At 40.6% G+C, this 288,358-nt stretch overlaps 2 protein-coding genes across 9 annotated transcripts; one reads left to right on the forward strand and one right to left on the reverse strand.

The window, feature by feature from the left end:
- The first annotated feature begins 25,302 nt into the window (after positions 1–25,302).
- Positions 25,303–214,293, forward strand: LOC126283947 (rab GTPase-binding effector protein 1). 8 transcript variants are annotated; one of them, XM_049982375.1, is made up of 15 exons: positions 25,310–25,663; positions 68,833–68,958; positions 76,518–76,697; positions 88,821–89,080; positions 131,903–132,022; positions 133,615–133,680; positions 133,763–133,865; positions 157,528–157,653; positions 160,349–160,569; positions 164,892–165,037; positions 170,783–170,876; positions 183,502–183,677; positions 194,563–194,698; positions 203,502–203,729; positions 213,394–214,293. In XM_049982375.1, exons 1-15 carry the CDS (start codon positions 25,609–25,611, stop codon positions 213,559–213,561), a joined length of 2,205 nt encoding a protein of 734 aa, XP_049838332.1. In that variant the 5' UTR covers positions 25,310–25,608; the 3' UTR covers positions 213,562–214,293. The 8 variants fall into 8 exon arrangements, with proteins under 8 accessions (XP_049838350.1, XP_049838332.1, XP_049838341.1 ...); XM_049982364.1 differs by having other exon boundaries at positions 25,359–25,663; positions 88,821–89,092; XM_049982393.1 differs by lacking the exon at positions 157,528–157,653 and having other exon boundaries at positions 25,303–25,663.
- Positions 214,294–253,152: 38,859 nt separating this feature from the next.
- Positions 253,153–268,749, reverse strand: LOC126283967 (coiled-coil-helix-coiled-coil-helix domain-containing protein 10, mitochondrial). Its single transcript, XM_049982429.1, has 4 exons — positions 268,537–268,749; positions 255,396–255,549; positions 255,063–255,303; positions 253,153–253,444 (listed from the first exon to the last, which is right to left on the reverse strand). Exons 1-4 carry the CDS (start codon positions 268,569–268,571, stop codon positions 253,431–253,433), a joined length of 444 nt encoding a protein of 147 aa, XP_049838386.1. The 5' UTR covers positions 268,572–268,749; the 3' UTR covers positions 253,153–253,430.
- Between the last annotated feature and the right edge of the window lie 19,609 nt (positions 268,750–288,358).

Below are 288,358 nucleotides of genomic sequence, written 5' to 3' on the forward strand. Positions count from 1 at the left end.
GTATTGGAAGAAGAACCTAAAAATCGAAATATGGCCGTCAGTCGATATTTATTCATAAAATATACTTGCCTATTGTTATAAGTGTTAAATAGAGTCCAGCATATATCCAAACCTTCTGCTAAGAAGAGCAAAGAGTGGGATTCTTTTTTTCCATATTCAACAATTGGTAAGTGCTTCGTTTCTTATGTATCTGTTGTATTTATTAGATGTGTGCTCCACCACCATTTGTAGTCTTTATTCCTGTAATGTGAAATGAGTTTCTTAAACTTACTGGGCCATATTTTATGCTACATTCATAAACGAATTAACAACAGCACTGTCGTTGAGGTCATCATAACTTCCGCCAGTCAACCGTAACGTAGCTAACAGCCGCTTCTCGCAGCTTACAGCCTCTCTATGACTATATTCTATTTCGTTTAGAAAGGTTTGGTGATGTTCAGCAACTCCGAAATGCGTGTTTCATCCATTCTTGGATGATTACGAAAATCATCGGCTCCCAGCTCACAAGTAATGGTGCATGACTGAAATTGTTTCTTTGCATTAGCCACTTCTTTTGCCCACGTGTTTCTCTCGGCTCTTATTGGTCTTGTTACCTCTAAAATGTCGAAAGCAAGCCACAATTTTTGTTTCTATGTATAACGAGGTGGAATCTCGTAAAACTTAATGAATTCAAGATAAACAATTCACAATAACAGGGTGGTCTGTAATCGTTGAAGGCAGTCGGTCGGGATGTGTGCAGGCTAGGTGACCATATTTTTATTTAAAACGAAATTGGCCAGGTACGAGTAGGTCTCGCACACTGAGGAATCCGCACAAACTTAATTACATACACGTCAGTTCATACATCTGGGAATCGACGATCTCGATGATTTTTGTCTGTTATCGATATTGATAGTAGCAGGTTATCACAGAACTATTCCCGCAGTTAAACAAGGGGAGGCACGCAGTTCATAGAAGTTAGCATATGAGGTTGAAGGCACAGAGCTTCGACCATAGATACTAATAGACTGGACATGCTGTACACATGCTAGGCGCATGGCGTGGCTCAAACATAAAATTACGTGACTGTTGGCAAAACGACGGTGAGATTTCAAATCAGTATGTTGTCTTCCGATGTTTATACCCTACTTTCTCCACATTTCGCAATGGAATGCTGTGTAATTCCTGCGATAACTCTTTTTTGTTTTGTGAAAAATTAAGCCAGAGCTTCATCTGACCCAGATCTGTTGTCATTCGAGTTATAAAACCCTACTAAATATGCCACTCATGTGGACAATGAGAAAATATTTACTAGAGAAACTTTCAATTAAGGTAAATGCGATTAAAATTATTTTGAAAAATTAGAGTGAGTTCGTGTCCAAACTAAAAACATTGGATGCGCGAATTTTTGAGCTTTTGACACATATATGAGGAAACAAACATCTGACACAGTTGTCTGCAAATAGCAAGACAAATCCAAATAGTAAGGAGCGTTAAATACTGTTAAAACATTAAACCTAGGAAATTCTATGTGAATTATATGAAGTAACGCAAAATGATACATAAACTGAAAATAGTAAAGCTGAGAACTCCAATAGTAAAGTGCTTACAGTTTCACATAACCTTGGTTTTGGACTTGTAAATGAACTAAAATACAGCTATGTGGCATAGGGAAGCACGACTAGGGCGCAAACATTTTCCAAATTCTGGGGTAAAATGTGTTAATTATATAGATTTCATCATACATTTCAGTTCAGTTACATTTACAAAGTTAAACTGACAACACTACACCTGATATTAAACTTTTAGATAGCTTGTCACTAACGCTCCTGTACAACACTGTTTCTGGAAAATTTATATGCGTACGGATATCAGTTAACTATGGTAGACAGATTCCTTTATCATTATTATCTTAAACCTTTTCTATTAACAATACTTAATGTAAATGTAACGTCACATATTTTCACTATAGATGTATGTACCTTTATCACCATTCTCCACGTCAAGATATCTTCATCTTCCATGATTACACAATCAGTGTGTCCCACATTATAAGATTCATAGGGCTAAAAGGAACTGAAAAAAAAAGTAAGCTGACTTGTAAGTCCGCTTAACAGTAATTGAGTATTAGTAGGGCCATTATTGTAGAAGGTTTTATGTAGAATGTAATCATTATAAATGAAGAAAACTAACATCAATCTATACTTATTTTATCTAGCTGTGTTTCCACTTCCCACAGTATTTAATGCTTGTTGTATTGCAATATCACTTATATACACAAATCTTTGCACCTGGGAGCCTCAAATGAAATTATGTTTTTACAAAAGTGTCGACTTTCCATGCAGTAAGAGCTATTCAGTATCTATGGTCGTAGGCACTGACACACATATTTGTCTGTGGTTGAACGCAATGGAGGTAGAAAAAGGCAGGAGTTGTCTTCACATCAACTTAAAGCCAACGTCCGGGCTCTTAAACAGCCCAAAACATTAGGTTCACTGCATTTATACCTCCATGGTTCACCACTGTGATGCTTCCCTGTGACATCACTCTTACGGTCTTGTGCCCAGTTTCCACTATGTTGGGTGCTTTGATTGTGTGGAGACATTGTTGCTTCATTAAAACTGCCAGCTTGCGTTTTTTACAGATGTACCAATCAATCCGATCTTAGTCTAAAGTTTAAAGGAATCACATTTTCTTGCCATAAATTCCTCCCATTGATAGCTATTCATTGTTCACACTTAGTCCCCTTTATAAAAAATTCTGTCTACAATGGCTGGAGACAGTGGTCATGTGTGTGTATGTATGTGTATGTGTGTGTGTGTGTGTGTGTGTGTGTGTGTGTGTGTGTGTGTGTGTGTGTGTGTGTGTGTGTGTGTGTGTTTGTGTGTGTGTGTGTGTGTGTGTGTGTGTGTGTGTGTTTTGTGTGTATTATTGTATTAAAAAGTGTATGCATGCTTCATTTCCTTTCTGAAGAAGGGTTTGGCTGAAATCTTATGTGAACACTCTTTTCATTTTGCCTGCCTGCTGTTCATTATATGGGTAGCAATCTATCCATTTCACAGTATAATTATTCCCTCATGAAGTTTGTTCTAAATAATCCACTGCATTTGAACAGGAACAATCTTGTCCATATTACAATACTAGAAGAAAAAAATTACATTCATGCCATGTCAAGCATATCTGTAGCATAAACAGGGGTTCACAATGCAATGAAAGTTTTGATCAGTTACCTGTTGATATAAAATGCATGATAGAGAGCAAAGTAAAATATGATACTAGATTAAAACGTTTCTCTTTGATAACACCTCCTGTTCCACAGAAGATTATCTATTACTGCAATGTGTAAACCATTATTAGTAGCAATTATTGACTAATATCTGTCTGTGTGTAACTAAAAACCTAATAAATGATCAACATGATGGCACATTTACAAATTACAATTTATCTCAACATATAACAACTCGTTCCATATCACTATGATTTATCAAGCAAATGACACATGGAACATGCAATTAACTAAGTAACTAACTATCTATGGGCGTTTCACAAAGCATGGTATAGGCTTATATACTCTGAAAACATCTAAATGAAATTCAAAAGTAAAATCAAACAGATGATCAAAGTAGATGTATATTCCAATTGTGCTCTATTTGGTTATTTCTGAAAAACTGACAGAGTTACTGGCGAGAAATAGTGGAGATAAAGAAGCAGATGGGCTGTTGTTGTAAATGTTGGTCTACATCTTGGAAGTTAGGCAATCTTTACTAAAAAAAATACTCAGATACATATTAAAGCAAAATATTCATTTTATGAGGGTCTTAAGCGTTTGAGACCATTCCATTAACGACGTTTATAGCATTCCACAATTCTGGAACATGTTTAAAAAAGTATATCCTTTTTTACCCTGTAGATTGCCATTATCGTACACACACCGAATGGCACAACATAGGTAATATATCAAAGTGAGAACATGCATAAACTACAGTGAGACTAATGCACTGACAATCTAATAAAACAAAAATTCTACTCCACATGGAAGTATAGCGCTATACAGTTCTGTTGATTGACATGTGCAAGATATGATAGCATGCCTTGTCTCTTTCCTCATTGCACACGTCTATGGACTAATAGAGAACACATAGGTAAATATTTGCAGACGTGAAAATTAAAAATGTTGTGCATATGAGTTGAAAGCAGAAAATGTGACTAACAGAAAGCAGTGACAGCAAGAAAACAAGTATTGGTTTCGGATTTCCATGTTCATTAGCTGTCGATACAAATATAGTAAAAGTGAAATGAAGTGCGTTATGAAAGTAGACTTTTCACGCCACATCCTTCTCTTCTTGGTTATTCGAAATGTTACATTAACAAAACAAGTTACATTATCAAAGCCAAATGTTTCATATTACCAGAGAAAATACGCATTCAATAACAGAAAAAACGTTCTAAATTGCTTTCTTGACACTGTGTTTTTCATGCAAGCACTGTAATTTTGTAATGAGCAAGAAGCAGTCGTAATATGCTACGTTTTGGGCCCCGCCTACTCTGGCTAAAAAAACAACGTACAACCTAAGCCTATAGAGCGATCTCCCTTCTTTTTTTTACGTCCATGTTGAGGGTGCTGTGAATATTAACCACTTTGAAGACGAAACTTTAGGCTTGTTGAAAGTTTTGTGTTTCTTATTGTTTTCGTCACTATTCCAACGAGTTGCGCAGAACTGTAGCGTAAAAGTGATTTTACACAAGCGACTTTATAATCAAAATCGATTACTAAAAGTGTGTACGCCTTTCGTACTTGTGTATAAATCAGCGACCAATCACGATGTGAGTGTGTTTATGAGGTCAGTGGTCTATAGACGTGGCTGACGAGAAAGACTCGTCGGCCTCGTCTGCAGATTGTATCGAGTGCAGAGTTTTCAATTTCCAAGTATGCTGCACGCTGCACATGCACGGAGACAAGGGACATTGAAATTATAACCTATTTGGGTCGTATTCACTCCTATCATAGAAATGGATTTTGTGATGTCGTGTCGTCTTAATCTTTATTGAGTTGTTTCTTTTGTTTTCGTATTACACAAGCCCCTGGTATTTTTTCATATTACTATTGTCCTACAAAACAGACGAAACATGTAAAAGAAAAAAGTGCTTACGTTTTACAGAGAAAGAATCTGCAGTGCACAAAGGTAAAAAGGTAAATCGATAAAAACAGTGGAAAACTCGGAATTACTGGACGAGATAAATTATTTTCGTTAGTATTTGGCACCTATAAAAAAAGAGAAAATAGAAATGATGAAGGAAAAAGGCGGTATTTATTGTGTACTACATACTGTCTGATGTGTGTGTGAGCACATACTTTCTTGTGAAAATAAATGTTTGTCCTCTGAAGTGTCTGGATGACATTTTCCCTTTTCTTTCAATTCTCAAGACTGTTAACTATTTATCACACGACCTTTGACTAGAACTTCCACTATTAATTGTACTTTGGGTATTAACAAACTCTATTGTCACTGCTTTTTCCTATACTTCGTTACTATAATTCGAGTTTTCTGTGAAAGGGTACTCCCTCATAACCTCACCTTCATCTTTCAGATGCCGAACTCCACAGCAGATAGCTCTCTCAACCCTGACAGTTTTGGCCCTGAGATGTAAACGAAACTAACGACTCAAAACATGAAAGATTCAACATTGGAATGAAACGCCAGGGGTGCAGCAATAGACACACTTATCAAGAGTAGTCAACTGAGTCAAGAAAGTCGAACATATAAAAGTGACTAAACTGAGGCAAAAGGTATCAAGCTATTCTGAATTTTAAGAAACGGCAATCGGAATGCGAAATGGTTGCAAAATCGTTGGAGAAAAAAATACTAACTTATTATGCATTTAATAGTTCTATACGGAAAGTAATTGTAGCTAGAATATATTATTTTTCTGTGGATTTTTTTTTGTAGCCATGTTTTCGACAAAATGAAGCTGTTTATTAGAATTTATGGTGCTATGTGCACCACACATAAACTATGAAAATGCACTCTGTAATTACATTCACACACAAAGCGTGAGGTATTGTTAGTTTTTGACGATACCAAATCAATTTTATTTCATTTTGTTTTTCTATAGGGCCATCAAAAAAATCTCATGTCACTGTACAAGTCATTGATAAGTCCTCTCCTCGAAGAAAACATAACGAGAATGAAGGAGCCTGTGAAACCACACCACATAGCCACATAAGCCCCTCACAACATATGGTGGAGCAGAACCCCATCTGAAAAGTTCTGTGCATTCACAGAGAAAAATGTGCCCCGTCCATCCAAAGAATATTTCCTGGCCTCGTGTCATCCATTTGTATGTGTGCCAAAAACGGAGGGCAAAGTCCTGGTGTTGTAGCCTGTCTTCGGGCTTCATTTGGTGCACATTCTGAGTCTTGCAGGGTTGCCAATGTAAAATGAGCCTCAACATCTTTTTAACTGTTGGCAAGGAGAGAGAGACAATCTCCATAACACAGCCCAAGCATTGGCTTCAGAATTTGAGGCAGGTGCTGCACAGTCGGCTATAGCTACAGCAACTTCATCAACAACTGCCACAGGAATCGCCCGCTTTCCTCTCCCTGCTGCATCATCTAACTCGCCTATATCTTCAGATTTATTGAGCATATTTTTAGCCCATTTAGTGATACGGAGTCTCTTCACAGCTTTATCTGTCAACGATTCCCGCAATGCAGCACTGCTATCACAACCAGCAGTGCATGGCCTTCCTTCTCAACACCCATAGCGTTTCGTTTTGAAAACTTCAACCTTGTTAACCATTACACCAATGTGCTTCACAAAAGAAATCAAAATGTGTCGCCAAACGACAAAAAGCATATTGACATCAAACCAGGAAATATTTCAAATACGGGCTGCTTTCAGCGCCATATTTTCACATGGTGGTAGGCAGTGCAACTATAATGTTTTCAGCACACTACGCAAGTGTACCTGTTAATGAACACACCTACGATGTTTCAGCGTCCTGATTCGCAATTTCGGAGACATCTGCAAGCAACAGAGGATCCTGGCATCTTGCCAGAAGTGTCATTGTGCACCATGTGGATGCAATGATTACCTACCTCACTACAGTCAGGGCTAATCTTGAGTGAACAAGGTCTGGATGATTATAAGCAAAATTTGGCTGATATATCCAGAATGAGATTTTCACTCTGCAGCGGAGTGTACGGACGTGAGTCGTGCTTCGGTAGCTCAGTTGGTAGAGCACTTGCCCACGAAAGGCAAAGGTCCCGAGTTTGAGTCTCGGTCGGGCACACAGTTTTAATCTGCCAGGAAGTTTCATTTTGGCAGATATACTTTACAAAATCCAACAGAGATAATAAGAAGCAATTTCAAGACACAACAATGCCTTGGATTTCAAACCAGCTACCTTGCTGCAGCAGCCCCGACCATGCAATGACTCTGGACACCATGCCAACGCCATAATCACCGACAACAACCAATCGCAGGACACTGACCCACAGACGCACATGACACCTGCCCCAACGCCCCACCCCCACCCCCCACTGCAGTGTGACAGCTGACATGGTGACGTAGTCTCATCTTTGCTGGTTTCAGACATGCTTTAACAGCAGAGTGCACAACTCTCAACACCTTGCTAGTTCCAGAACTCCGATGGCGGCCCAGGATAGCTGCACTGCACTGCCCCATGAAATTGAGACACCTACGCAACAGTAAGGAATCTCAAACCAGTTTGGCTATTACCTGACGCACGACTCAGTATGTATAATCATATGTCAGAGGAGCAGTTCTTGATGTATAAAAGAATGATAGTCAGTGTCATGGCAGGCATGACAACATCATCGAAAGTAGGCTCTTCACACACACAACTGAGAGCAGCTAAGAACACATCAGTGTGACAGTTCGTAACTGTCAAATTAACAGTACATCTTGCACTGGCAACAAAGTGCACTGGGCAGTTCATGACAGCAGACATGTGTGAACCAATCTTAAGAGCGGATTTCCTTCTCCATTTGAAAGACAACAAGCCCTTGTTGGCTTGTCCTCTTCCATTTCTTTCAATTTCTGTCACTCAGTCGAAATGCCATTGGTGGGAGCGGGCCGATTGAGGACTTGGAATAACATGTGATCTTGAAGTGAGAGCTCTAATTTAATTTCCTCTGATTCATCTCATTTCCATATTTTTTTCTACTGAATCTGTGATCGCGACCAATCTGAGATGAGTAGTGCGTTTGAGAGAATCATGTGTGGTTGGGCCAGAGAGTTTCCAGAAGGCAGCTGGTCGGTGACAACAGCAGGGTGATGACAGAGGCGACCCCTGGGGAACGATCGGCGGTACGCCTTTTGTATCAGCTGGGATGTAGAGCCCAGTGGTGCAATAGAAGTTTGGAGGTACTGGCTGGCACCTTCTCGAGTATGGGGTGCTTGTCGCTGTCTCAGCACCAGGCATGTGCAATGTCGTGGTGGTGTTCTCAGAACTTGATGCCTGACACTGTTGGCTGCCTGACAGGTAGAATCCAGCCACAATTAGTGCTTGGGTGCAGTTTCTCACGCTTCTGTCCTCCAGCGAGCAGTAAACAATGTGTGAGATGACTGAAGGACTAAAGATGGTTCATGCTGACATCAGAGAAAGTCACTGAAATTTGGCTGCAAGTCTCTCAATTGGAGCTGTACTTTGCATGGTATCTTTGGAGGGAGCATGTGAGACATACAGTACATAGTTTATTGGTGAATGATACCACACACAGCCTCAGTTGCAAAGGTTGGAACGTGGAGGGGCTAAGGCGCGCTAATTTTCCAGAGTTGGTGCAATGAGGAGAGTTTTTGAGGGGTGTCATCTGCACTACCAGGAAGAGAGTGTTTCATCGTGGTGTAGAAGACCAAGTTCTTGGTCGACACAGGAGTGATTACCGTTACAGCTGCCTGGACAGAGTTTTGCAGATTCCATTATTAATCATCAGCCGGAATAAGTTACCAGTAGTAGGGCAAAGAGGGAAGTAGCGCATTTTGTTAGTACAGGTTGCCTACAACAGGGGTAGTTATGCACCGAGAGGAAAATCTATTGTTCTCCTTTGATTGAAATCTCATTAACCTATTATCTCCTTTGATTGACAGGTCATTAACCTATTGTTCTCCTTTGATTGACAGGTCCTTAACCTATTGCTCCCCTGACCCTCCTCTTCCCTTTACCCCTTCCCCTCCCACTCCTGCTACCACGCCCACTCCCACTCCCACTCCCACTCCCACTCCCACTCCCCCTTCCCCACTGCTCAATTCCTCAGGAAAACTCCAACCTACCCCCACCCCCTCGCTGATTCAGGTCCACTCTCAGGACTGAGTTATTTGAATAGCCCCCTCTCGCTCTTATCAATTTGGTTGACTACTTAATTAAACTGATCGATTTATTAACCCCTACCCCTCTGTTAAACCCCCATCCCTCCCCCCTCTCCACATCCCTCCAAAATGGTTCAAAAGGCTCTGAGCACTATGGGATTTAACTTCTGAGGTTAACAGTCCCCTAGAACTCAGAACTACTTAAACCTAACTAACCTAAGGACATCACACACATCCACGCCCAAGGCAGGATTCGAACCTGTGACCGTAGCAGTTGCACGGTTCCAGACTGTAGCGCCGCTAGAACCGTTCGTCCACTCCGGCCGGCTTCCCACAATAACACAGCATACATTCCTCATAGATATCCTAATTGAACACACCGTACATTACATATCAACCCTTCCCGGAAGTCGTAAAGTGCCTCAGAAATAGTTAATGGTTTTATTGCTGTTGTAGGAGCTTTCGTGATGTCTCAGCTTGTCTCCAAGGAAATTCTTGTGCTAACATAACCTGTTTACGAAAACTGCCCAGAATAACATCGACTGTATTCTTCCTGATGGTCCAACGAGGCACCCCATGTTACCCTACCTGGAAATTGTGACCTCCTGATTTCATCAAATATCTTCGAAATGGTTAACGTTCTCACCGCTAACAGCCTTCATCATGTCTGTGCCTGCTTGCAAAAACAACGTTAATCAGAAAAGCATACTTGTTTTTGAGGAAGAAAGTACTGTCTAAGGACAGATGGAAAGATCAGAACAATTATGCAAACAGAATTCGAAGCGCTGTCCTACAGAAGAGAAAAATAGCTTAAATTTTCGGTGTCATACAGCTACTGGTCTAGAGAAGTCCTAATGCCGCAATGGCGATTGAGGGACAGCATCCTGCCAGAGGTGGATGGTCTACGTCAACTTGACTTTGAACACTTGAACAAAGAAGACATCACGTTACTCTCAGAACTTTCTGAAGATACCTTGTCCCTATCTTGTTCAAATCAGTCTGTAGAGGCGTCTATGCCCAAACACAAAGTATGTTTTGTGAATGAATGGAACATTCTTGTTTGCCCTTACTGATTTTACCCCCAAATTACAGATGCTGCCAGTGTGGCAGTACTGTCCGCCTTCTTTTCTACAAACAAGACTATTTTGTACAGATCGCCATATTACACTGACAGTTAAACCCTGCATAAGTTGTCTATAGGTCATAGTATATGGGAAGACACTTCCTCAATTACACTGCTCGGCCACTGACGACAAAAGCTTGAATAATTCATCATGAAACCAATCTCCAATCTGGCTATATATCACCTCATACCATATCGATGTAGTAAACACATAATTCCTATCATGCGCCATACAAAATCACCACTCCTGCATCGTGCATATAGCTATCGACCATCAGACTTTCGCACATGCATCACAAAGACAGACAGCATAAGCACATGGACCTATATAGTCCGAGCAGCACTAGATATTTCCCATCAGGTCGATAGGTCATCCACCGCAGCCCATGGTGACAAGTCATGTGCCTCCACACATACACTGGCCAGACACATGCGCACAGCACCCTTAGCACAATGAGGTCAACCTTTGAACAGTTGTACAAAGGCTGCGTCGGTTCCCCTCGGCACAAAAGCATTACTGATTCTGGCCCCATCCTGCTTGCTCGCTTGCTTTCTACACCCATCTCCAGACTCTGGGATTACAAAAACATATGCATTTTTACGTGGTTCACCAGGATATAATACCATTTAAGCGATCCTAATCGATATCAAGCATATAGCAGTATGCTACCAATCGTTTGAACTGTATAATTCCGAAGATATAGATTGGAAATTATTTCTCTAGAAACATGAGACAATAGCGAGATGGAGCATGCTGCATACCACTGAGTAAAAAGGAACTTATCTCGTCTGCGAAGACCTTTATGTGAAAACTCGAAAAAAATATATGAAACTGATATTTTCATCCATGAATACCGATGTCGGTGTTATAACCGATTCCATACCATTCTTATAATTTACAAAATCAACTACAGTGTTTGTCATGTCTAGGGAACCATCAAACATGTCTTCCTCCCAACATTCACCTGCTAGGTGCACACACCACAATCGATGTTCTCTCAACCAAATAGAGATGGGAAATGTGCAGAAGCAGTCAACTGCACAGTTTACATGGGAGGGAATCATCGTCCAGTGGAAACACATGTGCATATTGAATCTTCTCAAATTTCCATGGAGAACACACATGATCACGAAAGCTGTCCAATCCATATTGAGTATTAGTTAGCTATTCAGCCGTCTAGAGGAAGAAACGGTTAGCCCCAACTGGCCTTTCCATTCTGATGCCTCCTGTTGTTAGGTTGAAATGTGACTCATTCCCGCCACAGGCCACCACTGCCGCGCGCCGTTCACGCCAAAGGGAATCGTCCTAGGAAACCAGCCACATAAATATTTGATCGCTATAATTACAATTAAATATTATGATTGCGGTCTCAATTGCGCTACATTTGACAACGAGCGATTTATCGGAAACATCTCCTGCTGATGGCTGTGGCCCTGGAAATAGAAATATATGTACCATTCTTATGACTTTCATTTCCTTTGCAGCTATCGCAGTATTCCACATCACATCCATGTCTTCCTTGTGACTGAACATAGTCATTTTCTTTCCACGTGTCAGAACACACATGCATAACTAAAGTAAATTTCAATCTGTTAAACCGATAGTTATGTACTGACAAGTTACTCTGTAACTTCAATATATGGTATGCTGGCATTTATACATTCCAAAATTTCTTTTTGTAAACTAAGATATTTCTATCACTAACTGTATCTCTCTTGTTAATTATATTTTTAACTTTGTCTAACAGATCTGAAGATAGGCAGCTAGCCTGAAACAGGTCATTGAAAATAAAAAAATAGCGATCAAAGACTGAAATGCCATATTTTTAAGAGTTGGAAGTGTTTAATGCTGTCATACGTTGTGAAGAGTTTCCTGTTGTAAGCAATGCAGAGCAGGCTGTAACTTCTACGATAAAAAACTCAATGGTTCTCAATGTCTGCTCACTTTTTGATGGAGTGCTGTGCCAATTGCGAACTGGCTGGTGTTCACTACTAAGGCCACATGTGCTCCAGGGATGGGATATGATAGGGCCACTGTGTCAGCTAGGCTATTTTTCAGCTCCTTACAGAGAAAATTCTTCTCTGGGGTTTGCCGCTTTTCCAGGTAATGCGTTGGTTAGAGGTATTTGAAAATCAGTGGTTCCAGGAAGGTGGCGGCGATACAAGTTTACCAATCCGAGGAACTCCAGAACTCTCAGTAGCTCTGAGGTTGAGGAAGAGAACGTAACACCCCCAGATTTTCCAGTAGAGGGGAGATGCCTTCAATCGACACTCTGTAGCCAAGGAAAGTTACCATTGTTTCACCAAAAGTGCACATATCTTCATTTAGTGGGACTCCACCGATATTTTGCCCACTTTGACTTTGTCAAATGTTTCTCATGGTTCCGGTCATTTATGGAAAATCTCAGTGTGTCATCAAAGTAAGCAAAGCAGTGGAGTAGTCCCCTCAGTGCACCATCCAGAAAATTTGCCATGTCTGGGCAGCATTTTTAAGCCCAAAAAGCACAACCAAAAGTTCAAATAGCCCAAATGAGGTAATCATTGGGGTCTTTAGTATGTCTAACTTTGCCATAGCTATCTGACTCCAAGCTTTCTGGCAATCTAACAAACTGAATCTTTTGTGAAATCCTGGACTTGTGACACAGGATATTTATCTGGAAAGATTCTGGCGTTCAGTGCCTGGCAGTCACTACATGGAACTCATGATCAATTTCTCTTACAAACAATGTTTCTAGGAGAGGACCATGAGCCACTGGATGAGTGTAAGACTATTTACTGTAACATCTCATCAAAGATGGCCTCGGTTTAGTGTAGATGATCAGGTGGTATTCAGCGAATGCATGAAGAAATTGGCAGACCTGGTGTTGGCTGGATGTATTGTACTCTCTTGTGCTTGACCCGCCCCTATCCATAGCAGGTCACAGTGACTTGGAGGCTGCAATAGTAGGCGAAGAAACTACTCCATATTGTTGTGCTCTGAGCTGTTGTGTTGGTTTTTGTGCAGTCTGAAAATCAGATTTCACTTCCAAACTAGCAGCCTCCAGAAAATTTCTCTCTCTACGTAATTCATTCTATTCATACCCTTTTTCTTCAATGTTTTCCTCCAAGTTACAGATAGCTGATTCGTGGGTGCTGCTATAATGCTCACGGCAGTCCCTATTGTCCTCCAGGTTAGTCCTACTGAGGATGTCCACAGAATGTTAGACACAGAACGTCAGTTGTCCCTTGACTCTGGAGATAATGCAGCTGTTGACAGTATGAATGAGGTGTGCGTTGTGTAAGTCCATGAAAAAAGCATTTTTCGTAAGAAAATCGGCGCCTAGAATGACGCAAAACCCCATCTGCCCTTGCTAGAGAGTCCACTCTCAAACACCATTGTTTTTAGTCCATATGTCTATAGTAGCCTAAGTGCAGCCATGTATGGAAGTGAAACATGGACGATAAACAGTTTGGACAAGAAGAGAATAGAAGCTTTCGAAATGTGGTGCTACAGAAGAATGCTGAAGATTAGATGGGTAGATCACATAACTAATGAGGAAGTATTGAATAGGATTGGGGAGAAGAGAAGTTTGTGGCACAACTTGACCAGAAGAAGGGATCGCTTGGTATGACATGTTCTGAGGCATCAAGGGATCACCAATTTAGTATTGGAGGGCAGTGTGGAGGGTAAAAATCGTAGAGGGAGACCAATAGATGAATACACTAAGCAGATTCAGAAGGATGTAGGTTGCACTAGGTATGGGAGATGAAGAAGCTTGCACAGGATAGAGTAGCATGGAGAGCTGCATCAAACCAGTCTCAGGACTGAAGACCACAACAACAACAACATGTCTATAGGGCAGAGTCATTGATGCTTTCAAGGGAGCTGCATTGGTGCATTTGGTGTAGAGGAAGGCACTGACAGGCAGCATGTTTACATCTGACCCAGTCTTGACTAAAAACTTCAGTCCTGGAAGAGTCATAAAAAATGAATAGTCTGTGGAATGCCACAAGTCTGATTGTTGCTTAGGAAGTTGACTCAGATGTTGCAGCATCATCCTTACTTGCACTCAGCTTGCATATCCTAGCACTAGCCTATGGAGGTAGATGCTGCTTATAGTCACCATGATCTGTCACTCCTAAAACAGCTCGTGAGAGGCATTTTGGTGCTAGCACAGTGTAAAGCACTTTGTAGCTTGAGAATTGAAATGCCTGTGGAACGAGCAATTTCCTGTCCGGTTAGGTTCGTGTGGTCAGAGTTGTGATGGGTGGTCAGTTTGAGCAACTTAACTGTGCTGCTGCGTACTGCAGTTGCAAAACCTACAGCTGTTTAGTCAGCTTATTGACGGTGGTGCGGAGAGATCAGAGATCATAGGTGGCTTTCAGTGGTCAGTCGTGGCTGTACAACCCAGCAGTGCTGCTTCAGCTGGATCCAACAAGACCTACTACTCTGTGAACCACGGTTCTTTTAGCAGTGGTCACGACAGTGTCTGAAGCGAACAAGGCGTGCATTCTATTGGCACTTGCAGAAACTCAAATAATGGCCGAATCTTGTGTGCAGTTGAGATTAAATTCGCCTGCAGAGGCAACTTTGCTGCGAAATGTATAACAGCCGAACATCAGAAAGAATGCTATAAACAGCCACTTTTCCAAAAGTTGGAAGGCGACCTGCCGCCGCATTTTCTGCAATAAAGAATCTGTGTTAGTCATTGATCTGTCGGATTTTTGCCGTGAGACATCAACACCATCTTGAGTGTGGTGCGGGCTTGCTGGGCAATGAGGTATAAAATGATGTCTGACACTACTGAAAAGAACATTGGTCGAGGTTGCAGGTCACCAACATACACTGTTCAGATTCATCGTATATTTACTGTTGCACGGAAATGTTCTCTGTAATAGCAGACTAGATATCTGGCTGTTCGGGTATTAACAGTGCAGCTTGAATTCATAATCATGGTGTGGTTGGGCCATGAAAGCTGTTGAATGGAAAGTATGTAATTTATGAGAATGGCACTAGCAAGAGTGCATGCATCGGGAGTACATTCACATTTGGTTTGATGTCACGAAGTCCAGCTCTATGGTTGTGCAAATGTACTGTGCTAGTGGTACTGAATCTGATGGCATGACCGTTATGGGTAATCCCTTGATATCGTGACTGATATCGCAAATGAGGTACAGAATTCTATAACAGTGGTAACATAGAGGGGCAGTGTATAACTACAGTTTCATTCATTATGTCATGCATTGCACCGTCAATGGCGTGGAATAGGTCGTATGTGAACGACATGCCGATATGTATTGAAGCGAGTTACGCATTAATAATGTGTCCATTGTAGCAGGTCGGGGTTAAGTGACTCTAGATACTGAGTGTCAGTGTCAGAGGCGAGCAAAGGTCATTATTTTATCAAGGATGGTGGGAGAGAAAGCGACACTTTGTGGGCCATGGAATGGGCTCTTTCCTTGGCTCATTGGGTGAGTTGTAAGAGAAACATTGGTGCTTCCACTAACAGTAATTTATTGAGACATAAGACCCTTTAAACAAACAGAGTATAATAATATGTTTTAACTCGCTCAATAACCATCAGTCCACCTGTCCAGGCGACGTTTCTTCGTATCTTCTTTCTCCCCTCAAACGACCTCCTCAAAGGACCACCTCACGCCCAGTTGGCGGAAATGTTTATTCGGTGTTTTCGCCAAGGTCGCGAAGTTTCTAGGGAGGCGACTGACTCTTCGGTCGTCGATCTATGCTTCTCATGTCGGGCAGAAACATGACCAGTGTTGACACACATGCCAGCTTTCCACTGTTTTATCTCTATACTGGCGTGGTCGAACATTGTTCTGTAGTCCTTCTCCACATCGCCAGATATGTCTCGTACAGTTGTTCAGTAATGACAGTTCCTGGAGCATTGATAGCTGATGTGCGAACTACGCTGGTCATTGTTCTCTTTAGAAGCAGTACCTGTCTGTCTTTAGAAGCAGTACCTGGCTGTTCGTGCACAAACTCCGCTGGTCATGGGCCTTCTCACGTTGGGTAGAAACGTCACACATGTGCCGTCTTTCCTTTTACAACTGCTGCAGCTTCCGGATATTGTGGATTAACATGTCAAAGTTTCTAAAATGTTCACTTAACCTATAATACGTGTTTTTCTGATTTGAACAACCATAAATAATACAAATTATTATACTTAATTGTTATACACCCTACATTCCTCCCCCATCTGGAATAATACATCCTAGAATTTTCTCTTATGTTCATCTACAAATGACTAACAAACAAGAAACAAAAACTCTCGGGTAACCTTGGTCCGTTAGGAAAATTGTATAATACATTCTTTCTGTAACAGCTTGAAATACATTAGCATTAAGAAAATTTCTGAAAGTAATGTTACAAATATGGTAGTTGACGATCAGTAACAACACAATGAAGCAGTAAGCAACAGTTATCTCTACATTCATTTTAGCAGTACACATATATGGTCAGGGTTTTTGCAGCCATTCAACTGGAATTTGAAGTAGTGTTATGTTATTGTTTATTTTGGGTTATCATCTGATACACAGGAAAGCAGCACGTAATTATGAGCAAGAAGGTTCTAGAAATATCTGTGTCCAACATGGTAATTCGTGTTTTACGTTGCTCTTTCAACTGTACAATATGCTGCATCATCTTGCCTTGCGCAGCGATAACGACTGTGGGATGGCGGAGGCAAGGGAATTGTTTAGGTAAGACAAATTTTGATGAGCCAATAGTTGCATAGGGTGTTTCTCGTCCAACACTGCTTCTATATCGTGTTTGTTTCCTTTTAAGTGTGATATCTTCTGACGCAATGAAGTTTTGTAGGCAGCTGGTTTGCCGCTATTGTCAACGTCTGACCAATCAAAATCATCTTCCTCTAGCTATTAACATTCCCATTCCTAACTCCTTGTCTTCTTTACCAAAATTATCTATATGCACCGGTATCTTTTGTACTCCAGCAATTGTTGTGGCATGAACTATACTCCTGTGCACAAAACATTGCGCTGTGTCTCATTCATCATTTTCCTCTAATGGTACCACTATGCATCATGTGTTTGTGGGTGAAGCAGCATTAATGTCCACCCAAAGTAGCTTTCCTGTACCGAATGGTATTTTATCCCACAAATATATCTGCAAGGCAGTTTAGCTGATTGTTCTTTACTGGGAGAGGGATTTTGGACCAGAGCATCCTTCGCAGCTGTGTGACCTAATGAAAACAATGTTCCGCTTAGCTCCACTGTTTGCTGCCCAAGGTTGATTATGGCGTGATGTTTAGTCAGGAGATCTAACCCTAGGATAATATCATACTCATTGCTTACCCTTGATATGACTTCCACAACCTCCTGGAATCTTACATCCTCAATGTGAAAGGTCAGTGATGTACAGCCTGCTGAATGTATGTTACCTCCGCCTACATCACTTAACTTATATTCTGGAGCGTCATATGTCCTGACCTCATTGCACTTTTTACTTATGACTGACACATGAGCCCCATTGTCGACAGATAGTTTACATGTTTTCCCATTAATTCTGTCTGGTAATCAGCACGTCACCTTTGCATGTGATCTAATAGCGTGGAACTTTCATGGGAATGGTTGGCGGCGATTCCGAAGTCCCCGTTGCTATTTAACGAATCCTTGTTTGCAAATTTCCCTGCACTGCCCAGACCTTGACAATTTGTACACTGTGGTTGCCCAAAGCTTTTCCCGATGTGTCATTGCCGATCGCATCTGAAGCAATGACCCCTGTGAAAAATACATTTTTCCTTTCCTTGCACCTTGTTGTGGCGTCTGTTTCCTCTAATGCTATAGCAATGCTGACTAATTAAATTCTTCGAAAATTCTGTCCTATTACGTTGCGATGTTTCGAGTGATAATCATCGCAAAAAAGCATCTAAGAACCTATTATTCGCTTCTATTAGAATATAGTTATTGACTTCATTAATGGCTGACAAATGTTAAGTGTTACTATTAACTTTTCGTTTTCTATCCACAAAGCTTTCTATTGTTTCGTTGTGTCTTTGGGACATGATGTTGAACTGCAACTGTTCTGTTTTTTAAATGTTTTGAACGAACCTTGTTTCAATTCTTCAAAAGTTAACGCATTTCGTAACCCCTGATCATATAGTATGTGCACCTCAGCTTCCCCAGTCAACCGTTATTTTGTCATTTGCAACATATGTTCATCTGACCAGGAACCAAGTTTAACGGCTGCCAACAACTCACCAAATAATGGATCTGTACCCTCGCTTCCCTTGCTAGAGAAGGGAGTCACAAGGGTGGCTGCTGATGAATCTAGTATGAGAGGGCTTGCACTAGATGTCGACCTATAATCGGATAATCGATTCAACAATCCATTATTGTCAGACCTCAACTGGGCTACCTAATTAAGTATAGCCTCCTGGTTGGAAACTCCTCGTGTCTTACTGTTTGTCATTGTAATGCTTAACAAAAGAATGGTTATTCCCACATATACAGGGTGATTCAGAAATGCATGTAAATATTTTAAATGTGTATTTTTGAGGTAAATATAAGACAAAAATGTTCTATAAATGTTTTTCCATAAACGTTTAATTCCAGAGTTATCGTTAAAATACGAAAGTCATGTCCGTATCAAAACGACGTCAGTGCAAGCAGCAGGATGCCATATTCTGGTACGTAATGCACATACGTATCTCCCAACAGTTGATTCGAAACTGCATGAATAGTGTTTGTTTGTGTTTGCAATTGCTGTTTACTCCTACTGTACAGAAGATGGCGCTGATGTTGTTGGTAACGGAAACGTACTTCCTGTCGTTCATTCATCGTCGGAAGGCTACAGGTTTCGTGCACATGATGTACTCAAACAGTGAGTATGCTGATATGCACCTTGTGTATGGTGCAGCAGATGGAAACGCACTTGCAGCAAGACGAAGGTACAGTGAGCCGTTTCCAAGACGACGGTTACCAACTCATCAGACGTTTGTATCTGTGGACAGACGTATGCGGGAGTATGGCATTCGTCCTGGGCCACATTCAGGTCGACCACTTGACCATGCAGTGAACGTCGAGGAAAATGTTTTGGACCTGGTAGACCAAGATCCAGCCATCAGTACGAGACAAATTAGTGCAGCTGTACGACTTCCACAATCTACTGTATGGCGGCTGCTTCGGAGACAACAGTTGCATCCATTTCACCTGCACAAAGTGCACGAATTGACACCTGCAGACTATCCTCGCAGTCAGCAATTCTGCCAGTGGTTACAAGAGCGTCATTTGAATGATCCAATGTTCATTCCGCGGATATTATTCACAGATGAGGCCATGTTTACTCGTGCGGGTGTAATCAATTCGCATAATCTGCACCAGTGGGCTGTCGAGAATCCTGGCGCGAGAATTGTGCGTGGATATCAACATCAATTCTCCATAAACATTTGGTGTGGTATTGTGGGGAATGACTTACTCGGACCTCATGTTCTACCTCCAAGGCTGACTGGGCACGCTTACCGCGATTTTTTGGACGGGGAATTGCCTGGATTGTTACAGGATGTCCCTCTTGCAACACGAGCCACCTTGTGGTTTATGAACGATGGTGCTCCTGCCCATTACAGCCGCAACGTAAGGGCGTACCTCAATGATGCGTATCCACATCGATGGATAGGTCGCGGAGGACCAATTGCTTGGCCAGCCAGATCACCTGACCTGAACCCTTTAGACTTTTATTTATGGGGCCGACTAAAGACATTGGTGTATTCTTCTGCAGTACCGAACAGAGAAGTGCTACAACAAAGAATTGAAGGTGGTTGTGAAATTATTCGTGGAGAGTTGAACGGACTGTGTAATGTGCAGAGATCATTGCGGCGACGAGCACGGGTCTGTCTGCAAGTTCAGGGACAGCATTTTGAACATGCATTGCATTAAGATTTGTGCAAATACAGTACAGTACAGTCTGTAAATTCTTCACGTATTTTCCTAAGTTATTTTGCATTGATTTAGTTCAATCAACAGGAACTAAAGTAATACAGTATTCGCGAGGAATTGTTTCAGTTTGTTACGTCACGTTTATTTACCAGTTTGCGTTTTTAGTCCAAATGCACTGTAATTAAACTGTGAACTCTGGGAAGTAAATACTTTACGTTGTATTGAATGTATTATCATGTTTTGTTCATAACTCTGTAATAAGCCAAGTATAGCAAAAATTGTATAGAACATTTTTGTCTTATATTTACCTCACAAATACACCCTTAAAATATTTACATGCATTTTTGAATCACCCTATATACTTCCTATGACCCCAAGAACATAGAATCAGCTATATCACAATTAACATTAGACATTTGATTACAATTCTGATCAAAATAACAACATCTAACACCATCCAAAAAGAAATTATCTGCTGTCAGATTTCTTCGAAAGGAGGAGAGCTTTAAGTTGTTTGTTTGTTACACCATAAAAGTGCTACAAAAACAGAAAATAAATCTGGAACCAATATGCACTCACCAATGAACTGAAATACTGTCCACTAGCTGCAGGTAGTCGTCCACTGTCTGTAGGTTGTTTTCGGCCCATAGCTGGTGATGGAGTCATCAATTTCTTGTACCACAAATTCCCTACGATATACACCTCAAAATAGAGCCAAGGTTATCTGACACCAAATGTAGCAGGTTGGGGTTTAGTGACACTAGATATTGAGGTCAGTAACAAAGGGGAGCAAAGGTCATTATTTTGTCAGGGATGGGGAAGGCAAAGCGACACTTTGTGGGCTGTGGAAAGGCTCTTTCCTTGGCTCAGTGGGTGAGGTGTGAGAGATACATTGGTGGTTCCACTAACAGTAACTTCTTGAGATATAAGACCCTTTAAATAAACAGAGTAATACAATGTGTTTTAAGTCACTCATTTCCCCACGGCTGTTGAAGGCGGAGTCGTAGCATACTCGTAACTCACTGTGGAGGTGGCACGGTCTTCTCCTTGTGAATTCGTTCATTGCATTATTAACAAGTGGCTAAGGTGTGATGCAGAGTGCTCCATCCTAGAATCGAACGAGCGACCTTCAAGTTCGGCGTCTTCATCAACCTTTAGATTCACAGGTGACCCATTTGGTGAGATCACTGTCCCTTTTTCCCCACCAGCCACACGAACTTCTTTCTGGTAACATAAGGGATTTCATCTTCTGCATTGGCCTATTGGCGCGGTTACCGACAGTTTCTTCTGTCGAGCATCGTAGTGGCTAAGTCGTTGTAGTGAAGTATGATGTCTGCTGACTAACCATCGGTCCATCCGTCCAGGCGACAATTCTTTGTGTCTTCTTTCTCTCCTCGAAGGACTTCATCAGAGGACCACCTCACGCCCGTTTGTCAGAGGTATTTATTCGGTCTTTTTTCCAATGTCACGAAGTTTCTAGGGCGGCGACTGACTCTTTGGTCATTGATCTATTCTTCTTATGTTGGGCAGAAACGTGACCACTGTCGACACACATGCTGGCTTTCCATTGTTTTACCTCTATGCTGGCGTGGTCGGGCTTTGTCCTGTCGCCCTTTTCCGAATCACAAGATACATCATGAATGTTAGTTCAGTATGATGACAGTTCCTGGAGCATTGACTGATGATTTGCGAACTACGCTGGTCATTGTTATCCTTGGAAGCATTGCCCGTCTGTTCAGTCATTGATCAGTCGAAGTGCTGACTGATGCTGCACAAACTCGCTGGTCATCGGCCTTCTCACATTGGGCAGAAACGCGACACACGTGTTGGCTAACCTTATTCGATTGCTGCAGCTTTCGAATATTGTGGATTAAAGTGTCAAAGTCTCTAAAACGTTCACTTAACCTATAATGAGACATTACGTATTTTTCTGCTTTGAACAACCATAAATAACACATAATTATTATAGGTAACTGTTATGCACCTTACACCATTACCACACCACTTTAATTTCAATGTCTCCACATTTGTAGGCGCACTCATACTACATAAACAAAGCGGTACATCGATACTGCACAGCAAAAATGGACTTGATTAGGACAACTGATACATACTGATACTCATGATGCATTGTAGATTATCGATTGTGTCATTCCCACAGATCACCTGCACAATAAATTGTAATGACGTACAAAAAGTCATTTTACATTCAAATCGAAAATTTATTTCTAAATATAGCTACATGCTAATCATTTAAAAGTTGTTTATTGTTATTGAACGTACAGAGAATAAGTAATTCTTACCCACCACTTTTACACTTTTAGTGCTTTTGTAAAGAACTTGGAAAGATAAGCATCTGGGTTGACTTTCTAAAATGGTACCTGCAATTATCAATCTGTTTTCCTAAACCCTGGTTCACACATGCGACAAAAGTGTCATCACAACCAGTGGCATGCTGCAATTGCATATGTGAACTCCCAGCTTTTTGTGGCGCAACTTAAGAGAGGCGCATTTTGTCACGCCACAAAAAGTTCGGCTTGGTTGTACTTTGTTGCAACACTTTCTATCCGCCACTGCTACCTGGTGTCGGTGTTTCGGAACACATGTTTTCTGTTGCAGCTTCATGCACTAATTGATGCTGGACTCTATACGATTTGAGTGTGTCTTCGTTTTATTTCTGAAAACAGTGGAAACATTAGTTGGCAGATACACTGTCGCAGCTGCTGCAACTACAAAGAAGAGCAATCTATCTTTGATTTTCTGCGTTTTTTATGTGTGTGTGTGTGAGTGTGTGTGTGTGTGTGTGTGTGTGTGTGTGTGTGTGTGTGTGTGTGTGTGTGTGTGTGTGTGTGTGTGTGTGTGTGTGTGCAAACCAATGACATATCCCACAACTTTAAAAGACTTTTGAATGAATAAATAAACTTATGTAGGTACCCAAAAATGCAATTCATATAAACTTCATTATTTATGAGTCCAAGCATTGTATAAATTGTGGATTACATGAAGTAAATAGCTTCTAAACTAAAAATTAGTTATTAGACATGCCTACATCAACGAATACAATAATATTCTAAAATCCTGGAAGAGTGATGTGTCTGCAAATGATAATTATGTGCCGGTTTTTTGGTAGTTTTCCATTGCAGATAGTATTTTCGTGTCCAAGTGTTATTATTTTTATAATCTTGTTCAGCTGTGAGTACAATATTGGAGTAACAGATACAGGCTTTTCTGACCATATGGCTTTAAAAATGATGATACAGAATGAGAACCATAATAAATGCACAGTCACTGAAAAATATGTACAAAGAAGACTTATTAATGCAAAGAACATAAGGATATTTAATAATATGCTAAAAAGGGTGCAATGCGGCATAGAACAAACTGATGACGTAGACAAAAAGTATGATAGTTTTCTCACTGATTACAAATATTGCTACAATGTAGTGTTCCCATTAAAAAGAATTAAAGCCAGTGAGAAGACAAACACATGAGGAACACAAGGGATTAAAAAAACCATCACCTTTAGAAACGTAAGCAAATATGCAAAAATAAATACAACAATAAAACCATACTATAGGAAATATAGAGGGGTCTATAGGAAATTTTTAAAGGCAGCAAAAAGGCTGAACAATGATTGATACATTAACAAGGGAAGCAATAAATCACAATCGATTTGAGAAGTTATAAACAATTGCATAGGAAGAAGTAAAACTCAGACCCATAATTTCAAACTTAAAAGTGATGGTAAAGCGATAGAATATACTAGACAGATCGCCAATATATTCAGTGAACATAGTACTGAGTCTAATAAAGGTTTGTGCAATTCAGACAACAAAAACATAAAAGTACCAACTTGCGAAAAGACAATGTTTCTGTATTTAGTAACAGAATGTGAAGTTAGAAATGCTATTAATAAACTAAAAATAAAATGTCTTGTGGTATTGACAGAATTCCAGACTAGGTAATCAAATATAGTTCTACCAGACTAGATACTCACCTAACTGACATTATTAATACTTCTTTCAAAGACAGGGGTGTTCCCCTCAAAGCTAAAACTCTCCATAATAAAGCCACTTCACAAAAATGATAGTACAGCTGATATAAATAATTATAGACCAGTCTCAGGTTTCTCTAAAGTAACTGAAAGAGTAATGTACGAAAGGCTAGCTGGCTTTCTGAATAAAAATAAAATAGTGACTAATGCTCAAAATGGGTTTAGAAAGAACAGATCCACAGAAAAGGCAGTAATATTTATATTTATTATCCAAGTTTTTCAAACAAATTAAATATAAGAAACTATTTTGTAATTGACTACATCCATAATATCTTTATTGTTAACAGATGACTAAAGTGATTGAATTGAATTGAAATTTGTTAGTGGCCCCCAGTTTATCCTTGTACAAAATCTATTTGCGGATCCAAAATTTGGGTTTCGTCTTCCTTGCATTTAACTCTTTTCACAGCTCTAATGTCATAACCTGCACTATAACATATGATTTCAACTGCTTCGATACTGAAAGCTGTGCAGCTACTGTATGTAGAATTTGTGGCGTCCAGTGTGAACAGTAACTCACGATGCCACTATAGAAAGCCACATGCGGTGGCGTCACGATAGATACTTGTGTGAACACGGCTTTATTGATGACCTACAATCAAATATTTGAGACAGGACACAAAAATGTGGCATGCTACATCACCAAGCACTCTTCCATTCGTTTCTAGGTGTTAGAATGGTACATTTGTTTTGATCCATCTGTCTTTGTGCCTTTCTCCACAGCGCCGACATTTTCGTACCGTTATCGAACGCAAAAAATGTTTGCAAGTTGATAAAAACTTCCATCAACTGTGAAACACTTGCAGCAAGACCCAAGAAAGTTTCCTGCGACTTGTGCATGCTATTTGTGAAAGTTAATGAAACATGAGGAACTGAGGGTGAACTTGTCGGGCATGTTTCTAGGTCAAAGAACTTATAGTACTAGGTTTTGCAAGAGGCATGTGGAAGTTGGACGTTCTAAAATGTGGAGGTATATCTTCATACGAAAATCTCTGTCCCCATCTGACGTCTGATTTGCTGTCGAGACGGAAACAAGCAATAAAGTTTAGTTTGCGTCTGCTGCAGGTGTGGAGGTGCGAAAGAATGTTGTTGTTCATGTGTTATGACGCATTGTTTTCATTGGAAACCTGTGTTTGCTGAGTTGCTTGAGGCATCACAGCCATAGCAAATGACATGAGGTAGCTCTGTTCGAGAGTAAAACTACTGTCTCAATTTACATTGTTGCGAATATGGAGAATACTATCCATTTTGACGACTCGCCGGAACTGAAACCGGAGGGGGAAGGTAAATTGTTTCAGATGATACTATCACACGCTTTTAATATACCTTACGTGATACCTACATAGTTGCAGTCGAACATGGTAATCCGGATACAGGTTTGATAGAGCTCTCTCAACGTTAGTCTACCCTATGCAAGCCTCATCATCTCACCATGACTATCCATTTGCCCCTGCTTACTGCTTTTAATCCTTTACAGTTTTTACCTCCTATTTTCCTCTACCCCATTATCTCACCGTCAATCGAATGTTTTAAGTCATTATTTGCATTTTCATATTTTTGTTACAGATTTGTAGGTAAATTTTTGACATTGTTTGCCGAACTGACATGCATTGTCTTCAAAGGAGGATATAAGATGAACATCAACAAAAGCAAAACGAGGATAATGGAATGTAGTCGGATTAGGCCGGATGACGCTGAGGGAATTAGATTAGGAAATGAGACACTTAAAGTAGTAAAGGAGTTTTGCTATTTGGGGAGCAAATAACTTATGATGGTCAAAGTAGAGAGGATATAAAATGTAGACTGGCATTGGCAAGGAAAGCGTTTCTGAAGAAGAGAAATTTGTTAACATCGAGTATAGATTTAAGTGTCAGGAAGTCATTTCTGAAAGCATTTGTATGGAGTGTAGCCATGTATGGAAGTGAAACAAGGACGATAAATAGTTTGGACAAGAAGAGAATAGAAGCTTTCGAAATGTGGTGCTACACAAGAATGCTGAAGATTAGATGGGTAGATCACATAACTAATGAGGAAGTGTTGTATAGGGTTGGGGAGAAGAGAAGTTTGTGGCACAACTTGACCAGAAGAAGGGATCGCTTGGTAGGACATGTTCTGAGGTATCAAGGGGTCACCAATTTAGTATTGGAGAGCAGCGTGGGTGGTAAAAATCGTAGAAGGAGACCAAGAGATGAATACATTAAGCAGATTCAGAAGGATGTAGGCTGCAGTAGGTACTGGGAGATGAAGCAGCTAGCACACGATAGAATAGCATGGAGAGCTGCATCAAACCAGTCTCAGGACTGAAGACCACAACAACAACAACACCATTGCATCTTCATATTTTTGTCGTAGATTTGTAGGTAAATTTTTGACATTGTTTGCCGAACTGACATGCATATTAGTATAATTTCTCTTGTATTAGTTTGTATTTCACTCTGTTTTAGATTACCAGAGTTGTTGTTGATGTGGTGTTACCACAATCAAAACATTTACAGTACATTTACGAATCTGATATCCGTGCACTGTAGCATTGTTTGTAATTTGACAAATGTACCGTGATTTGTGTGGACAAGGTACCATTGCAATACTACTCTATCAGTTCGCCGTGTGCAGCATTCAAGAAATGCCTAAAATGATCTATTATTTAGAAGGTGTTATTTAAAGATTCATATATTCCGTTACCCCCCATGAACAGTGGACCTTGCCGTTGGTGGGGAGGCTTGCTTGGCTCAGTGATACAGATAGCCATACCGTAGGTGCGACCACAACGGAGCGATATCTGTTGAGAGGCCAGAGAAACGTATGGTTCCTGAAGAGGGGCAGCAGACTTTTTCAGTAGTTGCAGGAGCAACAGTCTCGATGATTGACTGATCTGGCCTTGTAACACTAACCAAAACAGCCTTGCTGTGCTGGTACTGTGAACAGCTGAAAGCAAGGGGAAACTGCAGCCGTAATTTTTCCCGAGGGCATGCAGCTTTACTGTATGGTTAAATGATGATGGCGTCCTCTTGGGTAAAATATTCCGGATGTAAAATAGTCCCCCATTCGGATCTCCGGGTGGGGACTACTCAGGAAGACGTCGTTATCAGGAGAAAGAAAACTGGCGTTCTACGGATCGGAGTATGGAATGTCAGAGCCCTTAATCGGGCAGGTGGGTTAGAAAATTTAAAAAGGAAAATGGATAGGTTAAAGTTAGATATAGTGGGAATTAGTGAAGTTCGGTGGCAGGAGGAACAAGACTTCTGGTCAGGTGCCTACAGGGTTATAAACACAAAATCAAATAGGGGTAATGCAGGAGTAGGTTTAATAATGAATAGGAAAATAGGAATGCGGGTTAGCTACTACAAACAGCATAGTGAAGGCATTATTGTGGCCAAGATGGACACGAAGCCCACACCTACTACAATAGTACAAGTTTATATGCCAACTAGCTCTGCAGATGACGAAGAAACTGATGAAATGTGTGATGAGATAAAAGAAATTATTCAGGTAGTGAAGGGACATGAAAATTTAATAATCATGGGTGATTGGAATTCGAGCGTAGGAAAAGGGAGAGAAAGAAATATAGTAGGTGAAAATGGATTGGGGGTAAAAAATGAAAGAGGAAGCTGTCTGGTAGAATTTTGCACAGAGCATAGCTTAATCATAGCTAATACTTGGTTCAAGAATCATAAAAGAACGTTGTATACATGGAAGAATCCTGGAGATACTAAAAGGTATCAGATAGATTATATAATGGTAAGACAGAGATTTAGGAACAAGTTCTAAATTGTAAGACATTTCCAGGGGCAGATGTGGACCCTGACCACAATCTATTGGTTATGACCTGTAGATTAAAACTGAAGAAACTGCAAAAAGGTGGGAATTTAAGGAGATGGAACCTGGATAAACTGAAAGAACCAGAGGTTGTACAGAGTTTCAGGGAGATCATAATCGAACAATTGTCAGGAATGAGGGAAGGAAATACAGTAGAAGAAGAATGGGTAGCTTTTAGGGATGAAGTAGTGAAGGCAGCAGAGGATCAAGTAGGTAAAAAGACAAGAAATCCTTGGGTAACAGAAGAAATATTGAATTTAATTGATGAAAGAAGAAAATATAAAAATGCAATAAATGAAGCAGGCAAAAAGGAATGCAAACGTCTCAAAAATGAGATCGACAGGAAGTGCAAAATGGCTAAGCAGGGATGGCTAGAGGACAAATGTAAGGATGTAGAGGCACATCTCACTAGGGGTAAGATAGATACTGCCTACGGGAAAATTAAAGCGAGCTTTGGAGAAAACAGAACCACTGGTATGAACATAAAGAGCTCAGATGGAAACCCAGTTCTAAGCAAAGAAGGGAAAGCAGAAAGGTGGAAGGAGTATATAGAGGGTCTATACAAGGGCGATGTACTTGAGGGCAATATTATGGAAATGGAAGAGGGTGAAGATGAAGATGAAATGTTACATATGATACTGCATGAAGAGTTTGACAGAGCACTGAAAGACCTGAGTCGAAACAAGGCCCCGGGAGTAGACAGCATTCCATTGGAACTACTGACGGCCTTGGGAGAGCCAGTTCTGACAAAACTCTACCATCTGGTGAGCAAGATGTATGAAACAGGCGAAATACCGTCATACTTCAAGCAGAATATAATAATTCCAATTCCAAAGAAAGCAGGTGTTAACAGATGTGAAAATTACCGAACTATCAGTTTAATAAGCCATAGCTGCAAAATACTAACACGAATTCTCTACAGACGTATGGAAAAACTAGTAGAAGCCGACCTCGGGGAAGATCAGTTTGGATTCCGTAGAAATACTGGAACACGTGACACTGCCTTACTAAAATCCTGTAGCTGTTTACATCAGTTGATCTTTTCACCGACACTTCCATAAGTCTTTTGTTCGTATAGCTTTTTCTAATGAAAAAAGTGCCTTAGGATCCATTGTAATATTACTGTAGCTGTTTAGTGTTTTAATTGCTGAAAGAACTAAGACACTGAATTATACTTTAGTTCATGTGAAACAGTAATTACTACTGATCTGCTCTCACCTGGTGTGAAGGTATAGGATTCGTAATGAGTAATAATGTTAATGCAGTTGCAGTTTGGTATCTAGGTCAAAGTATCTTGAAAGCTGGTAGAAATCTGACTGACTGCAATATTAATATCAGTAATAATATTGTCTCCACATAAAAATTTTCAGCTATGCCTAATGCTAAAAGTAAAACACTTGACATGGAAAGATAATTATCACCTAGATCTGCATTTGTCTGTACAAGACTTTGTGAAACAGACAACAGTGTTAAAAGATTATCATGTTTAGTCATTTGTTTGCCAGATGCAAAAATTCTTAGACACCCTCCCAGTAGATGGGTTGAACCCGCTGCAACAATTTTTCAGTTTTGATGTGTGATATGTGATGTCACACATGTGGTGTATGTTTGGAAACAGAGATAGAACAGAATAGTGACAATGTTCATTTTCATTGTATATAATTTTTTTGGAAAACAGTTTGTAGTGACATTGATCTGTATATAGTTGTAGCTAAGTTAAGATAGAAAGTGATGGTTGGCAGTGAATTAGTGAAACCAACAAATGTGATGATGTGGGAATAACTGTGAGCCTTGTTATGGTGTGGAACTTTACATGTATTGGAATTTTATGAGATGGATTGTGTCAGCAGCTCTGAGCAGTGATATTATCAGTAGTAGTAGTAGTAGTAGTAGTAGTAGTAGTAGTCTCATGCCCATATTACATTTTAATACATGTTGTAAATGCACAAACCTAAGTTTTAAATATATGTACAAAAAAGTCCAACTTTCTTTAAATCCAAAAATTAGCAGATTGAATAACTTCCTCAGTTACTATAACTCCTAAACAGATTAGCCATTGCAAAGAATTTGTGCTGTTGTGAGCAAAGAAGCAGCCATGTTACCTATGTCTGATGTCAACAACCACCACCCAATCTCTCTTCTGAGTGCCTTATCCAAAATTCTTGAAAACTAATGTATTGTACAGTAGCTTCATGCCTTTGTAAAAATAAACAAAATGTCATTTTGATATCCAGAAAGATTTTTCAACAAAGAATGATATATATTCTTCCACTAATGAAATATTAAATGCTCTGAGTAACTGGAAGTCACCCATTGGGATTTATTGTGATCTCTCAAAGGCTTTTGATTGTGGAAATCATGGAATACTTCTAGATAAGCTCAAGTACTATGGTATGAATGGGACAGTGCTCAAATGGTTTAAATCATACTTAATTGGAAGAGTGCAGAAAGTTGAAATAAACAGTTCACATAATATGCAAAAAACTGGTGATTTCTCAAACTGGGAGCAATCAAGAACGGAGTGCCGCAAGGTTCGGTCTTGGGTCCTGTGCTGTTCTTAATATATATTAATGACGTGCCATTCTATATTCACGAAGATGCAAATCTGGTACTTTTTGCCGATGATTCAAGTATAGCTATCACCCCCAACAGACCAGAATTAACTGATGAAATTGTAAATGGTGTTTTTCAGAAAATCCTTAAGCAGTTCTGTGCAAATGGGCTCTCATTAAACTTTGACAAAACACAGTATATACAGTTCCACACAGTAAATGGAATGACACCATTAATAAATATAGACTTCGATTAGAAACCGGTAGCTAAGGTAGAATATTCAAAATTTCTAGGTGTATGCATTGACGAGGGGTTGAACTGGAAAAAAATACCCTGAAGATCTGCTCAAACATTTTAGTTCAGCTACTTATGCTATTAGGGTCATTGAAAATTTTGGCGATAGACGTCTCGGTAAATTAGCTTACCACGCCTATTTTCATTCTCTGTTTTCTTATGGCATTATCTTCTGGGGTAACTCATCATTGAGTAAGAGTGTTCATTCCACAAAAGCGTGTAATCAGAATAATTGATAGAGCCCATCCAAAATCATCCTGCAGACACTTATTTAAAGAGCTAGGGATCTTCAATGTAGCCTCACAATATACATATTCAGTTATGAAATTCGTTATTAACAATCCGAACAAATTCAAAAGTAATAGCAGTGTACATGGCTACAACACTAGGAGAAAGGATGATCTGCACTACTCAAGGTTGAATCTAACTTTGGCTCAGAAAGGTGTAAATTACGCTGCCACAAAAGTGTTTGGTCACTTACCTAATAGCATAAAAAGTCTGACAGATAGCCATATAGCATTTAAAAGGAAATTAAAAGAATTTCTGAATGGCAACTCCTTCTACTCATTAGATGAATTTTTGGATATAGTAAGTGGGTAATTTCCCCACCCCCCACAAAAAGTATATTAAGTGTCATGTAATATTTTGTGTAATGTAATATCGTGTATAGACACCTCTCATTAACCTGACATGTTCGACATTTCGAAGTGTCGTATTCATGATCTATGGAACACGTACTAATCTAATCTAATGTAATCTTTCTGTAAAGTACAGGGATTTTCAAAAAGATTCATCAGATCTCACAGGACTATGTCTTCTACATCAATGGAGATGGAAACTTGGGTTAAATTTTTACTTGTGCATAGGACTTAGTGTGTTTATTTAGAGAGAACCATATGATTTCTCAAGGGTATCTCTGACATACATTATGCAGTCTTTGGGTACTTTTTACAATCATGCTTTGGATCAGAGTTTTCATTTACTTTTTTGAGCAGTGCTATGCGGTCTCACAATTCTGAGGCAGAGTCCTTGATGAAATCCCACAAAGAGAATCACATACCATGAGACAGGTCATATTGGAAGACAGTAGTGGGATGTGAGATTTGTACGCCCCTTTTGGCAGATCCATCTTTGTGAGAAGATAATAGTTAGGAAATGCTGTTACATGCAGTTGCCAGTGTGGTGGTTCTCCATCTTGGAATTTCACAACTGTATAATGAATGTGCAAGTGAGCAAGGTGCACCTGGTAGGTCGTACAGGTAACCATCGGACTTGTCACCTTGTTATTGACGTAAACTTTTTGTTTCATTCTTGTAGAAGATTGTTTTGTGAAATTGGGTGACTCTTTCTGATACAACTGTTACTTTTTTCTCACTGCTCTCTATTCAACTTGCAGCAGAATATTCAACACCTAAATTTGTTGAGTACCTTCCGAAATGTGGCCAGGTGCACGTTCATCTGTGACATCTTTGGAGTGACCTAAAAGTATTACTTTTGCTAATATTGCATTTGGTTAGTTTGAATTGGGAGTCCCCACTAAAAATTGTGGTTTTTGGTAACTGACAGATCTGGTCTAGTTTAGGTTGGAAGGTCACAATTTCATTGTGAGTTGCTGAAGCCAAAGAATTTAAATTGAAATAAAGTTTGTGGTAACAGATTGATTTCTAAAACTGTGAAGGAACGGGGAGGAAAAAAACTGTGTTACATAATAGGGTAATCTTGATTAGTTTTATGAATGCTGTGTATGCAGCTTATTAACTGTGCGTAAGATGTGAATAGTTCACTAGACTAATTCTTCATCATCGAATTCTAGGAGAAGATGAAGTAAGCAACATTATCTGTAGAAAGGTCATTCTTCATCTGGTCAGATGGGGAATTAATCATTTTGCATAATACTTACTTGAATATAGCCACCTACTGACTATTTACAGTGCATACATATGACACTAAACATTTTCTTTAAATATTTTATTTATTTTCAGAGATATGTAATTATTTTCAGGTATGTAATCTGCTACATAAAGATTTTTGCATTTGATGTAGCTCTGACTCAGGAGCCTTTACTGCACACCAGCTCCAAGGCACTATTCGAAATGTCTCTGCTTGGACCATTTACTGTGGTTTCCAATTCTCTATTGTGAAAAAGTGAGTTGCACATTTCTTTTGTCCTACCACAGTATGTCCTGACCCAGAACTCTACTGTGGTACCCAGTGCAGGATTTTTTATTATTTTTTACTTCTCTTTGATAAAAAGCTAGCGTGGCTACCCCATATCAATCAGCAAAAAGCTAGCTGCAGGCAGAAGCTTGAAGCATTAGATTAGATAAGATAAGATAAGATTTACTTTCATTCCAATTGATCCGTGGTCAGGGGGTCCTCCAGGGTGTACGACATCTCAGAAAAAATATGACAAATATTTGCAACTCAAAACAAATAAGGGAATGTACCATTCCACAGGTCCCAAGTGGAATGATCGTCATTTTTTTTTAATGAACGCTATATGAAAGAATCATTTTACAAACACTAATGCACTGAATTTAAAATAAAAAATATTAAAAAAGTTTTTTTTTATTTATAAGGTAATAAAAATGTAATGGAACTACCATAATACTTACTTACAATAATGAACACATTACTGCACTGGAATTGTGCAGAAGTTACACTACTGGGCATTAAAATTGCTACACCAAGAAGAGATGCAGATGATAAACGGGTATTCATTGGACAAATTTGATATACTAGAACTGACAGGTGATTACATTTTCATGCAATTTGGGTGCATAGATCCTGAGAAATCAGTACCCAGAACAACCACCTCTGGCCATAATAACAGCCTTGATAAGCCTGGGCATTGAGTCAAACAGAGCTTGGATGGCATGTACAGGTATAGCTGCCATGCAGCTTCAACACGATACCACAGTTCATCAAGAGTGGTGACTGGCATATTGTGACGAGCCAGTTGCTCGGCCATCATTGACCAGATGTTTTCAGTTGGTGAGAGATCTGGAGAATGTGCTGGCCACGGCAGCATTTTCTGTATCCAGAAAGGCCCGTACAGGACGTGCAACATGCGGTTGTACATTATCCTGCTGAAATGTAGGGTTTCACAAGGATCAAATGAAGGGTAGAGCCACAGGTCGTAACACATCTGAAATTCATCGTCCACTGTTCAAAGTGCTGTCAATGCGAACAAGAGGTGACAGATCCCCCTGCGGGTTCGGGGGTTAGAATGGGCCCGCGGTATTCCTGTCTGTCGTAAGAGGCGACTACAAGGAGTCTCAAACTTTTCGGCCTTGTATGATGGTCCCCTGTTGGATTTGACCTCCATCTCTCAAAATTTTTCGAAGAGTGAGCCGTTTGGGGAAGGGCGCCTTACTTGGTGCATTGTGTCCATCTTGCGATCAGACCTTTCGCCAGCTTATACACCGTTGAACTGCAGTCCTGACTCTTTTTCTGCGTGCATATAACACATTGCGCTGTGCAGTGCCTCTTTCTGCACTGACGGCGACCATGGATCACATGTTACCCAACATCCAGCACGGTAGCCAGTCCGTTGTGGTGGGGCCGCCATGTACCCTGTTGGTTGTAGCCCCCTGACAACACAGGGATCGCTCTACTGATGCCTGCGCCGTTAACTCCCCACGTATGCTAAGGAGTAGATGCCTATCCTCCTGGGGTATCGGGACTCCCGGCAATGGCCATCCTGCCAGGTGGCTCTTCCTGTGGCTGGGTGGCGCCCGTGGGGAGGGCCCTTGGTCGGAGTAGGTGGCATCAGGGCGGATGACCCGCAATGAAGTGTGGTACATCGTCTCTCGCTGGTGGCCAGCCGCCAGCAGTCTCTAAGCGTTCTCGGGCTTAGTTTAACACTCAGAAGTACGATCCGAAAACGTTCCCCTCCCTGGCCACACCGTGGGAGGAACGTAAGTCTCAGGATGGTAGTAGCAGTTATTCGCCCCACTTCTTAGTTTGTACGAGGGTTGATGGGGAGTCTTTTCTCTCCACAAAGCCTCAGTTCTTCGTCGAGCATTTAGAGGACAAGTTTGGGGAGGTGGAGGGCTTGTCAAAAATGCACTCTGGGTCAGTCCTGATACAAACGGCATCCTCTGCCCTGTCACGACGGTTACTCGCTTGTGACAAGTTGGAGGATGCTGCCATTCGATCACACCCCATAAGAGTTTTAAATATGGTCCAGGGAGTTATTTACCATAGGGATCTTCTTTTGCAGTCTGATGAAGAGCTGCGCGCCAATTTAGAGCGCTGAGGTGTAAATTTCGTCCGGCGCATTCATCGGGGTCCGAAGGAAAATCAGATTGCTACCGGTGCCTTCATCTTGGCCTTCGAAGGGGATACATTACCGGAAAAAGTCAAGGTGATGGTCTACCGATGTGACGTTAAGCCCTATATCCCTCCCCCGATGCGGTGCTTTAAGTGCTGGAAGTTCGGCCATATGTCTTCTCGCTGCACTTCCAGCCTCACTTGTCGAGATTGCGGACGCCCATCACATCCCAATACTTTATGTGCCCCGCCTCCCATCTGTATCAACTGTGGGGAGCACCATTCATCTTGCTTGCCAGACTGCCGAATTTTCCAGAAAGAGTGTAAAATCATGGAATACAAGACCCTGGACTGACTAACCTATACTGAGGCCAAAAGGAAATACGACCGACTTCATCCTGTGAGAATGACATCTTCCTACGCTGCTGCTACAACACCTGTGCTAGCCCCGTCTGTTTCTCCAGTTGTGGCCGGATCGACGAGTAGTACAACTCCTGCCCCCTAGCCAGTGGGGGGCTCTACCCACCGGGTTGCTCCTGCGCCACCTACCTCAGGAGCAACACCATCCCACCCATCGGGGACGTCCGTCCCCACTACTAAGCCGGAGAAGTGTCCAACTTCTTCGGCTTCTCACGCTCGCAAGGGGTCCCTTGGGTCCCTCCCTTCCCAGGTTTCCGCCAGCGAGAAGTCTGACGACCGACAATGGCGTAAGTGCCCGCAATCAGCTGGTCGTAGGGCTTCACGATCCTCCTCCGTCCCGGAGACTGAATCGGTGAAGCCCTCCCAGCCGGTGCGACCCAAGGAACGGCGTGAGAAACCCAAGAAGAGCTCTCAGCCCAAGGAACTTGTAGTAGCAGCCATCCCACCGCAACCTTCCAGCTCTGCGTCTGAGGATGGAGTGGAGATTCTGGCGTCCACTGAGGACCTCTATCTCACCGGTCCATCAGACGCCATGGAAAGCACTATCACAGGTGCTAAATCGGAGGCAGCAGGTGACCCAGCGGCGTAATCTCCCTTCCCAGTCCCGTCACGCCTTTCTCAGCCATGGGCAACACCATCCTCCAGTGGAACTGCAGCGGTTTCTTCCACCATCTAGCTGAGCTCTACCAACTTATCAGCTTTCACCCTTTCATCTGCATTGCTCTGCAGGAGACTTGGTTTCCGGCAATGCGAACCCCCGCCCTCCGTGGCTATCGGGGTTATTATAAGAACCGGGCAGCTTATGAAAGGGTGTCTGGTGGCGTCTGCATCTATGTCCTGAACTCTCTTCACAGCGAGTCTGTACCTCTCCACACACCTTTAGAGGCTGTCGCTGTTCTGGTGTGGACGCCACAGGCTGTTACCGTCTGTAGTCTTTACCTTCCACTGGATGGTGATGTCGCGCAGCATGTCCTGGCTGCTCTGATAGCTCAATTGCCTCCATCTTTCCTGTTACTGGGCAGACTTTAACGCCCATAACCATCTGTGGGGTGGGTCAGTGGCAACAGGTCGAGGTGCCATCATTGAGCATTTACTGGCGCAGCTCGATTTCTCGATCTTAAATGATGGTGCCTTCACACACTTCAGTGTGGTGCATGGCACATACTCCGCCATTGAGCTTTCGATCTGTAGCCCTAGCCTCTTACTGTCTGTCCAATGGAGAGTGCATGACGACCTGTGTGGTAGTGACCACTTTCCGATCTTTCTGTCACGGCCACAGCGTCAGTCTTCTGGGCACCCTAGCAGATGGGCTATGAATCAGGCTGACTGGGACTTGTTCTCCTCCACTGTCACTATTGAGCCTCTCTCTAACGCTGCCATTGATGCAGTGGTTCAATCGGTCACCACCAGCATCGTTACTGCCGCCGAATCTGCCATTGCCCGTTCTTCTGGGTCCCTTCGGCGGCGGACTGTGCCTTGGTGGTCACCTGAGATCGCTGAAGCGATTAAAGCTCGCCGGCGGGCGCTCCAGCGTCACAAGACATCCCTCAATTGACCACCTTATCGCCTTCAAACGGCTGCGTGCGCAAGCCCGCTGCATTATCCGCCAACGCAAGCAGGAGTGCTGGGAGCGGTATGTGTCCACCATTGGCCTCCATGTCACTCCATCGCAGGTCTGGGCCAAGATTCGCCGCATCTATGGCTATCGGACACCTGTCAGTGTCCCTGCGCTCTCACTGAATGGAGCAGTTTGTACTGACTCCGTCGTCGTTGCAAACCGCTTGGCAGAGCACTTTGCTCTGAATTCCACTTCTGCCAACTACCCCTTGGGCTTCCGCTCCATTAAGGATCAGATAGAATGTCGGAGTCTTTCTTTTCGCACTCACCATCCTGAATTGTACAATGTTCCATTCAGTGAGTGGAAATTTCGCAGTGCCCTCGCTGCTTGTCCTGATACCGCTCCTGGGCCAGATAGCATCCACTCTCAGATGCTGAAACACCTTTCAGTGGACTGCCAGCGACGCCTCCTCGATCTTTACAACCCCATTTGGGTCGAGGGTGAGTTTCCGTCGCAATGGCGGGAAAGTCTTGTTGTCCCCATTTTGAAACCAGGGAAGAACTCTTTGGAGGTGGACAGCTACCGTCCCATTAGCCTCACCAACGTTCTTTGCAAGTTGCTTGAACGGATGGTGAGCCGGCGCTTGAATTGGGTACTGGAGTCTCGAGGCCTTCTGGCTCCGTCTCAGGGTGGGTTCCGTATAGGCAGCTCCGCCGCCGACAATCTGGTGAGCCTCGAGTCGGCCATTCGTACTGCCTTTGCCCGCCGTCAGCATCTGGTTGCTGTCTTTTTCGACATGCGGAAGGCGTATGATACGACATGGCGTCATCACATCCTTTCTACGCTTCATGGATGGGGTCTTCGGGGCCCTCTGCCGATCTATATCCGCAATTTTCTGTCGTATCGTACCTTTCGCGTGCACGTCGCGGCCTCATATAGTTCCTCCCAAGTCCAGGAGAACGGTGTGCCACAGGGTTCTGTTCTCAGTGTGTGTCTGTTTTTAATAGCTATTAACGGGTTCGCTGCGGCCGTGGGACATTCTGTCCCCACTTCCCTGTATGCTGACGACTTCTGCCTTTACTTCAGCTCTATTGGCATTGCAGCTGCTGAACGTCAACTACAGGGCGTAAGGCGCAGTCTTGGGCTGTAGCGCATGGTTTTCAGTTTTCCGCAGCCAAGACCTGCGTTATGCATTTCTGCTGGCGACGCACTGTTCACTCGGAGCCACGGCTTTATCTTGACGGCGAGCTTCTTTCAGTGGTGGAGGCACATAGGTTTTTGGGGGTGGTTTTTGATGCCCGGTTGACTTGGCTGCCTCATATTCGGCAGTTTAAACAGCCGTGTTGGCGGCATCTAAATGCTATGCGATGCATGAGCCACACCAGGTGGGGCGCCGACCGATCTACTCTCCTACGGCTTTACCAGGCGTTAATCCAGTCCCGTCTGGACTACAGGAGTCTGGCTTATGGCTCAGCATCCCCATCTGCATTGCGGGTGCTGGACCCAATCCTCCACAGCGGGATATGCCTTGCCACTGGTGCCTTCTGAACCAGCCCTGTGGACAGCATACTTGTGGAGGCAGGTGTCCCTCCACTGCGGTTACGACGCCAACAATTACTGGCTGCTTATTCTACCCATGTTTTTAGCTCGCCCGGGCATCCAAATTATCGTGTCCTCTTCCCGCAGTCAGTCGTCCATCTGCCAGAACGTCGGCCCGGGGTTGTCCGACCGCCGTACGTGTCAAACAGCTTCTTTCCTGGCTTGGGTGTTTCCCTGTTCCACCTCCTTTCCGGCCCCTCTGCGTACACCCCTGCGGTGTGTGCCTCGCCCTTGGCTTCGGCTCAACTTGGCACATGGCCCGAAGGACTCAGTCCCTCCGGAGGCCTTCCGACGCCGCTTTTATTCCATCCTGGCCACGTATCAGGGCTCTGGCGTTGTCTACACCGACGGTTCGATGATTGCTGGTCTAGTCGGTTATGCACTTACTCTAGGGGACCATTCCGAACAACGTTCGTTGCTGGCTGGCTGCAGTGTTTACACTGCTGAGCTGGTTGCCATCTTTCGTGCCCTAGAGTGTAGCGATTCCCTGAGCGGTTTACGAGCTCTCGACCAGTGTTTCCATCGTTCTCGTCTGGTGATGGCTATCCAGGAGTCCCTGCATGCTCTCGCCCGTAGCGGCAGGTTTGTGGTCTTTGTTTGGACCCCAGGCCATGTTGGTATACACGGCAATGAAACTGTTGACCGTCTAGCGAAAGAGGCCACCAGTGCGCCATCTCTGGAGATTGGCCTTCTGGCGGCTGATTTGCGGGCAGTCTTATGCCGCGAAGTTCTCTCGTTTTGGGATGCTGAATGGCGCGTTCTGACCACCCCTAACAAACTCCGTGCCGTCAAGGACACGACGACTGTGTGGTGGTCATCCATGCGAGCCAATCGCAGGGACTCAGTCGTCCTTTGTCGGCTCCGCATTGGCCACACCCGACTGGCGCACAGTTATTTACTGTGTCGTGAGGATCCCCCTCTTTGTCGTTGTGGGGTGTCCTTGAAGGTGGTCCATATTCTGTCGGAGTGCGCCCTTTTAACCGTTCTCAGGTAGACTTTTGCAATGCCTGACACGATCTCTGCTCTTTTATCAGATGACTCTGCCATGGTGGACTTGGTTTTGTGTTTTATTCGGGCAGTTTTTTTTATTTTATCCTTTAATCTGTGTGTGTGTTTTTTTTTTTCTTCTTCTGATTTTAAACTGAGTTTTTAAAGTGTTCTTGGTGGTTGGCTTTTCCTCTTTTTCTCTATGGTCGGCCAACCACCGTCACACTGTGTGTTTTAATTTGTTTTCTCTGGTCTCTGTCAGAGTATTTCATGTCCTGTTTCGTCTGCTGTCTTTCCTGTTGTTCGTTTTTTATTCTCTTCGGGTAGTTTTAGTTTTTATGGAACAAGGGACCGATGACCATAGTAGTCTGGTCCCTTTAATCCCACAAACAAACCAACCATGAGGTGACAGAGATGTGTAACCAATAGCACCCCATACCATCACGCCGGGTGATATGCCAGTATGGGGATGACGCATACACACTTCCAATGTGCGTTCACCGTGATGTCGCCAAACATGGATGCGACCATCATGATGCTGTAAACAGAACCTGGATTCATTCAAGAAAATGACATTTTAGCCATTCGTGCACTCAGGTTCATTGTTGAGTACACGATCGCAGGTGCTCCTGTCTGTTATGCAGCGTCAAGGGTAACCACAGCCATGGTCTCCAAGCTGATAGTCCATGCTGCTGCAGACATCGTCAAACTGTTCGTGCAGATGGTTGTTGTTTTGCAGACATTCCCATCTGTTTATTCAGGGATCGAGACGTGGCTGCACTATCCATTACAGCCATGCGGATAAGATGCCTGTCATCTCGACTGCTAGTGATACGAGGCTGTTGGGATCCAGCACGGCGTTCCGTATTACCCTCCTAAACCCACCGATTCCATATTCTGCTAACACTCATTGAATCTCGACCAACGCGAGCAATAATGTCGCGATGCGATAAACCGCAATAACGAGAGGCTACAATCTGACCTTTATCAAAGTCGGAAACATGATGGTACGCATTTCTTCACCTTACACGAGGCATCAAAACAACATTTCACCAGGCAACGCCAGTCAACTGCTGCTTGTGTATGAGAAATCGGTTGGATACTTTCCTCATGTCAGCATGTTGTAGATGTTGCAACCGGTGCCAGCCTTGTGTTGAAGGCTCTGAAAAGCTAATCATTTGCATATCACAGCATCTTCTTCCTGTAGGTTAAATTTCGCATCTGTAGTACGTCATCTTCGTGGTGTAGCAATTTTAATGGCCATTAGTGTATACTGTACACACACACACACACACACACACACACACACACACACACACACACACACACACACACACATAGGATTCTCTAAACTGAATTTCATTAGTTGTCAATCTTTTTCCGGCTGCTGGCAAGTTATTGAAAAGTGTGTTCCTGGATAATGCACACCTTTTTGTACAAGAGTAAGTGACTTTAAATCCTTGTGAAGATTATTCTTATTTCTAGTATTGATTCCATGAATTGAGCTGTTGGTTTGAAAAGGTGATATATTTTTTTTTTTTTTTTAGTGACAAATTTCACTAAGGAATAAATGTATTGGGAAGCAAAAGTTAGTATCCCTAGTTCCCTAAACAGGATTCTGCAAGATTTTCTTGTGTTTACACCACATATAACTCTTACTGTACGTTTTTGAGTCCGGAAAACTTTAGCTTGGCTTGATGAATTTCCCAAAAAATAATCCCATATGACATTATGGAATGAAAGTAAGCACAGTATGCCAGCTTTTTCATTTTTATATCCCCTATGTCTGACACAATTCGCATTGCAAATAGATATTTGTTAAGACACTTCAGCAGTTCTGTGGTGTCCTCCTCTCAGTTGAATTTATTATCAGGCTGTAATCCCAAGAATTTAACACTCTCCACTTCTTCTATCTGCTTGCAATAATGTTGTTGTTGTGGTCTACAGTCCTGAGACTGGTTTGATGCAGCTCTCCATGCTACTCTATCCTGTGCAAGCTTCTTCATCTCCCAGTACCTACTGCAACCTACATCCTTCTGAATCTGTTTAGTGTATTCATCTCTTGGTCTCCTTCTACGATTTTTACCATCCACGCTGCCCTCTAATGCTAAATTTGTGATGCCGTGATGCCTCAGAACATGTCCTACCAACTGGTCCCTTCTTCTCGTCAAGTTGTGCAACAAACTCCTCTTGTCTCCAATTATATTCAATACCTCCTCATTAGTTATATGATCTACCCATCTAATCTTCAGCATTCTTCTGTAGCACCACATTTCGAAAGCTTGTATTCTCTTCTTGTCCAAACTAGTTATTGTCCATGTTTCACTTCCATACATGGCTACACTCCATACAAATACACTCCTGGAAATTGAAATAAGAACACCATGAATTCATTGTCCCAGGAAGTGGAAACTTTATTGACACATTCTTGGGGTCAGATACATCACATGATCACACTGACAGAACCACAGGCACATAGACACAGGCAACAGAGCATGCACAATGTCGGCACTAGTACAGTGTATATCCACCTTTCGCAGCAATGCAGGCTGCTATTCACCCATGGAGACGATCGTAGAGATGCTGGATGTAGTCCTGTGGAACGGCTTGCCATGCCATTTCCACCTGGTGCCTCAGTTGGACCAGCGTCCGTGCTGGATGTGCAGACCGCATGAGACGACGCTTCATCCAGTCCCAATTATGCTCAATGGGGGACAGATCCTGAGATCTTGCTGGCCAGGGTAGTTGACTTACACCTTCTAGAGCACGTTGGGTGGCACGGTATACATGCGGACGTGCATTGTCCTGTAGGAACAGCAAGGTCCCTTGCCGGTCTAGGAATGGTAGAACGATGGGTTCGATGACAGTTTGGATGTACCGTGCACTATTCAGTGTCCCCTCGACGATCACCAGAGGTGTACGGCCAGTGTAGGAGATCGCTCCCCACACCATGATGCCGGGTGTTGGCCCTGTGTGCCTCGGTCGTATGCAGTCCTGATTGTGGCGCTCACCTGCACGGCGCCAAACACGTATACGACTATCATTGGCACCAAGGCAGAAGCCACTCTCATCGCTGAAGACGACACGTCTCCATTCGTCCCTCCATTCACGCCTGTCGCGACACCACTGGAGGCGGGCTACACGATGTTGTGGCGTGAGCGGAAGACGGCCTAACGGTGTGCGGGACCGTAGCCCAGCTTCATGGAGACGGTTGCGAATGGTCCTCCCCAATACCCCAGGAGCAACAGTGTCACTAATTTGCTGGGAAGTGGCGGTGCGGTCCCCTACGGCACTGCGTAGGATCCTACGGTCTTGGCGTGCATCCGTGCGTCGCTGCAGTCCGTTCCCAGGTCGACGGGCACGTGCACCTTCCGCCGACCACTGGCGACAACATCGATGTACTGTGGAGACCTGTGGAGACGCCCCACGTGTTGAGCAATTCGGCGGTACGTCCACCCGGCCTCCCGCATGCCCACTATACGCCCTCGCTCAAAGTCCGTCAACTGCACATACGGTTCACGTCCACGCTGTCGCGGCATGCTACCAGTGTTAAAGACTGCGATGGAGCTCCGTATGCCACGGCAAACTGGCTGACACTGACGGCGGCGGTGCACAAATGCTGCGCAGCTAGCGCCATTCGACGGCCAACACCGCGGTTACTAGTGTGTCCGCTGTGCCGTGCGTGTGATCATTGCTTGTACAGCCCTCTCGCAGTGTCCGGAGCAAGTATGGTGGGTCTGACACACCGGTGTCAATGTGTTCTTTTTTCCATTTCCAGGAGTGTACTTTCAGAAATGACTTCCTGACACCTAAATCAATACTCGATGTTAACAAATTTCTCTTCTTCAGAAACACTTTCCTTGCCATTGCCACTCTACATTTGATATCCTCTCTACTTCGACCATCATCAGTTATTTTGCTCCCCAAATAGCAAAACTCCTTTACTACTTTAAGTGTCTCATTTCCTAATCTAATTCCTTCAGCCTCACCTGACTTAATTCGACTACATTCCATTATTCTCGTTTTGTTTTTGTTGATGTTCATCTTATACCCTCTTTCATGACACTGTCCATTCCGTTCATTTGCTCTTCCAAGTCCTTTGCTGTCTCTGACAGAATTACAATGTCGTCGGCGAACCTCAAAGTTTTTATTTCTTCTCCATGGATTTTTAATACCTACTCTGAATTTTTCGTTTGTTTCCTTCACTGCTTGCTCAATATACAGATTGAATAACATTGGGGAGAGGCTACAACCCTGTGTCACTCCCTTCCCAACCACTGCTTCCCTTTCATACCCCTCGAGTCTTATAACTGCCATCTGGTTTCTGTACAAATTGTAAATAGCCTTGTGCTCCCTGTTTTTTACTCCTGCCACCTTTAGAATTTGAAAGAGAGTATTCCAGTCAACATAGTCAAAAGCTTTCTCTAAGTCTACAAATGCTAGAAATGTAGGTTTGCCTTTCCTTAATCTTTCTTCTAAGATAAGTCGTAGGGTCAGTATTGCCTCACATTTCTACGGAATCCAAACTGATCTTCCACGGGGTCAGCTTCTACCGGTTTTTCCATTCATCTGTAGAGAATACGCGTTAGTGTTTTGCATCTGTGACTTATTAGACTGATTGTTTGGTAATTTTCACATCTGTCAGCACCTGCTTTCTTTGGGATCGGAATTATTATATTCTTCTTGAAGTCTGAGGGTATTTCGCCTGTCTCATACATCTTGCTCACCAGCTGGTAGAGTTTTGTCAGGACAGGCTCTCCCAAGGCCGTCAGCAGTTCTAATGGAATGTTGTCTACTCCCGGGGCCTTGTTTCGACTCAGGTCTTTCAGTGCTCTGTCTAACTCTTTACGCAGTATCGTATCTCCCATTTCATCTTCATCTATATCCCCTTCTATAATATTGTCCTCAAGTACATTGCACTTGTATAGGCTCTCTATATACTCCCTCCACCTTTCTGCTTTCCCTTCTTTGCTTAGAACTGGGTTTTCATCTGAGCTCTTGATATTTATACAAGTGGTTGTCTTTACTCCAAAGGTCTCTTTAATTTTCCTGTAGGCAATATCTATCTTACCTCTAGTGAGACAAGCCTCTACATCCTTACATTTGTCCTCTAGACATCCCTGAGTAGCAGTTCTGCACTTCCTGTCGATCTCATTTTTGAGACATTTTTATTCCTTTTTGCATGCTCCATTTACTGCATTTTTATATTTTCTCCTTTCATCAATTAAATTCAGTATTTCATCTGCTACCCAAGGATTTGTACTAGCCCTTGTCTTTTTACCTACTTGGTCCTCTGCTGCCTTCACTACTTCATCTCTCAAAGCTACCCATTCTTCTTCTACTGTATTTCTTTCCCCCATTCCTGTCAATTGTTCCCTTATGCTCTCCCTGAAACTCTGTACAAGCTCTGGTTCTTTCAGTTTATCCAGGTACCATCTCCTTAAATTCTCGCCTTTTTGCAGTTTCTTCAGTTTTAATCTACAGTTCATAACCAATAGATTGTGATCAGAGTCCACATCTGCCCCAGGAAATTTAAAACCTGGTTCCTAAATCTCTGTCTTACCTATATGTAATATCTCTGAAACCTGTCAGTATCTCCAGGCTTCTTCCATGTATACAATCATATGTTAGGCATATACTCGTGGGACCCACCTTTCAAGTTCTGAACTGCATGTAGTGTGTTTTTCCAAAGTTTAGTGACAAAGAATTGGCTGGGAACCAGTGATTAATGTCCACAAATATTTTATTAGCCAATATTTCTAAGACTACAATTGATTTACTATTTATTGCAGTGTTTGTATCATCGGCAAAAAAAAAAAAAAAAAAAAAAAAAAAAAAAAAAAAAAAAAAAAAAAAAAAAAAAAAAACACCCTTTGTTTCCTGCCAGAGATAGATACAAGATTTGAACCATTTTGCAGAATTTCTTGTTACACCACCATATTCTAATTTAGTTAAAAGGATATTGGAATGTACAAAGTCAAATGCCTTTGACAGATCTCAAAATATACCAGTTGCCTGCAATTTTTTGTCTAATGAATTAAGTAATGAAGTATGATAGCCTTCTCAATATCAGAACCCTTTGGAAATCCAAGGTACGACTTTGACAGTATGTCATTTGAGATAAGATGGTTATAAAGCCGACTGTACAAAACATTTTCTAAAATTTTTGAGAATGCTGGCAAAAGTGAAATTAGATGGACATTTGATGCTATTTGTTTATCTCCATTCTTAAACAGAGGCTTTACTTCAGCATATTTCGACCATTCAGGAAATATTCCACTGATAAGACTGGTTACACATATAGCTTAATATGTTACTTATCTCAGAATCACATTCTTTAATTAACTTTGTTGATACTTCATCATACCCACTAGATGTTTTTTATTTTAAAGAGTTTATGATTGACATTATTTTTGCAGTGGTAGTGATGGTCAAATTCATATTATGGAAGTTACTTGAAATGTCTGATCTGCGGTATTCCATAGCAGCATCTACAGAACCTGACAACCCGATCTTTTCAGTAGCAGTTATAAAATGTTTGTTAAAAAGTTCTGCAACACTACACACATCTGTCACCAATGTATCATATACTCTTAATGCTATTTGCCCCTCTTCATGTCTGGTTCTACCGGTCTCCTCCTTTACTATATCCCCCCCCCCCCCCCCCCCCCCAAAAAAAAAAAGGTTCAAATTGCTCTGAGCACTATGTGACTTAACTGCTGAGGTCATCAGTCCCCTAGAACTTAGAACTACTTAACCCTAAACTAACCTAAGGACATCACACACATCCATGTACGAGGCAGGATTCGAACTTGCAACCGTAGCGGTCGCACGGTTCGAGACTAGCACGTAGAACCGTCGGCCACACCGGCCGGCTCACTATATCCCATATTGTCTTTATTTTGTTATCTGATATGACTATCTTTTCCTTGTAATATATTTGCTTTGATGTCCGTATTACAGTCTTTAATATTTTGCAGTATTTTTTGTAATGTGCTATAGCATCAACATCAGAACTGTTTTAGATTGACAGATACAGTTTTCTTTTTGTTTTACTAGATACCTCTATTCCTTGAGTAATCTATGGCTTCTTTGTAGACTTTGCTCTAACCTTGGTTAGTTTTCAGGGAAAACAGTGTTCAACTAAGATAAATTCTGTATTTGCAAAAGTGTTACATTTTTCATTCATGCCTTGAGCACTGTAAACATAAGTCCAGTCAATGTCTTTGAGGAGTATCCTAAAATAATAAATTCTTGGCTTATTGATTACCCTCTTGAGCTCAGATTTAACAGACTTTATATCCTGCTCAGTATTAACATTTAACAGAAGGAACTGCATATCATGGTTTGAGAGTCCATTGACTATTGGTTTATTGGTAATATAATGTTGTTCATTGGACTTTTCTATAAAGATATTATCAATGGCTGTTTGTGAGCAATTGGCTACCCTAGTGGGGAACTCTTACAGTGGGAATTAAGTAGAATGCTAGTGCTACTAATTCAAGTTAGTTCTTATTGGGAGAGACTTTGAGGAAATCTACATTGAAATCACCAGCAACCACTATTTATTTGTTTTTTGTTGTTAAATGGGCCAATACAGCTCCAAGGTGGTTTATGAACAAATTAAAGTTACCTGCAGGTGCTCGATATACACTTTATATTATGAAGGATTTTTTGTTAAATTCTACTTCTGGTGCAGATGCTTCCATATGCTGTTCTAGGCAAAATTTATGAATGTTCCTGATGAATGTGGCAACTCCTCTTTTCTCCATTTCTGCTCTACAAAAGTGAGATGTTAACGTAAACCCTGTAACCCTTAAAAAAGTTCTATACCAGTGGTCACATGATGTTCAGAGATGCAGATTGTGTCACCTGGGTTTGAGGACTAATTCATCTCTGCAGATAATTAATTCATTAATTTTATTTCTCAGCCCTCGAATATTTTGATGCAATAAAGATAGCTGATATTTCACATTGACTAAGTTAAAATTGGGTAGAGTTGAAATATCTACTGACTGTTTTATTTCTCAGCCCTCGATTATTTTGATGCAATAAAGATAGCTGATATTTCACATCGACTAAGTTAAAATTGGGTAGAGTTGAAATATCTACTGACTGTTGAAAATTCTTAACCAATAGCTGTTTATGCTGATATAATAAGCTAGAATTATGTTTTTTGGTTTCTTTCCCAAACTGAAGGTTTGTCTCAGTCCTAACCTCTCTTAAAATTTGGTTTCTTTCTGTCCTCTCTCCTGTAAAAGAAAAAAAAGGTCTTTTCTGAACCCTATCACCACTGGTATTTTATCACTCCTGGCAGTGCTTCCCCCCCTTTAACTTTCCTGCTATTTTCCCAGCAAATTTACCCTTCCCTTTCCTGTTGAGGTGAAGGCCATATGTAGTATAATCCCACCTATTGAGCGAATCAACAGGAACCACACCAATGTGTGACCCTGCACCCAACATAAAGCAGCTGTTCGAACTCCAAATGAACTCTCTTGACAGAAGAGTTAAAATGAGGTCGGTCATGGCGCCCAAGAACAGATACAAATTGAACATTAGCATGCTTCGATGCTGGTGCAATCTCTGCCAGGTCACACTCTATACTGTACCCAGGATCTCTGTCAGTACTATTACCTGCCCCACCTCTGTCACATGCTCCAGACCAGCCCTAGGTTTAAAAAAATTGGTGACCTGGTATTTTGATTCTAGTTCATCCTGTAAAAGTTGGCCAACACCTCTTCCATGGGAACTACCTAACATCAACACTTTCTTTCTCTTTACTGATTTCCCTACATTCTTAATTTTCAGTTTGCTGCTGAAAGTTTGTTGTGCCCTGTCTACACGTGCAACTGCTTGAGGCTCACCAGCTTCTAACTGAAGCAACAGGTCAATCTTTTTTTCCACATTTACCACGAAGCTGTCTGACAAAGTTCTAGGCCTGATCCTCCTGTTGCCTGATGCCACTTCCCACCTCTCTTTACCCTTCTCCCCCCTTAACCTGTCAAGGTCTCCCCTGACCTTGTCCAACTCAGCCTGAAGGGCGGCAATTTTCCCCTCCTGTTCTAGTATCTTCCTATCTCTACTACAAATCCTACAAAACCACTGATGAGTCTCAGTTACTTCCCGTATTCCCATGCCACTACAGTCACCCACATGGAAAAAACCTATAGCACCCATCACACCAAAGCCCCAACCTAACAATTCTACAGCAGGTCAAGCACTTTTCACTCATGATAAACGTAATAGTTTGTTAAGAATAAGTCAATTAAATTACAGATAAACACGAAAATATCGTTCCACAAATTTGGCCTATACGGAGCTGTGTGTAAACAAAAACAACAGTGCAAAGTTTCTGAAACAACAACTTCAACTTTACTCTACTTTCTGGAAATGTGAATTAAATAGTGAAGAGGTACACTGTAGTTAAATTGCTGGAGAGAGTAAAGAACAACTAAATAAAATTCTATAGATTTGCTGCAGCAAAACATAAACAGAGAATACGACTGTATGATCTTTTCACGTTTTCTGCTGTATTACATAAAGAAAAATGAAACCTTTCGTGGTATGCTTGAAAGGCACACTAATACACCTATTTACCAGGTAAACAATACTAAATTATATGTTTTTATCATCTAAAATGGCTTACCTTTACGAGAACACCAAAATTTGCGCTAGTCGCCTGACTGCAGGCCTGCCAGTGCTGCTTCTTTTGAACCTGCAGTCTTCTTTTCCCTGGGTGCACCATGGGAGGAGAACAAGCTTGTGTCGAAAAACTTTCCCGCTACCTGGTCTTTGCTCGAATGGACTGGGGAACATTCACTGCCACAAAGCCTTTATTTTCGTGTAAGATATGAAAGGCAAGTTTGGCGAAGTAGAGTCTCTCAGTAAGACATGCTCAGGTTCCCTGTTGATGAAAACTACTTCTGCTGCCCGTCTGCAGCTTTTCATGCTTATCATCATCTTGGCGATGTCCCAGTGCCCGTTACACTTCACCAATCTTTGAATGTGGTCCAGAGAGTCATTTTTTGTAAGGACCTCATTCTTCAAAGTGGTTGATGCTGGGTCAGTCTCCAACGACAGGGTGTTCATTTTATTTGGCGTGTGTAGAAAGGCCATTAGGACAACCACACTGATAACTACGTCTTTATTCTGACCCCACCCCCCACCTCAGAAGCGGCACACCCCTCCCTCCTTGCCAACCATCGGGGACACCAGTAGTCCCCACTTCTAAACCGGAGAAGCGTAAGTCTTCTTCTGCTTCTCTTGCTAGGAAGGGGGATCCCTTGGCTCACTCCCTTCCCAGCTTCCTACCAGTGGCAAATCAGACACCTGCCAGGGGCTGAAGAAACTCCAGGTAGCTGGTCGTAGGGCTTCACAATCCTCTTCAGTCCCGGAGACTGAATCAAAGAAGCCCTCCCAGCAAGGGCAACCAAAGGAACAGTGTGGGAAATCGATTTCGAAGACCCCTAAGACCAAGGAAATTGCGGTGGCACCCACTCCACCGCTACCTACAAGCTCTGTGTCTGAGGATGCGGTGGAGATTCTGGCGTCCACTGAGGACCTAGATGTCGCCAGTCCCTTAGATATCATGGATGTCGCTCCCATCAGTACTCAATTGGTGGCAGCAGGTGACCCAGTGGCGTAATCTGCCTCCTCGGTCCCTTCACGCCTTTCTCGACCATGGACAATGTCATCCTCTAGTGGAACTGCAGCTGTTTTTTCCACCATCTTGCTGAGCTCCGACAACTTCTCAGCCTTCACCCTTTCCTCTGTATTGCTCTTCAGGAAACTTAGTTTTTGGTGACGCAAATCTCCGCCGTCCGTGGCTATCGGGGTTATTATAAGAACTGGGCAGCTTATGAGAGGGTATCTGGTGCCGTCTGCATCTACATCCTTCACTCTCTTTACAGCGAGTCTGTCCCTCTACAAACATCTTTAGAGGCTGTCGCTGTTCGGGTGTGGACACCTCAGGCCGTTACAGTCTGCAGTCTCTATCTTCCACCGGATGGTGATGTCCCGCAGCATGTCCTGGCTGTGCTGCTAGCGCAATTGCCGCCACCTTTTCTGTTACTGGGCGACTTCAATGCCCATAACCCTGTGTGGGGTGAGTCAGTGGCAACAGGCAGAGGCAGCATCATTGAGCAAGTATTGGCACAGCTTGACCTTTCTCTTTTAAATACTGTTGCCTCCACACATTTCAGTGTGGTGCATTGCAAGTACTCAGCTATTGACCTTTCGATCTATAGCTCTAGCCTATTACCATCACTCCAATGGAGTGTGCGTGACAACTTGTGCGGTGGTGACTACTTTCCAATCTTTCTGTCACTGCCACAGCATCACTCTTCTGGGCACCCCTGCTGATGGGCTATGAATAAGGCTGACTGGGACTTTTTCACCTCCATTGCCACTATTGAGCCTCTTTCCAATGACATCATTGATGCGTTGGTTCAGTCGGTCACCACCGGCATCGCTACTGCCGCAGGATCTGCCATTCCCTGTTCTTCTGGGTCTCCTCGGCTGAGGACTATGCCTTTGTGGTCGCCCGAGATTGCTGAGGCAATTGAAGATCGCAGGCGGGCATTCCAGCGTCACAAGCGGCGTCCCTCATTGGCACTCTTCATCGCCTTTAAACGGCTCCACGCGCGAGTCCGCCGCCTCATTCGCCGACACAAGCAGGAGTGCTGGGAAAGGTATGTCTCCACCATTGGCCTCCGTACCTCTCTGTCGCAGGTTTGGACCAAGATTAGGTGACTCTATGGCTTTCTGTCACTGCCATGGCTATCGGACCCCTGTCAGCGTACCTGCGCTTCCACTGAATGGAGCAGTCTGTACTGACTCCAACACAGTTGGAAACCACTTAGTGGAGCATTTTGCTCAGACTTCTGCTTCTGTGAATTACCTACTGGCCTTACGCTCCCTGAAAGAGGGGTTGGAACGTTGGAGTATTTCATTTCACACGCTCCGCCCTGAATCATACAGTACTCCCTTCAGTGAGTGGGAATTCCAAAGTGCCCTAGCCACTTGCCCTGATACAGCTCCTGGGCCAGATCGCACCCACTATCAGGTACTCATTAAACAACTCTCGGTGGACTGCCAGCAACGCCTCCTAGATCTTTTCAACCGTATCTGGGTTGAGGGTGAGTTCCTGTCGCAATGGCAGGAAAGCATCGTAATCCCCATGTTGAAACCTGACAAGAACTGACTGGACGTGGACAGCTACTGCCCCATTAGCCTCACCAACGTTCTCTGCAAGTTGCTCGAATGCATGGTGAGCCGGAGGTTGAGTTGGCTACTTGAGTCTCGGGGCCTTCCGGCTCCATCTCAGGGTAGGTTCCGTAAGGACCGCTCTACCGCCGATAATCTGTTGTGCCTGGAGTCTGTCATACTTATGGCCTTTACCCGCTGTCTGCATCTGGTTGCCATGTTTTTTGACATGTGGAAGGCATACAATACGGCATGGCGACATCACATCCTCTCTATGCTTCATGGTTGGGGTCCTCGGGGTCCAGAATGCTTGCGGTTTTTCATACAAAATTTTCTGTTGCTTCATTCTTTCCTCATGCAAGTTGCTGTCTCCCATAATTCCTCCCGAGTTCAGGAGAATGGGATACCGCAAGGATCTGTCTTAAGTGTCCGCCTCTTTTTAATTGCAACCTCTTTTTAATTGCAATTAATGGGCTCACTGTGGCGGTGGGAACGTCTGTCTCAGCTTCCTTCTATGCTGATGACTTCTGCCCATACTTCAGCTCCACTGGCATTGCAGCTGCTGAATGGCAGCTGCAGGGCGTTATCCGCAAGGCGCAGTCTTGGGCTGTAGCACATGGCTTCCAGTTTTCGGCTGCCAAGACCTGCATTATGCATTTCTGCCGGCGACACACTGTTCAGCCTGAGCCATGGCTTTATCTTGACAGCAAACCTCTTGCTGCGGTAGAGACGCATCGGTTTTTAGGATTGGTTTTTGACACCTGGTTGACTTGGCTACCTCATATTCGGCAGCTTAAACGGATGTACTGGTGGCATCTTAGCGCACTTAGTTGCTTGAGGCACACCAGCTGCGGTGCCGATTGGTCTACCTTTCTACGGCTGTACCAGGTGTTAATTCAGTCCAATCTAGATTATGGGCATCACCTTCCGCATTGCAGTTGCTTGACCCCATCCTTCACAACGTTATCGGACTCACCACTGGAGCTTTCTGGACAAGCCCTGTCAACAGCATACTTGTGGAGGCAGGTGTCCCACGTTTGTAGCTTGCCCAGGCATCCCAGTTATCGTCTCCTGTTCCCTCAGTCATTCGTCCATCTTCTGGAGTGGCAGCCCCCGGTCAGGGTGTAGAATTGCAGTTTGTGTCGGAGCTCTTCTCTCTGGAGTTGAGGTTTTCCCTCTTCCACCTCTTTCTCCAGGTCCCTCTGTGTATACCCCTGTGGTGTGTGCCCCGCCCATGCCTTCGGCTCTATTTGGCACAGGGCCTGAAGGACTCAGTCCTTCCTGAGGCCCTCTGCCGCCACTTTCTTTCAATCCTTGCCGCGTTTCAAGGCTCTGACGTTGTCTATACTGACGGTTCGATGGTTGCCGGTCATGTCGGTTATGCTCTTACTCTAGGGGACCATTATGAACAACACTCATTGCTGGCAGGCTGCAATGTTTTCACTACTGAGCTGGTCGTCACGTCTTGCGTCCTAGAGTATATCCGCTCGTGCTCAGGTGAGTCCTTTGTTATCTGTAGTGACTTCCTGAGCGGTTTACGAGCTATCGAACAGTGTTTCCCTCGCTCTTGTCTGGTGATGACTATCCAGAAGTCCCTCAAAACTCTTGCCCGTTGTGGTCTTTGTGTCGACCCTGGTTCATGTCGGCATCCTGGGAAATGAACATGTTGACACGTTGGCCAAACAGGCTGTCAGTGCACCAGCGTTGGAGATTAGCCTTTCGGAGAGTGATCTCAGGTCAGTTTTGTGGCACAGGGTACTTCGCACCTGGGATGAAGAATGGCAGACCCTTCCTTCACCCAACAAACTTCGGGCCATCAAGGAGACTACTGGTGCCTGGCACCACTCTTTGCGGGTCTCTCACAAGAACTCTGTTGTCCTCTGCTGGCAATGCATTGACCACACCTGGATAACACACAGCTATTTATTACGCCACAACGACCCATCTTTATGTTGCTGTGGGTCAGCTTTTACGGTGGTCCTGATCTTGTTGGACTGCCAGGCAGAAGTTTGCACTGCCTGATACGCTTCCTGCACTTTTATCAGATGACGTTGCGATGTCAGATATAGTTTTGAGTTTTATTCATGCAGAGAGCTTTTATTACTTGATCTAAGTGTTTGTCATTTTTTTGTGTTGAGTCTGGGCTGTGGCCTACGTTTTTAGACTGGGGGTTTTAGTGTGTTTCTTGGTGGTTGGCTTTTCTTTTTTTTGTTTCTATGGTCGGCCAACCATTGTCACATTCGGCATGATTTTAATTCCTTTTTTCTGGTCTCTGTCTGTGTCTTTCTTGTCCTGAGACATCTCGTCATCTCCATTGTTTGTTCTTATTCTTTGTGGGTGTTTCAAGTTTGTGGGCTGATGGCCCTAGTAGTCTGGTCCCTTCAATCCCACAAACCAACCAACCAACCAACCTCCCTCTTCCTTGTCACAGTCCCATCCCCATCCCCATCTCCTCTCCTCTGCTGCTCCTGAGACCCTCCCTCTAGGTACCACTCCCCCTCCCTGGCCGAAGAAGTGCTCCCGGGATCCCTGCACCCAGCCCAGGCCAAAGGCCTGCTTCCACAACTCTGCCATGGGACACACAGTCTATGTGCTGAAAGATTACTCGCTCTGTTTTGGGTCTGGATCTTTCAGAAGCCTGCTCTCCCTCTATGCCTGGCCCATGTCAACTTCTGAAAGACTAGAAGAAGAAACATAAATCCCACCCACCACTCCCTGGCTGCGCCATCTCCCCCCTCGCAACCAGAGCCAGACATCTTATTTATGGATGTCACCCCGTTGTCATTGGTGGCGAGTGGTGACCTAGCAGCATGATTGACTCCAGCCCATTCACCTCCCATTTAATAACTGCTCTATGGTGGAACTATAATGAATACTGCCATCACCTCCCAGAGTTGCAATCTATTATTGGCTTTTACTCGGCAGCTTGTGTCATTCTCCAGGAATCTCATTTTACTAATGCTCACTCACTGACCCTTTTGTGCTTTGTCAGAACTGGGTCCGCCCTTTGAGGGCTTCCAGTGATGTTTCCTTGTTGGTCTCTTATCTCCATCCTGACAGGCCACCTACATCTGTTGTCCTAACTGCCCACCTTCGGCATCTCCCCGTTCCTGTCCTCCTCCTCGGAGATTTTAATTCCCACCATCCTTTGTGGACAGTGCTTCCACTAGTTGGGGACTCCTCATTGACCATTTTCTTGCCTACCATGACTTGTGCTTTCTTAATGTTGGTTCCCCTACTCATTTTACTGGTGCATAAGGCATTTTTCTGCCATTGATCTTCTGCCCTCTTCCCCTCCCCTTCGTTCTTCCCTACACTGATCGCCACACAATGACCTCTCTGATAGTGACTACTTCACGTTGATTCTCTCATTCCCTTCCTGCCTCCCACTGACCAAGTTATCACACTGGGCTTTCCATTGTGCTGATTGGTGTCTATGTATTGCCATTTTCCACTTCTCAGTTGCTGTCTGCTGTCAGCCTATTCTGTGGTGGGGCACAGCCATTGCCACTGTCATTTGTGATTGTTATTGCGCCATGCAATATCTTAAGTGGCACCTGTCCTCTGCCAGTTTTGTTACCTACAAACATCTTCGCCCCAAAGCCCATTACTTAGTCAAACAGAGCAAACATGTGTGTTGGGAATGATTTGTGTCCTGTCTAGGTTTTTCTGTCCCTTTGTCAAGGGCCTTGCCCTTCCAGGTAGCCTTTGTACAGATACATCAATTCTCACAGAACACTTCCTCTTCCAGAAACAGCAGGCTGAAGCTTCCTGCTTACATTTTACCCCTTGTCAAGTGGAATCGTACAATGGACCTTTTACTGAATGGGGTCTTCTTATGGCCCTCCCTTCTTCCCAAGATTCAGCTCCTGGCCCTGATTCCATCCAAAACCAATTGATTCCACATCTCAGTCCTTTACAACACAACTATCTCCTCTAGATGTTTAATCGTATTTGGCTCCAAGGCATTTTCCCCTCTCAATGGAGGGACAGTGTTGTGGTTTGTTCCTTTTCTTAAGCCTGGCAAGGATTTATTGTTCCTTGATAGTTACCAGCCCATCAGCCTGACCAATGTCCCTGCAAGTTACTAAAATGGATGGTGGCTTATCAACTCAATTGGATCCTTGAATCTCAGGTCATTTTATCACCTTATGAGTACAGATTTCGGGAGAGACGATCCCTGATTGATCATCTGCTACAATTGGAAACCGCAGTTCGACAGACCTTTCTCAGTGCTGTCTTCTTGTCTCTGTTTGCTTCAATCTTAGTAAGGCCTACGACACAGCTTGGTGCCGTCACATCCTCCTCCTGCTCCATGAATGGGGTCTTTGGAGCCCTATCCTGACTTTTATTCCTGTTCCATTGGTTGTTGAGAGTTTGGTTAGGCACTGTTCTCAGCTTTTCACAGACCCAGGGGGATGGCGTTCCACAGGGCTCTGTAAGAAAATGACCTCAGAAATGAAATATAAAATCATCAAAAAATGCGAGTGTGGTGTGAGCATTACTGATTTCGCATGCACATACTGTCGATCAACTATTTGCGCTATCCTCAAGAACAAAGACAAGATTAAGGAGATAGATGCTTCAAAGGGAGTGGCAAGAGTATCTAAACAACAGTTTTGTATTGTGGACAATGTCAAAAGGTTGCTCCTTATGTGGATAAATGAAAAGCAATTGCAAGGTGATACTATTAATGAGAATTTGTGAGGAGGCGAGAATGATTTTCACCGACCTTGTTAAGAAAATGCAAGGATCATCAGTGGCCAAAGAAGTGTTTAAGGGAAGCTGTAGGTGGTTCGAGAAGTTTAAGAGAAGAATCAGCATCCATAGCATTGCGAGGCTCGGCGAAGCAACCAGCTCTGACACAAAGGCGGCAGAGAACTTCATCAGCAACTTCAAGATGCTTGTAGATTCTGAGGGTTATCTGCCGAACAGGTTTTTAATTGTGACAAGATGGGTCTATTTTGGAGAAAGATGCTGAAGTGTACCTTTACAGAAACAGAGGGGAATGCATTGCCCTGTCACAAGCCAGTGAAAGACCATCTCACACTGCTATTCTGTGCCAGTACAATCGGTGATTTGAAAATTAAACTGCTGCTTATTTACCATTCAGAAACTCCACAAGCCTTCAAGAAGTGTAAAGTCCAAAAGAGCAGGTTAAATGTGATGAGGAGGTCCAACCATAAGGCTTGGATGATATGTGATCTTTTTTACGATTGGATCAATGAAGTGTTTGATCCTTTGGTGAAAAAATATTTGCTTGTGATGAATCTGCCACTCCAGGTCTTGCTTGTTATGGACAACTCTCCTACCCATTCTCCAGGCCTACTAGACCACCTCCTCGAAGAATTTCAATTCAAGATCCAATTTCTGCCTCCCAACATCATTTTGTTAGACCAGCCTATGGACCAGCAGATTATTTCTAATTTTAAGAAGCTCTACCTAAACTCTCAGTTTTGGAAATGTCACTTAAACATCATTGCTTGTGTCAAGATGATTAAAAAGGCTTGGGAAGGGGTTACCAAGAGAACTCTCACTTCTGCTTGGAAGAAGCTTTGGCCAGAGTGCATTGTCGAATGTGAATCAAAGGCATTTGAGCCAGTACCTGAGGAGCCTGTAGTCAATGAGATTGTCTCTTTGGCCAAGAGCATAGGACAAGAAGTAGATAACAATGATATCGATGAGCTTGTGGAAGAGCTAAGAAGTGACCACCAAAGAACTTATGGAGTTGCAGCGTGTTTCACAGCAGGAAAATGTGGAGAGGAGTTTGGAGGAGGAGGGGCAGTAATAGCAAAGCAGCAATTTTCTGGCACAGTAAGAGAAATGCTGAAAACATGGGAATCAGTTGCATCGTATGTTGAAAACCATCGCCCCCAATAAAGCGTAGCTACGCGCAGTACAGATTTAATTGATGATAATGCAGTGTCGCATTTTCGCCCAGTGTCAAAACGTCGGCAGAAACAAATGACTATTAGGTAACATGCTAGTAAAAAAAAATCAGTTATGCCTAACGAAGTACAAAATACTGCATGTACAATTTTATTTGAATAAATGACATGAGTAAGATAAAACTTTTAGTACTTTTTCTGCATGGAACACACAATCCTATATTACATTAATTTATACGGGATAAATTGTTTTGCTGAGTGAGTGTTTTACAGTACGAGTAAGATTCTGGAACGATTATGCTTGCTGTGCGAGGTTCCACTGTATTCAGGCTAGCTCCCACTCGTTGGTCTCTGCGGAACGACAGCTCCAGGGTGCCAGCTGGTGTGCTTCCACGTGGACACTCTCGTAGTTTTCACTTCTCTCCCCTTAAATTGAGGGTAGTACATTTCTATCACCAAACTATGGTCCATCCTGATCCAGAGTCCTACCTCGATGCTCAATGCCTGGCTGTGGTCCCCCTGTTTCATTTCTTGGGTGGTCTTTTTGACAACACGTGTACTTGGTTGCCCCATATCTGTCATCTGAAGGTTGGCTGTTTGCATGAACTCCTTCATTTCCTTGCCCGCGCCTCTTGGGGCACAGATCATTCGACCCTTTTGTGCATTTACAGGTCATTAGTTCTGTCTCGTCTGGAGTATGGATCAGCTGTCCCTTCCACAATGCTCTTCTTAGGCCCGGTTGTCCATCTTGGTATCCGTTTAGCGACAAATTCCTTTTTCACTATCCCTGTCGATAGTCTTTTGGTTGACACTGGCATCCCTCTCATTTTAATTGGGGGTCCCAGTTCCTGGATTTCTGTGCCATCGCTATCTGCTCCTCTCTTGCTCATCCTTCCTACTCTTATTCTTTTTGCAGCTTTGGGCTGTTGCCCATCTGCTGCCTGCCCCCAGGTGGGTTTACTGGTTGGGCTCCACATCACTTCTGTTCACCATGACTCTCATCTTCACGCCTTGTCCTCTTTCCCATGTTCTCTCTTGACCACCACCTCCACCCTCCCCCTCCTCCCCTTGGTTAGTTCCCCAGCCATGGCTTCGAATGGGTCTTTTCCGGGGTCTGAAAGCCTCCATTGTTCTGATGTTGATCCATCGTTTGTTATGAACGCCATTTTGGATGCCATTGGTTTTTGCACCAATGGCTCTGATTATGGTTATGCGTTATGCGTTAGTCTTATTTTGTCACTGAACACCATCTCTTGCCTGCCATGTGTGGGGGTTTTGCTGTGGAATTGAGGGCCATCTGTCAGGCCCTCTGTTTTATCAATCAGTCCTCCCTCTCTCGAGTTTTGTTATGCTGGACACAATGAATGGCTTTAAGGCTATTGCTCAGTGTTTTTCCAGCCTTCCCTTCATCTCCGACAACCCTGATCTTGCTGCTGCTGCTGCTGCTGCTGCTGCTGATGATGATGATGATGCTTGTTCAGTTGACATCCTTTTGGTTCTTGGCTTTGGGAAAGGGGGGGGGGGTGGCAAACACCACCACCACCACCACCACCCCTCCTGTCACCCCATTTTCCCTTACCCCTGTGGGGGTGGATTTGTGGCTTTAAATCAAATGCCTTTTTGCTCAATCCTGGGCTGATTCCTGACTCTTGGGAGGATATTCCCCTGTGTAATAAACTTCATTCAATCAATGAGACTTCCACCATGGGACTTTCTTCCATCTGCCTATCCCGGTGGGAATCTACCATTCTCTGTCATCTTCATATTGGGCATACTAGGTTGACCCATGGGTTTTTACTCTGCAATGAGCTGCCACACCCACACCGTCGCCCCCTTTGTAGTTGCAGAGCTTCCCTCATGGTGATCCATATTTTGCTGGACTCTCCCTGCCTTTTGGCCCTTTGCACTAAATATGCCCTCCTACTTTCCTTGTCTCAACAGTTAGCGGCCGACTCTCGCATGATTACATCTTTCCTCGGTTTTCTCTGAAAGTGGTTTGTTCTCTCAGGTATAAGTCATTGAATTTTTCTCTGTAGTTTGAGCCCCTCAGTTAGCATAGACTCTAGTTATGTAGGCCTTAACCTTGCCTCAACACCTGCCAGCTTCTCCCTGCCCTTTCCCTATATTTATTCTGTTTCCCCATTTCTTGTGTCTTCTTCCCTTGGTGTTGTCTCTGTTCTATTGTGATGGTATGGGTGTTAGGATGGGTCAGTGGCAGTGCTGGTATCCCACTGCCTGTAACATTTCTGGGGGCACCCTACTCTCCCTGTTTTCACCTGTAGTATTCTCCTGCTTTATTTCTTCATTTGTTGTCCTCAGTGTTGATGCACTGCGTTGCTACACTGGCTGAAAAATGGGTTGTGGAAGTACAACACTGACTACTTTAAAGGATGTAGCCGACAGGTGCACATTTGCGTTTCATAGTACTTTACTTTCACTGTTCACAACCCCCCAATAATACACAGTTATGTGGCCAGTGCACTATTGTTTAACTATAGGCCTCATTAATAGGTTGCAGGCGAACATTCACATACTGCTACAATAGTTAAACGTATTTCGCAGTTAAGTTGATGCACTGTAGTTTCTCATCTGAAACTCGGCCATGGAGTGATTGTCTCGGTACCAAATATTGGGCCCTTATATATCCTCACAATAATAGATACTGAAACTACACATTGTTTGAAGTTAAATTTGCAGAAATTACAATCAAACTTGACCCATTAAATTAACTGAATACATAGAAAAATTGGTTCTTTTTCAACAGTTTCTTCTACTGAAACCCCAATTATTTGTTTAAATCATGAAAGTGACATATATAGTTACACAAACAATACTTTTGGCAAAACTGTTAATTACTTTGGAATTAATTTGCTAACATGTTTTCGAATAGAGCCAAATAGATACTTTAACAACACTACAAGTCGTTCCTCCAAATGTTTATAATTACTACAGAATTTATATTTGTTTATACATCAACGGTAGAATTTAAGTTATGAAACTGTTACTGATTTCATTCTGTAACAGAAGGTACTAATGAGGAATAGTCGAAATAAATTAGAAAATCAATTACACACAAAAAACTAAGCACAAAATTAGATCTGGTGTTATATTTTTTAAAACTGAGGGCCAACCTTTCACTTTTATGGAAATGCAGATTATCCTCACATACGTTCATGATAAGTAGTAAAGAACAGCATGAATTTTAAGGAGGCAGATGACAAAACAGGAGGGGAAGTAAAATTATCCCAGCTTGCTTCATCACATCACCCCCCTCAGTGAGACCAGATAGATATTACAAATAGGTAACTGGGCAATTCAGTGACCACAAGTGACCCCAGAAATTGGGTTTAAAATCTACAAAAATATTAGATAAGAAATCTTATCAAAACTACAGTACATATACTTTCCAAATTTATACAGGGTGTAAGTTAAGTCCGGGAACACTTTCAATACACCCTGTATATGAATGGGCCATATGAAATCCCCATACAGCATATTTACATACAATGTATTGTACAATTGCACAAAATATCCGCAAGTTATACTTTTAACAAAAAATTAAGCATCTGCATCATAAGTGATGTCCTTTTTGGGTAAGCGAAGATTACATTTTAAGATACATATCACTTTGTACAAGTCCTGTCTGACTAAACAAAATAAATCCTCATAGGTTGCAAAAAAACTAAATTACACTGCGCATTGCAGTTCACTTTCAGGCAGAAAATTTCACTTGCTCAGTTTAGTATTTTTCACACGTATTTTCACACTTTTAATGAGCTTTTACACAATTTCTCACTAAGCTGTCCACACCTTCAATAGGTCCAAGTGGCAGTTAGTAAGGAAATGCACTGGTGTCACTTCCCTTGGAGGTGGTTATTCTCTGCCACAGTACATGAAAAAATATCAGACGAAATACCCTACTTTAGTACACTTACGGTTACTTCTAACTTAAGTCTAAAAGAAATGTTTCACTAATGGCAAATGATAGACATTACATCATAAATAGATACATTACATAGTTCTCATAACATTACAACAGTTAACACTAAAATTGACTATAGTATAAAAGGTGTGGGTTAGAAAAAAAACCAAAATCTGCTGCTCTGGTTGATCTGCCCTCCGCCCCACCTTCTCCCGAGGCTGAGTCTTTAAGTACCGAAGAGAAGAATCATACATGGAAGTGGACATGATTCAGCAGCAAAGCAATTCATATTTTCTTTTCCTCTTCACTGCTTTCTCATATCCAAGTCTGCCATTCCTTCAATGAAACTTTAATGGCTACCATTGCCATCTGGCTGAGCTCTAACAATTAACAGCTTCTTACTCTGCAGTTGGAGTTGACTTCGGGAGACAAGGTTCTCAGAAACTCAACTCCCTTCTATTAAAAATTAAGTTGTAGAAATTGTGTTAATGTTGAGAGGGTGTTTGGAGGAATCTGCATGCTCATTTGATCTGAAACTCCCATTGCACAGGTGCCACTAACCACTGCATTAGAACCTGTGGTCGTTGGTGTCTGTGTTAGAGTAATAGTATAAGAATATCTACTCATCTCCAGACAGATTTGTACCCACATCACAAGCTGGTGGAGCTACTGAAACAGCTGCCTCCCCACTTCTTCCTATTCAGGGACTTCAGTGCTCACAATCCTCTGTGGGTCAGAGAAACTACATGTAATGGAGTGGAAGAAATAGAGCGATTAATTTCAGAACTGGAAGTCTGCCTATTTAATACTGGTGTAGCAGTACATTTCGGTATGGCCCATGCAACATACTCAGCCATAGATACCAAATGTCTGCAGCCTGAGCTTGTCATCTTTGGTCCAGTGGTACGTCCATGGTGACATCTGTGATAGTGACCACTTCCCTGTCACTTCCGCTTTCTGAGACCACCAACCAATGGAACAGGCACCACACTGATCACTTTGAAAAGCCAATTGCCAAGCTTTCACCTCCAAAGCAACTTTAGAAAGCATTGAAGACAGGGGCATTTAGGCAGTGGTAGAAGATACTGTTGACAAGATTATACAAGTAGCTGAAGCAACAATATCCTGTTCTTCAGGACCTACCCTTTGTAAACCTATGCCATGGTGGTCTGAAGAAATAGCTGCAGCTATTAGTGTCAAGGCACTTCATTGACACAAATGCCATCCTTCTATTCTACATTTATTAGCATTCAAGAGACTTTTGAGTGAAGGCATGGTTTTTAATTAAAAAAAAAGTGTTTGGAACAATATGTATCATCTATGAGGGCCAGCATACTGTTGTCTCAAATATTGACTAATTACTGCTGCCTTTGTGGCCACACAATGTCTACAGTGGTTCCTGGCATCTCCCTTAGTGGTGACATTTGTACTGATCTCAAGGTCATTGCTGAATGTTTCATGGCACACTTCGCTGGAGAACCCGGATGCAATAACTACCATACTATTTTCCTGACCCACAACGGTGGTGGAGTGAAACTGCATAATCTTCTGTGCACAAGCCTTGAATCATTCAGCCTTGAATCAGTATTCCATTTACTGAATAAGAGTTCCTCGCAACTTCAGCAGTGTGTCAAGACACAGCCTCTGGACCCAATAAAATTGACAATTGAATTATGAAACACCTTAGTAATGACATCATAAAATACATCTTCGGGTTTTTCATTATTATTTGGTGGGAAGGGGAGTCCCCCCCTCCCCACTCCTAATTGTGCAGAGGGCACTATTATTCTTATCCTGAAACCAGGAAAAAACCTTCAGACTTTGGCTAATTATTGACTAGTTTCTCTAATGAATAGGCCATGTAACTTAATCAAAATAATAATCATCTGACAACTGTGTGTGTGTGTGTGTGTGTGTGTGTGTGTGTGTTGGGGGGGGGGGGGGGGGGTGTTTACTTGGAATCCTGAGGACATTAATTGCAGTTTCAAAGGGGTTTGGTCATTACTGTCCATAGCAGACCAGCTAATTTATCTGGAATCTGCAGTGTGCAGTGCCGTGCATTACCAATCACTGTGTTCCCTGACCTGCAGAATGTGTACAGTACCACTTGGCATTATCACATCCTGTTTGTACTGCACGAATGGTGCGTATGGGGCTGCTTTCCTATTTTTATCCAGAATTTCCATCCTTCAGCAACCAATACATACTGGAAACTTGAGTCCCGTAGGGATCAGTTTTGGGCGTAACCCTCTTCACTATTGCCATCATTGTCAATGTTATCATGACTTAGTGTGTGTCAGTCATTGTATGTGGATGACCTTTGACTGTATTGCAGCTTTACGTTATTGCAAACTGCAGAGCACCAACTTCAGAGGGGCATACACAAAGTACATAACTGGATCCCGACCGATGGAAAATTCGTATTGTTCAGTTTTGTTGAAACACAACTGTACATCCATGCCCAGAACTTGATCTCAGTAATGAGTTTCTTTAAGTTATTGAAACTTTCAAGTTTTTGCCAATATGTTAACATAGTTACCATAAGTACACCAGCTCAAGGCAAATTGCACGAGGAATCTTAATATCCTCGAATTTTTCAGTAGCATGTCTTGAGTCTCAGACAGCACAGTTGTTCTGTTATCCTACAAAACTCGAATTTTCCAGAATGTTCTTCAGACTGATGACGAACAGTTGTGACCTGGTGACATGGCACATTGTCATCCATAAAAATTCCATTGTTTGGGAACATAAAGTGCATGAATGGTCTCCAAGTAAGTTATTTTTTCAGTTGAACCAGAGGACCCAGTCTATTCCATGTAAATGCAGCCCACACCATTATGGAACCAACACTAGCTTGCACAGTGCCTTGTTGTCAACTTGGGTCCATGGCTTTGTGGGGGGGTCTGCATCACACTTGAACCCTACCTTTAGCTCTTAGCAACTGAAATTCAGACTCATCTCACCAGGCTATGGTTTTCCAGTCATCTAGGATCCAACCAATATGGTCATGATTCCAGGAGAGGTGTTTCAGGTGATGTCATGCTCTTAGCAAAGGCACTCGTCTTGGTCATCTGCTGTCATAGTCCATTAACAACAAAATTTCACCACACTGTCCTAATGGATATATTTGTTTTATGTCCCACATTGATTTCTGCATTTACCACTGACAATTCTACAAAAATAGTGCTGGTCTCAGTCATTCAGTGAAGGCCGTTGATGATTTTACAATCTGTTGCATTTCTCCACGGATTTGTCTCCTTGAGTAGCATTCAGCGATCTCTCAATCATCTTTACTCATGGAGCATCGACAGTGGCTTTCGCTTTTCCACTGACGAAACTGTTTGTATGAATTTCTGGCAGCACAGTTGGTTTCTTCCTCTGCTTTACATCTTGGGCCTGTTGCTCTTTCATTTGTTGACATTACGAAATTCGTGGGGCTTATGCTCAATATGAAACTTTCTTGGTCTTCTCATGTCTCTTACCTTGCCGCTCACTGTACACAGTCCCTTAGTGTCCTACATGTTCTGAGTGTTCTGTTTATGCATGTCCACGTCCATCCCTCTTATGCCATCTGAATACTATCCACCATCATAGCATCCGTTTGGCAACTGGAGTTTTTTACACTAGCCTGATTGAGTGTCTGCGTGCAGAAGCTGGGAAACTACTGCTGTCATACCACCGTGATGCAGATATGCATGCTGTTTGTCTCCCATGCCATGTCACCCATACAATGCCTCCTCCTTTGATTACCCCTTTGATTGCCCTCTTTTCTGTTATTTCCTGGAGTCTGCTTTTGGCTCTTACTCCAGCAACTAACCTTCATACTACTTGCCATTCTCGCTATGGGTTTGAACTCTTCACCACCTTGGCTTCATGCAGCGGCATGTGTTCACCTTGACCTTCATTTGCTAAGGACACTACTCCAGCCTTGCTCTATTGCTGTAAGTTTCACGACCTTTGCACAGAACTTCGCGGTAGTATCCTGGTTTACACTGATGGCTCTCAGACTGACCATGGTGGCGGGTGTGCCTTCATCATTGGCACCGACATTTTTCGGTATCATCTTCCAGAACACGCTCAGTATTTGCAACAGAGCTCTTTGTCCTGTATCAGATCACACAGTACATCCAGCGACACAGACTTTTCAATTATGTCATCTGCTCCGACACTCTTAGTGCCCTTCAGAGCCTCTTGTGTGCTGTACATGATTCATACCTTTGTGGTCTAGGAAAGCTGTCAATTGCTCACTCGTGATGGAGGCACTGTGATGTTTGTGTGGGTTCATGCTCACAAAGGTCTGGTGAGAAACAAGGCCGCTGGCAAGGCTGCAGTCCTCGTAGCTTGGCCCACTAGTTCTTCCATTCCCTCCGATGATTTCTGTGTTGCCATGCAGGTGGTGTCACTTTGGCATCACCACTGGTCTTACCTTCAAGCTCTGGGGCATCTCTCCCATCTACTTGGATGACCTCCTCTCAGCCCACTCACCATGAGGAGATCATTTTATCTAGGTTGTTAAGTGATGCTCCCCCACCACTTTGTGCTCATTGCCCTCAACCTTTGACAGTTCGCCATTTCCTGATGGAAACCCTGTTTTTAACCACTTAATGTTCTCATTTATGTTCCAAAAACAAGCAAGTCTTGTCAGGCTGCCACTACCCCATTCTCCCTCTCCCTTTACTGCACCACCTCAGATTGTTATTCTGGTCAGAACTTCCAGTGGTAGTGATCATGTGTACACAAGATGTGCTTTCATGTGTGAAGGTGTGTGCGTTTTCTTTGCTGATCAAGGTGTTGGCTGAAGGCTGTAATGTGTAACATCTTTTTGTTGTGCCTGTCTGCAACTAAGTGGGTTATCTTTATGGTGAGTAGTAATCTATCCGTTTCCTAATAGCGTTCAAATTATATGTACAATTGACATTGTTAGTTTAGTTTATGACTCATCATCTGTTTACAGTATTATGAGTTTCATCAATTATAAAAAGCTTGTATTGGAAAGTTTCATTTAGTTTCCTGTAAAATACATATTCCTTAGATACAAGGTTGTGCTATCTTAACAACAAAACATTGTTGCTGCCCTTTGACAAGGAATGTGATGTTTTACGTGGTGATTAAACAATTGATACCTGAAGATCTACTTCTACCCACATGACTATTCTGCAATTCACAGTTAGGTGCCGGGCTGAAGCACTTTCAGATTATTTCTCTGCCATTTCACTCATAAGCTGTGTGAAGGTAAAACAGACTTAAATCCTTCTGCATGAGTTCTGATTTCTCTTGGTGTATTATGATGATCATTTCTCCCTAAGCAGTTGTATACCAACAAAATATTTTTGCATTTGGAGCAGAGCCGGCCGCGGTGGTCTCGCGGTTCTAGGCGCGCAGTCCGGAACCGTGTGACTGCTACGGTCGCAGGTTCGAATCCTGCCTCGGGCATGGACGTGTGTGATGTCCTTAGGTTAGTTAGGTTTAAGTAGTTCTAAGTTCTAGGGGACTGATGACCACAGCAGTTGAGTCCCATAGTGCTCAGAGCCATTTGAACCATTTGGAGCAGAAAGTTGGTGATTGAAATTGCATTTAAGATATCACTGCATTGAAAAACTCCACAGTTTAATGATTGTTACCCCAACTCGTGTATCATATTCACGACACTCTCTCACGTATTTTGTGATAATACAAAATGTGCTCCCCTTCTTTGAACCCATACTATGCTGCAGTAAGCTCACTCCCTAAAGAGGACAGGCAAGCATATTGCAGCAGTCTCTTTACCGGATGTGTTGCATCTTGAACTGTTCTACCAATAAAATGCAGTTTTTGGTTTGCTTTTGCCACAACATTACCTATTTGTTCGTTCCAGTTCAAGTCATTTTTAATTGTAATCCCTAAGTATTTTGATGTATTGATGGCTGTTGGATTTGTGTGTGTTACTGTGTAACCAAAATTCAATGGATTCCTTTTAGTACTCATCTGGCTGACCTCACAGTTTTCATTATTTAGAGTCAGTTGCCTGCAACTATTGAAACTTGCCATGACTTACATCTTCTGAAAGCTGACGTAAAAAAATTAACAATTACAGATCTGAAATGTCTCCCAAAAAATAAGAACAGGAAGTGCTGTCATTTAACATCTTACTAACAGACAATTTGAAAGGACTTTTAGCAAAATTGATTTGATTCTGGAGTTCAAAAAGGAAACAAGAGGTCAACTTCTTGGGGTGTCCAGGTCCAAAGAATGTCAGTAGTCACCACTGAAAACCTCTTAAAGTCCAAAAATGTCACACTGAGTAGGGCTTGTCCCCAGAAGTGTGGCATCGGAGTCAGTCAGCGGCAAGCAGTGGGCAAGGCAGCAGCAGCAGCAGTGGCAACTCTGGAAATGAATAGCAGTCTTTAGCTGGTGGATGAACTGCCGGTTGTGGGCCTAGTGAGATCTTACTGATTGGTGGCTTGGTGTTTTCACTCGTATCTCTCTCTGATAGCCCACACTTTGCCTTCTTGTTGCAATCTGAATGTTAGCTGCCGGTAGTGTGGAGTCGTGGGAGTTTAAATGCTGTGGCTCATAGTTGGTCAGACTGCTGCACTTGGTGGATGGTGTGCCACAGCAGTTCAGCTACAGTTACTGCATCCCTTGTAGACAGTATGTCTACCCTTATAATACTTGACATATGGTTCTTGGGACTGTATTCTAGTTCATAGTAAAGTTCATCATTCTGATTGTTTAATGACAGCATTAGCAGTGAAACCTAAGATCTCCTGTGATACTACTTTCCGCACTCTGAATTTTGCGTTATGCTTGCACTTGCCCCACTTGTGGAATCCATGAAGCAAGATGATACAATGGTTATATGTTGACTGATTTAATATTGGTAAATACTGATTGGACTGAATTGTCTTGTGATGTTAGATTTCCCACATTTATTAAAATTAAATATTGGTTTTTGCAGGTGTGATGTCAAGGGTTGCAGAATTAATGGAAAGGATAAAAGAGCTTGAAACAGAGAAGCAGCAAGCGAAAGAAGAATTTGGTATACAGAGAGCCAAACTGAAGGAGCTTTATTTGCAGAAAGAGGGTTTGTACATGTCTTAATTTCTTTGCTCCAATTCTCTCTCTCTCTCTCTCTCTCTCTCTCTCTCTCTCTCTCTCTCTCTCTCTCTCTCTCTCTCTCCAGGGCATCCCAACTACCGTCTCCTGTTCCCGCACTCGATCGTCCATCTTCCAGACAGGCGGCCCCGGTCAGGGTGTACGATCGCGGTTCGCATCCGGGCTCTACTGTGTGGGATTGAGTTTTTTCCTCTCCCGCCTGTTTTCCGGGCCAATCTCCGTCTGCCCCCTTGGTGTGTGCGCCGACCATGCATTCGGCTGGATTTGGCACAGGGTCCGAAAGACTCGGTCCCTCCTCCAGCCCTCCGCCGCCGCTTTGTTGCTCTACTTGCCGAGTTTCCCGGATCTGCCGTGACCTATACCGACGGTTCGATGGTCTCTGGTCGCACTGGTTACGCTCTTACTCTAGAGGATCATTGTGAGCAACGGTCGCTGGCACCCGGGAACAGTGTATACACTGCCGAGTTGGTTGCCATCTATCGCGCCCTAGAGTATATCCGCTCCCACTCAGGTGAGTTCTTTGTCATCTGTAGTGACTCCCTGAGTGGTTTACGAGCTCTTGACCAGTGCTTTCCTCGTTCCCGTCTGGTGATGGCCATCCACGAGTCGCTCCATGCTCTTGCCCGTTGCGGCCGCTCCGTGGTCTTTGTTTGGACCCCAGGTCATGTCGGCATCCCGGGCAATGAGCGGGTTGACACGCTGGCTAAACAGGCAGTGAGTTCACCGGCTCTGGAACTCGGCCTTATGGAGTGTGATCTCCTGTCGCTTTTGCGCCAGAAAGTGCTTGGTGCCTGGGGTGACGAGTGGCGCACCCTGCCCACGCCCAACAAACTTCGGGCGGTGAAGGAGACGACCCGTGTGTGGCGCTCCTCCATGCGGGCCTCTCGGAAGGACTCTGTCGTCCTCTGCCGGCTGCGCGTTGGCCACATGTGGCTGACGCACGGCCATTTGTTGCGCCGGGAGGACCCACCGCTATGTCGCTGCGGGGCAGCTCTGACGGTGGTCCACATTTTGGTGGACTGCCCGCTTTTAACAGGACTCAGGCAGACGTTTGCGCTGCCTGATACCCTCCCTGCCCTTTTATGTGATGACGATGCTATGGCGGACCTCGTGTTGAGTTTTATTCGGGCAGGGGGTTTTTATCGTATGATTTGAGTGTTTGTCCTTTTATTTCCTGTATTGACTTGGGCCTTTGGCCTGTGGTTTTAAACTGTGGGTTTTAATGTCATTTGGTGGTTGGCTTTTCCTTATTTTCATGGTCGGCCAACCACCTTCACACTCGGTGCGATTTTAGTTCCGTTTGTCTGGTCTTTGTCTGTCTTTCTTGTATTGTGTCGTCCCTTCTCTCAGTTCTCCGTTTTTAACGACTGACAGTTTTTATTTCGTGTGATTTTATCGTGGAACAAGGGACCAATGACCTTAGCAGTCTGGTCCCTTCAATCCCACACCCAACCAACCATCTCTCTCTCTCTCTCTCTCTCTCTCTCTCTCTCTCTCTCTCTCTCACACACACACACACACACACACACACACACACACACACATACCATTTGAACTTCTTTAGTGTTTTGCAACTGCTGAGTCATGTACCAAAGACCTGCCTCACACTATCCCCTCCTTGCCTCATGCATCCTTTTTTTATCTGTTCCCCATCTCCAGCTTCCCAAGCAACTCATGTTAATAATTGACATTCAATAACTTGACTTGCTGTGACTGCCAGAGTGTGTCTTTTAATGTCTGTGTGGTTGTGTGTGACTGTAACTATTTTTACTAGAGAAAGACCAATAGCTCAAAAGCTTGTGTGAATACTTTTTCTGTAATGCGTTTCTGTGCACAATGCATCGTTCCACTATGAGTGAATAGTTGCATTTCCCCTGTTCTACACATATTTCCAGCCAAGAATTTCCATTATTGGTTTGCTCAAAATATTGTTTACTTTTGCTGTTAATTTGGTTCTGTAAATGGTGACATTTTGTTGTGGTGGAGAAGCCTACCTTTATTTCGTTTGTCATTGCCATAGAAACCTTTTAATACCTTAGGCTCAGCAGCACTAATACAAGCATTAGCCTCCTACCGGAGAAATAATGTAAGTGGTGACATTTTGTTGTGAAGTAACGATGTTGGAATTTGATTGGGAAATTCTCAACCATGGTGAAGCCCTTTGCTAAACTCACGAAGGGAAATTTTCTCCACAAGTTACATGCTTTTAATTTATTACTCCTGTAACATGTTAATAATTAACATTTTAAGACTTGAAAAGATTATTTCATAAAGTGTCATTGGAGACAAAATAACTCTTTTAATTTGTGAAATTGAGCATGCCTTTTTCTTCTAGTTTTCTTTCTTTTGCCCAGCTTTAGCTCATTAACTGTCTATTTACTTACTTCTCTTCCAGACACAATGAGCAAATTAAAGAAGTCATATAATGTTGACAGCGTGTTCAGATATCATACAGTTTCAGAAATACCATAATTTCCCAAGGTAACCACTTGCTATCCCTGAGATGATTTAACTGCTGAGTCACACAGACACTCAATCTGAACCCTTCAATTAAGAAGAGAAGCCACAATTCTCTGTAGAAACTCGTGATAGTTAGCCGACAATGTGTGACAAGCAGCTACATTGTACAAAATGTTGACATGGTCCTGTGACGACATATGATGCAACACTTACGAAATGTGTCAGCAAGTAATGTTTTGTTAAATCTAAAACGGTACAGTGATACCCTACTTGCACTACCCTGTTTTACGTAAGTCCAAAGTTACATGATTCATCTGTTTGAGCTCCACTCACCTCTATTCCCCCAACTTAGCCCATACACTGTGTGGTTTATGAGAGATTGAGATGTGTTTTGCGTGGAATTGTTTTATCCACAGCTCTCTTCATTGATAGATTCTATGTCAGAACTGATTCATCTACGTCAAACAAGAAAAGAAAGTCATAATATTTGGAACTAAACGCAATGTTATCAAAGACTTCAATGTGAAAATTAAAATTTGTGAATTGGTAAATAGTTTGATCTACTGGTATAAACAGTCAGAACAATTATAAAAGGTAAAGAAAAATTTATTGAAGCTGTGAAAAATGCTCATTCTCTGAATTCAGGTATCATGTGTAGACATCATGGTTTTATCATTCACATGGAAACAATATCAAAATTATGGAATGATAATCAAGTAAGAGCTACAAATTGTTCTGTTGATTAGAACATGGTGTACTCTCAAGCTAAGCTGATTTTTGAGAGATTGAAAGAAGCAGCTGTGGGCCAGCCAAAGATGGAGTGTTTAAAACTAGTAACAAATTTTTTAAGCTATTGATTTAGCTGATTCAGAAGTTGTAATTCCCTTAGCATCACAGAAAGTGGAGAGTGGCAGGTGCTGATAAAGGCACTGTGTTGCCCTATCCAGAGAAGCTCCAGGCAATGATAAAAGAAGATGGCTGTACCAACTGAACAGTATTCAACATAGATGAACCTATTCTGTTCTTAAAGAAGCTGCCTGAGAGAACTTTCATTGGGCATGAAGAGAAAACCTTTCTAGGTTCCAAGGCTGCCAACGAACAGTTGACAATGATGGGTGGTTCGAATCCATTGGGTAATTGTAAGTTAAAACCTCTTAGTTTATTGCTCAGAAAATCCAAGAACTTTAAAAATTACATGTAAAGCTGGGTTGCCTGTGATTTGAAAGTCTAATGCTAAAGCTCAGGTGACAGCTTCCCTTTTTGAAAACCGGTTTGGTCATAACTTCATCTCTCAAGTTGAACATTATTGCTAATAAAACAAATCCCATTTAAAATTATGCTATCAATCAACAATGCACCAGGTCATCCTTGTGTTAGTATAATTTCGACTCGTGTGGAGGCTGTGTTTTTACCACTGAATACAATCGGCTTGCTTCAACCAATGGATCAGTGGGTCACTAAAACATGTAAATCTTGCTGTACAAGACAATTGTTCATTGAGCTAATGTGATGGCACTATCTCATTTACTACTATATAAATAAGTAAAATTGGCAGCTTCATGTTCTTAACTCTGCTGGTGGGAAATACATTGTTAATGGCTTCTATTGAAGATTCACAAATTTTTCTTCGGTGAGGCAGGCCTGTGAGGTTAGTGGTGGATCTATGTAGTTGCTATGAACATGGGACAGCTTAAACTCCTCATTACTTTGCCGCTTGTTCTCAGAAAAGTTGTGGCCACAAACTGGCTGATTTGGGGTGTCTGCGAGGTTGCACCATCTTGGAAAATGGCAAAGTACCCACAGGTCCTCTATGTAGTTTTGATGTGATGACTCTGTATTTCCTGTTGATGGTTGCAAATGTATGACACGAACATTGTGCCTTGTTCAGTGCAGGAAAATTCCGGAATCTAACTATCCAGATGATGTCAGCAAATCAGAAGGGTCATCGACATTGGTGCTATTGTGTAAATTTCTGAACCACTGAGTGGTGACACAGCATATACTATATACTAAACTCTGGGCAGTTAATGGTCATACTGAAAGTGATAGTGGAGAAATTTTGGCAGGTTTCTCCTGCATTTCAGCATTTTGAGAAAGGTCTTGCTAGTCACTGTGGTAAAAGTTGTATACCCTCTCCTTCAAGCTATAGTTTTCTGGGAGTGGAGAGGAAAGTTAATTAGTTGCGAGGTTGGTGCGAGCACACGTGGCTGAGAAGTCACACTTAGAGAGGGCCGCAGCCTGGCACAGTTTTCGCCAAATCAATCCAGTAAGTTTCAACTCATTTAGTGCTGTATTGTTGCTTTTGCTCTGAGCAGCTCACAGTTTGTAAGGTAAATTGTGAAACTTGTGTTGTTGTCTCAGTGTCTTTACTTTTTTGGATCTTGGATCCAACTTCAACTCGCATTTGCGAGTTGCACAGTCTTTGGAAAGCCAATTGCAGTTCCATAGTAATCTTATATTTAATTATAGGTATCCAACACTTGTTAACAGAATAATCTTCCCAAGTGAGCATTGCTCAGATAATCATTTATAGTACTTTTAGGCACATAAACATGCATTCGATTGTGGAATTTGATTGGTTAGATTTTTTGAAACACAGTTTCTCTTATCTGGGCATTAAATAAGAAACTGTCCATAGGGAATTTAGTGAAAATAAGTCCAGAATTTAAAAGAATTTATTTGTTTTCATCCTTTCCTTAAGTCCCACAACAAATTAGATCAGGCAACCCACAATTAAGAAATATGACTGATTTATTGTGCATATCTGAAAATAACTCTTATGGTGTCGGCTGCCGTAAGTGAAGCAGGTGCCTGTACTTGGAAGAATATTACACAAAACAGTTGATGAGAATTTCTCTCATTTATATTTAACAGATTTGGAACCACAGAGGATTTTCAATTACTGTGATTAAGACAGCTGGATTAAGCAGTATAAGGCTTAGAATTGTTAGAACAGCATTTGTGTGTTGAGTACATTAGCGTGGTAGTGCCGAGCCTCAGCTTGTCATGCTCACAGAGAAACAATTCTACAAGCTTCTAATTTCACTATGAGACAAAATAACTAGCACTCTGTTACAGACTTTTGGAAGCAGTTCAATGTTGTGGACGCCCTGAGAGAGAGTTAATGGATGTTCTTAGAATGAAATTTCATGAAAACTTTAAATGGTGTCTGGAAAAAACCTGTGTCCACCTCCCCACCCTCTTCACCATTGAAACCTAGCAGGAATCAGCATCAGATCCTGATAATGTAATTGAAGAGGTGGTCGATCTTATCAGACAAATTCAGACATGTATGGTGTTGATGATTAAGAACTGCTGGATTCATACAGGTAGGAGCTGACAGTTGATGAGCTTATAGAAGCAAAACATTGAACAACCTCATTTCTTGGAACCAGTTCAATCAGAAGATCAAATGACAGTTGCAAACTTGCCAGAAGAACTCGGGTTCAGTTGAAAAAAGGTTACAAATTTTAGAAAAAATATACTTCAATGGAATGTGCTTTTCTGCTATAAAATAGGGAATGAATAATTTGTTAGCATATGTATGAGAAGAAGTATTGACTTGTCAGATGAGGCATTAGGTTCTGCATAACAATAAACAACCGCCTCAGTTTCCTTCTGCCTATACACCAATAAGATTGTATGGTGACATTTACTATCACTAGTTTGTTGGATTGTAACTCAGATGGTATGTACACTGGATTAGATAGCTGCTATTTGGTAACATGGTGTTTTACGTATTGTTCTGTGTATAGTAAATTAATTCTGATTCTTGTGATTTTCTTGTATTTGAGCACTCAGTATGGCTATTTATAGCCGAGATCTAGATATGCAAGAGTAATAAAAACTAATGAGATTGTGACGGATTGCTGTGTGCCTCCCCTTGCTTGAAGATGTGTACCCAGAATTATGTTTTTAAACACACGTGACTTGTGGTTAGATGAGCATCATGAATTTACTGCTGTTGACACTGATGAATGAGTAGTGAGGGACTGTAGTGGATGTTAAGCAGTTCCTCCCGTTGACAGTGTAGGAAAAGTTAGATTGCTACTTACTGTAAAGAAGACATGTCAAGTTGCCGATAGGCACAATTAAAAGACACTCACGTGTAGCTTTCAGCCAGAGCCTTTGTCAGAAAGAAGCACTCACTCACTCGCTCTTGCTTGCTTGCTTACTTTTGTTCTGTTTTTAAACACATTGGTGACCAACCTATGTTTTGTTTGTTTTAAAATGCCTTATTTTCTTTGGTATTTAGTGATCCTTCACAATCAACAAAGTTGCTCTTCAAATATGGAATGAACACAAGAATCGGAAGTACATTTCTGTGATCAGATGTTGAATGCTAGTCAGTCATTTCCCGATTTTCCTAAGGGTGTGTGCCTTATAGTAAAAGTGCACAATCTCCATAGATAGAGGCCTCAAATTACGTTGTCGAAGCAAGTAGCTAGATGGATGGTGATGTTCTAGTGAAAAAATGGACTTGGTGATGTTTAATTGAAGCCAATAAATTCCATTTGTTGGAAATGTAATAAGATGTTTTTGTGTGACTTTTTGCCTATAGACTTTAAACTGCATTCATGCACTGTTGTGGAGATCATCGCAGAAGTTGCCAAAAGCCATCTGGAGGCAGCGTAGGAAGTGTTAGCAGTGTACATATTGCAGTCCATTGGCCATATCTTGGAATCTTCCTGAGTGTAGTTATATGATTACACACCTTAAATTACTTACTTTGGAATAAATCTGCAGAGCTGTACATTGCATAATTTGTCAAACATGCTGCATACAGCAGAGAGTATGTGGATTTTGGCCGCAGTTGAAAGTTTGGCTTTGCATGATGTCACAAAAGCTCAGAAGACATACAGAAAGAATGTTCCATTCCAACTCATCAAAATATATTGTTATCTTGCTTACCTTGGTTTTTGTGGATCCCACTGGGAATATTATTGATTATCGTGGCTGCAGTACAAAGGCTGAACTTCTCTGGAGTTACTTTCTATGTGTATACTTCGAGTTTTAACTAATGCACAGTATAATGTGGTGATGTGTGACCATCTTTAATTTTTGCAGAAGAACTAAAGAGGAGTACAGCAGAACAAGAGAGACTGAAAGGAGAAAATCAGAAACTCAGTGATGAGTTAGGAGAAGCAAAAAGCCAGCTCCTTGTGGCAGGGTTTCGAGTGGAAAGTGGGCAGCAGGCCGAGCGGAAATGTCAGGAAGAAATTGCTACACTTCAGCAGTTGGTACATGGTAATAATTGTCCTTATACAACATACTTTATTATTCATTTGTATATGCTTTTGCTTATCCAGGTCACCCTTACGCAACTAATCAGTACAAAAGTTGCATAACCATCAAATAAAACAAAACTTACCTCTTACTGCATTTTCTTGATTTTTCTTTAACTTTGTAGATGCAACGAGCTACTCTATCAGATATGTTGTGTGTTAGAGAAAGATGCTTTTTCCTGGATTTCACATGTTACCAGTCTATCATGTTCCACCACTCTGATTTCATTGTCTTCGTCTGGACATGTTTACTATCACTTATGTTAGAAAGCTCCCTCTCATAATTTTTTCACACCTGTATTTGTTCTGTTGCACATTCTCTTTGAAAACATGCAGCAGATCTCACTGTAATGTGAAATTATCATTACCCGATCTGTGTGGTTTACAAATTTCATGCATCATCTCCGTTTAGTCTGAAAAAACAATCCAAAAAATGCCAGTGAATGGTTTCCCCTCATTTCATAACAGTATTCTGCTCTGAAATGCCAGGTCTTCTATTTCCTTATCTTGCAGTGAAATGAAGCCCATCCTACACAGTTTACTTTCATTATTGGTGGGAATACTTGTTACTGCATACTCAGCTTTTGCGTCATACGAGTGAGACCCTATGGCCATTGTCAGTCAGTTTCCCTTCCATTGTATTTACAAAGTTGTAACATTACCATCTGCCAATATATTCATTTGTATCAACATACTGCTGCAGTTGCCTTATTGGTGAGACATACTGTATCATCATGAGATGACCGAACTTGATATCAATTAAATACAACTATATTTATTGTCAAAGACTATTAAAAAAAGGGGCGCTTTTTTTAGGAATAACCTTCTAGGCCATTGAAGTTGTCCATCATTTGTCCAGTATGTAGCTACTGTGTGGCAGAATGGACAACAACTTATATGTTTAATAACAGCAAATTGTTTTAATTTCATTTAACATATGCGTGTATATAATTTCGTAGGCTTCCATGATCAGAGTCACTTCACACAAAAGTTTTCTGAGTATTGTACTGTGTCATAATATTAAAAACTATGCTGGAGAAACCATTGTTCCAGCCACAGTTACAGTGGCCTTCTTCTGGATATACTGATAACCCAGAAGAGGACCACAGTAACCGTGGCCATAACATAAGTTTCTCCAGCATAGTTTTTTAGATTATGACATTGTACGATACTCAGAAAACTTTTATATCAGTTGAATATGTATGCTTTTATGAAGCCTGTACAAAATTGTTTTTTATGGCCACAGTCACTCCTTTACATGTTGCTTGAGAGTCTGTCATCATAATAATTAATCACAGTGCTACAAAATTTGCAGGTGAGGAGACCAAGTAGGATCATCATTTGCAATTCAGGTGCCCACACCATTGTTGTTTTATGCAGCCTGCAATGCTACAACTGGCCTTCATAAAACAAGTGAGATTTTCATATTCTCTCACTCACTATGTGCAAAATATTACTCTTACAGAGAAAATGAACAGGATATTTTTGTAGGAAATTTAATGTAGTTAAATTTTGTACTAAGTTTTTGATAATCATCTTGGGGTTGAAGCGCTTTTCTTCCATGTTTGCTTTAACAATATATATGTTTTTGGATTGGGTCCGCCTTTAGCAAAATACAATTTTGTTTTCTAAACCAAACATGTTTCACTGAACACTCTTTATCTTTAACAGATGAAAAATAAAAGCCCACTGAAGATGCTGCAACTGCAGTGAAACATGTTTGGGTTCAAAAACAAAATTGTGTTTTGCTAAAGGCAGACCCTATCCAAAAACATATGTATTTTTGATAGAGGCTGTAGTATTAGTCATTCAAGAAAAATGTATAAAAGTGACCTTTAAACACGCCCCCACTCCCACAATCAGCACCCACTCATTCCCTCGTACTACTGTGCAAAATATTTGACTACATGAATTATTTCCAACATTTGACTTCATTTGGTCTTCATTGACTGGCATTATTATGCCACTGGATTACAAGGGAATGGTCCAATAAGACATGTCGAAATTTACCCTGAAATTTTTTACACAGGAAGAAGACAACGAAAGAAACGCACTGTCAAAATTTTAGCTGCTAAGAGGCACTGCAAGTGTTTTGTAAAATATGTTGAAGTTGGCACATTTTTGCCAAGCGAAGAACAGCTTATAACAGCAATTTGTACAGCCCTGCCCGCCTAGCCCACAACTTGGCGAATCACTCATGCAGTGCCATGTAGCGGAATTATCGGGACTTCACACACACTAATTTTAACCATCTAAAGCATGGTTTACACTGGAACAAATGGAAGTGAACATGTGTGAACGAGCATTTGTGGAAAATTCACTACCATTTGCTTGTATATGGATAGAATCGTTAAACTAGAGGGAATGGAAGAGAACACGAAGTAGCAAACATTGCCTATGAATGCTGTGTTATTACTTTTAGTTTCTGGAGCTAATATTTGGCATACAGGATAGAACTGTATCTTGTTAGAGCCAAAATGCAAAACTTTGCTATTATTTCGCATGGCGAGCACACTGTTGTTGGAGTATGCAAAATAGTGCAGGGAAGGAAGAATTTAAGTGTCTCAATTTCTATATAAGCATGACATGCATGGAGATCCTTAGCACTGGTCCAAAAATGTCCTTGTATGTCAGCTTCCATTTTTCCCTGGCTTCTCATTACCATTGAGGGGAAATTTATAAAGAGAACACTAACTACCGACATCGAGCATCATCTCAAGAGGTGACACAGCTAACATTTCCACTACCTGTGTAAGGTCTAATAGTCATACTTAAAAAAAAAGGTCTAGTGGCAAAGCACACTCTTCTTGATTCAGAATGTGTGGGATTAAATCCCATTTAGACCACAACTTTTTCACAATGATTTTTAACCAAGCATTCACTTCTCACAGATGTTGGAGTGGCCACGAAAGATATGTGGTTCGGATTCCACGTTAAATGGCAGGTCTCCATTTTCCGATTAGGTGACTGGAGTAGGTTAGGGACACACAAGTAGCTGCAGTGTTGCCCAGTTGACAGAAGACTTGCAAGAGGCATATGGTGTACACCAGCCAGAATTCTCTGTTGCTCATGCTTGTTTGCACGGGTGAAAACATGGCTTAAACTATACAAACATTTTTTTTAATAACTTCATATCGACAGTTCAATTGTTGCACGTGTAATTCTGATAAAAGTGGCTAGCAGAGAAAATAAAATCATGGCAGTGTCCGATGTCGCAGACGATGTTCATCAATGAGGACTTGTAATTTGTTGAAATGAAATGTGTCTTACAGTACTACAATTCCTGTAATCATGTTTGAATGTTGTACATTTGACTATCAGTGAATCAGTTCTTTGTTTATTCCCTGTAGTCATCACAAAAATGCAAAAGGCCTATTGAATGACAAAAACAAACATTTGTCTTGTACCACATTACTTCGCCGTAACCACCAGTTTTATTTAGACAGAACTTAGATGGAGTCAGAAATGGACCCAGCCATCGTTCTGCATATTGCGCTGCATACCAGGCGTACTTGATGAAATTTGTAAAGCGTGGCGAAGAAAACTGGTAATGCACAAATGACTGGAGCTTAAGAATACTGTTCAGCTGATAAACCTGAAATAAGATAGAGGTATTGGAAATTATGTTACCTGATAATTTCTTGAAAAATGCTTTCCACTGTTGAAAAAATTCTTTATGGAGGGGTTGAATTGCAGTTGTAGTTCCAGGCGGAATCCACATTACATCTACAGATTTTTTGTCGTCCTCCACAGAAACGAAGTCATTGTTATGTCCAGACCATGAATCCTACAAAAGCAATGAATTAGTTTCTGCAGCTGGTAGGAATATGTTTTGAATGAAATGTTGAAAATTATTCTTTCCCATTTTTTCAGATTTTGATACGTCAATTACAAGATTTTTGCAACTCATCATCATCATCATCATCATCATCATCATCATCATCATCATCTTGGACAGTTTCCAGCTTCTGGGCAGGTTTGTTTGGAACATAAGCCTCTCCATTGTCTTCTGTCGTGCCACCACAAGATTATGCAACTAGACAGACCATTTTCTATTTTTGGTCCTTATTTGCCTTGCAGTTCTTGAAGACAGATATACAGCTGCGGAAACAGTAAACCACTCATACTTATCACTGGCATTATCGTATATGAATGTGTCATTGCATTCATTGACTGGGCAACTGACTCCGTCTTTTTTTCACCCTGAAACGATAAACTGCAGTTTGCACGTAGTTCTTTCATGAAACCTGACTGATCAGTGTTATAAACAGCAGTTGCAGGGATAACAGCAAGTTTCGTCTTTATGTCAGCTATGAATTTCTCTATAGCATTGTCTTTCACTGGCAGCTGCTGTATACGTTTACATGACATAAACTTGATAATTTTCTGACTTCCTATTCTGTATAATTTCTTGAACCTGTGCAGCTGGGTCGATGAAGCCTGGAAATTAACAATGTTAATGTCAGATGCAATTCGGAGGGCCCAGTGTCATAGATCTCCGTCAGTAATTGTGCATAACCTCTCACAAGCAGTTCATATGGTTTTGTGTTTCTGTTTGGCACTTATTTCTTACATCACATAATTCTTTCTTCCATTTGTACAGTTCAGGCTCCAATTTTACAAAACGAAAACGTCTTTGCACACTGCATAACTTCAAGCATTTTCCATCTCCTTTGTTTAACCAATATTTCACTGCCTTTTCTTTGCTGCTGAAAGCTGTTGCAGTACGTGTTTTTTTTAAAAAGGCTTGGAAGGTATTCTTCTTTGGAACTGTTTGGCGCAAATGACATCGTCCGAACCATGATTCATTGAACTGTCACAATTATTTCCTATTTCTTCTAATGTATCCACAATTTCAAATGAAATGTCTATATCATTCGAATGAATGTGAACAAAATCAACAAACAAATGACACATACGTATACGTCCTCGGGAGAAGTAGCTGATTTCAGCTGGAAACCACATTCTTCTTATTTTATTATAGCTAAATTGAGAACGTTAATTGGATTTCACATTACTGTGAAACTGGAAGGAAAAAAGGTACTGTTAGCAGGCATGCCTATGAAAGCACAATCAATACTTACCAATACTGCAGAAAGCAACTGGTAATTTGTAATTGATGTTACTTGAGTGACTAATTTGAGAGAATAATAACTGTGTACTGTAGTGTCGAGAAACTATCAACGAACAGTAACGTGAAACGTTTTTTACAAGTTAGGATCGGGTTGTGTAATGTTTCATTACTACCGCTGCCTGGTGCGCTAAGAATTTGGCAATTTTCATTTATTTTTTGTAATACTTGCAGGGCCTCTCAGCAGTTAAAATTTTGACAGTAGATTTCTTTCATTGTCTTTTTCCTGTGTAAAAAAAAAGTTTCAGAGTGGGCTTCAACATGTATTATTGGACCATTCCCTTGTTAGTCGAGTGCTTAAAAATTGCGAAATTGATGTTTGTGTAAATTTTACTTAATAGCTTTGTGAAGTTTAACAGCATAAAAGAAACAATTGTATTGTTATATTCATCAGGCCTTCTGGTTACAAAATTCCTATGCTTGTAAGTGTTAACTTTGGATCAGATTGTCAGTGTAATTAGTTTTAGTGCAATATTTACAAAAGCTGTTTTTCTTTCATTACCCTCATGGACACATTTAAATTAATAACATTAACGAAGTAGCTGACTGTGCTGGTGGTGAAATAGCCCAGTCAGTAGAGACCAAAAAAGGTTGATTATCGGAACCAGTTTGTGTACTCGGAAATTTTTGTACAGTGGTTGGAGGGAGTGTCACCAACAACATACTAGAAATCCTGATGGGTGAGGAGTGAATGTGGGGTGGAGGTGCATTTGAAGGTCACTTTTGTATGTTTTTCTCAAATAACTCAAATGCTGAGGCCTCTAGTGAAGACGTATCCCACCATAAAATTTAACTACGTTAAATTGCCTACAAAAAAAAAGTGCTGCTCATTATTTCTGTGGGAATAATAGTTTGCACATAGCAAGTGAGAGACTATGAAAATCTCGCATACAGTTTATGAAGGCCAGCTCTAAAATTGCGGGTTGTAGAAAATGACAGTGGTTGGAGGAGCTAAGTCACTCTGTATGACATACCTTGTCATTGATATTTGCATTGTATGGAGTGTTGCACTGTCGGTGTGGCGTTGGTGCTTTCAAGAAGAAGATATTAATTGATGATTTTCATTTAATATTGGAATGTAGTGTTAGTTCAAATGGCTCTGAGCACTAAGGCACTTAACATCTATGGCCATCAGTCCCCTGGAATGCAGTGTAAGAGCATGCCTGTTGGCATCTTAAGAAGCTAGTCCTGAAATGCCAAATGAACGAAGTCCACCCCTTACTGTGAACTTCCTGGTTTGGTAAGAGTGGCTTTTCTTCAGTCCAGTTTCTAACATTTTTGTTATTATCCTAATTGTACCAGTGAACATTGTCATCGTCTGCTGTTATCAAGTTTGGAAAAAAATTATGATTATTGCTGTTCATTAACAATTAAATGGTGCAGAATTACATCTTTATTTAAATCACTTGATAGTAATGTGCAATAATTTGAATGAATGGACAAACCAGTCATTTCATATGTAACTCTCTAATGTTAATTCATAATGCTACAGATTGTCATCCCAAGGTGGTTGGGGACTGCTATATTCTGACTACTGTGCTTTGATCTGTATTGATCAAAATCATGTCTGCATACTACTTGCATTTGGTGGCAACATCAGTCTTGTAGTCAGTTTTGGCATACCCTGTACTATTCTTGAAGTACACATTTGTAGAAGGCATGCAAAATAGGCATCTGTGGTTACGATGACATCTTCACATTCTTGTGTAAATGTATATGTGGAAACTAGAAAATAACAAATCTGGTGAATAGGGTTGATATTTAATGCTGTGTAGTGTCTCTATTGCCAACATGTATTTTTGGACAGATGCATTGCCCTGAAAAAAAAAAAAAAAGATGCCACTCTTTATGTTGCAAACTCTGGCCATAATCTTTACAGTAGCTGAAATAGACTTAACGCTTTTTAGTGTATCACCCTGCTGCTACTTTGATGCCATATGATTTCTGTTCTAAAATTATGGACCACAAATTAATAGTCACAATCAGTTAGCTTTTTTAAATAAAACAGTGTAAACATAGCTGAGAAATTTGCTTTTGCTTGTGGTCAGAATTCGGCAAGTATGGCACTCATTTTGCACAAGGCTTTACTGTAGTTAATTTTCTATCAAAAAGGTACAATATTCTTTCTGCTGATATCCATAAGGAGTCGGTTATTTCTTTAATAGCTGAACGTACATTGCAATGTTGGTTGGTATTGTGTGTGTGTGTGAGCGAGCGTGTGTGCGCCACTGATGAAGCCTGTGGCTGAAAGCTTAATGTGAGTACCTTTTTAATTGTGCCTGTCTGCAACTTGATGTGCCTTCCTTATGGTGAGTAGCAATCTACATTGTCAATATTCGTACTTGGAGTTTCCATTGTTTGACTAAGGGAATGGTCAGCATTCAGGAACAACCATTCGAAGGAAAAGTCTAGTAAAAATGGATTCTTGAGCTATGAGCACTCGTTCATCTTCGCTACTGTGAAACAAATCTCTTCTACTGAACAAATGCTCATAACTTGTAAGGCATAGATTTTAGAGCCTAAATTTAATAGACAAGTTTTTTATTGTGCTGGTCCATAATACCTCCTGCAGTGGAAGATATTTTTGCTTCACAGTATCGAAGACGAAGTAGTCTTCATATCTCTTAAGGTACACATTTTAGAGCCCATGTTTACTAGACTTTTTCGCTTTGAATAATCATTCCTGTCATATCCCTGCATATTGACTAATCCTCCTCGGGCACCATGTATACAGATTCCTGAAGGGTAAAAATTCAACTGTGGATTCTTTCTAATATGCCCTTGGCTATAGACAGTCCAAAAATTTTGTAACTGTACAATATTCAGGTTTATCCATTTGAGGAAGAGACGCACAGTACCACTATACATAAATTTTGCAAGGAAAATGATTCCATAGATCAAGTTGTTATATAACTTTTGTTATTGTGCAGTGTAGATCCTTAAACTTATTTCTCATCCAAATGGTACGTTTGTGGGCATGGGTTTCTTGACAAAACTTAATACGCTACACTGTTGGAAAAGAAAATTTAGTAAATGTGGATAGACGACGTTGGTTTTGATCTGATGATAGCATATGCCACCTGAAGGGATAGTAGGTGTACTGATAATGATATCAAACAATGGAAAATCCAGAATGGAATGTAACAATATTATGAGAAGGAAAGTGCCACTCATCAAATAGCAGAGATACTGAGTCGCAGATGGGCACAACAAAAAGATTTTCGCACTTAAAGCTTTTGGCCAGTGGCCTTTGTCAACAACACACACACACACACACACACACACACACACACACACACACACACACACACACTCTCACTCACTCACTCACACTCACACTCACGCAAACACAACTCGCACACGTGACTGCAGTCTCAGGCAACTGAAACCATACTGCAAGCAGCAGCACCAGTGCGTGATGGGAGTGGCGACTAGGTTGGGGAAAGGAGGAGGCTGGGGTGGGCAGGGGGAGGGGTAGTATGGTGGGGATGGTGGCCATTGAAGTGCTGCAGGTTGGGCAGTGGGCAGGGGAAAGGTGGGGAAGGGGAGGGGGGAGTAGCAGAAAATGAGAGAAATAAATAATAAAATAAAAAAAGACTGGGTGTGATGATGGAATGATGGCTGTGTAGTGGTGGAATGGGAGCAGGGAAGGGGCTGGATGGGTGAGGACAGAAACTAACGAAGGTTGAGGCCAGGAGGTTTACGGGACCACAACCCTCCTGGCCTCAACCTTCGTTAGTTTCTGTCCTCACACATCCAGCCCCGTCCCTGCTTCCATTAGACCACCACACCCAGTCTTTTGTTATTTATTTATTTATTTCTCTCTCTCTCTCTCTCTCTCTCTCTCTCTCTCTCTCTCTCTCTCTCTCTCTCTCTCTCTCTATTTCTCTCCTTTTCCGCTATACAATAGCATCCTCCATGAAAAGCCTCATTAAACTCCGACAATATCCTGGTGAGAGTAATGGTCTGAAGATTTATCTCCGTTAAGAGTGACATGTTATGTTATGTTCTTTTTTCTAGGAACTGTTACATCCAGTCACACAGCTGGTCTGAAATACTCTGTACACTCAAACAATGGAAAATCCAAGATGCAATAATGACAATATTATGAAAAGTATAGTTGCTGCTCACCATATGGTGGAGATGCTTAGTCACGGACAAGCACAATAAAAAGACTATCAAACAAATCTTTTGGGCAAACAGGCCTTCATCAGAAACACACACACACACACACACACACACACACACACACACACACACACACAACCACTGCAGCCCCTGCCTGCTAACACCAGAGTCAGTCTTTGTTTGACAATCTTTTTGTTGTGCCCATCTGCAACTCGGCGTCTCTGCTGTATGATGAGTGACAATGATCCTTTTCATAATGTTGTCATATTGTGTGCACTCATATTTTGTTCATTAGGAGGCTGTTTGGAACTTGGCATCAATCCGGGTGCCAGTTCCTACTTCCTTCTGTGTCTCATGGACAAACAGAGCAAACTGGGTTTCACATGATTGGTGTTTGCAGAATCCATGTTGATACCTGCCAAGGAGATGTCACAATACATGAGCATAAAACAAGTTCCAAAATTCATTTTCTGTTTGATGTCAGCAATACTATTAGTTATGTGCATCTGCTTGATAACCCTTTTTGAAAATGGGGATGAGACGCTCTTTCCCCAATTGCTGGGAGTGCTTCATTCCTCCTGTGACTTATAGTACTTTGCTGCTACAAGAGGAATAAGTTCTTTCGTATAGTGTGTGGAATTGCATAGTTATCTCAACAGGTCCAATGGCCTTTTTTGTGTTGAGAGATTTCAGTTGATTTCTTATCCCTTGATCAACTTGTTTCTGTATGTGTCGTCTTAATGTTCATATGAGAATTTAAAGCAGGAAATGCAGTACAATATTCCTCGGTGAAAAAGTTTTGTAAAAAGGAGTTCAGTATATCATCTTTGTCTGTCATCTTCCATTTTGATGGTCTCATCGAGTATAGACAGGTAACTTTGCTCAGTTTACTGATTCAATGTAAGTCCAAAACTTCTCAGGATTTTCTGTCATATAGGTAAATAGATATTACTTCATGTATGGTTTTCCTTAAACTAATTTTGGCAATTTTGGCTTCATTCAGTTTTAATTTTCCTGTGAGCTTCTGGCTATGTCTAAATCTGCAGCAAAGTTGTTTTTCTGTTTTCAGAGTACCTTTCTAACCTTTCTAACATGGCTGTCGAACCACAGCATGTCTTTCTCATCTCTCGTGACTTTGCTCGGCACCTGCCTGTCGTAGGCATATTGTCCTATAATCTTGATATTTGTGATTTTTGAAGTTTTCCCAGCATACTGAATATTCTATGAGGTTTCAGAATTGCAGCTGGATCATGTTCACTTCTTGCAACAATATTTTGGCTGGCAACAGTCCAGTGAAGTTGTGTGGACCGTTGCCAGTCAAAGTATTGTTGAAAGAAGTCAACATGATCCGGCTGCAACCCAGAAACCTTATAAAATACTCTTGATATTTGTGCATTTATACTCAATATTTAAAATTTAACATGGATAGATTGCTACTTGCTGTAAAGGTGACATGTTGAGTAGCAGACAGGCACCATAAAAACACACACACACACACACACACACACACACACACACACACACACACATTCACTCACACACACACACACACACACACACACACACACACACACACACACACACACCATGCACATGACGGCTATCACTGTCTGCTTGGGCTAGAATAACTCAACATTTTTCAGTCTTCTATCCTGTTGGTGACCAGGAGATCTAAGCTGTTACTGCCCAAAATCATTTTTTTGTTTATGTGCTAAAGACAATTTTCTAAGATGGCCTTTACAATAATTCCATGATTCCCTGTCCCTATTACCTGAGTCTGTCTCTGTTCTCCTCATAATGAATTCTAGGTACAATGACTTACATGGTACTCGATCTTTAACTTTTGTCTCACTCAGTACCTCGCATTACATCACAAACTGTTTTGTTTCCTGAATCTTTCAGTTTTAAGTTGGTGGTATTATAGTGTCATAGCAGCAAAACACTCAACATATATGGTAGACTACATTTTGTTAGATGATGATAGTTTAACCTTCATGATATAAAATTTGCACTTACGCACTCTCTACATATTGATATGTCAAATTTATACGACACAGTTCAAGCACATTCACCTTCAACAGATCAGTTCAGAGATTATTCTGTGGCCAGTTTCTTCTCAGCATGCCAACTGGGTAACAGTTTCATGCTGATGGGATGTCTTGCACTGTCCAGATGGTGAGGGGAATTAATCAAAGGTTTCATCAGTTTGTAGCTAAGTTAACAAGTACAGCTGTGAGTGCTTCTCTTAATCTTGTGGTCTTTTTATTTACATTGTTTTGAAAATTGAGTTTGTTTCTCCAGCTGTTTGCTCTGAATCTCTCTGGTTTTGAGTTTATTTTGTTTCTGACTCAGTCTCTGAATTCTACTGAGTGAGTGATTTCCTTGTTTAGATGGTCCATTTTAGAGAAGTGATTTGCTTCCTGGTGATTTCCATAATCCACAGGAGACATTTTGTCATTTCAACAAAGGAATTAGTAAGCCTTTTGTCAGACACTATCCACCCTAATCAGACACTGCATCTTTCTTCTCATCTCTCATCTAATTGCCTGTCAGAGTTACAGATTACTATGAATGCCTTCCTCTTTCCACTGCCATGCATGAAATGTCTCTATTCACTTCTTTAATATTTTATCAATGTCATTGGTAATTTAATGTGTCTAATGCCCAACCTCCTCACTGAGAAAAAGCTTGCGTTCCACAGAATTAGCTTGCAAATAATATCCTAGTTCAAAAGAACAAAAACAAAATCTATGTAATGTGTTTTTTGTAATATTTGTTATGTGGTAATGAGATACTGTTGTTTCATTTTCACATTTTGTCCGTCAGAAACCCAGGAGTATGAGAATGAGGTGAAGCAACTTCAGAAGATCAACAAAGATTTGGAGCAAGAGGTACATCAGCTACGTGCACAAGTGCAACAGCACCAAGGCACTTCAGACAGAAGTGGACGTGATTCACCTATACTTGCACCTAGCGTCATGCTTTCTGCAGTCACTAAAACACTGGCTCGTAAAGTTGTCAGTCAGTTAGGTGCTGATGCTTCCTCTGTGATTCAAGACAACAATCTTGAAGACAGTATGAGGAAGGTAAAAAAGTATGTACGTAACTTTTTATGTGCTTCATTTTTCACCTACCACACAACAGTTTCCAGGAGAGATGGTTGTAAATGTTACAGTACAGAAACTGGCATTTGGTATGAAAGCAAAAGAATTTGGGGTGTCTTGTATTTGTTAGTTCATGAAATACTGTTATTTGAAAATTGCGTGGTTAAGGCTAGATTTTTTGTAACTGAGCCTACTGTCCTTGTCACTACCCTTATGTGAATAAGCTTGTCCATATTTTTTTGTGTTTGGCACTTTATAATAAATTAGAAACAGTAGTATTTCCTAATCAGCAAACTGTTTCTGTGGTGTAATTTCACCATTACATACACATGTCTGTGCTACAATTTTCCCAGTGCCGGTATTCATTTTCTATATATTGGCAAAACATTTCAGGAATGCAGAAGCTTTCTTAAGTGTACATTCATAATTATGAATTGCTTTGCAAATGTTTGTATATATAATTATTATTGCCTACATGTACATGTCATGAGGAGGGTGAAATACTTATTTTGTAAACTTGCGTTCTGCCACATAAAGAGAAAAGAGTATTAAGATTGTTCAATGTGAGAACTGTATATGAAGTGTTCCCGACTGCAATCATTTGAATAACATATGCTGTATGCACTTGTCTTCTGACTTGTCAAACATGTTGTACATCTGACTTAAAAATCTAGAATTAAGTTGCAGTTATAATGTCCATTATTTATAGGGTATAGTAGCCTAGACTGCACCATCCCAAACCCCTCCATACTTCAGGGAATCCAGTGTTTGTAAATGTTAAATAAGACAGTGACACACACACACACACACACACACACACACACACACACACACACACACAAATATGCAGACATGCATGTCAACATAGACCTTGATATATTACCCAAAACAGTCAAGCACAGCTGTTTAGTTCTTGTTTGAGAACTATTATAGGAAAGTTGCAGGATGCAAACTAGGAATTGAAAGAAAGTAAGTTAATTGAACATCAGTACAAAGTTCAAGCTCCAGGAGGTTCACTTGAAGCACAGAAAATGGCAGTGGCTGAAAATTGCCTGCCATGTTGCACAGGAGCTAATGACGTAACAGATTATGCAGTACTGATCATGATAGTAAGAGATGATGTTACTTTTGGATTTAATTGAAATTAAGAGATTATGCTTTATTGACTCATAACACTTAACGAGCACCCTCTAAAACACTAGAGAATTTGTTCCGTCATTCCCAGCATTTCAGATGTGGAAAATACTCTTGAAGTCATGAGGTGAAGTTGGGGGCAGAACAATAGTAAGAAATAGTTCAGTATTGCAGTCCTCACTTAGTGACTTTCTAATCACCTGACTGATAAGCATGTGCACAATATCAAGATTTGGATTGAATCTAACTTTCAACAATTATTTTCGTTTTACTGCATTAATGTGTGTAATCAGTAGAAAACACAAAATTAATTGAATGAATACAGTTCTTATGTTATTTTTGGCTCTCAGAAAAACACAGTATGTGTTTTTTTTAACCACTTACTAGCCTTCATATCCTGTCCAAAGGCCTACTACTTCAGTGACCATCTGCATCCTGTGAAGAAGAGAGTCTATGAGGTTAGTAATCGCACTTCCACATTCTACCGCCTCTTTCCAGACTGCTCAAGTGATGTTCCAAAGCTAATTGTGGGTTCTTGCCACAGGTAGGCCAGTTTTCTCACATTGTTCATTTTGTCTCTGCCCATAAGTTTCCAATGGGACTGAGGTCTGGTGCAGGAGAATGCCATGTGAGAAGAGGAATCTTATTCTGTTCAGGAAACCATTCCTGCATCACAGCTGACACGTACAGACTGATCCTGCAGGAAACAGATTTTAATTCCTCAAGATGCAGTTGTTGCACTGATGAGATCATAACATTACGTATAATAACAGCATCAAGTCAGATAACTATCCCTTGGAGCATCCCAGGTCCACAGAAACACATACAGCCCCAAATTGCCCAATAGGCACGGCTACAGTGAGATGACTAGTGAATATATTTTGAGTTGAAATGAACACCAGGCAGCCGATAGACCTAATACTGAAACATTGTTCACTGTGGAAAATACTGACACATCAAAATAAGATTACATTCTGCCAGCCACAATAAGTATTTTCCTCAGGAAATGCTAATGATTAGAGTCAACTATCATGGGGATTCCTCATGGTGGCCACAAGTTTGCTTTGTAGTCCGGCCTCCCAAAGCCAGCAATGAACCATGTTCTGCTACCTGGCAAATGCAGTAATATGTTTCATCTACACCATATTTAAAAACTGATTTACCCGTGGTGTGTTTAATTGTTCATTATCCTTGTATGTTAATATGTATGTGAGAATGAGGGGCTTCGTCCCGCCTTAGCCCTCAGTGGTCCACAAAAGGCCACAGCAGTCCACCCACCCCACCGCTGCCACACACCGAACCCATGGTTATTGTGTGGTTCGGCCCCCAGTGGACCCCCCAGTAACATCTCGTACCAGATGAATGTAACCCCAAATGTTTGCGTGGTAGAATAATTATGGTGTATGCGTACGTGGAAATGGTGTTTGCGTAGCAATTGCTGACACAGTGTAACTGCAGCGGAATAAGGGGAACCGGCCCACGTTCACCGAGGTGGATGGAAAACTGCCTTAAAAACCGTCCACAGGCTGGCCGGCACACCGGACCTCAACACTAATCTGCCGGGTGAGTTCGTGTCGGTGACAGACACACCCTCCCACTTGGGAAGCATCACGTTAGACCGCGCAGCTAGCTGGGTGGGCTTTCATTACCCTTGACCAGTGCCAGTATCTAGTTCCCATAGCCCTATTGCATTCACTACTATCATGATAGTGTTTTCTGCATTGTTGCCGTTCCATGCTCTAGTCTCCAACACTGTCAAAGCACCACCACAAGCACAAGGATGCTGTCGTGAGTAGCCTATTGACAATGAGGCACGGCTCATGAATAAACTGGGTGGACTCAAATGTGAAGTGTTTAGGATATCTGATCTTGAACCGTGTACTGTAATTGTTATGCAGGGTGAACATTAATAAAACCAACAAACTGCAGGGATGGATTCCTGAGTGAAAATGGAGGAAAAGAGGTCCTGTGAACTTGTGTCCAGAAATGCATTGTTGCCATGATAGATGATACTGACAAATGAAAGTTCCTCTGACCATGTGCTGTGTGTTCCTTGTGTGTTGCAGGCTGTGTTATAGATTTAGCTTACTGTAAACACCAGAATGGTCCGATACGTCGAGAAGAAGCAGAGATTGTGTTTGTATATGGCCAAGCAGATGGAAAGAGTTGAGAGGCATCACGGTTATATCAAAACAAGTAGCCTCACAGACACCAATCACGTCACACAAAATTTCAAGCCCTTTTTGGATACTTATGTGATGGTGGATTCTTTGAGACAAATAAACATGCAGGGAGAAGACAGACTGTGCATACACCAGATGTGGAGGACCGGGCTCTACAGGATATTGAGATAAACACTAGTACAAGCCACACAAGTGGACCACCAACATGGTGTAAGCCAAAGTAGGATTGTGTGTATCTTGCGTGACAGCTGCTACCATTCCTGTCACCTGCAACAAGTACAAGGGTTATCAGCAGCTGATTTCCCTACAAGGGAAGGATTTTGTCAATGGTTTTTTGTACCAGACCACCACAATTATAGTATTTATGTCATCGGTCCTATTTACCAACGAACCAACTTTTACCAGAAATGGCATCATCAGTCTTCATCCGTGGGCTGCAGACAGTCGCCGGGGAATAGTTAAGGCATCTCATCAGCATCAGTGTGTGGGCAGGGATTCTTAGCGACCACATACTTGGACCGGTTATTATTCCACAGTGCCTTGACGGAGGAATGAACTTATACTTCAGCAGAATAGTCTGCCTGGGCTGCTTGTGAATGTGCCTTTGGCAATACAATAGGTTATGTGGTTTCTGCGTGATGGAGCACCACCAAACTTCCTTGTTGCAGTTTGCTGACATCTCACAAGTTTTTTCAAACCTAGTGATGGCCTGGGGCAAGTTACAGAGGATTTAGGTTCACTATGTAGAGGCTTTACTAAGGAAGATACCGTGGTTATTGTGGGTGGGCCGGGCAACAGTATTGACAGAGATCCGGGGTACAGCATAGAGTGCGACCTGGCAAATATTTCATCAGCATCAAGTCATACCAGTGTTGGGTTTGTGTCGGTTCTGGAGCGCAACGACCAGCCTCATTTGAGCTCTTCTGTCAGGAGAGTTAATTTGGAGTTGGAACGGCTACTTGGATCTGGTGCAGGGTCACACATTGGTGTGGTTCCTTTTGATTCACTCTGTAGGTGGGACTATCTAGACATGGCCTACACCTCAACAGGAAGGGGAAGGGTAAACTGGCTGGGCTGATAACAGGAAATTTAAAGGGGGGAGGAACTACATCTCATGGTGGAAACTCGTTTTTAGTGTAAGATCAGTGTCCAGTGGGAAACTCAGCCAGCCAAGTACTAAAGATGTTAAAAAAGGTCAAGATACTCACAAAAGTAAAGTGAAAAATAATGTTAGTATATTTCATCAAAATATTGGGGGATTGAAGGATAAAATTGATGAGCTTCTGCTTTGTTTAGAAGATATAGAAACTGAGAATGTAATAGATGTACTATGCCTGTCTGAGCATCACATTGTCACTGATATGCAAAAGATTAGCATCAATGGGTACAAATTAGCTGCACATGTAAGTAGAGATAATATGATGAGAGGAGGAGTTGCCATATATGTCAAAAGCTTCCACAGTGTAAAAAAAATTTGTGTAGAGCAACATATGGAAGCATGTGCCACTGAACTAAAACTAAATGATGGCACTTTCATAATTGTAACAGTGTATAGGTCCCCCTCAGGGAATTCCCAGCTATTTCTAGAAAACTTGGATGCTTTGTTGTGCTATCTGTCAGACAGGGGGAAGCAAATTACCATTTGTGGGGATTTCAATGTTGATTCCCTGAAAGAGTGTAATAGGAAGAACAACCTTGTAGTATTACTCAGTTCTTTCAATTTGAGCTCTGTCATTGATTTTCCTACTTGGATAACAAAGAACAGCAGGTCATTGATTGATAACTTTTTTATAGACCAAGATAAATTTAAGGACATAAATGCTTATCCTGTTGAGAATGGTCTTTCAGATCATGCTGCACAGTTAGTTACAGTACATGACATAGCTCCATGCAGTATATCAAATCAGAATTTCAAAGCAGTGCGTTCAATTAACAATATAAATATTGCAAACTTTAGGGAAAGCCTAAAGCAGCTAGACTGGGATGAAGTGTATAAGGAACCTGATGCAAACTTGAAATATAACTTATTTCACGATACGTTTTTAAGGGCATTTGAAAATTGTTTTCCCAAGAAAATAGTTAAACATAATTCCAAGAAAACATATAAAAAACCTTGGCTAACTAAAGGAATAAGAATATCTTGCAACCGTAAAAGAGAACTGTATCTAACAGCAAGAGGGAGTACCGACCCCGAAATTGTTCAATATTATAAAAACTATTGTGCAGTACTAAGAAAAGTTATTAAAAAGTCCAGAAGCATGTGTATCATGTCTGGGATCAGTAACTCTGATAATAAAATTAAAGCAATTTGGAATATTATTGAAAGGGAAACAGGACAACCAAGAGCACAGGAAGACTTTAGTGCCATAAAACTGAATGACAAGTGGAGAAAATAGGATCTAGATCTTCACTAGAAGAGGCAAGGCTTCTAATAGAAGAGGCCATACCTGTGCAGTTTGAAACACTTGTATTTCCACCAAGCACTCTCTCTGAAATCAGTAAAATAATAAACTCACTGAAAAGTAAAAAATCTTACGGAATTGATGGCATTTCCAGGAAGATATTTAAAGCTTGTTCCCCACAGATAAGTAGAATTCTCAGCCACGTATGTAATAGCTCTTTGGAGCAGGGCGTTTTCCCCGATAGACTGAAATATGCCATTGTTAAACCATTGCATAAAAAGGGGATACGTCGGATGTCAACAACTATCGCCCAATCTCTCTTCTGACAACTCTATCAAAAATTTTTGAGAAAGTAATGTATTCAAGAGTAGCCTCCAATATTTGTAAAAATAAAGTACTAACAAAATGTCAGTTTGGTTTTCAGAAAGGCTTTTCAACAGAAAATGCTATATACGCTTTCATTGAACAAATATTAAATGCTCTGAATAACGGGACATCACCGATTGGTATTTTTTGTGATCTCTCGAAGGCCTTTGATTGTGTAAATCATGGAATTCTTTTAGATAAGCTAAATCATTATGGTTTGAGGGGGGCAGTGCACAAATGGTTTAATTCATATTTAACTGGAAGAATGCAGAAAGTTGAAATAAGTGATTCATGTAATGTTAAAACAACAGCTGATTCCTCAAACTGGGGGGCTATCAAGTACGGGGTCCCACAGGCTTCGGTCTTAGGTCCTTTGCTGTTCTTGATATACATTAATGACTTACCATTCCACATTGATGAAAATGCAAAGTTAGTTCTTTTTGCTGATGATACAAGTATAGTAATAACATCTAAAAACCAAGAACTAAGTAATGTAATTGTAAATGATGTCTTTCACAAAATTATTAAGTGGTTCTCAGCAAACGGACTCTCTTTAAATTTTGATAAAACACAGTATATACAGTTCTGTACAGTAAATGGCACAACTCCAGTAATAAATATAAACTTTGAACAGAGGTCTGTAGCTAAGGTAGAATTTTCAAAATTGTTAGGTGTGTCCATTGATGAGAGGTTAAACTGGAAGCAACACATTGATGGTCTGCTGAAACGTCTGAGTTCAGCTACGTATGCTATTAGGGTTATTGCAAATTTTGGTGACAAGAATCTCAGTAAATTAGCCTACTATGCCTACTTTCATTCACTGCTTTCATATGGCATCACATTCTGCGGTAATTCATCATTGAGTAGAAATGTATTCATTGCTCAAAAACGTGTAATCAGAATAATTGCTGGAGCCCACCCACGGTCATCCTGCAGACATCTATTTAAGGATCTAAGGATCCTCACAGTATATATATTCACTTATGAAATTTGTTGTTAATAATCCTACCCAGTTCAAAAGTAATAGCAGTGTGCATAGCTATAACACCAGGAGAAAGGATAATCTTCACTATGCAGGGTTAAATCTGACTTTGGCACAGAAAGGGGTAAATTATGCTGCCACTAAAGTCTTTGGTCACCTACCAAACAGCACCAAAAGCCTGACAGATAGTCAACCAACATTTAAAAATAAATTACAATAATTTCTAGATGACAACTCCTTCTACTCACTGGCTGAATTTTTAGATATAAATTAAGGGAGGAGAAGGAAAAAAACTAGCTTAAACATTGTCATGCAATATTTTGTGTAATGTAATATCTTGTACAGACGTCTTTTATTAACCTGACACGTTCCACATCATTACGAAGTGTCGTATTCATGATCTATGGAACAAGTATAAATCTAATCAAATCTAATCTAATCTCAAAATCCTCTTTGCCAGGTGTTGATAGGATGCAGAGACCCTGTAGTATGACCTGCTAGATCACCAAGTATTAAATCCAGTTGATTTTACCTCTTGGGGCATCTGAAAATCGATATGTATTCTGAACCAGTTCCTGATGTGCAAACCCTTCAATAGCATGTTCACAACACATGTGACACTATTCAGAGATAGGCCAGAACATGCTGAAGAGTGTCCATGATGTGACTTGTGAATGTGTGCTTTGCTTCCCTTTTGAACACCTGTTGTGACATGGATGTGATGCAGCTCTGCACTGTGTCCCAGGATGATTTGTTGTCATTGTGTGCACACTGTCCATTTCCGGACACATGTTCATAGCACCTTTTTTCCTCCTTTTCCTGTCAGGAATCCGTCCTTGCAGTTTGTTGGTTTTATTAATGTTCACCCTGTAGAGCAAAAGATGTAATAATAGCTGTAACTCTCAATGTTAGACTCCTCATCCGTGCAGCAGAACACTGCCATCACATGCATATGTGATTCTAAAAGGCTGCTAAGCAGTCTAGTATCTGTAAAATATCCACACAGGTTTTAAGGCACTAGACTTAAGGAAAATGCTGGGATGGTTCCTTTGAAAAGGACATAGATGATTTTGTGTGTGTGTGTGTGTGTGTGTGTGTGTGTGTGTGTGTGTGTGTGCGCGCGCTAGCGCGCTTCTGCAATCAGTGCTCTCACTCCATTCTAATCTATAATTGGGGTTGTTAAACCCAAATCTTACTTTCTTCAATGGTTTTTAAAAGATAGCTTCCAGTTTTTATACAATATTTTCTCTCTGGAAAAATCAACCATGTCTGTGGTTAACCCATAACTATTTTTCCTCATTTACATCAGTTTGATAGTTTATCCAAACAAATTTGTGTAAAAATATATCACAGGAACTTAAATACATATGACGAAACTATTTGTTTGTCTGAAGCGTGATCAGTGAGGGATATTAATAGCTGATCCAGTATCATATACCTGAAATGAAGATTGTCGAAAAACATAAAGTGATTCCACATAGATTTGAATAAGATTTAAGAGTTTAGAATACACAAAGCTATCAAAATGTTGACTGTAGGTGATTTGATGCATAAATTACATTATGTAAAGTTCAGAGCCACAAGATGGTCAGAAGGAATCCATTTAGCCCTAGAAGGGAAATCAGTATGAATAAAGGAAATGTTAAAAACATTTAGATAAAAAGGACAGCTTTTTAAGGGAGTGGCAAAACTTGGTATGAGGAATTAGATTGTACTAACTGGTAGTAGCAATAATGGAAAATGATAAGAAAATGAAACTCTAAAGTGAAAGTACTCTTAAATGTTATTATAGAATAATGTAAACAGAAAACTAAATGAATACATCGTCACATACTCTTCCACTTCTGTAAATCATAGAAATCATCTTAATTTGATTACTGAAGCAATCTCTTCATATCTTCATACATCCTCCACTAACCAGCATCACTACCCTATCACATAGTACAATATTTTATGTTCTATGCTTTATTGTTCCTAATTTTGTCATATCAACAAACCTCGAGTGCCTTTTATGTCTTGCTAACTTATCCTTTGTTCTTATTTGTCAATAGCTCTTCTGTCTTCATCTTTTGCCAAATAACCACTTGTGTGTTGTCATTATACACACTTACTCATTTTTAATATTTTTTATACCACCACATGTAAAGTGACAATTGTACTGTGCTCCAAATATATAGTTTTGGGAATTTGCTACTCAGCTGTAGGCCCATACTTGATAAAACTTCTTTCTTTTGTGGGATTAGTGTTTGCTTAACTATGTGTGGGTTTATTTACTTAACTGATTTTATTTAATTTACTCTCCCTTCCTCAGTAGCAAACTTACTCCAATTAACAAGTTTGTTTGCTTGGCCATCCTCCGCAGCAAGCACAGAAATATTTGTGCACCCACGCCTCCCTTGTGTATGCCCCGGCCGTCCGTCTGCCTGGGCTTGGCACGGAATCCCAAAGACTCTGTTCTGCCTGTGGCCCTCCGTCGCAGTTTTCTTGCGCTCCTCGCCCCATTTTCAGGCTGCGAGCCTGTCTACACTGATGGTTCCCTGGTAGATGGTCGTACTGCCTACGTTTTTGCTCACGCTGCCCGTGTTGAACAGCGCTCCTTGCCGGCTGGCTGCAGTATTTTTAGTGCAGAGCAGGTGGCCAAATTGCGCGCTCTTGAGCATATGCGTTCCTGCTCAGGTATGTCCATAGTCATCTGCAGTGACTCCCTGAGCAGCCTCCAGGCTATCGACCGCTGCTATACCTCTTCTCCTCTGGTATCCTTTATTCAGGAGTCTGTTTTTGCCATTACCCGCTCTGGTCATTCGGTAGTCTTTGTTTGGACGCCAGGTCACGTTGGCATACCGGGGAACGAACGTATCGACAGGCTGGCCAAAGGTGCGATCGACGCCCCCACTTTGGAGATCGGCCTCCCGGCTCGTGATCTGCAGCTGGCGTTGCGCCGTAAGTTGCTTGGGATATGGCATGACGAGTGGCGTAGCCTGACTTCGCCGAATAAACTGCGGGCTGTTAAGGAGATGACCGATGTGTGGCGGTCCTCCCTGCGGGCTTCTCGCAGGGACTCTGTCATCCTATGTAGGCTCCGCATCGGCCATACCTACTTGACGCATGGACATCTTTTGCGTCAGGAGGATGCCCTCCTGTGTCAGTGTGGGTCCCGGTTGACGGTCGCCCACATTTTGTTGGAGTGTCCCCGACTGCGCACCCTCCGGCAGTCTTTTAATCTCCCGGGCACGTTGCCTTTGGTTTTATGCGACGATGCCTCCATGGCTGACGACATTTTAAATTTTATCCATGGTAGTCCTTTTTATGGTTCCATTTAGGGGGGTCCTGCCCCTTTCCCTTTCTGTGTCTCTTGTCCTTGAGTCTCTCATTGGTTGCAGATTTTAGTGTGTATTCGTATGGTTGACTCTTTCCCTTTTTTTTGTTCTCATGGTCAGTCAACCAGTCGCTGACCCTCTTCTTTACTTCCATTTCTTTCTGTCCGGTGTTCGTCTGTACTCTTCTTGTCTCTAGTGTTCGCTGCCACATTGGTGTTCTTTCAGTGACTGGGGGGAGGGGCATCTCCTCCCCCCTTGGGGTCTTACCTGCTCTGTAAATGTTCGTCTCGCCTGTTTTTGGAATGGGGGACTGATGACCTTAGCTGTTTAGCCCCCCTTAAACATCCCAACAACCACCATTTGTTATGTAAATAAAAAATGCGTTCTGTTGCCGCATGGTATTTTATTGTCTCAGATGCATTTCACCTTATTTTCATTTTAAGGCATCCTCAGTGGGATCTTTGATGATAGATTTGTGATACACTTTCGTTTTGATATGTATTCTTTTTAGATTATTTTAGATTATAAAACAGTTCACTTTTCACTTTTTATGTAAATAAGTGATTACTTGTTGGTTTAAGAATCGTGAAAGAAGGTTGTACATGTGGAAGAGGCCTGGAGACACTGGAAGATTTCAGGTAGATTATAAAATGGTAAGATAGATTTAGGAACCAATTTTTAAATTGTAAGACATTCCCAGGGGCTGATGTGGGCTGTGACCACAATCTGTTGATTATGAACGGTAGATTAAAATTAAAGAAACTGCAAAAAAAAAAAAAGGCGGGAATTTAAGGTGGGATCTGGATAAACTGAAAGAACCAGAGGTTGTAGTGTGTTTCACAGAGCACATTAGGGAACAATTGACAAGAATGGGGGAACAGTAGAAGAAGAATGGGTAGCTTTGAGAGATGAAATAGTGAAGGCAGCAGGGGATCAAATAGGTAATAAGATGAGGGCTAGTAGAAATCCTTGGGTAACAGAAGAGGTAGTGATTTAATTGATGAAACGTGAAAATACAAAAATGCAGTAAATGAAGCATGCAAAAAGGAATACAAATGTCTCAAAAATGAGATCGACAGGAAGTGCAAAATGGCTAAGCAGGGATGGCTAGAGTGCAAATGTAAGGATGTAGAGGCATATATCAATAGGGGGGGGGGGGGGGGTGGTAAGATAGATACTGCCTACAGGAAAATTAAAGAGACCTTTGGAGAAGAGAGAAGCAGTGACATGAATATCAAGAGCTCAGATGGAAAACCAGTTCTAAGCAAAGAAGGGAAGGTATAAGGATGGGACGAGTATATAGAGGGTCTATACAAGGGTGATGTACTTGAGGGCAATATTATGGAGATGGAAGAGGACATAGATGAAGATGAAATGGGAGATATGACACTGGGTGAAGAGTTTGACAGAGCACTGAAAGACATAACTTGAAACGAGGTCCTGGGAGTAGACAACATTCCGCTAGAACTATTGATAGCCTTGGGAATGCCAGCCATGACAAAACTTCACCACCTGGTGAGCAAGATGTATGAGACAGGTGAAATACCTTCAAACTTCAAGAAGAATATAACAAGTCAAATTCCAAAGAAAACAGGTGCTAACAGGTGTGAAAATTACCGAACTATCAGCTTAATAAGTCACAACTGCAAAATACTAACATGAATTCTTTACAGGCGAATGGAAAAGCTGGTAGAAGCCAACCTCAGGGAAGATCAGTTTGGATTCTGTAGAAATGTTGGAACACGTAGGCAATACTGACCCTACGACTTATCGTAGAAGATAGATTAAGGAAAGGCAAACATACATTTCTAGCATTTTTAGATTTAGAGAAAGCTGTTGACAATGTAGACTGGAATACTTTCTTTTAAATTTTGGAGGTGGCCGGAGTCAAATACAGGTAATGAAAGGCTATTTACAATTTGTGCCGAAACCAGATGGCAGTTATAAGAGTCGAGGGTCATGAAAGGAAGCAGTGGTTGGGAAGGGAGTGAGATAGGGTTGTAGCCCCGATGTTCTTCAATCTTTATATTGAGCAAGCAGTACAGGAAACAAAAGAATAATTTGGAGTAGGAATTAAAATCATGGAAAAGAAATAAAAACTTTGAGGTTTGCCGATGACATTGTAGTTCTGTCAGAGACAGCAAAGGACCTGGAAGAGCAGTTGAACGGAATAGACGGTGTCTTGAAAGGAGGATATGAGCTGTATATCAACAAAAGCAAAATGAGGATAATGAAATGTAGTCAAATTAAATCAGATGATGGTAACTAAAGAAATTAGGTTAGGAAATGAGACAAAGTAGTAGATGAGTTTTGCTATTTGGGGAGCAAAATAACTGATGATGGTCCAAGTAGAGAGGATATAAAAGATATAAAATATAGACTGGCTATGACAGGTAAAGCGTTTCTGAAGAAGAGAAGTTTGTTAACACTGAGTATAGATTTAAGTATCAGGAAGTCTTTTCTGAAAGTAATTGCATGGAGTGTAGTCATGTATGGAAGTGAAACATGGTTAATAAATAGTTTAGACAAGAAGAGAATAGAAGCTTTCGAAATGTGGTGCTACAGAAGAATGCTGAAGATTAGGTGGGTAGATCACATAACTAATGAGGAGGTACTGAATAGAACTGGGGAGAACGGGAATTTGTGGCACAATTTGACTAGAAGAAGGGATCAGTTGGTAGGACATGTTCAGAGGCTTCAAAGGATCATCAGTTCAGTATTGGAGGGCAGGATGGAGGATAGAAATCATAGAGGGAAACAGAGTTGAATACACTAAGCAGATTCAGAAGGATGTAGGTTGCAGTAAGTACTTGGAGATGAGTAGCATGGTGAACTGCACTGAAGACCACCACCACAACAACAACAACAACAACAACAACAACAAGTGATTACTTGCTGTTCTTCACGTTTTCAGTTGCTATCAGTGTTTCCTCTCATCTGGTCACATGGAGGTCGCACTACTGCTCTGTTTACGAAACATAAGCTTGTTTTTATTTTTCAAACCTTTTTCTTCCCCCTTTTGACTTTGTTTGCCCTTGTTGTTGTGATTCATTATAAGTCTTCTGTCGCTAATAGAGACATAACACTGATATATATCTCGTGTGTAGTTTGTTTACGTTCACGTACATGTACATGTATATGTTGCTAACCTAATGTAGTATATGCTGGGGGAAAAAAACCATGCATGAATTCTCTCTCTCTCTCTCTCTCTCTCTCTCTCTCTCTCTCTCTCTCTCTCTCACTCACACACACACACACACACACACACACACAGATATATATATATATATATCACACACACACACACACAGATATATATATATATAAACATAATAGAAATGAGTAGATGTTAGTTTTCAGCATGTACTTCATTTGGTTGGCAACATGTATGCGTTCATAAACAAACCAAACAGGATGAGATACACAGTGAGCTGGAAGTAGTTATGTCTATATTAGTGACAGGAGACTGATTATGCATCACAACCACAAGGGCAAACAAAATGAAAAGTGGGAAGAAAAATGTTCAAAACGCAAAAACAAGCTTATGTTTCATAAATAGAGCGATAGTGCAACCTCCATGTGACCAGACGAGAGGAAACACTGATACCAATTAAAAACATAAAGGACTGTAAGTAATCACTTATTTACATAAAAAGCGAGAAGCGAACTGTTACATAATCTGTGAAGAATACATATCAAAGCAAACGGGTATCATAACTCTATCATTAAAGATCCCACTGAGGATGCCTTAAAGTGAAAAAGGCGAGACACGTCAGGGACAATAAAATACAATAATGAGTTTACTTATGTCTTGACCACACTTTATTTTCCATCAACCTTACACATTCAAACTTTCCGTCATTTTTCAAGACTACAAAAAAAAAGACATAATAGTGATATCAGGCGATATGAAAATATGATTCATTTCACCATTGATAAGAGGCATGTTACGATTCCCAAACTGATACCAAGTGATAATTTTGGGAGCCAAGTGTACTAGACCACCAGGTGGCACTGGGTGGGTGGTGCACACTGCAATGTGTTTCTGTTTACAATCACAGTTTTCATCATTACTACATATAAAATAATTTCATTAGTCAGTATGAGAGGTATTTACAGTGTTTAGCAAAAGATCTTACTTTACGAAACAGTGTGTTACAGTTTCTTCTAATCCATTGGAAAAGCGGACGGTTTTGCGCTGGAGCCAACTGTCAGTTAACATACAAATCTTTTGTTTTATTTACAACTTACAGCACATAAGTGGCTACTATCAGTAAAAGATTATAAATATTTAATAAAAGTTAAAATTTTATAAATTACTAGAGAGTTGTAAGGAAACTGATTAAAGTAGGCACACTTAAGATACCATATATAAGACATTCTGTAGTTGTATGACTATAAAGTTGTTTAATGTAAATAACAAACATTGTAGATCACCCTGTCACTATTAATGGGAAGGGGAGGGGTCAAGGGGTACACAATGTTAATCTTAACATATTAAAAAATCCTGTAAAACAGTTTGAAATATTGTGACTCAAATGTTTATAAAACAACAGCTTCAATTAAATAATGCAAAAGCATTGCTATACACAGTATAGGACAAAGTTGGTGATAGAAATTTCATGAGTACATCCTGGCGCAATGAAAATTGCCTTTAAATTAATGATTGCCACCTCAGTTCATGTATTGTATCCATGGTGTACTCCTCCCTAATTTGCTGCCCTTCTTTGAACTTTTTCTATGTCCTCTGTCAATCCTATTTGATGTGCAACCCTCAAATCACAGCAGTTCTCCAATTTGTTATTCATAATTGTTCCAATTTGTTATTCGTAACTGTAATCCCTAATTCTATAATTGAATTTACAGCCTTCAGATTTGCTTGTTTCTCCTCTAACTGAAATTTATCAAATTCCTTTTAGTACTTCACACTGTTCATTATTAGAGTAAATTGCCACTTTTTGTCCCATACAGATAGCCTGTCTGAATAATTTGCAATTTGTTTTGATTATCTGATGACTTTACATGACAGTGTCATCTGCAGACAATCTAACGAGGGCTGCTCAGATTCTCTCTTAAATTTTTTATGTAGATCACAAACAGTAGGGGTTCTGTAACACATCCTTGGGAAATACCAGATATTACTTCTGTTTTACTCGATGATTTTCTGCCAGTTATTGCCAACTATGACCTTTCTGGAATGAAAGTCACAAATACAGTTGCACAGCTCAGGTGATATTCCATAGCCACACAGTTTGATTAGAATTTGCTTGTGAGGCACAATGTCCCCTGTTGATAACACTGTTTACTCCATGCCAAAACACACTGGACGCGCATTCGGGAGGATGACGGTTCAATCCCACGTCCGACCATCCTGATTTAAGTTTTCTGTGATTTCCCTAAATCTCTCCAGGCAAATGCCAGGATGGTTCCTTTGAAAGAGCACGGCTGACTTTCTTCCCTAATCCGATGAGACCGATGTCCTACCTGTCTGGTCTCCTCCCCCAAAAACAACTCCAACGACATCCATGCCATAAGCTAGTTGTGTTTCACAAGAACAAATTTTCTGAATCCGTGTTGGCTATTTGACAGTAAATAATTTTCTTTGATGTAATACATAATTTTTCAAACACATTACATGTTCCAAAATCCTACTGCAAATTGATGTTGGCAGTATGGGCCTGTAAATTACTTCTATTTCCTTTCTTTAGTATTGATATGACTTGTGAGAATTCCAGTCTTTACGTAAGCATCTTTGACTAGCGAGTGGTAGTATATGATTGCTAATTATGGGGCTGTTGTATCAGCATACTCTGAAAGGAACCTGATTGGTATATGGTTTGGATCGGAGGCCTTGCCTTTACTAAGTGATTTAAGCAGCTTCGCTACGCTGAGGATATCTAAGTTACTCATATTAGCAGTTGTTCTTGATTTGAATCCTGGAATATTTACTCCATCTTATTTGGTGAAGGATTTATGGATTAGTATCACACTGGAGCCAGTAACAGTATCAGAAAAAACATAACAAGGCTATGATCTAGTAATTTGTTGCCTACCTATACATGTGTGTGTGTTTGTACAAACATGTGACTGCATGCTTTTTTTAGACTGTGTTGCATATGTATCCATTTTAATAGATATTGCCACAGTACTTTTTATTTGTGTAGAATAAATTTATAATGATTAAGATACTCTTTCCAAAGGGTCTGTTCCTTTTTTTAAGTTTATATGTTCTGTGGCCCAACTTTGTTCTGTTTGTGAAGCATGCTCTTTATTTATGTTAAGTTCCTCACTTGATTTTTGTTACTGCTTTAAAGAATTCACACGTACAGAAAAGTATATCTTTCATACCAGACAAGAATGGGCTCTAGCCTCAACTGTACTGTTGCATCTTACATTTCTCCTTTTACTAGATTTTTAAGGCTGTTAAATTAGTGCTTTTATAGAATTAAAAAAAATCTGTTTAAAACTGTACTCTCACCACTTTGAAAATGTTTTCTTGTTACATTTCTGTTGGGCCGTTTCTCTGCATGATGTAATAATTTTTCTTTGAAGTCCTAAAATTGTGAACAGCACACACTATTCCCTGAAATAAGAGTTTTAGAGCTATTCATGTGTCTGAATGTGACAATTAGTGTTATTAATTGTATATGGTAATTAGGTAAACTTTTTTGTGTCTTTCAGTGTTTAATTTTCTGTTGGAAAGAGAGAGAGAGAGAGAGAGAGAGAGAGAGAGAGAGAGAGAGAGAGAGAGAGAGAGAGAGAGAGTGTGTGTGTGTGTGTGTGTGTGTGTGTGTGTGTGTGTGTGTTTCCAGTTACACTTACCAATAGTGGTGGTCGGGTGGGGATGGGGGGATTTGGGGGGAGACAAATTGAGCAAGAAGAAAAATGACTGTTGATAAGCCTCCCTACAAGCCCTAATTTTTCTCATTTTCATGGTCCTTATGCGAAATTTATGTTGCCAGCAGTAAAATCTTTCTGCACTTGACCTCAAATGACGATTCTCTAAATTTCCTAAATAATACGTCGCAAAAAGAATGTCGTTTTCCCTACAGGGATTCCCATTAAAGTTTGTGAAGCATATTTGTAATACTTAGGTGCTGACTAAACCTACCTACTTAATATTTTGACAGTGTATCTTATTGTAATCTTCAGGTTTTGCCTCATTTATACTCTTATTACCGTCAATGTCTTCCCTTGCAGCCAATCTGCATGAAGCATTGCATAGAGTGTTGATGGTGGGTTGTTTTGACCTCAGTTTGCTGAGTGCTGGTTCCCACATTTCACTGAGACTTAACCACTGTCCATATTTATCGAGTTGCTGGTCACTGGTATCAAGACAGTCTCCATTAAGACATAATTTGTAGTGATATGGTTTGTCTTGGCACTTCAGTTTGTTCATTGGAAGATTTTTAAGGATTCGTTACATTTGGTGGGTTTTCTGTACTCATCACACTCGTCTGTATAGTTGGCTCAATGTATGTCTTATCATATTTACACAGAATATGATACACAGTTGATTTACAGAGCCCTGAGTCTCCTATCTCAATACCTAATAGTACTCTCATTTTCAGAGGTGTGTTGGTAACACATCTAATGTCATGCCAAGTCAACATTCAGCTGATTTTATTCAATACTTTGCCATCATATGGTAGGTATGCCATTGTATTATTCTCCTCGTGTTCTGTTTGCTGGCCTCTACCTTCTGTTTTAAGGCAAGCAAACTTGTCTCTTACTTTATTCTTTCTTGAATACATCCTTTTAAGGAGGTAGATTTTAATTTCTAGGCTTTCTTCATATGAGATCAGTGTACATAAGATACCATAACACTATGAGGGATGATGGTAGCTGGGAACAAGCAAGTACAAGTCAGTGTCAGTGCCTATCCTGTACACTCTGCCCCACAGGCCATTCACTTTGCATTTGACTAGGATGACAAAAAATGTGAGTGCACAATTCTCTTCCAGTGGTGCACTTGATGCTGGGGTGGAGAGTCTTAAAATGGTGGAGAATTCTTGAACCTTTTCACATCAATGTAGGCACACAAGAAATGTCATCAACATCTAACGAAGCATGTAGGGTTCAGTGCAGCTTTTTCCAGAGTTTTGCCTTCTGTATCTTTTATGAATAAGTTTGACAGTAATGGTGAAAGAATGCACCCAACAAAGGCACAATTTGTTAGTTAACAACAGCTGCCATTGAAAAGAGATAATATAATATTTTGCTATTTGGGGAGCAAAATAACTGATGATGGAAGAAGTAGAGAGGATATAAAATGTAGACTGGCAATGGCAAGGAAAGCGTTTTTGAAAAAGAGAAATTTGTTAACATCGAATATAAATTTAAGGGTCAGGAAGTCGTTTCTGAAAGTATTTGTATGGAGTGTAGCCATGTATGGAAGTGAAACATGGATGATAAATAGTTTAGACAAGAAGAGAATAGAAGCTTTCGAAATGTGGTGGTACAGAAGAATGCTGAAGATTAGATGGGTGGATCACATAACTAATGAGAAGGTATTGAATATAATTGGGGAGAAGAGGAGTTTGTGGCACAACTTGACAAAAAGAAGGGACCGTTTGGTAGGACATGTTCTGAGGCATCAAGGGATCACAAATTTAGCATTGGAGGGCAGCGTGGTGGGTAAAAATCGTAGAGGGAGACCAAGAGATGAATACACTAAGCAGATTCAGAAGGATTTAGGTTGCAGTAAGTACTGGGAGATGAAGAAGCTTGCACAGGATAGAGTAGCATGGAGAGCTGCATCAAACCGGTCTCAGGACTGAAGACAACAACAACAGGACAAATTCAAAGAATTTAGTCACAGTGTGCTGAACTGTCCCTGATCACACAGAGGCAGTCAGAATGTGACATCCTGGCAGAGAGGGAGACCACATCAAAGCTCACCACAAGGTCGCGGTTACAAGGGCATAATTCTTGCGTTCTTGCAAAATGTACAATTTATGTGGCCGTCCAGCAGACAATAATTAAAAGGGAACCCTCCCATCAGGGTAAAAAGGAAGACCATCAAGTGCTGGCAAAGTATCAAATAAAATTTCCTGAATCCTTGCTCGGCATAACTTTGAATGTATTTTTCATTCTATTCCAAGTACAGGGAAGGATGACTTGGGACTCCATAAAATGAAAATGTGGTAAGATACATATCGGACAGACAGTAGACAGTTGAATAAAGGTGCCAGGAGCACTGGAGAGCCGCTGAATTCTACCATACCAAACATTCCGCCATTACATACCACTGGATAGTTGCAGGAGACTCCATGAAATATCAAGAAACTGAAGTTCTAAGACAAACTTTGTCATTAGGGGTTCTGTCTTAAAGGATGCTGTTGAGATAAGAGTGTGCAGCTGGCTGATCAATGGGTGTAGTAGGTTCGCTCTCAGTATGTGTGGGACGCAGCACTCAGCTGACTGAAGTCACAATGTTGACTGAAAGTGACATCTGTGCCAGATAGTGCTGGCAGAAGCACTGAGGGACTAGAGTTCATGCGCAGCATCCATAGGTCATGACCCCACCCACCCAATACCTGAAAGTGACAGCATGGTGTGGTGTCATAATATTGTTTTTCCATGTTTACATCTACATGGTTACTCTGCAATTCACACTTAAGTGCCTGGCAGAGGGTTCATTGATCCATTTTCATACTACTTCTCTACCATTCCACTCTCGAACGGCGCGTGGGAAAAGGAACACCAAAATCTTTCTTTCTCTTATTTTATTATGACGACAATTTCTTCCTATGTAGGTGGGTGTCAGCAAAATATTTTCACATTCAGAAGAGAAAGTTGGTGATTGAAATTTCGTAAATAGATCTTGCCGCAAAGAAAACAGCCTTTTCTTCAGTGAGTGCCACCCCAGCTTGCGTATCATATCAGTGACCCTCTCACCCCTATTGATCCCTAACATGAAATGGGCTGCCCTTTTTTGCACTTTTTTGATGTCCTCCGTCAATCCTACCTGGTAAGGATCCCACACTGCACAGCAATATTCCAGCAGAGGATGGACAAGTGCAATGTAGGCTGTCTCTTTAGTGGGTTTGTCACATCTTCTAAGTTTTCTGCCAACAATGTGTGGTCTTTGTTTCGTATTCCCCACAATATTATCTATTTGGTCTTTCCAATTATGTTCCTCGTAATTGTCATTCGTAGCTATTTAGTCAAATTGACAGCCGTTAGATTTGTGTGATTTATCGTATACCCAAAATTTACCGGATTTCTTTTAGTACACATGTGGATGACCTCACACTTTTCTTTGTTTAGTGCCAATTGCAACTTTTCGCACCATACAGAAATTCTCTCTAGATCATTTTGTAATTGGAATTGATCGTCTGATTTTACTAGAGGGTAAATTACAGCATCATCTACAAAGAATCTAAGGGGCTGCTTAGATTATCACCTAGATCGTTTATGTAAATCATGAACAGCTGAGGGCCTAGGACACTACCTTGGGGAATGCCAGATATCCCTTCTGTTCTACTCGATGATTTACCGTCTTATCATTATGAACTGTGACCTCTCTGAGAGGAAATCACAACTCCAGTCACACAACTGAAACGATACTCCATATGCACACAATTTGATTAATAGTCGTTTGTGAGGAACTGTATCAAAAGCCATCTGAAAGTCTAGGAATATGTAATCGATCCGAGAACCCTTGTTGACAGCACTCATTACTTCATGGGAATAAAGAGCTAGCAGTGTTGCACAAGGACAATATTTTCTGAATCCATGTTGTTTATGTTCTTGTTCATGAAGGACTGCACCTCACTGGACAATCAAGAGCAATACAAACAATTACTTGCATTGTTAATCCATAGGCAACAAGGCCAGAATTAAAGATGTCAACTCAGTGTACATAAAATTAACAAGTCACACAAATATTAACAACATAATCTCTGTAACATATGAGAAAACATGCTTTGAAAGTTCCTCTGTGGCATATATATAAGTGTAAGGTGTCAGAAATATACTCTTTAACTTTTAGTAAAGTTGTCTTCCCAAATACAACACCAGGTCTCAATCTATGATCTGACCTGCTCTCTATTTTGGCCAATAGAACAGGTGACAAAATTTTTAAATTTTTGTGTGATGTGTGGCAATACATACTTGCTATTTGGCTATTTTAATTGCTCCATTCATAAACAGTCAGCTTTTTCTCATATTTTAATCCAAGTCATTGCATTGTACTTGTTTTTTTTGAAAGAGAGATTTTACCAAAAAAATGTGCATAACAGATGAATAGTAGTAATAAGAATGATACGTACTTATTTTTATTAGTTGTGACTCAAATTACAGCCAGAGAAACACACACACACACACACACACACACACACACACAGTGGAGCTACCCTTTGGTGGCTGAACAGTGCTGGAACTGGAGTTTGCCACTTGGACTAGGGTGAGGCCTTGTGGTGGACTGGGTGGGCAGGAGGAGGAAAAGGTGGGGGAGGGCTTGATAAGGGGTAGCTACTGGCCTGGAGGGAGGCAGCAAATATCGGTTGTAGGAATGCAAGAGGGGAAGAGCTATGGGCACTTCAAATGGCAACCTCCTATGCCAGTCTATTTATAGGTCATCTAGGGAAACCTTCATAGCCTTCCAAAATTCCAACCTCACGTCTGGTTTAGGTTAACTGATGGTGTATTCATGATCTGGACTCAGGACCAGACATCCTACCCTCATTCCTCCAAACGCACAATACCTTCTCTCCTATCTGCTTCACCTGGTACCCCTTAGCCCAGTGTCTCACCTTCCTGGTTTTACTCTCCACCTCTAGGATGGCTTATCCATACTACTAGCCATTTTAGGCCCATTAACCACTCAGTTCCCACATTTGACAGCTCTTGCCCCTTCCACATCTAAATATTGTTCCCATTTAGCCTGGCCACCTGTGGACAGTGTATTATTTGCTGTGACAGGAATTCCCTTGCCCAGTATTCTGAAAGTCTCCAAAAGACCTTCACAGGCATGCACTGTCCCGCAAAACTAGTCCGGAAACTGATTTCTTGTGCCATGTCCTCATACACACCTGATCGTTCTGTCACCGCAAGCACCAACTGCAAAGGTGCATCCACCTCACCACTCAGTATCGTACTGGACTAGAGCACCTGAACTCTCTCCTTTGCCATGATTTCGACTATCTATTATCAGACAAAGAAATGAAGGACATCATATCCATTGTCCTCCCCCCCCCACTCCTAAAGTGGTATTCTCCACACCACTCAACCGATCCAGCCTGATTCGTACCCCCACCACCTCCTTCCCCCAGCATATCCTACTGTAGTTCTGTAACAGGCTTATTGTATCTCATCAGAGGTATGGCCACTTGTAAAAGCAACCATGTCATACCTTCTCTGCTGAAAACTATGCACAGCATTTTGTCTGCACATAACCATCCAGCTGCCTACCAAAATGAATGGTCATCGCCAAACTGTGGCCAACAGTAGAATTGACCACCTAGTTGCGGAACGCACTGCTAAGTGCAACATGTTAGTGTTCAATGGCTACTCCACAACCTGTGCCATCTGTATCCTTATCACCAGCAATAACTGCTGTGAGCTACGCAGGTGGGAATTGTGACTCCCGTAATCTCCTTGTCCCCAATCTCTTCTAACTTATTGCACCCTCACCTTATACCCAACAGCCTCCCCTTCATATGTCCTGTCACACCAACCCCCACCTTCACGTAACTGTAATCGTGCGCCACACGAACTTAACAGCTCAGGAGCCCATGCTCCCACACTGCACAATCTGCGTGTTTGCATCAAGATCTGTGATGACACATGAAATCCCACCCAACTCCCCCCCCCCTTGCGCACACCTGGTCATTTCCCTTCCTGTTCATAAGAAGGAACCTGTTGCTCTGAAAAACATGTGTGCGTGCAGGGGAAATGAACAGGTTGGGGGGAGAGGGGCTGGATTTCGCATGCCACCACAGATCTTGACGGATCTTGGGTTTAGTGGGTCCTACGTTGTCTGTAGAAGAAAAACTGCGAAGTTGAAAGAAAATGAATGAGCTGTATCATGGTACACAACTAGCTCACTCTAATTCTAAGTATATGATAGTTTTTGTGCTTTTAATGTCTAGTTTTAAATATTTTCAGGCACATTTGGCTCATAATATTGTTGTATTAAACAATGGAAAATCCAGGATGGAATGTCTCAGTATTATGAGGAGGAAAGTTGTCACTCACCATGACTCAGCATCTCCACTATATGGTGAGTGGCAACTTTCCTTCTCATAATATTGTGGTATTAACTTGGTTAACCACATAATCAGGGAAAGATATTGAGCTCATGGCCAATCGGTTCCTTACATAGTTTTGACTCTTGACAGCTTCATTTCCACCTTCAGTTTATGTTGAGGTTCTATGACTGTACAGTTGATAATCACACCCTGTTCGAAAGCACTATACAGCTAGTGTTCATAAGCATACATCACCTAGCATACATTTTTTTTTTTTTACTTCAGTGAAAAATAACATATGGAGGCATTATATTTTAAAGCAGGTGCAAAAAATTGGGCGTACACTTGTTTTTATTCCAATTGTTTGTGTGGTCTTACCTTTCCATCGCGTTTTATTTGGGTATTGGTAGGGCTATATCCTGTCGGGCTGTTTTAAGCAAGAGTATGATGTCCCCAGTGACAGAGTTTTGAATTTTTTTGTAAACAGTCAAGAAATTTAACATTTGTGACTGGATTCTATTCAATGTTCTTCACATATTGCTAATTTTGCATTGTTCTGCTCCTGTTTCAAATTCTTGAAGATCAGTCATCTGCTACAGCTGACAATTGACAGGGTGGGGCAGACATAAAAAAAAATTTAGTGTGTTTTGATTGTGTTGTTTTTACCACACTCACAATGTATTTTTTAAATTTAAAAAATTGTGGTTGAGGGACACTGTTGTTCCTTTTAAAAGTGTGGATAGGTTTCTGGACTTTATCATTAATGAAAAGTTAGCATGGTTGCCACATCTGAGGAAGCACAAGACTGAAGCACTCCTGGCATTTTATATTGTTATGTGCCTCAGCTATAGGTCTTAGGACACTGGTCCATCAGAACTGCTCCAGTTTCATGTCTTTTACAGTTTAAGGTTCAGCCACCTCTCCCTTCAGCTCAGAGAGTCATCACTTACCACCAATCAGTGACTGCTTATTTGGATTGGATATGCAGTGTTTTAACTTAACCTCTGTCACAGGAACACTATACTGTTGCTCATCCTCCAGTGGAATGAAATTTCATAAGTAAATCATTTATGACAACAATGCTATTGGGGATTTTCACAAGGCAGGCTTACCCCCTGCGGGTTCGGGGGTTAGAATAGGCCCGCGGTATTCCTGCCTGTCGTAAGAGGCGACTACAAGGAGTCTCAAACTTTTCGGCCTTATATGATGGTCCCCTGTTGGGTTTGACCTCCATCTCTCAAAATTTTCCGAAGAGCGAGCCGATTGGGGAAGGGCGCCTTACTTGGTGCATTGTATCCATCTTGCAATCAGACCTTTCGCCAGCTTATACACCGTTGAACTGCAGTCCTGTCCGCTCTCCATCTCTTGGGCATGGCTGTTTCTGCGTGCAGATTACACTTTGCACTGTGCAGTGCCTCTTTCTGCACCGACGGCGACCATGGACCACATGTTACTTAACATCCAGCACGGTAGCCAGTCCGTTGTGGTGGGGCCACCATGTACCCTGTTGGTTGTAGCCCCCTGACAACACAGGGATCGCTCTACTGATGCCTGCGCCGTTAACTCCCCACGTATGCCAAGGAGTAGATGCCTATCCTCCTGGGGTATCGGGACTCCCGGCAATGGCCATCCTGCCAGGTGGCTCTTCCTGTGGCTGGGTGGCGCCCGTGGGGAGAGCCCTTGGTCGGAGTAGGTGGCATCAGGGCGGATGACCCGCAATGAAGTGTGGTACATCGTCTCTCGCTGGTGGCCAGCCGCCAGCAGTCTCTAAGCGTTCTCGGGCTCAGTTTAACGCTCAGAAGTACGATCCGAAAACATTCCCCTCCCTGGCCACACCGTGGGAGGAACGTAAGTCTCAGGATGGTAGTAACAGTTATTCGCCCCGCTTCTTAGTTTGTACGAGGGTTGATGGGGAGTCTTTTCTCTCCACAAAGCCTCAGTTCTTCGTCGAGCATTTAGAGGACAAGTTTGGGGAGGTGGAGGGCTTGTCAAAAATGCACTCTGGGTCAGTCCTGATACAAACGGCATCCTCTGCCCTGTCACGACGGTTACTCGCTTGTGACAAGTTGGGGGATGCTGCCATTGGATCACACCCCATAAGAGTTTAAATATGGTCCAGGGAGTTATTTACCATAGGGATCTTCTTTTGCAGTCTGATGAAGAGCTGCGCGCCAATTTAGAGCGCTGAGGTGTAAATTTCGTTCGGCGCATTCATCGGGGTCCGAAGGAAAATCAGATTGCTACCGGTGCCTTCATCTTGGCCTTCGAACGGGATACATTACCGGAAAAAGTCAAGGTGATGGTCTACCGATGTGACGTTAAGCCCTATATCCCTCCCCCGATGTGGTGCTTTAAGTGCTGGAAGTTCGGCCATATGTCTTCTCGCTGCACTTCCAGCCTCACATGTCGAGATTGCGGACGCCCATCACATCCCAATACTCTATGTGCCGCACCTCCCATCTGTGTCATCTGCGGGGAGCACCATTCACCTTGCTCGGCAGACTGCCGAATTTTCCAGAAAGAGCGTAAAATCATGGAATACAAGACCCTGCACCGACTAACCTATACTGAGGCGTCCCTTGGGTCCCTCGGGTCCCTCCCTTCCCAGGTTTCCGCCAGCGAGAAGTCTGACGACCGACAATGGCGTAAGTGCCCGCAATCAGCTGGTCGTAGGGCTTCACGATCCTCCTCCGTCCCGGAGACTGAATCGGTGAAGCCCTCCCAGTCGGTGCGACCCAAGGAACGGCGTGAGAAACCCAAGAAGAGCTCTCAGCCCAAGGAACTCGCGGTGGCAGCCATCCCACTGCAACCTTCCAGCTCTGCATCTGACGATGCGGTGGAGATTCTGGTGTCCGCTGAGGACCTCGATCTTGCCGGTCCATCAGACACCATGGAAAGCACTATCACAGGTGTTAAATCGGAGGCAGCAAGTGACCCAGCGGCGTAATCTCCCTTCCTAGTCCCGTCACGGCTTTCTCAGCCATGGACAACACCATCCTCCAGTGGAACTGCAGCGGTTTCTTCCACCATCTAGCTGAGCTCTACCAACTTATCTGCCTTCACCCTTTCCTCTGCATTGCTCTGCAGGAAACTTGTCGCTGTTCGGATGTGGACGCCACAGGCTGTTACCGTCTGCAGTCTTTACCTTCCACCAGATGGTGATGTCGCGCAGCATGTCCTGGCTGCTCTGATAGCCCAATTGCCGCAACCTTTCTTGTTACTGGGTGACTTTAACGCCCATAACCATCTGTGGGGTGGGTCAGTGGCAACAGGTCGAGGCGCCATCATTGAGCATTTATTGGTGCAGCTCGATCTCTCAATCTTAAATGATGGTGCCTTCACACACTTCAGTGTGGTGCATGGCACATACTCCGCCATTGATCTGTCGATCTGTAGCCCTAGCCTCTTATCGTCTGTCCAATGGAGCATGCATGACGACCTTTGTGGTAGTGACCACTTTCCGATCTTTCTGTCACTACCACAGCGTCAATCTAGTGGTCGCCCTAGCAGATGGGCTATGAATAAGGCTGACTGGGACTTGTTCTCCTCCAGTGCCGCTATTGAGCCTCTCTCTAACGATGACATTGCTGCAGTGGTTCAATCGGTCACCACCGGTATCGCTACTGCCGCCGTATCTGCCATTGCCCGTTCTTTTGGGTCCCCTTGGTGGCGGACTGTGCCTTGGTGGTCGCCTGAGATTGCTGAAGCGATTAAATCTCGCCGGCGGGCACTCCAGCGTTACAAGGACATCCCTCAATCGTACACCTTATCGCCTTCAAACGGCTGCGTGTGCGAGCCCACCGCATTATCCGCCAATGCAAGCAGGAGTGCTGGGAGCAGTATGTGTCCACCATTAGCCTCCATGTCACTCCATCGCAGGTCTGGGCCAAGAATCGCCTCATCTTTGGCTATCGGACCCCTGTGAGCGTCTCTGCGCTCTCACTGAATGGAGCAGTTTGTACTGACTCCGACGTCATTGCAAACCGCTTGGCAGAGCACTTTGCTCTGAATTCCGCTTCTGCCAACTACCCCTTGGGCTTCCGCTCCATTAAAGAGCGGATAGAACGTCGGAGACTTTCTTTTCGCACCCACCATCATGAATTGTACAATGTTCCATTCAGTGAGTGGGAATTCCGCAGTGCACTCGCCGCTTGTCCTGATACCGCTCCTGGCCCAGATAGCATCCACTCTCAGATGCTGAAACACCTTTCAGTGGACTGCCAGCGACACCTCCTCGACCTTTACAACCGCATTTGGGTCGACGGTGAATTTCCGTCGCAATGGCAGGAAAGTCTTGTTGTCCCCATTCTGAAACCGGGGAAGAACCCTTTGGAGGTGGACAGCTACCGTCCCATTAGCCTCACCAACGTTCTTTGCAAGTTGCTTGAACGGATGGTGAGCCGGCGCTTGAATTGGGTACTGGAGTCTCGAGGCCTTCTGGCTCCGTCTCAGGGTGGGTTCCGTATAGGCAGCTCCGCCGCCGACAATCTGGTGAGCCTCGAGTCGGCCATTCGTACTGCCTTTGCCCGCCGTCAGCATCTGGTTGCTGTCTTTTTCGACATGCGGAAGGCGTATGATACGACATGGCGTCATCACATCCTCTCTACGCTTCATGGATGGGGTCTTCGGGGCCCTCTGCCGATCTATATCCGCAATTTTCTGTCGTATCGTACCTTTCGCGTGCACGTCGCAGCCTCATATAGTTCCTCCCAAGTCCAGGAGAACGGTGTGCCACAGGGTTCTGTTCTCAGTGTGTGTCTGTTTTTAATAGCTATTAACGGGCTCGCTGCGGCCGTGGGAAATACTGTCCCGACTTCCCTGTATGCTGACGACTTCTGCCTTTACTACAGCTGTATTGGCATTGCAGCTGCTGAACGTCAGCTACAGGGCACAATCCGCAAGGCGCAGACTTGGGCTGTAGAGCATGGTTTTCAGTTTTCGGCAGCCAAGACCTGCATTATGCATTTCTGCCGGCGACGCACTGTTCACCCGGAGCCGCGGCTTTATCTTGACGGCGAGCTTCTTTCAGTGGTGGAGTCACATAGGTTTTTGGGGGTGGTTTTTGATGCCCGGTTGACTTGGCTGCCTCATATTCGGCAGCTTAAACAGAGGCCACTAGTGCACCATCTCTGGAGATTGGCCTCCCGGCAACTGATTTGCGGGCACTATTACGCCGCAGAGTTTTCGATTTATGGGACACTGATTGGCACAACCTGCCCGTGCCAAACAAACTCCGCCGTATCAAGGAGACGACTACTGTATGGCGATCATCCATGCGAGCCAACCGCAGGGGATCAGTCGTCCTTTGTCGGCTCCGCATTGGCCACACCTGACTCACGCACAGTTATTTACTGTGTCGTAGAGGATCCCCCTCCTTGTCGTTGTGGGGCGTCCTTGACGGTGGTCCATATTCTGTTGGAGTGCGCCCTTTTAACTGTGCTCAGGCAGACTTTTGCGCTGCCTGATACGCTCTCTGCGCATTTATCTGACGACTCTTCCATAGCGGACATAGTTCTGCGTTTTATTCGGGCAGGGGGATTTTATCGCTTAATGTAAGTGTGTTTTTGTGTTGATTCTGGCCTATGGCCTACGATTTGTCTAATTTTTTTCCCCCCCATGTGTTTCTTGGTGGTTGGCTTTTCCCTTTTTGTTTGTATGGTCGGCCAACCACCGTCACACTGTGTGATTTTAGTTCGTCTTGTCTGGACTTTGTCTACGTTTCTCTTGTTCTGTGTCGTTTGTCTTATCGTCTGTTGATCCTTTTTATTCTCTGTGGGTGTTTTTAGTATTTGGAAAAAGGGACTGATGACCGTAGCAGCCTGGTCCCTTTAACCCCCACAAACCAACCAATCAACCAAGGCAGGCTTAGTAATGTATATGAAAGACTGTGATGATTCACGAAGGAGTTGCAAAAAGAAATTCGGTCACTGTTCACATATTAGAATACAGATCAGCCTTAAAACATGATGGTGACATTCAGTTGAAACAAAAAACAAAAATTAATCCAGAATAAAACGTCTAACAAAGGAAGTAAATCGTACTAAACTGGCTGTAACTGTTATCTCGAGGATAAATTACAGTGGTAGGACCAGTTGTGGAGATAGTACGAACAGGTGTTACTAGACCACAGAATGAATGGAAGTTCAAGGATGGGACTGAATTGTAAATGTAATCATTTATTTACATATTTGTTGTTGTTGTTGTTGTTGTTGTTGTTACATATAACCACCGCACTAGAAGACACTGTTGTCTACTTTTCACAGCTGCTCAATCTCAGCAGTATGGAAGGGTTGGAAGGAGAACAATGACACCAGCTTGGCTAAGATGATTGAGGGGAGCTGTGAGCAAATTTCGTTGTGTTGCCAGTCGTGGGAATGTATACTGTGTACTTTGGCTTTTTATTAATAGAGCCAACTGTATCATGCAGTTTGCCTGAATCCATTTGTACTCTGAATTGAACAGACTTCAAAATTGAGCAAATATGCAACAATAGTATTCATTTTTGCATGAGACGGTAAAAGTCTAGTTATGAGCTAGTGGCATACTTAGGTGTTTCTTGTTGTAATGTTGTTGATGCTCGCATTGATGTATGGTGAGAAAGAAAGGAGATGTGACAGCTGGTTCTACACAGCCAGTAAGAAAGTGGCGGCGAGATGTTATGTTTGGAAGCAAGAGACATAGTAACCTTATCATGTCAGTATAGAAATAAAATCCAATATGTATTTGAGGATGAGGTGGTGTCACATCAGAGATAGCAACATATTCTAAAGAAACAGCCAGATATTTGTGACGATGAGGATATAAATTTTACAGTGCTGTTATTAGGATGGTGGTGGTGGCGGTGGTGGTGGTGGTGGTGGTGGTGGTGGTGGTGGTGGTGGTGATTAAAATAGTGATACCACAGACAGTAGGGTTAGTAAGCAAAAAAGGTAGAAAATAGAAGTCTGAAAATTAATTTAAATTATTTCTTTTTATTTGTTGTACATTTTCTTGTATCATCAAGATGTAGAGAATCAACAAAGTGCGTAAGTTTACAATAAGTATAATATTAAATTTTTGGCAGGTACTGTATATCAATAAAAGAGCTTGTAATTTTGATTAGTCAGAATATGCTGAAAGAAGGTTGTATACATGGAAGGTCTGAGATAGATTATATAATGTAAGACAGAGATTCAGGAACCAGGTTTTAAATTGTAAGACGTTTCCAGGGGCAGATGTGGACTCTAACCACAATCTATTGGTTATGAACTGTAGATTAAAACTGAAGAAACTGCAAAAAGGTAGGAATTTGAGGAGATGGGACCTGAATAAAGTGAAAGAACCAGAGGTTGTAGAGAGCTTCAGGGAGAGCATTAGGGAACATTTGACAAGAATGGGGGAAAGAAATACAGTAGAAGAATGGGTAGCTTTGAGAGATGAAGTAGTGAAGGTAAAAGGGGATCAAGTAGGTAAAATGATGAAAGCTAATGAAAATACTTGGGTAACAGAAGAGATATTGAATTTAATTGATGAAAGGAGAAAATATAAAAATACAGTAAATGAAGCTGGCAAAAAGGAATACTAAAGTCTCAAAAATGAGATCAATAGGAAGTGCAAAATGGCTAAGCAATGATGGCTAGAGGACAAATGTAAGGATGTAGAGGCGCATATCACTAGGGGTAAGATAGATGTTGCCTACAGGAAAATTAAAGAGACCTTTGGAGAAAATAGAACCACTTGCACGAATATCAAGAGCTCAGATGGAAACTCAGTTCTAAGCAAAGAAGGGAAAGTAGAAAGGTGGAAAAAGTATATAGAGGGTCTATACAGGGGTGAAGTTCTTGAGGACAATATTAGGGAAATGGAAGAGGAGGTAGATGAAGATAAAATAGGAGGTATGATACTGTGTGATGAGTTTGACAGAGCACTTAGGAAACAGGTTAAAGAAAGGCAAACCCATGTTTCTCGCATTTGTAGACTTGGAGGAAGCTTTTGACAATGTTGACTGGAATACTCTCTTTCAAATTCTGAAGGTGGCATGGATAAAATACAGGGAGCAAAAGGCTATTTACAATTTGTACATAAACCAGATGGCAGTTATAAGACTCGAGGGGCATGAAATGGAAGCAGTGGTTAGGAAGGGAGTGAGACAGTGTTGTAGCCTATCCTGATGTTATTCAATCTGTATGTTGAGCAAGCAGTACAGGAAACAAAAGAAAAATTTGGAGTGGGAATTAAAGAAATAAAAGCTTTGTTCACCGATGACATGGTAATTCTGTCAGAGACAGCAAAGGACCTGGAAGAGCAGCTGAATGGAATGGACAGTGTCTTAAAAGGAGGATATAAGATGAACATCAACAAAAGCAAAATGAGGAAAATGGACTGTAGTGGAATTAAATCAGGTGATGCTGCGGGAATTAGATTAGGAAACAAGACACTTAAAGTAGTAAATGAGTTTTGCTATTTGGGGAGCAAAATAACTGATGAGGGTCGAAGTAGAGATGATATAAAACGTAGACTGCCATTGGCAAGGAAAGCGTTTCTGAAGAAGAGAAATTTGTTAACATCGAATATAGATTTAAGGGTCAGGAAGCCGTTTCTGAAAGTATTTGTATGGACTGTAGCCATGTATGGAATTGTAACATAGACAATAAATAGTTTAGACAAGAAGAGAATAGAAGCTTTCGAAATGTTGTGCTACAGAAGAATTCTGAAGATTAGATGGGTAGATCACATAACTAATGAGGAGGTATTTATAGAATTGGAGAGAAGAGAAAATTGTGGTGCATCTTAACTAGAAGAAGGGATTGGTTGATAGGGCATATTCTGAGGCATCAAGAGATCACCAATTTAGTATTGGAGGGTAAAAATAATAGAGGGAGACCAAGAGATGAATACACTAAACAGATTTAGAAGGATGTAGGTTACAGTAAATACTGGGAGATGAAGCAGCTTGCACAGGATAGAGTAGCATGGAGAGCTGCATCAAATCAGTCTCTCAGCTGAAGATCAGAACAACAACATGCTAAAAATTAATTTTCTCAAGGTGGCCTCTTATACTTAGGTAAATATGGTATATAAGCTAACAAACTGCTCAAATGATTTTATAAGAGGGTCTTTCATATGTGTTTGTGTTGGTGTGTGTGTGTGTGTTCGTGTGTGTGTGTGTGTGTTGGTGTGTGTGTGTGTGTGTTGGTGTGTGTTTGTGTGTGTGTGTGTGTGTGTGTGTGTGTGTTGGTGTGTGTGTGTGTGTTTTTAATTATGGGTATGAAGTCAAGTGTAACTCAGAATGATTACAAAGGCGTTCATGAAAATTTTAAAGTGTCTGGTCTGTAGAAGTTAGTGCCTGTTTACACATTCCTTTTAATGTGCAACGTGAATGTACAGAATTTCACAGATCATCTAAACTTGCGACCCCATCCTGTTGCTGCACGTTACAGCAACAGTGCATGGTGGAGAGTACCATGTGCCATTACCAGTCATTACCTTTCCTGTTCTTCTTGCAAATAGAAAAGAGAAAAAAGACTGTCTAAAAGCCTCTGAACGAGCTCTCATTTCTTATATCTTATCTTTATGGTGCTTACATGAAATGTATGTTGGTGGCAGTATAATCGTTCTGCAGTAAGCCGCAAATACCAGTTTTCTAAATTTATTCACTGATGTTCTATGAAAAGAATGTCATTTTCCCTCCAGGGATATAACATGAATTCACAAAGCATCTCCATAATACTCGTGTGTTGATCGAACCTACTGGTGACAAATCTGACAGCCGACGTGTGAATTGCTTCAATGTCTTCCATTAATCCAATCTGTTGTGGATTTCAAACACTATAGCAGTACTCAAGAATGGGTCGCACTAGTGTTCTATACATGGTCTCATTTACGGATGAATAACACTTCCCTGAAATTCTTCCACTAAATCGAAGTCAACCACTCAGCTTCCCTTCTATATTCCTCACATGCTCGTTCCATTTCCTATCACTTTCCAACATTAGGCCTAGATATTTAATTTATGTTCAAAAATGGTTCAAATGTCTCTGAGTACAATGGGACTTAACTTATGAGGTCATCAGTCCCCTAGTACTTAGAACTACTTAAACCTAACTAACCTAAGGACATCACACACATCCATGCCCGAGGCAGGATTCGAACCTGCAACCACGCGGTTCCAGACTGTAGTGCCTAGAACCACTTGGCCACTCCAGCCAGCATTTAATTTATGTGACTGGGGCAAATGGTACCCTACTAATGCTGTATTCGAACATTATGGGTTGGTTTTTTCCACTCATTTATTTTAACTTACATTTTTCTTCATTTAGAGCAAGCTGCTACTTGTCGCACCAACTGGAAATTTTGTCCAAGTCATCTTGTATCATCCTACAGTCACTCAGTGATGACACCTCATACACATCACCATCATCAACAAACAGCCACTGATTGCTTCTCACTCGACCTGTCAGATTATTTATTTATATAGAGAATAAGAGTAGTTGTATCACACTTCCCTGGGGTGCTCCTGACAATACTCTTTCCTCTGAGGAACACTCACCATTGAGGACAAAATACTGGGTTCTATTACTCAAATTTTTTTAAGCCGCTCATATATCTGGAAACCTAATCTTCATCAACAGTCTGCTGTGGGGCGCTGTGTCTAACACTTTACAGAAATCTAGGAGAATGGAATCTGCGTGTTCACCTCCATCCATGGTTTGTAGGATATTATGTTTGGATATGTTCAAGAATCATACAGCAAACCAATATTAAGGATATTGGCCTGTAATTTTGCAGGTCCGTTCTTCTACCATTTTCATACACAGGAGTTCACCTGTGCTTTTTACAGTCGCTTGGGAAGTAAAATAAAATTGGGATTCCATCTGCACCTGGCAACTTATTTGTTTTGAACCCGTTCAGTTGCTTCCCTATTACAGAGATGCCTATTTCTACATGCACAATGTGGAAGTCTGTGGGACAGTCAAACAATGGTATGTACGTACAGTTCTCCAGCATTAATGAGTTCTTAAACATGAAATTTAAAACATCAGCTATCCTTTGTTCTATATCCATTCCAGACTGGTCAATGAGTGACTAGATAGAAGCCTTTGATGCTTAGTGATTTTAAACGTGATCAAAATTTTCTCGGGCTCTCTTCAACTTCTTTCACCAAGCTATGGTGGTTGAAGTTGTTGTTTTGCCGCTATTATCTTACAGACACACAAATTTCTGTTAACTTTTGCCTGTTGACATTTACACATTCTTTTTTTAACTGGTATTGCAACAATCTCTGTGTCCCCAGCATTCCCCAAATTTGGTTATTAAATCAAGGAGGGTCCTTTCCATCCTTAATCCACTTACTTGGCACATTGGCCATCATTCCTATATGTCTGTCATAATGGAGCTGAATGATAACCACTCATTGTCTAAGTAGGATGCTATTCACTGCTTAGCTGGTTTTTCTAGCATAAAGCCTTCTTGATGGATTTATTATTTTTAGTGACCATTGTCGTTATGATATCATAATGACTAATTACTGTCTCAATCTTCATCATCAGGAGTGCCTTAGGAAAATGTGACAGGACCACTGTTATTGTATGTGTACATAATGATCTGGCAGACAGGGTGAGCAGCCATCTGCAACTCTTTGCTGATGATGCTGGAGTGTACGGGAAGGTGTCATTGTCAAGTCACTGTAGAAGGATACAAGATAATGTAGACAATTTCTATTTGGTGTGATTAATAGCAGCTAGCTCTGAATATAGAAAACTGTGAGTTAATGCAGATGACTGGGAAGATGTGAACAGAGCATTAGCAGTGTGCTGCTTGACAAAGACATTTATCAAATATCTAGGCATAACAGTTCAAAGCAATATGAAATGGAACGAGCATGTAAAAATTGTAGTAGTTAAGGTGAATGGTCGTCAACTTCAGATTACTGGAAGAATTTCAAGGAAATGTGGTTAATCTATAAAGGAGACTGCATATAACTCTAATGTGACCCAAACTTGAGTACTGCTTGAGTGTTTGGGATCAGCACTTGATCAGATTAAAGGAAGGAGTTGAGGCAATTCAGAGGTGGGCTGCTAGATTTGTTAATTCTAGGTTAAAAAATAAGCAAATGTTAGGGAGATGATTTGAAATCTTAAATGGAAATTACCGGAGGAAAGGCAACATTCTTTGCGAGAAACATGATCAAGAAAATGTAGAGAACTGGCATTTGAAGCAGACCTTAGAACAATTCTACTGTCACAAAGGTACATTTCACATAAGGACCATGGAGATAAAGTGTGAGAGATTAGGGCTCATACTCAGGCTTTTAGACGATCGTTATTCCCTCACTCTATTTGCAAGGGAAACAAGAAAGGAAATGACTAGTTGTTGTACAGGGCACCCTGTGCCATGTACCATACAGTGGGAAAACTGCCCGCACTTTGAAGAAACACCGGGTCAGAACTGTGTTTTGTCCTCCGAATAAAACTTGTGCACTGGTGGGGAGCGCCAAAGATGACCTCGGTTTGAGGAAGGCTGGCGTGTACCAGATTCTGTGTCTTTGTGGGAAGTCGTATATTGGTCAGACGATGCGTACTGTCGAGGATCGATGCCATGAACACCAGAGGCACACTCAACTGATGTATCCAAGCAAGTCAGCTGTCGCTGAACATTGTCGGAAAATCACGCTATGGAGTATGAACGCACGAGCATTCTGGTACAGACGTTGAGATACTGGGACAGCATTGTTAGAGACGCTATTGAAATTCACACCAATGATGACCTCATAAACCGTGACTGTGGCTATAATCTTAGCAAGGCTTTGGGAACCAGCGATTGGGTTAATCAAGAGTAAATCGAGCAACATATAGTTGTGATGACCACTGCAGGCAGAGCCATCATTATGACGTCATCTCAGATGCCGTCGCAATCTGTTCCACCACACGACCGTGCCGCGGACATCGGAGGGAGCACGCTGCGGGTGGAGGGTATTTAAATCAGCTGCCGCCGCAACCGAACCCAGTTCCCTCTGAGCAGCCATAGCGTACAGATCTCCGTGCTGGCACGTTCACAGGAGCTCAGTCCGTCAGTTCATCTGATGATGGCGACATGTATGGTCACCGAAATATTGTGCCCGTTGGACACTGTAGACCAGCAGTACACCCGTGGATATTTTGATTATCATATATATATTGACTGTGCAAATGCTACATTTAATTGATTATTAGCCCTAGAAGGTATCTGTGATGAATTTTCATATCATAATATCTTTATTAACAGTTGTTGTTACCTGCCGTGTAAAAACACTCATCAAGGCATGTCAAGTGAGCTGCTTACATGTTTGTTTACATCCTTAATTAGACAATGAGAGGCAATGGAATCAGATCTTTAATTAAAGTTAACACAATTAATTACATGAGACAGACGCACCGACAGCATGACAGTGTGTGTTGGTAAACATACTCACGCCTCGTGTACACAATTTAGATTGTAAGTTTTCTGTGTACAGTTGCTGGTTTTAATTAAAATAATTACAATTTCTCATTGTTTTGCCCATGATTCAAATTTTATTAAAGATACAGACATTTGCTTCACAAGTGGAAAGGGATGATCATTTCCTAAAGGACTGATGGGCTTCTTCTGTGTATAATGTAAATGTAAGAGGCACAGCTAACAAAAACTAAATATTATTCTCATCATTTGAAATGTGCAGTCACTCTAATCAAGATTGTAGGCAACATTTTTTCAATTTAATTTTAATTGTCATTTTATTATGCTTTTGCCGACACTTAAAATACTATGTATACGCTGAACTGACAAAGGTCATGGGATAGTAATACACACATTTGCAGATGGCAGTAAGTATCACATGGACAGGTTATAAAAGAGAAGTTCGTTGGTGGAGCAGTCGTTTATACTCAGGTGATTCGTGTGAAGTTTTCCAACGAGATTATTGGCCACAATGGGAATTAACAGACTTTGAATGCAGAATGGTAGTTGGAGCTAGATGTGTGGGATATTCCATTTCAGATATTATTAAGAAATTCAGTACGGACAACACAGTGGCCAATGGCCGTAACTTAACAACCAAGAGCAGTGGTATTTGCGTAGAATTGTCAGTGCTAACAGAAAAGCAACACTGCATTAAATAACTACAGAAATCAATGTGGGACATATGACAAATGTCTCCATTATAACTGTGCGGTGAAATTTGCCGTTAATGGGCTATGGCAGCAGATGACTGATGTGTGCCTTTGCTAAGTGATGACATCGCCTGTAGTGCCTCTCCTGGGCTCGTGACTCTAGGCAACTGAAAAACCATGGCCTGGTCAGTTACGTCTCAATTTCAGTTGGTAAGAGTTGATGGTAGGGTTTAAGTGTGGTGCAGACCCCATCTTGCCAATGAGGCACTATGCAGAGTGGTGGAGTCTCCATAATGGTGTGGGCTGTGTTTACACAGTGTGGACTGGGTCCTCTGGTGCAACTGAACCAATCATTGACTGGAAATGGTTGGTGCAACTGAACCAATCATTGACTGGAAATGGTTATCTCCAGCTACATGGAGACCATTTGCAGCCATTCATGGACTTAATGTTTCCCAAACAACAGTGGAATTTTTATGGATGATGATTTGCCGTGTCACCGTACCACAGCTTTTCGTGATTGAGTTAAAGAACAATTGGGTTTGAACGTTTATGAGACATAATTGAGAAGTCAGTTCTTCCACTGGCAACACTTTTGCAATTATGGATGGCTAAAGAGGCAGCAAGGCACAATAGTTCTGCAGGGGACTTACAGTGACTTGAGTCCATGCCACGGAAAGTTGCTGCACTATGCCAGACAAAAGGAGGTGCGACATGATATTAGGAGATATCCCATTACTTCTGTCACCTTAGTGTATGTCAGAGAGTTGTATTTTAGACTGGTAAAATCATTTACCCAATGAATGATGTAAATTTCTATAAAAGGCATGTGCCATCTTGATTTTGGGCAGCCAGGCTGTCATACCAGCAGAGGTAGGGTCTGTGCCTCCCTGCATGGTGGTTTTGGCTGTATGACTTAAAATATTTCATGACAGCAGAAGTTAGGACTAGGGGTAATTTGTCTGGTGGTTCAGTATGGACTCTGAATATCTTAGGTTCAGTGTTGCATGGCCTTTCGTTTATCAAGATTAGTGTTGGCCTGGACTTAAAATATTTGGGGACTGCTAAGCCTTGCAGTTTAAATAGTCTTGCAGTGTTACCAGACTGATTTAAAATTTCTATTAGGTTTGTAAGCACCATATGGGGGCTCGAGTCATTTTAGATCTGGATAGCTGCAGCAAGTAGGTTTTCACAAGTCTGCTCTTTAATTTGAGCAAGAACTGAATAAACTAGTAATGATGTTGAACTTTAAATTTGATCTTGGGGAACATTATTTACATGCAGCACCTGTAATCCAGCCTGACTAACATTTTGTATTCTGATTTTGTATACCAAGAATTTAATTAACTTTACTTATCATTAAAATAGCACAGGTACGAAACATTATAACTTTGAGCTATATAGAACAATATTATTGCACTATTGCAATATGCACTTGAAGACAAAACATTATAACAAGTGTTCCACAAGGCCCTTTTCAATATGAACACAAACACTTCAGCATGTCTCCTTCTCAATGATCATATACATTCACAAATTACCAGATGTGTTTCGAATGCATTTGCGGCATCCAGAATGCATTCCCAGAGAACATCAAACACTATCAACAGCACTGGTATACACCAAACCTTTTAAATTCCCCCCTCCCTCCACACACACACACACACACACACACACACACACACACACACACACACACACACACACACACACAAATTCGAAGGGTTCATTTGGGGAGGGAGAGGGAGGGATGACCTGGGAGCCCATAGTATTGATGAGGCAGGTTTGATACACTTGTTGAAATGCTTTTTAGCAGTTTCAAAATTTATGATTTTTACCCCATTTTAGGTGGTTCAAAATAAACGTAACCTTAGAAGTTCGCCTCAATAAAAAGGTTATAGCAATGTTCCTGAGAATACACTTCATTAATTATTCTATTCATTGTTCACTTCATCTGTCATGGTGTAGCATACTTCAGATTTTCTTTTGCAGACATGCCTAATATAGTCTCTACAGTGTAATTTGGAATTGTGTAAAAGCCTAATAATTTTACAGATTACTTTGTACATGGAACAGAAAGTTTTGACTGTTCATGAACAAAAGGGTAAAAAATAACTATTCCAAAAAAATAGTTGATCCAGCGGACAATGTAACAGGACCTTTAGTTCCATAAAAAAGAATGCTCATTTCTAAAGGTTTTTTTTGTGTCATTCCTTACACTGTTTATATTTTCTTAAAGCTCCACAGTTTACCATGACCTAAATGTCTATTTCGTACTATGGGAACAATATTTATGATGAAATTATAAATAAATAATTAGTCTTCAACATTTATTAAGTTACTTAGTCATTTATTCTTGCATAATCATGCTTTGCTGTTCTCACTCGTATATGAATATGTTGTGGACATGCCATGTGTAGCATTTTTGTATTTTATTTTTGTTGTGCAAAACCCATAGGTCAAAGAAGTGTTGTCTAGATTACAGCTTAGCTACTTATTTGCACATTTTGTGTGTGTGTGTGTGTGTGTGTGTGTGTGTGTGTGTGTGTGTGTGTTGACAAGCACACGCTTTTGCCTCTGCAAATAAAAAAGATTAAAATTGTGTACTGTGTGCATTTTAATATTTGAGAAACATCTTCACTTTCTACAATTGCTTCCTTTACACCCGTACCACAACTGGACTCTTTCTGGGTGTCTTAATCAGTCACATATGTTCTACCTCAACATGTTCATGTTTCTAAACCCCGCATGTGAAAATCTCACTTGTACTTCAGTAAACTCCTCTTTTCTGCATGTGGCGCTGCCAATGTTGTCATCCCTCTCTCACTCAGGCCTTGGAGCAGCAGTGCTGAATGACAGTACTTGTAGCCACTCTGTAAGAAGGCTTTTTATTGTTGTATCAGGCTACCTTTATCTTCTCTGGCTCTTTCAACTCGGAAAAGAATAACAGAGAAATTTAAATGTAAACATCATACTGTTCAACTAAACAAAACTGAAACAGTATGCTTGTTAGTCCAGAAACTGTTGTTGCAGCTTGTATGCTAGGTGGAGCTGACAGTGCTTTCCATTTTTTTGTTCATCTGTGGAAGGGATATATTTACTCCATAATAAACAATATATTTATAGGTCCTGAAAACATGTAATTGCAGCTTACACAGGGTGTTACAGAAAGGTACGGCCAAACTTTCAGGAAACATTCCTCACACACAAATAAAGAAAAGATGTTGTGTGGACATGTGTCCGGAAACACTTAATTTCCATGTTAGAGCTCATTTTAGTTTCTTCAGTGTGTACTGTACTTCCTAGATTCACCGCCAGTTGGCCTAATTGAAGGTAGGTAATGTTGACTTCGGTGCTTGTGTTGACATGCGACTCATTGCTCTACAGTCCTAGCATCAAGCACATCAGTACGTAGCATCAACAGGTTAGTGTTCATCACGAACGTGGTTTTGCAGTCAGTGCAATGTTTACAAATGCCGGAGTTGGCAGATGCCCATTTGATGTATGGATTAGCACGGGGAAATAGCTGTGGCACAGTACGTTTGTATCGAGACAGATTTCCAGAACGAAGGTGTCCCGACAGGAAGACGTTCGAAGCAATTGATTGGCGTCTTAGGGAGCATGGAACATTCCAGCCTATGACTCGCGACTGGGGAAGACCTAGAACGACGAGGACACCTGCAATGGACGAGGCAATTCTTCGTGCAGTTGACGATAACCCTAATGTCAGCGTCAGAGAAGTTCCTGCTGTACATGGTAACGTTGACCACGTCACTGTATGGAGAGTGCTACGGGAGAACCAGTTGTTTCCGTACCATGTACAGCGTGTGCAGGCACTATCAGCAGCTGATTGGCCTCCATGGGTATACTTCTGTGAATGGTTCATCCAACAATGTGTCAATCATCATTTCAGTTCAAATGTTCTCTTTACGGATGAGGCTTCATTCCAATGTGATCAAACTGTAAATTTTCACAATCAACATGTGTGGGCTGACGAGAATCCGCACGCAATTGCGCAATCACGTCATCAACACAGATTTTCTGTGAACGTTTGGGCAGGCATTGTTGGTGATGTCTTGATTGGGTCCCATGTTCTTCCTTCTACGCTCAATGGAGCACGTTATCATGATTTCATATGGGATACTCTACCTGTGCTGCTAGAACATGTGCCTTTACAAGTACGACATAACATGTGGTTCATGCACGATGGAGCTCCTGCACATTTCAGTCGAAGTGTCTGTACGCTTCTCAACAACAGATTCGGTGACCGATGGATTGGTAGAAGCAGACCAATTCCATGGCCTCCACGCTCTCCTGACCTCAGCCCCCTTGACTTTCATTTATGGGGGCATTTGAAAGCTCGTATCTATGCAACCCCGGTACCAAATGCAGAGACTCTTCGTGGATGGCTGTGATACAATACGCCATTCTCCAGGGCTGCATCAGCGCATCACAGATTCCATGCGATGGAGGGTGGATGCATGTATCCTCACTAATGGAGGACATTTTGAACATTTCCTGTAACAAAGTGTTTGAAGTCACACTGGTACATTCTGTTGCTGTGTGTTGCCATTCCATGATTAATGTGATTTGAAGAGAAGTAATAAAATGAGCTCTAACATGGAGAGTAAGCGTTTCCGGACACATGTCCACATAACATATTTTCTTTCTTTGTGTGTGAGGAATGTTTCCTGAAAGTTTGGCCTTACCTTTTTGTAACACCCTGTATACAAGGTGGAACTGACAGTGCTTTTTATCCCTCTCCCCAATCTTTGTAAGGAATATATTTATTTCATAACAAAGCTGATTTGATCATATGAATATTTCAGAAGGAGAAAACTAAAAACTCTTAATTAAATCAGATATAACTGTGGAACACCTAGTAAAATTTAAGTAACTTTGGAAAGCATTGAGACTGAAAATAGTGCTCCAGAAGTGACATTCCAAGCATGTGTAGGAGCTGTTAGGCACAGCATGGTTTAATTTTAGTTCTGTTTAAAATTTCTGTCCTATGTCATTGAAACCAAGATTTTGGAAGTAAGTTGATTTTAAAGATTTGGTTAATTAGCATGAAATGAACCTACTATTGAAAGTAAAATATTTTTCCTTGTATTTTAAGGCTCAAGAAGATGCAGAAGTACTACGTTCAGTTGTAATACCACTGGAAGAAGAAATAAGCGTTCTGAAGCAGAAATTACGAAAGGCAGATGAACAACTCATGCGATATCAAAGTAATATGGTAAGCTTGTGTGTGTGTGTGTGTGTGTGTGTGTGTGTGTGAGTGTGTGTGTGTGTGTCTACATTACAGTAGTAAGGGGGTGTGGTACGTACTGGGATGTGACATAGACCTTTTTTATTTTTAAATAATGATGTACCAACGTAATGAAATAAGAATCAGTTGCAAATAAAAAATTTAATTTTTCAACTGCTTTCAGGCACCTAGTGCCCTTGTGCAGGTCAGTCTCATATTCCAGACCCATGATGTGCTTCACACTTTGTTTTTGTTGACAGATTCCTTACAAACATGACACTCATGCTTGTAGAACCTGTCGACAAAAGTATAGTTTTATATTGACAATATTCTGAAAAGTATAGCCTGCTACTCACTATATAAAGGAGACATTGAGTTGCAGACAGGAGAAACAAAAAGACTGCTATACATTTAAGCTTGTGGCGAAAAGGCCTTCTCCTAAAGTAGAAAATTCACACAACCACAACCACTGTCTCTGGGGCCAGACTGCATACAGCGGCGTTATATAGGAGACTTGGGTGGGGAGGGAGTGTTATGGCAGGGTAGATGTAGAGGAATGTGTAGAGCTGCTTGTGGGAGCCTGTAGGGCCATGGTTGTGATAAGGTGGGGCTATTAGGTGCAATTGGGAGGTTTTAGGGGGTAAGTGGAGGAGCGGAAAAAGACTGTGGTTGCATTGTTGAAATAGAAGGCAGTGTAGTGCTGGAGTGGAAGTAGGGAACGGGATAGGTGGATGAAAAACAGGGAGTAGTTAGCACTTGTCCTTCATCTAGTTATCTCCTTCTCTCCTCTCATTCCAGCACTACAGGTCGCTCTATTTCACCAGAGCACCCACTAATCCCTTTTTCCCTTCTTCTACATCTCACCATTTCCAGTTCACTCCCCCATGCCTCCTGTTTGCAAGCTCCTCAAGCAGTACTATACTTTCCCCACCCCACCAGTGATATTTCTCCCCCTTCCAACCCCAGTCTCCTAGTTACCCCCACCACCCACAGATTGCTTCTCCCATCAGTCACTTTTGCTGTACTCACTCCAGCCTCAGCTGCCAGAGGCTGTGGTCATGTGTGTTTGAGTAATGCTTGTGTGAATGTGTGTTTATTTTTTACTTCAGAAGGAGGTCTTTTGGTCAAAAGCTTAATGTATAGCAGTTTTCACAATGTGCCTGTCTGTGACTCGGTGTCTCCTCTATATGGTGGGTAGCAAGTATTCATAATATTGTGATTATTAAATCCTGCATTTTCCATTATAGTTTAATATTGTTTGAATGCTTTGGACTTGCCTCAGGTCATAACCATTAGAAGTAGAGTTTCTTGGGCTTTCTAGTACTGTTTCCTTGGTTGAATATGAGTAGTGCAAGCAAAAGTGGATACAGAGAATGTATTATGTTGGATATCTGCACAAGACTGTGCTTATGATATGGGTTTCTCCCTTGTTTTGGAAAATTCTCTCATATACTTTGGGTCCTCGTGTAGGCTGGACTTGACATGGATATCTAGATGACATTTTCTGGTTTTGTAGTTGCCACTGTTCATCTGATGAAACTGTTACTCCACTTATTGATATAGTATCTTGTTTGTTTCAGGAAGATTCTATAAGCTTCCATGATGATCTTGGCACTCCCATACTCAAAGACACACCTTCATTTCAAGTGAGTATTTCAGTGAGATTTCTTTTCCCTTTTGTATTTATTTTTGTCATTTCTGTTCATTTTTGTGGCATTTTGTTTGAAGGTTAAATCACCAAACAGGACTACCTCACTTGTTAACCTGTCGGGTGTTGAAAGTCCTAGTGGTGACACAGGAGGGCACCAGAATTTTCCTGCAGAATCTCCAAGTAAGTGTTACACAAGCATAGATAGTGTAATAGACTTAATAAAATAAATTAATTTGTGTGTTATTATTTATGATAAAAGCAAACTATCAGAAGATCAGAAGTCTTTTAATAAAAATAAAGATTTAAAAAATTACTAATTTTTTATTACAGTTGAAATAAGTGGTTCATAATAAGTTGCATTGAGAAGTACTTATTTTTTATTTCTCGATGGTGACTAATTTCGGACACGTGTCCATTTTTAAAACATCAGTGCTGTAACTGTGACAAATACAGGTAATGGTCCACATACAGAGACTGCCCTTTCAGTAATAAATTATTTCAATTATAAGACAAGTTGCAGACCTATTTTTCACCTGCTGCATGCTGCTAGTTTGTTTTGTATTACAGTTCAAAACGTATGTACATTTTTTAATTCACATGACAGATTAAAGCTGTCTAACTGATGTCTATTGTTTGGAACCATGTTTCATTGAATTATAGAACTTTAGTGTTAGTATTTTGCGTTATTCATCTTTTGTAATTATTCATTGTTGTTTTTATCAACTCCCCACACCTCCCTCCATTATCAAATTGATGATAACTTCAGGCCTCAGGATGCGTCCTACCAACCGATCCCTTCTTTTAGTCAAGTCATGCAAAATTTCTTTTTTCCTCATTTTGATTCAGTAACTTCTCATTAGATACTCAATCTACCCATCTAATCATCAGCATTCTTCTGTAGTGCCATATTTCAAATGCTTCCGTGCTTGTCTGAACTGCGTTTTGTTAAAGTTTCACTTCTGTACAATGCTACAAGTGAGACACTTACCTTCCAAGAGGACTTTCTAAGAATTAAATTGATACTAGATTCTGATAAATTACTCTTATTCAGCAGTGAGACATTTTTTATGTTGCCAGTCTACATTTTATATCATCTCTACTTCAACCATCATCAGTTATTTTGATGCCCAAACAACAAAACTCGTCTACTACATTTAGTGTTTCATTTACTGATCTGATGCACTCATCGACACCTCATTTAATTCAACTTCATTCTATTACCCTTCTTTTATTTGTGTTGATGTTCATTTGAGAATCTTCAGAAACACTGTCCATTCCTTTTATCCATTTTGGTTGGAGAGCACTGCGCTCTCTTCATAAATTACACTGTGTACACACTCTTCGTAAATTACACAGCCACAATTGGCTGGTTGCAATACAGTATAACCCCGTTTTTACTTTCCTGAAATTAACATTTTCTCATTGTTTGACATTTTTTCATCACTCCCATCACATGTCCTATGCCCACAACCTTAATTTGCACCCAGTTTTGCATTAAAATATTTATACTTTTTCCACAATTTATGCTTTATGAAAAAATGTTTGTTGAGAAAAAACTGACATAATTGATGTAAAATGATGCTGGGATGATGTTGGCCATCAAATAATGTTTAAAATGTTACATGGTTACATTTCTTGACATCAGGGCACTCAAGTCAGTGGATCCGACCCGGTAAATGTGTTAAGTTCGGACAGTTCATGCCACATTTCCTGCAACTCCCAAGTTCTAGTCGGTGTTGTGGCTGATGGGACGGACTAGGTTCATTCAAATAAAGATATCACAACCATTTCCAGACTGTCTCTACTACGCATGCATAGCTTCATGATTGTTGTGATCATCATGACACCTTTTTTCGAACCATATCTAGCATGTTTCATTATTTTGTCACATGTAGCGCTAGTTGATACTGTCACTGATCTTGCGTTACTCAAATGTTTTTAGTTTATAGAGCTCTTAATTGGAGTAGTTGGCATCAGAGATGACATTTTGGACATGAAACGTACTAAATTACAGTAGAGCAGTGGCCGTTCTGATCTGGCCATCTCTTCAGAAAGGAATTGAAACTTCATTGTGGTGGACAGTTATAACTCTACTGCTTACCCTACCCTGGCTACACGTGTAAGAGTGACAAGCCAGCTACATATTTTTTCATGTGTAGCAAAATGAGTTTCGAGAATTTATTCCATTGCCAAGTGCAATATTTACATATCTTTTGTAATGTTTCATAAACAAACACACAAACAATGCCAGTGATAGTTTGCATATATGTGGTTTTCTACATAACTGAGGATGCACAGTACCCAATAACTCAAAAAATTGCTACAGTGCAAGAGATACAGAACAACATGTATGCAGACACCATACAAAATAATTAATAAATATTTTCACCTGACAACAAGAAAAACATTGTCAAAATGCATTATGCTTTGCATGAAAAAATGTGTAACCTTTGCAGGTTTCATGTTTAAATAATGAATGACAGCTGCAGGCTTTCCAAGAACATTGATTATGATGTATGAAATTAAGTCACAGGCAGTTACCAGTTCCAGTTGTACCAGTGGTTTTTATTAGATGATGAACCATTACTAGATAATAAACAAGACCCAGGGAAGTATTTTGTGCATTCGGGAGGACGACGGTTCAATCCCGCGTCCGGCCATCCTGATTTAGGTTTTCCGTGATATCCCTAAAACACTCCAGGCAAATGCCGGGATGGTTCCTCTGAAAGGGCACGGCCGACTTCCTTCCCCATCCTTCCCTAATCCGATGAGTCCGATGACCACGCTGTCTGCTCTTCTTCCCCAACCAACCAAACCAAACCAAGTATTTTGTTGCCTGTTATGTACATATATCATACATAAAATGCGAAAATGCAAAGGGGGTCCTATATGTAACTACGACCACTTAAAATGGTATTTCCCACATTTTATGTTTTCCCACATTTTACACTCTTTCTTTAAAATCCCTTGAAAAGTGTAAAAATGGGGTTTCATTGTATTTCTAGGCTAGGCGAGAACTGGGCAGGTTAAGGGGGGAGATGGGTAAACAGGGGTGGGAAGTGGCAACAGGCATGAGGAACAGGCCAAGAAATTCTTCTGACAGCTTTGTTATTAATGTACAAAATAGGTTTGACCTGTTGCCTCAGTCAGAAACTGATGAGCCTCTCACAGAAGTAGATGTAGACAGGGATCAACAAGCTTTCAGCAGCAAATTGATTAAGAATGTAGGGAAGTCTGCAAAGAGAAAGAAAGTCTTGTTGCTAGGTAGTTCGCATGCTAGGGGTGTGGGCCAACTTCTGCAGGATGAATTAGGGTTGGATTACCAGGTCACAAGTTTTTTCAAACCTAGTGCTGAACTTGGGCAGGTTACAGAGGATTTAGGTTCACTATGTAAAGGTTTTACTAAGGAAGACACCGTGGTTATTGTGGGTGGGCCGGGCAACAGTATTGACAGAGATCCGGGGTACAGCATAAAGTGTGACCTGGCAAAGATTGCATCGGCATCGAATTATACCGGTGTTGGGTTTGTGTCGGTTCTGGAGCGCCACGACCGACCTCATTTGACCTCTTCTGTCAGGAGAGTTAATTTGGAGTTGGAACGGCTACTTGGATCTGGTGCAGGGTCACACATTGGTGTGGTTCCTGTTGATTCACTCTGTAGGTGGGACTATACTAGACATGGCCTACACCTCAACAGGAAAGGGAAGGGTAAACTGGCTGGGCTGATAGCAGGAAATTTAAAGGGGGGAGGAACTACATCTCATGGTGGAAACTCTTTTTTAGTGTAAGATCAGTGTCCAGTGGGAAACTCAGCCAGGCAAGTACTAAAGATGTTAAAAAAGTTCAAGATACTCACAAAAGTAAAGTGAAAAATACTGTTAGTATATTTCATCAAAATATTGGGGGATTGAAGAATAAAATTGATGAGCTTCTGCTTTGTTTAGAAGATATAGAAACCAAGAATGTAATAGATATACTATGCCTGTCTGAGCATCACATTGTCACTGATATGCAAAAGGTTAGCATCAATGGGTACAAATTAGCTGCACATGTAAGTAGAGATAATATGATGAGAGGAGGAGTTGCCATATATGTCAAAAGCTTCCACAGTGCAAAAAATTTAGAAACTAAAAAATTTTGTGTAGAGCAACATATGGAAGCATGTGCCACTGAACTTAAACTAAATGATGGCACTTTCATAATTGTAACAGTGTATAGGTCCCCCTCAGGGAATTTCCAGCTATTTCTAGAAAACTTGGATGCTTTGTTGTGCTATCTGTCAGACAGGGGGAAGCAAATTATCATTTGTGGGGATTTCAATGTTGATTCCCTGAAAGAGTGTAATAGGAAGAATGACCTTTTAGTATTACTCAGTTCTTTCAATTTGAGCTCCATCATTGATTTTCCTACTCGGATAACAAAGAACAGCAGTACATTGATAGATAACTTTTTTATAGACCAAGATAAGTTTAAGGACATAAATGCTTATCCTGTTGAGAATGGTCTTTCAGATCATAGTGCACAGCTTGTTACAGTACATGACATAGCTCCATGCAGTATAATAAATCAGACTTTCAAAGCAGTGCGTTCAATTAACAATATAAATATTGCAAACTTTAGGGAAAGCCTACAGCAGCTACACTGGGATGAAGTGTATAAGGAACCCGATGCAAACTTGAAATATAACTTATTTCACAGTACATTTTTAAGGGTATTTGAAAATTGTTTTCCCAAGAAAATAGTGAAACATAATTCCAAGAAAACATATAAAAAACCTTGGCTAACTAAAGGAATAAGAATATCTTGCAACCGTAAAAGAGAACTGTATCTAACAGCAAGAGGGAGTACTGACCCTGAAATTGTTCAATATTATAAAAACTATTGTGCGGTACTAAGAAAAGTTATTAAAAAGTCCAGAAGCATGTGTATCATGTCTGAGATCAGTAACTCTGATAATAAAATTAAAGCAATTTGGAATATTATTGAAAGGGAAACAGGGCAACCAAGAGCACAGGAAGACTTTAGTGCAATAAAACTGAATGACAAGTGCACTAACAAACAATCAGAAATTGAAAATATTTTGAATAATCATTTTTTAAATGTTGTGGAGAAAATAGGATCTAGATCTTCACTAGAAGAGGCAAGGCTATTAATAGAAGAGGCCATACCTGCGCAGTTTGAAACAACTGTAATTCCACCAACCTCTCCCTCTGAAATCAGTAAAATAATAAACTCACTGAAAAGTAAAAGCTCTTACGGAATTGATGGCATTTCCAGCAAGATACTTAAAGCTTGTTCCCCACAGATAAGTAGGATTCTCAGCCACGTATGTAATACCTCTTTGGAGCAGGGTGTTTTCCCCGATAGACTGAAATATGCCATTGTAAAACCATTGCATAAAAAGGGGGATACGTCGGATGTCAACAACTACCGCCCAATCTCTCTTCTGACAGCTCTATCAAAATTTTTTGAGACAGTAATGTATTCAAGAGTAGCCTCCCATATTTGTAAAAATAAAGTACTAACAAAATGTCAGTTTGGTTTTCAGAAAGGCTTTTCAACAGAAAATGCTATATATGCTTTCACTGATCAAATATTAAAAGCTCTGAATAACCGGACACCACCCATTGGTATTTTTTGTGATCTCTCAAAGGCCTTTGATTGTGTGAATCATGGAATTCTTTTAGATAAGCTAAATCATTATGGTTTGAGTGGGGCAGTGCACAAATGGTTTAATTCATACTTAACTGGAAGAATGCAGAAAGTTGAAATAAGTGGTTCGTGTAATGTTAAAACAACAGCTGATTCCTCAAACTGGGGTGCTATCAAGCACGGGGTCCCACAGGGTTCGGTCTTTACTGTTCTTGATATACATTAATGATTTACCATTCCACATTGATGAAGATGCAAAGTTAGTTCTTTTTGCTGATGATACAAGTATAGTAATAACATCCAAAAACCAAGAACTAAGTGATGTAATTGTAAATGACGTTTTTCACAAAATTATTAAGTGGTTCTCAGCAAACGGACTCTCTTTAAATTTTGATAAAACACAGTATATACAGTTCCGTACAGTAAATGGCACAACTCCAGTAATACATATAGAATTTGAACAGAAGTCTGTAGCTAAGGTAGAATTTTCAAAATTTTTAGGTGTGTCCATTGATGAGAGGTTAAACTGGAAGCAACACATTGATGGTCTGCTGAAACGTCTGAGTTCAGCTACGTATGCTATTAGGGTTATTGCAAATTTTGGTGATAAGAATCTCAGTAAATTAGCCTACTATGCCTACTTTCATTCACTGCTTTCGTATGGCATCATATTCTGGGGTAATTCATCGTTGAGTAGAAAAGTATTCATTGCACAAAAACGTGTAATCAGAATAATTGCTGGAGCCCACCCACGGTCATCCTGCAGACATCTATTTAAGGATCTAGGGATCCTCACAGTAACCTCACAGTATATGTATTCCCTTATGAAATTTGTTGATAATAATCCAACACAATTCAAAAGTAATAGCAGTGTGCATACCTATAACACCAGGAGAAAGGATGATCTTCACTATGCAGGGTTAAATCTGACTTTGGCACAAAAAGGGGTAAATTATGCTGCCACAAAAGTCTTTGGGCACCTACCAAACAGCATCAAAAGCCTGACAGATAGCCAACTAACATTTAAAAATAAATTAAAAGAATTTCTAGATGACAACTCCTTCTACTCATTGGCTGAATTTTTAGATATAAACTAAGTAAAAAAAAAAAAAAAAAAAAAAAAAAACCTTAATCATTAGTGTCATGCAATATTTTGTGTAATGTAATTTCTTGTACAGACAAAAAAAAAAAAAAAAAAAAAAAAAAAAAAAAAAAAAAAAAAAAAAAACCTTAATCATTAGTGTCATGCAATATTTTGTGTAATGTAATTTCTTGTACAGACATCTTTTATTAACCTGACACGTTCCACATCATTACGAAGTGTCGTATTCATGATCTATGGAACAAGTATTAATCTAATCTAATCTTCTTACAGTGCAACTATCGATTCCATTCAGGTGCTCTTCCATGTCCTTTACTGTCTCTGACAGAATTACACTGCCCTCAACAAACCTTAATATCTTTATTTCTTATCCTTGAACCTTAATACTGTTTCCAAATTTTTTCTTGGTTTCCTTCACAGCTTGCTCAGTATACAGGAAAACCAAAATCGAGAATAAGCTGCAATGCTATTTCACTCCCTTTTCAACTGTGCCTTCCCTTTTTTGCCCTTAGATTCATATAGCTGCAGTCTGGTAAATAATCTTTCACTCCCTGTGTTTCCAAAGAGTGTAGTCCATTGTCAGAAGCTTCCACTAAATCTGCAAATGCTGTCTGTATTACTGAGTGATTGTCCTGGACCACGGTACCGAATGCAGCTTGCCTAAGTAATGGCTTCAGGGGGGCAACAAACATGTGTTTTTCAATATTTTTCATTATTATTGAACAAATTTAAAAATTAAAAATTCTGTCATAATCTACTTATTAGAATGTATAATCTTACGATAAAAGTTCACCACAATAAGGCAAATATTACAGTTACAAGCTATGTGTTTGCCTTGAGTTAGCACAACTGATGACATGCAAATGTTCATTGACCCAGTATTTGAGAGTGAGAGCACTCAGTGTGACTTGAGCAGTCATCACACATAATTCCAAACCTTTATGAACATTTTTTCTTTGAAACCAACCCCTCTACAAAACAATGAAAGGAAAAAAAGTTTATCACTTCCTACATTTTTGGTTTTCATACAGTAAAACTTCAGCATCAGGCATAATGCTTCAATTTATTACTTCTTTACTGTCAGCTCTATTCACAACAGTTTGTAGGCAGTATCCACATATCATTGTATGACATACAGTTCAAGGGATTTTATGTCATTTTTATAAGTGCGAAAAACTTGCTTTGCTTAAAATTATCTAAATTATAATCATCCAATGTTTCATAATGAGAGCACTTAGTGACTTTCTACAAACTTCAAGTATAATTTCGAATCTTTTCTAAACTGTTTTTTGCTTACATTCTTGATGTCAAGTATTTAACACATTAACTTGTTTGTAAAGTAATTGGATGTTTGAAGCTGTTTTATGTGTGGTAGTCTGATTCTTTAAAGAATATGGAGTTTACTGGCAGACATAGGTTTGTTTATCTCCAGCCAATCATTACAGGATAAATCATAGGGTCAGTATTATCTCGGGTGCTCGTACATTTCTCCGCAACACAAATTGATCTTCCCCAAGGCCAGCATCTGCCTTCTTTGGAAGTGGAATTATTACATTCCTCCTGAAGTGTGGGGTCATTTTGCCTGTCTTGTATATCTTCCATGTATGATGGAATAATTGTGTCATGTCTTGCTCACCCAAGAATCTCAATAATTCTAAGAGAATGTCTTTTACACCAAGGGCCAATTTTATACAGTACGTAGGTCTCTCAGTGCACTGTCACAGTATCGTGTCTCCCATTTAATGTTCGTCTGCTTCCTCTTCCTTCTCTCTAATATTGTTCTCAAGTTCATTTCCCTTATGTAGGACCTCTGTATATTCCTTCCACCGTTCACATTTCCTTTCTTTGCTTAGTGCTAGCTTGCCATATGAGCTTGTGATATCAGAGAGCTTCTTCTTTCTTCTCTAAATGTCTCTTTAATTTTCCTATAAGTAGCCTCTGTCGTTCCCATAGTTACGCATGCTTCTACAGCCTTGTGTTTGTCCTCTAGCCATTTTGCACTTCACCTCAAATCTTGCTTTTTAGGCACCTGTATTGCCTTTTGCCAGTTTCATTTACCAGAATTTTTATGTTTTCTCCTTTCATCAGTTAAATTCAATACCTCTTATGTTATAAAAGACTTTCTACTAGCCCTAATCTTTTTATCTGTTTTATCTTCTACTGCCTTTACAATCTCACCTCTCAAATTCATAATTTATTGTATCCCTTTCTCCTGCTTCAGTCAATCATTGCCTAATGCTCTCTTTGAAGCTCAGAATCACCTATGGTTCTTTCAAATTATCTAGGTCCCACCCCTTTAATTTCCTACCTTTCTCAAATTCTTCACTGTTACTCTGTTTAGGGATGTGGAGTAAATTAGATATACAATAACAAAAGAGAAGCAGATTTTAAAAACTAAAGCTATATGCTGTATTAACAATACACTATCATTATGGTGCTTCAATTTTATGTGATTTGTGGAGGGAGATGAAAACAGCAGTGGTCTTGCCCACATCAGAACTGAGTTTATTTTGAGGTTTCACTCCCTGTGTTTCTTATAAAGCCAAGTGGTACCCTGAAAAAGTAGTAGGAGACCCTAACTAGTTCCTTGTTAGACAAGATTCCTTTAGGAGTTAATGGCCCGAACATTCTGTATTTTGCTCTCCAACACTTTGCATTGTAAGATTAAGTGTGGTTTGGTTTCATCCTCCTCACCGCATAGCCTAAACTTATGGGCCGCTTATCATGTGTAGATGTTTCTTAAAGTTCCCATCGCTATTTGTAAGTCCTACCATCAGTACTGGGAGATAAAGAAGCTTGCACGGGATAGAGTAGCATGGACAGGTGCATCAAACCAGTCTCAGGACTGAAGACAACAACAACAACAACAACAACAACAACCACCACCTCCACCATCAGTTTAATCTGTCTCTCGTACAATTAAATGATTACAGAACTTCTCCTGAAACATGACTTCAGCATCATTAGCTTGCATGTGTTTCGTTTTGGATCATAGGCCAATATTCTACATGCAACCTCCTGATCCAGTTACATAATTTTGATTTTATCATCATCTTAATGGTGGTTAGAACAGGTTCCATTAAATGGAGTCACACTACCTATCTTGGCCATCCAGCTAGTCATTGCCACCAATTTCTGAGTGGCCAGAGACGCACAGCAGGTTTACACTGTTCCTTTCCTCTAATCTCACAAGGCCTTCATGACATTTTACAACAATCTTTGATCTCATTGCAGGGGCTGATAGTTTTCACAGGTGCTTGGCTCTGAACAATTGTAGGCCAGCTTACCCTGAGAGATTGCTTTCTTTAGTCTAAGCTGTACCCCGTACAGCCCAAATGCAATGCCATTTTTCTTTTTCATACTCTCGTGAACTGTGCCATTGTTAATTCTTCCACTGCTCCCTTCTTTCAGTTGTTACATTGAAAGATTCATTGAAGCAAGTGGAACTTATTGTATGGACAGCTGGTATTTCCCTGGCTGTCCGTACATTTATCACGCTCATTACATCGGTGTGAGATTCTGGATATCCTAAAGGTATCGGTTATTTCTAGTTTTTAACCTCTCTGCCCCTGCCAGTGCTTCCATTGTAACTAAAAGGTGTAATGGGGACATGTCCAGCATAGTCTCCATCCCAGCTGCTAATTCCACTCATTACGGGAAAGGAGGCCAAGCTACTACTTTACCAAGCTCCTTCTGTTCAACTTCATTCCATCATACTGTAGGCTCATAAATTATCACAAGCCTATATCAGTACATAATCATGGGATTTCGACCCCAAGAATACCTTTTGCCTTGGAACACACATTCTTCATGTGAAGCGTCCATAATAATTTCGCATCTGAGGTTACCCTTAGATGCCTCACTACCACCTCTACTGGAAGAGCTTCATTGAGAAACTTGGAGATTTTAGTACATGTGCTGGATATATACAACAACAGTTTTCTTGGGACTATTTCACCCCTCAGTGAGTTCATTTATCACTAGGTTCCAAAGTAGCGGGAACAAACCCCCCCCTCGTTGAAACCTTATGGTGATGTTGATCACCATGTTCTTATTCATTGTGGTGGCTTCTACCTGTCTTATACATACCAGCAATATTAGAAAAAGGATAGATAGCTACTCACCATAAAGATGACCCATTGGGTTGCAGATAGGCACAATGAAAGACTGTTACATAACACACTTTTTTGGTCAAAGTGTTCTTCAGCAAAGAAAACAAAAACGCACAAATGCACACGTGTGTGTGGGGGGGGGGGGGGGGCGTGCGCACTCACACACACACACACACACACACACACACACACACACACACACACACACACACACCTCATGAAGGCCACTGCCAAAGGCAGCTCCAGCTGGAATGTGACTGTCACATGAATAGCAATCTGGGATGGGGCAGGGATTGCAGTTTACAGATGGAGAGAAAGAAGAGAGTGCTGTCTGTCTGGATGTGTAAGGGTAGATCGCAAGATGCAGTGTTTGGAGGTGTGGTGTGTAGGGAATAAATGAGAAGTAGAAAAGGAGAGGACCAGGGAAGGGGATAGATGGGTGGGTGCAATGGGTGGCATATAATGATTGTTGGGGAAATGAAAGGGCAGGAGGTGATAAGGCAAAGAGGGTGGAAACTATTGGGTGGAAGGTGTGAGGACAGTAGGTTACCATAGGTAGGGGCCACAATAATTTTGCAAGTGGAAAGTTTGTTGTAAGGATAGCTCCCATCTGTGCCGCTCAGAAAAGGTAGAGCTGGAGGTGGAGGGAAGGATCCAGATGTCCCATTTTGTGAAGCAGCCATTGAAACCGAGTAGCTTCATGTTGTTGAACAGGGTGATCTACTTCACTCTTAGCCTCAGTTTGTTGGTGACTGTTCATCCTGGTGGACAGTTGATTGGTAGTCATACCAAAATAAAAAGCTTTGCTATGTATGCAGCAGAGCTGCCATGCGATGTGAGTGCTTTCACAGGTGGCTCTGGCCTGTGATGGTGTAAGATAACCCTGTGACGACCGGAATAGGAAGTGCCAGGTGAGTGGATTTGGCAGGTCTTCCACATGCGTATGATCCCTGTGGCAAAGGGTTGCAGTTGGGAGTGCTGTAAGGATGGACTAGGATGTTGTGGAGATTGCATGGATGACAGAACATCTCTTTAGGAGGGTTGGGATCTTGAGTTGGCTGTCCCTCATATTTCAGGGCATGAGGATATTTAATCAAAGCCCTGACGAAGGATATGGTTCGTCGGCTCCAAGGTAGTATTAGGTGATGAAGGGGGCACTCTTTCTTAGCTGGCTCTTGTGGGTGATAGGAGGATTGAGAGTGAGTGGTTAAATGGCATGGGAAAACTAGTCCGGGGGTCAGTGCCTGTCTGTGAAGGCCTTGGTGAGACTTCCCACATAGTGGGAGTACTTGTCACTGAACGTATGCTGTCCCTGAGTGGCCAGGCTGTAAGCGAGGAATTTTTTGGTGTGGAAGGCCTGGCAGCTGCCAAAATGCGAGCACTGTTGGTGGTTGATGGTGTTAATGTGGGCAGAGGTGTGGATGGAACCATCAGAGAGGAGAAGGTCAATGCCAAGAAAGTTGGCACACTGATTTGAGAAGGATTAGGTGAAGCTGATGGGAGAGAAGGTGTTGAGGTTGTGGAGGAATGAAGGTAGGGTGTGTTGGCCCTGAGTCCAGATCATGAAGGAACCACAATTGAATCTGAACCAGACCAGGGTTTTATGGAGGCCAAGTAGGTTTCCTCTAGATGGCCCATAAACAAGTTGGCATAGGAGGGTGCCATGTGGAAGCTCGTTGCTATGCTGTTGATTTGTTTGTATACCTTCTTATCAAAGGAGCAGTAGTTATGTGCTAGGTTAAAGTTATTTAGTTGTATGAGGAATAAGATAGTGACTTTGAAGTCTTAAGAACGTTGGGAGAGGTAGTGTTCCATTGCGGAAATCTGTGGGCATGAGGGATGTTGGTGTATTGGAAAGTGGTGTCAACAGTTACCAGTAGGTAAGCAGGAGGTAAAGGGGTGTGTTTGTTGGAGAGTCACTGAAGGAAATCATTGGTTTCTTTGATGTGAGAGTCTGCATTATGGGCAGTTGGTTGGAGTTGTTGGTCATTGAGGGCTGAAATACTTTCGGTGGGTGTGCAATGATCAATAGGAATAATTATAATTATTGGCAGGAAGAAATTAGGGAATAAGATCCTGCAACAAAGCATCTTTCCTGTTAATTTTACTAAGTTATGTTTAGCTCATGTAAGCATAGGTAGTACGTATCACCATATGGGAAAGCTGGCAGATGCCAGGTAACTTGCTGATTTTTAAAAAAATGCAGTGGGTGGTAGGAATGTTTCAACCATTCAAGTCACCGGGCCCTTGTGCACTTTAGCTTTACTACAACGTGCAGGTGACAGAATGAAATTTTTACTCTGCAGCAGAGTGTGCGCTGATATAAAACTTCCTGGCAGATTAAAACTGTGTGCCGGACCGAGACTCAATCTTGGGACCTTTGCCTTTTGCGGGCAAGTGCTCTACCATCTGTGCTATTCAAGCACAACTCACGCCCCGTCCTCACACCTTTGCTTCCGCCAGTACCTTGTCTTTTACCTTCCAAATTTCACAGAAGCTCTCTTGCGGAACTTTCATAACTAGCAAAAGATACATTGGCGCGGTATTTAAGAGTCAAAAAGGCTTCCTTCAAATCAAGTACGTTAGGAAGGCAAACGAGGAGTCAGTAAGATCATACTTTCTGAATAAAACTTGAAATTAAAAAATGAAAGAAATCAGTCAAATATTTTATGAAATGATTTGTGTAAAAGAAATAAGTAGATCAGAGAAACATTCTATGTGCCTTTGAATGATGCTCGAAATAATGAACAGAAAATGAGGTGCACCAAACGTTTCCCTAATATTTTTTATTTCATACTTTTAGACAAATCATTACACAAAATGTTTGACATCCTTTTCAAAAATTTTGTAAGCTTTACTTTTACAGCCTATTCAGAGTAATTGAAATGCTTGGCCTTAACGTTGACTGCTGATGAATTACATTCGCAACATCAAATATATGTAAAATTTCATGGTTCATTGTAATCATTAGGAATTAAATGTGTGTGATGTACTGGGATAGGTGTGAAGATCAAGTTCTTTGGCAAGACCTTAAAAATATACTTATTGATGCAGTGTAAAAGTATACATGAAACATAGTATACAGAAATGTAACTGAGCCAGTAAAAATATAAGGATGTCCCAGAATCAAACGCCAGATGTTTTCCTAACACTCATGAACTGTACACGCTACCCCTACACCACAACTAGCTTTCGTTCATTTGCATCAATCTCTATACTTACGATTTTATTTAGCGTAGTTAGTCATGTAGTAGTCATTCCTCTGCATTTATTGGCTGTTAAAAGTTCTTGATCATGTAATAAGACATTCGTATTTAATTTATTGATGAGATAATTGAATGCTCCTCTGCTCATTCACGTCTATTCGAAGAATTTGTCTGGTAATCTTTGTAGTTGATGATAATTATGAAATTCTCCATGGAGATTCCTCCCTTTGTAAATTTCATGCACAGCATTCCTTTTCGCTTTCTCTTCTTAAATGAACCTAATTGTGTAGCCGTACTCTCCAGCTACAGTATTCTACAGATTAGGGACACCGTTTTATAAAAACAGCTGGCTGGCTCTAAGCAGGCATCTGGTAGTGTGACATGGTTGCTCACACACAGGACACCCAAGCTTTTCACCTAATGCTGCTGCTTGTCGCGTATCCAGAATTCACTTGCTTCTGTCGCTCACGTAGGACACGGCTTAAGACTGTGAGGCTGGTCAGTCTGCCCTCCTTTCTTCCAAAGACATTAGAAAAACTGGTTAATGTACACGTTAGGGAAGATAAGTTAACTGTGCTTCCTCAGCATGGAAACCAACGCACATGCCAACCAGGCAGATCACATGAATAACTTTAGATTGATTGACTTCTTTCTTTCTCCTTTTTTTTGGGGAGGGTGGGGGTTGGGGGTGGGGGGGTATGGGACTAACAATGAGGTTATCAGTCCTGCTATTCAAAAGTAACGCATGTAAGATAAAGGTATCTGAAGGTATCTGCTAAAAGTGGGCAGATCTACATCTACATCTACATCCGTACTCCGCAAGCCACCTGACGGTGTGTCGCGGAGGGGTCAAACTATAAAGCTAGGAAGCTAAAAACACACACAGTAGAAGCCATAAAAGGGTAAGCCAAATCTTAAAATTGGGTAAACAGAGGGGACGGGTAAAGGAGTGGTCTTTGGAAGGGGGAGTGGTCAAGGCCAGAAACATGAAGAGAGGCTCCAACACAACCACCCTGCCCCTACTCCAGGAGTATAGCAAAGCCTTATAACTGAAAATAAAAACCACTTTCATATAGGAAATTGAGGACCAGTCCAACTATATATGAATCATCTGCTCACATTAAAGACGAGGAACCTGGAAGGGTATACTTACTGTGAAGGGCGAAAATAAGGGGACATTCCACCAACTTACGGTCTACTGTCTGTCTGACTCCACAGCCACAATGGGGGGAGAGGGGGGGGGGGGTTGTTAGGCAAGAGAAAACAATTGGTAAGCCTAGTATGACCAATACATAGGCAGTGGACTCCTTCAAAGAGGAATGGATGGAAGAGCGTCAAACTGCAGTAGTCTGCTTGATTGTGTGGCGTTTATTACTGAGAGCAGTAGTGCATCAGATTAATTTTACTTTTGGGCAAAGAGAGATTTGATGTGTATCTGCATATCTGCACCTGGAATTGTGAAAGGGAATGGGGAGCAAGTATCTGCCTCTCTAGCCAAATGGTCAGCCTGTTCATTCCCTGGGATGCCCATGACTTGGGACCCAGAGAAAAACAAATGAGTAGTTGGCACGGCCATGGGCAGAGAGGAGGTCATGGATAGCAGAGACCAAAAGGTCACAAGAGTAGCATCAATCTACAGTCTACAGCCTGCAGGCTGCTCATTGAGTTGGTACATATTAAAACACTGTGGAGGGAGGCTTGAGTAACAAAATGGAGGCCCCTGTTGACGGCTAGCAGCTCTGCTGTGAACGCACTACATGATCACGACAGTAAATGGTGTTCCATTGCAGTAGGAGACATAAAAGCAAATCACATGTTATCTGTCATTTTAGAACATGGTAGCATCCTGCAACTCTTCAAGGATGGTATGAACAAGATGCCAGAATATCATAGGGGCGACAGAGAACTTAGGACCCAGGAACAGTTTGGTTCTAATCCATGGTATAGGTGGGAGGGAAATAGAGGGCACATTCCAGCGATTGGAGATGGTGATCCCGACAGGGGGAAGAGAGATGAATTCGACTGGAGGGCGGGTCGCAGGAGGGAGACGTCCCTCGATTGTAAAGAGGACAGGGTACATTGGATTTCAGGGAATCGCCAAATGGCGACTGCATAAGGCATCTGGAGGTGGCTTCATCATATTTGCAGAGGGAGGAACCCCATTTCCACAAGGAGGCTGTGGACAGAATTAGTGAAAAAGACACACAGCCAGACACACCTAGTAACAATGAGAGGGTTAAGTGGTTTCAGAGTGAAGGAGCTGCTGAGACAAAAACCTAACAACCATGACCTAGTCTGGGCATAACCAGAGCATGATAAAGATGGAGAAGAATGGCATTGTGTGCACCTCAAGATGTGGGGGCAATGAGACAGACAGCATTAAGCTTCTGCATGCAGGTAGTCTTCACGTGGTGAATATGGGACAGCCACATCAACTTTTTATCAAAAATAAGGCCCACGAAAGGGACTGTGCTACAACATTGAGACCCTGGTTGTCTAAATAAAGTACTGGATTAGGGTGTACTGTGAATCGATGCCAAAAATGCATAGCCTGCATTTTGGAGGGAGAAAACTGGAAGCCATGGAAGACGGCCCGTCAGATAGTGCCTTAGAGGTGGTGTCAGCAAATGCTACCGATTGGGAGCTGCATCAGATGCAAAAATTGATACATAACAATGGTGGGGCAACCAGAGGCCCAACAGACATTACAAGCCCATTGATGGTGACAAGGAAGATTGTGACACTTAACACACAACGCTGTAGGATACCATTCTCCTGGATCTGAGGGGTGCTGAGTGAAATACCAACTCTAAACGGAACAGGTGGTGGGATAGAAACTCGTGGATAAAAATTGGAATGAGGCCGCAAACCCCCAGTCATGAAGGGTAACTAAATGTAATGGCATCAGGCCATGTCATGTGCCTTATATAGGTCTAAGAAGACTTCAACAAGATGTTGGCAATTAGAAAAAGCCTGTCGGATTGTTATTTCCAATCTGAGTACATGGTCAGTTGTAGATCGTTCTTCCTGGAAGCCAATCTGATACAGGGACAAAAGGCTCTCTGGTTCAAGTGCCCAAGGTAACTGGAAGCTAACCGTCCTCTTGAGCAATTTACAAAGTACATTGGTCAGGCTAATCAGTCGGTAGCTGTCGAGAAACGTTGGGTTCTCCCTAGGCTTATGTAAAAGGATAACTATGCTGTCTTTCCATTGCTAGGAGAAGATATCCATGGGCCAAATGTGGTTGAAGACCCTGAGTAGATGTTGCCTCTGGTTATTGTGCAAATGTTGAATCATCTGGATTCTGTATGGAATCCGGGCCTGGGGCCTTCTCATGTGAAGAGGAAAGAGCCTGCAAGAATTTCCGTTCAGTGAAGGATTCATTGTATTCTTCAACTTGGTGGGGGTTGAAACAGAGGGGAGTTTCTTCAATTCATCGTCTCTCCCAGAGAGAGGTATCAGAATATGAAGACAATGCCGATGTTGTCACAAAGTGTTTTATGAGGTGTTCTGCAAGAACCATGGGTTAGTACACGGAGCATGCTGATGGATAAAACCCTGGGCAGTTGATTATTGCTGGTAGTCCAGAAGAGTACAGATCTTCGATCACACCTGAGTTGAAGAGGCAAACGTCCCTAGCTAGGAAACAGCACTACCAGAATTCCTTTATATTCTGCTTAATAAGACAGTGAGCCTTAACGTGGAGGCACTTAAAAGCAATAAGGTTGGTTTGTGAAGGGTGTTATTTAAATCATTGCTGTGTCCATAGGTGGTCCTGGATAGCAACTACTACATCCTTGGTCCATCACAGTTGTCACTGTCACAAAGTTCATCATGGGGTGACCAATGTAGTGTATTCATGAGAGTATGAGAGGAGATCTACGTACGGAGATCCAGTCACTAAAGACATTGGTGGTAAACTAAGGTGCAGATCGCACCAAATGCTATCGTGGGGCTGGCACAGTTCTGACAGACCACTCAGTAGCAACAAAATTAGGAGAGTAGTCATCACAGAAGTGTGTTTTTTTGAAGAGCAAGATAGAACACAGAATAAGAGGAAACAAGTTGTATTTCCAGTAGGTGACAGTAATATCTGTTGCAATTCCACTGGATTATCATATGGCTGGAGTCTAGGTTCGACATAAAGGAGCCCAAGGGGAGGTCATGTCACCAGGCCAGTGGTAGTCACTGATGAGGATGGGGTGATAACCATAAAAACTGGGTGTGATTTGGAGTCAGAAGAAGGGGGACGAAGCCACCCCCCCCCCCCCCCTCCCCCGGATTGCCAGTGAAGCCTCATTCTTGGACTTGAACTGCTACTTCTTCTCCATCGGGGGGATGGAGGAGGTGTTACCATTAAGGGAACAGGTGGCAGTGATGTATGGATTGAACAGAGAGCGAGCAGTTTGGGCCCCTCAGAGCATAGGTCCCTTTTCCAACACAAAGGTGCAGGCTCCTTATCTTGAGGTCGCTGGGGCGGGGTGTTCAGAGACGGGGCTCTGTCTCTAGCATAAGCCAGAGAAGAGGATTTCTTCTCTGTCTGAAGAGGAGGAGGAGAAGCAGGAGCAGGAAGAGCAGTTGCTTGAGGGGAAGAGATAGGAGCCATTGGGGGAGGGGCAGTGGGAGTAAGGAGGAAGTGGGGGGAATGGGAGATGTAACTGGGGCAAAGGTAGGTGAGAGATTCAGAGGAAGTTTGTCAAACTACTTCCAGGCCTCAGTGTTGCTGAGATGGTGAAAGTTTTTTATTTTTCCACTACCTGCGTATTCAATGGACACAGTTATGACCAGGGAGAATGTAGACAAGAGCAGTTTACACAGTTAGGCTGTTGGGTTCAAGGGCTCCTGACATGAAGAGGGCGGCCGCTGTCACCACAGATGGGAGTGGCATCACATCATGAAGACGTGGCCGAACTTGAGGCAACGGAAGCAACACGTGGGAGGTGGAATGATTGGTTTGGTGTTGCATATGTATACCACCACCTTGACCTTCTCGGGGAGGTTATCCCCCTCAAAGAGCAGTTGAAGGGTGAAGGCCGCTCTGGACATACTGGACGAAACGAGTGCCGTGACGTTCCAGATTAGCCCTAATTTCATCATTGGACAGGAGGAGAAGGTCACTATGGAAAATTACACCCTGTATCGTATTGAGACACTTGGAGGAGCAATATTCACTGGGATGTCTCCAAAAGCATTTGCAGCCAGTAGGGAGGCCCACTGGCTGGTAGAAGTTGTCTTTATACCGAATGAGATGGCGCAGTGGTTAGCACACTGGACTCGCATTCGGGAGGGCAGCAGTTCAATACTGCATCTGGCCATCCTAATTTAGGTTTTCCGTCATTACCCTAATCTCTTGAGGCAAATGCCTGGATGGTTCCTTTGAAAGGGCATGACCGATTACCTTCCCTAATCCAAGCTCGTGCTCCGTCTCTAACAACCTCGTTGTTGTCAGGACGTTAAACACTAATCTCCTCCTCCTCTATAAGGAGAGAGCCAGATCTCATCTCGCTTAAGGACTTGTCCACAATGTGGTCATTAAAAAAAAGAGAGGTTTCATGGTGGTGAAGTCTCCCCTTCAGTCCTGGTACAGACCAGGAACTGTGGAAAAGGGTTTGCCCCAAGCTGGTGGCCCTAGCCCTCCTCCCATTGGGTAGCTGGGGGAGGGAGGGGTGAGGGGGGGGGAGGGGGAAGGCAGGATCAAGAACTGAGGCAGAACTATTCCTAGGAAGAGATGCATCTGCAGAAGAGTGGCCAGAGAGTGTAACACATTTCATGAGACAAATGTCCACCCTGGTACCACCCACTCTGATCAGTGACTCATTGCCCAGAGTTCCAATGACCCAAAAAGATAGGCAAACATTATAGTCTTTCACAAGGCATTCACAGTGCAGCTACTAACAGTGTGATCCCTGTGGTGTGGCCTAGATGGCTACATAACAGCCCCACACACGGACTGGCTACCGAGCTGGTGATCAAGCAGAGAGGCAGAAGGGCTAAGGCAATGAGTGGGGGAGGGGGGCAAGGGAAGGTATAAGAGGGAGAGGAGGAGGAGTGGGAGGGAAACCCACATCAAAGATGCTAGAGAGGGAGTTCTTCCCCATCTGGATCATACTTCAGTTTTAAAATTTAGAGATGGAAGTCAAACCGCCAATGGGGACCAAAAAAGAAAAGTCGAAAAGGAGGAGGAAAAGCACACAAACCAAAACCACAAGATGAAACAATCAGGAGGATAGCCGGTCTGATATAAATATGGACACCAATAGAGGGAAAGGAAGGGGAAAAGGAAAAAGAATAAGGACAGGGAGGGAGAAAGAAGGGGTAGGTAAAGCAGTCCAGAATAGAATAAAGACTCCAATAGCTCGGGGACCTGTGCGAGCCCCACATGTACCCACAAAAGAATTGCAGGCCCCCTGGAGGCTGAGCATTTCACCAATTTGTTATGAAGGCTGAAAAAGCTCTACACTTTCAGGAATTTCCCTCTCCACCTTCCTGGATATCAAGTGTGCTTTTAGCAATAAGACCTTCAAATCCATGGTTAGTGCTGCAGAAATACATGGCATTGAGATCACCATATAAAAGTGGATTAAGATCATGCTAAGTGGAACAAATCAAACAGCGGAAACTCCAGATTGTAATACCACAATATTAGGAAGTAGATAGATTTCCATTGCTACTCATCATATAAAAATGACTGATGAGTTGCAGAAAGGCACAGTGTAAAGATTGTCATACAATATAGCTTTTGGCCTAAGCCTTCTTCAGCAAAGGAAACACACACACACACACACACACACACACACACACACACACACACACACACACACACACACAAAGCACTTCACACATGACTGCTACCACCTGCAGTTCCACACCAGAATGCGACTGTTGTGTGAATAGCAATCTGGACTGGGGTGGAAAAGGGGGACGGATAGCAGGGTATAGCAATGGAGAGAGACAAGAGTGCTGTCTGGTCGGGCATGCAGGAACTAGATGGTAGCCTGATGAGACTGCCAGGAACTGTGTCAGGAGGTGGGGTGTGGTAGAAAAGGCAGGGAACAGAAAAGGAGGGGAGCGGGGAAGGGCAATTGAAAGGCAGCTGCACTGTCGGAGAGCAAACACAATTAGGATGAGGGGATGGGAATTGAGAGGACGTTACAGGACAGAGGGGGGCAGGAACTGTTGGGTGGAGAGTTTGGGGACAGTAGGTTACTGTAGGTTGAGGCCAAGAGAAAAGTAGATCACCTTGTGGCACAAAATGGAGCTGAACGCGACGTGCTTGATTTCAATGGCTGCTTTACAATGCAGGCCATTTGGAACCTCCCGCTTTTCTGGATTGCACAAATGGGTTTTCCTTGTAACACACTCTGTGCTGCTGAAATAATCCCAACCTCAACATACATTAACCTACTGTCACCATGCCTTCCCCCCCCCCCCCCCTTTCTGTCCAATCACCACCTTCTTCTTCATGTCCCCCACCCTCTGTGTGCCCCCCTCTGCCAATGCACACATCCATCCTTTCTCCCTTCCACCCCGCTCTTTGTACCCGCTCCCCATTTTTCCCCCACACCCCACCTCCCGATGTTGCATATAGCCATCTTGTCAGGCTGCGATCTAGTCACTGCACGCCCCACCAGTCAACTCTATGCTCTCTCCCCACATACAGCGCTATTCCTCCCCCTTCTCCGTCCAACTCTAGACTACTACTCATGTAAAATTCCATTCCAGTTGCAGCTCCCAGTGATGTTTTCTTTGCTGAAGAAGGCTTTAGCTGAAAGCTATAATGTGCAACAGTCTCTTCATTGTGCCTCCCTGTAAAGTCAGTGGGTCACCTTTATAGTGAATAGCAAGTATCATTTTCTAATATTGCTGATATTCCCACCTCGAGTTACCCCTGTATGATTTAATGAATGCCTTTTCTTCCATCCCATAACCCTGTGTTGTTTTCCTTTGTTCCCATTCTCTAACAAATTCTTCTTCTTATTGTCCAGTCTCTCTCTTCCTTCCTATGTTTTTCTGTTGCCTTCCAAACTGCACATGCTCTTGACTTCCGAGCCCCACTGTATCATTATGAAAAGGATAGATTGCTACTCCCCGTATAGTAGAGATGCTGAGTCGCAGACAGGCACAACAAAAACACTAGTAAACATATAAGCTTTCAGCCAAAGGGCCTTCTTCTGAAATAGCCAACATACACACGGCTGCATTTGCATGAAAGAGTGTGTGTGTGTGTGTGGTGTGTGTGTGTGTGTGTGTGTGTGTTTTTTTTTTTTTTTTTTGCTATTTCAGAAGAAAGCCTTCTGGCTGAAAGCTTACAAGTTTATTAGCCTTTTGGTGTGCCTGTCAATGACTCAGCATCTCCGCTATATGATGAGTAGCAATCTGTCATTGTGCAAAACTTGATTTTTCACTTTTTGAGGTGGCAGTTTAAACTGTTGAAATTGGTAAGGTGAACCAATTAAAGGTTTTGTTGTGCAACCAACAACTGACTTTTTATTGTTGTTGTAAATAAAATTTTTGGTCAGATATAAGAGATGGCCTTAAGGCCCTAATCTTATCAGGCTAAATTATCAGCAAATAAATAATTTTTAAATGAACACATTGATAGTCTAGATAATCATACAATTTGTAGGAGGAGTGGCTAATAGGAAATATTTCCAATTTTTTCATGTTTGGAGCTTTCAGCTGCTAAGTGCTAACGGATGGAGGTGAAGGCAGTAGCCATCTGTGAGAGCTGTAAAAACTGAGGAATTCCCATAGATGTTTACAAAATCGTGTTAGGTTTTTAGTTGGGACAGGCGTGCACTGCTGTTATGCTCAACCCACTTCAACTATCAGGGGTCAGCTTGCTGACTCAACTGAAGTGTGCCCTACAGATGGCTCTTGCAGTCCAGATAGCATTGTTGAATAACAGCATTTTGTCCCTGGCTGTTGCATTTATTCAGAATGAAAGAAAAAAATTGATGTCAACAATTTTTTTTAATGGTATATGTGTTTGTTTACCAGTCACTGCAACAGATAACCAAGGATTCGGCATGCGAGCAGTATATTTAGAAGGCACGCAGTTGCTGTGCTTATGACTTTGTTTTGTATTACTAAACAACATAGATCACAAATGAAACAGATTTTCAGTATTATTTAATTATTTTTGGTGCTCTGAAGAGAGAGTACAATTTTTGTCTCGTACAAACTGTTTGCATGTCGTCAGGTGTAGACAATTTGACAGATTTTCACACTCAAATTGTCAATTAATTTTGATTTATTTAGTTTTGTAATTGAAAAGAGTTCTTTAACACACAGATGTTCATCAGAATTTTGTAACACTTTTCAACCTTTTTATGGACACATAGGAACTCTACCTTAGAAGAGTGATGTAGACACCTTGTCCTTAAAATGGGAATGACATTGCAGATAAATCAGTTACATTTGTACCTGCACAGGGCACTTTCATTGAAATGGCGAATGGTCTCTAAAACAGATATAAGATTGGCAGTGGCCTCAGAATCTATCCTTGTAATTCTGTCAAGGCAAAAATGAATTCTTCAAACCTTGCACATTCTTTAATGCCAGTGAACTTAGGGAACTGGATAATGTAAGTATCTACTTATGAGAGGCTGGCCCTGTAAGTGGAACATAAATAATAGATGATGTCGTCAACCATCTACTTTTAAGGTTATTTATGAATTCTACCTTGTAATTATAAAATGCAGTAATTATATGATGACTTACAAAGAATATATTTAACAAATTATCTAACTTTTCTTATTTCGTTAAAGAGACAAATAAAATGAACAGCTCTATGTCATCTCTGCTGAGTTTAAATGAGTCCCACTGCAGCTTAACCAAACAGAGCCCAGATTCACATTCTCCAGCACATGATGAACTGATGAAATCTATTACAGGTAAATCTTCTTGTAATTTGTTAGCATGCTGAGTTTTCTGAATAGTTGCAAAATCTCATGGTTGGCAGTTTGCTTTATGTCTACTAATTTTACACACTGAGTCACATAATAGCTTTAATGGGCACATTGGTTAATTTTGTTGCTGTTGAATGTCCAAGTTAAATAGTAGAGAAGAGGCCTTCTTTTGTTTGTAGAGAGGGAGAAAAGTATTCAAGAATTAGTCAGCAATCAAATGACAGTGGGGGTAAAAAAGTATACTTTTCTGGCACTCGTGTGAAAGATGTCAGGTTTGCTTTTAGTCTCCATATTGTTTTAGATTTCTATAGATCCAGTGACTTGATATTGTTGTTAACGAAGAACAATATGAAATGAAATTATGGTTTGTGGACAGTTGCTCTGTAGCTAAAAGTGTGAAATTCAACGGAATTACAGTTCAACAAGGGAACATTTGTGTTAGTATCTGTGGGAAACACTTCAGTCAATACAAATTTTTTGTCTATTACCACAAGGCAAATGAATGACAGTGCCTCTCATTGAATGTCATTTTTGTTTGAAATTTGTTAGCCTGCCTTGGTGAATTAGGAGGGAGCTGCTTTCATGATGTGGTGTAGCTTCCACCACTTGCAATGATAGGTAACTGCATGCTATGTCTTACCACCACCCACAGCAGAATACTTTTAAGCTGACTGGCCAAATTGATGACAATGACAATATAAAAACTGAATTGCAGGAGCTACACCACTTTTAGAATCAAAAATAAAAGTGATGAAATTTCTGGACCAGTTTACATATTTAAGGAGAAAAGGAGACTACACACCAAACAAAAAAGTGTTGAATCTTTGACAGGTGCACACAGAATACAGAGAAAACTTTGCTAGCTTTCATAAAATAAATGCCTTGTACCTTGGAATAAATCGTGGTTGTGTGCGTGTGTGTGTGTGTGTTTGTGTGTGTGTGTGTGTGTGTGTGTGTGTGTGTGTGTGTGTGTAGTTTCGTTGTTTATAGCTCAACAAAGGAGTTATTCTGAAAGCTAGCAAGTCCCCCCATTTCTCCCTCCCTCCCTCCCTCCCTCATTCCTACGTGCCTCTTGATGACTCAGCACTGTGGTGAGCAATCTCCTTTACTCCTAAAGTAAGGACAGAAGTGACAGGTAAGTAAGTTAAATGCTTCTCTTCTACCATGTGGGGAGTACTTTTTGCCAATTGGCCATTAAGCTTTTCTATTGCAGTAGCATAAGAGTTAGAAACATACAGATCCCACTATATTGTCAGTATAGTGCACTTGCTAGGACTTTGATCAGCCATGAGTGCAATGTACTTAAGATCAGTGAAACATTTTTCATGTACATCTCAGACAACAAAACAAATCTTTGTTGGCAGAGCTTTTAAATGAATGCACTAAATACAGACTGTTAAAGGAAATCCATGTTAGCTAGGCAGCCACTTAACATTCAAAAGAAAGATACAAGAGGCAATTGGGTGGTTAAGCCATCTGTCCACCTGAAAAATTGTCTTGGCTCCCCTAACATGCGCAGCTGTAAACACTTCTGCAGAAGGCACACATGACAATGACTGGTCAGAGCTGCCCCTGGACACTGTGGAACAACATCCATCACAAAAGCAGATTCCTCCTGTTTGGTTGATGTGTGTCACTAAAATTACAATCAGCAAAGAACCTCAGTTCCTCTCCTCTCCACTTCAAAAACCAATCATATGTCAGATATTCTTACTGCTTACTTTGTATGACCATTTAAGTTAAAATTCTCCAGTAATATTACATACCTTTATGCAAGCTTTTGCCAAAATGTTGGTTGACTTTTTACAGTGAGTTGTTGTCTACAACCCAGAAGATATTTCTTTAAATAATGGAGGTCTAGTTTTCATGAAACTGATTTTTATTTCAAATGCTATCAGAATATGTAAAAAGATATTCTTCATGTGGTTGGTCCAACTTACAATTCACATTTGTTTCCATGTCCTGCAGTTGTCTTCAAAGAACAGATTCCCTTTGTGCATTAACTCTGAGAAAGTCATTATTTGTGCATGATTCTTGTTTGAGAGCATTGCAGAAAATATTATAATTTAATTCTGGCAGTGATGTTGTCCTTCACATTTGCAGCCAGTCTATGCAGTGTTTAAGCAGACAGTTCACGTAAAGTATTAAATTTTCTGCCCAATTGAAATCACATCTAGGCTCACACCAGCATAAACAGTGTGACACTAAATAGTATGATCATGATGCCTTGATTATATTGTGCCCTCTGTGCTGGCTTTATTAGAACATATGGTAGTCAGTGAAATGAAGAATGGAAAAATGAACCTGACTTTGAAAGCCATTCAAAGAAGCAGCAACATATAGATCAAATTTATGCTGTCATGTTTGTTGATTGAAATTCACCTTGCAGGCCCACATACATGTATGTGCACACATAAAACTGCATGTCCTCTCTTCTTTCCAGTATTAACTTTAAACATTTATCTACTTTCTGTTATTACCCACAAACATTTATTTTTTTACTTAGGAGCTTTCTCTGACACAGAAAATTCTATTTGTTTCACTGTTTACTATCCTTGTTTTTATGGGCTTTAGCATGGGTGAGTACAGTCTTCTTTCCTTTTGTTCGTATAAGAAACTTACTTACATAACCATCCTGTTCAATTTATTTCTTATATACTATTAAACCAAATGCTTTCAGATGCTCAATCTGAAGAAAAACCGAAACATACCTGTGATATGTGTGCTAATTATGAAGCACAATTAGTGCGATCTCAACAAGAAGCAAGAGAATTGGAGAAGAAAGTTGCTGTTCATGAACGTTCTTTACAGCGCTACCGAGAAGACCTTTCTAAGGAGTCTGAATTCAGAAAAGAAATGGAAGAAAAGTGGAATGAAAAGAAAGAAGAACATAAAACACAAGTACGTATCGTCAGAAAGTTCAGTATTATTTCATTTTTCTTGGTACGGCACTTACTAGTCAATCAAAACTCTTCACAGTACAATGTTATTAAGAAGTATTCTCCTTCTACATTCTTTTTGTGTAGTTGTATCTCTTTTAATTTTGGCTTAATGGAAATTAAATATAGATGAATTCAACTAACAACAGGGCGTTGTAGAAAGTATTGTCTCTAAAGGAGGCAAGAAAATAAGTAGTGCTGATACAGGTATAAAAGTATACAGAACTATCATAGTTTCAGGAACGAAAAGTTCTATCCTTGGGGAGGATAGTGATCGGTTGGGGAGGTTTAAAAGAAAGAGCAGGTCACGTGTACCCCAAGATACGAGTTGAATGTTGGGAGATTGCTGGAGACAAAAATATATTATTTTTGTGAATTTCACAGAAGTGTGGACCATCTGGAGAAAGGTACCTCAGTGGCACAAAATGCATCTATTGTGTGCAAAGCTCTGAGGCCCCTCAATAAATGGAATAACAGCAGCATCACACCATCCAACATTACGCAGTATGGAAAATAGTCTCTCTTGGGTAAGGTGGTGAGGGGGATGTTGTCATATCTGTAGTATGTATCTTTAAAGTTACAATCTGCAATGGAGATATTGTACTGTTGGTACTTGAGCTGTGAACTCCCTCTTTATGCTGTACATTAACCTGCCTGTCATGCATGGAATGTTGGGACTTGAGGCAATGGATGCTATACTAGGAAGCTGAAAGGTTTGCTCCATGCTGGGTACCAAAATGTTATGGCTCATGAATACAGTAGGTTTACCTACAGAGTGAGCATAGTGTATTGGGTGTGTCACCAACATCAAATCGGGTTTGTCAAGTGACTTCGGTATAACATGATTTGTTCGCATTTTGTCGTAAGATTAAAGCTTTAATATTATTTATATTTGTTCTTTTTGTACACATTTATGTATTAGTAACAGCAATGCTGATTAGTTGTTGCTGATAGGTTGGTAATCAAAACATGTCGGAGGAGGATAAGTTAGTTTTCATTGATAACTACCCAAACGTCTAATCATAGTATTACTAGTAAAAGGCTCATTGTGTGTTGAAAAAGATTCAGACACAGTGTAGTAACATATTAAAATTGTACGTCTAGTTTATGTGAAATGTTTATGTTAAAGTACAGACATATATTTATGAGACAGATGTGGTACTGGAATGTCATTGGTGCATTATAAAGATTGGCCAGAGTAGTGCCTCCTTTAGAGTTAACTACAAAATTCAAGTATACCTTCATGGATACATTGTCACAGCTGACTACAGTGTGTCAGCACTTTAAGTTTGATGGGTTTTGAAGTGTGAAGTGGGTGGGGGAAGAAAGAAGGCAGAGAACAGGAGAGGAGTTGGGGAAGGGTGACCAGCTGCTTAGAGGGCAAGACAACAGGCATATGGAATAGAAATGTGATACTGGTAACCTTATTCTGGCTGCAGGCAGTGGGAGTTGTGCACATCTCACAGTGACTGGGGGGGTCTAGGTTGGAAGGTGGAGATAAATTGGAGGGATGAGGACAGTGCAAAGAGGAGTGTTGAGAGCAGGATGGGTGAAGCTGGGGTAGATTAGGATGTATATTTGGGTGTGGAGAGGGGCCTAGCAGATACTGAGCCAAGAGTATTATAGGATTGAACAATGTGGTGCAAGGACAATTCCCATCATTGTAACTCAGGGAAGATGGTATTGGGGGTAGGATCCAGATGGCATTTTTGTGAAACAGCTAATGTAATTAACAGTGGTTGGCTCTCTAATATGTTTCACCATTGGGTGGTCAGTTCCATTCTTGACCAAAGTTTGGTGGGTGGTCATTCAATCGGATTGACAGCTGGTTGGTGGCCATGCCCACATAAAATGTAGTGCAGAAGTTAAAGTGTAAATGGTGTTTGCTGTAACTGGGATAGGATGAGTCTGTGATGGAACTAAATTAGAATGTGCTGAGTGGGTGCTTAAGACAGCTCTAGCACTTCCATTGGAAGTGAGCATTAACAATGTAAGGCAAGATCTTTATCAGCAAGTTTGTCTTGGGTCTTGCCTAGACAAACATGCTTTAGTCTGTTAAAAGTTCTGTACTGTGGGGTGAAGTTCAAAAAGGCCTTGGGACTGGTCTAACACTGTGTTGCAGGAAGTGGCAAGGACTTGGCCCAGTGTAGTTCATGTGCCTTGTGTCATTGACTGGTGTGGCAAATTCTGGATCATCTGGAGGGGATTACCCATGATCCTGTCAATACCAGTGTGTGTACCAGGTGGCAAAGGAAGAAATTGTCAGGCTACCATCTTAAAACAGCAGTGGCTAGTGAAGCAGCTTAACTTTGCCAAGACTACAACAGCAGCTCTTTGTTTTCACCTGTTCTTCCGCAAGGCTCCTGCTGAACAAAACTGTTTCATGTAATATTTTTCTCGCATTATTTCATCTCATTAATTCATTAAGTAGGGGACTGTAGTAATTCCTAGAGTCGTAATTTAAAGCTGGTTCTTGAAACTTCGTTAATGGACTTTTTCGGGCTAGTTCATGTAAATCTTCAAGAATCTGTTCGTTCAGTTTCTTTAGCATCTCTGTGACACCTCATGGGCCAAACAAATCTGTGACCATTCAGACTGCCCTTCTCTGTATATGTAAAATATTCCCTGTTAGTCCTATTTTGCATAGGTCTCACACACTTGAGCAGTATTCCAGAATGGGTTGCACAAGTGATTTGTAAGCAGTCTCCTTTGTAGACTTATTGCATTTTCCCAGTATTCTACCAGTAAATTGAAGTCTTACCATCTGCATTACCCATACACTTGGGGGTTCCACAAAGTCCTGTTTGTGTCGTGTTGTTCATTCACCAACTAAATTCTTTCAGAAACATGTAGCGATTTCAGCTTACATATTTGGCTGCCATCTGCGTTGTCCCACAGGGAAGTTCCATCTATGACAGCCTGGTTGCTGTTTATTTGCTATTTTGCATCTGTCTCTTTGATACAGTTGTTACACCTGTTACAGTTGTTCTCCATGGACCAGCATTTCCGGGGTGCAAATGGTAAGGCTAGGGCTTCGAAGAAGCAAGCCATGCAACATGCTAACTAACAATTAGTGGTTAGCTTCCACGAGGACCTTTTCTTAACTTTACGGTTTGCCTTTCTTTTCATTAACTGCATTTTTAAATATGAATGGTACACAGAGGCTACACCAGTGCATAGAATTGATCACACATACAAATACAGTCAGTCCCCAATCAAATAACTTCACTCTGACCTTGACACCATGTTGTTACAGCACAGAATTGCTACAGTGCTTTTGAGTGGGCTGTCACACAAGGGATGACCTCCAGTTGGTATATTTCAAGAGGAACTGCGTGTGACTAGTCACTACAGATGATAGCCATGGGTTGTTAGGCTGTATGGAAGAGACTTCTTGGTATGGAATGGGTGACAGCTGTTGGAAATGGATGTCCATATCAAACCTACCAACCACCAGCAATATCTCCACTTCGACAGCTGCCACCGGTTCCGTACCAACAAGTCTCTTGCATACAGCCTGGGCACCCATGGATGTTGCATGTTAGTGACGAGCAGTCCCCCTGTCAATATGTCAAGGCTCTCACTGAGACCTTCACAGACCGTAATTACCCTCTTACTTTCTATATACAGGTAACGTGCCAAGTACTTTTGTTAGGTACTCATTGTTTTCACCATTGACCATATGAAAGATTTTGAACTGTCATTGGTAGCACTTGAGTGTGCTGTTGAAGGTTTATCTTGTAGAAACCAAAGAAATAATGGTAGAATGTATTCATTCAACTAAAAAATATTAGCAGTTAACAGAACTTTGAGTGTGTTGTGTAGAATTCAGATAGACTGGTAGTATAGCAAGCAACATTTTAGTCTGTACTTGGAGGAGTGTTGGAGACAACATTGCGATTTTTCCTAAGGCTTTAGTGTAATGATGTCTATTCGAAATTAATAATTCGCATAAAAGTAGATGTACCTTGTGTGAGCTTTACGAGGTCTCTATGTTCAATGAAATATTATGTTTCCTAGTGGGAAGCAGTAGTTGATAATGCTGTGGGCATTGAATATTGGGATTAGCGCAATAAAATCTTTGCATTGGTAGTATGTAATGAAATTCAAATTGTAACTCAGGAATTGTATTAAGAATGGAGTGTAGTGACATGATAGCAGCCTAATTCTTAAAAAATTGGCTGCATAGTAGTTATAATTTTCTCCAGTGTTGTTTAAACTTAATATTTTTAAGTGTTCCCACAGAATTTTTAGTGATTTCTTTAATATTGCTTTTGATTACAGGTGGCAGAATTGAAATCAATGATGGAATCATCTGAAGCTGCTCTTAATGATCTAAACAAAGTTTATACAGAAACAATTGCTGCAATTTCGGACCAGCTGGCACGGCTGGCACAGGACAGAGAGAAAGCTCAAAATGAACTTGAAAGGTTTGAATCCTACATTGTCACTTCCTTTTCTTTTACTGGAGACTGTAGAATAACTTATTTTATAGAAAGAGTACAATGTGATTACCATACTGTAGAAGTACTAGAGAGGAGGCAGTCAAGAACAAGAAGTAATTATGTTGATGTCCCTCAGGAATAAATTTAGACCTATTCCTGTTGATATGTTATATAAATGATTTTCGGAATTCTATAGATAATAAGCATCTGATCACTGTATATCCCAAGGAGGTGTCAATTAAACAGGTAGAAAAACCAGACTTATTAAAGAGGTTCAAAACTTTTTGGGAAAGGTGACAGCTCCCTTTGAGACAACATAAAATTTAACACAGATAAACCAAATATTATTCACCTTGAACAAAGTGCCCCAAATAGATAAAATGTTGTGAATGATGATATTCTGTCAAGAGCCTACCTGGGATTAATAGACTTTCATGAAAGTAGCCGGTTGCTCATGTCTGCTAAAAAATAACATCTGGTCTATGTTATTTTACCATTATCAGCAAAGCTTAATTGTGAAATCCTATGGACTGTGTATTTTGGATTATTATAAGCTTTCTGGGCTTATGGAATAGAACTGTGTTGGTGGGACCTGCCAAACTAATGTGAAATTGTGAGTGCGGGTCATGAGTCTTGCTTGGATAGCTCAGTTGGCACACCACTCACTTGCGAAAGGCAGAGATTCCCAGCTTGAGTCCAGTCTGGCACACAGTTCTAATCTTCGAGGAAGTTCCAGGTCAGTACCTACTACACTGCATAGTGGAAAGTCATTCTGGAATATGAAAAGGATTTTCATTGTGCAGAACAATGCCTGTAGAATCATAACAGTAGCTATTGTGAAAAAGGGACAACTTGTAAAAGTATGATAGTTTTAACCATGAACAGATAGGAACCCCTTTCATGATGGAAATATATTGGATCTAATGGCAAAAAATAGACCTGACCTCTTTGAGGATATCCACATCAAAGCTTGTATTGGTGAGCATGAAGTGATTGTGGCAACAATGATTACCAAAGTATAGAGGACAACTAAATCAAGCAGAAAGATATATATATTCAGTAAACTAGTTAAAAAATCAGTAGTGTCATATCTCAATGAGGAACTAGAAACTTTTAGCACAGGGCAGGAGCATGCAGAGCAACTCTGGCTCAAGTTTAAAAGAATATTTGACCGTGCACTGGATAGATATATACTGAGTAGAACAGTTCATAATGAGAGGGAACCTCCATGGAATACAATCACTGTAAAGATACTTCTAAAGAAACGGAGATTACTGTGTAATAGGTGCAAAACAAAGTTTAGGGCTAACACACATTTGGCTGTCAAGAGAGCAATGCATGATATATTCTATGACTACCATAGCAGAATATTGTCAAGTGATCTTTCACAGAACCCAAAGAAATTCTGGTCAGGCGAAAGGCCATTCAAGGGACCAAAGTTAGTATCCAGTCCCTAGCGAATGAGACAGGAACTGAAATTGAAAGTAGTAAAGCAAAAGCTGAAATGCTTAACTCCATTTTCAAATGTCCCGTTACAAGAGGAAACCCAGTAGAATTGCACCAATTTAATCCTCATACCACTGAAAAGTTGAATGAAACAAGAATTAGGTCAGTGGTGTTGGGAATCAGCTGAAATGGTTAAAATTTAACTATTTCCAGGGCTCAATGGAATGCCTATCAGATTATACATTGAATATGTGGCTGATTTAGCCCCTCTTGTTACTGTAACCTGTCCTATATCCCTTGTACAAAAAACCATGCCCAGTTCTTGGAAAAAGGCACAGGTCACACCATCTACAAGAAGGGTAGTAGAAGTGATTCACAACTACAATCCAGTATCCTTGAAATTGTTTCGTTGTAGAGTGTTAAAGCATATTCTGAGCTCAAACATAATGAGACATACTTGAACAGAATGACCACCTCAGTTCCAACTAGCATGGATTTTGAAAAAATTGATGATTTGAAACCCAACTCGCACTTTCCTCACATGACATACTGAACGCTTTGGATCAAGGCAGCCAGGTCGGCAGAGTATTTCTTGATTTCCGAAAAGCATTTAACTCAGTAGCACCGCTACGCTTATTGTCAGAAGTATGATCATGTTTGGTGTAAGTGGAATTTGTGACTGGATGGATGGCTTTTTGATAGGGGGGACACAGTGTGTTATCTTGGGTGTAGAGTCATCGTCAGATGTAGAAGTAACTTTGGTTGTGCCCCAGGGAGGTGTGTTGGGACCCTTGATGTTCATGTTGTATGTGAATGACCTTGCAGTCAATATTAATAGTAAAATCAGGCTTTTTGCAGTTCATACATTCATCTATTATGAAGTACTATCTGAAAGAAGCTGCATAAATTAGTCAGTAAGATTTCAATGTGGTGCTGAGATTGGCAACCTGTTTTAAAGTTCAGAAATGTAAAATTGTGCACTTCACAATACGAAAAAATGCAGTATCCTATGATTATATCTTAGTCACTATTGGAATTGGCCAACTCATAAAATACCTGGGTTTACACTTTGTAGGGATATGAAATGGAATGATCACATAAGTTCATTCTTCTACAAAAGAGATTGCTTGCAAATCATTCATGCAGCCTGTTCTGGAATATTCCTCAAGTGTTGGGACCCATATCGGATAGAACTGACGGGTGATGTTGAACTTGTATAAGGAAGGGCATCACGAATGGTCACAGGTTTGTTTAATCTGTGGGAGAGTGTCACAGAGATACTGAAGGAACTGAATTCGAAGACTCTTGAAGCTTGACTTAAACTGTCCCGAGAAAAACTGCTGACAAAGTTTAAAGATCTTGCTTTAAATGACTATTCTAGGAATATACAACAACTCCCTACATGTCAGTCACAAAGGATCATGAGGATAAGATTAGAATAATTACTGCAGTCATTCTCTCCACACTCCATACGTGAATGGAACAAGAAGAAACCGTAGTAACTGGTACATTGGGATGTACCCTCTGCTTGCACCTCACGATTGTTTGCAGAATATAGATGTAGATGCAAACAGTGGAAAATCCAGGATGAAATAATGACAGTATTATGAAAAGGTTAGATTTGCTTGCTATATAGTGGAGGTGTTGAGTCGCAGACAGGCACAACAAAATGACTACTAAACACGTCAGCTTTTGGCCAGAAGGCCTTCTTCTGAAGTAGATTACACGCGCGCGCGCGCCCACACACACACACACACACACACACACACACACACACACACACACACACACACACACACACACGCATGCATGCCCAGTGTCTGTGGCTGCTGAGACCAGAATTTGGCTTAAGTGTTTTAGTAGTCTTTTTGTTGTGCCTGTCTGGGAATCAAAATATCTGCTATATGGTGAGCAGCAATGTATCCTTTTCATAAGATTTATGTACTAGTTTTAATTTTATCACAGTTGATGCCACACCCCATTGTGATAGTGAGACAAGAAATTGAAATTATAAATAGGGGCATGCAAATTCACAACTGTGATATGGGGCATAAAACATGGTTAACAGAAGATTAATGTTAAATGTGATGTATATATGCAGACTTTGAAGAGAGAAATGAACATTTTTATGAAGACTGGAATTTGAAGTTGGGTCTCCAGGTCACTAGGCAGGTGCACTAACTACCAACCACCGTTACTTTGCACAACTGCGTTGACTACCCTAGTATACCCACCAACCCTGGGTTCGAAATCCGACTTTGGTACAAATATTCAAGCTTTGCTTTAGTCTGAAATCATAGGTGTTTTAGACTTGAAAAGGTCTCTGGAACCATATAGTTTCATTTGATTAAAGCCCCTAATCATGGGTTTCAGGCAGTATCCCCTGTTCCATTCCATGCTGAGGTGAGGTGCTATTCCAATACAGTTGGAGAGCCTCTACAGGACTGTTCTTGTTCAAGGGGAATACCAAGCAGACTGAGTGGGAATTTGGATTGAGCAGGAGGCCTCATAGGATAGTCCGTGTAACTGCGCAAAGCCACGGTGTCAGGGTGGCGTAGTGGTTAGCACATCTGCCTTGTGAGCGGAAGAATCGCTAAGTCGGTCTAAAGCTTCAGTCCAGTCTCCTGTTAACCAATCTGGTGTGGCAGGGAAGATACCAAAAGTTAGTTTTAAATTTCACATTTAAGAAATCGTTCAAGCAGGAGAACCGCACCTTTGCACCGACTCCCGTATGGAGGACATAGTAATAAGCATCTCTGGTGTAGAGAAATAACTGAAAGAGTTGAAAGCAAATAAGTCGTCAGGTCGTGATGGAATCCCAATTGGTTTTCACGGTGTACTCTATTGCATTGGTACCCTACTTAGCTTGCATTTATCGTGAATCTCTCACCCAGCGCAAAATCCCAAGCGACCGGAAGAAAGTGCAGGTGACTCCTTTATATAAGAAGGATGAAAGAGCAGACCTGCAGAATTACAGACCTAAGCGCTTAACATCAGTTTGCTGCAGAATCCTTGAACATACTCACAGTTCAAAGTTAATAAATTTCCTTGAGAGGAAAAAATTTCTGTACATGTATCAGCATGATTTTAGAAAGGATTGCTCTTGCGAAGCTCAGCTTGCCATTTTCTCAAGACTTCTTGAGAACTATACGGATGAAGGGCAATGGGTGGATTGTACATTCCTAGATTTCCCTAAAGCATTTGACACAGTGCCGCACTGCCAACTGTCAAAGGCCGAAAGACTTATTAAGTACAAGCAACTGTTTTGATGCCTAGTCCATTGGAATTTGAAGGTATTCTTCGGCCAAGTTGATTTTCAAAAGGAACTGACCGCCAGCCAACTTTGTGAGTAACTTCCCCGGGCAAGGGAGGGGAAATGAAATGATGATGGCTGAAATAAGACTCAATCCAGCATTTACCACTTCTTGTCGAAAGATACATTTCATTTTAGTGTATTAAATGTGGTCAGAAAATTCCAGAGTTGGTTTCCTCAAGAATGTTTGAGATTTGTGTCAAAACTGTTCTGTGGGAGTGATATTTGATTGCTGAACTTAGCATAAATGTTTAAAAAGTTATAAAAATCCAATTGCCATGTGCTCTTCTTTTGAGTGTGTTGGTGCAGCTGTGTCATACCTGAAACACAGTTTGAATCCGTGTCTTTCCATACTTATTCAATTACTATGTGTGATATATATATTTGTTCTTATTAATCTGTATTATATACAAAACAGTATATTGTTTTGACCACATTCTTCCTATGGACATAAATGTTATCAGTCAGTGCTCACATACACTAATTTATTGGCTGTACTGGTTTTGACTCTCTGGTCCTACGACAGGACTCCTGAAGTAGATTTGAGGAGTTGCTCACTATTCCTACTAAGTCCTGATACAGACATTGGCTAAGTGGTATCATCAGCTATGGAAAAAGACTATAGCCAATAAACAAAATTTGTAAGAGCATTGGCTGTCAACATTTACATTCAGAGCTAATGAGCTCATGGCCCCTGTATTACAACAACATGGCAGATGTGAAAAATTATCCTATAATGTTTTGATAAAACACATTACGTGGTTACACCATTTAAAGCTGCACATGATCATCTTCAGCTCTACATATCTATCTCCTCTACGAACAAGTAGGTATGGAAAAGCTTCAGGCGATTTATTTGCTTGGAATGTGAATTGTATGTCTTTTTTTTCTTTTTTAAAAAGTTTTATCATATTGATAATTTATATAAATATAGCAGTTAAAAAATGTTAATTCAACATTTTCATCAACAGGCTTCAAGCAGAAAATGATAATTTAGTGGGTAAACACACAGCCCACTCAGAACAACTTCAGAATGAAATAATCAATCTGCCTGATAAAGTTGAAGTAAGTTACTTGCTAGCAGTTGTTTGTCATAGATTTAAAAGCTCTTGTTATATTTTACAATGGCAAAACATCAGTTGCATATTTTTTTCCAGTTTTTATTGATATTTGTAAAACAAAAGTACTTGCTGTAGACCAGGCAGTAAGAGTGAAAATACGCGTTTCTTCACTATCTTTGCAACATGTCGTAAAACTTAGCAAATATGATTATAAACCTAACTTGGGATAGTTCTTAAATTCAGGTGTCAGACATTAAAAAAAAAAAAAAAAAAGACAAAATAATAATGTGTTTCAAATAAAACTTTTTTAATTTTGAAAGTCCACACCACAAGAGATGACAATGTACCTTCACAACAAAAAAATTGTAAAAGTAGTTAGTGAAAATGCTGTGTGCTAATATCTACCACATATTTGTAGAAGAACTTAAAGAATGAAGTCAGGAACAAAACAATCTTGACTACTGGAGATGCTGTAGAACAAAGCAAAATGTTTTTTGTCTTAAGAAGACTTTTATCACAGTCGTAAAATATGTTATAACTAGGGACAGAAAAAAATAGTTTTGTTTTATTGTCACATTCGTTGTTATTTTTTACCACATTTGGTAATTTTTTACCACATTCGGTGCTATTTTTTGAAACATCTAGTATTATTTTTTGCTATATTCGTTTTTGCAAATTAGTTAATACTTTTGCCAAATAAATTTGGTGTATTTATTTCTCAAATTCTGTCATTTTTGCCTCAGTTGGTATCATTTTCAACCAAAGTGAGTGATGTTTTTGGCAAGTACTGTGTAATTTTGTTGCCTAGTTAGGTGTTATAGTCTGACAGATTTGGTGTTATTATCTGCCAGATTCGTCGCTATTTTTTACCAAATTTGGTGTCATCTCTCCCCCCCCCCCCCCCCCCCCCCCCTCCTACCAGAATTGTGTGTCTTTTTTTGCCATGTTTGTTGCTTTTTAACCAAATTCATTGCTGTTTTACCAAATTCAATGTTTTCTTGCCATATTTTGTGTTATTTATTTTGCCAATTTTAGGGTCTGTCCAGTTCCCTTTTTAATTTAATTATATTAAAAACAAAGATTCCAAGACTTACCAAGTGGGAAAGCGCCGGTGGACAGGCACAATAAAATAACACACAAACACACACACAAAATTTCTAGCTTTCGCAACCAATGGTTGCTTCTTCAGGAAAGAGGGAAGGAGAGGGAAAGGTGCGCGAGTATATACCTATCCTTTTTTCCCCCTAAGGTAAGTCTTTCTGCTCCCGGGATTGGAATGACTCCTCACCCTCTCCCTTAAAACCCACATCCTTTTGTCTTTCCCTCTCCTTCCCTCTTTCCTGAAGAAGCAACCGTTGGTTCCAAAAGCTAGAAATTTTGTGTGTGTGTTTGTGTGTTATTTTATTGTGCCTGTCTACCAGAGCTTTCCTGCTTGGTAAGTCTTGGTATCTTGGTTTTAAATATATTTTTCCCATGTGGAAGTTTCTTTCTATTTTATTTTAATTTAATTATATTTTTAATCAAATTTTTAAGATCAATTTTTGGCAAATTTCCCAGGTCTTTTGTCAAATTGTGAGCTATTTTTGCTAATTTTGGTGCTATTTATGTTATGACATCAAAGTTGCTTGCACGGAAAATTGACAATTAAGATTATAAACCAACCTCAGCCTTGAGAGGATAAGAAGCAAAAATGCAGTTTTAACACACAATAACTGTCGGTTACAAAAAGTAATGAACTCCTGTCTTCAGATTTATAACTTTTGTATATGGAAAAACTACAGATTTCGTGATGTCTCGTAAAAATTGCCAGTTTCGTGTCACTTCACTCAAATTCAGTTCCTTTGGGTTTTTTTTCCCCCACAAAATTTTCTTGTCCATAGTTATAACTTGTAATATAGTGACTGCAGAAATAAAGAAATCATAAACCAGAGAAGGCAACTTCTGGCTTGTCCAGAAAGAAAAACGATTGCAGAAGAGTGAGAGCGCTGTTAGAAGATGAGTTAGGTACATAAAAAGCAATGCTATTAAAACCTCATCCAGAACCAGGTCTGGACAGTAATATATTGTGTATGATAACTGACTCACAGTCAATGACATTTTGTCACCATGAACATTCTAGTACGAGCACTGCAATAGCAGAACTAAAAGAAAGTGTTTGAAATGCAACCAGAACCTCAGTGTTGCAAAGGGACAGGATTGTTTCAAACTCTTCCACAATAAGTGAAGCAGTCTGCACTATGCCTTTGTATTTCAGAGTTATAAATTTGTTGTTATCCTTCCATTTTTATGCCATGAAATATGAGTTGTAAACTGTGTAATAATTTACTACCATTTCTATCAGACAAAAGTAAAATAAGAACAAGCTTTTATTCGTTACTGTTCTTCGTAATATCAAATATGGTGCAGCAGCTGAGATAAAACCTGATCAGTATGATCTGCTAGTGCTTCTACCATAAAAATTTTAGTGAGAAAATTTTTTACCATTTTTTTTTGTCATCTAATATACCAAAATATTCAGCAAATTCACCTTAATTCACTGTTGTACTAAACATTGTTAAGGGCGGAATCAGTTATATACAATAGATAAGATCCTATGTGTCACACTTCCATGGGTCACACTCAAAATTAATTCTATTTATGTTAATGACTCTATCTAGGATAGCTTGCTGCGTTCTGCCCGTTCAAAATTGCACAATCCTCTCTCAAACCCGGGTAAATTTAGGGTGCAAACCTATTTTCCTTACTTGTAGTTATGTACATAGAGATTCTTGTTCAGATCGAGGTCCTGTTCTCATCTCTAGAGAAGTCCTGTTTAGTAAATTCTCATTACTAGTGATGTACCACCCTGTGTCATCGACGTCATTTTGCTCTGTCTCAGGGTGACCATACATGGTCCAGTTTTATGACATACAATAATAATTATTAGGAAAGTGGTGGGATATTGTCAATGACTAGCCGATACTGAAAGTTTTGGGATCTAAATGGATAGTTCAGCTTATTCAGTCAGATTGAAGCTCTCAACAGTATTGGTGATATCCTACGCAATAATAATAAAAGCCCAAAAGTGTGGAAGAATGTTTAAGCAGTGTGTTGAAGTGGACAGATCATCGACAAAGTCAAAGTCTGTCCCTGCAAATTTGCACATTTTATGTATCAGTTGCCCACCTAAAACTACACAAGTCCAAACAAATCTCAAAATGGATGCAAAGTTCTTCAAGAAAGCTCGTCAAACAGTTAAAGTTTGGCGCAGCAGCCCACTGAATTCTGAAAGTTGCAACTGTGACTAAGTTTTTCTGTGATCAGTTTGACGTACATAGAAAATTTCAAGGGACAATGGGACCTTGGTAATCCAATATGCTTGTGGAGCTGTCGATGCCAGATTATCAAATGTCAGACAATGGAAAATCCAGGATGGAATAATGGAAGTATTATGAGAAGGATAGATTGTTACTCACTTTTTAGTGGAGATGCCGAAAAAGCATTCATCGGAATTCAAACCCCCCCCCCCCCTCCCCACACACACACACACACACACACACACACACACACACACACACACACACACACACACCACGCAAAGGCAATTCACACAAACATGACCATAGTCTCTGGCCGCTGAGGCTCCATTGGTTTGAAAATATCAGGAACAAGCTAATTAATAAAAATAGTTACGCAGAAATTGGTGGAGTTTAATTAGAACCGCTGTCTTTAGGATATCATACGATGGACATCTGACGTTGAGGGTGTGGAATAAGTCAGACTGGAATCTACCACTGATGGTTTAGTTGGGGAACATTGAAGATATACTAACTTGTTTCTTGAATTGAGCTTGTTTTTGACAAAAATTACTTTATATGTTGTGTGAATTTTTAAATTTAGAGGTGTTGTATTGTTGGCTATTCCAGTGAACTTCTCAAAAGTGTTTAAGACTTCTGAAGCCTCAGCCCAAGAGATGGGAGTTTTAAGTGTTTCTTCATCAGTTTCAGTTTCTGGTGCCTCCTGTGGGTTGAGAACAGTTTGTAATGTCAGTCTCAGCTCTTCTTTGATAGCTAAATTTCTGTCGGTGTCAATCCATTCGTTAACTTCTCCCGAACACTCTCAGTTCATTAGTGTTTGCAGAATTTATCACACATACAATTTCAGGGTGATCAGTTGTTGACACATCACCATTTACATTGCTTTCCATCTCGGATTTTTTGATTGGTGGCTCTGTACAACATTGTATTTTTCACGTGTTTGTGTTTTCTTGTTTTAGGAGAACTTTTACTGTGTTTGGAAAACACCTTCACTGTCAGTACAAATTTTTTATATTGCTTTAGTTAAGTAACTGTTACATAAAACTGCACAGCACTGATGCACTGTAAACATACCATAGGTCTAGTGATTGAAGAGTTGTTGATTGTAGCACATGATTCTGACATTTCTCTAACGCATCCAACTGTACTGCCACGTGCACTTAGCTAAAAATATGGGAAAATTTCTGATTTGTCCTGGACTTCCAGGTTTGCCGGATTATCGAGCGCTGACTTATTTCTGTCTTACTATATCTCAACCTGCAACTTTGTGAAGTTTTGTAAGTATTACAACTGTACTCACGCTAATTTTTTCTAAGTACTGGAAATCAAAGAAAGTGTTATGTACCTGAAACATTCAGTCACATGCTACCAAGACTACCAGAGAAACTAGTCACACGTAATTGACGAATGCGTCATATCCCTGCACCGCTAATACAAGTATGTCAGCGCACTGCTGGAACAAGTGTGTCGCATGCTCCCATGCTTAGGCATTATATTGGGTATGTACATCCTACATGTTAGTAAATAAGCAATTTTGAGCTTTAACCACATAAATTGAAATAATTCTTAAAATGTGACCCATACAGAAAAATTGAAATTATCAGCATATTTGTGATTAGCCTGTATCTCTTTGAACCACTGCAACCATTATTAATCTTCTTCTGCTTTTGACTTCAAGTGCTTGTAATACTAGTGAAAATATGAGATGTGTTCCAAGTAAGGCCTGAATGAAGCTTCACCCATGCAGTGCTGTCTACCAACTCTTTAGGAAACTTTTGCATTGTTGATTTGATTCAACAATTGCTTGCCAGTCAAATGAGAGCAGATCGCAATGGCTGAGATATTCGTACATCATGTCAGTTTTGAAGTGTGCTTTGTGATTAGATTTTGCTGGCAAAAGGATCTTCAGCTGCTGAAATCCATCATCAGTTATGCCTAGTGCAAGAAACTGAAATATTGAGTGATAAACAAGTTCAAAAATGGTGTCAAGAATTTCAAAGTGGTTGCATAGATGTTCACAATGAACTGTCAGTGGGCTGGTAGGCACAGTAATCGAACGAGGAACATCGTCAGTCACATGAACCGTAAACTTGATAATCCAAAAATGTCACTCAAACCTCAGTGTACAGGATTGTTACTGAACGACTTGGATATCGCAAGTGTGTGCAAGATGGGTTCCAAAAATGCTCATTGATCAGCACAAAGAGCAAATAACGCATAGTGGGCAACAGTTTTTGGAGTGGAGTGCTGTGGACAAAATGAAGATGATTTGTTTTCCCCACATTATTATGGGTTACAAGATATGGCTATCATACACAAATGCAGAATCAAAACAACAGGTCATGCATTGGTGGCATTCAAGTTCTCCCAAACCAAAAAAGTTTAAGCAAGCTCCATTTTCAAACTGAAAAATGATGGCTACCATTTTTTGGGATGGAAAAGACGTCTCTCCGATAGATTTCATGGACCATTGGTCAACAAGTACGTGTGTCGTGTACCATGAAATGCTAATCAGACTGAGATGACCGATCATAAATCGACGCCACAGGAAACTTTCATCTGGCACAATCCTCCTTTACAACAACACATGCCGTCACACTGCTGCTGAAACCAAGGAGAAGATTCAGACTTTTTGTTGGAAATGTGCACTTGAAAAAGTGCCTGGATGGACAATGATTTCATAATGAGAATGAACTGAAGACAGGCATTACCAGTTGATACAAGTCAAGGCAGAGCTTTATTTTTTTTTTTTTTTTTTTTTTTTTTTTTAATGACCAAACAGACCTTAGTTTCGGTAGTTTTGGAATATACCTTATGCATATAAATAAATGATATGAGGTGTGTCAGGAAAGTAATGAGACTGACAACATTGTGAGCGATCTGACAATGCTGTGTTGATGTAATTGTCTAGGCCAGTGTTTTCACCCCTTACAGATGATTAGTCCAAGTTTCACCTCCATACAGCCATCGCATAATTTTTGAGAGTGCCATAATTGAATTTGTGTTTTTGTTGTGTTATGAAAAAGGAACAGTGGAATTTAGAGCAATGGCCATTAAGTTTTGTGTTAAATTTGGGGAATCTCTGAGTGTGACATTTCTAAAGTTTGAAACATTTGTCCTTTGAGGACAAATTTCTCCCTGGAACAAATCCTGCTGACAAGTGTTTTACAGAGATGTCCTTGAAAGAAAAAGGGTGAATTGAGTGAGACCGGCATCACAAGCAAGTGGATGCTGCATCATGACGATGCCCCATGTCACATGGCCATTTCCGTCATGGAATTTTTCACCTTGAAAGGCATTCCTGGTGGTCCATAGCCCTCCTGTTCACCTGATTTGAGTCCTTGTGACTTCCTTTTCTTATTGAAATTGAAAAAGTCTTAAAAGTACATCATTTTGGGATTCTGGAGAACATGTAAAAGAATGTGACTGACATTTTAAATGTCTTATCAGTTAAGCCTTTCAGCACTGCTACCAATACTAGGAATGACAACTCCACCAGTGCACAGCTGCCGAAGGGGACAATATAGTTGTCTGAAAAAAATAAAAACTTTGGTAGATGAAATGACAGTCTCATTGCTTTTCTCACATACCTCATATAAGATCATTATACAGTATAACAAGCATAGGCTAACGCTTTCGCTTGTTCGGATAAGATGTAATTAGTGTGTTATATTTTATTGATGGATTTTAATTAACCATGAATGGTGTCTGGAGTAAAACAATTAAATTAAATTACATGGTATAATTAAATACTGCTTGCTCATCTAGATCTAATGGTTTATTTTGGGGTGTTTTACAAATTAATTTGCAATATGAATGTAACATAACTGGTTCCACATCATGACGATTTATTGTGAAAATGATCCATGGAACATGGAAGTAACTAACTAGCTAATTATATCTAAAAACAAAGATGATGTGACTTAACTAACAGAAACGCTGGCAGGTCGATACACACACAAACGAACACAAACATACACACAAAATTCAAGCTCTTGCAACCAACACACACACACACACACACACACACACACACACACACACACACACACACAAGCAGACAGGTTGGCGTTAGTGGGAAGTAATTCAAGCTCTTGCAACCAACACACACACACACACACACACACACAAGCAGACAGGTTGGCGTTAGTGGGAAGTATCCAGATAACCCGGACGGTGTAACACTGTGCCAAGATGTGCTGGCCCTGTGTCCATTCATACGAATGGACAGTTTGTTGCTGGTCATTCCCACATAGAAAGCTTCACAGTGTAGGCAGGTCAGTTGGTAAATCATGTGGGTGCTTTCACACGTGGCTCTGTCTTTGATCGTGTACACCTTCCGGCTTACAGGACTGGAGTAGGTAGTGGTGGAAGGGTGCATGGGACAGGTTTTACACTGGGGGCAGTTACAAGGGTAGGAGCCAGAGGGTAGGGAAGGTGGTTTGGGGATTTCATAGGGATGAACTAAGAGGTTATGAAGGTTAGGTGGACGGCGGAAAGACATTCTTGGTGGAGTGGGGAGGGTTTCATGAAGGATGGATCGCATTTCAGGGCAGGATTTCAGGAAGTTGTATCCCTGCTGGAGAGCCACATTCAGTGTCTGATCCAGTCCCGGAAAGTATCCTGTCACAAGTAGGGCACTTTTGTGGTTCTTCTGTGGGAGGTTCTGGGTTTGAGGGGATGAGGAAGTGGCTCTGGTTATTTGCTTCTGTACCAGGTCGGGAGGGTAGTTGCGGGATGCGAAAGGTGTTTTCAGGTTGTTGGTGTAATGGTTCAGGGATTTCGGACTGGAGCAGATTCGTTTGCCACGAAGACCTAGGCTGTAGGGAAGGGACCGTTTGATGTGGAATGGGTGGCAGCTGTCATAATGGAGGTACTGTTGCTTGTTGGTGGGTTTGTTGTGGACGGACGTGTGAAGATGGCCATTGGACAGATGTCTACATCTACATCTACATTTATACTCCGCAAGCCACCCAACGCTGTGTGGTGGAGGGCACTTTACGTGCCACTGTCATTACCTCTCTTTCCTGTTCCAGTCTCGTATGGTTCGCGGGAAGAGCGAATGTCTGAAAGCCTCCGTGCGCGCTCTAATCTCTCTAATTTTACATTCGTGGTCTCCTCGGGAGGTATAAGGTCAAGGAAAGTGGCATGGGATTTGGAGTAGGACAGGTGAATCTGATGGAACCAAAGGAGTTGAGGTAGGAGAGGAAATTCTGGAGTTCTTCTTCACTGTGAGTCCAGATCATGAAGATGTCATCAATAAATCTGTACCAAATTTGGGTTGGCAGACCTGGGTAACAAAGAAGGCTTCCTCTAAGTGACCCATCAATAGGTTGGCGTACGAGGGGGCCATCCTGGTACCCATGGCTATTCCGTTTAATTGTTGGTATGTATGGCCTTCAAAAGTGAAGAAGTTGTAGGTCAGGATGAAGCTGGCTAAGGTAATGAGGAAAGAGGTTTTAGGTAGGGTGGCAGGTGATCGGCGTTAAAGGAAGTGCTCCATTGCAGCGAGGCCCTGGACGTGCGGAATATTTGTGTATAAGGAAGTGGCATCAATGGTTACAAGGATGGTTTCCAGGGGTAACAGATTGGGTAAGGATTCCAGGCATTCGAGAAAGTGGTTGGTATCTTTGAAGGATGGGAGACTGCATGTAATGGGTTGAAGGTGTTGATCTACGTAGGCAGAGATACGTTCTGTGGGGGCTTGGTAACCAGCCACAATGGGGTGGCCGGGATGATTGGGAAGGTTGGGGTGCGGGGTGTCGGTGGGGTCAGGTGAAAGGTTTTGTAGAGGGCCTAAGGTTCTGAGGATTCCTTGAAGCTCTGCCTGGACATCAGGAATGGGAATACCTTGGCAAACTTTTTATGTGGTGTTATCTGAAAGCTGACGCAGTCCCTCAGCCACATACTCCCGGCGATCAAGTACCACGGACGTGGAACCCTTGTCCGCCGGAAGAATGAGGATGGATTGGTCAGCCTTCAGATCACGGATAGCTTGTGCTTCAGCAGTGGTGATGTTGGGAGTAGGATTAAGGTTTCTTAAGAAGGATTGAGAGGCAAGGCTGGAAGTCAGAAATTCCTGGAAGGTTTGGAGAGGGTGATTTTGAGGAAGAGGTGGTGGGTCCCGCTGTGACGGAGGATGGAACTGTTCCAGGCAGGGTTCAATTTGGATAGTGTCTTGGAGAGTTTGATCATTAGGAGTAGGATTAGGATCATTTTTCTTCGTGGCCAAGTGATATTTCCAGCAGAGAGTACGAGTGTAGGACAGTAAATCTTTGACGAGGGCTGTTTGGATGAATCTGGGAGGGGGCTGAAGGTGAGGCCTTTGGAAAGGACAGAGGTTTCGGATTGGGAGAGAGGTTTGGAAGAAAGATTAACTACTGAATTAGGGTGTTGTGGTTCCAGATTGTGTTGATTGGAATTTTGAGGTTTTGGAGGGAGGGGAGCTGGAAGTGGGAGATTGAGTAGATGGGAGAGACTGGGTTTGTGTGCAATGAGAGGTGGTTGAGGTTTGCTGGAAAGGTTGTGAAGGGTGAGTGAGCTGCCTTTTCAGAGGTGGGAAACCAGGAGATTTGATAGTTTTTTGAGGTGGAGGGTGGCATGCTGTTCTAATTTGCGGTTGGCCTGTAGGAGGATGCCCTGAACAGCCAGTGTGGATGTGGGAGAGGAAAGATTGAGGACTTTTATTAAGGATAGGAGTTGACGGGTGTGTTCATTGGCTGAGTTGATGTGTAGGTGAAGGATTAGGTGGGTGAGGGCAATGGATTGTTCAGTTTGGAAGTGGTATAGGGACTGATGGAAAGAAGGGTTGCAGCCAGAGGATGGGGACTTTAAGTGTGAGGCCTTTTGGGGATAATGCCAAATGTCAGACAAGCCTGAGAAAATTAAATATGGGAGCGTAATCTGGCTAGGGCGAAGGCATGTTTGCGGAGGGAATGTAAATAAAATTTAACGGGGTCATTGTGGGGGTGTTGTGAGGGTGACATAGTATTAAAAAGTGAAAAGTGTAACAAGAGGCTGAAATGAAAATGAAAATAAAAATATATGGGGAGAGATAAAGGTGAACTAGAAAGCAGCTGGAGATCTGGTGCGAAAAAAGGCGAAAAAGTGTTGGCTAAAGCTGGGCTATGTTGATCCTGTGGTGAACTTGGGTTAATAGACAACGATGTGCATAAAGGTTAGGTGGTTGTATTGCCACCAAAACACATTAGAGGGTGGATAAATTCGGGAAAATTTCGAAAAAAACTGTGTAAATGTATTAAAAGGAGTGGTTTTGTGGTGGCAGATTATGAAAATCAGGCTAACAATTGTCTGACGAAGAAATAATGACGTTAAAACCTGTGGTAAGCGGCTAAAAAAAATGATCAGTGATGTGGGAAAAACGGAAATGGAAATAAAGCGAAAGTTCTTAGAACTAGCCGAAATGGTTGTTTGATAGGTGAAAGGAACTGTTTGTGAACTAGAAACGGTGGATTTTATATCAGCGGTAGTGTTGAAAGCGGAAAAAAATTATTTGGTTATGGTTTGGAAGTGGGTTACGTATTATTCAGTATATATAGGCGGGATAAAATTGTATAGAAGATTACGGTAAAAAGGAGAAGGTGAATACAAAGTGAAACTACTGGCAAAAACAGAAAGAGGAAATAGGACGACAGAAAAGATTTTGAAATTAATTTTATTTTAGGCACTATTAATTTTCATAATTTTGATGAATTTACTGATCTTATATTAACTATAACTAATTGTCTATGCTGTGGTGCTGTTGGGCACCTATTTCATGTGATTCAGCTTAAAATGCTTCACATAACACTGGTTTTGCATATTAAATGAATCTGCTGGTGCATCCACAGTATTCCCGAGTTTGAGTTGCCACCATTTCTGTGGTTTGCTCAGTAGTAGCCATTGGTGCTGTGTCATGTACCAGCAGAGTTTTACCCACTGGTCATCTTGAGTTACATTTAACTCCTGGCTATGGGTGCATTAGCAAGAGATAGCTCAGAGGGCCCATCCCTCTCATATCAACCCCCCCCCCCCCCAACCTGTGTCTCCCCCCCTCTCCCATCTCCAGGTTCACATTGCTTTGGCCATGTGCCAGGCACGCAACCCTTCTCTCTCCAGGTTGTAAACAACGTGGGAAAAACCTGGGAATTTCTTAAATCACAGGGCATTTGACTCGTTAAAAACTTATCACTTTAAGGAGCAGCCACTTAGAAGAATTTCGAGCCCAGAAGATCAGATATTTATGTCTTTATTTTAAATTTACAGACACATTTGTGTGAGTATCTTAAAGTATAACACATGCGAAAAAAGAAGACCAATATTACATGTGAACTCTTAGCTTCTCATGTAGCTTATTAATCTTAGAGACCAATATTATATTATGTGAAACCTTATTTTTTCTTGTAGGTACAGTAAGTATATTAATGTAAACCATTAACTTTTCCTCTTTGTGTGTTCATGCTACTTAACTGTAATCTTGCTATTGGCTGACTACAACACATGTCCTATGCTCTGAATATCCACTGCCATTGGCTGGCGAGATCACGTGGCATGAGAAATGATAGGCTTACAGAAGGGCATCGCATTCCCCCAGGACAGAGTACATTTTTTAGCTGGGATATCTGGTAAAAATTCGGGATTTTTTTTCCTCGTCTGCATATACATCTCCTCTCTCTCTCTCTCTCTCTCTCTCTCTCTCTCTCTCTCTCTCTCTCTCTCTCTCTCTCTCTCTCTCTCTCTCTCTCTGAATTAAGTGTCTCACAGTGTTGTGTGAGGGCTTGTCACGTTCCATAGTATTGGAATGTTTCCAAAGACTCCTTCAAAATGATTTAAATTAATAGAATTATTGGCCAATAACAGAATTATGGGCCAATTCAGGTGATCACCATCACTATTGTTTCCTCTTATCCAGTTCCTCCCATTAATATCTTTGAGCTTTCTTCATCTCCTAAGTTTTCCTTTTTACTACCTAGATTTCATGCCCTGATTGGTTTAAGGCAACTTTATCAATTTTACTTACTCTTCAATAGCTTTGTCTTACATTACGCATGTTCGTGTTAGGATTGTTAACTACCTTTCCCTTGTGTATTCTTAAACCATTAGTCCATTCTACAACTATCTTTTACCTGCTCTGCAAACTCCACATGCCAGGTAGCAATGATCTCTCATTGTCTGCAACATTTCAGATAAAATTATGGGAAAGACATGTTTAACCCCAAATTAGAGATTGAGCATCAGTGACCGTTGGCAGTAAATTTGTTGTCATCAGTAAACTTGGATTATTTACGAAGAATGTTGGTTTTTTATTTTAAATTCGTGCTATCATTGTTACAGGATCTTCAGGAACTCCTGCTAAAATTCCGTGAGGAACTCATTTCAGCTAAAGTAGCAAAGGAGGCAATAGAAGCCAAGGAAAATGTTCTCCGTTGTGAGATACAGTTGTTGCAGGAGGAACAAGGAAGACGAGAAGATGTTGAGAACACTTTGAAACAAGACCTAGATGACATGAGGTATACAATGTGTGGTCACTTTTCTTTTCATATTAAAGCTACATATTTTATGTGCTGATTTATTTGCAAGATGATAGTGTGCTTGTGTGCGAGCACGTGGATACATGTGTTTGCGTGTGGAATATTACAGCTGGTTGATATGCACCTAACCACTTGATTTCTAACTTCTCTCCTATGCTTAATAAATTAAAGGGTATTTTTAGCAAACAATGTACTTCATTCATTTTAAAATCACTGTAAGAATACTAGAGTTTCAAACACGCAGCTCCAGAATACGGAAAGTGATGCGAGTTAAAACTCGGGCTACGTGCTAGGCTCTACCAAGGCCATGGTGAGATAGACCCCCACCAAGACCACAGGCGCAGAGGGGGTGCAAAATCTGCCTAGATTTTATTTTTATTTAGTTAATGAAGGGTACAATGAGAAGACAATTTAAGAATTACCCAGGAGAAGCTTGTGAGTTCTGTTGCCGCATGTGTTCCTATCTTTCACCTGCAAGGAGAAGGGGTGAGGAAAGTGAGGCACATAGCCTTGGCAATTCTGGCGGGGGCACATGATCACAGTGGTATTGCTCTGGCTATGGGCCCAAACACTCTGGTCCTAAACATTGTGTAGATGTGCAGGCAGTTGGGCAGGGAAGGGAGAAAGGCAACAGGACTCACTGGGGTGCAGGGAAATTTCTGTGCAGGGAGCCTGTGGTAGCTGGCCCTAAGCTATTTTATGTTCAGGGGCAAGATAGAGGCAGGGAAACAGCTTGATCATGTCACTGTGATTGCCGTTCCAGGAGCTAAGGGCGTGGAGGAAGCAAGGGGCACCTGACACTTGCCCATCAGTGCTGGGTGGGGAAAGGAAATCACATTTGTCAGCATACGCTGATATGAGGGGTGAGAGATGGGTAGTGGCAGGGCTTGGCCTGGCTTCTTGCAGCTTAGAGTAACACTGTCTCTTTGCAGTGGAAACGGGTCTGATTAGCTGTGGTCTGTCACTCTTACTACATCAAAATCATGTCATAATCAAACTGTTTGATATAATACTGAAAAGATATAGGGAATAAAATTATTAAAATTCTATTTGAAAATTTTTGGTGGGAACATGGTCCTCTCGCCCTTACAAATGCAGCACCTCTGTGCCTAGAATTATTTGTTAACTGTAGGAAGCAAAGTAAGCTGCAGAATTTCAAATGAATTGAGGGTACAAAATTAATGCAATTGAACATGTCTCAAACCATCATTTGTTGAGTAACATGTATTTTATATTGCACTGGTTTGATAATATAGTTTTATAGAAGTGTTCCTGATATTGGTTAGATAAAACTTGATATAAGATACAAAATTTTTGTAGGATTATTTTTGTACTTTAAATTTATTGTTTAGATGGTAGAGAGGAGGATAAATATTTTCCTTAGACTCTTCAGTGTTATGGATATTCCTTTTACCGTTCTAAAACTTAAAGTGTATACATAACTAAGTTTCTGTTTGTAAATTATTACAAAGAATTATATTTACATGTTTTCAGCACTGGGTGTTCAGTAAATTGTTTCTGGGTGGCCAGTTTTACCTGGGATTTAAAATTTTATGGTTGCTAAGTTGGGTGAGGGAGGTCAAGGAACAGACATATTTATGGGGATTGTATTTGGGATGTTGCATCAAAGACAGTGTATCAGCTATCCCCTGCAGTGACACACAAAATAATACCAAATTCAGACTGCTGCCAGATTCAGGAACACTTTGAGGTATTCTGAGTACATATTCACTGAAGAGCCAAAGAAACTGGTACACCTGCCTAATATCGTGTAGGGCCCCCACAATAATGCAGAAGTGTCATACCATGATATTGGAATGGAATGGACTCGATTAATGTCTCAAGTAGTGCTGGAGGAAATTGACACAATGAACGCTGCGGGCTGGCCGTAAATGTGTAAGAGTGTGAGAGGGTGGAGATTTCTTCTGAACAGCACATTGCAAGGCATCCCTGATTTGCTCAATAATGTTCATGTCTCGGGATTTAGGTGTCCAGCAGAAGTTTTTAAACTCAGAAGACTGTTCCTGGAAACACTTTGTAACAATTCTGGATGTGTGGGGTGTCACATTGTCCTGCTGGATGGCACAAGGACATTGAAATGAGCAATGGACATGAATGGATGCAGGTGATCAGACAGGATGCTTACATACATGTTACCTGTCAGAGTAGTATCTAGACGTATTAGGGGCCCCATATCAAACACCAATTGCACACACCCCACACCAGTACATAGCCTCTACCAGCTTGAACAGTCCCCTGCTGACAAGCAGGGTTTGTGGATTAATGAGTTTGTCTCCATTCCTGACATGTCCATCTATTTGATACCATTTGAAATGAGACTCATCTAACCAGGCACCTTTTTTTCCAGTTATCAACAGTCCAGTCCAGTCTCTCAGCTACCCATGACAGAATGATTACAAAGAGCAACAAAGAACACCGTCTGTATCAAGATGGGTCATGGCAACAGGGGCAATATCTGTTCGTGTGTAACAAGACCTCAAATATAGGGCTCAACCACCAGCCATAATGTGTCAGAAATGTAGTTGCAGCCTGTTCAAATTACTGACTATGCAAGCTAATGATTTTGTTACGTACCCAATGGCACGCTATACCACAATGCTAGGCACTGGACTCGTATAACAATGTACTTTCCTGTTCAAGCCTCTACATGTAAGTAGATTTTGTGTTGCTTTATGCTGAAATGAGACGTGTGAAAACGTAACAAGGTATCATTTGTGTGTCAAAAGTTGTTGATTGAACCACTATTGGTGTATCTTCCTCTTCTCTGCATCAGGGGAAATCACAACATTGGTTACCCCACTGACACTGTATGATGCTCCAGACGTCGTTACACTGTCTGTGTGGATCTATGTTTGGCTGCAAATGAGCCTATTTTGTGACTCAGGATAAATGATGTAACTCTGCATTAGCAAACAAATTGTAAGTCTATCCTAGGTAGCCACTGAGATCCTGCACGGCATTGAGTGTGGCTCTGTAGAACCCATCAGTTTCCAGTTCAAAAGACAGTCGTTGCGCTAGTAAAATTAACTCCCAAAAGGTGGCTTCCTTCCAAAACTTACTGGAATTCTGATTTAATCACTCAAAGAGGCTTCTGATATGAATAATTTGAATTTGCGCCAATTTATGAGTGGAGCTCTAGCGGTGATGATAAGAAAACAAAGATTTCAGACTTCTCCAGTTTATTTATGTATTTTATTTTATAATACCAAAAATGTTGAGCAATAAATTCCACATTGCTTGAGGGTTAATTTCTCCTGTAGGAAAGTTATGTCAAAAAATGGAAATCTTTCACACTTTTCAAAAAACAACCGTTTTGTCACTATAAAACATACAGCATCTGAAAATTGGCCAGTGCTACACAAAATTTTATAGGAGAATAGTTGCAGAACAACAAATTGTGTCTTCAGAAAGACAGTGACTAGAAACCTAGCTGGTAAATAAATACTTCCATTAGTTAGTTATATGTAAATCACATTACTAATGACTAACATCAACTTTCTACTTTAAATTGAATGAATTTTTGAGTATTCACTTTTTTATTTTTGTTATTGGTACGTAATCCCTAATCTACTCGTTATCATAACAGTAGTTTTGAAAACTATGAAATTAGCAGAATAATGTTATGTAAGTAAAAAAAAGTTGTTTACAAGGGTATTAGTGAAAAGAAAAATGTTTGGTGTATTAATTGTTGTTTTATGATTAAAGAAACTTAATTCATTTAACAGTAAATTGAGTTACATATGTTTTTACAAATTTGTGTTACAGTAATACAATATTACTTCTTTACATGCTTGGAGAATGCGACTCCTAATGACATTAACTCTGATTCTTCTGTTTTAATATCCTCGGTGGGATCTCTTCTTCCTTCCATTATTTCACTATCTATATCACATTCATCAATGTTAGTAACCGGAATGTCAGTTGCAACATTGGTACAGGATTGGCTTTTTCATAGTTTGCAAATGATGGAATACTTAATGTTGTTTTTATTCTCGGAACAACTTCCATGGCATCCTATGTCGCATGTGCACACCTAAATGATTTTCAACAGATGCACAGTTGCTGCTTCTTTAATAGTGGGAACTGGCAAGAAGCTGAATTTTGAAACCTTCCAGTCATATTACAGTGAATTTAGTGGATAGTTTTTCCTATTTTGTACCTGCAAATATGTCCTCAGGTAATGCTGTCAAGGAGCTGCTTCTAGAGGAGGCAAAGAGGCGAGGTTCAATGATTTATTTGGTGTACATTTTTCAACAGTTTGATACTGAAGCACATTTAATGGCTTTGTTTCATCTTTGCAGTACCATGCTGCTATGAACTTCTGCACAGCCTCATTGGTCTCATCATCAGTAGCACCGGAATTGCTGAATAACTCGGCTGCTTTCTGTAGGTGGTTATTTGTCTGCAGTGCCATGAGAAGTTTTTTTTTCCATTACAAAAAAAGCAAAAGTCATGTTGCACCCACTGAAGGCATGTAGGAACATAATGCTATTCAATACTTGAGACAACTTGAACTTTAGATGGCTGTAGACTACATTGCCACGTCTGCCTTTGCCTGGCTTCAGTAGAAAAAAGTTGGAGGACAGTAGAGTTGAAGTAGTCATAATCAGAAGCAGGTTGGTGTCCTCCCAAATGACAACAACACAGTGTGCTTGAGTAATGTCAACAGCAGCTGCTACAATTAGAGTATTCACATCCTCAACAGCTTGCTTAATGTTGAAGTGCTCCTGCACACACAACAGCCAACTCCAGCATCTTGGGCTAGAATGCAACATCACGTGGGATGCAGGCAGCAATCTGGAAGGTGTGGGAAACAGGAAAGGATAGTATTGTATGATTGAGGAGATAGATGAATGCGGTCTAGTGGAATGTGCAGGTACTAGACTGCCAACAGGTGCAGTGTGAATAGGTTGTGGAGCAAGGAGGTGTGTGTACGTTGGGAGGGGGGGGGGGGGGGTGGATGGGTTGGCAGAGGGCTACAAATTAACAGGGTGGGAGATGGAAATGGGGAGGAGATGATAGGACAGAGAGGGTGGAAACTGTTGGGTTGATAGTATATTACTCTAGGCTGAGGCTGGGATAATTAAGGGAGCATAGAATGTGTTGTAAAGATAACTCCCATTTGTGCAGTTCAGAAAAGCTGGTGGTGGAGGATCCAGATGGCTCGGCTAGTGAAGCAGCCACTGAAATCAGTGTGTGTTATGTTCAGCTGCATGTTGTGCCACGGGATGATCTACTTTGCTCTTGGCCATAGTTTGACCGTGGTAATTGTTTACCTATCATGCCCTGAATTGAGGGATATCCTACCTGATGTACTTCCCATCCCTCCTAAAGTGGTGTTCTGTCAGCCACCCAACCTCAGCAATATTGTAATCCATCACTAAACCAGTCCCAATACCAACCCCTTACCACAAGTATCATATACCTGTGAAAGACCCGGATGCAAAATCTGCCCAGTCCAACCACCCAGCACGTCCTACTCCAGTCCTGTCACAGGTTTATCCTACCCTATCAGTGGCCAGGGCAACTATGAAAGCAGCCATGTCATTAACAGTTCTGCTGCAATCGTTGCACAGCTTTTCATATTGGTATGACTACTAACCAGATGACCACGAAGATGAAAGACAAAAGATTATTCTGCGGCACAACATGCAGCTGAAGGTAAAACACTTGATTTCAGTGGCTGCTTCACTAGCCGAACAATCTGGATCCTTTCCTCCAGAACAAGCTTTTCTGAACAGCGCAGATGGAAGTTATCCTTAAAACACATTCTCCTCACCCTTAATTATCCCGGCTTCAGCCTTCAATAACATACTGTCCCCACACCCTCCACCCAACAATTTCCACCCTTTCTGTCCTGTCCTGCCATCTCCCCTTGGTTCTCGTCTCCCACCGTGTTTATTTGCGCCTTCTGCCAACCCATCCACCCGTCCTTCCCCCATCCTCATGGTTTTTTGTTCCTTTTTTCCCCACCTCCTTGCCCCTCAACCTCCTGATGCTGTGTCTGTTGGCAGTGTAGTCCCTGCACATTCCACCAGACAACATTCATCTCTCTTCCCAATTGTACACTACTATCCCCACGCCTTCCAGATTGCTGCATCCCATGTGATGTTGCATTCCGGCCAGAGATGCTGGAGTTGTCACGTGTGTGTGTGTGTGTGTGTGTGTGTGTGTGTGTGTGTGTGTGTGTGTGTGTGTGTGTTTTACTGGTGAAGGCTGTGGCCAAAAGCTACTTGGGATCGTCAATCTATCTTTTCCTACATTGTTGATATTCCTATACGGAGTTTCCATTGTTTGATTCTGTTTCTTCTTTGATATTTCACAGTTTGATGCTCTACAACTTTTACCATTTAAAATTTTGCATCAAGTTCATCACTTCTCAGATGCTGCATATGTCTAAGCCTTGAAACGGGTTTTATGAAACTTGGGAAAAATTGATGTTTTCTGACATGGCTTTTCTGTATGAAAAGTTAATCAAATAGTAGAGTTCGTGTACCCAATCAATGCAGAACTTAATGCCCTACATTTCTGGTAACGTTAGATTTTTTGTGGGTAAAGGCTTAGCTTGGTGAAGGGGGAAGTCTGAAATTTGTGTATGTGTGTGTGTGGGGGGGGGGCTTTTTTTTTCTCCTCCAGAGATGAAGCTCCACTCAGAAAACAGGACAAATTCAGATTATTCATATCAGAGCCTTGCTTGAATAATCAAAACAGTTTCCAGAGTTCCACTAATTTTTGGAAGACAGAACACCGGTTTTCTTGGCCTATCATGGGATCCTGACAAATGTCTCAGAAGGCCACAGGCAGAGGCTGTCAAACTTTGATACATACTGGTAGCTGTGTCTCCTTCCTTTCTTCTTCTTCTTCTTCTTCTTCTTCTTCTTCTTCTTCTTCCAATCTCTGCCTTCCTGTACAGTTTTTACCCTCTACAGCTCTCTCTAGTACCATCAAAGCTATTCCCTGATGTCTTAACAGATATCGTATCACCCTGTCCCTTCTTCTTGCAATTGTTTTCCGTATTTTCCTTTCCTTACCCATTCTGCGGAGGACCTCCTCATTCTTACTTCGTCAGTCCACGTAATTTTTCTGTAGCATCACATCTCAGATGCTTTGATTTTCTTCTGTTTGTTTTCCCAGTCCTTGTTTCACTACCATATGATGCTGTGCTCCAAATGTACATTCTGAGCCATTTCTTCCTCAAATTGATGCCTACGTTAGATACTAGTAGACTTCTGTTGACCAGGAATGCCCTTTGTGCCAGACAAAGTCTGCTTTTTTGCCCTCCTTTCTCCGTGTCTCTTGGGTTATTTTGCTGCTTAGATAGCAGAAGTCCTTAACTTCAGCTACTTCACAATAACCTATGTTGATGGTAAGTTTCTTGTTCTTTTCATTTCTCCTACTTCTCATTACTTCGTTTGTTCTTTATTTCCCATCCGTATTCTGTACTCATTAGACTGTTTGTTCCAGTCAACAGATTGTATAATATTTCTGCATTTTCAATAAGGATAGCAATGACATTAGTGGATCTTATCACTGATTTATTTTCAAGTTGAATTTTAATCCCACTCTTGAACCTTTGTTATTGCTTCTTCGATGTAAAATTGAGTAGCAATGGCGAAAGACTACCGTATTTACTCGAATTTAAGCCACACTTTTTTTCCGATTTTTGTAGTCCAAAAAACTGCCTGTGGCTTAGAATCGAGTGCAAAGCAAGCAAAAGTTCTGAAAAATGTTGGTAGGTGCCGCCACAACTAACTTGTGCCATCGAATATATGTAGCGCTATACAGGCATGCTTTGTAGGCACAAAGATAAATACTGGCGCCAAAACCTCTGTGTCAGTAAATAAATTAAAAAAAAAAGTGGAAGAAGAGTTTTTTTTTTCTCCGCCCCGAGTTTCGACCACTGCATTGTCATACATTATCCAACGAAGTAAATACAAATTCCGTATTGTTTATCTTCGAATGTAGCAGAATTTCAATGTACTACGAAAATCCAACTGGCAAGATTGGGATATGGCCAACTCTACGTTCTGAATTTTTTCCTACCTGTGAGAAGAGATGGTTGCTAATAGGAACCTGATGAAATGTGAATCACATACAGTATTCTCTTCACCATAAGAATAATAGAAATATAAAATTTTTGCCATGTATTCTTTCGTGTTTGCTGCTATCTTATTTAAATTCTGTCTGCCTAATAAACTACGAAAGTAGAGTAAGACAACAGCAAATGTGGAAGAATATACAAATCGTGTCATGTTTATATTCATATTATTCTTATGCCTAATAATGAGACAGTCAGAAATGAAGTACGGCAACTGACTAGCTTTTTAAGTCTAATATGACTCAAATTTCTGTGCAGAATTTGATGTACTAAAGAAGCGGCCGCAAAGATTTTCAAACGGAGAAAAATTTTCGCCTAACTCTCTTTCAGAACATGTTTTATCATACGCAGACTATTATTTGGTTCTTGTTGATCATTATCAAAGAAAGCAGCAGTGTAAGTAACAACAAATAGCAGTCTCTTGCCATCGTTTCGCTAATGAAAAGATTACTCTCTCTCTCTCTCTCTCTCTCTCTCACCCCCCCCCCTTTTTTTTTTTTTTTTTTTTTTTTTTTTTTTTGTGTGTTGTAAGCAGCGGTGGCGCGTACAAAAGCAAGCCATGCCGCGAGCGGCGAAAGGCCGTAAACACGAACTATCAGAATGCGACCAACAATGCATGACACAGTACATTAATGCATTTTCAGCTTAAAGTGACGTAAGCACCTATAACAAAGAAAACGGCACTTATCAGATTAAAACAAAATCAGCTATCGATTCAAACCAGACGAAGCACGTGAAAAAGGAAGGTTACCCGTATAAATACGGACGGAGTGCCTGACACATAGCAATGGCTATCTGGTAAAGCTTCACTGCTAAGCTTATGACTAGAACCAAACTACTGTATCTGTATCATCATTCATTCGACCTAAATTATGTCTCATATGACAATGGATCAACTTTGTTTCGATTTGGAGCTGCTGCCTAAAACTCTTCTCTCTCCTTGAATTTTGAGTCTCAAATCTCAGGTGCGGCTTACATTCGGGAAATTTTTTTTTCCTTTATTTCGAGCCTCATTTTTTAGGTGCGGCTTAGATTTGAGTAAATACGGTACATTCCTGTCTTACACATTTTTTAATCTCAGCACTTTGTTCTTGTCTTCCAGTGTTATTGTTCGCTCTTGGTTCATGTACGTTTTGTATATCACCCATCTTTCGTTATAGCTTACCCCTATTTTTCTTAGGATTTTGAACATCTTGTACCAGTTTACACTGCTGAATGCTTTTCCAGGTCGACAAATCCTACAACTTTCTTGATTTTGTTTCAGTCTTGCTTCCATTATCAACATCATTAGACAAGTCCTCCCCTTCTTAGAGGCCTTCAATGTTCTCATTCCAGTCATCCACACTCTGCTCTGCATTTAACAGTGGAGTGCCCATTGCAGCACTTTTAATGTTACCACAGCTGTTTTAATTTCACCGAAGCTAATTTTAATTTTTCAGTATGCCTAGTCATCCTTCTGACAATCATTTTGTTTTCAGGTTCTTCACATATTTTGTGCAGCCATTTCAACTTAGCTTCCCTGCACATCATATTTATTTCGTTCCAGAGGGACTTGTACGTCTGTATTCCTGAATTTCCCTGTACATTTTTGTGCTTCCTTCTTTTGTTGATCAGCCATTATTTCCTTGCAGTTAGCTTCCTTTTTCCTAAGTTTTTTTTTCTATCTTCCATTTATCCCCTTTTTAGAGATGTCCCTTCTTCAACTGAATTGCCTACTGAGCTATTCATTATTGCATAATTGATAACATCAGAGAATTTCATGTATACATCTTCATTCCATAGTATTTCCGCATCCCACTGCTTTACACATTGAATCTTCCTGACTAATCTATTAAAGTTCCCACTACTCTTCATCATTACTAAATTATGCTCTGTGTTAGATATCTGCTCCTGGGTACATCTTACAATCCAATATATGATTTTGGCATATCTATCTGACCATGATGTTATCTAATTGGAATCTTTGGGTATCTCCTCATGTGATTCTTCAACAGAGTATTTACGATTACTAACTGAAATTTATTGCAGAACTCTCATGTTAACATTTGATGCCCACACTCCTCTCGTGATCCAGACACGAAGCATATCAGCTCTGTCTTCAGTTTACCATATGAATCTTGTATAGGTGGTGTGATTAGATCTTCAACTTTGGCATGACACTGTTTCTTAAAGCACCCAAGGAGTAGGTTAAAAATTATGTGGTCAATCACAACAGTTTGTACTACTTCTTGTAGTATATGAAGGCTTAATCATGTTGGGATCACCACTGTCAGAGTGGCTATGGCAACAGCTGTCCAAACTATTTACGTGGATGTGTTCAGGTAAATCAGCCTTGATAGCACACAAATTATTGGCACTTCTGTAACTGTAAAAACAAACATTTATTAACAAATACATGTGAAAATTAAGCAAGACATTGAGGCTTATAAAATGCAATAAATTAATGCTACGCATGATGTGTGTCTTTTAACAAAGAAGTTATCACTCTCTACTCCTCATGGAGAGTTGATAACTATATAACTGCCAACATCAAACAAATATGGCTTCTGGTGGCTGGTCTGTGAACTCATTGATGGTTATGGAACACAGTAGGCGACGGTCTTATTCACCACAAAATAGTTACAATCATAGATGTAGTGGAACTGAAATATTTATTTGGAACATGTAGTCATATTAGCATAATATTAATGGAGTTAAATTTCAAAGTTTAAATTCATCATAAATGTGAAACCATATTTGTTCCAGAAAAAAATTGGAGCATTATGAAAAAGAAAGACAACGTAATCATGAAAAACAAGGGAAACTGGAAACTGCTTTGACTGGAAGCCAGCGTATGGTGACAGATCTGAAGAAAAAATTGGTGGAATTGGAAAAAGATAAGGTTGTTATAAATACTAACAAATTTTAGTGTATTGTCTCCATTTATGAAATATGAGGAGTTAATGTTGCTGTACAGTAGACTTGGTGTAATAAGTGCAATGATTTATTCACATGGCATATTACAAATTTTTGCCGGTTATGTTGCTTACGATGTATGTGTTGTTATCTTAATATTTTCCTAGGTGAAACTTTGTCATATATTGGTGAGTTTGGTGCTCATGTTGAATAGGTTTCATATTTCTTGTGTCGCTCATTATAGAATATATGAATGTTAAGCTCAACTATGGTACTTCACTTGCATAATTACATCATGAAGCTGAATTGACTAAATCATTTCTGTAAGAAAGTGAAATGAAATTCTGTTAGATACGTATTCCACTTACACTTTCTAGGTAAAATCTGACGTCTAACTTTAAGAAATAGATGTATCTTCATCCTGCAAAAGAATAAAGGAAGCTATCTCAAAATTTTGTAGAGGGGGGAGGGGAATGTTCAAAGCAACAAGACCGTCTAGTGCAGCTGAGCTTAGAGCTACTTGTTTTGTTAATTGTGCTTCTTGAAGCTGTGAGAGTGTATAAAAATGATCCACTCTCTGTTAACTTGGAACAAAACTCCATTTATTGAAGAGTAAAAAAAATATGTCCAATCACTTACATTAGTGAGATGATGTCTTACGTAAGTGTAATGTCACCCTTTACACACTGGGAAGGCTAACAGAGATTAAGTAGTAGAGCTGAAATTGTAACTAAGTACAATTACACAGAGAATGAAAGAAAGGCAAACACTGTTGCTGTAGAATCATCTGTGGCAGTGTGTGCAGTTTAATTTGACTGTGCGACGACCATCACATGGCGGATGACAATGATATTTCGCTACAAGACTATATGCAGTTGGGAGATACATCCAATACATTGTGTCTGGGGAGATACTGCAGTATAATATAAGAGGGTAAACTGTAGTGCTCCTATTTGTGCCTCATTCGTGTTCATGTACTCAGTCTGCATTTCCCTTATTTTTGACCTCGTGAAAACAATCTTTGCCAATTGTAATCACTTAGTCTTTCAGTAACATTTATTACATGGAATTTTGTCAGTTGTAATCATCATCATAATCATCATCTCCTCTCAGTTTCTTTGGAAATCCTGGATCTTTTATAGTGCGAGTAGTCTTGTTTATGCCAACATATGGGTATTTGGTTAGATTAGGGAATCTCTAGGCCTACTTATAAAAGCTGGCATTTGTATCATAAGATTTTGTTTTTAGTCTATGGTTTTATTCATGTTTTCTATGCCTAGTGTTTCACCTCTTTCTGAGGGAAGCACTGTCAATGATTATGTAGGTATATGTAAATTTCTGTCAAAAACAAGTATTTCAGTCACTTTACTGGTATTCCTTTCAAAATTTTTACTAGCTCAAGATGTCCTCCTATAAAAGCATTTGTTTATACAATGCAGCTTAAATTCTTGCAGGGCCTTATTACAAAAAAATCCTTAACCAAGATCATGAATCTGACAAAGCTGACTTCTGGTTCCTATTTTATTAAATATGCTGATAATGAATTATTCTTTTGCTTCTTGTTAGAACAGCACCATATTTCACCTTTAATTTTACAAAAAATGTTGAACATGAATTAAAATTATAAATTACACTAGATTAGAGGAGGTTCAGTTCAGTTTTCTTTCCATAGACTCAAAAAGGAGATGCTTCTCATGGGTGTGGAACATGTCAGAAAGTGTAACACAAAAACATAGAAATTTGTAAAATAATACGCGCTTCCCTGATCATTTGTCAGGATATTGTCGAGATATGTGAATACATTACAGTAAACTGGAACTGCTAATACTTACTGGATTAATACACTGTCAGAATGAAACATAGTTATCCACTTTTAATTAATTTATCATACATAAAATACCTAATTTTGACTGTTGTGACCAAGTGCTGTCAAAACTGAATCTAAGAAACATTTTTACTTACACTGGTCCAACAGTCCCTGCTAAGACATTCATCCATAGATTAGGAGTAGTTGCCTATCAAAAAGTCTTTCAGACTCAATTCAAATTGTGCTTTATCTGAAACAAAGTTTTTAATCGTTGCTGGCAATTGATTGAAAATGCGTGTTCCTGAATATTGGACCTTATTTTGAATCAAAGTAATTTGACTTAAGGTCTTATGTGGAGTGTTCTTATTGCTAGTATTGATACTATGTATTGAGCTATTGATTGGAAATAGAGGCATGTTATTTGTAAGTATTTTTTTAAGGAATAAATATACTGAGAGGTAGTGGTTATAATACCCAGTTCCTTGAACTGGTTTCTACATGATGATCTTGAATTTGCACCACACATGAGTCTTATTAAATGCTTCTGCACTCTAAAAACTTTTTCTCGGTTTTATTAGTTATCCCAGAATGTGATCCCATATGACATAATAGAATGAAAGTAAGTAAAGTGTGCAAGGCTTTTTTTATATTTATATCTCCTACATCTGACATCATTTGCATTACAAATACAGACTTGTTTAGGCACTTTAGCAATTCTGTGGTATGCCTTCACCAACTGATTTTATTATCGAGTTGTAATCCCAGAAATTTAACACTGTCAACCTCTTAGATCTGCATGTCTTCGTATGTCATACACAAGCTGGAAGGAAATCTCTTACAGGTTATGAACTGCATATAGTAGGTCTTTTCAAAGTTTAATGACAGTGAATTAGCTTTCAATCATTTATTATTGTTGGTGAAAATTGATTAGCAGCCATTTCTAAGTCTATACTTATTGCAATATTTTTGCATCATCTGCAGACAAAACAGAATTAGCATCTGTCACTTTAACAGACAAGGGATCATTAATTTATACAAGAAAAAGCAAATGGACCCAAGACAGTACCTTGATAAACACCATATGTGATTAATTTCCAATCAGTCATACAGTCAAAGGCTTTTGACAGCTCACAGAAAATTCCGGTAACCTCAATTTCTTATCTAATGAACTAAGTACATTCTCACTGTATTTGTTAGTAGCCTTCTTTGTACCAGAACCTTTAAGGTACCCTAACTGTGACTTTGACAATACGATATTCACAGTCAGATACTTAAGAAGATTGTTAAACACAACCTTTCCAAATATTTTTCAAAAAGTCAGCAAAAGTGGAATTGGTCAATAGTTTAATGGTACCTCTTTATCCTCCATCTTGTAAAGAGAGCTAACTTCAGCATATTTTAGCCAGTCTGGAAATGTGCCGCTGAAAAAGAGATTGACTACACAGATAACTTAAGATAGAACCAACTCATATGAGCACTCTGGTTAACTGCATTGGTATGTCATGATAACCACTAGAGTACTTTGATTGTAAAGATTTTATGATGGATGATACTTCTTTGGGAGAAGTGAGTATCAGTTCCATTTTACCGAAATTACTGAGTGAGGTGGTGCAATGGTTAGCACACTAGACTCGCATTCAGCAGGACAGCAATTCAAACCCTCGTCCGGCCATCCTGGTTTAGATTTTCCATAATTTCCCTAAATCACTTCATGCAAATGATGTGATGGTTCCTTTGAAAAGGCACTGCTGACTTCCTTCCTAATCTGATGGGCTGATGGCCTCGCTGTTTGGTCCCCTCCCCACAAATCTAGCACAACTACAACAACTACTACTACTACTACTGAAGTTATTTATAGAGACTGGTTTCAGATATTCCACTGCACTCTGTCCTGAACCTAATAAACCCAATCTGTCAGTAACAGAAACAATGAACTTGTTTAAAAGGTTTGCAGCACTACATGCACTTTTTAGAAATATCTCATTTATATTTAGTGCTATCTGCTCCTGTTCCTTTCTGGCCCCACCAGTCTGCTTCCTCACTATATCCCATATAGTTTTTATTTTGTTCCCTGATATAATTATCTTTTTCTCATTTTAAAGCGGCTTGGATTTCTGGAGTACTTCTTTCAGTATTTTGTTGTAGTCTTAGTAATGCATTACAGTGTTAACATCAGAGCTGTTCCTAGATAGTAATTATTGTTTCGTTTTTGTCCCACATGATACCTTTATTCGTTGTGTAATCTATGGTTTATTTTGAGAGTTCTGTTTGATTTATGTTTATGGGAAAACAGTTTTCAAATGAGGAAGTAACTTTATTAATGAATGCTTTGTATTTCCCATTTTAGTCAGAAATATTGTAAACATATATTCAGTTCATGTCTTTGAGCAATTTCCTATTCCTCTAAATTTTTTGCTGATTTATTACCCTCCTGATTCAATAGACTTTATATCCCGGCAAGTTTCAACATTTAACATATGGTGCTGCATGTCATGACTACATAGCCCATTTACTATTGGTTTTGTGATGTGGCTTTCTTCCCTAGATTTGTCTACAAAGATATTATCAATAACAGTTCCAGAACATTTACATACCCCAGTTGCAAAGTTGACAGTCGGAATTAAATTGTATGACAGCGTTACTGATTGTAGTAATTGTTCACTGTCGGAGCTCTTCAATAAATCTGCATTAAAATCACCAGCAGCCGCTGTTTCCTTGTTTTTTATTGTGATATGGGCAACAAAGCTTCCAGTTTGTTTATGAACAGGTTAAAGTTTTCGAAGGTGTTCTGCACATACATACTATTATAAAGGACTTATTAAGAAATACTACTTCAGTTGCACAAGCTTCTAAGTGCTGCTCCGAGAGAAATTTATTATCGGTATTCTTGAAATTGAAACAATTTATGACAAATGTGGCAACTCCTCCTTTCTCCATATTCCCCTTGCAGAAGTAAGAGGCTAACTTAAATCCTGAAACATTTAACATATCTATACCAGTTGTCACTTGATGTTCAGAGAGACAGTTTATATCAGCTGGCTTACTCAACTCTAATTCTTTACTCAACCTTCGGATATTCTGATGCAGTAAGGTTAGCTGATCTTGTGCATTGACTGAATTAAAACTGAATAAACATAATTTTTCTACCAATTTCTGAACATATTCAGTTTCAGTTAAAAGCTGTTTGCATTAATTGTGTATATTAAAATCAAACAATGCAAAATATAGGATGGAATGTAACAATACGAGAGAAGGAAAGTAGTTACTCGCCATATAGCAGAGATGCTGAGCTGCAATAGACACAATAAAAAGGTTCACACTATCATAGGTTTCGACCATTAAGGCCTTGCCTTTGTCAAAAAGGCCTTAATGGCTGAAAGCTATAATAGTGTGAATCTTTTTATTGTGTCTATTGCAGATCAGCATCTCCGCTATATGGTGAGTAGCAACATTCCTTCTCTCGTATTGTACTTTCACCACATGTGATTGTGCCGCCACTGGAGGAGAGGATTAACGTGGGTTTCAGTGAAAAGAGAAAAGGTATACCAGAATAGAAATCAATAGAGGCACATCAGTCACAAAGTTCTTATCTGCCTTGCGGGAAGGAAATCCTGGTGATGAGGTAGCTTTAAAGTTACCATATTTTCAATTTTTTTCAACTGAGTGTTATAAGTAGCACAGTCAAATGGGTTATAGAGGTCACAAAAATTTCAGCTAATATGTTTTGTTGTTTAAAGATTTTACTCAGTAGTTAATGAACTAATAGGCGTCAAGAACTTTCAGAAAGCACAATTATGACATATACAGTATCTTACTTTTGCAGATTCCAAGATGTTGAATAACACATTAAACTTTGGAAAAAGTAATTAGTACTTTCATATACATATCTACAAAATATCATACCCTTTATGCCAAAAGAATGAATCAGCATTGATCTAGTTTTGACATAAAAGTGACTGAATGTTTCACTGCCTTAAAAATCAATGTTGGTGATTTAAGATCTTGATTTGAATCTGATTTATTGTTACCACTTTCACAGATGGTGAGATAAGAGATTAATAATTATTCCTTTCTCCCCTTGGGAGGTGGTGGGGTAATTGTAAATTGAGTGTTCTGCAATTATCAAGGTATGCTGAATTTACTAGAAGTAAACCAGTTATACGGGATACCAGTTCCAATTTTATTACTTCAAAATAAACAAAGAGATTAAATCGACAGTAAAACTGTAAGGCAACAATCTGATCCACAGAAACCTCTTTAGTATCTGGTTCAGGTGTATGTCATGCACCGTTTCGACACACAGAAAATGGTTGTAATATTACTGATATTTCCTCATACTTGTCTTGTTTCTCATATATTATGAGGAGGATACTTAAGATTTTCTGCTGCTATCGGAAGTTTGCCATATCAAGAGACATGTTTTCTGAAAGTTGACCCTTTCTTCCTGAGGGTACTTTACTGAAGGCCCTTTCAAATTCTGTCTAACAAAACACTGAAAGAGATTTATTTTTTTCATTGTGCATTGAAATTTTGGGTATACCTTTCTGGTCATTTCTAGAGTTCACAAAATCGCTGTGCAGCATAGTTCAGGAGAAAAAAGGACGAGGATTCATCATGCAGCTTTGTATGGTTATATTGACTTTTGTTTTCTATATTAGAATGACAAATTGACTGTTAGTTTAGCTGGTTCTTCCACAGAGTGATACATTTAGACACAGATGGAGACTTCTGCTGCTGGTCACTGAATTACATGTGTTACATTTGTAAAACTGATCTTTTCTTTGGTCTACAGAACTCTGAATTGTACTCCTGGAATATTTGCCAGTGTGTTGGAAGAGATGTTGGCTTTATAATTGTTGTACATTTACATAGGGTGTACCAGGGAGAATGGTCAGTATTCAGGGATATGGTAGTAACGATCATTTGAAGCAAATATTTCATGTGGACATATGCCCTAGTCTGAATTGTTCCTGAGATACATTGTTATTTATTTTATGTATGATTTACTTACTTTGTCAGGTCTGCACACGTACAACACTTGGTAAACATTATGACATGCATTTTACAAAGTATTGACAGAAAAATAAGTATTTTTAACACATTCACATCTAAGGATTATCATACACATCACATTACAGTTGTTGCCCGGTTCATAATAAATGTTTGAATATCCCACTGTCATCTTCAATGCATTTATGTCCTCTTGGGAAAATATCTTGTGTTGCTTGTCTGAATGCCTCTGCACATTCCTTAATAAGGGCAGCAGCGTCCATGATATGACCAAGTGGTTCATTTCGAATTTACGCCTTCCATTTGTACATGTAAGACTTCATTCAGTCCCATAAACAAACATCTAATGGCATCAGGTCTGGTGATCTAGGTGACCAGCTAATTGTACTGTTACAACCAATCCAACAATCAGAGTATGTGCGGTTGAGGGTTCCCTCACACTTCTGGTAAAATATGGAGGGGCTCCGTCACGCTGGAAGTACATTGCAATCCATGTGGCTAAAGGCATGTTCTCAGGATGTCCAACAAATTAATTTTCCAAAATCTGCAAGTAATTCTTTCCTGTCATTCACTATTCTAACATGACTGGACTTATCAACCTATTACAGATCACGCTGCGCTAAACACTGATCAAAAAACAAACTTGGAAATTGGTTTCCGCTGTAGTGTGTGGATTTTCCTGCTACCATTGATGATTATTACAGTTGTTGTTGACTGCATGCTGTGTAAATGTGGTTTCATTTGTGAATAGTATTAATGGTGGACACAAGTAATGACAGTCATTTAACCAGTAACAGAATTCTAATTGTTTGGCATTGTCACCATTGTGAAGATTGTGGACCTGGAGTATGTGGTACATATGCAAGTTTTCCACATTTAATGTTAACCATACAAATGTGTCGTGGGACATTGACATGTGCAGAAAGTTACCATGTTCTGGTTATAGGACTTGGATTCACCATTTCATAGTGTGTCACTGTTCCTACACAATTTATTAAACTACACATTCAGAACAAAAATATAAACTTGGAAGAATACTTGTTCCGTGCTGCATTGTGGTGAAAACTCTGGTACTCTGCGATCAGGAATTTGATGTTTTGGAAAGCGTCAGTGGTATTTTTAAACAGCAGCACTACCATCGCACATTGACGATGGGTGAACCAAGGCTATCTCCTGTGAAAAGTTTTCTTTTACAAACCAGAAGGAAGTGGTATGTCAGCCATCAGCAAATAGGATAGAATCATCAGTTTATTTAGTTTCACAATTTGATTTTTACTTAGTTTTGTTTGGAAAAAGAAGAATTTGAGTTAATTTTGCACAGAATGTCTCTTTTTCTTGAATGTACAACAGCAGTCTTATAATATGAGAGCAATTTCACATCAGCACTTACTGAAACCTTTTTGCTGCAAGATATTTTGTTACATACAGCGTTACCAGGTGTTTTACTGCAATATGTTGTAAAAATGTATCTGGTTGACTACAAACACTTACATTTATGAGAGTGCCATTCCTTTCATACAGGATGAAGATTCCTCTAGTAATCTGCCTACTTTCATTGGTGGTCTCCTGTTAAATCATGAATTTTTCCAGTAAGAATCTGTTAAGAACTTATCCGAAAAGATGATCATTTTTTCTGAATTTAATCGGAGTCAAACTTCATTATTCCGAATAGGATTTAATATGAACAGGATTTAATTTTCTCTTGATGGTGTCATTAAATGACAAAACTCTGAGGGATTGTAGGGGGGGGGGGGATAATATTTATTTTTGTTATTATTACGATTGCAGTTACGCAATATTAGCTGAAAATTTTTACTACAGACATACATCATATGTATTGCATATTACATACGTTTTGAGAATTCCACTTGAGGTTAAAATTCTTATCTTCAACATGTATGTAAACTAAAATGCATGTTATGTAACTGATATTATGTATGTAATTAAATTGTTTGTTTTATTTGATTGTCAGGAGAAAATGGAAGGTACTATCAGTGAACTGAAGGGGCGTATAAGTTCATTGCAGCGGGAACTGACTGAAGCAGAAACTGTCCAGAAAGACTTAGTACGGCTTTCGCAGTCATTACAAGTACAACTGGAAAAAATTCGTGGTTCAGACACTGAAGTCAGATGGCAACATGAAGATGATGTTGAAGTCTGTCCAGGATGTAGACAGAATTTTACTATTGCGCGGAAAAAGGTACCTACTTCTGTAACATATAAACTACTTGTATGAAGTATTTATTCATTGTAATTATAGTCCGCCAAACAAATTCATGTAGACAGGTAATAAAAGATCTGATCTCTTTCGTTCTCTAAGGACAGTAGGATAGCGGTATGTTTCTAGGTGTTCAGCTTTTGGTTTTTGAATATCCAAATTATATTTGTCATTACAAATAAGTTCATATATTTCAATGTTAAAATGTCAGCTCAAATACCTACTTACAGTGTAAAAAACCACTATAATTTACATGTTTTGAAGGTGAAGCCATCATCATCAAAATAACAATGCAGGTGTCTCTAAAAGTGAGCAAAATAAGACATAAGCAAAAACAATAAAAGTAATAGTAATATAATGTGGCTATCTTAAGATGTGTGTCCACATCATCATCAACTGATAAAATTTGGTACCCTGGCTGTTGGCAGTGGCACATAACTGTGTGCATACACGGCTCATGTATCTTCCTGAATGCCACATCCTGCAGGCAGAAACTGAATTAACATGAGTCAGCACTTTGTGAATGTAAACGTGAAATCGAAAGAGAATACTGAAGAAACAGAGATGTATAAATATGTTGGGTAATCTAAAAATTTATATCTTGTCCTGAACAGATACCTGTGAAGTCAGTAATTAATGGATATTAAAAAAGATCCGAAAAGTTTCTGAAAAAAGTTACTAGTGCCACATGTGAGCTGTTCATTTAATGTACACTTCTGGAAATGTAAAAAAGAACACATTGACACCCGTGTGTCAGACCCACCACACTTGCTCCGGACACTGCAAGAGGGCTGTACAAGCAATGATCACACGCACGGCACAGCGGACACACCAGGAACCGCGGTGTTGGCCGTCGAATGGTGCTAGCTGCGCAGCATTTGTGCACCACCGCCGTCAGTGTCAGCCAGTTTGCCGTGGCATACGGAGCTCCATCGCAGTCTTTAACACTGGTAGCATGCCGCGACAGTGTGGACGTGAACCGTATGTGCAGTTGACGGACTTTGAGCGAGGGCGTATAGTGGGCATGCGGGAGGCCGGGTGGGCGTACTGCTGAATTGCTCTACACGTGGGGCGTGAGGTCTCCACAGTACATCGATGTTGTCGCCAGTGGTCGACGGAAGGTGCACGTGCCCGTCGACCTGGGACCGGACCGCAGCGACGCACGGATGCACGCCAAGACCGTAGGATCGAACGCAGTGCCGTACGGGACCGCACCGCCACTTCCCAGCAAATTAGGGACACTGTTGCTCCTGGGGTATCGGCGAGGACCATTCGCAACCGTCTCCATGAAGCTGGGCTACGGTCCTGCACACTGTTAGGCCGCCTTCCGCTCACGCCCCAACATCGTGCAGGCCGCCTCCAGTGGTGTCGCGACAGGCGTGAATGGAGGGACGAATGGAGACGTGTCGTCTTCAGCGATGAGAGTCGCTTCTGCCTTGGTGCCAATGATGGTCGTATGCGTGTTTGGCGCCGTGCAGGTGAGCGCCACAATCAGGACTGCATACGACCAAGGCACACAGGGCCAACACCTGGCATCATGGTGTGGGGAGCGATCTCCTACATTGGCCGTACACCTCTGGTGATCGTCAAGGGGATACTGAATAGTGCACGGTACATCCAAAACGTCATCGAACCCATCGTTCTACCATTCCTAGACCGGCAAGGGAACTTGCTGTTCCAACAGGACAATGCACGTCCGCATGTATCCCGTGCCACCCAACGTGCTCTAGAAGGTGTAAGTCAACTACCCTGGCCAGCAAGATCTCCGGATCTGTGCCCCATTGAGCATATTTTGGACTGAATGAAGCGTCTTCTCACGCGGTCTGCACGTCCAGCACGAACGCTGGTCCAATTGAGGCGCCAGGTGGAAATGGCATGGCAAGACGTTCCACAGGACTACATCCAGCACCTCTACGTTTGTCTCCATGGGAGAATAACAGTCTGCATTGCTGCGAAAGGTGGATATACACTGTACTAGTGCCGACATTGTGCATGCTCTGTTGCCTGTGTCTATGCGCCTGTGGTGCTGTCAGTGTGATCATGTGATGTATCTGACCCCAGGAATGTGTCAATAAAGTTTCCCCTTCCTGGGACAATGAATTCACGGTGTTCTTATTTCAATTTCCAGGAGTGTATTATGATTTCCCACATATGTATAGTAATCTCAAGTTGTTCTAATAGACACAGTTTCTTCATTATATTGTATACATAAAGTTGTGAGATCCTCATGTGTTAAATTGTTAAGCTGAACAGCATCCCTATGTCCCTTGTACCTTAACTTAAATTATCTACCACTTTGGCCTACATAGCATGCATTACACGCGAACACTGAATTTTATAGATATCAGTCCTCTTGTGTGCATCGAGTTAATGTTGTAAATTGTTTCTTAGCATAAATCACAATGTATTGTTGGGCTTAAATGTGGCATTGACTTTAAATGATTTTAGAGTTTCTCTGAGAGATTACCATAGTATGGAATTTGACACACTTACTATTCCATGTGCCACTGTCCTTCACATTCGTGCATGGATTCTTGTGTATGAATTGATTCACAAATTTTTTCAGGGTATCCATTGACTCTCTGTAGCAGTTTCGTGATGTTTAGCTCGTTCATCAGGACTTGAAGCACTGTTTCTATTAGAAATCGAAAGGAGAAAGTTTTTGGCTGTTTGGATGACACAAAAAGCTGGTGGCAGCAGGTGACCCTGAGGCGTAAACTGCCTCATTGAATGTTCCATGCCTTCCCAGCCTCATGATGTCATCCTTCATTGGAATTGCGGCGGTGTTTTCCACCGCCTGGCTGAGCTATGACAACTTTTAAGCTTTGCACCTGCTTTCTGCATTGCCTTCCAGGAAACCTGGTTCCCAGCAATGTGGACCCCTGCCTTCCGCGGCTATAAGGGATATTACAGGAACCGTAGGTGGAGTATGCGTTTATGTCCTAAACTCAGTCTGCAGTAAAACTGTGCCCCTTCAAGCCCCTCTTGAAGCTGTGGCTGTCAGAATAAGGATGACACAGGAAGTAACTGTCTGCAATGTATATCTTCCTCCAGATGGTGCCTTACCCCTGAACCTATTGGCCTCACTGATTGATCAGCTCCCTAAACCTTTCCTACTTTTGGGAGATTTTAAAGCCCACAACGCCTTGCAGGGTGGCACTGTGCTTACTGGGCGAGGTAGAGATATCGAAAATTTACTGACCAGCTTGACCTGTTCCTCTTAAATACAGATGCTCCCAATCATTTCAGTGTTGCACATGGCACATGTTCAGCCATTGATCTCTCGGTCTGCAGTCCTGGCCTTCTCCCATCTATCCACTGGAGAGCTCATGACGACCTGTTTGGTAGTGACCATTTCCCTATCTTCCTGTCACTCCCCAGGCGTCATGCCCATGGACGCCTGCCCAGATGGGCTTTAAACAAGGCAGAATGGTAAGCCTTCACCTCTGCTGTCACCGTTGAGTCTCACCCACAGGGTGCCATCCATGTTGTGCTTGAGCAGGTCACCACAACGATCGTTTCTGTGGTGAAAAAAGAGATCCCTTGTTCTTTAAGGTGCCCCCGGCGAAAGACAGTCCGTTGGTGGTCGCCAGAAGTCGTTGAGGCAATTAAAGAGCATCGGCAAGCTCTACAGCAACATAAGTGGCACCCTTGCCTTGAGCACCTAATAGCCTTTAAACGGATCCATGCCTGCGTTCGCCAGATTATAGAAAGACGGAAACGGGAGGGTATATCTCAACCATTGGGTGCCATACGTCATCTTCCCAAGTCTGGATGAATATCAGGTGTGTTTTTAGGTACCGGACCCAAACAGCTGTCCCCGGCGTCAACATCGATGGCTTGTTATCTACCGACACAAACGCTAATGCCGAGCACTTTACTGAGCACTATGCTCGCACTTGTGCATCGGAGAATTACCCCCCAGCCTTTCGCACCCTCAAACGGCACAGTGAACCCTATGCCACAGTGAACCCTATAATGCCCTATTTACAAAGTGGAGCTCCTCAGTGCCTTGCACATTTCCCAAATTAAACACCTCTTGTCTGACTACAAGCAACATCTCATCGTCGTCATCAACTGGATCTGGTGCAACGACGTCTTTCCATTGCAATGGTAGGAGAACACCATCATTCCCATGCTCAAACCAGGTAAAACCCTGCTTGATGTGGATAGCTATCGACCCATCAGCCTCATCAACATTCTTTGCTAGAACTTCAGGTGAGCCAGAGGTTGTGTTGGGTCCTGAAGTCATGTGGCCTACTGGTTCTACGTTAAGGCGATTTCCACAAGGGTGGCTCTACCACTGATAATCTTGTGTCCCTTGAGTCCGCCATCTGAACAGCCTTTTCCAGATGCCAACACCTGGTTGCCATCTTTTTTTTATTTATGAAAAGCTTACGATACGACCTGTCAACATCACATCCTTGCCACATTATATTAGTGGCGGAAGTGCTGGCAGCTCTTCAATGCCCTCTGCTGCCTGAGCAGTACGAACTGGGAGTGCAGTTCACTCTACGCTGCTGCAGCTCTACACAGCCGTTGTTCAATCCCACCTTGATTATGGGAATGTGGTTTATGGTTCATCGGCACTCTCAGCGTTGCATTTACTCGACCCAGTGCTCCACTGTGGTGTTCGCCTAGCGACAGGAGCTTTTAGGACGAGTCTGGTGACCAGCGTCCTGGTGGATGCCGGAGTCCCTCCATTGAAGGTTAGGCGCGCACAACTGCTCGCCAGTTACTTTGCACACATTCATAGTTCTCCTGTGCATTTGAATTACCGTCACCGTTTCCCAACCACTGCAGTTCACCTCCCGCATTGGCGGCCCAGGTCAGGGCTTACAATTGCCGTATGGGTCCACTCCTGTCTGTCTGAAATGGAGTTCTTCCCTTTGCCACCTCTATTTGAGGCCCATTCATGTACACCTCCATGGTGTAAACTTAGGCCGATGCTTCACATGGACCTTTCACATGGCCGTAAGGACCATGCAGGAGTTCATCTATGCCCGGGAATGGTTCCGTTGTGTTTGTCTGGACGCCTGGTTACGTCAGAATTCCAGGAAATGAACTTGCCAACAGGCTACAAGGTTACCGCTTCTGGAGGTTGCCCCATAACCGACCTGCGTTTGTGATTACGCTGCAAGGTTTTTCTCCTTTGGGAGACAGAATGGCATAATCTCAGTACACACAACAAACTGTGTGCCATTAAGGAGACTACAAATGTGTGGAAGGCCTCTATGAGGGCCTCTTGTAAGGACTCTGTGGTTCTCTGCCGGCTCCACAGGAGCCACAGTTGGGCGACCCACGCCTACCTCCTGCGCCGTGAAGGCCCACCTCAGTGTTGGTACGGCACTCTGTTGACAGTGGCCCATACTCTGGTGCACTGTCCTACTTTGACTGCCCTGAAACGAACTCTTCGGTTATCGGACTCGTTGACACTAATTTTATCTGACTGCACCTCATCGGCTGAATTAGTTTCATATTTTATTTGTGATGGTGGGTTTTATCATTTTATCTAAGTTTTAGCACACGTCCATTGTCCCTCTGTGTCTGTGCTTCTAGAGTGGAGGTTTTAATGTGTTTTTATTCTCATGGACAGCCAGCCATGGTAATCTGCTTTCTTGTTTTAATCTCTTCTGCCTTTTTCTGCATGTCTCTGTGTTTTTCTTGTCTTCTTTTGTTTATTGCCCTTCTGTCGTTCTTGGGATTTTTTCCTTTCTTTCCGTTTTGTGCTGAAGGCTTATTTGTATTATTCTCACCTTTGCGGTATTGTTTTGTTCGGAACAAGGGACCGATGACCTAGCAGTCTGGCCCCTTCACCCTTCTTCTAAACCAACCAACCATAGGTGGGCCCTCCAACGCCATAAGTGCCACCCACCCATGGAGCACCTCATTGCCTTAAAATGGCTCTGTGCACGGGTCCGTCAACTCATCAAACGATGGAAGCAGGAGTGTTGGGAACGATATGCCTCCACTAGTGGAACACCAACCTCTCCTTACCAGGTTTGGATCTAGCTCAGGCTCCTTTATGGATATCAGACCTGCAGATATATCTGGAATTTTCACACTTGGTGCTGTATATGCCGATCCAGACATAATCGCAGATCATCTTGCCGAGCATTATGCTCACACCTCTGCATCTGAGAATTACTGCCTTGTCTTTCATCTCCTGAAACAGAGGGTGGAACACCACCACCTATCTTTTACTCATGCCACCTTGAGGCGTATGATGATCCCTTTAGGGAGTGGGAATTTATCAGTGCCCATGCCGATTGTCCTGACACATCCCCGGAACAGACTGGATCCATTCCCAAATAATTAGACATCTGTTGGCAGATTGTCAGTGCCACCTCCTTGCCGTCTTCAATTCGCATCTGGAGTGATGGCAAATTCTCATCGCACTGGCTACCATCCTATCAGTCTCACCAACGTTCTGTGCAAGCTGTTGGAATGTATGGTGAGCCAGCAGTTGTGTTGGCTGCTTGAGTCTCGGGGCATTGTGGCTCCACCACTGACTGCTTGGTGTACCTGGAGTCTGCCAATCCGAATGGTCTTTTCCTGGCAACACCACCTTGTTGCCATCTTTTTCAACCTGACAAAAGCCTACGATACCACCTGGCGATGCCAAGTCCTCGCTCCTTTGCATGAGTGGGTCTCTGGGGCCCGCTCCCAATTTTTATACAGTACCTTTTGTCACTCCCCACATTCAGAGTTCAAGTTGGTGCTTCACTCAGTTTGTCCGACATCTAAGAGAATAGGGTCCCGCATGGATCTGTACTGAGCATCCCACTCATTTTAGTTGCCTTTAATGGTCTTGCAGTAGCAGTGGGGTCCTCAGTATCCCGCTTCTTATATGCTGATGATTTTTGTATTTCCTTTTGCTCATCGACTGCAGGGAGCCACACAAAAGGCGTAGTCATGGGCCCAACCTCATGGCTTTCAGTTTTCAACTGCCAGGACTTGCGCCATGCACTTCTGTTGTCATACTGTCCACCCACATCCAAAACTTGACCTCGCTGACCTGCTTAATGTAGTGGAGACTTACCGTTTTTTGGGAGTAGTTTTCGACACCCGCTTAATTTGCTTTTCCATCTTCGTCGGCATAAGGAAAAGTGCTGGTGGCATCTTAATATTATTCTGACTTGCGACAAGAGCTTTTCGAACGAGCCCAGTGAACAGCCCCTTGTGGAAGCTGGCATTCCTTCATTGTGGATCAAGCGACAACAACTGATTGTGAATAATACTGCACACATCTCCTTTTCCGTAACATAGCGATCCACGTCCTGCATCATCAGCCCAGATCGGTGATTCCAATTGCAGTTTGTGTGCGGTCACTTCTTACTGAACTCAAAACATTCCCTCTGCCACATTTCCTGCAGGCCCACTCACGTACAAATTATGGTCCATGCCTCGGCCACAACTTTCCTGGACCTATTGAACGCCAAAAAGGCTCAGTTCCAATCGAGGCCCTACACTGGCAATTTTTCTTTACTCCCAGTGACTTCCAGGGCTTATAAATAGCCTACACTGATGGCTCGATGGTCATGTTGGCTTCGCTTACCCTAAAATTGGACGTACTGAACTGTGCTTCTTGCCAGATGGCTGCAGTGTTTTCACTGACTAGTTGGTAGCCATCTGACACGCTCTTGAGTGTATCTGCTCCTGTGCAGATGAGTCCATCATCATCTCCTTAAGCAGCCTACAAACTCTCGACCACTGCTTCTTTCGCCATCCTTTGGTAATGACTATCCAGGAGTCTCTTTATGCCCCTGGAAAAGGTGTACATTCAGTGTCCTTCATTTTGATCCCAGGACAGGTCAGGACTCAAGGCAGTGACCTTGCTGACCAGCTGGCCAAACATGATACCAGTCAACCAACTCTGGAGATCGACCTGCCGGAAACTGATCTGCGATGGGTCTTATGCCGTAAATTTGTCGGAATCTAGGATATTGAATGGCTTACCCTCAGTAAACCAATAAACTACATGTTATGAAGGAGACAATGAATTTGTGGCACTCATCCATGCAAGCCACTCACAAGGACTCCATAGTCTTTTGCTGGCTCCCCAGGGGAAATATTTGGCGGACTCATGATAGCCTCCTCTGTCATGAGGACCCACCTCAGAACAGTTGTGGTTCACCCTTGACTGTCGTTCACATCTTATTGGGTTGCCCAATTTCAGCCGCTCTGTGGCAGACTTTTAACTTTCCCACCACACTGCCAATGGTATTGGGAGACAGTGCCTCAACAGCTGTATAGTTTTAATTTTCATTCATGAGGGATGATTTTATTCATCTAAGTGTGAGTGTCTGGCCTTCTCTCCCAAGCCTCCACCCTCCCTCCATTTTAACTCTTCCTCACTCTTTCTTTGCTGTTTGTTCACCTTGGTGTTCATCTTTGTCCTATATGTGTTCCTCTAGCCTTGTCTTGTAAGCTGGAGATTTTAGTATGTTTCAGGTTGCCTGGCCCACCCATTTTTCTTCTTGCAACGGCCAGCCCAGGCCATCTGCTATATTCATTCAATACCTTCACCCGCTATCTCCCTTTTAATGCATGTTCTCCCCTTTTGTCCTTCCTCTTTTGTTTTCTCTTTCATTGTGTTTCCCAATTACTTTTCCACCCTTTTTACTTCCCAGACTTTTTTGGGGAATGGTTTTACTCCCTGGTGTGTTTGATTGTGGAAAAATGGTCTGGTGATCCTGTAGTTTGCTCACTTTCTCTTCAAACCAAAGAAGCAAATAAATGCTGACATGTACAACAATGCATTACCAGAATCTACAGAAAAAAATAATGGATAGAAACTATTTCCAGTCAACAGTGAACGATGACTTGCTTAAGCAACAATTAAAACTATTTCTGTTAAGCATATAGAGTATTAAAATATTGTGTGTTACATTTTGCTTAACTGACATGTGTAAAATTTCAAGAAATGTGTGTGGTAATTAAAGGATGGCCCAGTGTCTTTTGTACACTGTTCAGTCCTAGATTCACAGGACCAGTAAATAAATAAATCATTCTGTCTCATTATGACGAACAGTATGGTCACAGTTTTCTGTTTCGTGGATTGTGTGGGCAAGCTGTAGCATTCACCACCCAAATAAAAGCTCACGTTGTTGAAAGGTAGAGTGAAAATGGCTTAAATTTTTATGAAACAGAAGTGAGATGGCACAGTGGTAAGATACTGGGCTCGTATTTGGGAGGACAGCAGTTCAAATCCCTGTCCAACTATCCATTTTAGTTTTTGTAGGCTGTGTTTCACAACTTTGATAAATCATAGAAATAACATGTTGTAACCCATAGAACTGCTGTATAATTTATTTTTAATCATATGACTGGTTTCAGGCAGACAAATTTCCAGTACAAATTCTTGTTAACAACAGGTATTTTATACATATAAAAAAACATTGCCAACAGTGTTATTAAGATAATCATCTATGAGGCAGGACTTAATCCTTTTTCTTGCCAGTTCAACCATTCACCATAGTGTGACATTGAAATGGAAAATGGAGAGGGTGAAAATGAGTGATTTTTCTGGAAGTAGTATAATGGCAGATGCAAGACTAAATTCCGTTTATGGCATAAAATATGTCCCGCTATGTAATGAATTGTTATTGAAAATCTGTATTAATTAATCCCATTTTTATTTCAGCAACATTGTCGACATTGTGGACACATCTTCTGTCCTTCATGTTTAACACATACTGTGTCAAGTGGACCTAAGAACCGACCATCTAGAGTTTGTGATGTGTGCCATACTTTGCTTGTGAAGGATACTGCACCCTATTTCAGTACAGAGCCACCACATACTCCAGATTAACTTTGGAAAATATTATTCCTGGTGTATTTTAGATGTTAACAATTTTGTACATTGTATATATTACATGTCCTGATGTCTGTTGCAAGATTATTTTTGACATAACACTGTAAATCCCATTTGCCCTCTACATACATGCATGCATGTAATGTTCCATTCCATACATCTCTTTATTATCCACTTTATATTCTGTACTATGATTGTCTCATTACTTTTCTAGTCACTGTTAAAAGTTCCTTATAAAAGTGGAGTCTTTTTCTCAGTATGTGATAAATATATTTCTTTTTGATGATGGTGCTTGTTTGTAACACTTTGACGGGGTATGGTAATGGGCTGATGTAACCTAAACCAGTTTGACACATCTACAATCCAGAGACATATTTTAGGAAATAAAAACTCAAATGTCTTAAACCATATAAAAGAAATGCATGTAGATGAATGGTATTTTAACACAATGGGCATTTTACAGAGGATAACAATGTAAAAAATATGCAATTGCAGTACAATAAAGTATTCTAAAATAAAATAAAGTATAATGACCATGTTCCGCCCATTGTAATAATAGTGTGTAACTTGTTTCTTCTGATTTTCTTGTAAATATTAAATGATCATTCTTGTTTAATGGAAGTTTATAATGAAGTTGATATAGTCCGATATGTTTATGAAATTGTTTCGTAGAAACGATATTGTTGCGCAGACAAAGGGATTTCGTGTAAATAAACTTTTTTATTGGTATGTGTTGTTATGCATTTTACTACCAATTCTGTCATAAATTCCTATAGTATATGAGAAAATTTAAGGCTATGCCAGATTGCAGGACTTAACAAATGTGAGGATCTCTAACCCCGGCTCTGATCTCTTTCATTTCTTACAACACTTCAGTGGTTTATTTATGAAGTCCTGTCTTTATTTAAATTTCTATTGTGTCAGAGGAATGTGAGGACAGGAGATAAACTGAAAATTGAGCCAAATTATACAGGGAATGTATTGGTATTGAATGCTGTATTTAATTTTTATTTGCTGTGTCCATTTTATGGAGTTCAACTTTTAAACATTGCCTGACCAGTGTTTACTCTCATGTCTCATGGTTTAAGTACTTAATCAATGTCAGGAGTTCTTCCTTATTCTCAGTTAACGATGTCTTCAGTGTAATTTAAGTCTTATCCATTAGCACGCGTAAGAAACGTGCATGGGGTGTATGGACACAAAATCAAAGATGACGAGTATTTATCAATTAAAGTCTATGGACGTCATGCTGTTTCATTGAAAACTGATATTTTGAGGCCATGGCTGTATGTAAAATACAATTCGGTTCTCCCAAAAGAAGAAAACTGCAGTCAACCATTATAAATAATGCTATTTATTTAGGAACAGTGATGTACATAATTAAAATGCCAGAAGGAAAAATATATTTATTACTCTACATTAAGGTTGTCTTTAGCACCAAAAGTGGTGCATAATGCTGCAACAAAAACCTTTGATAGCCTACCAAGTGATATAAAATGTCTGACAGTTACCAGAGTAAAAATTGAAAACAAACTAAAAACGTTTCTCTTTGACAACTCCATCTATTCTGTAGAAGAATTTCTTTTACTGTAATGTGCAAAAGGTGTTTGGTAGGAATTATCAATTAACATCTGAAGATTTTATGAAATAACTAACTTAACAAATGTTCAGTACTAAAAATTAAGTTGCAATACGTATGTAAAATGATTTGTTACATATAATTACGATTTCAGGTGCAAAGGAACACGAAACACACACACACACACACACACACACACACACACACCACACACACATTGAGTAGTTTTTGCCACTTTGGAAGACTGTATACAAAATTGGCGATATCACAGGTAAAACGGTATTAAAAAAATTCTACTCTGACATGTTATGATATCTACATTGATGAGACGGGGGGAAATTTACATTTCAGACTGGAAATCAGGTTCATGAAATTTTGTAAAGAAGCTGAATTGACTAATTCTACTCATTGAGGAGATGACGTGGTGATTTGTATGTGTGTTCGTACATTTCTGTCTCTCTGCCCACAGCTCATGGTGTTAATTGTTAGTATCACTGGCTCTAGATCTCAGAATCAATTGCTGGCTGGGTCAGAGATTTTCTTCATTTGGATACTGAGTGTTTGTGTAGTCCTAATCATTTTATCTCATCTTCATCACAAACGTGTGCAAGTTGCCAACATGGCATCAAATAGAAAGACTTGTACCAGGCAGCCGAACAGCCATTGCCCTGTAATGCCATACTACCCCATCTTTTCTCCCTTTCAGTAGATTCATGAAGCTGCTTTTCTCAGTATGATTATTGATCACCTGAAAATAATTGAATCAGCCATTTCAAAAATGTCTATCCCTACCACGTTTCCAGTTTAGTTCAAAATCTGGAAATACTTGAAGAAATTCCCATTCCCTTTGAAAAGGTCATATCATCCTCAGTCCTATGTGAGTGATAGTAAGAGTCATTTTTCATGTTATGCAAAAAAAAGAAAAAAGAAAAGAGCTCAATCTCCTGCGATATGGCCTCTTTGGAGTCTCTAGCTTTTATGTCACATATTGAACACCGCAAGTGTTGTGTGCTGAGGATATGTTTGCGTTGACAATTAACAGTGCTTCATTGTAGGTTTGTGTTACACTTTTGTTTACAATGAGTGAAAGTGATAGTGTCAGTGATTGTGAGGATGTAAAGAAAAGGAAAAAGGGTAGTTCAAGTCAGTCATGGAAGAAAAGGAGCAAAAGTCCAAGAAGAACAGCATGTGAGCTACAGAGGAAAACAAGGTCAAATTGATGTAAATCTGGTAAAAAGAGAGAGTCAAGTAATACAAATCCCAAACTGCGAATGGCTAATTTTCATTATCATGTGAGCAGTGATGGAAGACAAACACAAATTTCTAAAAATGTGTTCTTGAGTCTTCATGGAATAAGAGGGAGACATATTTCTTGTTTAAATCATCTGCTAGACAGCTCACTGGTTGACATGCAGGGCAAGTCGGAGGGTTCAAGATGTGATGTAATCCCTGGAGAAGTATGTTGACTGATTAAAGGTCATATTGACTCATTTCCTGTTCTTTAAGTCCATTATTCGAACCACACACAAAAAAAGTTGGATATGAAGCAAATGCATGCATTGTTTAAACTACGATATCTTGATGCTAAAGTGAACTACAAATTTTGTTTGCAATTCTTGAAGGAAAATTTGGAAAACTGCAGGTTGACACATGCTTGACATGTGAGGAACTGAACCAAAAAAAATAAAAACCTGTATTTGAATGACAATGTAAAAAGAGTGGCTAAAGTGGAACTCGCAGTTAAAGGTACATAAAAACAGAGCCAAGGCAAAATTTTTCTCATACCATGAAGGGCAGGCTTATAAAGACCCAATGAAGTCTGCTCATTGCTAAACAAGTATTTTCAGGAAAATGTTCTCAAAGAGGCCAAAGAGCTACATATCTTCTCAAATGGATTCCCCGTCAAAATAAAAACAACACTGTGATCAGATATTTCTTAGCTGCAGCATTGTCTGGACAATTTGAGAAGATTATTCATTAATTTCCAGAGGACAGTTACTGCCGCTTTGTGATAGAGCTTTTGCTGCAGCAAAGAGATTTATTCACAAGACTGATTCAATATACACTCCAGATGAAGTCAATACACTAATACAGAGAACAAGTTCCATTCTCCAAGTTCATCCAGTGCAAATTAGTGACATAATTGATTTTAAGGTATGATGGCCTAAACATTATAAAAAACTTGTCTTACCAAGGAAATCACTGGCCAAATTCCATGTGAACAGAAAGTGACCTCACAACTGTTGCAGCATATGGTGTGTGAATATTGTGCAAGTCACCTGGCTTGTTGAAAGCATACCAGTGGGTAGATGACTTGCAGCGAGAAGATTTTTTTATTAGGGAAGCCTGTGGGGGCCATGCCTGAACTACCAAACACTTCTGCATAAAAAGGAAAACCTCCAATCAAACGGCTCTAATCACTATGGGACTTAACATCTGAGGTCATCAGTTCCCTAGACTTAGAACTACTTAAACCTAACTAACCTAAGGACATCACACGCATCCATGCCCGAGGCAGGCTTTGAACCTGCGACCGTAGCAGCAGCGCAGTTCCAGACTGGAGTGCCTAGAACTGCTTGGCCACAGTAGCCAGCCAAATGTCCAATCAATGTGACATTAGGAAACTGTTTAAGTATGTTCCAGACAATAAATTGGACTTCTACAATGATCTTTGTGAATGGCCTGCAAATTCCCTGAATGAGCATGAAGAAGACTTTTGATGATTAACAGCTTTTCTGTTTTGTACCATTCTAAACTTAAAAGAAAAAAACATACCAACATAAGGATCCTGCTGCAGTCTTTATTACTCACCTTTTTTTAAAACTTATTAACTTGACACAGCTGCAAGGTATCAACGAATCATAGAATATTATTTATCATAAAAACAATTTCACTTACAAAGGCCACATCTTCGCATCAGCTGCTTGACCATAACATAGGTCATGTGTTGTTTTGGCAGAGTATTTTATAGCTACATTCTGTTAAATATCTTGCACTATAGTGTAAATATAAACAAACACTTCTACTCTTCAGGTTTGCAATCCTAATGGTTTTTTATTTCTCCCGAAAATTTTACTTTTGTGGATACATGACCTCTTCAAAATGCCTGATTCAATTACGAGTAACTTCAGTTTGCTAGCTAATTATGAGGTGATTTTTACTTTTTACTGGAGGGGTAAATATGGGATGTCTAAGAATTATGGAAAGAATGTTTGGAAAAGGTCTTGAACAGAATTCTAGACAAATGTCTCAATATGGGATTACCTTAGTTTTTATGGCAACTAACCAGCATAATTTCTTCAGGTCATTCAGTATAAGTGCAAGACTCTCCACCCACCATGCACAAAGCCATAAGGTTATTATTTGCATGTTAAAGAATTGTAAAGGAAACTAAAATCTGATTAAAGTTATGTCATCTACCTAGTTAATTCGTTGTTAATGAAGTGTGTGTAGCAATTTTTAGGGAAATTAGATCATATTATTAAATTCTGGATGAGCATATGTCAACAAAGATAGAGGTGGTTTGTAAAACGTCTGCTGTGATTTATGAAGAGATGAAAGAAATTTGGCAGTTTAAACAAGTTAAAAAGACACAGATGGAGAAATAAAGCTACATTCCACTAATCAAAAACATTTCATCTTTTGGTAATCCTTCAGCTGCAGGAATCACTACAAATTTTTTTAAAAAAGTATGTGTTAATGACAGGCTTTGCAGACTTAGAGGAAAGAAGAATAGTTGACAATAGTTAAAAATAATTTTGAACTGTAAACAACTATTAAAAACTACATTCACCTATGTTCAACAAAAAAATGTACAAAATGTTGAAGGCACCTGGGTAGCACATCCTGTGTGCAGCTGTGAGCAACAGCCCTGCTTGTGGCAAAGCAAGCTGGGATATTCTTACTTCCCCTCTTGTTATGACATCTGCCTCCTTAAAATTGACTTTTTTCTCGGCTAATTACCATTAACATACGTGAGTGTAACCTGCATTTTCATAAAAGAGAAAGGTTGGCCCTCAGTTTTAAGGAATATAACACCAGGTATAATTTTGTGCTTAGTTTTATGTATCTCATCAGTTTCCTAATTTATTTGGGCAATGCCTAGTTAGTATCTTTCATTATAGAGTGAGATCAGTAATTATTTTGTAACTTAAATTCTGTTGTTGACTTATTAACAGATATAAATTCTGTACTAATTATTAACATCTGGAGAAATAACTAATAGTGTTCTTAAAGGATCTATTTGGCTCTATTCAAAAACATGTTAGCAAAACCAGCCCTTAATTAATTCCAAAGTAATTAACAGTTTTGTCAAAAGTATTGTTTGTGTAACAATATCTGTTAATTTAAACAAGTAATTCGGCTTAACCCCCAAAGTAGAAGAAACTGTTAAAAATGAGGAAGTTTTCAATGTATTCAGTTAATTTAATGATTTATGTTTTAATTGTAATTTCTGTAAATTAAACATCGAACAATGAATAGTTTCAGTGCCTTTTATTGTGATGATATATAAGGGTCCGATTTTTGGTCCTGAGACAGTCAGTCCATGGCTAACCCATATTGGTTAGTTCAACAACAATGCATCCACTGTGAAATAAGTGTATTAGGCTGTGTGCTGAAACAATGACAGTGTCTGTTCAATACGTACAATATTACACAGCAAGAACTGTGTGGTTAGGTTTTTACTGCCCGGAGATGTTCAACAGTAAACTATTGTAGCAGTATGTGGATGTTTGCCTACAAACTATTAATGAGGCTTATAGAAAATTAAACAACAGTGCACTGGCCATATAACTTTGTATTATTTGGGGGTTGTGAGCTGTGAAAGTAAAGAACTTGAAAACACAAATGTGCACCTGTCGGCTACATCCTTTAAAGTAGTCAATGTTGAACTTCCATCCCCATTTTTCAGCCAGTATAGCAACGCAGTACATCGACACCAAGGACAATCAACGATGAAATAAAGCACGCGAATGCCACACGCTGTAACAAAACCTTCAGTTTCATCTGTTATCAAAAAAATAATGGATAGAAAGAGATCTGGAAATGCTGAAGCAACTGCTTCTGTTTTATATATTACAAATCATGACATTTTTGATGAACTAATTACCATAATTAGTTGATAAACTTACAAAATTCAAGAGCTTAATGAAGAAAGAAATATCATTTGTGAAACATGGCACTATTTATAAGAGAGAATTTTTTTGATTTGCTAATTATAGCAGCTACAAATTCTAAGAGAAACTAGTTTAAGGAGATTACACACTCCATCGTACCATACTGAAAGCAACGTCATTGGGATCTTGCTATTTTTTTCTTTTCTGTGGGTACAGTAGGAAGTGTATAAAAATAATTAAAAACACCTGCACAAATTTACTGTAAGCACATTGTTCCCAAACTAGGAAAATTGTAAGTTAAACAATTTTATTTTAAAATGGATTCACTGAGACATTATCACAAAACTTCACTTTAAAAATGAAAAAAATATTATGAATGTATGCCCCAAATCATCAAAGGAAGTTTTGTGGAAATGGTACCACTGCAGAAGCAACCAGCAACAAGGAAAGTAATTTTATTACAGCACTGTACAGTTTGATTTGTGACACTTTCCCAATTACTGGTGTATATAAAAATGTATGAAATTGTAAATTACGTCTGCAATGTTTACAAATAGCACTGAAGGCCTTGACAGTCCATTAATGTGATTGATAACTAATTGTAGCAATCAGTTTACAACACGATAATTTTAAGTCAACACCTGGTTACATTCCAAGTAAAGATCTTTCCCAGTAGGTGGAAAACAAGTCATTCCTAATATTACTTTTAGACATTATTTGAACTTTCTTTATCTATTGCTAATTGAGTTAAGAGATTCATTATTATTTCACTTTTAGAATTTTCCATTCATTATCACCATCTGACAAAGTAAATTGCCTCACAAATTTCTGTTAATATTCCAATAAACTCATTGGCAGAAGTAGACCCCATTGATATTCCAATAAATACATTGATAAAAGAAATTAATTTTGTCCTACCTTTTTTATGTTAATAACTCAGATTAAGGTAACAACTCACAGAATAGTCAAGTTGTTGAGAGGCACATAAACAAGACTGCAATCTTCAGTAGTATTTGGGCAAATCGTTTTCCGAGCTGGAATGCACACGTACAAAAAAAAACACACACACTCACCTCTCTACTTTTACATTATGCTGGATGAATATATAATACCTGGATTGCAGATAGAAAGGGGTGAGTGGTGTGGTGAAGGGAGTGGGCAAGAGATGAGGAATGGAGGGAAGATTTAGGAAGAATAACTAATAACTCAGAGAGAGGCAGCAGGTATTCAGAATAGGGATGCGTGAGGGAGAAGCAGAAAGTGCATGAGATGGGAATCTGACATATTGGCACCTGAGAATGATGGTAATGAGGAATAGTGCATTGGAAAGGGGTGACAGAACACAGAAATAGGAGACCAGGTGATGAGAGTGGATGGTGCAGGATGAGTGAAGTTGGGTTCTTGGACAAACTGGAGGTAGGTGTGAGGCAGGGGGTTAGTTGAGACTGAGACTAGAAGGATTATTGGCAGGAAGGATGTGTTGCAAGGGTGATGCCCACCTACTTAGTTCAGAAAAGTTGGTGTTGGGAGAAAGGATCCATGTGGCACAGGTTGTGAAGCAGCCACTGAAATTGAACACATTGCACTCAACGGCGTTTTCCACCTCTGGGTGGCCAACTCTGCTGATGGCCATAGTTTGGCTGTGGCTATTCGTTCAGTTGGACAGTTGTTAGTGGTCATGCCCACATAAAATGCTGTGCAGAAGTAGCAGCAGAGTTAGTATATGATAGCTGCTTTCACTGGTGGCCTGCCTCTGATGAGTAGGATAAACCTGTGCTGGGACTGGAGGAAGATATGTTGGTTGGGTAAAATGGACAGGTCTTGCATCGGAGCTTCCACAGAGATATGAATTACATGGCAGGAGGTTGGGAGTGAGTTTGGCATATGGATGGACCAGGATATTCCATAGATTTGTGGGCAGCAGAATAACACTTCAGGAGGGGTGGGAAGTATTATAAGATAGGATTTTCCTCATTTCGATTCATTACAATAGGCAGAACCTTGGTGGGAGATATGGGGGTAATCCTTGATTGTGAAGGACTTACTGTGACCAGCAGCATATTGAGCAAAGGAATTCTTATCACTGCAGATGTGCTGTCCATGGGTGGTCAGACTATGAGACTTTTTTTGTTGTGGAGGAAATGACAGCTGTCAAAATGCGGGTACTGTTGATGATGAGTGTACTTTACATTGATGGAAGTGCGATGGAGCCATTGGAGAGTTGGTCAACATCCAGGAAGGTGGCATGTTGACCTGAGCGATTTAGCAAGGTGTGCAGTGGTTATACACTGGGCTCATATGTGGGAGGATTATGGTTCAAATCTATGTTCAGCTATCCAAATTTAGATTTTCCGTGAGTTCCCTAAATCGCTCCAGGCATGTAAAGGGGTAGTTCCTTTGAAGGGGTACAGCTGACTTCCTTCCCCATCCTTGAAACAGTCCAAACTTGTTCTCCATCTCTAATGATTTCAATGTCAATAGGACATTAACCTTATCTTCCTTCCTTCCTTTTGAGCTGAGGAGGACCAAGTGAAGTGAATGAGCATAAGGTGTCTTGGCCCTCATTACAGATTATGAAGGTAACATCAGTGAATCTGATCCAGACAAGAAGTTTGGGTTTTTGGAAGTCTTAGGTGGTTTCCCCTAGGTGCCCCATAAACTGATTGGTATAGGAGGGTTCCATTTGATTTCCCATGATTGTGTCAGGGATTTGTTTGTATATCTTTCTGTGAAAGGAAAAGTTTTTTGTGTGAAGATATAATTAGTTAATGCACAAGGAATGAGGTGGATTAGAAGGCAGAGGGTGTTGGAAGAGGTAATGTTCTTGGGCATAGGAGATGCGTGCATATAGGGAGATGACATGGGGTTGGGGGGATGCATGTGAAGTAGGCGAGGCTGACTGAGAGTCAGTGAAGAGACTGGTATGTATCTTCCATCTTTTAGTCATTAAAACATATCTAGCATATATTTCAACAATAAAAAGGTCAAAACCTATCTTCCTCAAACATGGCGGCCACTGAGTGACGCGCATTTCTTCGGCTCGTGAATTTTTCTGCTCATTGAAGGTGTTACAGAGAAGTGGGGCAGTCCACAACGTGTGCATCTGACTAAACAAGTGTTACTTGTCGTGGTGTATTGTTCTCCGTTGATTACCACAAGTGATAAGTGATAAGTGAGTGAAAAATGGGAAGAGCACGAGTAAGCGGCAGCAGGCGAGGCTACAGAGGCGCAGGCAGCGCGGGCGCCCGGTCTCCGGCGGCAGGTGAGGCCCCGCTTCCCGACATCGGGGAGCTCGTCCGGTCCCAGATGAGTGCGGCGCTGCACAGCAAAGACACGCTAGACGTAATCGAGCAATCCATCACGGACTCTGTGACGGCCGCGGTCATGGACAAACTGCAAGAGTCTGTCGGGCGCAACAGCACCGAAATCCAGTCTCTTAGAAAGTCCCTGGCCGCACAAGAGAAAAAAGCCGCCGACCTAGAAGCTAAACTGTCTGCTGCCACCGATGAAATTGAGCAGTATCAGCGAAGGAACAGCTTGCGCTTGTTCGGGGTAGCTGAAAACGATCGCGAAAACACCGACGACCTGGCCATTAGCCTCGTGCGTGAGAAACTTGGCGTGCAGATCGACGTGGCCGATATTGACAGAAGCCACCGTGTTGGGCGCAGGATACCAGGTGCCATGAAACCCAGGCCCATAATAATTAAATTTGTGTCTTACCGGAAAAGAGCTGAAGTGTTTGCTCAGAAAAGAAAACTCGCCAAGAGTGGGGTTACCCTGAGGGAAGATCTGACGCGCGAAAGACTAAAAGTTTTGAACGCTGCGATCACACAGTTTGGCCTTCAAAATATATGGACCCAGGATGGCAGGATCGTAATCAAGATGGAAGGAGGGAGGAAAACGGTGACAAACATGTTCGAACTGAAAGACTGAGCGAAATCTCGCGATACACAAAGTCTCATATTGTAATCTGTCTAACATAAGTTAATTTTTATTCTTTCTTTTCATTTTTTTAGCTTAAATACAGCTCCGTTATTTCTATAAGTACCATAAGTACTCTATTTAAAATCAGTCAATTGTTTGACAAAAATATTGTTTCTTTATTTGTCTATCATAAGTGCTCATGTATATTCATATTGTCAGTCAAATGGGAATTAACATTCTCCATTAACAGGAATCTCCTTACAACCGCCTTTCTATATCTGTTATTTTCATCTTCACCACTACCACTACTACTACTACTACTACTACTACTACTACTACTATCCTTTTCGTAACTACTACTGCCACTTTCCATCTTTCTTTTTACTCCCTTCTTCGATACATCCAGCGTGTTTTTCACCTTTAGTCCACAGAGATTAGATTAGATTAGATTAATACTTGTTCCATAGATCATGAATACGACACTTCGTAATGATGTGGAACGTGTCAGGTTAATAAAAGATGTCTGTACAAGAAATTACATTACACAAAATTTGCATGACACTAATGATTAAGTTGTTTTTTTTTTACTTAGTTTATATCTAAAAATTCAGCCAATGAGTAGAAGGAGTTGTCATCTAGAAATTCTTTTAATTTATTTTTAAATGTTAGTTGGCTATCTGTCAGGCTTTTGATGCTGTTTGGTAGGTGCCCAAAGACTTTTGTGGCAGCATAATTTACCTCTTTCTGTGCCAAAGTCAGATTTAACCCTGCATAGTGAAGATCATCCTTTCTCCTGGTGTTATAGGTATGCAGACTGTTATTACTTTTGAATTGGGTTGGATTATTATCAACAAATTTCATAAGGGAATATATATACTGTGAGGTTACTGTGAGGATCCCTAGATCCTTAAATAGATGTCTGCAGGATGACCGTGGGTGGGCTCCAGCAATTATTCTGATTACACGTTTTTGTGCAATGAATACTTTTCTACTCAATGATGAATTACCCCAGAATATGATGCCATATGAAAGCAGTGAATGACAGTAGGCATAGTAAGCTAATTTACTGAGATTCTTATCACCAAAATTTGCAATAACCCTAATAGCATACATAGCTGAACTCAGACGTTTCAGCAGACCATCAATGTGTTGCTTCCAGTTTAACCTCTCATCAATGGACACACCTAAAAATTTTGAAAATTCTACCTTAGCTACAGACTTCTGTTCAAATTCTATATGTATTACTGGAGTTGTGCCATTTACTGTACGGAACTGTATATACTGTGTTTTATCAAAATTTAAAGAGAGTCCGTTTGCTGAGAACCACTTAATAATTTTGTGAAAAATGTCATTTACAATTACATCACTTAGTTCTTGGTTTTTGGATGTTATTACTATACTTGTATCATCAGCAAAAAGAACTAACTTTGCATCTTCATCAATGTGGAATGGTAAGTCATTAATGTATATCAAGAACAGTAAAGACCGAACCCTGTGGGACCCCGTGCTTGATAGCACCCCAGTTTGAGGAATCAGCTGTTGTTTTAACATTACACGAACCACTTATTTCAACTTTCTGCATTCTTCCAGTTAAGTATGAATTAAACCATTTGTGCACTGCCCCACTCAAACCATAATGATTTAGCTTATCTAAAAGAATTCCATGATTCACACAATCAAAGGCCTTTGAGAGATCACAAAAAATACCAATGGGTGGTGTCCGGTTATTCAGAGCATTTAATATTTGATCAGTGAAAGCATATATAGCATTTTCTGTTGAAAAGCCTTTCTGAAAACCAAACTGACATTTTGTTAGTACTTTATTTTTACAAATATGGGAGGCTACTCTTGAATACATTACTTTCTCAAAAAATTTTGATAGAGCTGTCAGAAGAGAGATTGGGCGGTAGTTGTTGACATTCGACGTATCCCCCTTTTTATGCAATGGTTTTACAATGGCATATTTCAGTCTATCGGGGAAAACACCCTGCTCCAAAGAGGTATTACATACGTGGCTGAGAATCCTATTTATCTGTGGGGAACAAGCTTTAAGTATCTTGCTGGAAATGCCATCAATTCCGTAAGAGCTTTTACTTTTCAGTGAGTTTATTATTTTACTGATTTCAGAGGGAGAGGTTGGTGGAATTACAGTTGTTTCAAACTGCGCAGGTATGGCCTCTTCTATTAATAGCCTTGCCTCTTCTAGTGAAGATCTAGATCCTATTTTCTCCACAACATTTAAAAAATGATTATTCAAAATATTTTCAATTTCTGATTGTTTGTTAGTGCACTTGTCATTCACTTTTATTGCACTAAAGTGTTCCTGTGCTCTTGGTTGCCCTGTTTCCCTTTCAATAATATTCCAAATTGCTTTAATTTTATTATCAGAGTTACTGATCTCAGACATGATACACATGCTTCTGGACTTTTTAATAACTTTTCTTAGTACCGCACAATAGTTTTTATAATATTGAACAATTTCGGGGTCAGTACTCCCTCTTGCTGTTAGATACAGTTCTCTTTTACGGTTGCAAGATATTCTTATTCCTTTAGTTAGCCAAGGTTTTTTATATGTTTTCTTGGAATTATGTTTAACTATTTTCTTGGGAAAACAATTTTCAAATACCCTTAAAAATGTATTGTGAAATAAGTTATATTTCAAGTTTGCATCGGGTTCCTTATACACTTCATCCCAGTCTAGCTGCTGTAGGCTTTCCCTAAAGTTTGCAATATTTATATTGTTAATTGAACGCACTGCTTTGAAAGTCTGATTTATTATACTGCATGGAGCTATGTCATGTACTGTAACAAGCTGTGCACTATGATCTGAAAGACCATTCTCAACAGGATACGCATTTATGTCCTTAAACTTATCTTGGTCTATAAAAAAGTTATCTATCAATGTACTGCTGTTCTTTGTTATCCGAGTAGGAAAATCAATGACGGAGCTCAAATTGAAAGAACTGAGTAATACTAAAAGGTCATTCTTCCTATTACACTCTTTCAGGGAATCAACATTGAAATCCCCACAAATGATAATTTGCTTCCCCCTGTCTGACAGATAGCACAACAAAGCATCCAAGTTTTCTAGAAATAGCTGGAAATTCCCTGAGGGGGACCTATACACTGTTACAATTATGAAAGCGCCATCATTTAGTTTAAGTTCAGTGGCACATGCTTCCATATGTTGCTCTACACAAAATTTTTTAGTTTCTAAATTTTTTGCACTGTGGAAGCTTTTGACATATATGGCAACTCCTCCTCTCATCATATTATCTCTACTTACATGTGCAGCTAATTTGTACCCATTGATGCTAACCTTTTGCATATCAGTGACAATGTGATGCTCAGACAGGCACAGTATATCTATTACATTCTTGGTTTCTATATCTTTTAAACAAAGCAGAAGCTCATCAATTTTATTCTTCAATCCCCCAATATTTTGATGAAATATACTAACAGACGCTTGTGTCGGTCACGATCTTGGACACACCTCTAAATATGTCTTCCCCCGCGAAATCCAGCTTTTGTCCCTCTTCCGGCCAGCAGGTAAACGGAGTGCGCTCGGTCCTACAGGCGGCCACAATGGGACGGACCGGTTCCGGCGGCGGGCTCTTTGTGGCCCACGCGAACGCGCAGTCGCTAACGGCTCACTTCGACGAGTTCTGTGACCTGTTCTGCCAATCGCTGTTCCACATTATCCTCCTCTCTGAAACTTGGTTGAAACCAAACATTTCTTCCGACGCTATACGAATTGCTGGTTACTCTCTCCTAAGGGCAGATCGCGAAACACGACGCGGAGGTGGTGTGGGTGCCTATGTTCGCTCTGATCTGACACCTACTGTACTACGCACATCGGATGCAAAGGGCGAAGGAGAAGCAGAGTTCTTGTTTTTCGAAATAAATACATCAAATCAGAAACTGCTAATTGGAGTAATCTATAAACCTCCAAACGTCGGTGCCATGTCCTCCTTTCAGTCTGCCCTGTTCTCACTCGTGACACAGTATGAACACATAATCATTATGGGCGACACAAACATCGACTTACAGTTAAAATCTCCCTCTGCCAAAAAACTAAGGCGACTGTTCCACTCCAATGATATGAGTTTAACACCGCTGGACCCAACTCATCACACGCCACACAGCCACACAATCATAGATATAATAGCAACAAAGCGACCAGATAAAATAATCCGCGCCAATCAGACATCCGCTCCGGGACTCTCTGCTCATGACGTGATATTCTTAAATTACTCAATGCCTACTACCAAAGAAAAATCTCACCTGGTAACCTACAGAAACTTAAAAAATGTTAACCATGACGCTCTTCAAAAGGATTGCTCAGACATCCCTTGGCATGATATAAGCAATGAACCGACTTTAGACGGAAAAATTCGGCAATTATGTCGCAAAATTATTGCACTGTATGATAAACATGCTCCTCAACGCACTGTCAAGGTAAAGAGAGCTCCCGCTCCGTGGCTCACCACTGCATTACGCCAGTTAATGAATAAACGTGATGCTGCGCATAGGGCCTTCAAGCGTAACCCAACTTCCGAGGCATACGAAGCTTATAGGAAACTCCGAAACAGAACCAAGCAAAGCGTGAGGAATGCCAAAATCAGACATACCCGCTCTGTTGTATGCGGCATATCAAAACTGCACTGTGAAAAAAGCTGCGCAGTTTCGGTATATGGAAGCGAAGATCTGACGCTGTTTATCAAGCGTCTGCAGAAGAATTAAACGATTTCTTCTCAACAGCTGTAAACTGCCACGCAGCGACAAATTACCAGCCCGAAGATATCAATCTCTCGAGAGACAAGTTTTTCCTAAAACATGTCGCTACAGGCACAGTACACAAGGCAATTACGAGAATCTCTTCCGAGGCAGTAGGAAATGATGAAGTGAGCATTGGCATGATTAAGAACGTCGTAGACACTATTATTCCAGTTATCACAGACATCTTCAACCTGTCTCTTGTCAGTAGTACATATCCTACTGAGTGGAAGCAAAGTTTAATTCAGCCTATACCCAAGACTGACAACCCTAAGTCGCCAGGTGACTACAAGCCGATCAGCATACTACCTGCAATTTCTAAAGCCCTAGAGTACATCGTCCATGAACAGCTGACGGATTACCTCAAAACTCATAACACCCATGACGAATATCAGTCAGGCTTTCGAAAGCATCATAGTACAGCAACCGCATTAATCAAAGTAACTGATGACATTAAACATGCTATGGACAGACGTGAAGCTACTATCCTAACACTGCTTGACTTTAGCAAGGCTTTTGACACAGTTGACTTCGATATATTACTAATTAAAACGAAACAGCTGAATTTCTCAAACAGCGCAATACACTGGTTCGACAGGTACCTCAAAAACAGCAGTCAGCAAGTCATTTGTGGGTCGGAAAAGTCATCATGGAAAAGCGTGCGCTCTGGAGTTCCCCAAGGCTCCGTCCTTGGTCCACTACTCTTCTCACTGTACATTAATGATATTTCTTCAGTGATTCACTCCTGCAACTACCATCTTTATGCCGACGACATCCAACTGTACATAAGTGCAAGCCCCAAAAACATTGCTGGTGCAGTAGCGAGTATGAACGCACATCTTTGCTCTGTTTCCCTATGGGCACAGAACCTAGGTCTGAAACTAAACCCCAAGAAATCCCAGGTCATACTTATATCTCATCCAAAGTTAATCAGCCGGTACTTTCGCGAAACAGTCCCTAAAATACTCCTCAATGGTACCCAACTACCATACCAAAAAACAGTAAAAGACCTTGGAATAATCTTGGATGAACACCTAAACTGGGAAGAACAAACAGTCACAGCTTGTCGGAAATCGCTCTCCTCCCTACATGCAATTCAAAAATTTAGAAAAATATTTCCAACCCATCTTAAACAAAAATTAGTCCAAACACTAGTCTTGCCTAATCTTTACTACTGCGATGTAGTTCAACACGGCACAAATAGTGAAAATTCTAGATGCCTTGAGCTAGTGATGAATGCTTGCGTTAGATACGTGTGCAATATTCGATTGTATGATCATATCAGTCCTTCATACTCCCAGCTAGTTTGAATACACCCACATAAGGCACGCGATCTCCACACATTGTGCTTACCTCATTGATTTCTTAGCCACTGGTGCCCCCAATACTTATCTTTTCACATTAAACACCTATCATCATTCCACAATCGCAACACCTGATCAGATACGTCTATCATCTTGGCTGTACCTTTACATAACACAAAATCTTCTCCGTGTCATTCTCCATCTCAGCCATACGACTATGGAACGCGCTCCCCTGTGATCTTCGTCTTATCCAGAACTACTCAACATTGAAGAGGGAACTCAAGACTTACATATTATGGACGGTATAGCCACCATTGTTGTGCCCCTCCCATCTCTTTCTTTCTCTTCTCCATCACAGCTTCGAATTTCACTGTTCTATTTCTCTTCCTCTAACTTATCTACCTCTTATATATCTCTTTCACCCCATTCTATCGTCTTATGTCTCTGCTCGATGAGAATAACTCACAAGCTGCAAGAACATAACGAGAAAATTCCCAACTAACAACGGGTCTGACATTCAGAAAAGAAAAGTATGTTTACTTTCATATACATAGTCATTATTATTATTATTATTATTGTTATTCTTGATTGTTATAATTTTTTTATTGTTATAATTATCATTGTACTACTGTTATAATATCTATTTTTTTCTTTAACATCAATACTGCATAATAGGCTATATTTCCTTATTGTCATGTAGAAGCTGTAACTCGTTCAATCAGAGTATGCCTGGTTAGGTGTAAGAGAGGGCCTGAAGGCCCTAATCTTGCCAGGTAAAATAAATGCATAAATAAATAAAATAAATAAATAAATAATACACTTCCATTACCAAATAAACTTAAGATGACAAATTTTGAAAATCGGCGAAGTGGGACACATGTTACCCGTGAACCTAACTAGATCCATGTTTTTGTGTGTGGCTAGAGTTTGTAGGGGTAAATATTTAATTTTATAATGATTTTAATAGGATGGTAATTATGGAAAAAAGTATAACATGTCAGTACCAAAACACGTTTATTCTCCTGACAATGAAAAACATGAAAGATCACACAGAAGTTTTCAGCATAACATTTGAAGATGGCTTTGACATATCACACACCATTGTTTTCTTCATTCTGTGACGTTTTCTGGGGCATATATGTCCCACTATAAATAAATTTTGTACAGATTAGCAGAATTAGAGTCATTCTCAATGGAGAGAAGTCTTCCAAAGTAAGAGTGATTTCAGGTGTGCTGCAGGGGAGTGTCGTAGTGATGCTGTAGTACATCGAGAGGTTGTAACAATGTAAAATTGTACTGAAATGCAGGAGGATCTGGAACGAATTGACATATGGTGCAGGGAATGGCAACTGAATCTCAATGTAGACAACTGTAATGTACTGCAAATACAGAGAAAGAAAGATCATTTATCTACAATATAGCAGGTCAGCAACTGGAAGCAGTTAATTCCATAAATTATTCGGGAGTAGGCATTAAGAGTGATTTAAAATGGAATGACCATATAAAATTAATTGTCAGTAAAGCAGATGCCAGACTGAGATTCATCGGAAGAGTCCTGAGGAAATGCAGTCTGAAAACAAAGGAAGTAGGTTACAGTACACTTGTTCGCCCACTGCTTGAATACTGTTCACCCTTGTGGGATCCGTACTAGATAGGGCTCACATAAGAGATAGAGAAGATCCAACAGAGAGCAGCATGCTTCATTACAGGATCATTTAGTAATCACGAAACCATTACGGAGATGATAGATAAACTCCAGTGGAAGACTCTGTAAGAGAGACGCTCAGTAGCTCGGTACGGGCTTTTGTTGAAGTTTTGAGAACATACCTTCACTGAGGAGTCAAGCAGTATATTGCTCCCTCCTACATATATCTTGCAAAGAGACCATGAGGATAAAATCAGAGAGATTACAGCCCAGACAGAGGCATACCAACAATCTTTCTTTCCATTAACAATACAAGACTGGAATAGAAGGGAGAACCGATAGAGGTACTCAAGGTACCCTTCGCCACACACCGTCAGGTGGCTGGGGGGGGTATGGATGTAGATGTAGAATTACTAAGATGAGTAGTAATTTTTCAAAACAATGTCTTTGATATATAAGAAAACACAATTAGTTACTTCAGGCATTCTTGGAATGGATAAGATGGCGATTTGATCAGATTTACGTGAAACAGAAGCACTGTAAACAAGTGCCACACTGTCTGCTAGCCCACATCCTTCTATATAGCCACACCATAATCCAAAGTATTTTGCTCCAAATTTTGAAAGCATCTCATTACATACTAGCACCAGACAGATATGAGATGTAGACATCCCAGTGGTCAGAACTTTATATTACTTTAGTGGGATATACACGTCCCATCAGCCACAAAAGTGTTAATATGAGAGGTTAGGCTATGGGCAATTGGTCGGTCGACATAGTGGAGAGTCTTTTAGTACCTGGACAATCAATTGGTTTTAATGAACAATATGCCAGTCCATAGCTTTTCTTTCGATTAGTTTTCAGTTGAATGAAACAACCAAATGAACTAGGTTCTGCAGCAATGTCAGCTATATAAATGTTTTTCACTCTGCTGGTTTCATAGGCTTCACTTAATGTGAGACAACCAACTGACACAAGTCTTCGACAGTTATGTACATTACATGATTTTTTTTTACTCAGTCTCTGGGTTTGAGTGATTTCACTTACATATATTTACAGCTGTCACAGGCCATGCCGTCATGCCAGCTGCGCTCTTGGTGACCGCGGCAACAAGGGGCTGACATGGAGTGTACGAGAACACACAGTCTGAGGGGGCTAGATTCGAATTGTTTGAATTAATGGACATTGTCACATCTTTACAGTAAAACAGAATGTAAACAGTTGCTAAAATGTTCCTTTCTTCTTCCTGTACCCCTAAGGGAACTTTAATGCTCAACTTGGTACCTCCAAGCTTCATTAATTATATGTTAATTGCATCTGGTACAGCTTAAATCCAGCAATATTTTAGTCAGTTTAGAATGATGACAACAAGAATTACTTTATTCAGTACATATTTAAATGAAGATATATGTGTAATCCGTATTTCAACTTCGGCATATGTGAGATATCTTCACTTCACGTATACCCAGGGATAGGGCTATCCCAGTTGTATACCACTACCTTAGTTCAAGTAATGGAAGTACTACAGACTGGTTACATGTGAAAAGAAAGATTGAATAACTTAGTCAGTGTGCAGAACTTCAATGGACTGTCAACTGTTTTCATATGGTTGCTCCCACTGACTGGTTTCACTTGTAACAAATGAAAGAATGATAATCCAAGTGGTAATAAAACTACAACCACTTGAAACAATTATTTTCATTCAGTTCTTCCCATGACTATACCCTTTTTCAGTGAGTGGTAAAACCTGCTATAACAGGGTGTCCAGCATTGTTAGGTTTGTGGATTTTGGGAAATATGTAGAAAGTGTGTGTGTGGAGGGTCTTTAGGATAAGGAGACTGATCCAGTGGAAAGGTGCTGAGATGGGCCTAACGATTTGAGGATTTGAGTATGGATTGGAGATCATGCTGGACTTCCAGTATGTTAGGTGAGAGAGGGTGGTAGTCAAAGTTGGGTTGTGTTAGTGGTAGAGACCATGTTCAATGTTGGGATTGTGTTAGCTTTGATTAGACAAATTGGTAGCAAAATAGTGTTTCCACTGTAGGAATAAGTACAAGGAGAACAGATCTTTGGTGAATCCCACATGATTGAACTTGTTGGTGGGGCTTAAGGTCAAGTCTTTGGGTAGGATTGAGGTTTGTGGCAGATAGCTTGGTAACAGTGTTTTGAGTTTGTTTAGGTTATGAGTTTTGTGGGATATTGGGAGAGAATTTTGGGGATATGAGAGATGGATAAGATCAGCAAGATTTAAACTGTGTGTTGGACGGAGACCGAGTGGTAGAGCACTTGCCTGCGAAAGGCAAAGGTCCCGAGTTCAAGTCTTGGTCCAGTATACAGTTTTAATTTGCCAGTAAGTTTCATATCAGCACACATTCTGCTGCAGAGTGAAACTTCATTCAAGGTCAGCAAGGTAGGTTTGGATGCTATGAGGGGTTAAATTTTAACAATTTCAGCTCTTTCTCAATACCACAGACACTAATATCTATTACACTTTTGTTTTCAGTGGTGTGACAATTAAAATTGAGCAATACTCACGAGTTTTCCTTTGTAAAGTAACATTTGAAAATGAAGTTAAGCATTTCTGCTTTTACTTTGATTTCTTCAGTTTCAGTTCCTGTCTCATCCACGAATGACTGGGCACTAACTTTGGTGCCTCCAACAGCATTTCTTTGAGTTTTGTGAAAGATGTTTCCACAATATTATGCTACAGTAGTTACTGAAGGCTTGAAGCATAGTATCTTGATAGCCAGATGCATTTTATTCAGCATCTATCTATCTATAGCCTCCTGCTTTGTTTCACACCTGTTATGCAGAAGTCTCTGTTTCTCTTTGCAAAGACTGTCTATCATGGAACGTCCCTCCTATCACATACTGTTCTACTGGGTACATAGCTATCCTGAACATGGTCAACTATTCTTTTAAACTTGAGCCTAGTTCCTCTATATGCTACTGTCCTGAGCTAAAAGTTCAAGAGTTGCTCTTCGAGGTATGGCATTATTGGTTCTTTATCTAGTTTACCAAATATTCCTACTTGTTTTAGTTCCCCTTTGTACTTTGGTTATCATTGTTGCTACAGCTGACTAATGGTTACCAGCTTCAATGCAGACATTATCAAAGGGGTCAGATCTATCATGAATGGGATTCTGAGCCGTCTATTCTGGGTAGTTTATATTCCACAGGATTTCTTGTCACAGCTACCACTAACAAAACTGCAGTTATCCCATTTGATGGTTGGTTGATTAAGACTTTTACTGTCATATGCTTAGTGATGGATGTTTCACCGCCTGTGCAGGACAGGTTACAGTTTTAGGTTTGAGGCTCTACTGTGGCCAAGTGGCAGTCAGTGTGTTAATATCTCCCCCGATGGTTACAGTATGATTGGGGAACTTGCACACTAGTGTACTGCTGTTTCCTATGAAAGTTTTTGGTTACATCGGGAGGTGAGTATGGTGGTCAGTGGAAGAACTGACATTGAGTCTTTACCAAACAATCTCACATGCAGCTTGAATTCCCATCTCAGTAGAATGCCTATATGGTAAATACTCCACCACCATTTTCAATTAACCTATTGTTTTGACATGTGTTTAAATTTTCCCTAAAAATCTTAGTGCTGTCAACTTCAGGTTTTAACCAGCTTTCTCAGAGTCCAACAGTGTTCTCAGCCACAGTGGCTATTCACTCGAGTGGACAGCTGGTTGGTGGTCATTCCCATGTAAAAGACTGTGCAAAAGTTGGAGCTTGTTAATGATATGACTAACTTCACAAATGGTCCTGCCTCTGGTCAGATAGTATATGCCTGGGGACTGAAATAGCAGGTGCTTAGTGAGCAGTCCATTACCCAGTATGCTGGGTATTTTAATAATGCTTTGACGTACTGCCATTATCCTTCAAACTTAGTCTGCAAGCAAATCACTCGTAACATTTCCACACCCACCTATATTCCTCCGACAAGCACCTCTATGAACTAGCTGCAAAGGAGTAACCTCTCATTACCTAATACCTAATATCATCCCAGACTGGAACAGCTTAACCATATCCTTCGGCAGGGTTTTTACTTCTTATCATAACCATAAATGAGGAACATTCTACCCACAATCCTTCCAAAGTGGTGTTCTGCTACCCATTCAATCCACAAAATACCCTGACTCATTCTTATTCCACATCTGCTTCTTATCTGTTGCCACATGGGCCATGTCTCTGTGGAAGAGCCAGGTGCAAGACCTGACTCATGCACCCACCAAGCACATGTTTTTCCTGTCCCGTCAGTCATATCTGTCGTGCCATAGATAGGGTCTCCTATGGGTACAGTAATATCATACACCAGCCACACTGTATTTTTTTTTCACTTCCATGTGGGCATGACCACCATCCAGCTGTCCATTTTAATGAATGGTTTCCACTTCAATGGCTGCTTCACAGCCCATGCCATCTGGATCCTCTCCGCTCATACTATCTTCTCTGAACCACGTACATGGGTTGTCCAAAGAGTTCTTGGCCTGATAGGAACAATGAAAATTAATGCTGTCTGAAACCTTTATTTTCCAACAGTCTCCTTTAAGATTAAACAATGAAAAGTCTAGGATGGAAGGACAACAAAATTATGAAAAAAGTAGATTGCAATGTTCCACACACTAAGACAAAAAAATGAAGCACCACAAGGGAATTATCCAAAGGATACCGAAATCAGTTGAATTACATGTACAGACAAACAAATGATTTCAGTTTCTGTCAATCTGTATGATTTAATCAAGAGAAAGAACTTCACAAATTGAGCAAGTCAGTAACATGTTGGCCGACCTCTGGCCCTTAGGCTAGCAGTTATTCACCTGGGCATTGATTGATAGAATTGTTGGATGTCTTCCTGAGAGATATCGTGCCGAGTGAACGTGTTAGATCATCAATATCCTGAGCTAGCTCGAGGGCACTGCCAAAACGCTCCAAACATTCTCAGTTGGGGAGAGGTCTCAAGATTGGCAAGTACAAACACAATCAGTAGAAACTCTTGCTGTGTGTGGATGGACATTATCTTGCTTAAATGTAAGCCCAGGGTGGCTTGCCATGAAGGGCAACAAAATGGGGCACAGAATATTGTCGATGTACTGCTGTGCTGTAAGAATGCTGTAGATGACAAACAAAGAGATCCTGCTATGAAATAAAATGGCGCCTTAGATCATCACTCCTGGTTGTCAGGCAATATGTGTAATTGCAATGCGATTGGTTTCCCACTGCTGTCCAGAGTGTTCCCATACATCTTTGCTGGTCATCAGGGTGCAGTTTGATGTGGGACTCAGCAATGAAGACAATTGTAATCCAGTAAATGTGATTCCAGGCTGAATCTGCTGGACACCATTTGCAAATGGGCTCATCAGAGTACGGAGGTCAATGGTAGTAAGCGCAAGGGACGCCTTGAGTTCAGCCCTCTTTCTGTGAACCACCTATTATTGCTCCTTGTGGTCACTGAAGCCCCACATGCATTCGGTTTGACAATAATGAAAAATCTGTGGCTCTGAGTGCCTCTCTGATGATAGCTCAGAAATTTGTAAATAGTTTATGCCCTGGTATCAGAGTGTCCCCTGTTTACTATTCTTGTCAGCTGCATGGTGAAATTGTGTTGCAGTGTCACACATTCATCCATCGGCTGCCAAAGTTTACAATTTAAATGATTAATGGAAAATCTCATATAAAGATGTGAAACAAATACTAACAAAGAGATAGAGGGCTGGCTAGTACTTACCTCAGCTCAGTACAGCTGATAGATACACAAAAACAGAACCAAAAATTTACATTCCTAGCTTTTGGAACAAATGTTCCTTCATCAGGGAGGAGAGAGGGGAAAGAAAGGGAAGAAGGGAAAGTGGGTTCAGTTACTCACAACCCAAGTTATGAAGCAACAGGGAAAGGAAAACAGGGAGGGTAGCAAGGATGGAGGCATGGTTGTCAGGGTTGCTTCCCTCTGATGAAGGAACATTTGTTCCGAAAGCTAGGAATGTAAATTATCAGTTCTGTTTTTTGTGTATCTGTCGGCTGTACTGAGCTGAGGTAAGTACTGGCCAGTCCCTCTATCTCTTTGTTAAAGTTTACAATTTTGTATTTTCTGCCAATACCTGTAAGAATATCAGTTTGTGATCAATTTGCTTAACTCCTTTGTGGTGCATCATTTTTGTCCACTAACACACTCACTAGTATTTTTTCCTATTCCAGCTTCTCTCCTTTTGCAGTCTCTGAGCCCCAAGCCTCCTGACTGCACCTAGTGGGACCCACAGCTCTTTTGTGGTTATGTGTGTAGTGTGCAAGGGCACCTCTAGCTGTTGCAGCCTTTCTTTTCTCCTAGGCTGCATTCCCTTACCAATATCCACTGCTTCCCATCCTAGAGCCTCCTGCTCCTCACCTCCTCTTTCTCCCTTGGTGTTTCCCTTTATGATGACCTTGCTGTTCCTTCAGCTCTGCTATTCCTTTTCAGTCTTGTGTTTCCACTCTCTCAACTTTTCTCCCCCCTCCCCCCTTCTTGGAGTTTGACCTCCCTTTCTAAATCCTGTTTCCATAGTGTGAGCCATTTGGGGAAGAGTTCCCTCCCTAGTGTCTGTCCCCTCCATCCCCATTCTTTCCCTACCATAGCCCCCCCCCCCCCCCCCCAAACCCACATCACCAGCACACGTAGGCAGTCCGTGTGGTGGGGCTGTTGTATACCCATGTGGCTAAGCCCCCTGACAACAGAGCAGGGATCACACTTATAGTATATGAACTGTCACCCCCTCTTGTGTGCCTAGGAGTGGTTGCTCATCTTTATTGGGCTTTGTAACTCATGGCAGGAACCATTTTGCCAAGTGGCCCTTTGCTCTAGCCGTGGCTGGGTTGTACCTGGGCAGATGCTCTTCACAAGAAACATGCTAAGCTCCATACTTCCGGCTACTCTTCTGTGGCCACTTCTTCAGACAGGAACTGTTGTCTCTCTTTCTGCTTCTGCTATTGCTTCCCTGGTCTTTCCCTCCCTGGCCACCCCCTGAGAGGAGGGTCAGGCACAACAGCTTGGGGTGAAACTCCTTCCTCATTACTTGGTTTGTTCCAGGGCAGATGATGAGACTTTCACCTCTACCAAACCTCTCATTTTTGTAGAACATGTTGAAGACAAGTTTGGTGAAGTTGACTCACTTCATAAGATGTGATCTGGTTCCCTACTGATTAGAACTTAGAAACCCTTCTGCCAGATAATCAGCTTCCCTTCATGCTTGTGAGCACTTTGGAGAAATCACAGTGACATTTACTCCTCACCACTCCTTAAATATGACACAGGGTATTATTCCTCACAAAGACTCCTCCTTTAGTGTATGATGAGGAACTAATATGGAACAGTGCGGCGTTCATTTTGTTCGGCGAGTTGAGAGATCCTTAAGATGATTGCATTGATATCGGCACTTTCATCCTGCATTTTGAGGGGGATATCCTTCCATAAAAAGTCAAGGTATGGTCTATCACTGTGACATGAAGTCCTATGTGCCACCTTCCATCTGCTGTTTGGAGTGTCTCCATTTTACATGCCTTCACGGTGTGAGAAGAATCCTGTTTATGATGACTGTGGCTGCTCTCTCCACATGGGGAGTCCTTACATCCCACCGGGCAAGCTCATGAACTGTTCTAGCCCAGCCCAGATTCTCCTCACTTGCCAGATTGCGCAATCTATAAATAGGAAAGGAAAATTCAGGAATTCAAAAAGCTTGACTGTCTATCCTACTCTGAGGCTCAACAGAAATTTGACGATCTCTACCCAGCATGAATATCTACCTTTGCTTCTGTTGCGTCCTTTCCTCCTCATCCTCCTCATATTTCATCCTTACTCCTGTCCTGCCCCCTTTCCTCTTCCCTGGTGGTCCCCATACCCGCACCTCATGGAACTACCCCTTCTCCTCAGTCGGAGAAGAAACTCTCTTCTACATTACCCACCAGGGATAGAGCTCCCCTATATGTCCAGGACAAGAAGCCCGTTACTTTGAGTTGGATATGGGACCCATGCTTTGTGGCTCTGAGGTTGGTTGTTCTCTTTTAGATCCCGATATTGCTGCAACTTGCTCTCTTCACAACCACACTTCCTCTCGTCCTCTGAAGGAGACAAATAAGAAGCATAAGTCTTGGGATGAGACTCCCCTGACATCCCAGGGGGTCCTGTCCCTCTCTAGCAATCAGGATCTGATCTTACATTCATGGATGTCAATCTGTCCTTACCGATGGCAGACACTGTCTCAGCACAATGACCAATTACTCATTTTGGCCTGTTTGACCTTCCATTCAGCCTCTTGTACTAATTCCCACCAATGGAACTGTAATGGTTGCTATCTATTGTCGCCTTCTGGAATAGCAGTCTCTTCTTGCCCTCTACTCTGTTGCTTGTATTGCATTTCAGGTATCTCGTTATATGGATATCCTTTTGCCAACCCTTCATGATTTCCAAGCCTTCTGCTGGAACCAGGTCAGCCCTTTGCAAGCCTCTGGTGGTGACTTTGCATTGGTCCAAATGGACATTGTTAACTCCTGGGTTGCTCTTGATACTTTACTGGAAGCAGTGGCCATTTGGATCCATTTAGTCTCCACAGTAACGATATGAAATCTATATCTGCTCCCAGACTGGCCTCCTACACTTCCTGCTCTTCTTGCCCTACTTTGACAGCTCCCTCCCGTGTTCCTTCTCCTAGGGGATTTAAATGCTCATAACCCTCTGTGGGATGCTACTGCGACCACTGACAGGACAGAATAGTTGAAGACGTGCTGTCAGTGCTTGATCTCTGCCTCCTCAATAATGGAGTGCCCTGTACAGGATGTGTGGATGGGACAGTGGTGGGCATTTTCGAAAGAGCAAGACAAAGTTTCTTCCGTCAGGCCATTTATTGGCAAAAGCTATGATATAGTGAATACATTGTCGGGCCAAGGGAGGTGAACATGAGACAGAAGATAAAGTATGGCGAAGGTTGGTGTCAGCGAAAACTAAGTCCACAGTGCCGCAGCACCGGGAGAAGAAGATGTTCACTGCTACAGGGCACGCGTCCTACTCGCAGGAAAGCAAGAAAAATGAGAGAGCAGGCCCCGCGACGGGCGGCCAGGTATATTCAACGCATCACGCGGCTTCCTCCACCTTCATTGGTCGGGATCGAGAAACCCGTGTGGGTGGCATAGAACTTTCCAGAGTGCATAGTGTACCTTCATCAGCACACAAGGGAGGCATGTGGTCAAGGTACCCTTACTCGGTGCTGGCTTCCTGTTGCTAGATTGTGCGACGAAAGAATTTACAGGCAGCCAACAGTGCCGTCCGTGGCTTGGCCGTAATGGAAAAATGAAGTTACCTCTGGGAGATAATAAAATAAATTAAAATTTTCCTACTGGCTCATACTTTACAGCCCACAACTTTAGTGTGGCACATGGCACTTTCTTGGCCATTGATCATTCCATCTGTAGCCCTGGATTCCTCTCCTTCATTCAATGGGGAGATCATGAAGATTTGTGTGACTGAGTATTTTCTGATCGTCTTTTCTTCAGTATCACTCACCTGGACACCTTCCCAGGTAGATGTTTACTAGGGATGTCTTTTACTTGTCTGCCATACCAACCACTCCAACACATGATGGCACTGATGAGTACACGCAGAGTTTGACCAACCCCACCCTTTCAGCAGCTGCTTTGGTGTCCTCCCTGTCCCTCGGTGGACCCCCCCGAAATCGCTCCTGCTATTACAACCTGGTGTCGTGCCCTCCAATGTCACAAATTGCATCCATCTCTCAACCACCTTTTGACCTTTAAATGACTTTGTGCCTGGGCCCACTATGTTCTTAAATGCCAGAAACAGATTTGTTGGGAATGATATGTCACTGCCATAGGATTGCATACTCACTCTTTACAGGTATGGGGAAATATCAGGCTTACTTTTGGCAGCCATTCTCCTACAGCTGTCTCAGGAATTTCCTGGAATGGTGATATTGTCACCAGTTTGGACCCTATCACTGAGAATTTTGCTCAGGCCTGTGTTGGTCCATTATTCATCCACATTCCATCTTCTCAAACACTGACTGGAATGGCTCCCATTATCTTTTGTTCCCCACAGCCTGGAACATTGTAACGCCTTGTTTAGTGATTGTTGGATCACCAGCACCCTTGCTTTCTGCTCTGACAAGGCTCCTGGACCACACCAGGTGCACAATCAAGTGTTTCAACAGTTATCTATGGCTATCCAATGTTGTATACTTGCTCTTACTAACCGTCTATGGAGCAAAGGTAAATTCTCTTTTCAATGGTGAGAAAGTGTCGTTATTCCATTTTGGAAATTGGGTAAACCACCTCTTGTGACGGACAGATACCATCCAATCAGTTTAACCAATGTTCTCTGCAAGTTACTTGAATGTATAGTGGGTCAAAGGCTGTATTGGATCCTTGAATCCTGGGACCTTTTGCCTTTGACCCAAGGTGATTTTTGCTGAGCCTGCTTCACTGCAGATAATGTAGTCCACCTGGAGTCTGCTATCCAAATGGTTTTTGCCCACTGTCAACACTTTGTTGTAGTCTTCTTCGATCTGCCTAAAGCTTATGATACCACGTGGTGCCAACCTGTCCTTGTCACCTTACATGAGTGTGGCCGCCATGGTCTGCTCCCGAGGTTCTGAGTTTTATCTGGAACTTTCTTTTATGATCCACTTTTCAGGTACAGGTTGGTGCCTCCTGTGGCACCTCTCATCTGCAGGAGAGTGGTGTTCCACAGGGGTTTTGAGTGTCTCTGTCTTTTTTGTGGCTATCAATGGTCTGATGGTAGCTATGGGGCCTACGGTGTCTCCCTCTTTGCATGCTGATGATCTGTAGGCTTATTTTCTTCATCCACAATGTACGTTGCTTAATGCAGTCTGCAGGGAGCAATACAACAAGCGTAGTCTTGTGCTCTTGCCCATGACTTTCATTTTTTGGCTGCCAAGGCCTGTGTTATTCATTTCTATCATCGATGCATAGTCCATCCCCATCTGGATCTGTATTTTCATGGTCAGTCCCTCAATGTAGTGGACTCTCATTATCTTTTAGGACTGGTCTTTATTGCCCAACTGACATGGCTTCACCATCTTCATCAATTAAAGCAGTCATGGTGGTTGCAGCTCAGTGCTCTCCAGTGCCTCAGCAACCCCTAGTGGGACACGGACTACTGTACTCTGATACACATCTACACAGCATTGATCCTGTGCCATCTAGATTATGGAGTCTCACATAAAGGTCAGTATCACCTTCAACGTTACAGGTGCTGGACCTGATACACCATTGTGGGGTACTAATGCAATTGGTGCCTGACAACTGAGCCCCATGGTCAGCCTCCTAGCAGGGCAGATTCTGCACCAACAACAGAAGATGTTGCTGCATTCGTTGCTCCCAGAGCACTCAAACTACTGTCTCTCTTTTCAGATATGAAGATCCACTTCCCACAACAGAGGCTAGGTTTGAGGTTACCATTGCCATTCACATCTGCTCCCTTTTTTCTGAACTCCAGCTTTCGCCTCTACCAGCTCTTCTCCATGCCCACTAGTCTACACCTCTGTGTGCATCGCCTATTAACACCTCTGGTTTGACCTATCACAAGAGCCATAAGACTCGACTCATCCTGAGGCCCTCTGCCACCAATTCTTCTCGATTTTCAGCATGTTTTGGAGTTCAGAAACTGTCTATATTAGTGGCTCAATGGCTGCTTGTCACACTGGCTTTGGTTACATTCATGCAGAATGTGTGGAACTCCACTCATTGCTGGATGGCTCCAGTGTTTTCACTGCAGAGTTGGTAGCTACCTCTCGTGCCCTTGAGCATAACCGTTCCTACACTGGTGAGTCCTTCCTCATTTGTAGTGACTCTTTGAGAAGTTTAAAAGCTCTTGACCTGTGTTAGCCTTGCCATCCCTTGGTCTTGACTATTCAGGATTCCCTTTTTGCCCTCAAACAACATGGACACTCAGTGGTCTTTGTCTGGACCCCAGGTTACATTGGGATTCCAAGAAATGAATCCCCTGGCAGGCTGTCAAAACTGCCTCTTGAGATTGGTATTCTGGCACACGACCTTCGATGAGTATTATGCTGTCGGTTTTAAGGCTCTGTAATACGGAATGGCATTCTCTGACTTCACTAAAGGAACTAAGTGCGATAAAGGACACCACAAATTTGTGGAGGCCTCTCACAAGGACTCCATCATCCTTTACCGGCTCTGCATTGGCCATATTTGGCCGACTCATGGGCATCTCCTCTGTCGTAAAGATCTGCCGTACTGTTGTTGCAGTGCCTGTTTGATGGTGGTCCATATTTTGCTGGACTGTCGTAACGTAGCTACCCTGCATCAGGCTCTTAACTTTCCTGAGACACCTCCCCAATACTGGAGGTTGCCTTGGCAGCTGACCTGATTTTACAGTTTATTCGTGTAGGAAGTTTTAACACTTCCTCTAAGGAAGGGTGCCTCAGCCTTGTTGGCTCTGTTGCCTCCTCTGCCCTGAATGGGCAGTGGTTGTCTGGGCTTGGTGATCCACCCCATCTCTCGCCTTACCCACTCTTTCGCTCTTCTTCCTCCTTCTTCTATATCCTGATTGACTTGGTGCTCTTCCTCTTTTTTCCTGTGCTTCTCTTGCACTGTCCAAGTTGCTAGTCTTTTCTGGGTATTGCTGGATGGGGTGCCTTTGGTAAATGGTGGACGGTATGTCCCCCTCACACTTACTGCCTTTGGGGGTCTCCGGATGCTCCCTGCATGGGACATCTTGCCTGCGTTTCTTCCTCTCTGCCGTTTTCTTCTTCCTTGTTCCTTTCCCTCGGCTTTGTTGACCTTAAGTAGTCCTTGGGCTTTTCTTTCCCTGTGTTTCACACACTAGAACCTTCTTTGGTGTGAGGTTTCGTTGACTTGCGAGTTAAAGATTTGAGGGACTGATGACTTCATAGTTTGGTCCCTTTAATCCTTAAACCAACCAACCAACCAACCAACCAACAAGTTCATGGCCACTCCCGTAAGTAGCACTACACCTTCACCCACCCCTACCCTGCTATCCCAGCTTCCACCTTACCCCACCACCCACACCAGACTGCTTCTCCACCAGTGCAATTGCAGTCTGTAGTGCAGCCATGGTGGCCACAGACTGTGGTCATAAGTGTCTGAGTTGCATTTGTGTGAATGTGTGTGTCATCTACTTAGGAAGAAGGCCTTTCAGCCAAAAGCTTCAGTGTACAGCAAACGTTTTTCTTGTGCCAGTCTGCAACTCAATGTCTCCTCCATATGGTGAGTAGAAGTCTGCCTTTAAGATTAATGTGCTTCTTCCAGCTGTTTCAGTGACATTGAACTCTCCAAAGGAACTGCTACAGAATACTGATTTCTGTAATTGCTTCTTGGTAGGAGAAAAAAAATTGCTGATGAGCAAGAAAGACTTAGTTTTGGGAAGAAACTGATATCTGAGGGAGCTAAATTAGGGACTAAGGTGGGTTTTCCACCACTTCATGTTGCAGAGCCCTCAGTTTCCCCATTGCCAAAGCACCTCTGTAGGCATGTGTATTGTCTTGATGAAAATTATTTTTTCATTCTGCAGACCAGATCAGTTTTTTCTCAAATTAATGTATCCAGGCCCACCAATTTAAATTATTTGAAAACTCATTTTAATACCAAACACTGATGCCATGGCTTCCCACAGTGACATCATCTTCACCTTCTTTGAAGTTGAAGAACTGTCCGTAAAAGACATCGTTCATTCCCAAAAATCACTTGGTTCCAATCTCGATTATCCTCTGACGCATACTCATAACAACCCTTCACCCATCCCTGCTCACCATGCTCCCTCTCTCTCTCTCACTGTCATTAGGAAAATGTTGCACTGAGCATTGCTAGGCCAATTGAGGGCCTTTTTGAGCCAGAAGTGTAATGGGTCCCCATGCATTTCATATTATGTTTCCAAAATAACCTCTTTAATTTGAAAAAAAAAGTCAAATTGAAGTATTTGGTTTCCTTGCATCCAATCATACAGTATTTTGAAAACATGTTCCACCTCTTTTACATATGAGCTGCTAAAGACTACGGTTATTTCAGCTGTTTCTCCTATTTTTTCTCTCCCATATTTCTCTCCATCACTTCTTGATGTTTCCATCTTCTGTCCAATATGACCGATCTTATTCTTGGATTTTTCATGGAAGCCTTTGGAGTCCTGTAATTTCTTTCCCAATAGCAATTGTTCCCAGTATCTTGTTGAGTAAATTGGAGTTCATCCATGTCCTTTTCCAATTCTTACCACAATACGTTATCCATTTTTAATTTACAAAAATAAGTCAACACTCTTTTCGATAGTCCATTGGGATTCATCCTTGATGTTGCTGTAGAAAGCTAATATTCTTTTTCTAATTAAATCTGTAACTTTTTCAATAAGTGTATACAGTTCACTATTATGATGCTTCTGTATTGTGTTTGCTCTTTAACTGGTCCCAAATTTTTCCTTAGTATTTTTCTTTCTGCGATTTCCAGTGCTTTCTCATCGCCTTTTTATTCCAAGTTAAAGATTCTGCTGCACAAAGAGCTTCCAGGCGAAATACTGTAGAGCAATGTGTGGGTTTAGCATTCTGTCTTGGTGAGGTTGTATGCCGTTTCCATTTTATTAATTCTTGGTTTAAAGCTTCTTTTTCCAAAAGGTTGTGTTAGTTACTTCTTCTAGGTACTTGAACTTACCAGATATTTCAGTTTTTCCCTAGATAGTTTTCATTATTTTTGGGGCTGTCTTAATGTTTGTCATAAATTTAATTTTTGCAAATATTTGTCAGCCTAGTTTTTAGCTTGTTGTTTACACACTTCTACACTGGAGAGCCAAAGAAGCTGGTACACCTGCTTAATATCATGTAGGGACCCTGTGAGTACACAGAAGTTCCACAACACAACATGGCATGGACTCAAACTAATGTCTGAAGTAGTGGTGGGGGGAATTGACATCATGAATCTTGCAGGGTTGTCCATTAATCCGTAGGAGTACAAAGGGGTGGAGATTCTTCTGAACAGACATTGGAAGGCATCCCAGATATGCTCAATAACATCCATGTCTGGGGAGTTTGGTGGCCACCAGAAGTTTAACTCAGAAGAGCATTCCTGTGGCCACTCTGTGGCAATTCTGGATGTGTGGGGTGTTGCATTGCCTGCTGGAATTGCCCAAGTCCATCAGAATGCACAATGGACATGAATGGATGCAGGTGATCAGATAGGATGCTTACGTACGTTTCACCTGTCTGAGTCATATCTAGATATATCATGGGTCCCATATCACTCCAACTCCACAGGCCCCACACTATTACAGAGCCTCCTCCAGCTTGAACAGTCACCTGCTGACATGCAGGGTCCATGGATTCATGAGATAGTCTCCATACCTGTACATGTCCATCAGCTCAATAGAATTTGAAATGAAACTTGTCCAACCAGGCAGAATGTTTCCAGTCGTCAACAGTCCAACGTCGGGTGTTGACGGGCCCAGGCAAGGCATAAAGCGTTGTGTCGTGCAGTCATCAAGGGTACACGAGTGGGCCTTTGGCTCCAAAACCGCATTTCAATGACGTTTTGTTGAATGGTTCGCAAGCTGACACATGTTGATATCCCTGTACTGAAATCTGCAGCAATTTGTGGAAGGGTCTCTCTCCTGTCATGCTGAACAATTCTCTCTCCTGTAATGTTGAACAATTCTCTTCAGTCATTGTTGGCCTCATTCTTGTAGGATCTTTTTTCAGCTGCAGCGATGTAGGAGACTTGATGTTTCACTGGATTCCTGATATTCACAGTACGCTCGTGAAATGGTTGTACGTGAAAATCCCCACTTCATCACTATCTCGGAGATACTGTCTCCCATCACTCGAGCACTGACTATAACACCATTTTAAGACTCACTTAAATCTTGATAACCTGCCATTGGAGCAGCAGTAACCGATTGAACAACTGCACCAGACACTTATTCTCTTATATAGGCGTTACCTGTTTACATACCTGTGTATTTGAGTATGCATTCCTACACCAGTTTCTTTGGTGCTTCAGTGTATTTGTTTAATGACTGTTTCCATTTAATCTGAAAACTAGCTTGTTCATCCGTAAATGCTAAACAGTGTTTTCGTAGGTGGTCCCTTGTATAACCTAATCTGACTTTCTCATTGATTTGCCTTTCTCATACTGACGTTTTCCATTACCTTACTACTTTTTCTATAACACAATTGAAGAGCAGCTGGAAGAGACCATCTCATTTCCTCACTTCAGTTTTGATCTCAAATCTTCTGTAAATTTCACTTTGAAATTGATGTTTGTTTGCGTTTATTTAATTAGAGCTGTGGTTTTACCAGCTAATCCCAGTTCATTGTGTCTTTCAAACAATGACTTCCTTTCAGCTGAGTCATAGACTCTTTTGAAATCAATAATTGTGATAATGAAATTTTCAGGTACATTGAGAAACTGCTTTGAATATGATCTGTTCCTTCTTAAACGACATTGATATTCACCAATTAGAGAGTAAAGTAGTAGTTCCACTGCAGCTAATAAAGCTCTCAATTAAGATTTTGCAGGTAACTGATACAAGAGAAATGCCTCTGTAGTTATTCACATTGGTTTCATCACTTGCTTTGTGTTGTACTGGACGAATGCTATCTTCCAATCTTCGAGGAATCTCTTCTGTTAACCAAATAGTTTGTCCAGAAGTGTGTTATTTGATTATTTCCAAGGTTCTGCAATTTTGTTTGTGGATCTGAGTACGGATACCGAGAGTTTCCTTGGGTAAATTTAAATCTTAATTTCAGACATCACAATGTAGCAAATTTTCAAAATACTCTGCTAAAATGTGAGTTTTCTTGGTTATTATGTACTATTTTCCCACTTTTGTCTTTAAAGCAAAAGTTTGCTGGAGAATATTTACTTCGCTTTCTTTTACAGTGATAGCAATTTCTAGTATTCATTTTGAAATCATGATTGACTGTTTCAAATTGGCATTTTATCACATTTCTCTTAGTATCCCTAATCGTCTGCTTGTTTCCTTCCTCATTTAAAGGAACCTTAAACCTGTACGCCACATTCTCGTTTATGATCTATTTTTGTGATGCATTTTGTCTTCTTAAGAGTGCTTATCATATTTCAAAGTCCAACATGCAATTTTTTTTAAATTTTAGTCATGAAAACTGTTCTGTTTGCTGTTTCAACAAGTAATGTTTGTTGTTCCTAATTTTTGGTATCTAGTTTATCGCTAAAGTTACTTCCTTGTTTTAGTTTTTCAGTTTCATATTTCAGATCTTGGTTTGGCATGTCTCTTGGTTGGAATTTAACTTAGATTCTGACCACTATTTACCCAAAATGAAACTCAGCATTTTTTATTCCCTTGACACTATGGCTTTATTTGAATGTTGCAACATGACCTATTTGAAAGTCCCCTAAATTGTGGTTTGGAGGTGTCCACTTTTCTCCATTGAGATACATAATAGCAGTGGATTTCATTATTGAGTTGGTTTTTACACAAAACTGCTATGTCTTTTGCCATTATCATTTGTCTTCTTGTGAAATGGTTAGTTCCTGACAATGTGCCGTAATTTTTTCTCTTTGCCCAATTATGCATTAAAATCCCCCAATATTATAGTGGATTTCTTTGGGATTTTTGTGATAATTTCTTCCCAAAATTTATGTTATTCACTGTTTGTTTTATTGGCCTGGTTGATTGGTGCATGAACTTTATTGTATATACCATATTTGTGCATGTTACAATATTATGAAAAGGATAGTTGCTACTCACCATAAAGTGGACATGCTGAGTCACAGATACGCACCACAAAAAGACTGTCACACAGTAAGCTTTCAATTCTTGGCCAACAAGGCCTTTATTTTTGGCAAAGGCCTTATTGGCCGAAAGCTTTTTGTAGTGCCTATCTGCAACTCAGTATCTCCGCTATATGGTGAGTAGCAACTATCCTTTTCATAATATTGTTACATTCCATCCTTGGTTTTCCATTGTTTGATTTTGCCTGGACTACTCTTTAATGTTTTTATACACAATCGCATTCTCAGGTGTTAGCTCACTCTGAATGTATCCACACACATTCATTACTGTTAAGTGGACAGTATCCTCTAGTAAACATATTTACATATACACAAATTATGTACATATAGTGCACAAGAGAATGATTACCTCTTAACAGCACAGAAAATAAAGTTGTATGCCACTTTTGGTTAAGAGACAAGCAATTTCTTTCTCCCTGCACACTGGCCCCTCTACTTCTGGTATAAGGCGCAAAATGCACAGAAAGGTGTTGTGCAGACGCCTGGTGGTCGTGTGGGACAGTAGTGCTACAAATGGATACAGTATATAGTCTTCATCAGACAGACATTGCTGCACAGGATTTTTGTAAAGCTTAAATGGCAAGTACCCGAAAGCAATATGGTGGTGTACATCAGCTATGGTTGGGTGGGGGTATTGGCACATTTGAGATAATGAGGGAATTGAACATGTATCCCAAACGTTTCCATTGTTTTTGCAGAATGTCTCATGTGCTTCTAATTGCATTAGACAAAGGAAAGGATAGGTCAGAGAAAAGTAACAAAACTGCAAAGTTTTGATCATAATTGCTATTTTTCATATGATTTTCATTTGAATATAAGCCTACACAATGCTGATTTTGTGAGATATAGTCAAAATATGACGACTTTTTTTCCAATATCAGATTATCTGTAAACTACTTGATACAGGGTATAGTTTCCTACCATGAGGTAGAGGTTTTGCCTTTACAGAGAGGAAAAAAAATATCCTTTCATCCAGTCATTGCCAAGTACAAGGGCAACATATAACACAGGTTTTCAGGGATCTTATTGTAATAGACCATGTGTTGCACAGAGGCACCTTCAAAATAACTGAGTTACGTCTAGCTACACATTTAATCTAACAACCTTATTACATTAAGGGGACAGAAAAGTCATAACATCCACCAAACATGGGATTAGTCAAAGCATTACAGTTTACCCTACCTTGTGTGATAAAACTCTACCACAAGGAAGTGCAAAGTCACTTATGTACGACAGTATATACCAGCTGAAAAGCGGAATTTCTATGAGCAAGTACGCAGTGAATAGTGGATTTGCATGTCTGTCTGCCAAAACCCATTGCTAAAGGGCAGAAAATCTAATGCTGGCAGTAGAAGAATGGTGTTAAATTTTTCCATGTCTTCTGCTGATTTGTACTGCAGTAAACAGTATGTGTTTTGGCTTGTGTTGTACTTTCTCAAAATTAAGATTTCTATTTCTGTAGTAAATAATACAGAAAAACCAGTCTTTCTGCAACACCATAATGTAGTTCATCCACAAAAATCAAGGAAACTTATTGTTTCAAAGATAACAAGCAACTGTGTACTTAACTGTTACAAAAATATGCAAAATTGCAATTTACCTCGTATACACTGCTTGCATAAAGAAAGCCCAAATCAGTAAGCAAAAAAAGTCTAGACCATGTAATACTTTAGTTACAGCAACAGCAAAATCCCATTCCTCATTCATTGGCCACTGGAACGCTCCATTTCTTTTTTGACAACATGTGAACAAAAATATGTTACTGAATATGAATGAAACTGTTAGATAAAAATTTATATATGCAGTATAAACCTACCTACCTTTAAATCTGTGATTGTCTATCTCTAGTTGTAAAATGGAAATAGCTCTTAATGCAATACTATCTTAAAATTTGACTGACTTCATAAACCACATACAAAAGAGAAACATGAGCCACACAGCATGCAGCCACGTCATCAAGTGTTTCACATCATAGCTAGTCGTGACCAAATGTCAAAATACAGGTTGTATCAAAAAGAATCATCCAATTAAAAAAAAATCATATCTATTATGTTATTTGAGATATGAGCATGAACAACATACTGTTGGAAACAGCAAACACATTTTACATGGTTTCCACTAGGTAGCAGCAATATGTGCCCACGTCAGTTCTGGTAAAACTGGTGTCAAGGCAACACAAAGCATTTTGTGATCTACATTTTGCACAGTGCGGGTCAGTAGTAACTCTTCAGTGTGACTTTTGTAATAGGTATGATGTGGATCGTCCTACAGCACAGAGCATTAGACAATGGCATGAACAATACCAACAAACAGGTTGTTTAAGGGCAAATCGCCAGATGTCCGAGTGTCTGACCCAGATGTCAAACAATTTGAATATTGCATTGACATATGCTGTGCATCTCAAGGGGGCATATTCAAAATCTGTAAAAAGGTATGGAAAAAAGCTTTTGGAGTTTCCCATTTAAAAAATTCACTGTATATGTTTATTAGTTTCACAAATACATGTGCCAAATCAGATGATTCTTTTCAATACACCCTGTATATTACTTATTTACTTGTGACAAAAGAGTTACAGCTCTCCTCCCACCATAAAAAAAAGTTCAATGTATTAGGTTGCCATGTACAAAATACTGTCCTAAAACCTAAAAAACGTAAACCGGCCAGCAACTATTCTTTGTTGCGAACTACATTTCTACCGTGGAACTTGTTTAGGAGACATCAATATGTTAACATGTGTGTTGCAGACAGTAGAATTTATTATTACGGGTGTACACAAAACACTCAAGCTAAGTGGACCTATGTTTGACACATTTATTTGGATACTTAACACTTTTCTTTCAATAGTTCCGTTCAATTCTGGTGCCGACTTAAATTGAATATGTTGGAAAAGGTGTTCTGGCACTAAGGCAATTTGATAAACATTCCACAGGGCTACACGGCTACAGGGCTGGAGTACAAAAATACACATACTGATTTCCGTACTTTTTTTTGGTGTGTGTGCGCACGCGATCGCGCGCGCGCTTATTGAAACTTCTCGCATTAAAAGTTATTTTGTTGGGTCTTACGGACAAAAAAGTGAAAACTTGTTTCAACTGTTTCTACGACTGAAAAATTTTAGAACAATGGCAAATCAAATTACCCCAACACATTGTTTTTGCACACAACTATGTGAGACAGCTGCACTTTGTCTACAAATGGCTTAACTCAATGGCTACACTTCTAAGCACTGTTTATCACACAACAGATTTCCACAAAATAGTTTAACACAACGAATTAAGGATGAAACTTTATTCATGCCCTGCTATCACCTAGAAGTATGACACAAAATTGTCAAAGTTTGAAAGTGCCAGCACATTTGGAATTTTCCATGCAATTGTTGACAATGTACTAGTGGTATATAAATGCAAATCCAACATTTTCAGGTTTTAGTAAAAAATACAGCCTTCTATGTCAATTTTATTTTCAACATATACAGTCAAGATCAACACTAACAACTTTACAACCTTTAACTTTATTTCTCAGTACCCTGCTTACATCATAATGAAAACTTTCTCAGTTGTCAAGTGAATATTAACACAGCAATGTTGGATAATAGCTCCAAGAAGAGTTGGAATTTTTACACCTAGGCTTTGATATTTTTGTTCACTGAGACTAGAATTTTCATGCTGCTACTTCATGCTTCAACAGCAAATTCAACTATCCTGCTGATGTCCAGTTCCGCTCAAAGAGGCAAGTCTGCAAAATGTAATTGGGAAGTATAAATAAATGCATACTTTCTCAAAGTTTTAATATTTCTTAAGTTAAAAATTAATGTTAAACTAGACATTGTCTAAGGAGTATGCAATCTAACATTAAAAATTTGTTTTATTGAAATTTTAGCACAGAAATTAAGTGGGTTGACTTTTTCCAACTGCTAAGCAGCCATTATCAGAATTAAACAACATAAGAGACAAAAGTTAAATGGTTACTGCAAGATCCAAAAACTAGAAGTGCACAAGCATTTTTTTCTGTTCTTTAGTTCTGACAGCTGCTTAGCAGTTAAACCCAGTCCACCATATCAATTCCTGCAATCAAGAGAAAATAACAAACATTAACACAAATATTGATTTTGCCAAATATTTTAAAACACTGTGCAAACTATTATATCAATCATGTCTATACGAAAATTAGAATTTTAAGAGTAGATGACGTGCTTAAGTTCTGAATTTACTTTTGGTATGTATGCCAAGGTGGGTTTAATAATGTACTAATTATCCAGCCTTGGCAAGAAATGAAATAGTTGGAAAGGTGATATGCTGATTGTAAAGGCTGGAGTTTGTGCCGGTACATTAATATCTTCTTTATAACTTCTTTGCGTTTTAGGCATCAAAAGTTAGCATTGCCTTGTGATATGAAACCCCAGCGGCTCAAAAGAAATTAGAAACTGCAAAAACAGACTGTGGATCTGCAATGAAGTTATCCAATGAGTGCAAGATTGGCACGTTAAAAGTCAAGCATCACAAATTTTTATATTTAAGCTTGCTTCTACTGATACTCTGACAAGTTATAAAACTATGAAGCTGGCCATGTGTATGGATCTAGAGGGTGCTATTTACAAATGTTTTACACAAAACAGATTACAATGAGAACTGAGCTCTAGTCCCATTCTACATAAAGGCAATGCAAGTAAATGAAAATCTTTGAAGGAAATTTAATTTTAAGGCAAACAAGAGCCGATTAAAACACTGTGTGTAAAAATATGGCACTCATTAGCTTCAAATAAAAGGAGAACTGCTGATTCTTCAGCAACAGCCCGAAAGAACAGACACCACATATACATAATTACAGTCAGGATGAGTGATTTATCACTTGAGTACAGATGCACACCAAGCTCAAATCTTATGGGAATTGGCAAATTATGTGAGTAACTGAGATAATGGGCAAGGAGCACTACTCAGTGCTGTGTGACTAAGTTGAAAATCTGGGTCCGACGAATGGCGTGCTAGAGTAGTCCATGCAGCTACGATGATCACTGTGTCTGATTTGTGCAGTGGTAAGGAAATCTGCCTAAACTAAGCAAATGTTAAAATCAAGAATAAAATTAACTGGACCATCTGAACACCATGTCATCCTCAGTGGAGGATGCGGATAGGAGGCGCGTGTGGTCAGCACACTGCTCTCCCAGTCATTATGATGGTATTCTTGACTGCAGCCTCTACTATTCAGTCAAGCAGCTCCTCAATAGGCATCACAAGGCTGAGTGCACCCCGAAAAATGACAACAGCACATGGCAGCCTGGATGGTCACCCATCCAAGTCTGCTCAAACAGGTAACTACAAATTTATCATTAGTTTATTGTAGGTTCATCACTTACGATTTGATGTTTTGCACTGCCGCAGAGCTTCATTGAAACCTTCACAAAGTGAAAGGTCACTCTGCTGCTGAGCGCACTGTAGGAACTGCTTTATTTCCCATGCACAAGGTCCGGTTGGTTCCGTTGGCTGGTTACTGTAACTCTGTTGTGGTGCTGGTGCTTGTGCTTGAGGAACAGTGTCGGCACTAGAGCCACCACCCCCACTGAACATTGAAGTAAGGCCGTGTCCCACTGCATGACCCTGTAAATATGTGATACAATATTATTAACGATTTTAATATTTTCCACTTCATAATGCACAATAATCTTGACTAAATATAAGAAAGAACTTACCACTGCAGAACCAACAGCTACTCCACCAGCTGTTGCTGCCATCTGCTTGAACATAGACGGTTGCTCTGCTTGCATCATTGGAGGTGCCGCTTGTTGAGGAGGAGGATGAGCTGGCTGGTTGTGCTGTGGTGCACGAGCAGGCACTGGGGCAGCTCTAGAAAGAAGGAAAAAACATACTATATTGTGATACTTTAGATGTTAGTAGCACCCCATGGGGTATAATGCACATGATGTTGTAGAAATAAAACAGCCAAAATAAATACTTCTATTTTCCAGGGAGTAAGTCAATTGTGTGCATAATGTGGGCTTTAGTAATTTTACTGACTGGGATCAACATTGCACATGAATTTACAATATTTTGCAATCTTCATTTTAATGTAAAGAGCAATTGTATTGAAGATACAGTCTGCAGAAATCTAGAATTTGATTGCTGTCAAGATTTTAGTAACCGGAGGTCACAGTTTAACAATGGCATCATAAATATCACAAACTATTTTTGACATGTGATACCTTATATAATCATTTGTGACTAAATTTGTCAGACTAACATCCTTAGCATTAATTCACAGCTACTTTAAAATGTTTTTGTATTTACATTTTAAGATGAATTATATCTCTCACATCTTTATCCATTACTGAAGAACATGGACCAAGCCAAGCAACTCCCTCATAACAAGTACATGTTTTGCAGATAGACAATTTGAAGAATGCTTTGATGGCTTAACTGGTGAGAACATCATACACAAAACTGGAGGAGGGGGAGGAGATGTCCCATAGCTTACACAAAACTATAAGCTCAGGTTAAAGTTGCAGTACAGCACAGTTCTAATCTAGCAGGAGGTTTCAACAGTAAAAATGATCAAAAACATTTTTGATGATGTATTTAGTATTGTGTACCAAATGACAGTTTTCGGCATTTCTTTGATTTATGAAAGTTAGTACAGATTGGGCCCATCTGTGATGCCTTGTTTTGTATATATACTGTTTCTTCAAGTTCAAATCTCAGTTGGAGCCTGCATGTTTTATTAGCCATTCAGTGTAAGTCAGAGAAGTGACTTTCATGGAATGTGAGAGACCGATTACAGTTTCAATCCATCCTACTAGTGAATCAAAGTTTGCCACTAACTAAGATAAAAACCAATTATTCCATTTTATATTCTCCTCTCCATCACACCTCTATTGCACAGCTGTCCCAAGCTATGGCTTAATAGTGTACTTTAAGAAATTTTTGTGTCTTGCTACTTTGTATTTCTCTATACACACCACCAGCTGCCTTGTCAGATGAATAGGTATTTTAACAGTTTGAGATTGAACCCTTTTTCAAATGTAATCATGTCTGCCAATAGCTGAATTACCACAAGTATTATCTTAACTGTTTTAACTCCCATTCAATTTCTAATTCAGATGGAGGTGACTGACAGTGATATTTCTCTGTCATTCCAAGTGTTTACAAGGCTGTAAAAACCTGTACTATGTTTAAAATGATCAAGAGTTTTCTGCTTAAGGGATGAATAGGATTATCAGTGTCCTTCATAGGATTCTCACAAATGCATAACAAGGCTAATTCTTTGAACCAGTACCCACTATATATTTATTTTCAAGGTATGGTTGTTTATGTAATTAATTAAGCCAAGAAGATCTGGGCAAAGATGGAAAGTTTACAAAACAATGTGAGCAATGCAGCAGCCGGTACAGAGTGCCCCAGGAGGAATTATCAACATTCAGATATACGAGAGCAAACACAGGCACTAAAGTACATACTTTATGAGGTATGAGCAATCTTACCTTTGTTACTGTGAAACACATCAACAGGTGTTCACAGCTCTTAATGCATGGATTTTAGACCCAAACTGTCATATCCTTGAACACTGACCACTCCTACTGGGACACCCTGCACAGTATTGAGTAATGGATAACGAAAGCAGCTCAAGAGTGCCAAAAATTAAGTTTTAGAGGACATGCTCAGGTGGACCCATACAAAAATTAGCAACAATTACTGAAACAAATCATGGTAGACAACATTAAAGAATTACAGTATTAAACAGAACTGTGGCCTGTATTTACACTATTTTCCAATTATGTTTAATATTTGTAACTGCTACTTTTTTCACAAGACATAACATTTTCTAGTATTTAAATATTAGCTAACACTGTTGCAAATGAAGACTTTCAGAACATGTCAATGCAATAAAATAACCCTGAGTTTCTTATTGTGTAAATTTGCAGAAGACAGTGAAGGACAGTGTACCCTAACATGAGAGTTCAACTTTACTGCAATGGTCAAAAATATCTAGCTGCCTAAAAAAATAAAAGTGTCACTAACTGACTATGAGATACAGAAATAGTTTTAGAGCTTCCCAAATTTCCAGTACTTCATTGTGAGCCACAGCACTGTGCAGCCATGAAAAAAAATGTTATTCTGATTAATTAACATCTTAGAGAATGATGTGGATTTAATTGTAAAGTCTCATTTCCAAATCCGAAAACGCACACACACACACACACACACACACACACACACACACACACACACACACACACACTACAAATTCAGTGTGCAAAGTTTTCAAGCTACTTAGTGGTACACAGTTTATTGCTTTTTGCAAACTGTTGAGTGTTGAATGATGAATTAACAGAATATTGTTCGTGATCCTAAATATCACTGTTCTTAGATTGGAATCTTTATAGTCCAAATCATTCAAACCAATCAAATGCAAGTAGACTATGCCTTTTGAAATGCTAGTAACACTGAACTGACAACAATAAATCCAAAGAGATTTTATTGAGAATATGTTGTTATAAGACAGCAGGGTGATAAAGATTTATCAATAAGCAGTGAATATGCTTACAGTTGTCAACAAAAAGCTCTAACAATTCCAACTGAGGGCTATACACTGAACCTGCTACTCTGTGCCAGGCAGGCTCTCACTTTATCCCACTAACAATATGAATCAAGCAGCACAGTTAGCTGCCATTTCTGCCACTTAATGATTCATAAATTGAGTAGTAATCTCACTTCTTTTTATTGGTTATTTTAGAAAACAAAATCCTATTATGAGCTATTAAAATCAGAGTTAAAATGGAATTGAAGTATGAAGCATCAACCGTATAAATAAAGGAATTTAGTTTTCATTTCAGGTTAAAGGAAACAATCATTTGAAATGACAAAACTGCAACATCTCAAAAGTGCTATCATTAAAGACTTTTGCAAATGGGGGAAAACTTATTTAGAAAATAAATATTAACTGGACCGTACACACTAGAGTGTTGGAAACTAGTTAACTCAGGAGTTTTGTTCCGACCTTTCTGTACACATTTATTTAACAGAAAATGTTTAAATGTAATTATCACTTAACCAATTAAGCAGATATTACATTTATAATGTTTTTAGATATCCTTTATCGGAAAATTTGAAGATAAGGCATTTACATTGAATACTTTTTTTTTTCCTAGGTACACGAGTGACACCTTTGTCATATGACCCAACGAGAGGGAAAAGCTCGATGTTTTCTTGGAACACGTAAACTCACGCCACCCTAACATTAATCTGGAGAAGGATGGACTACTCTCTTTCCAGATACATTGGTTAAGAGGAAGGCAGATGCACCATCAGTAACAGTGTGTAACACGAACTCACTCACACCGACTTGTACCGGCAAGCCAGCAGTTGCCATTATCCAGCACAGAATATCTACAATCTATGTTCTACAGAAATTTATACTCTTCTGAAGATGTTCAAAAGGCACTGCACTCTGTTTCCTGTCAGAGGTTCCTGAAGAGGTGCAAGAAGAAATGCAGAAGGTTGCCTATTTGCCATATGTTGAGGAATTCTCGACAAACATAATATTAAAATCGTGTTCTGCCCACCCACCAAGATTAAGGCTATCCTATGAAGTGTGAAGGATGGCCTACATCAACAGAAATCAGGCATTTACCACATACAATGTGAATGTTGTATGGCATACACTGGCCAGGTGATCAGTACTATTGACATCAGGTGCAAGCTGCACCTAAGGCACACCAGACAGACAGGCAACCAAGTCAGCAATTGCATGAAGACCTCAAAGGACCTAAGTATGAAGACAGAGTTAGAAATATCTGCCCAGTAAACGTAACGTAACAAAGAACACACGTGAAATGTTACCTCAGGCAACAGACAATATCTGAGGAGATTCTTCAGAGTCTCAAGTGGCAATTTCAATACAATCAGCCTGAAAGTAACACTGCAGCTGCTCCTGCCATGCAAGGACTTCGGACAGAACATCTAACATGGCATATCATGGTAACAGAATGTTCTAGATCACAGGAGAATGTAAATGATAATTGGAATATAAAACAAATAGCATGGCTTGGATGTCATTCAGAACTTAATACAGCGAAAGACTGACAACAGATAATAACCACAAGTATGTGCACAGTGGTCGGCAAAGCTGTGGCTAGAAGAAAATGCTAGTCTGCTTGCATTGGTCAGTGCATACCATGGACAGAGTCTCTAGCCCAATGTAGGCATAAGTACCGGATTCGTTCCATACTGGAATTGGTATCAGACAGCACCTGAAGAAGACTGCAGGTCACACAGTTGAAATATCATGCAGGAAAGACACGAACAACCAGCAGAAAGCAGATCAGTCAACATGACATATCCTATACAGTGTAATTACACTTGACACTAAGAAGATAAATTTGTGGAAGCTGTCAAATAACCCTACAATAACAAATTGTGTGGAAACATTGATCTGGGTGCAGCTATTTCTAGGACCTAAGGAAAAGTCCCAGTGTAAATTCACTTTAAAAACATTAAAACGAAAACTTCAAAATATTTCCTTATTTTGGCAAAATGTATAACACAGCAAAACTCAGCATGTTGCTTATGTTACCCAGTGGGGACAGGACTACTGATAATTACACAAGTAAATCTTCTCCTGCTGTAGTACGCAAACAGAGCTGTAAGTAATTAACTAATTTCTGTATTTTATATTTTCTTTCTTTCTGTATCAAAGTGATGATTAGCTTACCCATATAGGCTCTATGAGACATGTGCACCAAACTTTCTTACAGGGATGCTTGGAGCAGAGAAATCTGGCAGTATTAACTTTATCTTCAGTCAGCATAAAAAGTGTCAACATTCATTAGCTATACTAATATTTTAGAATTTGTTGTAACCCAAAATAACTTCTGACTAAACAAAATCATTCAAGCAACTTCTACCTCTTCATGCCACTTCTGCTTTTCTAGAAATGAACATGTATGAGCATGTTCTACATGATGCCTGTCATGGAAACGAAGTCTGAAGCAAGTATCAATATTTTTACCTCCTTCCCATCAGTATGAATCCGTAAAAAAGATAGTACCCGTATAAAATGCAACTATTTTGCAATCTGCCCTGAGACTTTCTTTTGTAGGGTGTTCAAACAAATTACATCAATTTATTTCCAACTCTTAGGATAGTTTAGACAAACAATGTAATTTCTTTCTTATCCCTTAACCCTCTTGACAATCTACTTCATTGCGCTTCAAGGTAGTTGCACATAGCACAGTTTCACAAATTCTTCAGAGACTAAAAATGTGACAAAAATTAGTCAGTACCTACTGGCCACAGCATTTCCTACAAATATTGTTCTCCAGATTAAGTCTTGGCCTAGAACATTTTAATTTTTTAGTGTAAAATTCGGTGCAGGAGAAATTTCAATGAATCATTTCTGTTGCATCGGGTCACAGTCAAAATGAAGTTTTATTATGTTTCTGGCAATGACAACATTTTTATTTTCATTATTTCTCCACAATATGACAGTCAATGGCATAAAAAAATGCTGTCAAAGGAATTCCATTTTGGAAATAGACTGTGACTTAAGCAGTTATTTGGACCATATTCTTTTTCCCCTATAACTGCTCCTCTAGAAAGAGAGTAGAATATCCATCTTCTGTGCAATTTGCATTAACAAAGAGACCCTCGCAGAGTGACAGTTCAAACAATCAGCAAGGTGTTAGTAGTCTCATTTGTACAAAAAAAGCCAAGGATCCCAATCAGCTTTAACCCAAATGTTATTAAAACACACATTCCACTCCATGGGATTTTTAATTGTGATAACACCTATTTCGAACCAAATGGTAGTGATTTATGGTAAAGGAGAGCCTATCGGCATAAATTTTTTCTACCCAATATTATCTCAGTCAATGTGAATTGCTATCTATCTATAATGCATCAAAACATTTTATGACTAAAAGGTGATATTAATGAATTACTTATCTGCAGTGATGAATTAACTTACAGTCATCAAAACCAGTTGATCTGCCTTTCTAAATATCAGTGATCACAAGTACAGACACAGTAAGTGTTACAGCATTTAGGTTAGCATCTCACTTTGATAGAGCGGAAAAGGAAAAAGGAGTTGCCACATTACTCAGGAATTGTCAAATTTAAGAACACAGACATTCATAAATTTTGTCTCGAGCAGCATGTGGGACAGAAGTAGAATGTCATAATAAATCCTTCATACAGGAAGTGTACACTGAGCACCTGCAGGTGACTGATCTGTTTATAAATCACCTTGAAGGTGTACTGACCTAGTTAACAATAGAAGCAAAGAAATAGTGGTTGCTGATGATTTTAATGTAGATAGGTTTTGTAACAAACTCTTCCAGTACAAATTTACCACAGCAACACTATCATTTAACATAATTCCTACCATAGATTTTCTAACTAGGATAGCTAACTGCCGACAGCCAGCCATTGACAGTATCTTAAAAGAAAGGTTTAATGAACACAATCATTTCACAACCAATAGCCAATGGCCTCAGTCCACAACAGGCAGTGTCTTTAGTTAAATGTTAACAATGAACAACACAAAACAACTAAATGTAATTTCAAGAGGATAGTCAGTAAGCCGAAAACTGATTACTTCAGAAAACACCTAAAAGATACGAACTGGAGTTCTACATGCAGTGTTCATGGCATGAATGAAAAATGTAACACTTAATAATAATAACTTTATTTCACTGTTTTCTTTCCCCCAAAGCTATCTCACGTTAGACCAATTATGATATTTTGACACACGTGACCACGGTCTCTGGCAGTTCTCAGCTTCTGACATGCCATTGACAGTAGTCACATGTGTAGGAGGTGCATTTGCATAGATATATGTGTGTGTATGGATCATTAACGAGTCATTTTAGATTCACATCACAAATTAATTTGCACATAATATGGTACATTCTGAACATTTGAGGTTTTTTCTAAAACAAAAAGACATACAGATGTTGTGGGTTAGCGAGTCTTACCCACCGCCTTATACCACATTACAATAGTAGACGTTCTTCCGGAAAAGTTCCACTTTGTTTTCAAGTTTTACTTTACTGTCAGGAATTTTATGTCAATTGGCAAGTGATCCCATTTTAGTGCTGAAGATGACCTTAATGTGGAGTAATGAACATAGTTTTTCCTTCTGGTATTGTAAATATGTACATCATTGTTCCTTTTGAAATTCAGTAGATTATTTACAACAAATTTCATAAATATACTGTGAAGCAGAAGTCAGAATGCCAAACTCCTTAAACAGATTTCTACAAGATGATCTTGGGTGAGCACCACATTATTCTTACTGCACACTTTTACACAATTAAGACTTTCTTTCTTAAAGGTAAGTTACCCCAGGACATTATTCCATATGACATCATTGATTGAAAATATGCAAAATATGTCTGCTTACCAATTTTTCTCTCCAAGATTTGCAATAAATCTAAGTGCAAATACGCCTGAACTAAATTGTTTTAGGAGTTCCGAAATGTGTTTCTTCCAATTTAAATTCGTATCCAGGTGGACACTTAAGAATTTTGAAGTTTGCATCCAAATTAGTATTTCCTCACCATGTATTAAAATTATAATTGGTGTAGTACCTCTAGATGTGCAGAACTCAATATGTTGGGTCTTTTTAAAGCTGACAGCAAGACCATTCGCAGAAAGTCAGTCAATGATACTTTTAAGAATTATGTATCAATGACCTTTCATCTGTAATATTACCAGCTGCCAAGTTTGGTTTGTTTACAGATGATACAAACATTGCAATAAATAGCAAATCAAGTAGAGTCTTAGAAAAACTGTCTAATAAAATTTCATTAATAAACAGTGCCTAGCCAACTCTTCTTCATTAAACTTAGTAAAAATACTTATTGGCAACTAAAACTTATAAGAGAAGAAGTTGACTTAAATTTTTAGGATTACATCTTGTTGAATTCAACTGGAAGGTGCACACTACATATTGTTAAAGCACCCAAACAAATCTATATATGCAATGCAAATGTTGTCAACACAAACAACATAAAAATAAAAAGCTGGCATACTATGCTTATTGTTATTCCTTAATGTAAGACAGGATTTATTTATCTATCAATCTATCTGCTTATTTCTGCTCCCGGGATTGGAATGACTTCTTACACTCCTCCTTAAAACCCACACCCCTTTGTCTTTCCCTCTCCTCCTCTCTTTCCTGATGAAGCAACCATGGGTTGCTAAAGCTTGATATTTGTGTATGTGTTTGTCTGTTTTTTTAATTGTGTATTTATCAGCGCTTTCCCGTTAAGTCACAGCATCTTTTTTTATAGATATGCTTTTTTTTTGGAGGGGGGGCAGGGGGGGGGGGGGGGGGGGGGGGAGAAGCGGGCAACATAGTGGTAGTAGCTTTACTCACCTGTGGATCTCTTTTTACAAGGGTATCGGACATGTTTAAGTATTTACAAATTTAGACCAATTTATTTTAAGCTAATTCTCATACATTTACACTCCCACTCTCTCTCTCTTTTTTTTCCTTCAAATAACTTATTACACAATGTAATGCTACACTGTTCACTCATATCTCACTATCATTCTCATTCACTGCAAACACACACACACACACACACACACACACACACACACACACACACACACACACACACGGCCATTTTCTGTACCACAACTTTCCATATGCTATACTGAAAAACTGAGCATCCTACTATAATGAGTGTGATGTTGAGCTCAGAAAGAAGAATAGGTGTTACTATTGTGCTACACATAGCTTGGGGTAAGTTTTTCTAGAAAAGGGAAAAACCAGTGTGAAGGTTTTATGTGGAATGTTTTATAAGCATTATTATTATTTCTTTCTTTCCTTTCTCAGACGTTATGTCTGGTTAAAATTGGAAAGTGACGCGGACCTTCATCAAGCGCGACTTCCTTTCAACTGTACGGTATATGTTATATTGCATTTAGGAACTTTCGGGTAATTGAACATGTATCAATAATTACAGATTTCTGTAGTTGTATACATTTGGATGTAGCTGTATTTTGTTGATGTACTGGTGGATATTGTGTGGTATGACTCCTGTAGTTGACAGTATAATTGGTATAATGTCAACTTTATCCTGATGCCACATGTCCTTGACTTCCTCAGCCAGTTGGATGTATTTTTCAATTTTTTTCCCTGTATATTTGTTGTATTGGGTATGGATATTTCAATTAGTTGTGTTAATGTCTTCTTTTTATTGGTGAGTATGATGTCAGGTTTGTTATGGGGTGGTGTGTTATCCGTTATAATGGTTCTGTTCCAGTATAATTTGTATTCATCATTCTCCAGTACATTTTGTGGTGCATACTTGTATGTGAGAACGTGTTTTATTAGTTTATGTTGTATGGAAAGTAGTAGATGTATTATTTTTGCTACATTGTCATGTCTTCTGGGGTATTCTGTATTTGCTAGTATTGTACATCCACTTGTGATGTGATCTACTGTTTCTATTTGTTGTTTGCAAAGTCTGCATTTATCTGTTGTGGTATTGGGATCTTTAATAACATGCTTGCTGTAATATCTGGTGTTTATTGTTTGATCCTGTACTGCAATCATGAATCCTTCCGTCTCACTGTATATATTGCCTACTCTTAGCCATGTGTTGGATGCATCTTGATCAATGTGTGGTTGTGTTGGATGATACGGGTGCTTGCCATGTAGCATTTTCTTTTTCCAAATTACTTTCTTACTCTGTTGATGTTATGTGACCTAAAGGGTTGTAGAAGTGGTTATGAAATTGCAATGGTGTAGCCGATGTATTTATGCGAGTGATTGCTTTGTGTATTTTGCTAGTTTCTGCTCATTCTATAAAGAATCTTCTTAAATTGTCTACCTGTCCATAATGTAGGTTTTTTATGTTGATAAATCTCCTTCCTTTCTGCTTAACGTGAATCTTTCTGTTGCCGAATGTATGTGATGTATTCTATATTTGTGGCATTGTGATCGTGTAACTGTATTGAGTGCTTCTAGGTCTGTGTTACTCCACTATTCCAAATGAGTAGGTCAATATTGGTATAGCATAGGTATTTATAGCTTTTGTCTTTTCTCGCTGTCAATTCTGTTTTCAGTATTTTTGTTAGTCTTTGTCTATAGTTTTCTTTTAGTTCTTCTTTAATATTTGTGTTATCTATTCCTATTTTTGTCAGTATCCTAGATATTTATAGGCATCTGTCTTTTCCATCGCTTCTATGCAGTCACTGTGGTTTTCCAATATGTAATCTTGTTTAGTGTGTTTTCCCTTGACTATGCTATTTTTCTTACATTTGTCTGTTCCAAAAGCCATATTTATATCATTGCTGAATACTTCTGATATATTTAGTAATTGGTTGAGTTGTTGACTGGTTGCTGCCAGTAGTTTTAGATCCTCCATGTATAGTAAATGTGCGATTTTGTGTTGGTATGTTCCAGTAATATTGTATCCATAATTTGTATTATTTAGCATGTCGGATAGTGGGTTCAGAGCAAGGCAGAACCAGAAAGGACTTAATGAGTCTCCTTGGTATATTCCACACTTAATCTGTACTGGCAGTGATATTATTTGCATTTGTTTGGATATTAAGTGTGGCTTTCCAATACTATGTTTAGGAACTGTATCAATTTAGGATCTACTTTGTATATTTCCAATATTTGTAGTAGCCATGAGTGGGGTACACTATCAAAATCTTTTTTGTAATCAATGTATGCATAGTGTAGCAACCTTTTTTTCTAGTTTTAGCTTGATGTCACCTCTGCATTTATTATCAGTTGCTCTTTACATCTTCGTGCTCCTTTGCAACAGCCTTTTTGTTCTTCATTTATAATTTTCTGTGTTGTATGTGCCAGTAATTTCTGTGTAATGACTGAAGTTAATATTTTGTATATTGGTGGTAGGCATCATCATCATCATCTATTTGTATAACATTTTTTAGCAAACCCCTACTCTCTTTTATTTAAGTGATCTTTCAATCTATAAAATGTATTGCATAACACATACTTTCTAGCTGCCTTTTTCCATAGATGTATTATCACAATTTCTTTAATCTCTGCTGGTAATTTATTGCACAGTTTTATTCCTTGGTAGAAAATGCTGTATTGAGTTTTATGCTTATTTTTTTTTCTTGGTAAATGTAAGCTGAGTCTAGCTCTTGGTCCATGGTCATGGACCATGCAGTAATTACTAATGTTTTTTTGATGTGTACAAGAGAGTGGTAAGAGTGTTCACAAGGAGCAGTTAAAATCCCCAGTGTTTTTAACAGATCTTTACAATGAGCTTGACTACTATTTTTGATTATTATTCTTATGGCTGTTTTCTGGAGTTTTAAAACTGTTCATGTTTTGTATATCTGTTCCCAAAGAATGCCATAACTAAGAACTGAGCGTACATATAAATAGTATGTAATTCAAAGACACTACATGTTACACACTGATGATGGAATTCTATGGGCATAAGTTTTCTGGGTCCAAACACAGGAATTAAGAATTATTTGTGGTATGAACTCAAGAACATCCTGCAGTGGCACTTTGGATACTAGTTACTGCTTTCAATGTATTATTTCTTAATGACATAGCTCTAAAAATATATCTTTTTCAAACTACCAACTCAATTCATGGAATCAGTACTAGGAATAAGAATAATAATCTTAAATACTTGATGTCACTTTGTTGTTCACTTTTCTGGAACACACGTTTTTGTGACTTTTCAGAGGTCGTAAGTTGTTTTACTATCAAAGTTCAGTTTAAGAGGTGCCTAAAGGATTTATTGGTGACCAACTCCTACTACTCCATTTATGAATTTATTAGTTTACTCAACTGGTTTATAAACTATTAATATCAAACAATGATAGTATTAATACCACCTGCACCTTCTGCACAAACTCAGAGCAATAATGTAGTCAGTTGTTAAATGATTTTTCCATTTGATGACGCATTACAACAGCTAAAATATGATAATATCACTTCAGTGTATTGAAAATCCACGAGGTCCATTTCACTAAGGATCTGTGGGAAATACATCAACATGCTTGTGTTGCTTGGTAAAAATTTATTGTGTATCCTCGTTTGTCTAACATGTAAATCCCCACTAGGCCCTGTAAATGTACGGGAACGAATAGTAGATCTGATGTGACCTAATCTAATAGAAGCAGTTACTGGACTGGATTATATAATCTGCTGTACTCATTACGGATTTTTTTTATATTTTTTTTACCGTAAATATTAAGTGTTAGTATGCGTAGCAAAAATCCAATAGCACACATGCCGTACTGCCAAGTTTTTCTTTGTCCTTTCACAAATTGTGGGGAAAAATGTCCTTCACCAACAAATAAAAGGACTAAGAAGCGTTAATACAAATGATAAACAGAGGTTCTGAACATGTACTTCTGACCTAAGCATTTCAATGAAATATTTTATTTCGCTGTGAATAACTGTAACGACAGCTGAAGCTCACTTTTCTATTCATTGGGCAATCTTCATGACGGCGACAAAGCAGGAACATAAAGGCCTGATGCAATATGTAGTGATCAGTCACATGTACCGTCTAATTTTTAAAGAAAGTAAAAACATTTTTTGTTCATCACCTTCATACGCCTCCTAAAGACAAACTTAGAAGTTAAAAAAACAGCGAGACTGATTGCTGTTTCGGGATCAACCAAAACTACAGAAGCTATATCGAAGCATTTCATCTTAAGTTTCCTTGTCAGCCGGAAGATCCTGCTAAATCACAAAATGGATACACCAGAAAATACTGTCCACTTACCTCACCATTCTGAGACAGAATAATTACTACGTTTTGATTTTTTAAAAAAAAGGTGAAATTTATACTCAGGTGCGACATAAATTTAATTTACCTTGGGGGAGGAGAACTTCGTCCACGTCGAGGCATTGTTAAAGTTTCAATAAAACGTTGGTAAAAATTTAAGCAAAGTCACAACGAAACTATATACCACGATCCACTCCGGCTCCACACTTATACTGGCAGAGATGTTACGTTACACCTTTCTAGAACCGATTCTCGTAGAACCTAGAACGTCACTGTCACGTGACACTAGCCCGTCAAGGCTATGTAATTATAAAGATACTTTACTTGGAACTTTCTGCATATTCGCTGACGGAGTTGATTTCGTAATTGCATATATATTTCCAGCAAATCACTATAAAGCAGTGGGTTCGTTTCATTTTACCATATATTAAGGTTTCTTCTTATTCCGTTCACCAATGTCGTATTAAGAGTAGAAATTATCTATGGAGAGCAATGCGTCGATTCCAAATTAAACTCGGTGTCGATTCGCACGCAACGATCTGTTCGCAAACGTCTACGTAGAGGTTCCATAGTTTCACAGAATTGGAAATTTGCGAGTATGTGAGATGTACACAAACTTGGAAGTTGTAGCAGGTAGTCTGAGCAGAATGGCTAAAATCTGTGGGCATAAATCTCATCTGCACAGACAAATAGTAGCGCGTAGATTGGAAATAACCGCATACCTAGCACGTGAAACATGTTGAGCCAGCTGTTTGCTAAATCTACCGTTTTTCTCATCTTTGCGTAGACATCGAATTCTAAAACGGCTGTTACGTGTCAGTATTCAAGAGGTGTTATTGATAAACTTATGGAAGTATATGAGGAGGTGACACATTTTCGCAGAACGCTAAGAGTAAAGAATAGAGCGCTCTGAGTAATAAGGCAGCCGTTTTAATTATGTGATAGATAAAATAGGAGCAGTTGACCCTTCAGCAAACAGGCAAACGGCAATAAAAAGTAAAAAAAAAATGATCACTAACCCTTTACAACATAGACTCGAGCAAAGTAACGAAATCTATTCGATCTACGACCAAATAAACAGGGTGGTCATAAACAGTCTGAAAAGATTGTAAGGATGTTACAAGGTAGGTTGTGGTGAGAAATAACTATTAAGAAAAAAATTCGATATATTGCACCGTTTCCGAATTAACCAGCACTGAAGTTAGCCAATAAGGTCGTTGCGAGCGCAAATTCAAGCGACCCGCCAGACACAATTAGTGTCAGTTGCTTTCATTGCGTGGACGATTGCGCACGAGACTGCTCAGTCTTTGGCTCACGTTCAGTCCTTACTACCATTCCGAGTCCAAATTTTGTATCGCTTTCTTGTTCGGTTTCAGGAAACAAAAAGAAGAACACGTTTGGAGACACTGCCTCTGCTTGGATTTGCGTGCGCAAAGGCCTGATCGACTAACTGCAATGTTAAATAACTCAGGAGCGGCATAACGTATCAATTTTTTTTCCTAACAATTATTTCTCAGCAGAACCTACCCTGGATCACCATTACTAGCTCTCTAGACTGTTTCTGACCGCCTTGTATGCGTCGAGTTTGTGCTGTTTTGATACCCTATGCTTTCTGATCGATTGGTAAATACCGAGGCCCTGTACAAACAAAAGTCATCTACTTCTACATATATAGTCTGCAAAGCACTGTGAAGTGGATGGGAGAGGGTATTTAGCGTGGTGGCATATATTATGGTCGCCACCCATTCCAGGGCAATTCTTCACTTAATACTAGGTGTGTTAACTTTGTAATAAGTGTTTGTGGGATAATTGGCATCTGTTTTCATGAGTCAGGCAATACACTTTTTTAGTATTTCCGAGATTCTCTCCCATGAGTCAAACATTTCTGTGACCCTTCTTTGCATATATATTCAACATATTCATTTAAGATAAAATTGGAAAGGCAATGGAATGTGGGAAGTTGCGATATCTGTACATCTCCATGTCCATCCGCAAATAATTTTACCAGTCTTCAGATTCTCTGTATGTCCATTTTTATACAGATAGTTACGGGACATCGGTTGTTCAGTTGAGAATGTTGAATCAAACCATTTTTCAGCCATCTAAATTTCCAACTGTTATTTTATTGAGCAACTAGTTTCGGCGGTGTATTAGGCCATTTTCAGAAAGCGATGATTCAAGGGATTGCTGTGTAAAAAATCTACAGATACCAGTCACTGAATGCTGGCCCCTGTTATGACTGGGCCAGAAGTGCGAACCTCCCAACACGCCAGTCATGGGATTCGACATTGAGTCTTCAGATTAGTCATGTAGCTAGCAAAGTAAATTAATACACACAAATGGCGGTCGCTTAAGGAGCCATTGTTTTGAGTGTTTAGGTCGTTCTTCCTATGTCTCAGAGACTCTTTGCATTTCATTTTTTTTTTTCAAGAAAAATTGCGAACACAGTCTACAGAAGAATTTCTTCTATTAGCAAGCATAGATGTACAATATAAGGTTATGTTGATGTTCATAATTTAGATTTGTGTAAGCAATTGTGCTTTGTGTTAACTTTATTTTTCTTTTCAAAGCAAATGACATTTTGAAATGCACAGAGTAAGAGACCTAGAGTTCAGCTGTTTTTCTTTTGGAGTGTGGTACAAAACAAAGAAGAAGTTTCCAAATAATAATTATGAATCTAAAATACTGTGTATTGTGATTAATTGTACAAGGAGACCAACAACTGGTGACCCTGACGTGATTTAAAGAAGAAACAAATATGGTGGTAGATCGAGGGAACGGTGATATGCAAACTGAAGTGGATAATGTTGGTGTGAAACTGTTCTGGACTGAAAAGCGTAATGTATGCTTTCATCAGGCTAACAATTTCCAATCACAGAAATACAGACTGAAGAAACCAAACCCAATTATTTGTTAGCACAGTTAGAGCCCAGATTTGTCGAAAATATATGGGATCTCGTGAACACTGACGAAAGCAACAAATATTCTTTAGCTAAAGAAAGACAGTTCATGACTTTAATGGAAAGTAAAGAATGTCGACTTAAGAAATTAGTTAGCGAATTAGAAATTGGTGATATGAAACCCAATCAGTTGCTTTGGATAATGAAAAGCTATGGAGAAACGAAAGTTTCAGATAAAACTTTAAAATCGCTCTGGCTAGGCAAGCTTCCTGTCAGCGTCCCAAATATTTTACTAGCATAAATGGCTGATCGAATGACGAAAATGCAAAACACTCATGAACTTCAATCATCCTCAACGGAAGTGCCCCTTGTGACATGTGATTCTTCTTCATCAGTGAAAGAAATTCTGATCGAAGAGCTGGAAACTGAAGTACGAAAATCCAGATCGTGGGCGCGACAGTATCAATCGCGACGACGTTCTCGCAGCAGAGGCCGCAGCGAGCCGAGATATAATAGTTCAGGGAAGTACTGGTATTTTCAATTTCGTTATGGTTCAAAATGCTCACCTGAGAAGTGTGTCCACCCTTGCCAATGGAATATCAAGGGAAATTCCCATCGGCACACTCAGTAGCGGCTGAGCGTTCAGTCGCAGCGATTGTACCAGGCCGACAATATCGATTCTTTGTAAGACTACTGGTTGTCGGCGACACTGATGTTTTCTGTTGCGTCAGTGTGTCCCAAGTATAAGGTAAAAGAAGCAGATTACAAGCTTTATGTTGTAAATGTATTTGATATTAAAACTTATGGATAAAAGTCTAAAAATTCATGGTGGTGTCTGTTTGTTCTTATATCGTGTCTCCCTACCACTTTCGCGCAACGACGCTCTGAGCGTGTTTTTTAGGGAATTAACTAGTTTTAACCTGGGACCTGTTGCTGGTAAGGAGACGCCAGACCACACATGATATGTAGAATTCAGAAGAGTTCAGTGAGACTAGCGATGATACAACCAAATACTTAATGATTTCACCGTCAGCTCCACTGCACTCCCTGTAAAAGAATCTTAATACTAACTAAATTTAGTGGAAGGGGTTCAAGGCTTTCCTATTTTTAGTTAGCTGGTAAAATAACGTCGAAAAAACCGTTAAGTTTACCATTGGAAATTTTATTCTACTCACAAAACATTGTTTATAAATTGCACTATTGATAAAAGGAGATGTTTTAATACAGGATGGTAAAAACCAACTGCATTCAACAAAAATGTGAACGAATATTCCCTGAATGGGTTTCCAAGTTCTAAAATCGATCGAAGGATGACCTATGCCATATCACATCTATAATCTAGGTTTAATTTAAGTTTCACAAAAGAGAAAACTATCAAAATGGTCTACAGTGACCCTCAATTACCTTTAATTACATATCTAACTTGTCATAAATTACAGTGGCTGATGTGGCTTCTCAATAACTATATAAAAGAAAAATCATCACGTTTCAGATCTGTTCTTCAAGTGGCAAATGTGAACACCATGAGTTTTAATTAATGACCGACACTAGTATTACGCAAAAAAGGAGTGTAACAGATGAGACTTCTGCAGTTCTGAGTGAAGCCTTATCCGCTCAAAAATGCGGCATCGCGTGCGTTCATTACCTTGTCGGTGTTTAGGCAGCGTCAGGACAGTGGCGGGCAGCACAGCTCCGGTCACCTCGCCATCTCGGAAGTAACCCTTCTAACTTCTCCTTACTACAATTTAACGAAGTTGGTTTAAAAAAAAAACTATATGGCTGTGTTTTCATCTGACCAATCAGGGTCTCAATGTTAACCTTAAGCTCCACCTACAAAAATTCTGTCTATCCAATGAGAAACGTTATACTTTTCGTGGTGGGGCAATGTTTTTAAAGTTTGCAACGTAACAGAGACGGGAAAAAGTCTCACGCTAAAACGTTTAGCTGGTGTGTTCCTTTTAGCGTTATCGTAAGATCTATACTGTTCCTTTGGAGGGCTCTATCTTTTAACATGGGCTGGGGGATGGTTCTAATGTAACAGACACGCGAAAAGGCTCATGCTCAAACTTGCGGGTGGTAGTGGCCCTTTTTGTGTTATCGTAAGATCTATACTGTTTTTCTGTAGGGCTCTAGCTTTTAACATGGGCTGGGGGGTGGTCCTTGACGTAACAGAGACGCGAAAAAGTCTCACGCTAAAACGTGTGGGTGGTAGCCTTACAGGCAGGCTGGCGGCGTGGGTGTCCAGTCCGTCCGTTATCGTAGGGCCTTCTACCTTAACACGGTTCTGCTCTCGGCTTCTGTTCTCGTTTCTCCCCTCGGAACTGCGTCGGTCTCACGGTGGGAAGGTATGACATGCATTCAGGCATTCTTGTATTAGTCTGTGGTATTCCATTTGCTCACTCGTTACTCGTATTACTTTGGTTAATTTAATGTCACGATTTATTCCGAGCTATGTGACATACTACTGGATTTGCTTATCATGCCAGGGTTTACATGGAAGGTGTTGGATTTGCCTGACACCTTACGTATCACCACCCTTCGAATTTAATTTTTGCACTGAATTTAGGCAATGATTGAATCGTTGTCTAAGTCAGTCAAAAATTTTCTAATTTATCTCAATTTTGTTGCGTACTGTTAAGCCACGTTATTCTGTTCTATGCTAGTTTGTATTACTAATTTATATTTTTATATTCTTCCACATTATAATTAAAAATGACAAGAGAAGAATATTTTTATGCTATTATTAATCTTTAATTATTTTCTTTCTTTATTTAAGTGTTTAGTTTGTTTTTTTAAGAAGTTTGTTATCGAAAGTGAGGAGTCTTTTACATCGATTTTCTTAGAAATATGTAGTAATTAAGTAAAATCTATTCCTAACACATTTTATAAATATCATGTGCAAGTAAAATGTTTTTGTTTCTAGACACTCATTTCAACATTGTTACACTAACAAATAAGAATTATTCCCAAGAATTGCTTTGACAAAGAAATATACATACACAAGTATTGAGATATTATGCTAACAAATGGTAGAAATGTGAAAAAAAGGAAAACATCCAACAAGATAATTTTTTATTCTTTGTTTTTATAAGGAGAAAATAAGTAAAATATAGTTATTCTTTTATTTTTATGAGGAGGAAATAAGTGGTATATAGTCTCTTTATATACTGTCCATTTCAGAAGTAATGACTTATTTTTATCGATAGTCTATTTTTTACTTAAGTCCATAGTCAATGACTGTTATTTTGTAGTTTATTAGCTGTCTGGTGTGCTTAATTTATTTAGTTATTCACACGTTTCTTTTGCACAATTCCTACATCACATAATTTGATTTCACACATTCACACAATCCTATGAATGTTTAAGCATGAGGTTGGCGAATGTTTTTGCACGAAGGTGATGGACTTGAGCGAGATGGATGTGGGCAAGTATTTGATGTACAGCTTCGTTCGTCGTTCCTTGTTGGCTTTGCAATTGTGTGTCGATGTTGTGGAGGTCCCATAATGGAATGGAGCTGTGAGTGCAGAATCTCGTTGTTTACTGGCTTTGTATGCGTGAAAGTCATCGTTATGTGTCGCTGAATGCGGTCGTTTTTCGTTGTAATACTTCGCAGACGACTAGTTTATAATAGGATAGGGAGTTGGAAGGTATGTCGTCTATTCTTCACCCATCTTCTTTCTTGGGCTCAATCTTGCGAATCTTCAACTTCTGTTCTTCCTGCTCTTTCTCTACTTCTTACTTGCTTCTTGGTTCTTCTCTGGGCAGGATATGGAAATATTTATTGATAACTAGTCGCTTTGAAGTTCTCCTCCTAGTAACACTTTGATAAATTGTTTGGGCGTGTCATTTTTACTTTGTGGAAGTTTTCTTCAGTTTCGTGCATCAGCGTGCTGTTTAATAGCAGTAGTGTGACTTTTACGCATATTTTTTGCCAGTGGTGGCTTGCCCAAGCAGTCTTCTCGTCGGGCCGTTTTTTGCTCGCTCCGCTGTGTCGGGGGCGCCCTGGGGTTTACGAGCGGTGAAAATCCGGTGTCCCTGCAGGGGGCTCTTCTAGCGCCCCGGGTCTCTTCTGGCGTCCCGTGGCGCCTCTGCACGGCTGTCACTGTGCGGCTCCCTGTTCCATCCCAGCAAGGTTCCACCTAGCGGGCAAGTTTATTGCCCACTTTCTATACAAGGGCCTTCTGTTGGTTTCACTGTCCTTTCCCTTCCCTCGACGCTCCTGCTATGTAGGAATCGTGTCTTGCTAATTACGTCCTTTTCTTTCTTGATACATCTCGCGTTGCAACTTGTGGGTCGTTGCATCTCTTCCTTGCTGGAGTTTTTACAATGGTTCTTACAAAAAGTTTTACTTATAATCATCTAACATATATCTAGTAGGTACATTGTTTTGCGCCTTCTTAAAAAGCTTTACAAATTTCGGCGCCCTTTCCATGTTACAATTCTAAGATATTTGGAGTCTTAACGTCTACTCAAGAATCTTCAAATTCGTTTTTTATTTTTGTGTAGTGTCGTGGTGTATAGCATTTTAGTATTTCATGCTGTTAGACTATCTATTCTTTATCCCTTCACCTTAATCTATGGTACTCTTGGTGTTATTATTGAAACTACTTTCTCTTTCCCACCTTCCTCTCACTTCATTCTTCTTCTTCCTGACGATCTTATCTGCAACATAATCTTGAAATATTGTGCTGATTATTTACCAGTAATAAAATTAATCTTCAAACTTTTTGATATGGCTCACGTGGTGAAGTCCTAAGGTTTTGCCTGTTATGGGTTCTTTAGTTCCACAGCATTATCATGAGCAATTCGACTAATTATGACAGGTTCTTTGTATGGAGCGTAAAACTTATGTGTTTTGTGTTTCTGTTTGCTGGAGAGATGGTGTGTTTTTACAAATACTTTCTGGCCTACTGAGAATGTTCTTTTAATTGCTGTTCTATCTCCTCTTTCTTTTCTTTTAATGGCTGCCTTTCTGATGTTGGAGAGTGCTGTTGCTATAACTTGTTTGTGCTGTCTACGTGGTACAATAGGAAATCTAACATTTTCTCTGGTTATGTTTGGGGCTTCAATATTTTTAAGTACAGTAACTGGAAGTAGTAGTGTAGTGCTATGTGGCACTTCATTTATTACTTCTTGAAAATCTTTCAGGTATATATCCCAAGTGTTGTGTCTTTTGCCTGCATATAATCAGCATAAAGTGCCTATGTCCTTCATAGATCGTTCTGCTGGATTTACGCTAGGTTTGTACTTAGATATGTAGACGGGTTTTATTTTGTGTTGTTTTAACGTGTTCTGCCATTGCACTGATTTGTATTGTGGCCCATTATCAGAAATTATTCGTTCCACTCGACCTACTTGTGTGAGAAAATCTTGTCTAAAGGCTTTACTTATTGCAAGACCTGTTGCCCGTTTTAATGATGTCAAGGTAACATATTTAGAAGTAAGTTCCAAAACGACAAATATGAAAATATATCCATTTTTTGTGCGTGGGAGGGGCCCCATCAAATCTGTTGCAGCTATTTGTTTTAATCTTTTAGGGATTATTGGAAACATAGGTGGTTTGGTTTGGAAAGTGACGTGTTTAGCCCTCATACATTTTTTGCATTTGACTAATACTGTTCTAATTCGTCTTTCCATATTAGTAAAATGGCTTGTTTGTTTTATTTTTAAAAAGCATTTCTTTGGTCCAAAGTGGCCATTACTTAAATGTGTGTACCATATGTACTTATTAATTAGTTCATCTGGGATATAAATTAACCATTCATTCGTTGCAACATTTCGTCTAAAAAATAAAACATTGTTTTTTACGAGATAGTGCTGTCAAATGTCTGGAAAATCCTTACTTCTCCACTTGTGTTTGATTCCTAGTATTTCAGGATCCTTGTCCTGTTCTTTGCCTACGTTTTTCAATGCTGTCGTAATGTAGTTTTCGAAAGGTACTTGTTTCATATAGTACATTGTAAACTTGTCTTCTGCTGCTTCCAAACCTGTGTTATTGGATGCACCCTGTGGACATCGTGATAAAGCATCTGCTAATACATTCGCTGGTCCTGGTATGTGTGTAATAGTGAAGACAAATTCTTGTAGTATTAACATCCATCTGGCTAACCTCCCATGAGTTAGTTTGGCGGATAAAAGAAATTCTAATGCTTTGTGGTCAGTATATACTTTTGTTTTTCTTCCGAATAGGAAGTATCGAAAACGTTGGAAGCCCCATACAATGGCCAATGCTTCCAGCTCCGTGACTGAATAGTTTTTCTCGCTTTTTGTGAATACCCAACTGGCAAAAGCAATTGTTCTATGTGATCTTAGCCCTGCCTGTTCGTATTCTTGGAATAACACAACTCCTAAACCTGTTTTCGCGCTATCAGTGGCCATACAAAAATTTTGTGTTAGATCAGGATGTGCTAAAATCGGTGCTGTTGTCAGTGCGTATTTCACTTTTAAAAATTCTTCATTGGCTTGTTGATCCCATACCCATGGCGTGTTTTTTCCAGTCAATGCACATAGGCGTGGTGTTGCGAGAGAGTCGATCCAAATAATTTTTTTATAGAATCCAGTGAGACCTAGAAATCCTCTGAGAGTTTTCTTATTATATGGAGTACAGAATTCTTTGATTGCCGTTAGTTTTTCTGGGTCGGGCATTACCCCTTTCTCGGAAATAATGTGTCCTAGAAATTTGACCTGTCCCCTTCCAAATTTGGATTTTGTGATATTTACTGTGACTCCATGCTCTTTCATGATCTGTAAAAACTGATGTAATGTGTCGTTGTGATGTTCCCAAGAGGGTTCTGCTAAAATCACATCATCAACATAACAAGTAATTTTTTGTAAAATTTCAGGACTGAGTATAGTATTAAATCCCCTAATTACCGCTGCTGATGGTATGTTTAAACCAAATGGCAATCGTTTAAACTGGTAACATCTACCGAATACGATAAATGCTGTAAATTTTCTACATTCTGGGGCCAATTCTATCTGCCAGAAACTACTCCGTAAATCGAGTGATGAAAATATCTTAGCACAGTGGAATTTTTGTATCAATTCCTCTGATTTTTCTGGGCGATCTGTCTCAGTGATTATGATTGTGTTGATCTGTCTGGAATCAAGCACTAACCTGATGCTCCCATCTCGTTTTTGTACAATATGGAGCGGGCAGTTATATGTGGAGGTAGCTGGTTCAATAATATCATCTAACATTTTAGATATCTCCTGGAATACTTTATTCCTGTAGCTTAATGGGATTGTATAGGGTGGCACTCTAAATGGTTTGTGCTGTTTTACTTCAAACTTGTACTGAAAGTGTTTAATACTGCCAGTCTTAGGTAAAAATACTTCTGCTTTATCTCGTAAAATATCCCCTAATTCTCTTTTACTGTGTTCCGAAATACCTTGAACTTCTTGCAATTTTTCGTCGATTTCTTTGTGGACTTCTAACATGAGTTGAGGCGATTCCCCCTTTTGTGCATACCATTCTAATTCTTCATCCTCTTTATCTCACATCATTCTTAATTGTTTGTTTATAACTGGTATTTCTTATAATTTTAGCTTTTGCTGAAAGAGAAGTGTGACATTCCCGAATGTTACGCTGCCTTTCCCCATATCTATTATCGCTCGTCTCTCATTTAAAAAATCTGCACCTATAATCAAATCTACAGTTAGTTTACGTATAATCACGAAGTTGGCTTCGATCTTTTGACCTTGGTACGAAAGAGTTAACCTTGTTTGTATCGTAACTTCCGCAGCATTGTTTGTAATAGGACCTCTTACTTTAACCTTACGCGTTTTCAGAACTGGCAATTCCTCATTGGCATTACACTGCATTAATAAATTTTCTGAGATCGCAGTCAGTTCACTTCCGCTATCAATTACAATATTGACTGGGATATGCTTTACCATGGCCTTCACAATTGTTTGAATTTGAAAGGGTTGGTTATGTTCTTCTTCCTCTTGCATCAACGAATCCTCCACTGAATCATACAAGTGTCTTTTTAGGGATTTCCCTTGTGAATTCAAACTTTCTGTAGGATAAGCTGCGACTGCTACTTCTCTCTCTTTTATTTCCTCTTCTCTATTTCTTCCTTCATTTACGCTTTCTTCTACATCCTCTACTTTTTCCTCATCCTCGTCTATCTTCTCCTTCTTCGACCCTACTTCCACATAATCGCATCTAAATGCTCTAATTATAGCTTCATAACTTCCTTCATTATATACGTTGGGTTGTGTGCCCACTCATAGCTTATTTTCAACTTCTGTCGACTGGGCATTATCCTCACTGAATTCGCTTTCCCTGGTTTCCATCTCAAATAGCTCTGCAATACTCATTACTTCGGCCTTTCCTCCTACATTCGTTGTGCATGCTTCTGTTAATTCGTCTTCCTCGTCAATATTCTTCCAATTAATTTCGTCCCAACAAGATATTGTTATTTTCTTGTCTTCGTTTTCATCTGGTCCCTGCGGATTTGTTTCTTCCTTCTTCTCTTCTCGTGATAAGATTTTTACTTCTCTGTTCAAGGTGCTGCAATTGTCCTGGGTCGGTGTGTCATTCTCTTTGGCATGGGCACTTAGATGTCAATTCGAACGTTTATCGGGGTTTGGTGGTTTTACCTCCACCTCTTCTATCTGTATTCGCTTTTCTTGTTCAGCTTGTTGATAGTGGTTTCTTTGTTGATAATTTGTCGGTCTATTGGTTCTCCAGTACCTGTTCCAGTTGTCGTTATTCCCTCTGTAATAGTTGTTGTCGTTCCTGGGTGAATTATAGTTACTGCCATATTCTCTTCTAAATCCATAACCGGTTCTTTGTTGAAATATATTGTCGTTTCTTGGTGCGAAGTTATCACAGGGTAAGTAATTATTGTTTCTTCGTATTGTCTCTTGGGGATTCCACTGCTTTTTGCTTTCGTTTTCACGTGCGCTTCGTCTTTTTCTTGCGTCATCTTCCGAAAATATGAACTCTAGTTCCCTTAGAATACCTTTAAATGCTTCGACGCCATTGCCTCTGCGACCTACTAATGATTGCTGGTATTTCAATGGTAGCTTCATCGCGCATAATGTAATCAACTCTCCGTCTCTGTATGATTCATCTAAGCATTGATTTTTGTTTGCCATTACTTCGAAAAATTTCACGGGACTCTTCTCTCCTGAATTTTCAAAATATGGGTTCTGTAATAATTCGTACTTCACTCTGTTCTGTGCTTCGCTGGACCAATATCGTGAGAGAAACTTCTCTCTGAAATCTTCGTACGATCGGCATGCCGCTGCAACATTCTGCATGGTTTCTGCGACTGTTCCTGACATGTGTGCACATATAAAGTCTAATTTGTGTGCTAGCGTCCAGTGTTCTGGTAATCCTACACGGAATGGATCAATAAAAGTTCGTGGATGTAATGAGTTTCCTTCTCGAAAGTGTTGAAATTTTCTGACTATGAGGAAATGATCGTTGTCGTACTTCGTCATAGTTCCATATGAAATTCGCGATTCTTCACCACTTTTGTTTCTGATCATTTCTCCCGTCGTTCTTTCCGGTTGTGGTAGATCCATTGGATACTGTCCACTGTAACTTTGGCCTACCCTTGCGTAGTATCGTTGGAATGGTACGCAATAATTTTCTTCCATCGGCTGTGAACGCGTAGCTGAATGCATTGCACTGTACTCTTCGCGACCTGGTTTTCCATTGCCACTTTCCGCCTGTGGTTGGAATCGCAAATGCGTAATATCTTCGTTAATTGCTTGTTTTTCCGGTGCTGTTACAGATACGGATGTGGTGCAGACACAGTGCTTGTTCGATCCTGTTCACTACGCTCTTCAATGGTTTGCAACAACTCTGTTCGCAATTTCTGAAATTGTCGCTTCGTTTGCCCTTCTATTTTGACTATGAGGTTATCATATCTTTTCAGCGCTGCTTTTGTGATACGTTTGTGTAACACACTGTTTTCAACAATTTCACTCGCTGTACATGCTGCTTGTCTAGTAATTTCGTTTATCTGTTTCTTTAGTTTCTTGACTTCTCTCTGAGTGTTGTTACGTAATGTTTTGATCTCGTCCTCAGTGTCATTACGCAATGTTTGTACGTCCGCTTGTACCTTGTCAATGTCTGTTCTCAACTGATTGTAACTTGTTATTAAGTTTCCTATCACTTCTCGAGATTCTTTTGCCTCGTCTTCAATATGACTTAGATGTAACTAAATTTTTTTGTTTTGTTCTTTAATCTCACACATTTATCTAGTGGTTTCTGCGTTTTGTTTCGTCATTTCTGCATTCTGAATTTTAATTTGGTTCGCAATTTCTTTATTTTGTCTTGTCATGGTTTCCGTCATTAATTGTAATAACTCTGCCAGATTGGTGGGTCCTATTGCGTTTTCTTCCGACGTCCTACGCTCTGTTATATGTCCAATTTCCAGCGATACTGCATCGTCTGTTGTACTGTACTCTATTCTCTGTCCATTTCAATTCGGTAAAGGTCTCGATCTGCCATTGCTAATCTTTCCGAATCCCTTATTTTCTGTTTTAAAAGCAATTCACGCGCCCTACTTCGCGTCAACATGCGCTCATACGATCTCACCCGTTTCATAAACTTTTTGTTCACACGACTTGACACTACCAAGACTGACAATCCATTCACTTACTTGTTGGATCAAAACCAACTTGTCAACGATGTGTCCGCCACCTGTGCGCTTGCATTGGAGAGAAAACTTAATTCTAACAATTTTTAAAATTCATAACTTAATTATGCTGTTGTCTCTGCTAGAATGTTATTGAATACTTTCTTACTATCTATCGCTGCAGCTACTGTTTTCGACTATGTATAACTCTAGGGAAAAAATTTTTTTTACGAAAATTTTTCAACAAGACATTTTTCTGACCTAGTTAGGCATGTGGTCGACCTTCAATCATGGTATTTTACCATCCTGGCAGGGTCGCCATTTTCTAAATATTCATGGTGGTGTCTGTTTGTTCTTATATCGTGTCTCCCTACCACTTTCGCGCAACGATGCTCTGAGCTTGTTTTTTTAGGGAATTAACTAGTTTTAACCTGGGACCTGTTGCTGGTAAGGAGACGCCAGACCACACATGACATGTAGAATTCAGAAGAGTTCAGTGAGGCTAGCGATGATATAACCAAATACTTAATGATCTCAGCGTCAGCTCCACTGCACTCCCTGTAAAAGAATCTTAATACTAACTAAATTTAGTGGAAGGGGTTCAAGGCTTTCCTATTTTTAGTTAGCTGGTAAAATAACGTCGAAAAGACCGTTAAGTTTACCATTGGAAATTTTATTCTACTCACAAAACATTGTTTATAAATTGCACTATTGATAAAAGGAGATGTTTTAATACAGGATGGTAAAAACCAACTGCATTCAACAAAAATGTGAACGAATATTCCCTGAATGGGTTTCCAAGTTCTAAAATCGATTGAAGGATGACCTATGCCATATCACATCTATAATCTAGGTTTAATTTAAGTTTCACAAAAGAGAAAACTATCAAAATGGTCTACAGTGACCCTCAATTACCTTTAATTACATATCTAACTTGTCATAAATTACAGTGGCTGATGTGGCTTCTCAATAACTATATAAAAGAAAAATCATCACGTTTCAGATCTGTTCTTCAAGTGGCAAATGTGAACACCATGAGTTTTAATTAATGACCGACACTAGTATTACGCAAAAAAGGAGTGTAACAGATGAGACTTCTGCAGTTCTGAGTGAAGCCTTATCCGCTCAAAAATGCGGCATCGCGTGCGTTCATTACCTTGTCGGTGTTTAGGCAGCGTCAGGACAGTGGCGGGCAGCACAGCTCCGGTCACCTCGCCATCTCGGAAGTAACCCTTCTAACTTCTCCTTACTACAATTTAACGAAGTTGGTTTAAAAAAAAACTATATGGCTGTGTTTTCATCTGACCAATCAGGGTCTCAATGTTAACCTTAAGCTCCACCTACAAAAATTCTGTCTATCCAATGAGAAACGTTATACTTTTCATGGTGGGGCAATGTTTTTAAAGTTTGCAACGTAACAGAGACGGGAAAAAGTCTCACGCTAAAACGTTTAGCTGGTGTGTTCCTTTTAGCGTTATCGTAAGATCTATACTGTTCCTTTGGAGGGCTCTATCTTTTAACATGGGCTGGGGGATGGTTCTAATGTAACAGACACGCGAAAAGGCTCACGCTCAAACTTGCGGGTGGTAGTGGCCCTTTTTGTGTTATCGTAAGATCTATACTGTTTTTCTGTAGGGCTCTAGCTTTTAACATGGGCTGGGGGGTTGTCCTTGACGTAACAGAGACGCGAAAAAGTCTCACGCTAAAACGTGCGGGTGGTAGCCTTACAGGCAGGCTGGCGGCGTGGGTGTCCAGTCCGTCCCTTATCGTAGGGCCTTCTACCTTAACACGGTTCTGCTCTCGGCTTCTGTTCTCGTTTCTCCCCTCGGAACTGCGTCGGTCTCACGGTGGGAAGGTATGACATGCATTTAGGCATTCTTGTATTAGTCTGTGGTATTCCATTTGCTCACTCGTTACTCGTATTACTTTGGTTAATTTAATGTCACGATTTATTCCGAGCTATGTGACATACTACTGGATTTGCTTATCATGCCAGGGTTTTCATGGAAGGTGTTGGATTTGCCTGACACCTTACGTATCACAACCCTTCGAATTTAATTTTTGCACTGAATTTAGGCAATGATTGAATCGTTGTCTAAGTCAGTCAAAAATTTTCTAATTTATCTCAATTTTGTTGCGTACTGTTAAGCCACGTTATTCTGTTCTATGCTAGTTTGTATTACTAATTTATATTTTTATATTCTTCCACATTATAATTAAAAATGACAAGAGAAGAATATTTTTATGCTATTATTAATCTTTAATTATTTTCTTTCTTTATTTAAGTGTTTAGTTTGTTTTTTTAAGAAGTTTGTTATCGAAAGTGAGGAGTCTTTTACATCGATTTTCTTAGAAATATGTAGTAATTAAGTAAAATCTATTCCTAACACATTTTATAAATATCATGTGCAAGTAAAATGTTTTTGTTTCTAGACACTCATTTCAACATTGTTACACTAACAAATAAGAATTATTCCCAAGAATTGCTTTGACAAAGAAATATACATACACAAGTATTGAGATATTATGCTAACAAATGGTAGAAATGTGAAAAAAAGGAAAACATCCAACAAGATAATTTTTTATTCTTTGTTTTTATAAGGAGAAAATAAGTAAAATATAGTTATTCTTTTATTTTTATGAGGAGGAAATAAGTGGTATATAGTCTCTTTATATACTGTCCATTTCAGAAGTAATGACTTATTTTTATCGATAGTCTATTTTTTACTTAAGTCCATAGTCAATGACTGTTATTATGTAGTTTATTAGCTGTCTGGTGTGCTTAATTTATTTAGTTATTCACACGTTTCTTTTGCACAATTCCTACATCACATAATTTGATTTCACACATTCACACAATCCTATGAATGTTTAAGCATGAGGTTGGCGAATGTTTTTGCACGAAGGTGATGGACTTGAGCGAGATGGATGTGGGCAAGTATTTGATGTACAGCTTCGTTCGTCGTTCCTTGTTGGCTTTGCAATTGTGTGTCGATGTTGTGGAGGTCCCATAATGGAATGGAGCTGTGAGTGCAGAATCTCGTTGTTTACTGGCTTTGTATGCGTGAAAGTCATCGTTATGTGTCGCTGAATGCGGTCGTTTTTCGTTGTAATACTTCGCAGACGACTAGTTTATAATAGGATAGGGAGTTGGAAGGTATGTCGTCTATTCTTCACCCATCTTCTTTCTTGGGCTCAATCTTGCGAATCTTCAACTTCTGTTCTTCCTGCTCTTTCTCTACTTCTTACTTGCTTCTTGGTTCTTCTCTGGGCAGGATATGGAAATATTTATTGATAACTAGTCGCTTTGAAGTTCTCCTCCTAGTAACACTTTGATAAATTGTTTGGGCGTGTCATTTTTACTTTGTGGAAGTTTTCTTCAGTTTCGTGCATCAGCGTGCTGTTTAATAGCAGTAGTGTGACTTTTACGCATATTTTTTGCCAGTGGTGGCTTGCCCAAGCAGTCTTCTCGTCGGGCCGTTTTTTGCTCGCTCCGCTGTGTCGGGGGCGCCCTGGGGTTTACGAGCGGTGAAAATCCGGTGTCCCTGCAGGGGGCTCTTCTAGCGCCCCGGGTCTCTTCTGGCGTCCCGTGGCGCCTCTGCACGGCTGTCACTGTGCGGCTCCCTGTTCCATCCCAGCAAGGTTCCACCTAGCGGGCAAGTTTATTGCCCACTTTCTATACAAGGGCCTTCTGTTGGTTTCACTGTCCTTTCCCTTCCCTCGACGCTCCTGCTATGTAGGAATCGTGTCTTGCTAATTACGTCCTTTTCTTTCTTGATACATCTCGCGTTGCAACTTGTGGGTCGTTGCATCTCTTCCTTGCTGGAGTTTTTACAATGGTTCTTACAAAAAGTTTTACTTATAATCATCTAACATATATCTAGTAGGTACATTGTTTTGCGCCTTCTTAAAAAGCTTTACAAATTTCGGCGCCCTTTCCATGTTACAATTCTAAGATATTTGGAGTCTTAACGTCTACTCAAGAATCTTCAAATTCGTTTTTTATTTTTGTGTAGTGTCGTGGTGTATAGCATTTTAGTATTTCATGCTGTTAGACTATCTATTCTTTATCCCTTCACCTTAATCTATGGTACTCTTGGTGTTATTATTGAAACTACTTTCTCTTTCCCACCTTCCTCTCACTTCATTCTTCTTCTTCCTGACGATCTTATCTGCAACATAATCTTGAAATATTGTGCTGATTATTTACCAGTAATAAAATTAATCTTCAAACTTTTTGATATGGCTCACGTGGTGAAGTCCTAAGGTTTTGCCTGTTATGGGTTCTTTAGTTCCACAGCATTATCATGAGCAATTCGACTAATTATGACAGGTTCTTTGTATGGAGCGTAAAACTTATGTGTTTTGTGTTTCTGTTTGCTGGAGAGATGGTGTGTTTTTACAAATACTTTCTGGCCTACTGAGAATGTTCTTTTAATTGCTGTTCTATCTCCTCTTTCTTTTCTTTTAATGGCTGCCTTTCTGATGTTGGAGAGTGCTGTTGCTATAACTTGTTTGTGCTGTCTACGTGGTACAATAGGAAATCTAACATTTTCTCTGGTTATGTTTGGGGCTTCAATATTTTTAAGTACAGTAACTGGAAGTAGTAGTGTAGTGCTATGTGGCATTTCATTTATTACTTCTTGAAAATCTTTCAGGTATATATCCCAAGTGTTGTGTCTTTTGCCTGCATATAATCAGCATAAAGTGCCTATGTCCTTCATAGATCGTTCTGCTGGATTTACGCTAGGTTTGTACTTAGATATGTAGACGGGTTTTATTTTGTGTTGTTTTAACGTGTTCTGCCATTGCACTGATTTGTATTGTGGCCCATTATCAGAAATTATTCGTTCCACTCGACCTACTTGTGTGAGAAAATCTTGTCTAAAGGCTTTACTTATTGCAAGACCTGTTGCCCGTTTTAATGATGTCAAGGTAACATATTTAGAAGTAAGTTCCAAAACGACAAATATGAAAATATATCCATTTTTTGTGCGTGGGAGGGGCCCCATCAAATCTGTTGCAGCTATTTGTTTTAATCTTTTAGGGATTATTGGAAACATAGGTGGTTTGGTTTGGAAAGTGACGTGTTTAGCCCTCATACATTTTTTGCATTTGACTAATACTGTTCTAATTCGTCTTTCCATATTAGTAAAATGGCTTGTTTGTTTTATTTTTAAAAAGCATTTCTTTGGTCCAAAGTGGCCATTACTTAAATGTGTGTACCATATGTACTTATTAATTAGTTCATCTGGGATATAAATTAACCATTCATTCGTTGCAACATTTCGTCTAAAAAATAAAACATTGTTTTTTACGAGATAGTGCTGTCAAATGTCTGGAAAATCCTTACTTCTCCACTTGTGTTTGATTCCTAGTATTTCAGGATCCTTGTCCTGTTCTTTGCCTACGTTTTTCAATGCTGTCGTAATGTAGTTTTCGAAAGGTACTTGTTTCATATAGTACATTGTAAACTTGTCTTCTGCTGCTTCCAAACCTGTGTTATTGGATGCACCCTGTGGACATCGTGATAAAGCATCTGCTAATACATTCGCTGGTCCTGGTATGTGTGTAATAGTGAAGACAAATTCTTGTAGTATTAACATCCATCTGGCTAACCTCCCATGAGTTAGTTTGGCGGATAAAAGAAATTCTAATGCTTTGTGGTCAGTATATACTTTTGTTTTTCTTCCGAATAGGAAGTATCGAAAACGTTGGAAGCCCCATACAATGGCCAATGCTTCCAGCTCCGTGACTGAATAGTTTTTCTCGCTTTTTGTGAATACCCAACTGGCAAAAGCAATTGTTCTATGTGATCTTAGCCCTGCCTGTTCGTATTCTTGGAATAACACAACTCCTAAACCTGTTTTCGCGCTATCAGTGGCCATACAAAAATTTTGTGTTAGATCAGGATGTGCTAAAATCGGTGCTGTTGTCAGTGCGTATTTCACTTTTAAAAATTCTTCATTGGCTTGTTGATCCCATACCCATGGCGTGTTTTTTCCAGTCAATGCACATAGGCGTGGTGTTGCGAGAGAGTCGATCCAAATAATTTTTTTATAGAATCCAGTGAGACCTAGAAATCCTCTGAGAGTTTTCTTATTATATGGAGTACAGAATTCTTTGATTGCCGTTAGTTTTTCTGGGTCGGGCATTACCCCTTTCTCGGAAATAATGTGTCCTAGAAATTTGACCTGTCCCCTTCCAAATTTGGATTTTGTGATATTTACTGTGACTCCATGCTCTTTCATGATCTGTAAAAACTGATGTAATGTGTCGTTGTGATGTTCCCAAGAGGGTTCTGCTAAAATCACATCATCAACATAACAAGTAATTTTTTGTAAAATTTCAGGACTGAGTATAGTATTAAATCCCCTAATTACCGCTGCTGATGGTATGTTTAAACCAA

The sequence above is a fragment of the Schistocerca gregaria genome, chromosome 1, assembly GCF_023897955.1.
Source record: "Schistocerca gregaria isolate iqSchGreg1 chromosome 1, iqSchGreg1.2, whole genome shotgun sequence".
Taxonomy (NCBI): Eukaryota; Metazoa; Arthropoda; class Insecta; order Orthoptera; family Acrididae; genus Schistocerca; species Schistocerca gregaria.

Bases quoted from the DNA above. Each gene is read 5' to 3' on its own strand.
- LOC126283947 (XM_049982364.1), top strand. From the start codon at position 25,609: ATGGAGAATACTATCCATTTTGACGACTCGCCGGAACTGAAACCGGAG. The intron at 133,681-133,762 runs GTGAGTATTTCA...TTTTGTTTGAAG, and splicing joins AAGACACACCTTCATTTCAA to GTTAAATCACCAAACAGGAC. The intron at 183,678-194,562 runs GTATACAATGTG...TATTTGTTCCAG, and splicing joins CAAGACCTAGATGACATGAG to AAAAAAATTGGAGCATTATG.
- LOC126283967 (XM_049982429.1), bottom strand. From the start codon at position 268,571: ATGCCTCGACGTGGACGAAGTTCTCCTCCCCCAAG. The intron at 255,550-268,536 runs GTAAATTAAATT...CCTTCTTTCTAG, and splicing joins CGAAGTTCTCCTCCCCCAAG to AGCTGCCCCAGTGCCTGCTC. The intron at 255,304-255,395 runs GTAAGTTCTTTC...ACATATTTACAG, and splicing joins TAGCTGTTGGTTCTGCAGTG to GGTCATGCAGTGGGACACGG.